General features: G+C 39.5%; 7 protein-coding genes across 19 annotated transcripts; 3 read left to right on the top strand and 4 right to left on the bottom strand.

Moving 5' to 3' along the window:
• Positions 1-3238: 3238 nt before the first annotated feature.
• Positions 3239-29638, bottom strand: SLC40A1 (solute carrier family 40 member 1). Its single transcript, XM_060780417.2, has 8 exons — positions 29555-29638; positions 21924-21991; positions 14941-15100; positions 12178-12293; positions 11867-11993; positions 9596-9841; positions 6189-6842; positions 3239-3966 (listed from the first exon to the last, which is right to left on the bottom strand). Exons 1-8 carry the CDS (start codon positions 29601-29603, stop codon positions 3647-3649), a joined length of 1740 nt encoding a protein of 579 aa, XP_060636400.2. The 5' UTR covers positions 29604-29638; the 3' UTR covers positions 3239-3646.
• A 49555-nt stretch (positions 29639-79193) lies between these two features.
• Positions 79194-92605, top strand: ASNSD1 (asparagine synthetase domain containing 1). Of its 6 annotated transcripts, none has more exons than XM_060780446.2 (6): positions 79212-79275; positions 84403-84456; positions 85835-85910; positions 86561-88114; positions 89638-89819; positions 91920-92605. In XM_060780446.2, the coding sequence occupies exons 4-6, from the start codon at positions 86654-86656 to the stop codon at positions 92173-92175; spliced, it is 1899 nt and encodes a 632-aa protein (XP_060636429.2). In that variant the 5' UTR covers positions 79212-79275; positions 84403-84456; positions 85835-85910; positions 86561-86653; the 3' UTR covers positions 92176-92605. The 6 variants fall into 6 exon arrangements, with proteins under 6 accessions (XP_067327025.1, XP_067327028.1, XP_067327035.1 ...); XM_067470917.1 differs by lacking the exon at positions 79212-79275 and adding an exon at positions 81889-81916; XM_067470924.1 differs by lacking the exons at positions 85835-85910; positions 86561-88114 and adding an exon at positions 81784-81916 and having other exon boundaries at positions 79194-79275.
• Positions 92606-95734: 3129 nt separating this feature from the next.
• On the top strand, positions 95735-142143 carry ANKAR (ankyrin and armadillo repeat containing). Its single transcript, XM_067470975.1, has 24 exons — positions 95735-96737; positions 98042-98479; positions 100756-100919; positions 102145-102260; positions 105133-105310; positions 106298-106517; positions 108783-108812; positions 111233-111274; positions 113176-113377; positions 114514-114722; positions 117002-117109; positions 119826-120070; positions 121927-122095; positions 124702-124943; positions 125183-125336; positions 125455-125616; positions 128244-128350; positions 129617-129739; positions 131309-131467; positions 132472-132589; positions 134953-135062; positions 137575-137771; positions 139068-139114; positions 141753-142143. The coding sequence occupies exons 1-24, from the start codon at positions 96140-96142 to the stop codon at positions 141995-141997; spliced, it is 4383 nt and encodes a 1460-aa protein (XP_067327076.1). The 5' UTR covers positions 95735-96139; the 3' UTR covers positions 141998-142143.
• A 454-nt stretch (positions 142144-142597) lies between these two features.
• On the bottom strand, positions 142598-161174 carry OSGEPL1 (O-sialoglycoprotein endopeptidase like 1). Its single transcript, XM_067470958.1, has 11 exons — positions 161011-161174; positions 156670-156706; positions 155264-155372; positions 154954-155090; positions 152230-152480; positions 150344-150731; positions 147618-147822; positions 147388-147536; positions 146485-146615; positions 145505-145576; positions 142598-144205 (listed from the first exon to the last, which is right to left on the bottom strand). Exons 4-11 carry the CDS (start codon positions 154975-154977, stop codon positions 144112-144114), a joined length of 1314 nt encoding a protein of 437 aa, XP_067327059.1. The 5' UTR covers positions 154978-155090; positions 155264-155372; positions 156670-156706; positions 161011-161174; the 3' UTR covers positions 142598-144111.
• A 6188-nt stretch (positions 161175-167362) lies between these two features.
• Positions 167363-181684, bottom strand: ORMDL1 (ORMDL sphingolipid biosynthesis regulator 1). Its single transcript, XM_060780459.2, has 4 exons — positions 181568-181684; positions 176819-177006; positions 172518-172669; positions 167363-169259 (listed from the first exon to the last, which is right to left on the bottom strand). The coding sequence occupies exons 2-4, from the start codon at positions 176990-176992 to the stop codon at positions 169124-169126; spliced, it is 462 nt and encodes a 153-aa protein (XP_060636442.1). The 5' UTR covers positions 176993-177006; positions 181568-181684; the 3' UTR covers positions 167363-169123.
• Positions 181685-181762: 78 nt separating this feature from the next.
• On the top strand, positions 181763-223721 carry PMS1 (PMS1 homolog 1, mismatch repair system component). 8 transcript variants are annotated; one of them, XM_067470889.1, is made up of 14 exons: positions 181763-181842; positions 185222-185294; positions 186130-186283; positions 187657-187839; positions 189499-189601; positions 192491-192654; positions 207387-207503; positions 207837-207959; positions 209554-209697; positions 209876-210813; positions 211799-212257; positions 215037-215167; positions 220570-220730; positions 222153-223721. In XM_067470889.1, exons 3-14 carry the CDS (start codon positions 186152-186154, stop codon positions 222315-222317), a joined length of 2820 nt encoding a protein of 939 aa, XP_067326990.1. In that variant the 5' UTR covers positions 181763-181842; positions 185222-185294; positions 186130-186151; the 3' UTR covers positions 222318-223721. The 8 variants fall into 8 exon arrangements, with proteins under 8 accessions (XP_067326990.1, XP_067326988.1, XP_067326975.1 ...); XM_067470887.1 differs by lacking the exon at positions 185222-185294; XM_067470874.1 differs by lacking the exon at positions 185222-185294 and having other exon boundaries at positions 181763-181917.
• Positions 223722-257801: 34080 nt separating this feature from the next.
• On the bottom strand, positions 257802-268383 carry MSTN (myostatin). Its single transcript, XM_060780515.2, has 3 exons — positions 267798-268383; positions 262181-262554; positions 257802-259395 (listed from the first exon to the last, which is right to left on the bottom strand). The coding sequence occupies exons 1-3, from the start codon at positions 268168-268170 to the stop codon at positions 259015-259017; spliced, it is 1128 nt and encodes a 375-aa protein (XP_060636498.1). The 5' UTR covers positions 268171-268383; the 3' UTR covers positions 257802-259014.
• Positions 268384-288358: the final 19975 nt, after the last annotated feature.

Genomic DNA, 288358 nt, shown 5'->3' with positions numbered 1-288358 from the left:
ACTTCTATTATGACAGAAATATTTGTGTCTGCATTTCATTTTTTATATAAGCACTAGGTTCTTGATTGTGAGGGGAAAGGCTGGAAATCTCTAGATTGGTCTATTACAGTGGTTCCCAAGATCTCTTTTGACTAGGGACCACTTTGATGAGGGACCACTCTCCAAAATTAGTACCAACATGGTTACGAATCAGTTTTTGGTCAACTTTAGGTTTGGTTTGGTTATTTGAGGTGCTGATTCAGAAAATTGCATTGGATAGATCACATCAGCTCTAGTTTCTGATACAGAACATATGACATCCAGTTGTTGCCATCTGCTCACCCACAGAAAACAATATTTAATAATCTAGAGCTGACGTGGTAGTAGTAATCTTTTGTGCATAGTCAGCCTCTCCCCTCTCGACATCCCCATTGCCTTGGCACTATAAGAGGGTTTCGAGAGACCAGTCACTCTTGTTGCTGCATGGTTTCGAGGCAATGGTGTAGTAGTGGTGAGCCTGCGGAATATATATATTTTCATTCTTGCAGACCACTGGTGGTCCACTGACCACAGTTTGGGAACCACTTGTCTATTAGGTGGAGGTGCAGAGAAGTGTAACCAAGAAAAAAACTGAATAGCAAAAGTTTGAAAAATAGTTTATATTTATGCATAGAAATATTTTACAAATATTTATCAACAGAGATTTAAAATCACATTTGTCTTTTAGAAAACACCAGAGTACAGTAAAAAGGATTCAACGCTACCAGAAAGCAAAGTGCTTGTAGCAACATTACTGCAATTTCCACAAAAGTGCATAAAACTATGAATGGAAAATGCACTGGCCAAAATCCAGTTGTGAGTCTGAACCAGAAGATGCCTATTGATCAAAGGATTCTTAATCTTTAAAGTTCTGTAAATTCAATGTGTTTATTTTTGGGACTAACAACTGGATTTAGGCCATTGTCTCCATTTCTGTACACTGTATCCATTATATCCATTTCTGTACACTGCACAAAGACTCAAATATAACAGCATTTTAATACTACTGATCATCAAAAGCTGTGTTGACCAAATCATACAGCGACAAACTTCTTTTTAAAAAGGAAGTTTTAAATACAATTGTTCAGTACGTCATGTGATGTAAAAAGATACTTTTTTTACACAAAAGAGTGCAGCTCAGCTTTATAAAACTTGTACGACTGCCCATATGTGCCACCAAGCCTGTGATCTGAAGCAGGCTTCTGCAAAATTGTTTCAGGCTTTTAAACTTTTGTCTGGTTTTACTGTAATTTACTGACTTTTGTAAGCCGCCTTGAGTCACAACTTGGGGCAAAAGAGCGGGATATAAATAAAGGGACGGATGGATGGAAAGGAAGAAAGAAAACCATCGTTCTTTGTGCAATCCATAAAGGCTAAAGGGTGCGACAAAAATAAGACTACATTATATGATACTACAACTCACCAAGCACAATTCCAGAAAGGTTGCACAAACTGACAGTTTGCAGCAATCCTGTCTCATTTGCTCCTTGCCATCAACAACACTGCCAGCTATATATTCAGTAAGTAGTTTCTGGTGTTAGAGAATTCGCCGTCTGCAAGGACGTTGCCCAAGGGACTCCCGGATGTATTACCATCCTGTAGGAGGTTTCTCTTATGTCCCCGAATGAGAGGCTGGAGCTGACAGACAGAAGCTCACCCCATCCCTGGATTCGAACCGATGATCTTTTGGTCAACAGTCCTGCTGACACAAGGGTTTAACCCATTGTGCCACCAGGGGCTTCTGAAGTCGCTCCTGACACACACACACACACACAAAACAACAACCAGTAAGTTTTTAAGGCACATCTGCATAGATACAACTAGTAAAGGATTAGTAAAAGATTGTGAGCCATTTGATAATCTGTTATGTTCAACATACCTGACTTCTGAGAAACGCTATCATGACACAAATATACACACTCACCTGCACACATCCATTCCCAGAGAGGCATCAAACAACTCCAAACGGCTTCTACATAACTTAAACAGAAACTACTGTGCGCATCAACAATCCACATTCATTTCAAAGTAGTTTTGTATAGAGAAGTCCCCACCACATTGGTCCTTAGCTACATACATTTCTTGACATTAAGGCTATACTAAAATAAATGGTTTATGTTTTTATACTCTCTATTACACACACAGACACACACACCTCTTGATCCCCCCCAAGTCATATCTCTGATCTTTAACTATGCCTCCAAAATATAGTAATATCGTTTTCTTAATTTTTAAAAAAAGATCTATGCTTTACAGCGTAATATATTTACAGCTGATAGGTCTATAAAAGCAGATAGGAAGTGTGGTGCTGAATGAGATTTCTATGAAGATTATGGACTGTGGAAAGAAAGAAAAACCAAATAGGTCCCAGAGCAAATCAAGTCTGAACTCTCCCTAAAGGCCAATATGACTAAACTGAAAATGTTGTACTTTGGTCAAGTAATGAGAAGATATGACTCGCTGGAAAAGACAATTCTTGGTAAGGCAGAAGGCAACTGGAAAAGAGGAAAGCCACCTTACAAGTGGATCGACTCAAATCAAAGAAGCCATGGCCCTGAATCTGCAAGACCTGAGCAGGGCTGGTGATGGAAAGTTCACTTGGAGGACGGAGAAATTCAAAGCCAACTTGGCAGCAGTTAACAACAACGACAAATATTTATAGTAGTATACACCAGGCTATTCTGAGTTCCTAGAAAGTGCTGAAAACAGATTATATATTCTACAATATTTTGCAATCTTTTCTATTTACAGCATATAATGAAGCAACCAACATGTTCACACATCACAAGAAGGAGAACTTGTTTGCCTGCCCACCTCAGGCACATATTAGAGCTCTGCTTATGAATAAAGCACATTGCTTTTCTTGCTGCTCATTTGTGTAACATTTTGAACAGGTTTCCAAGCAATTTGTTTAAAGAAGCCAAAAAAATATACACATTTATGTTAAACTAGCCACCCCCTGCCATGCATTGCTGTGGCCCAGTCTGTGTATTATGTATTTTGTGTGTGTATATGTGTGTGTATATTTTGTATATGTGTATGTATGTGATTTTGCGGATGCGTTGTAATTTTTATTTTATTTTTTTTGTCTTTTAAGTCTGTTCCGCAGTGTTTTTCAGAGTGATGGTCACTTATTGGCCTGATAGGTGTATTGTGTCCAAAATTTGGTGTCAATTCACCCAGTGGTTTTTGAGTTATGTTAATCCCGTAACGAAAATCACATTTTTATTTATATAGATGGGGCCCACTAACCATATTATTCATAATCCAATACTTCATGTAATTCTTGTTCTCGCCTACCCAGCACTTCTGTATTTTAAAAATTACCAGAATCATCACCTCCTAGTTTAACTGTCTTTACATTTGTAGTTAATTTATAACTGTGAAGGAGATATCTCCCTAAATAAATAAGCCATGCCACCTCTATGTGAAGAGAAGGTACACCTGGTTACTTCCCCAAGGACAAATGAGAGCAAGAAGTCAAGTCAGGTTGAGGGCTTGGTGAGTGGGCAAAGTTATCAACATCACTATTTTGAAAGAAGCACAAGCTGTTCCAAGCCCAAAAGGAAAACATGTAATTGTACACAGACTTGGAAAAGGAGGATTTGGCAGCCAATACTGATACCCTCTAGACACTTGATGCATCAGACATTGGAGGATCATTAGCAACAGGTTTTAGTTCAGGAGTACAGCAAAGGAAGACATTCCTCCCCAGGACTTTATGGGAATATCGGAAATACATGATGTGGCCCATTGCGACAAAGGACACAGAAATAAGGACAAGCAATCCAAAGGCTTCTGGGTTAGGGGCCAGGATGACCATGATGAAATGCATCAGATCGAGAAGGTAATTCATGGAGTTTTGGACCCCATTGATGATTCCTCTTTCCGATTCAATCACATTTTCCTGGATCAGCTGAGTGACTGTCAGGTCAAATGACCACAGGCCTGTAAAAGGAAAAGGAAAGCAAAAGCTGTTGGATTCCAGATGGGGAACATGGAAGACACAATATCTCTCTCACTTTCAAAAAGACTTCACATTTTTAAAAAAGGTCTCAAAAGGCCCCTTCCACACAGCTGAATAAAATCCCACATTTTCTGCTTTGAACTGGAATATAAGGCAGCGTGGACACAGATAACAAAGGGCCCTTCCACACAGCCCTATATCCCAGAATATCAAGGCAGAAAATCCCACAACATCTGCTTTGAACTGAGTTATCTGAGTCCACACTGAGATAATGTGGGATTTTCTGCCTTGATATTCTGGGATATAGGGCTGTGTAGAAGGGCTGAAAAATACAATATCTTTTTCTCCCCAACTAGTGATAGTGAAACTCCTCTTAGGGCCATCCCACCTATAATCCAGAATATCAAGGCAGAAAATCCCACAATATCTGCTTTGAACTGGGCGATCCGTGTCCACGCTGCCATACATTCCAGTTCAAAGCAGAAAATGTGGGATTTTATTCAAGCTGTGTGATAATGGCCCTACTTTGCTAAAAGGTTTCTCCTCCACGTATAATACATGTACTTAAGGATAGGTCTACACTGTCCTATCTCCCAGGATCTGCTCTGAACCAGATTATATGGGTCTATACTGCCTGATAATCTGGGACAATCAGATAACATAAAATCAGAACCTGGGATATAGGGCCGTCTAAATCCAGACTTTGTCACTCATCTCTCGAAATATCCTTAGACTACCTGTTACTTTCCTGTTTGTCTCATGTTTATTAGGAAACAAGCCCCACGCTCTTAAATGGGTCTTACACCCAAGGAAGGTGTAGGATTGATATCCAAATTCAGGATAATTATGAATGAATGAAACATATTAAGAAACCTAATTGCAGACCATGAAATTTAGAGACAGCTGCAACATGACCATTCTCTTAACAAGGGATTTACAATCTATGGTTAATATTAACAGTACTGATATACAGTTGGTGCTAGACAATTCAAAGTGAAAGTCAGGATAATGTGGAGGTTTTGTTTTGTTTTTCCTTGTTTTGCAAAAGACTATGTCTTGGATTCAGAATTTTTATTCTACCAGTAGAAAAGCATTTGTTTTTGCCAATTCATACCTCTTTCTGCAACTCACAGAATCATGTCACACAGAATCAAGGTTTTTTTTTTCTTGGGGAGACATCCAGGATTGCAATGGGAGGGAAATAAATAAATATAGGTCCCTTCTACGCTGCCATATAAAATCCAAATTATCTGCTTTGAACTGGATTATATGGCAGTGTATTATTATTATTATTATTATTATTATTATTATTAAACTTTATTTGTACCCCGCTAGCATCTCCCAAAGGACTCGATGTGGCTTACAGAGGCCAAGGCCTCAACACAACAACAACGTAACAATAACAATACAGTTCAAAGCAAATTAAAAACATAAAGCCATAACAAAAACATTACACCATTACGCAATAAAAACCAAGGCTGGGCCAATGATGGGTACAGGTTAAAAAGTGCTGGGTGTGACAGATGGTATGTTGGATTTCTGGGCAAGTGCAGTGTGCAGACTCATATAATCCAGTTCAAAACAGATAATGCAGAATAATTCTTTGATAATCTGGATTATATGGCAGTGTAGAAGGGGCCATAGCCTCCATCCAATAAAAAAAATCCTAAGAAATCTAAAACCTCTTCCAGTTGGAAGTTGCATTCCATGAGAGGCTTTTGCTGGATCCAATCCTATATATAAATCAGTCAATAGGCACACACACACACACAGAGAGAAATATATATCTGTAGATATGTAGATGTAAGGAGGGAATGCTAAATAGCTACTTTGGCATTACCAATTTTATATCAGATGAGGTTAGTAGTATTTTGTACTACTTTTGGACTACAGTTTTCTGTACACATTCACCACTGAACCCAATTTATATTCAGGTGAGGTTAGTAGTATTTGGGACTGCAGGAGTGTGCTACTATAGGTTTAGCAATGAGATATTCAGCTAACACTCCACTTCCCTTTTCTGACAAGAGTGACAATGATCTCCACTTGTTGCGGAACTTTTAACTCCATGCCCAATAAGACTGCTGGAGTTGAGAGTCCAAGGACATCTGGGGAGTCAAGACTGAGAACTTCTATCAATGTACGATGTAAGGAAAATAATCTACAAATATGCTTCTTCAGACAAGAAAAGGCATGAACTTACCAACTCTTGCAGCAATGATGCCTGCAAACAGAAGGCTAACAGAGATAAGAGGCACAGAGTCAGGAGCCAGCCCTGGATCAGAGGTAGACCCATTGACCAAAGGCGACATTGCAGTTGTAAAGGGGATTTCAAAGAGATTGCCTTCAGGCGCCATCGTAGGCAATGGATTGCTTTCAAACAATCTAGCTCTGATGTCAGTAAATGGGGAAACTGTCAAGTCCAAAGGACTGCCGGGCATGAACACAGAGACCACGCACAAGACCAGCGACGCAAGCTGTGCCACTCCGGAGATGATGCCTGTGCGTACCAGTCCACACTTGCGACGCAGCCAGGTGAAGGCCACTGTGCCCAGGATTCCTGCAATGGCAGACGCCCCCATCAAGAGGCTGAGTGTGGAGCCACTTATCCCCTGCATGTACGCATAGCCCGTTGTAATGCAGTCAAAGCCCAGGACTGTCATGTACAGGAAGGCCAGGCCCATGCCTGCAAGGAACACAGGCTGGTTGTAGTAGGAGACCCATCCATCGCGGAAGGTGCTGAAAGGCTCAGCCATTCGAGAAAGGCAGCTGACCTCTTCCTCTGGGTTGGGTGACACAATGGCCTCCTCCTTTTCTCCAATGAGCTGGGCACCTTCGGTGGGCTTTGGCTCACCATCTGAAGAAAGAGGCAGGGGTTAAATATTGTCAGTCTTTGTTCTTGCTGCTGTTGTGTGCTTTCAAGGCCCCTTCCACACAGCTGTATAAAATCCACACTGAACTAGATTCTATGCAGTGTGGAGTCAGATAATCCAGTTCAAAGCAGATCTTGTGGATTATCTGCCTTGATATTCTGGATTATATGGCTATGTGGAAGGGCTCGCTTCATTTCTGATCTCTGACAGCCCTCAGATAAACCCATCACAGGGCTTGCTTGACAGAATTTGATCCACCACAGATATGATGAAATGCACTTTATTTATTGTGAAGCCCACTAATGTCAGAAGCATAGTTAGAATCCAGCAGAACCTAATTGGTCAGGTACTTTCTTTCAGAGTGCAGAAAGGCTACTGATTTAACTACAGTTCCCAGGACTTTGCCATGTTGGCGACCAAGTTCTGAGAGTTGTAGTCGAAAAATTGGAATTTCCCAAAGCTTTTCTTTCAATTTAATTACATTTCAATTGCATTTCAATGTACATTAAGTACATTTCAGTTGTATTTCAATGTACATTAATTACATTTCTTAGAATTCGGCTGTGGCTGGGATGTTTTAACGTGGCTGTATTGTAGTTATTGCCGTACTTTATTGAGTATTTTACTTAAATTGAGCTGGGGCTTTTATCTTTGTAAGTATTGTTTTATGTTAATTGATATTGTTATAAATTTTGATGTAATTTACTTGTATTTTATGTATTTATGGTACTATTAGGTGCTGTTCTGTAAGCTGCCCATATCCCTTCTGGGAGATGGTGGCGGGATACAAATGAAGTTGCTGTTGTTGTACTATTATTATTATACTAACACAACAACACAGTATGTCACAGCAAACAAGATATATATGCTGGATTTTGTATCACAAAATCACGTCGAACACTTCCCAAGCATCTAGGACTACGTGATGTATTTTTGAATGATGTGTGCAGATCCAAGTAAGGTGGCCTTTTGTTGTTGACAGATCGATTATTATTATTATTATTATTATTATTATTATTATTATTATTATTATTACTATTAGAAACACAACAATATTAGTACACAGCAAACAAGATCACTATGCTGGTTGTTGTATTGGATCACACGTTGGACACTTCCAAAGTGTCCAGAACTATGTGATGTATTGGCGAAAAATGTATGCAGTTCCCAATAGGGTGGCCTTTTGCAGCTGACAGATGGTAATTGTGATTATTATTACTATCGGGTTGTTGTAGGTTTTTTTGGCTATATGGTCATGCTCTAGAACAGGGATCCACAAACTTTTTAAACAGAGGGCCAGGTCACAGTCCCTCAAACTGTTTGAGGGCCGGATTATAATTTGAAAAAAGCATGAATGAATTCCTATGCACACTGCACATATCTTATTTGTAGTGGAAAAAAACACTTAAAAACAATACAATAATTAAAATGAAGAACAATTTTAACAAGTGTAAACTTATCAGTATTTCAATGGGAAGTGCGGGTCTGATTTTGGCTGATGAGATAGGATTGTTGTTGTTGTTGTGTATTTTCAAGTCGTTTCAGACTTAGGTTGACCCTGAGCGAGGACCGGGTAAATGACCTTGGAGGGCCGTATCTGGCCCCCTGCTCTAGAACATGGTTATATAGCCCGAAAAAACATACAACAACCCAGTGATTCCAGCCAGGAAAGCCTTCGACAATACATTATTATTATTATTATTATTATTATTATTATTATTATTATTATGTCAATACAAACATCTGGCTAAAACCAGAGAATGCTGGTTCCTAAAATGTTTTGTGTGGATTTTTTTTTAACTAGGTACAGCTATGCTGCAGATGTTATGCAGTTTGAGACTCCTTTGATTCAATGCTATGAAATGCTGGAATTTGTAGTTTGGTGAGGCATCAGCATTCTTTCATAGAGAAGGCTAAAGATCTTGTAAAACTACAGCTCCCAGGATTGCATAGCATTGAGCCATAGCAGTTAAAGTGGTGTGAAACTGCATTTACACTGCAATTCTACACTGCAGAATTAATGCAATTTGACACCACTTTAACTGCTATGTCAGTCCTATTTATAACCAGGAAAAGCTCAATGTTTGTCTCTGTTTTACTGTGAGAAGTCTTAGAATCACAGCAGGCATCATTGCCAAGGCTTGTATTCAATACAGTTTGGCAAAGAACAAGAGCAATTTTCAAATAAACGTCCTTCCATTTCTGGAAGTCCCTCTTCTGTTTGCAGAAGGTGAGCTTTCTGCAAATAGAGACTGGAATGTTTTCAGCACTGTATCTGCCTCCATGCAAACTCTAAAAGGGAGCTTCCCAATGCCAGCTCTCCACCCCTTCTGTTTGCAAGAGCCACGAGTGGCCTGCTTTATGAGCAGAGTTTTGTTTATGGTTCTCTTGCTATAATCCAAAATGTATGCACGGAAAAATAACTAAACCCTCCGGTCCTCAGAATGCATACAACGTTAACAGTTTATGGAATATGCAGCATTTTAAATGGCAACTGGAAGAGGAGAAATCATAAGAGTGATGACTCCGCACTTGAATGAATAAAGCAAGCAAGAGTAATTGGAAACTCACAGACCTTGAAAACAGAGCTAACATTTCTGGAATAATTATATGTGGGAGGGGAGTGAACAGGTCTGCCATTCTATACATACTATTGAGCTCTTACTTGTATACATGCATAAGGTTGTGCTATAGATCATTTGTTGTCTGTCAAATAAATTATTTACAATATTGGTACCTTTCTGTACATTCAGTTGTTTCAGTTCTGATTCCTCAGTCTTTGAACTGGCTTTGTGAGCCAAAGCAGGAGTTTTTTGGTAAACTTTCCATAGTAGCATATATTCTAAACACATGGAGACCAAGTTCCAGCCAGAAATGAATCCACATCCAATCACCGGGGAGCCAAAAGTCATGATCTGCCCAACAGCCATTGGGGCCAAGATGTTGGTCAACTGGTCAATTCTTCGTATTGTAGCATTCATGTCTATATGGCAGCATGTGAGAATATAACATTCACAATATGATCATCGAGAAAACCCACATTTACGCAAACACAGAGCCGGTCCTCTTAAAAGAACTTGAAATACTGTATAACTTGATTAAACCCACAATTAATATGAGTATTAAGAGTTCTTTGTTAATTTCCTTGGGACCTTCCAGACAGGCCCTATATCCCAGAATCTGACCCCAGGTTTTCCGCTTTAAATTGGATTATATGAGTCCGCACTGCCAGATAATCTGGGATAAACCAAAAAACCTGGGATCAGATCCTGGGATATAGGGTCTGTCTGGAAAGGCCCCTTAATTACAAAATATATTTGTGGCCAAAGTGCTCAAGAAGCTACTCTACCTATATCATCTCCATATTATTATTATTATTATTATTATTATTATTATTATTATCTTTATTTGTACCCCGCTAGCATCTCCCGAAGGACTCGATGCAGCTTACAAAGGCCTCAAAACACAACATAACAATACACAACCTAAAGCAAATTAAAAACAGTTAAAGCAATATTAAACAACAAGCAGTAAAACAATACACCAGGACACAAAAAAACTGGGCCGGCCCAGAGTAATGGGTACAGATTAAAAGTGCTGATGTGACAGGTGATATGTAAGGATTATAGGGTAAGTGCAGTGTGCTAGCAATCTTAATTTCTAATAAAGTGCTTCTGGAACTTGTTGTTGGAGTTTTCCTATTCTGGAAAGCCACATCGGAAGAGCCAGGTCTTCAAGTTCTTTCTAAATACTGCCAACGTAGGGGCCTGTCTAAGATCTTTGGGGAGGGTGTTCCAGAGTCGGGGGGCCACCACAGAAAAGGCCCTGTCCTTAATGTAAGGAATATATGATCCTCCAGATGTTGTTGTATTGTAACCCCCATCGGTCCTAATTTGCGCTGACAATTATAAGGGATGATGAGAGCTGCAATCCAATAATATCCCAAGGTCCACAAGCAGTCCATCCCTATACTAATGGGTGGCGATATAGTTCATTCCTCTTATTAAAAGGTACACTAACATAAACTCATTTTACCTAGTAGAAATATTATGATCCTTAAGCACTGCCCTTACACTATAAATAAACTGTTCATAACAAGGCAGGTGACAAAGAATTGATTAAAAGTACAAATTACTAAAAAGTTTGTCTGACTAACCTTGACAGCAAAATAAATAAATAACGAAGAACTAAAGAATATAATCACGACTATAGGGCTACCTGCATGTACTGGGATCTTACAGCATCTTTAGAGACTAAACCGAGAGAATGAAGTTAGTGGCATAAGCATTTGTAAAGGAAACTGGAGGAGAAGGCTAAAGGCCTTGAAAACCGATATCTGCCACATTTCCATAGCATGGAGCCATGGGAGTAGGTAATTCTATAGTGTCAGTCAACTTCCCTACAAAACCTATCAACTTTTAGTCTCTAAGGTGATACAAAATCTTTTTCCATACTGATACTCCAAATTAACATGGCCATGTCTTTGGCCACATCTGCACTGCCATTTAATCCGGTTTTTATATCCAGATGATCTGCTTTCACCTGGATTATATGGCATGGTAGACTCATATAATTCAGTTCAAAACATATAATCTGGTTTTAGAAACTGGATCATATAGCAGTGGAGTTCCAGCTTTTGAATCTTTCCTCTATGACTACTTGGTAATCCAGATTCCATATTTTACTCTCAATAGAAACAGACCAAAGAAGTAGAAACGTGTCTGAAGTGCCCTTTATAACCGGATTGCTGATTTATGATGCCTGCTATCTAAGAAAAACCCTGCTGGTTTCTGTTCACTAAAATCCAAGCACACAGTAGGCCCTTCCAGTCAGGCGCTATATATAAGGATCTGATTCCAGTTTTTTTATCCCAGATTATCTGGGCAGTGTGGACTCATATAATCCAGTTTAAAGCAGAAAACCTGGGGTCGGATCCTGGGATATAGGGCCTGTCTGCAAGGACCCAGAGTGAAACATCTTAAGGTAGACAAAAGTCAATATACTTCACCTGCCAATTTGCTTCTGTTTTCACCAGCAACGACGACAACCCAGTCTCTTTGTATAGTAATTCCAGTGGCTGTGCTGGCCAGATTTGCAGTATTTGCGATTGTGATGACCAGAATATAGCACAAAGTCTGTGGAGACAGAATGAAATTTCCACAAATAAAGAAAGAGAAAACAACAACAATCACCAACATTGTGTCACAGTAGATCTTAGTACTTAACAAAGGGGTTGCCACAATGAGAAAACTGATGTTTAAAATATATATATATAACAATCCCACTGCTTTAAAAGGTTTTGAAGATTTGTGTACTTACAAGAAGCCACCCTTGATACATCGTGAGAAGATCAGCTTTATAAATGAAGACAACCATCAATAGGATTCCACACAAAATGACAGACACATTTTGCACAATTAAGGACGTCTGGGCCACTGTTTTAGACAAAAGATAAAGGGAGACGGATTACACTTGAGGCTGTGTCAACACTGATAACAGGAAATATGCAGACATGTTATGCACAACATCCCTTGTCCAGACCACATCTGACCAAGAATGAAACCCAAAGTGAATTCCAGTTTCCACTTCTGGTTTTGGACAGGGATTTCAAAAATCTTTTTGTATGTTTCAAGGCATTGGGGTTGTGAGGAAGAGTAAATCCTTGCTCCAGAAGCAGCAGTTTGTTGTCCTTTGGTTTTTCAGTCCCCAAAAAGACCTCATCCAGATTATTAAAGAATCGTTTTGGGGGAAAATATTTTAAAATACTTTTAAAGTCTGAGGTTTTGAGAAACTTGAGAAAGCTTCATAATTGATCCATCCCTGCACTAGTTGCTACAATTGAAAAGTCCACTTCTATGCATGTCTACTGAGCAATAAGTCCAATGAAAGTTTTGGCCTACAACTCCCAGAAATCCTGGCCATTTTACCAGCTGTTAAGAGTTGAAGGCCACAACATCTGGGGACCCATAGGTTGAGTCGTTGGTGAGTAGATACAGGACTCCAGCCTAAGTTACTTGGCCAATTAATCATTACAGTCTCCCCCCATTTTCTCCAATAAGAAGAAAAAGTTGGCAACGAAATGGATTGTACTGTACTTTGGCATTCCTAGAGAACCCCAGCTGTCATTCAAGGAAACACAGTTCATATGTGATTTTCTTCAAAAACTTGGGACAGAGGGCGAAAGAAAGAAGTATGAACGAAACTAATGTGGCATCTATAACAGTGATGCTCTTATTGTGTGTTCCTCATTTACAAATGATATGGTCAATCAGATGGCACATTTCAGAGCAGTGATTCCCAATTTTTCATTCTCCTGGGCTTCAATTCCCAGATGCCCCAGCTAGCTTGACCAAAACATCTGAATGACCAAAGTTGGGAAATCACTGCTATATACAAAACCTGATTGACCACAGCATTTTAATGAAGAATATACAATAAGAATTGAGATAAAATCCTTAGTCTAAAGGGATACTGGCTGATGTACCCTGTCAGCTAAAAAAAAATACTTCTTTGTAAAAGACTAGCCTTCAAAGAGAAACAAGAAATATGTGTCCATCCAATTTGCTGCCTCTTCATATTTAAGATGCGGTGTTTCAAAAATGCTAACGCTACAATCAAAGAGGAAACACCCAGCTTGAGTTGATGAAGTTCACTGCTTGTGGAACTAATTATTTAAAATTACCTTTAAGTACGTCATATAATTACATTACACGTAAAGTGCAATGTCCAACAGACAAAATACATATATTTAAGCGTACCTGCTGTCACTACTAAAGTTACTGAGATGTGGTGTCCTCGTTCCACATATTTTACAAGTACTATTTTAAAGCTGTAACTCTAGCTAGCTACACCTAGCCTTGGAGTCAATTCAACTGAACTCAGTCACAGTGTAAACACACAACTAGATCAGGCAATTAGGGGCAATTACTTTTGTAACAATTTTTAAAGAGACACTCCCATATCTACTCAGAAATGAGTGCCAATGACTTCCTGGGTACTTACTCACAGGGAATCATGCATAGGATTGCAGCTAAAATGTGTGCCCCCCACTTGTTGCTCAACTTTAACTCCTAACAACCTTAGAAAGCACTGCCAAAAAGTTTAGGGCAATGGAGCTTGTAGCAATTGTGTGTATATCTATCGATTTATCTCAGGCCTGGAACAATACATGTTTGCCATATAGTTATGATGGCAGGAAGCCTTGATGAGACCTTGACTAGGGTAGCCATGTGTATTTCAGGAACATTCCCAGATCTTATCTGGAGTGGTTTCCATGGATTTATCCAGTAGCTGCAGTCTTAGGGCCCAAAACACGGGACCTCTCTGGGTTTTACTGGAGGCATCCAAACGATGCTTCTGATAAAAGCGAATTAATGTGGTGTAAACCAAGGTTTCCCTGGTTTATTCTGTATGAATTAAAAACCTCATTAGATCCGGAGCTTTATCAAAGATCCAGGTCTAATGAGGCACTGGGCTTGTGGGGACTGACTCTGAGTTCCTACAGCCATCTCGCTTCTTCAAGTTTGAAAAGCCCAGAGGAGCAGGATCCCCCTCCATCCAAGCCTCAAATTTAGCCCCTTACTGAAAAAGGTCCCTGGCAGCCATGAAGCCTCTCCTCGCATCAGACTGAGGGGAGGAAATGACATGGGAGGAGGCGGCGGTGGTGTGCAGAAGGATTTTCCTCCTCACCCCTCCCATCTCCTCAGGTGTTATTTTCTCCCCTTGAGTCCCCTTTGGGAGAGATAAATTAGGGTATAAATAAATAAATAAATAAATAAATAATAATCAGTACAACGCAAGGAGAGGTTTCATGGCTGCCAAGAACCTTTTCAAGTAAGTTTTACGGGGTAAATTGGGGGGGTTCAGGGTGGCTTCATGCAATCCCAATTTCATTTGGGATAGCATGTAGCCACCCCAGGAAGGAAATCCCGGGGTTGTGGAAGGGGGTGGGGACTAGCACTCACGGTGAAGCAGGTTACTTTAATCCATTTCGGCAAAGGTTTTAGGTATGTCTGGAAGGGCCCTTAGATCACCCTTAAGCAATGCAGATGTCCTCTAGTAAATCTATACAATATTACTGACCTTTGAGCCTGGGGTTCTTGTCTACCCAGTCTCCGATTATGGCTCCCAGAAGAAGAACTGATCCTGCCACGACCAAGCCATAAACAGCAGTCAAGAGCAAACTGTTTCCATATAGTTCAATGAGGAAGACAGACACTGCGAAATGCCACATACGATCTCCCTGGAAGGAAACAGTTCATTTCAAGATACACAGGCTGTATATAGAATCATAGAATCATAGAGTTGGAAGAGACCTCGTGGGCCATCCAGTCCAACCCCCTGCCAAGAAATGTTGCACCAACAATGTTGTCTCTATGCCAAGGAGTACGGTTTGGACAAGATGCCATTATGCTAAGCTTACTTCCTCCAAATGGGTCTCCGTCTTTTTATTTACTGTCTCCACTACTTTTGTGTTTTGTTTTTGTTCTTGGGGCCCAATCCACACCACTCTCCCAGCAGAGAGAGCTGAGTGAGGAAGAATTTGCTCTTTTCCTCCCTTGAAACTATTCACATGCTTTGAATGGAAAGAGGAACTAGTAGCAACAAAAAAGAGGATGATAAACACAGAACCATGTCCATGTTATTCCAGAAGTCCGCAATGGGCCACCCTTTGGAGATACTCTGGCACCCAGTAATAGGAGCCCCTTGGCATGTGGCCTGCTGCTCACTCTGAACACATCTTGTCTATTTATTTATTTATTATTTCCTGTAGTTGTATACCACCCTTCTCAGCCCTCAGGCGACTCAGAGCGGTTTACAATGGCAACGATTCGGTGTCCAAAAACACCATAAAACATTTAAAAACATTATCCCAAAGACAAATTTTCATATATAATGCCCATTCATCTACCATAGAACACTGAGGAAGGTCAACAGATGGAGTTTGTACCACAAATAATTTTCAGTCTAATGATCATCATAAGCAAACCCGCACTAACAAGATGCCTAACACTGACCTGCGCTCCAAAGGCTGCACTCTCTGATTAGCAGCATGCCCTTTCAACCACAGCATTGCTTATGCTAGACCAGTGGTTCTCAACCTGTGGGTTCCCAGATGTCTTGACCTTCCACTTCCAGAAATCCTAACAGCTGGCAAACTGGCTGGGATTTCTGGGAGTTGTAGGCCAAAATACCTGGGGACTCACAGGTTGAGAACCACTGGGCTAGATACAGATTTTGGAAAAGTTACTTCTGGGATTTTGGAACCTTTAGCCCCAAAAGGAAAAGTTCCCCAGCTCTGATCAGAGTAAGCATATGTATGGATATGTTTCATAGCTTGAATGTTAAGCATACTCATCGGAAAGTGATTTGCAAAGAATACAATGGTGCCTGCTTTGCAGGTGTAAGTTTGCACTACATGTGTGGCAACTTATAAAATATGCAATGTCACCACATATTTTAAGCAAAAGTCATTGTCAATTACTTACACACTCATTGTAATTCCCAGTCTAAATGGCATGGAGAAAGAATTGACTTCCTGCTGATCTTCCACAACAGAATAGTACTGGTTATAAACTTCTCCTGTCAACTATCTGGTTGATGAAATGACTGTTTTTGCAAAAAGCCTTTAAGCATGAAGGCTCTTATAGGGAGGGATTCATTGACAAAATATGATGTAGTATCATCATAATCACCAGTAGATTCCCCAGACATTTTGAGATCAGTGGTCCAAAAAGCTTATCCATGCTTTGGTATGGAGTCATGCATTTGTCATGTTGGCTGAATGTCTCTGCTGGAAATCTTCAGTTTCAGACTTACTTTTTTTCATAAGCATCTTGTAAGTTGTAAGTTGTATAATTGTATTTTAATGTATTTTTGCACTATTGTATTATGATGTTTACTGTGGTTTATCTTATTGTATTTTAATCCTATGCTGTTAGCCGGCCTGAGTCCCTCTTCGGAGGTCGAGAAGACCGGGTTATAAGAGCTCGAAATAAATAAATAAATTGTGGTAATCGACATGGTTAGTCTTGCTGATCCTGTTTTATATTATTTTTACAGGCAAGAGATTTTTTTTAGTGGCAATGTTCTGCATATATGCTCACTTACAGTCATCTAAATAAGGCCACATGTAAGACTTCATGTTATGGGTAAATTGCTGCAGTATTCTTCTCAGTTGGGTCATCTCACACCCCACAGTATACATAAATGTCTTTCAAGTCCTCTCTCAACCTGCCCTCCTCCTCACACAAACATACTGTATTGAAAAAGTATCCTATCTCTAAGTTAATGCATTCCATTATAATCCACAATGACATCCTCTTCATAGGGTGGTTCTTTACATTTCTCATGCCGGTTCCTTTGGCTGGAGTCCCATTCTGGAGTCTCCTCTATCTACACAGCACTTAAAGCTCACCGAGGAAGGTGTGGTCCTAGAAACTGTGCCTGACATGAACTCTATTTCAATTTCTGTTTACTTATAAACTAATCCATCCCATAAGCGTTGGGAGAGTCACTGGCTGAAGTCGTGGAAAATTTTGATATGACCCCAGAAATTCTGATAGCATGCTGAGTCTGATTAGAAAAGGTGCTGAGGGATCAAATATGGCTGTAATTATTTCACTGTCATTCAAAATAAGTATACAGAAATGCGAACTGTGGATATCAGAACAGAACTATGATCCCACCACTGAAAATACACACAGTTTTCTCATCTGCCAGTTAACAAGAGACCAGCTATCACATGTTAAGTGTCTGAAAAGAGATATAGATAGAAGGAAATCGGCAGCCTAGTATCAATTCAGCATTTAAAAACTATAAAATCTTTTAATAGAGCATGTGAATGCATTGAAGGACAGCTTCACAGACAGCATTTTAGTGTTCACTTAAAACTGTCCCTTTCAAAGTGTACACTGGACAAGATAAACTGTGGGTGCAACAGACAATACATCACACATAAACACTTGATGTAGAACAACACTATCCTTAATTGAAAAACACTTTGCTGGTAATGTGAATTCTGGATTTGCATTTGCATGATGAAATGGCCTAAATAAATAAATTTCCCTTTTAATTTGTCTAGGCCCATTCTAGAATCTTGGTCCTAACATTATGCATGAAGAATATAGAGATGGATTATTTTGAATGTATATGTGTTATTTTGATAATTTTATGCTTATGTTGTTTACTCTGTATGTTTTTGGTGTTTATAATTGGAAACCTCCCTGAGTTCCCTTGGAGAGATAGAGCAGTATATAAAGAAAGATTATTATTACTATTATTATTTCCTCGAAGTCCAGGAAAGTAGTAATATGTGTTCATATTAATATTAATATGTGAACTTTGTGTTCACATATTAATGTGCCTCTAAAAATCAATGTCAGTCAAGGACATTTTCAGGAATCCCATGAAGACAACAGCAGAAACATTAAATTTCAGATTAAACACTGAGTGGGTTGACAACTCACAATCTAACATTAAGCACAGCATTTCCATGCTTGACACCTTGACTCCTAATTGATCACCAAAGGGAAGGCATGTTGTCCTATACATCCACAACATGTGCATCACTCATCCTATGAAGTTGGATGTGTATTGTTCCCTCCTTCCCTCCCAGCCTCATCCTTTAAACATACAAACTGGTACTGTATGGAGAAATTACCAAGCATATAATATGTTTCTTAGACTGTTTGTTTTCCAATAGAAAGCACAACGTAAGATTGTTGTGGGAGTCAAAAATAGCTATTAGTAAACTAAATCTGGGGGTTATTCATATAGTTTACACCTGCATCCGAACAGAATTCACATTACCAGCAAAGTGTTTTTCAATTAAGGATAGTGTTGTTCTACATCAAGTGTTTATGTCTGATGTATTGTCTGTTGCACCCACAGTTTATCTTGTCCAGTGTACACTTTGAAAGGGACAGTTTTAAGTGAACACTAAAATGCTGTCTGTGAAGCTGTCCTTCATTTTACGGACACACCACCATGCTAAGCAAGTTCTACTTTACGAGCAAGCTCCAACAAAATCAATGGAATATAATGCTGTTTTTCATTGATACTGCAATGATAGCCTTTAACAGATAGTCCATCAAGGAACATTGACCTTAATCGTTTTCACTAATCCTCACAAGCTGGAGCCAACTGCGCACCTTCTGCTCCAGATAGTTTTTAGCTGGCACTGATCTCACTCACAACATCAGTCATTTAATGCTGGTGTTGGGAAGTAACTTGAGTTTGAGAGTCGGACTAGGATCACAGGAGGCCAGAGTTCAAATCCCCTTTTGGCCATGGAAACCCACTTAGTGACCCTGGGCATGTTATCCTTTCTCAGCTTTAAGGAAAAGCAAGGGTAAACCCTTCTGAACAAATGTTGCCAAGAAAATCCCATGATCAGGTCACCTCAGCATCACCATATGACATTGAAATGTCATCTGTAGTGCATACCAGTGTGGCATAGTTTTGGGCAGTAACTCTAGAGTTCATGGTTTGAAACTCTGCTCAGCCATGAAAATTGACTGAGTAACCTTGGGAAAGTCACACATTTTCAGTTTCCGAGGGAAATGGCAAAAACCCTCTGGACAAATCTATTCAAGATAACCCCATGATGCGTTTACCTTAGAGTCACTATAAGTCAGAAACAACTTGAAGGCCCCACACAACAAATGATTCACTTTACTCAGAACTCTATTCCTATTCTGTCCTCTGTTGTGAAACAAAATCTACTTTTTATTCTTCCAGCCCTTCAGTTTTATAGTCAATTGTGAATCCAGAGTTTTATAGTCAATTGTGAGTCCATTATAATGACTATGTGAAAGAAATCTTTAAAATGCTACTTTCTTTTAATGAGCCAAAGCACAATCTTATAACCTACATATGAGATGCACACATCAAGGACAAATGTAGATGCACACCTAGAGGACTGGTCACCGGCATAGACAATCATGCTAGATTTGAATGAGAGGTTGCCAGTCCAATTAGGTGAAGAACTAAACCAAATCTTTCTCTTTCCTCCCACCTCATAGCCTTTTCTCTTTCTCAGTCCCCCTTCCCACATAAGGCATTGAGGAGAGAACAAATTAACTGAACTTGATCACTTTTAGATGTCTACTGAGGTTAGAGTATAGTAGGACATAGGAAAGAAAGCTAGGTTCATCAGCTGCTCATCCCTGAGCTACAGGTCTCTTCTACACTGCCAGAAAATCCAGGTTATCAAAGCATAAAATCCACATTATCGGATTTGAACTGAATTTATTTTTTGTCTACACTGCCACGTAATCCACTTCAAAGCACATAATGTGGATTTTATATGACTGTGTAGAAGGGGCCTAAGTCAAACCAATCAGCCATTTTTGGCTACACCCTTATAGTCCATAATATCAGGTCCTCTGTTCACAATGTGACATACTGGAGAAGAGCAGAGTGGGGACATTAACCAACTGATTCCCAAACAGGAGAAGAACAGATCTCTATCAATCACAGCAACTGCTACCTGGTAAATTAGAACTGAGGAACTTTCACAATCTCTATATACAAAATGAAGGAATACATAGGGTTCATGAACTAGTCACAAATGTGTAACTCTGGATCAGAGCTTTCCAAAGTGTGTGTTACGACGTGTTAGTGTGTTGGCCGCGATGTTTAGGTGCGCCACGTGGATTTAGTGAAAAACCCCTGAATCTATCTGAAATAGCCAATAAATCATATTTTCAAAAATATAAATGAAAGATTTTCATGTTGTATGCTCCATTTCTTCCAGAGTGGGTCTTAAAGTGGCTCCCCAAAACAATCAATTTTAATATATTCCCAATAAAAATTTAAATAATTAAAACCACGTAAAACAATATAAAATGTTTAAAATACATAATGCTTTACTTGGGGCTCAAAATATAACGCAACATGCTAAGCAAGCCCTAAAGAATTTATCTAAACTTCAGGCATTTTAATCCTGATTCTACTAATATGTAGAGTTGCCAATATGATCAAAGACTCCAAGAATGTTCTGCAAGTAACTTTAGGGATTACGCCTTATTATGGCACTGAATGGAAGTAAGACCGCCAAAGCTATATACTTTCACATTTGCAGAAGCATTAAACCAGCATTAGAAATCCCAAGCACAGCGTGGTACCACTGCAACCTGCATGTTTTGCTAAAGGGATATTTACATTTACATTTATTAGTACTGGAATTTTCATCTTTTTTCTATGATTTTTATTTTATGTATTTTATGGCCCGGTGGTTCCCAACCTGTGGTCCATGGACAACCAGTGGTCCACAAGAAGTAAAATATGATCCGTGGCCTCACTGTTACTACACCATTGAAACAAGAGTGACTAGTCTCATGAAACCTTCTTATAGTGCCAAGGTTTATTAAATATGGTTTTCTGTGGGTGATCAGATGATGACTACTGGATGGCATATGTTCTGTATCAGAAAATAGAGCTGAGGTGATCTATCCAATGCAGTTTTCTGAATCAGCACCCTAAATAACCAAACAGAATCTAAAGTTGACCAGAAACCGATTCGTAGCTTTTTTGATACTAATCTTGGAGAATGGCCCTTGGTCAAAGTAGTCCCTGGTCAATCAAAGGTTGGGAACTACTAATTTATGTATTTTAACTATGCTGTAACCTGCCTCAAGTCATTAGAAAAGGGGGTAACCAATATAATTCTTATTATTATCATCATCATTACCACCACCACCAGGCTGGAATATAATTTAGTAAATTATATTGCGTCACAGTTTACAAGCATCATGATTTGTGACTAGAGCGGGAGCTAATAGTATAGTGAAACTGCTCCAGGTTTTAATCCAAAATGTAAAGTATGCTGGCCCATTTATCCAAAAAGTTCAGCACCTTCAATAGCTCCTTTAATGTTTGGACTAAAATCTACAGCGCCTTAGTCACTGCTTCATCTCATGAACATCCAGCTACAACTGGGTGACAAGATATCTTAACTCATGGCTCTCTTCTTAAACATCTTGATGAATCATGCAATAACAATATGATTATATGCAACACATTATAATAAAAGCCTTCAGGTGTAGGTATAAAGTACTTACCCAAGTGGACAGGGCATGTCCAAGGTACAGGAGGAATTTTGCTGATGTGAAGTAACTCACACAGGATCCTAAGAAAAAAGTATGAGAGAACTGATGTAGATAACTCAAGCATATTTTGCAGGCTGTTGAACACTTTTCTTTGCGCATCAGCACACTGGTTAACCTTGTATGATTGGCGTCGCTTTACACTTCAAAATAATAAACATAAAAGCTAATACAGGCAGTCCCTGAGATACAAACGTTCAACTTACAAAAGACTCATAGTTACAAATGGGGGTGAAACAACAGGAAGTGAGAGAAATCTACTCCTAAGAAGGGAAATACACTTCTGAAAGAGCTATCATGGGGAAAAGGTTTCTCCACTGAAGCTTTATCACCAATCCTGGTTTACACAACAAGTCAATTTTTTCAAAATTCTCACAGGGACAGAAAGTGAGGTGAAATCTTCTGAACAGAAGCACAGACAGCAAAACAACCACCACAGGGGTGTTCACACTTCCCAATGCTATCCAAAGTTTGTGTGTGTGTGTGTCAGGAGCGACTTGAGAAACTGCAAGTTGCTTCTCATGTGAGATAATTGGCCGTCTGTAAGGACATTGCCCAGGGGATGCCTGGATGTTTTGATGTTTTACCATCCTTGTGGGAGGCTTCCCTCATGTCCCTGCTCATCCGCGCTCTCCCCGGATTCGAACCTGCGACCTGTCGGTCTTCAGTCCTACCGGCACAGTGGTTTAACTCACTGCACCACCAGAGGCTCCTTATCCAAAGCTAATATATTATATACACATTTGGCTAGACTTAAAATGTATCTTTTCCGACTCGCAAACATATTAACGTAAGAAGAAACCTACATAACCTATCTTGTTTGTAACTTGGGGCTTACCTATATACATTTATTTCATACTGACATAGCATCACAACTGTGTGGCTTTTCAAATAACATTTTTATTTGGAAAAAAATATATCCCTGCCTGTTTCAACAATGGCTTTTACTAAAAGCCGCAGCCTTCCCCAACTTGGCGCCATTTCCCTTCAGCTGGACCGAACTACAGGGTGAGGCAGCATAAGTTCCTTTTCTAAAATGCACGCCATTCAGTTGGTTGAAGACATAGCGCTAGTGGTCTCGTTCGAGAGGCGGGAGTATAAAGTTTTGTCCTGGCACAGTTCAGTCGCCATCATGTGTTGGAACAGTGAGGAGTGTGCTTTTGCTGTTGAGGCCTACTTTTCAAGCGGATTTGGAGTGGCTGGCCTGCTCTCCAGATTTGGCCCCTTGTGATTTTTTCCTATGGTTTTTTTTTTTATTTTTTTGAAATCCCATGTTTATGTGAATCATCCAAGGACCCTACAAGATTTGAAGACCAACATCCAGGAAGAAAATACCAACATAACGCCTGCTATGCTGGCAAGAGTCATGGCAAACGGCAGAAATCGGTTTACTCAGTGTATAGAGAATGGAAATTGGGGGACGTCACCTACCTAATTTGATCTTCAAAACTACGTAAAACAAAACTTTAGGTATGTGCCTACATTATAAAAAAAATTCTGATTCATACAATGGGTTTTATTAAGTTTTGAAATAAGGAAGTTATGCTGCCTCACCCTGTACAAGCCACATTATCCATATCCAGCACAACTACGGAATAGAAGGGAGTTGTAGCCCAGCACATGTGAAAATGGACAGATTAAGGAGTTTGAAAGCGTTTTTCAAATAATTGGCTTTCTGCTGAGTATTTCATGCCACAAACTCTGCTACCCACAGCTTCAATCCCATTTCTAACTTCAAAGATATCTCAAGGCCCTTCTAGAATATCAAGGCAGAAAATACCATAATATGTGCTTTGAACTGGGTTATCTGAGTCCACACTGCCATATATTCCAGTTCAAGGCAGAAAATGTGGCATTTTATATAGCCATGTGGAAGGGGCCTCTGTATCAGATATCCTGCATACGCTACATGGGAGATACAGCCGTCCAGACCATATACAGCTGAGTTGGGACTGATAACAGGAAACAGCCGAGCTTTATCCTACATGCTGTTTCATGGAGAAAGCTAAACGAAATTCCAATAGTAGTTTTTAACATAAACCCTTGGCTACTAATCCACACTAGTTCTCTCACAAAGATGTGTCGGTCCTTTTCAAAAACAAATGAAAAATACTTGAAGTTACACCACATAGTTTTGAACTTGCAGGGCTCTTCTAAGAGTGGCAAGACGATGGAGTGATTGCTGTGTTACTCTGCAGACTTTTCATCTACTGTATCTCTGACCTGTTGCCCAGCATACCCTTTGTGTGTTCGGAAACACCTTTTCCTATAGTAGGAATGTAGTCTGCATATACATCACGCAGCTACCTACCTCACCATTACAAAATACATACGTTCCTCAAAAACCTATACTTTTAAGGCAAGGAGACTCTCTAGGGTTCCACTGCACATTGAATGCTTTCTCACCTTTCGGGTGGGAGGAGAAGATGGCCAAGGATACTCAAGCAAAGCAAAGTATAAGAATTCACTCTTTACCACAGATCAGTGGTTCTCAACCTGTGGGTCCCTAAATGTTTTGACCTTCAACTCCCAGAAACCCTAACAGCTGGTAAACTGGCTGGGATTTCTGGGAGTTGTAGGCCAAAACACCTGGGGACCCACAGGTTGAGAACCACTGCTATAGATCAATCACCTCTTATCCCAAAAGCTCCAAAATTCAATAGTTCACAAAGGGACAGCAACGCCTTTGCTTTCCAGTAGTTCAGTGAACACAAACTTTGCTTCACGCACAAAATGATTGGAAGCAGCAGAGTCCAACCTTTGGTCCTCCAGGTATTTTGGATTTCAGCTCCCAGAACTCCTGGCCATTGGACAAGCTGGCCAGGGCATCTGGGAGTTGGAGTCCCAAATACCTGGAAGACCAAAGTTGGGCATCGCAGATGTAAAATAGTGGGTTTAAAATTACCTTCAGGCTAAGGGTATAAAGTATCTACTGAACGTCAATTGATTTTGTGCTTATATGTGGGATACCTTGTTATGCTATGGCAGTGGTTCTCAACCTGTGGGTCCCCAGGTGTTTTGGTCTACAACTCACAGAAATCCCAGCCAGTTTACCAGCTGTTAGGATTTCTGGGAGTTCAAGGCCAAAACATCTGGGGACCCACAGGTTGCAAACCACTGTGCTACAGAATCATGGTAGTTGCTGCGGGCTTTCCAATCAATTTCTATCTACAGCAGTGGTTCTCAACCTGGGGTCCCCAGATGTTTTTGGCCTTCAACGCCCAGAAATCCTAACAGCTGGTAAACTGGCTGGGATTTCTGGGAGTTGTAGGCCAGAAACATCTGGGGTCCCCTGGTTGAGAACCACTGATCTACAGCAATCTTAGTAAGGGGTTTCTCTTAGCAAGAGCTGTTCACAGGTTTTGCTCTCATCTTCCTCTGAGGCTGAGAGTGTGAGTCACCAAAGGATACCCAGAGAGTTTCCATCGGTGAATGGTCTCTAGAGTCCAATGTTCAAACAAATACACTATGTGGGTTCATTGTGCATATACAAATATGGAAAAATGTGGAAAGTACCAAATCTCAGAGACATATGGCCCCAAGCATTTCAAATATATAAAGGCAAATAACACACTTACAAGAATGTACTATTCATACAAATGCTTTAAGCTAATATTTCCCAAACTTTGGTCTTCCAGATATTTTGGACTTCAGCTCCAGGATTCCTGACTGTTGGAGAATCTGAATAGACTTTCTGGGAGCCGAAGTCCAAAACAGTGGTACAACCAAAGTTTGGGAATCACTTCTTTAAACAATCGACTTCAAGATACAAAAGACTGAAAATTACATTTGAGCACAGGAGGACTCTGAAAGAATGATCAACTCAGGGTGTGTCTACACCAGTGTTTCTCAACCTTCTTAATACCATGGCCTCTTAATGGAGTTTCTCATGTTGTGGTGACCCTCAACCATAACATTATTTTCATTGTTTTGTCGAAGGTTTTCAAGCCAGAATTACTGGATTGTTGGAGGTTTTTTCGGGCTATATGGCCATGTTCTAGAGTCAGGAGAGAATGCCTCTAGAACATGGCCATATAGCCTGAAAAAAACTACAACAACCCATTATTTTCATTGCTACTTCATAACTGTAATTTTGCTACTGTTAGGAATCGTAATGTCAATATCTGATATCCAGGATGTATTTTCATTTATTGGACCAAATTTGGCACAAATAGCCGATACACCCAAATTGGAATAGTGGTGGAGTTGGGCAATTTTGTCATTTGGGAGGTTGTAGGATTTATAGTTCACCTACAATAAAAGAGCATTCTGAACCCAACGAACAATAGAATTGAGCCAAACTTCCCACACAGAACCCCCATGATGAACAGAAAACATTGGAAGGGTTTGGTGGGCATTGACCTTGAGTTTTGGAGTTGTAGTTCACCTACATCCAGAGAGCACTGTGGACTCAACGATGGATCAGGACCAAATTTGACACAAATACTCAATATGCCCAGATGTGAACACTGGTGGAGTTTGGGGGAAAATAGATATTGACATTTGGAAGTTGTAGTTGCTGGGATTTATAGTTCGTCTACAGTCAAAGAGCATTCTGAACCCCACCAACTATAGAATTGGGCCAAACTTCCCACACAGAGCCCCCACGACCAACAGAAAATACTGTGTTTTCTGATGGTTCTTTGGTGACCCTTTTGACACCCCCTCATGACCCCAGGTTGAGAAACACTGGTCTACACTGTAGAAAGAAAGCAGTTCAAGGCCCTTTAACTCTCATGGCTCAATGCTACAGAATCACTGGAGTTGTAGTTTGCCGAGACAATTGTACACTACCCTGTCAAACTACAACTCCTGTGATTCCATTGCATTGAGCTGTAGCCAAAGTACAGTATGGATGCACTCCTTGAAAGACCCCTTGGCAAGTAGAAAAGACAACATACTAATTTATTATTTATTTATTTAAAACATTTGTATCCCGATCTTCTCTACCTCTGTAGAGGGGCTCAGGCCGGCTAACAGAGAGGATTCAATGCGAACAATACAATCTAAAACATCGTACATCAACAATAAATTAAAATACATAAAAGCCAGTTCGTCAAGATAAAATCGTGTCCCACTCAGTCCGCATATGGGGTCGATAACTTTAGTCAATTGCCAGTCTCCGCCATCATTCTGGGAATGCCTCGTTCCATAGCCAGGATTTCGCTAGCTTCCTGAAGGTCAGGAGGGAAGAAACAGATCTGATCTCAATCAGGAGAGAGTTCCATAGCCGGGGGGCCACCACAGAAAAGACCCTGTCTCTCATCCCCACCAGACGCGATTGCGAGGGTGGTGGGACCGAGAGCAGAGCCCCTCCAGAAGATCTAGTTCACTAATATCATAACCCCTGTGCCGGCAGGACTGAAGACTGACAGGTCGCAGTTTCGAATCCAGGGAGACCGTGGATGAGCTCCCTCTATCAGCTCCAGCTCCTCATGCGGGGACATGAGAGAAGCCTCCCCAAAAGGATGATAAAACATCAAAACATCTGAGCGTCCCCTGGGCAATGTCCTCGCAGACGGCCAATTCTCTCACACCAGAAGCAACTTGCAGTTTCTCAAGTCGCTTCTGACATGACCAAAAAACTAATATCATGATGGGTTGTTGTAGGTTTTTTCGGGCTATATGGCCATGTTCTAGAGCAGGGGTCCTCAAACTAAGGCCCGGGGGCCGGATGCGGCCCCCCAAGGTCATTTACCCGGCCCTCGCTCAGGGTCAACCTAAGTCTGAAAATACTTAAAAGCACACAACAACAACAACAATCCTATCTCATCGGCCAAAAACAGGCCCACATTTCCCATTGAAATACTAATAAGTTTATATTTATTAACATTGTTCCTCATTTTAATTATTGTATTGTGTATAAGTGTTTTTTGTACTACAAATAAGATATGTGCAGCGTGCATAGGAATTCATTCATGTTTTTTTTTTTCAAATTATAATCCGGCCCTCCAACAGTTTGAGGGACTGTGACCTGGCCCTCTGTTTAAAAAGTTTGAGGACCCCTGTTCTAGAGCCATTCTCTTCTGACGTTTCGCCTGCATCTATGGCAAGCATCCTCAGAGGTAGTGAGGTCTGTTAGAACTAAAAAAGCGAGTTTATATATCTGTGGCATGACCAGGGTGGGGCAAAGAACACTTGTCTGCTGGAGCTTGGTGGGAATCTTTCAACTGACCACCTTGATTAGACTACTGCAACGCTCTCTACGTGGGGTTGCCTTTGAAGACTGCCCGGAAGCTGCAGCAAGTCCAACGCGCGGCAGCCAAATTACTAACGGGGGCTGGGTACAGGGAGCACACCACTCCGCTGTTACGCCAGCTCCACTGGCTGCCAATTAGTTTCTGAGCACAATTCAAAGTGCTGGTGTTGACCTATAAAGCCCTAAACGACTCCGGCCCTGTTTACCTCTCCGAACATATTCTCCCCTACAAACCATCAAGATTATTAAGATCATCTGCCGATTTGCTACCGGGCTCAATTCAAAGTGCTGGTGTTGGCCTATAAAGCCCTAAACGGTTCTGGCCCAAGTTACCTATCCGAACGTATCTCTGCCTATCAGCCCGCCAGGACCCTAAGATCTTCTGGGGAGGCCCTGCTCTCTATCCCGCCTGCTTCACAGGTGCGGCTGACGGGGACGAGAGACAGGGCCTTTTCTGTGGTGGCCCCCCGGCTGTGGAACGCCCTTCCTATGGAGGTAAGATCAGCCCCCTCGCTAATGGTGCTCCGAAGAAGATTAAAAACTTGGATGTTTGAACGGGCATTCGGTTAAACAGTGCAATCAATGTGATGATTACAGGAATGGAAATTTAGACGACGGATTGGATCACGACTCTAGTTATGAGATGCATTGTGTTGTCTATTGTTGTGTCAATATTGTATATTATGCTTTTATGGTTTTAAATTGTATATCGTTGATTGATTCTTATCCTTGTTGTAAACCGCGTTGAGTCGCCTGTCGGGCTGAGAAACTGCGGTATACAAGTAAAGTAAAGTAAATAAATAAATCTGGAGAGGCCCTGTTCTCGGTCCCACCGGCCTCGCAAGCGCGCCTGGTGGGGACGAGGGACAGGGCCTTCTCGGTGGTGGCCCCGCGACTCTGAAACTCTCTCCCTCTGGGGGCCAGAACCGCCCCATCCATCCTAACATTTAGGAAACGGGTGAAGACGTGGCTGTGGAGTCAGGCCTTCGATGAATGAGACAACACCATAGGGCCCTAGATGGAAGTTGAGGTAGATCCATCTTAATAGGACGACTGACCACTGTAGTTTTATATATAGTGTTTTTAACGCTGTTTTTGTAATTGTGATAGATGATATTTTAATGAGTGTATATGTTTTTTATGGCTGGAAACCGGGCTGAGTCCCTCAATGAGGTTGAGAAGCTCGGTATAGAAAACTGCGAAATAAATAAATAAATATTGATTAGCATTTGATGGCCTGGCAGTGCCTGGGGCAATCTTTTGTTATGATAATGATTACGCTGAAATATTGAAGCAAGGAGGGTGATGTGTTTCTCCCTCAATGTCAAGCAGAGCTGAGCCAAAGCTGGAACCCAAATCTGAGGAGGAAACCCAAAGCAAGACTCACCGCAGCATCCTTGGCCACTTCTTTGGTGCTGTGCTGCTCCCCGAGCCATGGTTGATGCTCAGCTGGCAATGGAAGGAGGGAAGCCAAGGAGAGGTTCAGTCTTGCTTGCTTGCTTGCTTTCTCTGTCTCACTCCTTCAAGAGCAGCAACCCAGAAGAGCGTGTTGGTCTTTCCAAACTTAGCTAGCACTGTAGCTGAAGTCGGAAAGGGATGGCCTTATGCGCCCAAGGGGGGCGAGGACCCGCGCTTGTTTCGGGGGGGAAAGAGCCCCTGGAGGAGCCCACCGCTTTCCTGGGGCCTCTGCTTCTCCGCCTTGAAGCCAAGGTTGACCTCTTCCCTTGCGTCCCTTCCTTCTCCTTTTATCCCCAGGCTGGGCTGGACAAGAAGGTGGAGGAGATGCCTGGGTCGCCTATCAGCGCCGGTTTGATCTGCATAGCCCCGCCCGGCTGCCGGAGAGACGCAAGCGGGCCGAGTGGAAAACACCCCGGAGGAGGAGGAGAGGAGGAGGAGAGCCACAGAGGGAGAGAGGCTGCTGCTGCAAGTCCGGGCAGGCTGGAGCCCGGGCAGGCTGTGGGGGGGCCTTTTATAAGCCTGGCCAGGCTGGACGGAATCTCCTCCCCCTCTCCATCCAGTGTGGCCCTTGGAAACAACACCCCGAAGAAGAGCTCAGCCTCCCTCTTCTTCCTCCCTCCTCCTGCCTTCTTTGCCCAACCAAACCGGATCTCAAGCTGCCCTCCAGGGCCAAGGAGCATCCCCAGGGCCCCTCTCCAATACAGCTTCCCAAACTTTGGGGGGTTGGGTGGTTTCCCAGCTGTGTGGCCCACTCCTAGCAGTATTTTCTCTTTATTTATCTATCGTGTCAATTGTAATGGAAAAGAAATTTCCTTTTTTTTGTTTTAAAGTAATGGATAAAAAGTTAAGGGGGAAAAAATTAGACAAAATAGGGGATTGGATAAAGGAAGGAATGAAGAAGGAAACGATTTTGGAAGAATTTAGAGCAGCGTTTCTCAACCTTCCTAATGCCGCGGCCCCTTAATACAGTTCCTCATGTTGTGGTGACCCCCAAATATAACATTATTATAACTTTATTTGTACCCCGCTAGCATCTCCCAAGGGATTCGATGTGGCTTACAACAGGCCGGAGCCCAACACAATACAACAATACAATACATAGCAAATAAACAGTTAAAGCAGAAAACAATAACAAAGCAGTACAACAGGACATTATTAAAAACTGAGCCGGCCGGAGTAGGGTACAGGATTAAAAAGTGCTGAAGTGTCGGAGGGATATGGGATTATAATATAAGTGCAGTGTGCGGTGAGGGTGATCTTGAGCATTACCTTACTGGCATGAGAAATAAGGGCCACTGTATTTATTTACAGTATTTATATTCCGCCCTTCTCACCTCGCGGGGGATTCAGGGCAGATTACAGTGTACACATATATGGCAAACCTTGAATGCCAATTTGACATACAACGTATACAGACATACACAGACAGGCTATTTAACTTTTTCTGGCCGCCAGGGGAGCTGTCGCTTTCATCGTCCATCTGTGACACTGATGAAGTACTTCCGCATTCCCCGCATGCTTTTGCTGGAGTGCTTTGCTGGAGTCTTTTTTATGGCCTCATAAATTAGTTAATTTAGCCTCCCCACACAAGGTGGTACCTAATTTTCCTACTTGACAGATGCAACTGTCTTTCGGGTTGCAAAGGTCGACAACAGGCTACCCAATTGGTTGGAAGCCCACTCCAACCCGGGCTGGCTTCGAACTTATGACCTTTTGGTCAGAGTGATCTTAATGCAGCTGACACTCAGCCACCTGCGCTACAATCCCGGTGCTATACACTGTGTAATTTCTCCAGTGGTGTAGGGCACAGACACCCCGTGATGATGCGGCATGTTTCATTAAGAGCCACATCTACTGTTTTAGAGTGGTGAGATGTGTTCCACACTGGGCATGCGTACTCAGCAGCAGAGTAGCATAGCGCAAGGGCAGATATCTTCACTGTGTCTGGTTGTGATCCCCAGGTTGTGCCAGTCAGCTTTCGTATGATATTTCGTATGATATTATTTTCTCCTGATTTAACAATACTCATTTATGGCACCACAATTGAAGAGAGATATTGACAAGCTGGAATGTGTCCAGAGGAGGGCGACTCAAATGATCACGGGTCTGGAGAACAAGCCCTATGAGGAGCAGCTTAAAGAGCTGGGCATGTTTAGCCTGAAGATGAGAAGGCTCAGAGGAGACATGATAGCCATGTATAAATATGTGGCTACCAACTGGCACAGCACAGTGCCAACAACAGAGTAAAACAATCATCAATATACATATTATAAATATGATATTATAGTATAGCATTTTCTCCCAACGTTTCACCTGCATCTGTGCCTGGCATCTTTGGGCTGCGTGGCCATGTTCTAGCAGCATTTTCTCCCAACATTTCACTTGCATCTCTGCCTGGGACTTTTGGGCTGTATGACTGTGTCCAGCAGTATTTTCCCCTAAAGTTTCACCTGCATCTGTGGCTGGCATCTTTAGCTGTGTGGCCATGTCCAAGAAGTATTTTCTTCCAACGTTTCGCCTGCATCTGTGCTTGGCATTTTTGGCTGTGTGGCCATGTCCTAACAATATTTTCCCCTGATGTTTCACCTGCATCTGTGACTGGCATCTTTGGCTGTGTTGCCATGTCCTAGTAGTATTTATTTATTTATTTAGGGCAGTTGTATCTCGTCCTATCTTAACCTTCGCAGAGGGACTCAGGACGGCTACCAACCGGCACAGCACAGTGCCAATATCAGAGTAAAACAATCATCAATATACATATCATAAATATTATATTATATTTATTATATGATAGTATTTTCTCCCAATGTTTCACCTGCATCTGTACCTGGCATCTTTGGGCTGTGTGGCCACATCCTAGCAGCATTTTCTCCTCATGTTTGACATGCATCTGTGACTGACATCTTCATTTTTTATTTATTTATTTGCGGTATTTGAATACCACCCTTCTCAACCCCGAAAGGGACTCAGGGCGGTTCACAGTGTTGGCAACAATTCAATGCCATTGACAAAATACATTATCTTCAGAGGAGTCTCTGAAGATGCCAGCCACAGATGAAGGCAAAACACAGCCTGGAAGCCACACAACACCCCATGATTCCAGCTGTGGAAGCCTTTGACAATGCATTTCCCAAACATTCCACTTCTGCTGGCAAACCCGTACAAGAGGTACTGACCCATACATTAGTTAAACAGATTGAAATGTATGGGGATGCAATGCATTTTGTGAAAGTCTATTATTATTATTATTATTATTATTATTATTATTACTAGCTGTCCCCTGCCACGCGTTGCTGTGGCCCAGTCTGGTGATCTGGAAAATAAAGTAATGGAAGTGTTGGTTTTTAATATATGTAATTTCTTTATGCTTGTGGTTAAACAGTATTTCTTGCTGTTTCTTTGTCAGTATTGATGTGGAGATTGTTTGGTTTCCCTTTCAAATCTATGATACTCTTTTTGTGTGTGTGTGAACCATAACTATCTATATCTATGCGTGGATGGCTCTTTGTCAGGAGGGCTTTGATTACGTTTTCTTGCCCTGGTGAAGGGAGTTGAATTAGATGGCCTTGAGTATTTTGTGTTGGTCATGGGGGTACAGTGTGGGAAGTTTTGCCCAATTCTGTCATTGGTGGAGTTCAGAATGCTCTTTAGTTGTAGGTGAACTATAAATCCTAGTAACCACAACTCCCAAATGTCAAGGTCTATTTCCCCCAAACTCCATCTCCATATGGAATATGGCATATGGAATATTCATGCCAAGTTTGGTCCAGATCCATCATTGTTTGAGTCCATGGTAGTTTCTGGATGTAGGTGAACTGCAACTCCCAAACTCAAGGTCAATGCTCATCAAACCCTTCTAGTGTTTTCTGTTGGTCATGGGAGTCCTGTATGTCTCGGTTGGTTCAATTCTATCATGCTATTTGATTGTAGGTGAACTATAAATCCCAGCAACTACAACTCTCAATCTATCTATCTATCTTTCTATCTATCTATCTATCTCTATGGCTGGATGGCTCTTTGTCAGGAGGACTTTGATTACATTTTCTTGCCCTGATGAAGGGAGTTTGATTGGATGGCCTTAAGTATTTCTGTTGGTCATGGGGGCTCTGTGTGGGAAGTTTGCCCCGATTCTGTCATTCGTGGGGTTCAGAATGCTCTTTGATTGTAGGCGAACTGCGAATCGCAGTGACTACAACTCCCAAATGTCAAGGTCTATTTCCCCCAAACTCCATTCATATTTGGGCGTATTGAGTGCTTGTGCCAAGTTTGGTCCAGATCCATCATTCTTTGAGTCCACAGTGCTCTCTGGATGTAGGTGAACTACAACTCCCAAACTCAAGGTCAATGCCCACCAAACCCTTCTAGTATTTTCTGTTGGTCATGGGAGTTATATGTGCCAAGTTTGGTTCAATTCCATCGTTGATGGAGTTCAGAATGCTCTTTGATTGTAGGTAAACTATACATCCCAGCAACTACAACTCCCAAATGACAAAATCATAATTTTTGAGTGATGGTCACTCCTTGTGTTGTGAGACGTTTTGTTGCCAAATTTGGTGTGATTTTGTTCATTGGTTCTTTTCTTTTTAAGGTACTCATTATGCACAGAGCATTTTTATATATATATAGATTATTACTAGCTGCTTCCTACCACGCGTTGCTGTGGCCCAGTCTGGTGACCTGGAAAATAGTGCTGGTTTCTAATATATGTAATTTCTTTATGCTTGAGGGTAAACAGTATTTATTGTCAGTGTTGATGTAGAGATTGTCTGGTTTGCCTACTCTGGAACATGCAACATATCATTGTCCTTCTTTAGAGGTCCCTTTGAAATCTATGATACTATATCTGGCACATATGTGTGTGTGAATCATATCTATTTACTAGATCTATGGCTGGATGGCTCTTTCTCAGGAGGGCTTTGATTATGCTTTCTTGCCCTGGTGAAGGGAGTTGGACTGGATGGCCTTAAGGCAGCATTTCTCAACCTGGGGGTCGGGACCCCTGGGGGGGTTGTGATGGGATGTTAGAAGGGTCGCCGAAGACCACCAGAAAACACAGTATTTTCTGTTGGTCATGGGGGTTCTGTATGGAAGGTTTGGCCCAATTCTCTTGTTGGTGGGGTTCAGAATGCTCTTTGATTGCAGGTGAACTATAAACCCCAGCAACTCCCAAATGTCAAGGTCTCTTTTCCTCAAACTCCACCAGTGTTCACACATGAGCATGTTGAGTATTCATGCCAAGTTTGGTTCAGATCCATAATTGTAGGTGAACTATAAATCCCAACAACTACAACTCCCAAATGACAAAATCATTTTTTTTAAGTGATGGTCACTCGTTGGCCTGGTAAGCGCATTGTATCCAAATTTGGTGTCAATTTGCCCAGTGCTTTTTAAGTTCTGTTAATCCCACAAATGAACACTACATTTTTATTTATATAGATTATTATTATTATTATTATTATTATTATTATTATTACATAGTTGTAAAGTAATCATACACATTTCAGAGATTTTTGTCCTCACCCGTTACACCACACACCAAAAGACGGCAGCCAACACAGGAACTGCAGAGCGGTGTGTCGCAACACGTTGCTGTGTCACTTGCAGTGTGTACGTGTGTTAAACGAACGTAATGAGAAACCTCTGAAGGCCTTTCCAGACAGGTCCTATATCCCAGGTTTTCTATTTATCCCAGATTATCTGGCAATGCTGACTCATATAATCCATTTTAAAGCAGAAAACCTGGGATCACGTCCTGGGATATAGGGCCTGTCTGGAAGGGCCCCGAATCTTTGTGAAATAAACAAGAAAGCATATGTATTTTATTTTTTAAAAAAATGAATGAAATCTTTTCCTTATTACCATCTATGTATGTGTCTGTATTTCTTAAACTCCAGTTTGCTAGTAAAACCAAATGACTATGTTGCGAAGTGCTGCATGTCTTAAAAAAAATGAGTCATCCATATAAAATGTTTGGAAAAGTCTGCACTAATGTATCACAACCCACAGTTTGGAAAACTTCAATCCACACTGTAAAATGAAGGCAGTTTGGCACCACTTTTGAATTTATTTTTATTCAGAAATACTGCAGCCAGGAAATAAGAGGACTGTTTACTTCTTGGGAGGAGAGCAATGACCAAACTCAAGAAAATAGTGAAGAGTAGAGACATCATACTGGCAATGAAGATCTGCATAGTTAAAGCAATGGTATTCCATGTAGCAACCTATGGATGTGAGAGCTGGACCATAAGGAAGGCGGAGCAAAGGAAGATAGACACTTTTGAACTGTGGTGTTGGAGGAAAATTCTGAGAGTGCCTTGGACTGCAAGAAGATCCAACCAGTCCATAATCCAGGAAATAAAGTCCAACTGCTCATTGGAGGGAAGGATATTAGAGGCAAAGATGAAGTCCTTTGGCCACATCATGAGAAGACAGGAAAGCTTGGAGAAGATAATGATGCTAGGGGGAAAGGAAGGAAAAAGGAAGAGGGGCCGACCAACGGCAAGATGGACTTACTTGACCTTGAAGGAACTGGGGGTGGCTACGGCTGACAGGGAGCTCTGGCATGGGCTGGTCCATGAGGTTACAACAACTTGGAAATGACTGAACGAATAAACAACAAAAAAAAGCTTGGAATTGTAGAATTGGGAGAGACCACAAGAGCCACCCATTCCAACCTCTGCTATGCACGAAAAACATAATCAAGCATACTCAAGAGATGGCCATCCAGACTCTTCTTAAAGAGCTGCAGAGGAGATTCCACAAACACCCCGAGGCAGCATATTCCTCTGCTGAACAGCTCTTACAGTCAGGAATTTCTTCCTAATGTTTATGTGGAATCTTTTCTCCATCGCTCCATGTTCTAGTTTCCAGAAAAGCAGAAAACAAGCTTGACCCCCCTCAGTATCACATGGCTATCACGTCCCCTCTCATCCTTCTTTTTTGCAAACTAAACAGACTTCGCTTCCAAAGACATTGGGCTTGGCATTCAAATATTTTATCCTTTCTGAATTATGGTGTCAAGACTCAATATTCCAGGTGAGGTCTGATCAATACAAAAAACAATTAACTAAGACCATGACAAGAAAGAACAAGAATGATATAACCCCCCCCCCCCCCCGCACGCACACATACTAAACACAATTTAAATATATGTAAAACTACTGCAACTAATACAACCAAATCTAACCAATCATAGGATCATAGAGTTGGAAGAGACCTCATGGGCCATCCAGTCCAACCCCTCCCAAGAAGCAGGAAAATCACATTGAAAGCACCTGCGACAGATGGCCATCCAGCCTATGCTTAAAAGATTAACCTAAAACATACATAAATAAATAAACACATATTAGGCACACAATTACTAGAACTACTCTACAAATCTTGCATTCATTGCCTGTTGATTTTTACTCCTTGTTTTCCAACTGCGGGGCATAAATAAAGTTTTATTTTATTATTATTACTGTTAGATAACACTATACTTCTACTTCCTCTAATTCATAAACCTAATTGTTTAAATGTGCCCCAATCTTTGCTATATTTTTTATATATATAATCACGTCCCAATCTTTCTTGAAGTTGGTCAAGGATTTATCCTTAAACATCAAAATCAGTTTCATCAGTTCATAGATGTTCATCAGCTATTCTTCTTGCATTGGAGTGGCTGGATGTTTCCTTCTCTGGGCATATACCATACTCGCTGTGGGTATCATATATTGTAGTAATAATCCATTGGGATTTTTTTGTCCAGATGATTGCCTAGCAGATACAACTCTAGTTTCATTATGATTTTGAAATTAACAATTTCTTCTAGCATCACACCTACAGTTTGGCACCACTTTTAACTGTCATGGCTTAATGCTAATGAATTTCAGGAGTTGGTAGTTTGACAAAGTTTCTAGCTTTCTCTGCCAAAGAATGCTGTCACCTTCCCAAACTCCAAATCCCAGGATGAGCCATGGCAGTTAAAGTGGTATCAAACTGCATTCATTCTTGCAGACTAATACTTCTTTCTACTTTTCATAAGGAACTTCCAGGCAATGTAGCTGTGCCACTATGAAGCCTCCTTGGCTGGAAATGTTTTATATCCTGCTCCTACAAGGGGTTGAAATAGGTGACTCTTAGGATCCCTTTCAATTCTACATTTCTGGGGTTCTATGACAGCATTTACTTAATTATATTTAACTTAAATTTGAGCTATCCATGGTTTTTGTTTTGTTTTTTGTTTGGATACCTTTTTGAAATGTGCACTATGAGCTCTGGGGCAGGAACCACAGTTTCATTAATTCATGTAGGACAAAATATGTTTTTTCCCTAGAAACTTTCTAGGTCCTCCAGCTCAAATATATAATGTCCTTGGGCCAAAGGTCCTTCATTGAGTTTGCTTTTATCTGCAATTTTATTCAGCCATGTGAACCTTATCCACTATGGATATGAGGATGGTACTGCACTAGCATGTTGTTGCTGTTAATTATTTATGTATTTATTTATTTACTTGCAGTATTTGTATGCCACTATTTTCAACCCTGAAGGGCACTCAGGGCAATTCACAGTGTTGGCAACAATTCAGTGCCATCAATAAAAAAGTAGTAAAGGTAAAGGTTTTCCCCTGACATTAAGTTCAGCTGTGTCCGACTCTGCGGGGTGGTGCTCATCTCCATTTCTAAGCTGACAAGCCAGCGTATTCCTTAGACACCTCCAAGGTCATATGGCCAGCATGACTACATGGAGTGCTGTTACCTTCCCGCTGGAGTGGTACCTATTGATCTGCTCACGTATGCATGTTTTCAAACTGCTACGTTGGCAGAAAACAGTATAAAACATCAAAATTGACACTCCCCTGATAAAACATTAAATATTATTAAATACAGCACATAAAATAACATCACATATATCACAAATACATAGCCGTTGTCCGTAAACAGTCCTGGATCATTGCACTTTCACTTTAATTTTAAAATATTCCTATGATGGGCCAAATGTTTGGTTCCACAGACAGGTCTTTAGTTGTCAGGAGGGAGGGAGGCTGACCTGATCTCACTCAGGAGGGAGCCAAACATCTTTTTCTCTGACAGCATGTGATGCAGAAATCTTTTTCAGGCCAATGAGAATAAATTCAAAATAGCTGCTACTGAAAGATATTATGGTTCCACAATTTCAAGCACATTATTGTGTTTACAAGTTTCCCACACATTTCCTGCTGTACTCATCCCTACAGTCATTTCCTATTGTAGATTGATTTAACACCCCACTATCGCAGTTTGAACTCTACCTTAATATAATATTCCTGTGCTGTTCAACTAGTTTCCTTTTTCCTCATGAGCATCTGATGCCACGGTTATTGTTCCTTCAAACAGTAAATTCGGGTGGTTGGGTAGTTATCCACCTCCAGACCTCCAAGATCCCTTAGAATTGCCAACAACAGCTTCTTGTTTGTCGTGTTTACATTCCCTTAGTAACTTTTGCCTGCCTCTCTTTTTTGGATGTCTAAACTGCATTTCCAAATGTTCAGCTGACATTTGACATTATTGCAAAGCTAGAAATGTAGGGAGTGAAGACACCTCACCTTCACTTGAGAGGCAGAAATCTCTCTACGAATCCCTAACTTGAACAAAAAATGTGATTCTTTGTTCAATTTTCCCATATCATGTCCGCAGTGGTTCTCAACCTGGGGTTCCCAGATGTTTTTGGCCTTCAATTCCCAGAAATCCTAACAGCTGATAAATTGGCTGGGATTTCTGGGAGTTGTAGGCCAAAAAGATCTGGGGACCCCAGCTTGGGAACCACTGTGTTAGAGGATCTAAAGATTTCTAGAGAGAAAGTTGGCAGTTGAGGAAATGAGATTAATAATAATAATAATAATAATAATAATAATAATGCACCACGACAATTAAGAAAATGACAAAAAAAACTTCCATATATTTTTAAGGAAATTTCATAAGGGTCTCTATATCTCCAGGTGTGCTAAGCCAATAAAAAAAATTGTGCACGCACGCCCTTTAAATCAGGGAGAATATTCCTAGATAACTTATTTCCAAATGACAATGATGTTTTTTCTCCTTTAAAAAAGTACTTTATTTATAAGTCAAATTATAAGTGACACTTACAAATCTTTCTGAACCATGATTTATGGGGGAAAGGCAAGTTGCTTGTTTGAATGGAGAACAGCAAAATTGAATTGGGAACAAAGTGCATGAAGACAGACAGCTCAATATGAGGGAGGATAAATGTATTTTTCTTTACAATGTAGTCACAAAAGTTATACATTTGTTGGAGAAAGAGGAATAAGAATGGAGGGATGGGCTGCACCTGAACCCTGGGTCACATATGGCCCACTGTTGCCTATTCGAAATCATATTAGGAAGAATGGTAAAGAAAAAATATATACTGTGCCAGGCCCGTAGCCAGGATTTCGTTTCGGGGGGGGGGGGGGGGGCTAAAAAAATTTCAGGAGGGGTTCGGGGGGGGGGCTGAGTTTCAGGGGGGGCTGAGTCTGAGTGAAAGAGGGTCTAGCCTAGCAAACCTTTTGTATTGTTACCCCAATACCCCCATGCATTTGGGATATATTGAGTATGGTGATCAGACCATGATATGAATAAATATAACAGTTTAAATAATGCACCAGTAAGACCTTTTCGCGAACCACCATGAGAATTTGGGGGGGGGGGGGGGCTGAAGCCCCTCAAGCCCCCCCCCCCCCCCCCCAGCTACATGCCTGTACTGTGCAGATTATGGGAGCCACTTACGCACCACCATCTAAAAAAGAGGAAATGCATCACTGCAAAAGGGATAGCAATTTGCATAGAATTAGAATGAGATAATTTGCATGTATAGACAGCCATACACACTATGATTCAAACAGAAAAACAATACAACTCAGCACATTTATGTATGCATTTCTGCCTTCAAGACACCTGTTGACCCTATTAATTTCATAGGATTTTCTTAGGTAAGGAATATTCAGAGGTGGTTTTGCCAGTTCCTTCTGCTGAAATATAGCCTACCTGGTATCCACTGGCAGTCTCCCATCCAGGTCTTAACCAGTGTTGATCCTTTTTAAGTCCCTAGATCAAACAGGATCTCATGCTTTGGGATATATAGGCCCTACAACTCACCATAGTAAAGGTTTAAAACGATGTGTGTGTTTCTAGGTGCTCACCCTAAATTCCCTATTTTGGATTGCAACTGGATTACCCTAAGAAAAAAGGACTCCTTCAAATAGACGACTACCTCTTGCAAAATAGGATGCATAGACACTTTAACACACACACTCATACACACCATCCTATAGGAAATAAAGGGTATGCATCCTGATTGTGGATTTATCAAGTGATCTTGTTTAAATATAAATTGAATGGCTACCTTTCAGGGAAAGTTTGTCTGGACTAGATGGGTTTTTGAATTCATTCCAACTATGTCTTCTTTTAAATATTCCTATAGGCTAGCATTTCTCAACCTAGGGGTTGGGACTCCTGAGGCACGGGGTCGCAAGGGGGTGTCAGAGGTGTCAACAAAGACCATCAGAAAACACAGTATTTTCTGTTCAACATAGGGGTTCTGTGTGGGAGGTTTGGCCCAATTCTATTGTTGGTTGGGTTCAGAATGCTCTTTGATTGTAGGTGAACTATAAATCCCAGCAACTACAACTCCCAAATGGCAAGGTCTATTTTCCCCAAACTCCACCAGTGTTCACATTTGGGCATGTTGAGTATCTGTGCCAAGTTTGGTCCAGATCCATCATTGTTTGAGTTCACAGTGCTCTCTGGATGTAGGTGAACTACAACTCCAAAACTCAAGGTCAATGCCCACCAAACCCTTCCAGTATTTTCTCTTGGTGATGGGAGTTCTGTGTGCCAAGTTTGGTTCAATTCCATCATTGATGGAGTTCAGAATGCTCTTTGATTGCAGATTAACTACAACTCCCAAATGACAAAATCAATCCCCTCCCCAACCCCACCAGTATTCAAATGTGGGTGTATTAGGGATTTGTTCCAAATTTGGTCCAGTGAATGAAAATACATTCTGCATATCTGATATTTACATTACGATTCATAACAGTAGCAAAATTACAGTTATGATGTAGCAACAAAAATAATTTTATGGTTGGTTGTCACCACAACATGAGGAACTGTATTAAGGGGTCATAGAATCAGGAAGGTTGAGAACTACTGCTATAGGCTGAGAAATTCTATTTATGAAACTATAACTTTGAACCTAACTGAGTAATGAAGATATTAGCAAGCTTAACTTACAAACCAGTAAATTATATAATACTAGTCGTCCCCTGCCACGCGCTACTGTGGCCCAGTGTGTGTATATGTTTTGTGTGTGTATATATGTGTTTATGTGTGTGCATATATTTGTGTATATGTGTATATCTGTATGCTTGCAGATAGATAGATAGAGAGAGAAAGAGAGAGAGATAGATGGGTGTATACACTGTATATGTGTGTGTATATGTGTGTATATATTTGTGTATTTCTGTGTTTATATGTGTATATGTATATTGAGAATATGTGTGTGCTTGTAGAGTAGCCCCAGCAGTTAAAGTGAAGGTGATTGCAACAGCAGTGGTTTCCATATCACGGTGCTTTTACATGTTTTAGCTCTAATGTTTACATTCCCAACATGATTCATAACTTGGCCTCTCTTTCTTCTTAGAGCTTGGAGTTTTAGTTTTATAAAGAAAAGACAATCAACCCTCCGCATTTGCTGCAAAAGTGAAAAAGTTTGGGAAAATTGCTATATTTTTTGCCTGAGGGAACACTATCTAAGAATATTGGGGTACTATGGTACGTTTCTACTGGATTGCACTAGAAACAAGAACAAGATCAGAAAAAATCATTTCCATTTTTGATCAGCCACAGTTTAGCAAGTTGCCAAAAACCAAATAATTTAATTAATGATGGTTTGTTCAAATTTCAAACAAGATATAGTTAAGTATAGTTAGTTAGCCACAGTTTATTACGATGGGATGGCATAACAAGACATGCTTAATCCCAAAAGATATGAAAAAAAAAATTCTAAATTTTCCTTGCATCTTATGCTAGAGTCCAAATAAGAAAATATATTGAAACAAGGTCACTTTGGCTCTGATGGCCACAGCACTGCAAAGTGTATTCCAGAGAATAAACCTTTTCAAGGTAACAAATGAGTTTCAATAAGGGTGAGGACCTTTATATAACACTAGCTGTCCCCTGCCACACGTTGCTGTGGCCCAGTTTGTGTATATGTGTTTTGTGTGTGTATGTGTATGTATATATATTTCTGTATATGTGTATATATGTGTGTGTGGTTTTGCACATGTGATGTAATGTATTTTTTGTTTTTTTGGCTTTTAAGTCTCTTCTGCTGTGTTTTTCAGTGTTTTATGAGTGATGGTCATTCATTGGCCTGATAGGTGCGTTGTGTCCAAATTTAGTGTCGATTCATCCAGTGGGTTTTGAGTTATGTTAATCCCACAAATAAACATTACATTTTTAATTATAAATAGATTCGAAACACGCAAGGTTTATGGTGGTACATCTGCTGAATTGGAGCCCCCGGTGGTGCAGTGGGTTAAATCCCTGTGCCGGCAGGACTGAAGACCGACAGGTCGCAGGTTCGAATCCGGGGAGGGGTGGATGAGCTCCCTCTATCAGCTCCAGCTCCTCATGCGGGGACATGAGAGAAGCCTCCCACAAGGATGATAAAAACATCAAAATCATCCGGGCGTCCCCTGGGCAATGTCATTGCAGACGGCCAATTCTCTCACACCAAAAGCGACTTCTGACATGACCAAAAAAAAAATCTGCTGAATTAGGTTTATAGGCCATCACTAGAGGCAGGGCTGGCTACCAGTAATTTGCTCTCAGATGGAGGCTCTTATTTGAGATATTTTTGTCTTTAATGTGGTGCCAACAATTTCTGTTAATGAATCACGAGAGCCATCTTTCACACAGGAAGAACAGTTTCTTGGTACAGCAATTAAGCCACGGTAATAAAGTAGCTTCATAAGCACTTCTACTCACCGGTCAAACAAAATATTATGACATGAATTTTAATTTGCTACCATATTTGAATAAATAAAGCTTTTTGTCTCTTGATATAAGGGTTTCCAAGGCCAAGATAATAGCAAATAATATTTGACTAATTAATTAACATCTCAGCTGGAGCAGTTGTGATTTCTTTGATCAGGTCCAACATCTGCATGAATTATATCATGCCTGGGAGTCTAGTTGTACATAGGGTTTACTTGCTGTGACACTGGACTGGAAGTCCACTGGAATCACCGGAAATGGGAGGCTTCCTGTGTTGGTAGCTGGTGAATCCATTCCTGATTTTAGTGAGTTTTAGAGGAACTATCCACAGTGCTGAACCTTAAGCTCCCTGAATGCTGAAGCCAAAGTTATTCTAAGACCCTCTTCTACACTGCCCTATATCCCGGGTTCAGATCCCAGGTTATTTGCTTTGAACTGGATTAAATGAGTCTCCACTGCCATATAATCTGGGGTCAGATCCTGGGATATAAGGACAGTGTAGAAGGGGCCATAAATTCAGACTAAAACTTGGGATGAATTTACTGCCTCATTGCCACTAAATAAAGCCATTTGGGGATTTTGCCCTAACTTCCTTCTGAGAATGTTTACATTCTGATCTTAAGTTAAAAGAGCCCTTTTCCACAAGGAAATCCTACTGAAATAAGTGAGACAATTAAACAACAACAACAGAGTGTTAATGAGGAAACATGACAAACTTGCATATATTCCCAAAGGCCCTTTGCTTCTCAGAGGTTTGGAACAGAAAACCCCCACAAAGTAGGAAAACTATTAGTCTCTCTAGGCTATAAAACCTGAATTCTTAAAAGTATTGACCATATTTAGCACAAAAAATATATTACACATAGAGTTTTTTATGCATTTGTGACTTTCGGGTTTTTTTTTCTAGTATGCGATTTTTCACAGTAGGCTGTGGAATTCCAAGAAAAAAATCTCATTTAATTATTGATGGCAAATATGTGATAATCAAACCTATGAAATATACAGCCATAAAAGTTGAGATTCGACAGTTGTTGCAGACTTAGATTGTTGACACATGCACAGACACCAATTGAAAAAAATCAGAGGCCAAGTATGAACTGGTGTTGTTATTATTATTAAAAGTAAAGGTAAAGGTTTCCCCTTGACATTAAGTCTGATTCTGGGGGGTGGTGTTCAGCTCCATTTCTAAGCCAAAGAGGTGGTTTTACCCGTAGACACCTCTTAGGACAGCATGACTGCATGGAGTGCCGTTACCTTTCCACCAAAGCAGTACCTATTGATCTACTCACATTTCCATGTTTTCAAACTGCTAGGTTGGCAGAAGCTCTGTGGATTTGAACCACTGACCTTCCCATCAGCAAGTTCTGCAGTTGTTGTTGTTGTTGCTGTTGTTGTTGTTGTTGTTGTTGTTATATTTGTATCCCACTTTTTGTATATTTGTATCCCACTTTTTTCTCCATATGGAGACTCAAAGCATTTCAATACAACTTGAAATATACCAATATACAAATATTAAACATTAATATTAAAACAACCAAAGTTTAAACCATAAAAGCATATAAAATCACATCAGAGAGGCTCCAACCCCCAAAACACCTCCAAATGCCCCCTTTTCTTATCAGAATAAGGTGGATGCTTCCAAGACTGGTAATGCACTTTTTAAGTAGATAGCAAATCATTGCACATTGTATAATATCAATAAATAGCCATTTCCCAGCCATTTACAAGTTTGTGGTTCTCTCCCAGCCCACCATAACTTGATATTTTTTTTTCCATTTCATTCAGCTAAATCCCAAACTCCTGCAGAATCTGTGAAACCCAATTTGAGCCTCAGATCTGTCTCTGTTTAGGCAGTCTGTTTTGTCACTGAATGTTTTATTGGTTATGCATCTGGAGAAAGCTAATGATTAATCAAAGTTCTCACAGACTTAAAAAAAAAAAGAAGCAGGAGAGGAATGAAGAAATAATAAAGTATTCCTTGTGGCAATACAGCTTAGTATAATGGCTTGAACATTGGGCTAGGACACTGGGAGACCAGGGACGTGAAGGCACACAACAGCAGTGTCATTGTGATGGAGCATCGGGCATTTGCTTTTCATAGACTATGCATCCTCAGTCTGTTAATGAAAGGCAAGATCATACATTCAAATAACCCTGCATTACACTGTTTGAAATCTGAAGATCCCCTTGAGATATAAATATACTTCAGCTAATACCTTGTATTATAAACTGTTTTGTTTATAAATATTGTGTGATCAGCCACTTATAATCCCTTTCAATTTGTTAGCTTCCCATACATTTCTGAGACCTTTAATTGTTATGAATAGTATACTCAGGTATGATTGGCATCTAGTGATATTATATGCCAGGCCTTGTTTTTCACTGGCATCTGCTGACCTTGCTTCCCAGGCTTCTGTAAGTCCTCCTAATGAACCTAAGTTGGCAACTGATAGCATATTGTCCCTTTTTGGTGTGGCAGAGGTAAAAAGGAATAGATTCGATTTTCAAACAGGGATCGCTTAAAAAAAGATTTGCTCATATGTTGTTCTGATTGAATGCCCTTTTCTCTGAGCCTGGCATAAGGAATGCATACTGCATAGCCTTCCAAATATTGGGCTGAAACATCCATGGCCAGGCATGTAGCCGGGGGGGGGGGGGGCTCGGGGGGCTTCAGCCCCCCCCCCCAATTCTCATGGTGGTCCGCGAGAAGGCCTTACTGGTATATTATTTAAACTGTTATGTTTATTCATATCATGATCTGATCACCATGCTCAATATATCCCATATGCATGGGGGTATTGGGGTAACGATACACAAGGTTTGCTAGGATAGACCCTCTTTCACTCAGACTCAGCCCCTCCCAAAACAAAATCATGGCTACAGGCCTGTCCATGGCTATTGGTCAGGAACTAATGGGAGTTGAAGTCCAATTACATCTGGAGAACCACACATTTCCTATAATTGCAGAGCTTTGTAGAGTTGCAAACAATTTTAGCTAAAGCAACAAACCAAGCTAGCATGAACCATGAATTAGTGTGACGTGCAAACACCATAAAAAAGCAACTACTAGCAAATAGTTCTATGAATACTGTACATATTTTGCTGCGGGGTCATTAGTTCACTGCCCTCTTTGCCACCTAATGTTTGCATTTGAGAAAGAAACTAAATAGCTGGAAGTTAGATGAAGTTAACTTCCTGTTTTGCTTAGCATTACCTAGACAATTAGCAGTCTGACAATAAGAATTTGCATAGTATTAAGATGCCACAGCGGTATGTGTCAGGGCGGATCCTGGCATACGAACCCTGCAGGGTTCCAGTGTATTATATACCCAACTCCTGTCATCCAAAGGAAATGGAGGAAATGTCCCATCTTTGCTAATGAGGGGAACCTCCTGGACAGGAGAACACAACCCTTGTTTGTGAGTGCGGAGTACACATTACTAAAAAACCACACATTATTATTTATGGTCTGCTGCCATGGGAGTATGTTTGTTTTGTTCAAGGATGGAGGGATATGGCAAAAAAGTACAGTCACCATAAAAGTCATATTAATAAAAGAAGTGACATCATTTGCAGGCAACAAAGCCCCCAAGTGTCTCCCCTCAACCCTTAAGTTACCTAATAAATCCTTTTCATAATACCCAAATGTGTTGCTTAAGGTGGCCACCTCACTATCTCATCATAGAACCAGCATTATAATAGACTATACCATGGAGCACTGCAAAAGAGGGAAAGGATACCTGAAAACTAGGCTCGCTCTCTCTTTTTAATATGCAGTACATTTTAAACTACTGTTGGACCTCAGCCTGCGATTGTGCTCCAGGATCAGGGTCCTTTGGATGTGGGGAGTGATGTCAATGAGTTTCAAGATGGCAATGGTGTGGTCAGTGATCTTGATGCAGAGAATGACCAGGAGGTCCCTGTTCAAAGTGTAGTTTCCCATGAGAATGTCCCTGGGGTGTGTGGCTATGATGGTGTGCTTTCTGAATTGTTACCAGAGAATTCCCATGAAAACAGCTCGGCATCTGGCCCAGCTGCAGAAATGAATGAGCAAATAGATAATGAGCAAATACTGTAGATAGACGCAAGGAGATTAGTCAAAACAGGAGAGCTTCGGCGGTCTGCCAGGCTCCTAGAGAAAAAGATAAGAAATTCTCAGTTCAAAGAAAACCAATTTCTGAATGCTAGAGACTTAGCTAATAAGAGAGATAAAAGTCCCAAATACAAGATATGTAGTCAGATGAAGCATCGTTTGGAATCAAGTCAAGATCCCGTTCTTGTTCACGAAAGTTTTGCTTGGGAAATTCATGTTTTAAGTGCCTTTGTTTCACGGTTTTGATTCTTGGACTTTATGCTCTATATTCATGCCTTGGGTTCATGTTTCCTGATTCTTTGCATTTTATTCGGAAAGTTTGCCTTGCTTTTTATGGACTTTTCTGGACTATTACCCTGGACTACTTTGTTCCTGCTTATCTTCCTACATAATTGGATTTACCTATTTCTTTAAAGTATTTTTTACCTTACTGCTTTTTAATTATCTTCAATAAAAGGATTGTTTTCCATCCAACAGTATTTGTTTAAAGTCAGAGGGCTTTTTCTGTCCTGGAGTGCAACAACTTCTAGATTTAATTCAATTAAGTCTTTTGGGGGGGGGGGGGGGGTTGCAATATAGAGAGCTTTTAAAAAGTTGTCACAAATAATATCAAGCGTTGATATGGATAGCTTGCAAATTGAACATCATTTGTCTCACTCGTTTGCGGTGAGGTCCCATCTCACCAGCAACACTTGATCCACAAGCATTTACTTGGCTTGTTTTATGTTTTTGTTTTCTGTGGAGATGAAGCCTGCTTGCTAACAAAAATAATTTTGAGTTTACCTTTCTTTTGCCTCAGTCAAAGATTTTCCAACTAAAAATGGAAAATGACATCTCTTGTTATTCCTTCATTTGTGGCATTATGTATCAAAATGTAGATTTCCATAAACATATTATTTCAATCCCTTTTTTAAATTCCACACCTGCCTTGGTCAGGGGTTGGTTTTCAAATAAGCCAGTCTCTTTCATTTCTCTAAACCTAACAAAGTGGCATCATAATAATACAAATGACAGTACACACAGAGAAAATGCTACTAAACCTTTGTCTACTTGGGTGGATTGAGCTGCTGGATCAACACAAAACACAGTGTAACCTCAAGTCTTATTCATAATAAGCTTTTGTTTTTCTAACTGGCTGTGCAAGGATTGAGTTTCCAGATTTGAACTTCACAAGTTGCATATCACCAGAGATCTTATTTGTGTTACTGCCCATAATTTGCTGAGTGTAGTTTGGCCAATCTCAACAATAGTCCATGTTGCAATGCCACATCCTCCCTCCTCATGCTCATCTTCAGATGCTATTTAGAAACCTACACGAGAAATACAAATGCATGCAAGACATAGATGTATTGCATACTAGTGTTGCATTCCAGTTTTATTGAAACCTGCATCTTATAGATTTGTTTAGAGTTGTATTGGTCAAACGTTGAAGTTGTATTTTTGGGTGCAATTCAGCACCTTGGACAGCTCATTTAAAGTTTAGAGCATAATCCACACCAGGCACACAAACTTAGCTGCCACTGAAACTTCTCATCCCAAATATGTGTCCAACTTAATTCTACCCATTAGAACAATGGTTCCTAGTACTTTTTATATAACTGAGCTCAGTTAGCTATATCAGTGTGGTGGTATAACAAGAAACTCATCAGCACTCCTATAAAATGGGCAAAGTATACATTTGTGTGTGGGTTCAGAAGCCATCAAATTATGCGAATCAGTCATGAGATGTGTACCATGAAATCCTCGTTGAAGAGATTCAGATGCCATAGCTATCCTAAATACCCAAAAGGCACCAGATTTTTTCACACCTTGGAAGGTAAATAGGATCAGCTCTAGTTAGTACTTGGATGAGAGACTGCCAATGAATACCAGTCTCTGAATGCTAGATTTCAGAGGCAGGAACCAGCTAAGCCAACTCTGTGTACCTCTTGCTCTGTGAAATTCATGGGGTTACCATGAAAGACTTATGGGGTTACCATAAGTCAGCAGTGATGTGAAGGCATACGTGCGCAAAAATGCTCACACCAAATGTCATAATTTTCCATTTTCAGTCTTCCACCCTTCTCCATCCATTTTTGTTTCTCTACAAAGACAAAACAGCTGCAGTAGAGAAGCACTCTATTGGTTTTGCCATCTTAATATTTGTTGTGATGTTATTTCTTGCATACCACTTGGATATATTTAATTATACCAAACAGCCTATACATTTTGGTAAAGAAATAGAAATAGATAAACACTCCAAAGTTGTCCCATGTCATATGAACAGAGCAAAGCAGATTACATGCTGTCGAAGTTCTGGAGTCTTGCTGGCCAGCAAATACCTGCTTTGCAGTGTTATAATGATGGAGAAGTAATTTCAGTCTGAATTATTACTACCATTGAGGTTTCCAAAGGTGGAATTTCCAATTGTTCTCCACCCTAAAAGCCCTTGATAAAATTTGAGGTCTGCTTTGCCTTTGGCAGGTACTTCCTCCAATGAAGCCTCCATAACACCTCCTACTCAAACTTCGGTCTGTGAGTTTTTGTTGAAACCTTTTTGTCTCCCACTCCAACACCCACTGCTGTTTTATTTATTCAAGTTATTACATATTAAAAGCACATACAAATAACAATTGTGCCCACTGAGGTCCATGGAGGACATGTAGTTTCAAATAATATAATAATATTCTAAAATCATGAGAAATAAAATTGGAGCAAAATTGAACTGCCAATATTTTGCTAAAGATCTAGTTTTCTTAAGAGTTCTCGTGAAAACTGTGCATTTTCTCATTAGTCTGTCATGTTTTAATTTACCCCAATAGGTTTTTACAACAAAGGCCAGGAAGCTATCACCATTTTGGAACATCCTAGTCCCTTGATACACTAAAGTGCATCAGTGGCTGATACCAGATGAGAAACTCCCCACTGGGCACATAGAAGATTGAGCAACTTGAAAAGTGCTGAACAGACTATGCTCTGGCACTACGAGATGCAGAACTAACTTTAAGAAATGGGGCCACAAAGTGGAATCCAGACATGCGAGTGTGGAGAATAGCAAACCACAGACCACTTACTACAATGCAATCTGAGCCCAACCACATGCACAACAGAGGACCATCTTACAGTGACACCAGAGGCACTCCAAGTGGCCAGCTTCTGGTCAAAGGAAATTTAGTATAATGCCAAGTTTTTAACTTTGTGATTTTTCTATATATTATAACTTTTCTCAGTTCACTTCTGACAAGATAAATAAAAACTAAAGTGTCAGTTAATTGTTGTCTTCAAGTCAACTTTTTCTAATGATGACCCTATAGACCTGCAAGGCACCCTATTTATACATCATCACAAAGAGGTCAAAGAGATCAATATTTATTAAAATTATGTCTTGGCTTTATGTATAGATGCAATTTTAGAAATAATTCCCAATTATTATTGTAGAAATACAATAATCTTATGATAAGACCAAGTGACCAATGTGCCTACTGATTAGTCTGCTGTCCAGATTTGTTGTTACTATCAATGATGTTGATGCTGTGTGCCTTCAAGTCAATACTAATGTCTGACAACTCTAAGACAAGCCTATCATGGAGTTTTATGAGGCTTAGGATAACTTGGTCAAGGTCACCCAGTAGGTTTTCATGGCTAAACAGATATTTGAACTCTGGCCTCAAGAATCATAGTCCAACCCTCAAACTACTTTCTAATGCTGCTTCTCATGCTGACCGAGTGCTATGAATGGAAACATTTGAGTTCTCTCCACTATGAGCCATCTCACCTTTATCTTTGGACTGGATTTGGCCAGAAACACACACAACCATAACAGAAATGTAGGCATCATGCCTCCCTCCCGATGTAGTTGAACAGCAACTCCTGCCATTCCTCACTGTCATAGCTAAGGCTGTTGGGAGCTGCAGTACAGCAATATCTGGAGGGTCAAAATGAAACCAGTGTTGGCCATTGTGTGGCTTAATTCGTCTAGGGGCATTTTGGCTCTTCAGCCATTGAGCTCCTTTGGTGCCTCTGACCAGCTTGTCAATGCCAGGAGTCCACAGGGTGCTTCCATGCCAAGTGGAATCATAGTGCTATAAATGTGCAGCGTGAAAGGCCCACTTGATGACATGGGGTCAGAATGAGAGACTTTGGGCATGAGACTGTTGCTGTTCCTGACAACCTAATAACAACAACACAAATGAGAATAACACTCTATCCTTGGGAAGGCACTACAAGGAATCCAGGTGCAATTCTTTTTTATTTTGTTCAGACCTCTTCGAACACAACTTGCTCCAATCTGTTATCTAAAAGGCATGAGTGATTCAGAGCCCTGAGTGATACAAAACAACTTGAAAACAAAAAGGGCACTGTTTTTAAAAGGTGATTAATATGTTTCTCTTCAGTAATGGAAATCACTTCAAGTCAGGTTTTGAGTGGAATTGAAATAAATTACTGTATTGTAATCTGCATTGTGAAACAGGCTTTCTTACATTCTTGTCATTGGGAGAAAGGTCAGTTTTTCTAATTTTGTCAATTAATTAAGTGTTCAGGGAATTTTATATGTTTTATTATGTGACAAGGTCTCACTTTTGTCAACAAGAGAGGGAAGGTAAGTGCCTGAACAACAAAGGCTGTTTTTGTCTCTCTCTTCAGGGAGAAATTGGGGTGGACAACCTGTTGATCAGGACATCTTCTCAAGTTGTAGGTTCAGAAATGCCAGGTTATTTCACCTGTTATTAACTGTCCTGTTATCACACTTTCGGTGTAGTTGCTCCCACACAGTTCCAAATAGTGCAAAGGTGAGAAAAGGTGGTGAATGCAAATAATTATTTAAGATTTGAAATCACCGAGTGCATGCATACCCCACAACTGTCCTGATTTGATCGGGGCAGACCCACCTAGTCCTCTCTCATTCCACTTTTTCAACTACTTTTTAAAATGTATAAATATGTGAGAGGAAGCCACAGGGAGGAGGGAGCAAGCTTGTTTTCTGCTTCCTTGGAGACTAGGACGCGGAACAATGGCTTCAAACTACAAGAGAGGAGATTCCATCTGAACATGAGGAAGAACTTCCTGACTGTGAGAGCCGTTCAGCAGTGGAACTCTCTGCCCCAGAGTGTGGTGGAGGCTCCTCCTTTGGAAGCTTATAAACAGGGGCTGAATGGCCATCTGTCAGGGGTGATTTGAATGCAATATTCCTGCTTCTTGGCAGGGGGTTGGACTGGATGGCCCATGAGGTCTCTTCCAACTCTTTGATTCTATGATTCTATGTCTTAGTTCTTCTCTCCTCCTCCCAACGTTCACTTCACCCTCCATTCAGTTGCTGCAAACTGAGTTTTAAATGCAAAGGTAAATTTCCACGCCAAGGAAGGGAGGGAGGAATCTTGCCTTTCCCAGTAGGCTCAGGACTAAGCAACCTGCTGAAGCTTTGCATACATCATTTGTTGTTGCTGAATAAGAGAATGTCCCATCTTGACCACACTCTGTTCACTCTGATGTTTTTGTTCTGTGAAAATTGGGAGACATAAAGCTGCTGTGTTTAAGTTTCCTTGTGAGATTTTGAGCCCCAAATCAGCAGGTTGGCTAACCTGTGTTCAACAGGTGTTCCACTTTCGCCATTCAACACCCAATGCATGATTGACTAGCGAGGACCTTCATGTTGGGCCATTGAATCATTATTAGCTGAGATTGTATGGGCAATGACTGATTGAATGGGGCTACTTTGCAATGTCTAAATATCCAGGTCCTACACGAGGCCCCCAAGGCTGTTTTTGTAGCCCTTAATGCCCTTAGAGCAGGCATGGGCAAACTTTGACCCTCCAGGGTTTTGGACTTCAACTCCCACAATTCCTACCGGTAGGAATTGTGGGAGTTGAAGTCCAAAACCCATGAAGGGCCGAAGTTTGCCCATTCCTGCCTTAAGCGTCTCCAAACCCTATTGGGTGTGCATGGAGTGAATGATTTATTTCTATTTAATTATTTTTTATTTATATTTATAGAATTATTTATTTCTGGAACCCACTCTAGCCATGACAATTTTGAGCACATTGGAGGATTTTTAACATGTTATTTCCAAAACCAGAAGTTGACTTCCAGGCTCTTCTGGGATTTTGGAATATTCTGGCAATCTGTATCAAAAACACAGGGAATCGAAGCTGGCCTCTGAGCCTATATCCTCCAATTGTCCCAATTAGGTCCTGATTACTCCACTCTCATCACACTTTTTCAACTGCTTTCCTAGTTTCTCTTTCTTCCCTCATTTGTCCTCAGCTCACTTCAGTTGCTCCAAACTGAGTTCAAAGTGTGAAAGTTTGCACCCCATTCCCTACCTACATTCACTACCCCTACAATACTGTATGGGGCTAGTAGTCATCTCCAACAAAATATATTCTCTCAAGGAACATTTAAGATTCCCTGGGTGATTCTATGGTAAATTTCCACCAGAAGTCATTGCTAAAGAGGATACGGTAACTTCCAGCAGATGTCATTCATTTCAATAGGGTTTGCTATTATCCACCTGATGAAATACTTGGCAATACAAAACCTTGATACTGGCAACGAAGCGTGAAAAACGTTAAAATTGTCTGCCTGAAATGCTATTTGCTAACTCGCAATTGCACATATAGAACTTCTGAGCACCTTCCTTCATGATGGGGAAAGTGGCTCATACCCCAATTTACCAATCTGTTGCACAGGGTTGTTGTAGGTTTTTTCGGGCTATATGGCCTTGTTCTAGAGGCATTCTCTCCTGACATTTTGCCTGCATCTATGACAAGCATCCTCAGAGATGGGTTGTTGTAGGTTTTTTCAGGCTATATGGCCATGGTCTAGAGGCATTCTCTCCTGACGTTTTCCAAGGATGCTTGTCATAGATGCAGGCGAAACGTCAGGAGAGAATGCCTCTAGACCATGGCCATATATCCCGGAAACAACCTACAACAACCCAGTGATTCCGGCCATGAAAGCCTTCAACAATCTGTTGCACACCTTGGGCACAGGCCCAACCACTGTATATATTTCTATAGTAAGATCAGGAAAGTATCACCTGCAGATGTAGGGGTCAAACTGTACAATCACTTCCTAAACAAAGTAAAGACTGAAAAAGAAAACACTGGGCTGTTTCTGCTAGTCATTCTGAATCAGTGCAAATGGTGCTTGGTCCTGGTTGCTACTCCATATCCGCAATGGCTATAAATCACTTCTTGACAAAAAACGTGTGTGAGACAAGTTCTTCCACCAACACATTAAGACCTGCTGCTGGCACACAATAATTTGAGTAGTGATTAAGCAGTTAGTTGTTGTCATTTGGAAATTACTGATACACAGTAATGCAAGCAGAAAACAAATACCATATCCGTCACTCCAGAGGATTATTATAGGGTTGGGCCTCAAAGGGAAGGGATTTGTCCTGGAGTGGTTAGAGGAAAGGGAGGAAATTAATGAATGATGCAACTTGGCTCTTCAAGATGGATTTGCAGCAGGTCAGAATTAGTCGGGACGTCGCTAGAGAAAATATTTTCTCCTATAATTATAGATTTCTTAAAGCTTCATGTTTGCTTGAGGTCAAATGAATCACAGTGGCCCAGCTCTCTTCTGAGATGTTGGCTGGTGAGAGCACCAACTGATAAACATCCCCTGTTTGTGGTTATCTGGGATTGTTTCACACCTTTCCAGACTCCCCCTTACGTCCCTTAGGATCAAGACAGCCCTGTATCTACCAAAACCTCACTGAAATTAGAAATACGCCTTCTATCTGATGCAAGAATCAAACTACTGTTTGTACAACAATAGCACATACACCTACTTAAAGAGAGGCCACTTTTGAGAGCCTGAAATATTACTTTTAAGTAGAAGGAACTCAGTGACATGTTGAAGCCATCCTGAAAGGAGCATGGATAGGATGATACTTTTTGATCCCTGGACATCCACAGACTGTATTTCTCCCATTCTAAGGCCCTTCCACACAGCCATATAACCCAAGGCAGAAAATACCACAATATCTGCTTTGAACAGGGTTATCTGAGTCCACACTGCCATATATTCCAATTCAAAGCAGATAATGTGGGATTTTATACAGCTGTGTGCAATTTTTTACCCCATAGAAACATCTCTAAAAATGGGATGTGTTTTAGAATCAAAGAATCCTCCATATATAACTTTTTCCTGTTGGTAATACTGAAAATAGTGTGCTTCCTACAATCCATGGCACCTGATAATCCAAGAAATTCGGTATTTGTTGTGTTCCATTTTAAGTGGTTATAGCATGGCCTCTTTATGTCCACTTGTCTTCAAAGCAACTCTCAAAGCTCTTCTTTGGTTCCAAGAAAGCAATCAGAAGGAGAGCTGTACTTCCAGCTGCCAAGGGCTTAAAGCAAAATAAATCATTTACTTTAATAGAGGATATTAGGGGCTTTATCAGTATCAGACTGTCCAGACCAAACTCCACCTCAGGCTTAAGTCCTAAGTGTCAAAGCACCATGCCAGGAATCCATGGGATTACTTGCACACTGACCAGCAAGGGAGGTGAGACGAGAGGGCAGTGAAGCAACAGCAGGGAATATCTGCAAAACGCTAGGTGGACGAATAAGAAGGGCATGGAAACGCAGAATCAAGAAGGGTGAAGGCAGACTGTCTTTTCTATTACCTTTACGGAAGAGACCTTGAGGGCCATCTAGTCCAGCCCCTTCCAAGAAGCATTATTTATAGCAATACATTTATACTTTAAATCTCTAAGTAGTTTAGATTTCAGATTCATCTATATCACAGTTCCAGAAATACCAAGCAATATAACATACATTGAATTAATTAATTAATTGATGACAACAACAACAAAACCCAGAAACAAATCAGTCACACAATCATTACTAACTGGGGAAGGCCAGCATAAACAGATACATTTTCGGTTGACATTAAAAGCAGAAAAACAGTTTTTACCTCTCATTCCAGATAGAAAAAGGTATATGTATTTTTGTACCTCATCACATGTAAAAATTTCCTCATTTCTACATGCTTTAAAAGTCCAGTGGAGGCTATCATATGACATAAGGGCACTTCCGGTGGGACTCTACGGGGCTCTCTTTCAACAGTGCATGGAAACGGATCTCTAAACCCATCTCGAAAAAAGGGAAAAGCAGGAGAAAGTGGGCGAAAGATGGCTGGCCGCCCTAGGTGGCGGGGAAAGATGGAAGGAAATGGGGGTAAGGCAGTTCCCTCCACTTTCTTTTGCTTTCCTCCCACTGGTGGGATGAAGACGTTTGTGTCTGTTACTTAAGGCAACAACATATTGTCTCAGTTTGGCACAGACAAATAGTCTGCCATTTCACATTTTCACTTGTTTTTAAAATGTTTTAGGGCAGATCCAGACAGGCCTTTATCCCAGGAGAATCCACATTTTAAAAATGCAGATTTTCCTGGAGGCCTGTCCACACCCACCCCAGAAAGCACGTGCTCAGACGTTCTCTAGACGTTCTCCCAGGACTAGCCCGGAAGAACGTCTGGAGGCCCTACCCCCTCCCCCGAAGCTGACAGACCCCTTTGAAAAATAATGAAAACTTACCTGGTCTCCATTACTGTGGGAATACCCACCCCCTCCCCCGAAGCCCCCACACCCCTTCGAAAAGTAATGAAAACTTGCCTGGACTCCATTACAGGCTTCAAACAGCTCTCCCAGCGTGTAGAAATGATGTGACAGGAGAGTGGGGGGGGGGGGAGTAATTTCCCCCCCCCCCCCCCCCCCGCCCCACTATCCTGGCATGTCATTTTTACTAGCCGGGAGAGCTGTTCAAAGTCTGAAATGGAGGCAGGGTAAGTTTTCGTTACTTTTCTAAGAGGTCTGGGGGCTTCGGGGGAGGGGTGGGTATTACCACAGTTTACCGGGCTTATTTAGCCCGGTAAACTGTGAGAATGGTGTCTGGACTGTAGTCCATACAGAGGAAGTAGTGCATTTATCCTATGCCTTCCAAGAAGGCACAGAATAAATCCACTTTCTAATTAATTTGCTAAAAACCAAGGTTTTCCTGGTTTGTAGCGAATTAATTCGGGACTGTCCAGAACGCTGTCTGGACACGCTCTCCTTTATTGCAGTAGATATGGCAATAAAGACACTGCCTGGACGGGCCCTTCGTTTCTCTTTTTCTCTTCCTCCCAGTTTCATTCTTGGCCTTGCTTCCATTGCTGCAAACAGAGTTCAACATGCAAAAGTAGTTCCAACTCAGTTATTTCTGCAGGGAGGAGAGGGGTGAGCAGAATCTTGTCCCACTTCTGTGAAGTTCTTAACAGTTGATTGGAACATATAGATATGCATTAGCAGAACACAACACAACAACAATTTAAGAGGTACTTGCGTTCAACCAAGTTACTTAAGGCAACAACATATTGTCTCAGTTTGGCACAGAAGAGTGCTTTCACAGTCAGGTAGCTCAGTAACAATGGATCCAAAAAAAGATGGGATGGCCAAGGATCTTTAGCTAGCAAACTACTGTGGATGACCTCTGAGAACTGCTACCTAAGGCAGTTGGCTCATTCTGCCAAATGGTAGGGTCAATCCTGATGAAGGGCCTTTGAGCAAGCTTTCTGTTGTATGTATGTATGTCCCTACAATACGAAATCAAGGGATTTTAATCTGGGTTTCTTCCCATTTTAGATGTTTGTTTCTGATTGGTCAGTTCCTGAAAATAAGGTGACACTTGAGTAGAAGGCAAAAACTTTGTTTGTGTGTCAAACTTTATTTGTGTGTCAGAAACTTCATGAAACGTGTGGAGGGCACATTTTCTCTGGCCAGGATAAAGTTGTGTCCCCGTAGTCAATGTTCTTCACCTTTTCACAAAAAGAGCAAACAGGAACAGCCATGTATAACCCAGGAACAGCACGGTGTTGTTTGATGCCACAAGTACACAACCAAATCTGTCTGGACAGATGGCCTGGCAGCCAGGCTCTAAAAGTGTCAATAATGACAAAGTTCTGTTCCTGGCTTGAAAGTGTGTATTCCTGTTTGATTGTGCGGTGCTGACTTGGGCAAAAGTGGTCTTACCCCATAAACCTTGTTTGTATGGCAGATACTTAATGAAATGTTTGGAGGGCACCGTTTCTCTGACCAGAACAAAGAACAGAACTTTTGCAGTGATTCAGTGCAATGATTCTCCACATATACACATATCCACATCTTGAGGTTTTTTTAAAAAACTGCAGTAGTTTCCAGCAGAAGTCCCATGGCAGCTATCTTGGGAGGCTCTAAATCTTGCAACACAGCATCAAGTCTGGACAATGGAGACAGAAATCCTGGGACCAACAGGTCTGTATGTGGACCTCTTCTGAAGTCCCAGGATTTTTTGCCCCTGTTTAAAACCTGTGATTTAGTGCCGTCTGGAAGCGTCCTACTCCAAGGCGTTGGTGATTTGTGAACAAAGGGGTGAATGGCCTCTTCTTGAAATAGTGGGAGGGAAATCCACAGTTCTAGTGGTTTCTTTTATTTTCTGCCATGAGTATTGTTGTTCCAAGCATAAACATGCTGACAGGATGCCACTCGGCTAATGGATGCCAAATTTAAACTCTCATCTTCACAGGGCTTTAAAAGCAGGATATGTATTATGAAGTTTAATTGATGCAAGACTGGAAGGCAGACATTAACTTTGTTTACATGTTTTAATAGAAGGAGAAGGGCTAAGAGAGTCTCCCAAGCCAAGCGCAATGAATCATGGTCAGAGCAAAATTATACTTTAAGGAGTGCCCGGTTCCTTGCCCTCTAGTATGTCATTACGACAAACATCTCTCTTCCTTCTTGCCCTTATTCCCAGGACCTTCCATGCTTCTCCAGTCTCTTTCTGCCAGGCTTTTGCCTATGGTCTTGTGCACAGAGCCTGTTCTAGACAAGTACCAGAATCCCTACGAGCCCTCAGTGGCACAATGGGTTAAACCCTTGTGCCGGCAGGACTGTTGACCCAAAGGGCGGTGGTTCAAATCCAGGGAGCAGGGTGAGCTCCCATCAGTCAGCTCCAGCTTCTCATGCTGGGACATGAGAGAATCCTCCCACAGGATGGTAAAACATCCGGGCATCTCTTGGGCAATGTGTTTGTAGATGGCCGATTCTCTCACACCAGAAGTGACTTTCATTTTCTCACGTTGCTCCTGACATAGAAAAAAGGCCCAGAATCCCTACTAATTGCTAGTGAGACTATAGGAACCGTAGTCCCCAAAAGTAACTTTTCCAGATTTTGACTGCTTCACCTCCTTCTTTAATTCATCAGTATTATAGTTTTTTTCCCCTCCTACTTTTTGTCCCTATTGATCCCTATTGATGACCATCCTTTCGGAATATTCTTATGTTCAAATGATAATTTCAGTCTGTAAATGAAAACACAGGGCTAACTATTACTCCCAAAGCTTTCCAAAGTTACTCACAGCTCTTTGGTTTCTCTTATGATGAGACTTGTAAAGTAGGGAGAAAGTATTATGTGTATATGGACAGTGATGCTAATAATGCTAATTATAGAATGGCAATTGTTTCTACACCTATTTATACAACAAGCTGTTTTATGGGACCACAGCAGGTTTAAAGAGACCATAGTCAAGTGCTGTGAAACTTTGGGTCTATAAAAACCTGAAGAATTATTAATCACATTCAGGTCACAAACGATTTAGTAGTTCAAGAGGGAAACAGATAGGAAAAGAAAACAGTAGGGCTTTTGTGTGGACATACATGGCCTTACACAATGATCATTATAAGCACACAAAAGAATATCAGCAGATTTATTAACATTCCTGTGTTAATCGTGATAGTATAATGCATGGCATGGTATGACGTTTTCTGGGTTATTCTGGTGGGTTTTTTTTTCTTACCAAATTACATGACAACTAAAATGCCAAGGCCTATAGGCATCATGTATTATTGTGTCGTCTGAACTAGAAGAAAGGTCATGCCAATTATAAATAAAGCTTGGAAAACATAGCATTTAGGATTATAGCTCCAAGAATTCCCCAGACAACAAGAATGAATTATGCTGGCTGAGGAATTGTGGGATCTGTAAAATAAAAGATTTTCCAAGCTGTAATTCTTTATTCTCTCCTTTTGATTTCAGTGTTGACAATAAACTTGACTACTCACTCCAGGCCATTCATTAATAATTTGGAAAGTACTGGTCCCAGTATAAACATCCCCATCGCTTGCATAATATGTTGTAATATGTTGTCTGGGCTTGGCCTCATGTAAGCCGCCCTGAGTCCCCATTGGGGAGATGGTGGCGGGGTATAAATAAAGATTATTATTATTATTATTATTATTATTATTATTATTACCTCCATTTGAGAGAACTGTCTGTTTATTCCTTTCTTCTCCCAGTTCTTTTACATTCCAGTTACAGGAAGGTCTAAGTGCCAAGATCAAACAGTTCATTTCACCTCTTGGCACTCAGTGCTGTCCTCCATTTCAGAAAACCTGATTTATTATCCCATGATTACTAACATTAGTACACAGAGGCTTTTCTTTAACTGTTAGATTGTATATAATATGATATACTTTTTTGTCTAAGATATTGTAAAAAGAGGGAAGAATGTATGCTCACACATTTTGTTTGACAAATGTATAAATAAACATATAAATATATATATAAAGTACACAGAGGGTTTCGGGAGAAGAAAAAGGTATATGTGTAGATCAGAGTAAAGGTTGAGCGTCCCTTATGTGAAATTCTGAAAAATAGTAGAGGCAGTCCCTGAGTTACAGACACACGACTCCTAGTTAAGAATGGGGTGAGACAATGGGAACTAAGAGAAATCTACCTCTCAGAAGGAAAAATCACTCCTGGAAGAGACATTATCATGGGGGAAAAGGTGTCTCAACTGAAACTTTATCACCAGTCCTTGTTTCCAAACAAGTCATTTTTTTCAAAATCCAATGTGAGAAAGTGAAGTGAAATCTTCTAAGTAGGGGCACAGACAGCAAAACAAACACCATGGATGTGTTAATCCTTCCCTCTGCTATCCAAATCATTCACACACACACACACACATATGCTTTGAGTTACACTTTAAAATGTGCCTGTTGTGACCTACATAAAAATTCAACTTAAGAAGAAACCTACAGAACCTATCTTGTTCATAACTAGAGGACTGCCGGTACTCCCATAACCCAAAATTGATCACATGGGTGGTCGAGAGAGTGATACCTTCACTTTCTTATGGTTCACTGTACACAAACATTGTCTCATGCACAAAATTATTTTAAAATATTGTGCATAAAATGAACTTCAGGTTATATGAATAAGGAATATATGACACATAGATGAATTGCATGTTTAGATTTGGGGCCCATCTCCAAGATATCTCATTAAATACCAATATGTGAATATAGGTATTTCAAAATTTGAAAGAATCCAAAATCTAAAGCAATTTTGTTCCCTAGCAATTCAGATAAAGGATGCTTAACTTGTATATGAAGATTATATCATTTGCCTTGTTGACAAAGTAATCATGTATTTCCATCAATGATTTTCACACTTCGTTATTCCATGTTTTTGACTTCAAATCCCAGAAGGTTCGGCCATTTTGGCCAATGCATAGGCGCTCTGGAACCTGAATTCAAAAAAATCTTAACCTTAAGACAAAGGACCTCATTCCTCTAAGTGGGGGCGGGGGAGTGGGAGGAATCACCTTCCCGTGACATGTCTTGTATTCTGTCTTGAAAGAAAACTAAGACTTTACTCACCCCCATTACACAGCATAACCTCCCATTTCTAGTTAAACCCTGTGCTTCCTATCTCTTCCCAAGGAGCCCCTTGTGGCGCAATGGATTAAACTCTTGTGCCAGCAGGACTGGAGACCAACAGTTCGAAGGTTCGAATCCGGGGAGAGAGTAGATGAGCTCCCTCTGTCACACACACAACCATATAACCCAGAATATCAAGACAGATAATCCACAATATCTGCTTTGAACTGGATTATCTGAGTCCACACTGCCATATAATCCAGTTCAATGTGGATGTTATACAGCTGTGTGGAAGGAGCCTAAGAATCTCTAGCCTGAATGACACAGTTTTGTAAGTGTGGAGAGGAAGGGGGGATCCACTTGAAAGAGATGTTTTCAGATGGAAAGAGTTGGTTTGGGAAAGGATTAGGCCAATCCTGCTGCTAAATTTCAGATCGCAATTTTCCTCCAAGGTAGGTTTTCCTGTTGATGAATGTGCACAGACTATCTAACTGTCTCCCTCCGACTGCCCACTCACCCGGTTTGCCTTAATTTCGTCTAAGTCCAAAAAAGTTTATGATCCCGTCTCTGGCATTAACTATTAAAGAGAAAATGATTAAAGATTCTGAAGACAGAATTTCCTCAACATCGAAAGCCAAGGACTTTGTTTATGGTGAAGGCAGGATGCCAACGTGAAGTGTGCAGCTGTCAGCCAATAAAGCAGGACAAACTTGCCTGACTGGACAAAATGCAGGATGTTGGTGTGGCACGTGGACCCAAGCCACTCAGTCCCAGCTATGCAGAGCTATCTATAATCAGAATGAAAGAGAATCCACCTACGGAGTTGTTTCAGATCAGAGCTGAGACTATGAAAGAATGAAGATAAACAGGTAGCGACGAAAAGGCATCTGGGACTAGCACCTCTGAAACTGAAGACAGGACTGAACGGCAAACTGTGAAGCAACAAACATTGTTTACTGTTTCATGATGGCAGTTCAGCCCATATGGTGACAGTTGTCCTGGGCAGGAGAGAGTATTGTCAATTCCTCTATATTTACTTTGCCAATTCCAGGCACTGCAAGTGATTTCAACACAATGAACACATATAAATCTAACTCTGATATAAACAAATGACCGCTGTGTCTCAACATGTCAGGACCTGGTTCCTCATCATTAGAAAATAGATAGCTTGCTGTTTGAAGGAGGAAGAACTGCACAGAAACATACACATTTCAAAGTTGGTTTAGGTCTGACTTAACCCTAGTTATGTGCACAGCATGGAAAAGAATAATGGATGATCCCATCTATTAGCTTTAAAACAATAATTTTCCAGTGTGGAGACCTGGATTTCAAAATCTGTTTATAAAAAAAACCTGATTGTCCACACTCTGATTAAAACTGATTGATTATAAGGCAACGGTGAATCAGAGAATCATGCCACATAAATGTGCTGCATTTTGAATCTGGCTCTAATATATAATATACTTTATTTATATTCCTCTGTATAGCCCCGAGGGGACTCAGAGCGGATTACAGATGCATAATGGCAACATAAAATGTTGTTATACAATTGACAAAGACAGACAGTACATAAACAGAGGCAAAGCTTCCCTCGTTTCACCTCCGGCATCCGGCTGTGTTTGTCTTGGTGTTGCACTCTAAAACAGGAAAAAACCCTCTGACTTTAAATACCACACAGTTGAGTAGGGAAACAATCCTTTTATTGAAGATAATTAAAAAGCAGTAAAGTAAAAAAGCACTTTTAAAAAATCCAATTAGGTAAGAAGAAAAGCAGGAACAAAGTAGTTCAGGGTAATAGTCCAGCAAAGTCCATAAAACCAAGTCAAAACTTCCACAACAAAATGCAAGAAATCAGGAAACATGAATCCAAGGCGTGAATATAAAATCATAGAATCCAAAAATCAAAACCATGAAACAAAACATGAATTTTCCAAGCAGAGCTTCCATGAAACAAGGATGAGATCTTGACTTGATTCCAAACAATACTTCATCTGACTACATATCCTGTACTTGGAACTTTTATCTCCTCGTTAGCTATGACTCCGGTGGCACAGTGGGTTAAAGCACTGAGCTGCTGAGCTTGTTGATCGAAAGGTCACAGGTTCGATTCCGGGGAGCGGCGTGAGCTTCCGCTGTCAGCCCTAGCTTCTGCCAACCTAGCAGTTCAAAAACATGCAAATGTGAGTAGATCAATAGGTACCGCTCCGGCGGGAAGGTAAACGGTGCTCCATGCAGTCATGCCAGCCACATGACCTTAGAGGTGTCTACGGACAACGCTGGCTCTTCGGCTTAGAAATTGAGATGAGCACCACACCCCAGAGTCAGACATGACTGGACTTAATGTCAGGGCAGGCCCGTAGCCAGGATTTCGTTTCGGGGGGGGGGGGGGGGGCTGAATTTTTTTTCAGGGTGGGTTTCGGGGGGGGGCTGAGTCTGAGTGAAAGAGGGTCTAGCCTAGCAAACCTTTTATATCATTACCCCAATACCCCCATGCATATGGGATATATTGAGTATGGTGATCAGATCATGATATGAATAAACATAACAGTTTAAATAATGCACCAGTAAGGCCTTTTCGCGAACCACCATGAAAATTTCGGGAGGGGGGCTGAAGCCCCCCGAGCCCCCCCCCCCCCGGCTACATGCCTGTGCCAGGGGACTACCTTTACCTAGCTATGACTCTAGCACTCAGAAATTGGTTTCGCTTTAGCTGAGAGTCTCTTATCTTTTTTTCTCGGAGCTTGGCAAAACGCTGAATGCTGTTCAGCTTTTCTGTTTTGTCTAATCCCCTCCTGTCTATTTGGTCATTATTTTTGCAGGTGCCAAGCTGTTTTCAAGTTCTAAATCATGGGAACTCTCTGGTAGTAATTCAGGGAGCACACTATCATCCCCACATCCTAAAGGGACATTCTCATGGGAAACTACACTTTGGTCATTCTCTACATCAATATCACTGACCAAACCATTGCAATCTTGAAACTCATTGACATCACTTCCCACATCCAAAGCACCCTGATTCTGAAACACAAGCTCCAACAGAGGGGGTGCTGTTTTTTCTCTTTCCACACTGAGGAGTCTGTCGTCCATGGATGCCTTTCCTCATCAGATTTTTGCTGGCATGTTTTTCAGGGTGCCTTTTATCTTCCTGCCAAAGTGGTACCTATATTTATCTTTAGCAGTTTTTGAACTGCTAGGTGAGCAGAAGCTGGACTGACGGCAGGAGCTCACCCCAACCCAGGCTTGAACTGCCCAACTTTCAGTTGGCAGGATCTTCTATAGCAGGCGGTTCAACCTTCCATGCTCGCCTGGCCCAATTCAATCTACAGCCTTCCATATTGATGGGAATTAGGGGCACAAGACACCTGTAAAAATGAAAAATTACAGACACTCAAGTTGCTAATTTTTTAATCTGAGAGAATACCTCAAACAAGAGAAAGTTGACCATTGAATCAAACTGGGGGACCTAGAGATTCCTAGCGAGGACATTTAATCAAATCTATGAATAGTAAAATCTCCAAAAGTTAAATCCATAAATATGGAGTGCCAGTTGTAGTATTCTATGTTCATTGGAAGAATGAAGATCTACACACTGATTTTAATACATTTCTTTATTGAATCCTATGTGAAGAATAGTGGTGCAAACTGTAAGATAAGTGGATAGTTGTGAAAGCCAGAAAAACAGAGCTAAACAGCAAGCCCTTGGGTGTTTTTCTATAGTTACTCCACTTACATCAGTTAACTTATAGGTACACAGCCATATTTTCTAAATGGTGCCAACCTGGGAAGGAGCAGCAACTGATGCCTCTCCCATGAAATTGATGCTATCCTATACCCAAGGGCAAGGCCAATCAAATTATTTTGGCAGCTGATTATTTTCTAACCAGCTCCTTGGCAGTCAAAAGGCAATCCTCTTCCTTCTCCTCCAGGACTGGGAAAACATTTAAATTAATTGCCATATAGATAGGATCACATTAAAAGTTTTCAGAAGTAGCATTACTTAGAACTTGATACTTCATCCTGCAATATCTCATTGATTCCTAGATTCCTGGATAGAATCCAAATTACTGATGGGCCAGAACTCCAACCAGTAACATCTAGTATACAGTAGGCTTGGGTAACCACGGAAAAATTTGGTTCTAAACTCGTTTTGTTTTTAGGGGGCCCTTGCGTTTCGTTTTTTTTAATAATTCCGAAATTTTCCTTTTAAAAGTTTTGAAATATACGAAATTTCGTAAAATTACGAATCAATTCGTTAATGGCAAACGCTATTGCGCAATATGCTAAAAAAAAACCTCCAAATGGGACAGGGGGAACTTCTGAAGCTTCCCTCTCCCTCTGTTGTTGACTGTTGATGTGATAAAACAAACAACAACTATAAAACTTGCACCAGACATGCGAAAATAATTACGAAATAATAACAAAATAATTACGAAATAAATTGAAAAAATTGTTTCGAATCTAATTTATTCCTCACACTATTCCTGCATGGCTCAATATTGGATTGTAAGCTAATTTAAATACGAATTAATAACGAATTACGAAATTAACGAATGAAACCGCCCAAGCCTAGTAGACAGTGAAGCTGAGGGCACTTCCACACAGCCATATAACCCAAAATATCAAGGCAGAAAATCCTACAATGACTGCTTTGAATTGGGTTATCGGAGTCCACACTGCCATATATTCCAGTTCAAAGCAGAAAATGTGGGATTTTATTCAGCTGTGAGGAAGGGGCCTGAGATGAGGAATTTTGAAAGAAGGAGATACAGCATAAAAAGGAGGAAGTGAGGGAGAAAGAGAATATGGCAATCTCATTTTTGTTCTGGAATGAGCTCTCTTGGATATCTACAGATTTAGTACAAAGTAAAATTAAAGACCTAGGTTAGAAAGTAGAATTATACCATTGTGGAAGTGGGATAGACTCTAATCAAATACAGAAAGATGCTCCTTGCATTAAATTTTTAGTACTGTTCTGTTTTCAGCACAGAGGCCACAAGGGGGCACTAGAGAGAGAAGGATAGTCAATTTTACAGTGGTGGAGGTTCGGTTGAAGGAGGAAAACCATTTTCCCCTGTTTTCTGTTATTCCCCCCACCCATGTACCTGTGGTAGAAACAACCCTTGTTTATGATATGGGGAGAGGGAATAACCAGCAAAAATGAGTGAAATAGTTTTACTCCTTTGACTCTACCCTTTAAAATGGACTATCCTTCTCTCTCTAGTGCCCCTTAGTGGCCTCTGCCTGGATAATGGAACAGTACCAAATTTTCAAAGGTTGCACAAGGTGTCCAAGATATTTCAGATGTTTAACTGATCAGTTAGGGTTGATGACTGAAAGCAATAAATCTACACCCCCAAAGTTAGTTTCCTTGGGTTCAAAACACTCTGAGAATATGTCTTTTGTTTTATGTGCAGTACCAAGGATTCTAGGGGCCGCGGTGGCACAACGGGTTAAATTGCTGAGCCGCTGAACTTGCTGATTGGAAGGTCAATGGTTCGAATCTGAGAGACAGAGTGAACTCCTGCTGTTAGCCCCAGCTTCTGCCAACCCAACAGTTTGAAAACATGTAAGTGTGAGTAGATCAATAGGTACCTCCTTGGCAGGAAGGTAAAAATGGCGCTCCATACAGTCATGCTGGCCACATGACCTAGGAGGTGTCTATGGACAACACTGACTCTTTGGCTTAGAAATGAAAATGAGCACCACCCCACAACTAGACTTCATGTCAAGGGAAAATCTTTACCAAGGATTCTTCATGAATAGAAATAGAGTTAATTGAAAACCCATAACTATTGTTTAGAAAATCTGCAACCTTAACCTGGAAGAAGAGAGCAGCAAAACAGGGACATATTTCCTAGATGAAAACGTTTTTGAGCCACTAAGCGTTAGGCAAGGAAAAAATGTTTCCTTTACAAGCAATCCCATGACTAATAAAAACACTTCAACAAAGATTTAAAGTATTAAACTTAATCAAGGCATACAGATTTCCAAAATGAGGCATTGTGCTTGTCACACTTTTCAAAAGGAAGCTGTATCTCAAAACTCTCAACTTCTTTTTAACGACCGCAATTGGCACAAAGCCCTGACCAAGGTTATTAAATTCAAGAGGTCTCCTTGGTACCAAGGAAACGTAAAGATTTTTTTGAAAAAGAAAAAGAAAGGAAAATGAATCAGGAACTAAGTAATAGTTTGTTTTGACACTGCTTGCTCCAAGAAACTTTGTTTTATTTTGTTTTACTGACAGTAAATGTTATCGAAGCCTCTTTAGAACATAGATAATTGAAAACTCCAGCAAGTTTGCAGCACTAAAGAGCTCTCCCTTGAGATGTAATTCCCATCTCTAGAAACATATCCCAATAGCCCACCCAATCACAGCATGTCTGCGCCCTACACCACTGGAGACATTACATTGTTTAGCCGGTATTGCACAACCTGACATCCACTGGGAAGTAGCAGCCAATAATGAAAGGACCAAGGCAGTGCCATCTCCCATCCATCCCCTGTTCAGATATTGGCCAGCATGCCAACGCCTTAAATCGATAAATAGTTTTCTAAGATTTACAGAGATATTTGCAAGAACACCTCAGCAAGCAAGAGTCCAAAAGTGGCAGGCTAAAACCCAGAACCTCAATCCATGACTGATATCAAATGAGAGTCTCCCTCCTGGGCACATAGAAGACTGGGTGACTTGGAAGATGCAGAACACCACGAGATGCAGAACCAACCTTAAGAAATGGGGCCACAAAGAGGAGTCCACAACATGCGTGAGAAGAGCAAACCACAGACCACATATTATAATGTAACCTGAGCCCTGCCACATGCACAACGGAGGACCTCCTTATAGCAACACCAGAGGCACTCCAAGTGGCCAGCTACTGATAAAAGGATATCTAATATAATGCCAAGTTTTTAAAACTCTGTGTTTTTTTAATACATTACAACTGTACTCTTCATTCACTCCTGAAACGATAAATAAATAAATAGCCCATCCAATGTTATTGCATTTTTTCTTTTCTCCATGAACTGTGCTTCATACAAATTTGGAAACTCAAGAGTAGCTTCAGATATTTTGCATGCCCTTTGCTTCCACTTTTGGTGTGTCAATCCATGTTTGAACTTGAGGTTGGGGAATTTGGGGATGGACAAAGCTGTCAGTTGTTCTTCCTCCCCCATTTAGTCTATTGGTGTAGTTCACAGAGGAAATAGCTATAGCTTGGACAGAAAATTATATATAAAAACACTTATTATATCACAAGTCCCAGTATTCTGTAGGATGGAGTCATGTCAGCTAAAGCGACAACAAACTGCTAGAATTCTGTAGTGAGGACACACCCCTAGGGTGTATCCACATTGCACAGTTTCATCTGTGAAATGTTAGAAGGTGTGCTAATCCCCCAGCTACAACAACAGAGTTCTCTGGAAGAGAATTTTAAACATCTCATGAAGTTACAGATTCTGAGATCCCATAGCATGAAATCATAACATTCCATTTTCAGGAAAGGGGAAAGAATGGCTCACCAAGATTTTGGGGGGAAGGGGACCAACATAGTCCTTATCTTAGGTGAGCGCCCACCACCATTTTTTTTTCATTTTTTTTATTGATTTATCACAATTATTACATACTGTTGCATTTTATACATCAACCTCTTTAACATATTGTTTTGTTGTTTTGCTTTGACATTTGACATATGTGCATGTTATACATATACAGTTTTGGGGAAGTGCTGACGTGATACCCTTTATACACTTGAATAGTCTATGTCTTGTATATTAACGGTGCTCTGTCTTCTTAAGCACAACCTGACCTTCAGGGTTTCTCCTTGCCATCCCGCCTTTAGCCTTGGAGACACTCTGCATACTGAAGACCTCTAATTAAGCCAGGTCATAAACCTGTTGGGTTACCAAGCCCCACGTACAACCTGAATGATTGCATTACACAATGAATGCTAAAACAGCATGCAGTGTGAAAAAAGTATTAAGAGTAAAGTGCACCTTAAAGGATAGGGAGGTGTACAGCAATTACACATGTGGGCAGAAATCCTGGATGGAGAGGTGTAACATAAGGTTTCAACCCAGTGGAATTACACCTCATTTTCCCTCCCTTGGGATTTGCCATGTGCCTGTGTTTCTCGCTCACCGTGGAGCAGTGGACATGATCCCTATGCAACATGGGAAGCTTTCCATGTTTCTGCCACTGCAGCATGTGCTGGTTCCTCTCCATTTGCACCACGAAGCCCCATCAGAAGTAGTTCTATGTCGTGGGATGGGAGCCAGCGGGCTCCGTGGGGCAAATAGAAAAGAACTGGCATATGTGATGATGTTGTGAGTATCAAAGTACTTTTGCATTTGGAACTCAGTTTGTAGGAACCGCATGTGCCTGAGGAGAGAGTAGTTACTTACTTAGGCGATCCCTCGTAGTCTGAGGATGATGGTCCTCCAAGTTCGGTGTCCTGGGGGTGGGTTCATAGGTGGCTGTAGAGCCCTATTCTTGACCTGCATCTTCTCCCACAGTGAGGGCATTGGTTTCCAGGTGGGAGGCGGTCTCGGTCGGGGTTGGCTTGACACGCCTTCCTCTTGGCACGTTTCTCTCTTTCACTCTCCATTTGCGCCTCTTCGAATTCTGCAGCTCTGCTGGTCACAGCTGACCTCCAGCTAGAGCGCTCAAGGGCCAGGGCTTCCCAGTTCTCAGTGTCTATGCCAGAATTTTTAAGGTTGGCTTTGAGCCCATCTTTAAATCTCTTTTCCTGTCCTACAACATTCCGTTTTCCATTCTTGAATTCAGAATAGAGCAACTGTTTTGGGAGACGGTGGTCGGGCATCCAGACAATGTGGCCGGTCCAGCGGAGTTGATGGCGGAGGACCATCGCTTCAATGCTGGTGGTCTTTGCTTCTTCCAGCACGCTGATATTTGTCCACCTGTCTTCCCAAGAGATTTGCAGGATTTTCTGGAGGCAGCGCTGATGGAATCATTCCAGGAGTTGCATGTGACAACTGTAGACAGTCCACATTTCGCAAGCATACAGCAGGGTTGGGAGGACAATAGCTTTATAGACAAGCACCTTGGTATCCCTACGGATGTGACAAGTGCATTGGGGAGGGGGTTGGTGATCATTGTGTAAGGAAAATTGTGAATTCCCTCCTCCACCGTAACCAAAACCAGAGTAATGCCACTGTTACACTGGCGTAAGTTACTAAAAGGATGCCAGGCATGATGTATCATTAAATCATAAAGCTGGAAGAGACCCCAAGGGACATCCAGTCCAATCCCACTCTGCAATGGAGAAATAGACAATCAAATCACTCCTGACAGATGGCTATCCAGCCTCTGTTTTGAAAAAAACAGAGAGATTCCAAGACAGTATTGTCCACTGTTGAACAGCTCTAACCGTTAGGATTCATAACTTATTTATATACAGGGAGCAGGAGATGACCTTACGACTTGAGGCCTAGAAAGAAGAGTCCACTTTGTCCTGACATGGCCCTGTAGCTTAGAGGGTGCCCTGTGGTTATCCTTTGTTTAAAGAAAAGGAACTGAGCATGTTTTCTGACCATTATCTTATCACAGATGCTTAAGGTGTGGTGATTTATTACTTTTCGTAATTCATTAGAAATGAGTTTATTTTTGAAAGGCTTTCAAACCTTCACCCAACACTCAGACATGCAGGAAACGTCAATAAATGTGGGAACACTGGAACTACTTTGCAGGTCCAGAGTGTGTGGTTTCGTCATCTTATCTGCAATTATTTGTCCATTTATATTAACAAATGATGTTTATTGTTGCCTGGGCAAGGGATAATGACTTGACACTCAGACTAAATTACAATCGGCTTAGCTCACTACCTGGGCAACCTTTGCCGTTTTTCAATAGCAAAAGCAATCCTACTAAGCAGTAACTGTGTTGCACAGCATAGGCTGGATCTACACTGCCATATAAAGGGATTGTGGTAGCACAGTGGGTTAAACTGCTAGCTGCAGAAAACATGAAGATTGGAAGGTTGGCAGTTCGAAGCCATGGGTTGGTCTGAGCACCCACTGTTAGCCCTAGCTTCTGCCAACCTAGCAGTTCAAAAACATGCAATGTGAGTAGACCAATAGGTACCACCTTAGCAGGAAGATAAAAGGTGCCCATGCAGCCATACTGGCAAACATGACCAGGAAGGTCTACAGACAACAGGCTCCTCAGCATGGAAAAATTGAACAAGAGCACCTCTCCATGGCCAGAGTTGAGCATTACCTCCAGATGCTGGAGATGGAAAGGGAAACCTTTGACTTTGTTTATATTATATGCAATTGTTGTCACTGTATAAAAGGCATTGCATGTTTGCCTATATGTGTATATATAGAGAGGAGCTGGGAAGACAGTTCCATCTTGTCTCCTGTGACATCAGAGCCCCTTCCCCAGCAACAATATAATATTATATAATACTAATATTATGAATGATGTATTAATACTATGCTAATAATGTTGTATGATGTATGTACATATGACTTGTAAGCCGCTCTGAGTCCCCTTCAGGGTGAGAAGGGCAGCATATAAATGTCGTAAATAAATAAATAAATACTGTAATCCGCCCTGAGTCCCCTTGGGGAGATAAAGCAGAATATAAATAAAGTGTATTATTATTATTATTATTATTATTATTATTATGCAGTTTCAGAATTGTATTGAACTGGATTATGTGAGTTTATACAATCAAATTTCGCGACCCCGACATTGTGCTAAAGGGAAATCATTTGGGGTTGGTATCAACAGTTTAAGAAGCAATGACGTAAAGGTTCACACACACTTCCAACTGCTGTCTATACTGATTGTCTCTGTGATTTCTCTATGGCTTTGGGTTTCTCCAGCTATGTCAACCAGAAGATGACGGAATTGAACTTGGGACCTTCTTCATGCTAGGCTTTATTCCTGCCTATTATGCAAAGACTTGGCTGTCTTTGTATCAGTACACCAAAGGTCCATGTAACACTTTAAGAAATAACAGAAATGTATAGCATCAGCTTTCGTGGACCAACCCAATCTATGGAATTTTATGCTACATCTTTCTCTTTGTTAGTCTCAAAGGTGCTACAAAAATCGGTTTGCATTCTTCCTAATCTGATTCATCATACACTCCCACTTCTTTTCTTTGTTTTGTATGAAGATTAAAAACAAATCCTAAACCATATGTTTAAAGGGCAGGATGAAATCTTCATTATAGTACTTAAAATGTATTAAAGTTCTTCCTTCTAGAACTGTAAATAAACTCTTATAATCTGACATAACATGTTTCTGCTCTGAGATGTTTTCTTCTATTTCAACTGAAGGTTGCTCATAGCAGATCTACAGCCCACTTGACTCATGCATTTCCAATTTGCAAATAAATGGCCCAAACATATTGGCTCTATGTGCAAATATGATGCAGCATGAGAAAAAAACTAGGACCTAAACAAGTCATCTACATCTCCTGCATTTGTGAATCACATTGTCAGAAAACCACAATACTATAAATAATTTAATCATGCTGTTTTTCTCATTTCAATCACATAATCTTAGTACTTTGGCTCCATGCTGAGCTACACACAACTATGTGCTGTGAAAACATTCATATTTACATTTGACTGCTTTGAATGGCATTTTGCTTTAATATTGGCTGAGTATAAAAGTTTTGTTAAAACCCTATTGTTAAAAACATGTATAATATGATGAGAAGATGGCTAGATTGTATAAAAATGTAATGTTTTTTCTTCTTGACTGATTTAATCCATACTTTAATACTAAAACAATAATATATTATAATGAAGAAAAACATGACATATATGCAAATACAGCTATTACAAAATACGAAAAAGTAAAAAAAACAATCCGTAGTATTTTGATAGTTAATCTATATTTTGGATAGTTAATCTATATTTTGACATTATGAACTGTTCATAATGTCAAAATGTAGATTACATATCCCTTATCCAAAATACCATGGATATTTTTACTTATTCATATTTTGTAATACCTATATTTGCATATATGTACATAGTTTGGAAATGAAAGGCAAATCAAAACATGAAATTCAGTTATGTTTCATATATATCTTATAGACATAACCTGAAAGTCGTTGTATACACAATATTTTAAATACTTTAGTGAATGAATCAACGTTTGTGCACATCGAACCATCAGAAAGCAAAGATGTCACATATGTGAAAATGTTGGATTATGGGAGTACTCTATTTCAGAATTCCAGATAAGGGATGCTGAACCTTTAATTCAATTCACGATACTGCATATTTTATTTGCAACCAGAACATGAGAAAAATAACAGGCTAGCTAACATTTTTTAGTAATATATGTTTATATTGTTGGGAGGGAAACAAAGGGCCTACACTTAGGGTATTAACTGTGTGTAATAAACTTTGTGTGGTAATAGTGTGGTTCTTTCTGTAGGTGTTTTTAGATGTAAATGATGTCTTTCAAGGTTGTTTCCTGCTGGGAAACTCCAATTCTTTATCCTAACTGGAAGAGACTTGAATCAACGGGATGTGACCTAAGTATTGTAACAACGCAAATGAATTTAGTGCATCTACTCTTACTGCAAGGGACCACTGTGGTGCAGCAGATTAAACTGCTAAGCTGCAGAATTTGCTGACTGGAAGGTTGATGGTTCGAATCTGCAGGATGGAGTGAGCTCCCATTGTTAGCCCCAGCTTCTGCCAATCTAGCAGTTCAAAAACATGCAAATGTGAATAGATCAATAGGAAGGCAAATGTGCTCCATGCAGTCATGCCGGCCACATGACCTAGAAGGCATCTATCGACAACGCCGGCTCCTTAGTTTAGATATTGAGATGTCCACCACCTCTCAGAGCTGGACACAACTAGACTTAATGTCAAGGGGAAAGCTTTACCTTTACTATTCTTACTGAGAAAAGGAATTAGATTTACCAGTAGCTCTGTCCATTAGTAAATTGCAGGCTACTGTCATGATAAAGCACCATTAATATGCATGAAGTTTTAAAGTAACATTAAAACACAGGTTTTTGTTTCCAGAACTTACACATTCTGACACACCTTTTCATATCAGCACAAACCGTGAGTGCCCTTTGACTGAAAATATTGATGTTCTCCAGCATAAAGGTACATCTATACTGTAGAACGAATTCAGTCTGACACCACTTTTAATTGCCATGGCTCAATGTTATGGAATCTATCAACCTGAAAAACAGAATAACAGTTCAACATTATAAAGGTGACTGTGGCTGTTAATCCATCTGCTAATAACACTATTATAATATCAGCCTCATCACACTAGAGAATGAATCCACTTTAAATACAGTTTTAGCCTCCTGCAGAATTCTGGGGTTTGTAGTTTAGGGGTGAGCCTTGAAAACCTCACTAAACTATAAAGCCCAGAATTCGTCAGGAGGCAGAAACCGGCTTTTAAGTGGATTCATTCTCTAGAGTGAAGTATGTAACAAAATTTGGAGATATATATATATATATATATATATATATATATATATATATTCCTGGTTTGAAAGCATTATTTCCTGTTTAATTGTGTGGTACTTATTTGGAAAGTAGTTGTTATACTCCAGAAACTTTATTTTTGTAGCCGCCACAAACCATCTTGAATTGGTTGAGACTTGAAGAGATATTCATTGAAAAACTATAGCAAAATGTGCTCCAGGATGTCCCACAAAAACAAAGTTTTTAAAGTGTAGTCAACATTTCACTTTTTTTTTATGATAGAAGGAATTAGGAAACGTCATTTATAACACAGGACAAAAATGTGTTACATAGTGTTATTGAAGCTGTAGTTTTAAAAGGTCTATATAGCCTCCTCTCTGCCAAATTGTGCTTGTGCCTCACTACAACTCCTAGGATTCCATAACTTTGAACCATGGCAATCAAAGTGGTTTCAAACTGGATTCATTCTACACGGTAGATGTACCCTAAGTGTATTTGTGGCCATGTATAATGATCAAGATATAAAGAAGCAATAATTTTCTTGGCTCAAAAGACAAGAAACTTTGTAACGGTGAGGAAGAGTTTCTCTGATCCTTTTCCTTCCCATCTTGCTCCCTGACAAATAATTCAGTGAAAGAATGTGTGGCTCGGGGCCAGGAGCTGAGGTTGGAGGAGATTGCGAAACACTGCAGGAGAAAAACAAAACAGATTGGACAGCTCAGCTAAAACACAGAGAGAACTGACAAAGAGGGGGGGGGGGGCAATGATATTAGTTGTATATATGTGCTTTTTTATGATAGAGAGTGAGGTCAGCCTGTTTCAGAAAAACCTTCCCCATTCCTAATCCCAATGTTCCCACTAGACGGCAGCACTCCCTTGTATTCAGACACTTGTGACCACTGCTGAACTGATGAGTGTGGAAATAGACATTGGATGAGAACAATCATATCCTCACATCATCATCATCATCATCATTATTCTTCATGGGAAAAATTGAGAGCCAAATTGACAAAGAAAAAACATGGATGTGGCTCACAAATTGAACTCTGAAAAAGGAGACGGAGGGCCTGATTCTGGCAGCCCAAGAACAAGCCATTAGAACCAATGCCATCAAAGCCAGAATTGAAAAGTCGATGACAGATCCCAAGTGTAGACTCTGGAAGGAAACAGATGAAACAATAGAACACATCCTGAGCTGCTGCAAGAAGATCGCGCAGACAGACTACAAGCAGAGGCATAACACCACTGCTCAGGTGATTCATTGGAACTTGTGCCACAAATACCATCTGCCTGCAACAAAGAACTGGTGGGATCACAAGCCGGAAAGAGTTACAGAGAATGAACATGCCAAACTCCTCTGGGACTTCCGAATTCAGACAAACAGAGTTTTGGAGCACAAGATCATGTTAAAAAACCAAGTATGGATTGTGGATGTTGTAATCCCCGGTGACAGCAGGATTGAAGAGAAACAACTGGAAAAGCTGGCACAATAGGAGGATTTAAAGATCGAACTGCAAAGACTCTGGCACAAGCCAGTCAAGGTGGTCCCAGTGGTGATTGGCACACTGAGTGCAGTGCCTAAAGACCTTGGCATGCACTTAAAAACAATCGGTGCTGACAAAATTATCACCTGCCAGCTGCAAGAGGCCACCCTACTGGGATCTGCACACATTATTTGCCAATATATCACACAGTCCTAGACACTTGCGAAGAGTCCGATGTGTGATCCAATACAACAGCCAGCAGAGTGTCTGCTGTGGACTCATTTTGTTGTGCTTCAAATAATAATAATAATAATAATAATAATAATAATAATAATAATACAATAACAACTAGAACAACAACAACAACAACTTTATTTATATTCTGCCACCATCTCCCAAAGGGACTCGGGGCGACTTACAAACAGCACATATCAGTGCTATAAAACACATAAAATACAAGTAAAATATAAATATGCAGGTTTGAGTTTTGTGGATTTGATTATTTGAGGAATTAATTTTAAAATGGTTTTCTAAGAACCAGTGTGACTCTATGGACCACTTCCTCCAGTCGTGTTGTGGAGGACCTATAGATTTCTGGAGAGAAAACTTTTGTAGGACTCCCAAGGCCCTCCAACACAATTTCATGGTTAGCATTTAGCACAGTGGTTCCCAACCTTTTTTTTTTTTTTTTACCAGGGACCACTCTCTAACATTAGTACGATTAGGTTACGATCATTTTTTTTGGTCATCTTTAGAAAACTGCCGTAAACTCATTAGAGAAGAGTGTGGTGGCGCAGTGGGTTAAACTGCTAAGCTGCAGAACTTGCTGATTGGAAGGTTGGCAGTTCGAAACCATGGTTGGGGTGAGCTCCTGCTGTCAGCCCCAACTTCTGCTAACTTGCAGTTCGAAAACATGCAAATGTGAGTAGATCAATAGGTAACGCTTCGGCGGGAAGGTAACGGCGCTCCATGCAGTCATGCTGGCCACATGACCTTGGAGGTGTCGATTGACAAAGCTGGCTCTTCAGCTTAGAAATGGAGATGAGCACCATTCCCCAAAGCTGGACACAACTAGACTTAACATCAAGAGGAAACCTTTCCATTTACTTATCAGGACCCAACGCCACCCACTGAGATTCACGGCATGGTGGAGTGGACTTTATCACACAAGGCTGGCAAAGCACAACTACAAACTGCCTTTGCCTGGGGCTAAGGGCCCTTTCACACAGCCCTATAATCCAGAAGATCAAGGTAAAACATCCCACAATATCTGCTTTGAACTGCATTATCCGAGTCCACATTGTCCTATAATCCAGTTCAAAGCAGAAAATGTGGGGTTTTACTCAGCTGTGTGGAAGGGGTCCCAATCAATACCTTTTTGTAAGTCAATGCTAATTTATCTTCCATAAATTTGGATATTTATATGGCCTGAAACCTAGTAATGGTAGTGAGGATGAGGATGATGTAGTGTGGATGCCCTCACATCAGTTTCAGGATCTCAGGCTAGTGAAGATGATGGGAGTTGTAGTCTGAACACAAAGATCTGTACTCTGTAGACATCATCCACAAAAGTGCCATGTCTCAAAGCTATGAGATCCTAGGAGTTGTTGTACTTTGGTCAGGAGCCAGAGTTATTTGGACAGAAAAGGTTAGAGACCTTGCCAAACTACAACTCCCATGAGCTGAGGCTTCTGAGAGTTGGAGTCTCTATTGGTTTGGCGAGATGCTTGATCGTCCTCCCGATTGGCCAGCGAGTGAGCCGAGCTTTTCGTTTCATTGGTTAAGCTACGTGCTCGTCACGTGACTCGTCCAATCAGAATCACGGGGTCGGTTCGGACCCGCCCGCTTTCGAACGCGATGGCCAATCACGTGACCATTCCCGGAAGCGGAGTGCAGAACCCAGAAGGCATGGATGAATGGGAAGTGTGCTTTCCTGCAGAGGAGCAAGTAAGTCCCATGCATCCCAGCCCTGGAGAGGGAAGGGGACAGGTCATCAGTTAAGTAATAGGTTTTTTAAAATAACAAATAATAAAGCGATAGGCACTGGAGGATTTCCAGATGTCTTAATATATGGAGTTATAAGGCTCTAGAATAGATATCAAAGCACTTGGGGTACATCCACACCATAGCGTTAATACAGTTTGATCCCATTTTTAACTGAATTGCCATGGCTTCGTGCTATAGGATCATGAGATTTCTTTGGCAGAGAAGGCTAAATACCTTGTTAAACTATAACTTCCAGGATTGCATAACACTAAGCCATGGTAGTCAAACTGCATCCATTCTATAGTACAAGATTCTTTACATTGTGGGGAGTAGATGAGTAGATGAGATCATAGGTCAGTGATTTTCAACCTGTTTGTCCCCAGATGTTTTGGCCTTCACCTCCCAGAAATAATAATAATAATAATAATAATAATTATTATTATTATTATTGTCGTATCAGGAGTGACTTGAGAAACTGCAAGTCGCTTCTGGTGTGAGAGAATTGGCTGTCTGCAAGGACGTTGCCTAGGGGATGCCCGGATGTCTTGATGTTTTATCATCCTTGTGGGAGGCTTCTCTCATATCCCCGCATGAGGAGCTGGAGTTGACAGAGGGAGCTCATCCACGCTCTCCCTGGATTTGAACCTGCAACCTGTCGGTCTTCAGTCCTGCCGGCACAAGGGTTTAACCCACTGCACCACCGGGGGCTCCATAATAATAATAATAATAATAATAATAATAATAATAATAATAATTCACTCTGAAGGGGACTCAGGGCGGATCACAGTACACATACAGTGCAAACATTCAATGCCGCTTTGTATAGACAGTACACAGACAGAACAGAAAGGTGTGTTGTTTTGTTGCTGTCACTCCATCCTCTATGACGAAGAGGCATCAGGACTTCCTCATTCCAGCATTTTCTGATCTTCTTTTCTTTATGGCGTTGTAAAACACCTCCCCTGCGTTTAGCAGTACCTAATTTCTCTAATTACAGCTAAAGCTGTTTTCTAACTGCTTAGGTAAACAGTGAGCAGGGCTGACAGTCAGCCGCTCACAGTGACCCGGGGCTTCAAACCAGCAACCTTTCAGTTGATAGATATTATAGTTGCTGTTGATTTACCAACTGTGCTAAACCTCAGGCCCGGGATGGTTTTTGTTTGTTTGTTTATTTGTTTTTGCGTGTCAGGAGCGACTTGAGAAACTGCATGTTGCTTCTGGCTGGTAAACTGGCTGGGATTTCTGGGAGCTGTAGGCCAAAACACTTGGGGACCCACAGGTTGAGAACCACTGCACTAGGTGATGTGGGACTACAACTCCCATCAGGTCATGCTGATAGAGTTGATTGAGCAGACAATTGGAAGATGTAGTTCAGCAAAGGATCTAGAGCAGTGATCCCCAGATCTAGTTTGAACTTCAGCTCCCAGAAGTCCCAGCCAGCTTGGCCAACAGTCAGGGATCCTGGGAGCTGAAATCCAAAATATCACCCACCAGCGATTACTTGTCAAAATAGTGGTGACAGTATACCTTTATATAAGATGAGTATAATTTCTCTGAAATGCTTGGGACCAGAAGCGTTTGGGGTTTGTCCCCCCTTCCTCCTCCCCCCCCCCCCCCCGGATTTTGGAATATTTCCACATACATAATGGGATACCTTGGCAATAGGACCCAAGTCTAAACACACAATTTATCTTTTATATAAAACATATTAAATCAGCTGTGGAAATTCAAGACACAACTAAAGACCTATCTCTTCGGGCAGGCCTCACTCGTCAGTTTTAAACTCTGGATTTTAATCTACATTTTATTAGTGTCAGTGTCGTTCTTTGTTATGTGTGTTTTAATATATGTGTTGTAATAGTGTTATATTTTAATCTGTTTCAACCATGTTGCATCCCACCTTGAGCCAGGAGGAGAGGCAGTCAATGAATACATTCATTATTTATTTATTGTATTTTTACCTTGCTGTATCTCAACCCCGAAAGGGACTCAGAGCCACTTCCAAACTGGCAATGATTCAGTGCCACATTACAACATAAAATATATAAAATAAAAATATATTCTGCATTAAAATCATAAAAACAATAACATATAATCCATTTAAATAAACTGTTTAAATCATGTTTTTATTATTGTCGTTATATACATGTAGCCTGAAACTACGTAATTTTATATACAATATTTTTTAATAATTGTGTTCATGAAACAGTGTTTTTGTACAACGAACCATCAGAAAACAAAGGTGTCACCCTCTCAGCAATCCGCCTGCACAATTTCGGAGCATTTCAGATTTCCATTTATGGAATACTCAACCCTTTCTCCACAGGCTCATGAATTTATTTTAGGCTATTTAAGTGAATATATTGATGTTCTACTTTTTGTAGATCTGCCAATCCTTCCCACCTTTAAGATACACTTCCATTTTTATTTTATTTTTTGAAGGAGCAGTCATTGATTTCGTGTGCCTAGGAGCTGCGGGGTGACTTTGGTCCGTGAGCATCAAGATCTGCATACCTTGAAGCCAATGTCAAGCCAGATGCCACAAAGAGAGGAGGAGGGGGAAGGAGCGAAGCTGGGTGACAAAGAGGAGCTGAGCAGGAAGGTCAGTGGGAAAGAGATCATAGAATCATAGAGTTGGAGTGGGCCATCTAGTCCAACCCCCTGCCAGGCAGGAAAAGGAGATTCCCCTTAAACTGTGCCATGGCTGCCTCCTTGGGAATCCTGTAGTTTGTTCAAAGGAGAACTCTCCGGATAAGGATCCTAAAGGCCCCTCCCCAAACTGCAAATCCCAGGATCCACCCTGCATCCGCTAGGGGAGATAAAAGGATCCCACAAAGTGGAACCATAGCACTATACTTGTGCTGTGTGAAAGGGCCTACTGCATGTGTTCTGCATTAGAATCATTTCTGGTGCAAAAACCACGAGCAAGTATTGATCTCTGCTATCAGGTGTAAGATTTTTGTGCTTACACCTTTAATTGGCCACCCAATATATGAGCTGGTCCTTTGAGCAACCATAGGGATTGCTCTTAGGGGCTTTGGTGGGGACCAACCAGTTTAGCCACTCTCATGTCATTTTTTTTCCTCCCAGATTTGATTTGCTATCAACAAGAAACAGTTTAAAAGGCAATGCTAATAGAATTGTGCTTAGTTTACATGGTATAGTCAATGCTATTCTATGTTGATTTCAAATGTGAGAATAATAACACTATGTAACAAAATTTGAAAAAAAGGTTCCTAGTTTGAAAGTGTTATTTCCTGTTTAAGTGTGTAGTGCTTACTTGTAAAGTAGTTGTTATACTCCAGAGACTTCATTTTTGTGGCTGCCACAAACTATGCTGAATTGGTTGAGACTCAATGAGATATTCATTGAAAAACAATAGCAAAATGTGTGTTGGAGGATGTCCTTTTTCCATGTGTTTATGATAGAGCTAATTAGTAAATGGCATTAAAAATCCAGGAACAAAAACTGAATAACATAGTGTAAGTGAAGCTATATGATGAAAACTTGAAAGGATATGTGCACCTCTTGAAAACTGAGACTAGAAAACCCCCAACCCTAAATGAATCAGAGATTAGAAATAAGGGTCTGACACATTTGAAGTTTTGACTTTTGTGGATTTGATTACACTATGTAACACATTTTTTTTGTTCCTGAGTTATGCATGTTGTTTTCTAAGCAGGTATGTCATAAAAACATGGGGAAAAGTTTATTAAACTGCAAAAACTTTGATTTTGCAGGACATCCTGCAGCACATAGTTTTTCAATGAATATCTCCTAGAGTCTCAACCAATCCAATATAGTTTGTAGCAGGCACAAAAATGAAGTTTCTGAAGTAAACAACGACTTTCATAGTCAGTACCACACAATTAAACAAAAATAACACTTTCAAACCAGAACAGATGTTTTTCAAATTTTGTTACACATTGTTATTCATGAATTTGATTTAAAATGTTCTATCTAGGAATCTAAGTCTTCAGTGAAGGGATTACTGCCTTTAGACTTCAATCCTGATCATATTGGAGGACAAGCTCTATTGAACACAGTTGGACATATTTTTAAGTAAACATGTATAGGGTTGTGCTTCAAAGTAGAAAGTGGGTGTCCACTTAATAGGGGTGTTATCTCCAACACAAGAGGCTATGCAAGTAGATAAAAATATACTATAACTATTTAAAAAGTATATTATTATATCATATTTATCCAAATTGCCAGCAGCAATGCAACCTCATTGCTCCTTCTCACTAGTGCTAAAAAGGGAACTCAAAGCATGTCTTCAAAGTCAGCCTTCATTCAATTCACCTTCTAGGCATTTGAGTCATGTTTGAAAGGGATATCTTATATCAATTCCATCCTGCTTCCATCCTACAACTTATATATAACTAATGGGATCTATTTCAATTTTTTCAATATTTTCAAAAGTCTACTTAACTGCTTTAAAACTAATATCTGATATGATCAGTATTTTCAGTAATACTGAAGGAGCCATGGTTGTACATGTGTTAAATCTTTTTGCTGGCTGAACTGCCGATCTGAAGGTCAGCAGTTCGAATCCGTGAGACAGGGATGAGCTCCCTCTGTCAGCTCCAGCTTCCTATGCGGGGATATGAGAGAAGCCTCCCACAGGATGGTAACACATTTGGGTACCCTAGGCAATATCCTTGCAGACGACCAATTCTCTCACACCAGAAACAACTTGCAGTTTCTCAAGTTGCTTCTGACACGATAAAAAAGTAATACTAAATACAGTGGTATGTATTAGTGAGGGTTTGGTCCCCCCCATGAATGCTAAAACCCATTATATACAACAGAATAGAAAAATGGTGTCTCTTATTAGAATTGGCATAAGAATTGCTTTTGGGGTTTGAATCCGTGGACCAACCTCAGTTTGAAAAAGTTTGCAGTTTGCCTGGAGAAGATAAAAAGTGTGAACTGCATTTTGCCAATAGACGCTGACTTCTTTGGTTGCCAAACTATAAGAAGGGGAAAAAAACCCTTATTTTTAATTAATTATTTGAATCAGATGTTTCTTTTGGGCTAAGGATTGACTTGCATTGTAAGAAAATTGCTTCTTTTTCGGTCTTTCAGATTAAAGAGCAAAAAGTTATAGTTGATGAACTTTCCAACTTGAAAAAGAACCGGGTAAGTAACTTGCGTTTGATTATTACTAATGATTGGTGAAAGGAAGCAGATATGTATGGAATTGGTACCCTGATTAATGTACAACTGCATCAGTTTGCAAAGTAAATTGAGTTGTTTTTGCTGTCTTATGAATCAGTTTCTGTTCCAAAAGAGTTCCTCCTATCTGTTAGGTTTACCAGTTTGTTTTACTTTGAATGTGATGGCTGCTGCTGATGAGTATGCATTTACCAATCTTGGTGCACCATTGTGGCCTTCTGAACTTGTTCCAGCGTGTGAGATTGCACTGATTCAGCAATAACTACATTTCCTCTTGACATGTTCTTGTCAGCTGAGCTTCTCATAGAATTGAGCTACAAAGCTGTGAAAGGACTCTTCTCATTTTTTCCAACAGTCAGTATTCCATTGGTTCACTAGTTTTGGGGTGGTTTCCCATTTAAAGCAAAGGCATGGTAAAAGGATGCACAGGGCGTTAACATTCCCTCCTCCTCAGCTTTCCTGTGGAGAATTGTGTCCAAGAGAAGAACTAATGATGTGTTGATTACACTGTGTAACACAATTTTTGTTCCTGAATTATAAACATCATTTCCTAATTGGTTCTATCATTTTAAAAAAATGGGGAAAGTTTATTAAACTGCAAAAACATTGTTTTGGTGGGACATCCTGCTGCACACTATGCTATAGTATTTTTGTGAATATCGAATCAAGTCTCAACTAATTCAACATAGTTTGTGGCAGCCACAAATACAAAGTTTCCAGAATATAATGATGACTTTAAAAGTAAGTATCACAAAATTAAACAGGAAATAACACTTTCAGGTCAAGAACATTAAAAAAAATGTTACTTGGTGTTATTTCTAGATTTGTATTTTTAAGATTAGAATATAAAATGGTATAGTGCTCGCTTAGAATGTGAGAGGTAACGGGATCGATGCCTGCATTTTCCTATTCATGTTTTCCTTTGTGTATGTTAATAAAGAGAATATCCAATTGAAAGTGTGGCTACCTTTTTGGGCTGTGGTGTCACAGTGGGTTAAACCACTAATCTGCAGAACTTGCTGACCGGAAGGTCAGTGGTTTGAATCTGCAGGATGGGGTAAGTTCCCGTTGTTAGTCCCAGCTTCTGCCAACCTAGCAGTTTGAAAACATGCAAATGTGAGTAGATCAATAGGAACTGCTTTGGTGGGACGGTAATGGTGCTCCATGCAATCATGCCAGTAACATGGGAGGTGTCTATGGACAATGCCAAAGGTAAACCTTTACCTTTAAAATAATTCAGGAAAAAATAGCAGAAATAAGAACATTGTTGCCTCTTCTCTCTCTCTCTCTTTCTCTGGATGTAGTCTGTTTAAGCTTATTTGCTTCTTTTTCTTTTTTCTAGAAAGTTTACAGGCAACAGCAAAACAGCAACATATTCTTTCTAGCAGACAGAACCCAAACGCTATCTGAATGCAAAAGTATGTTCTTAAACGTGATCTGTGTTTGTTTGCTTGTTTGTTTATGTATGTGGCCAATGTGTCTTTTGCCTCTACCTTAAAGCTGGCAGAACACATTAAAATTGCCAGGTTCTCAAAATAAGTTCTGTAGTTTCAAATATATGTTGCTTATCTGAAATTTCAAAATCAGAAATATTTTAAAACTGTGTGTGTATACAGGGGTCGTACTGTTACTTAAATTAAGTGGATATATCTCTGGTGAAAGTTGATTTTATTTCATTTCATGTCCCATGTTTTTTTTTTCCTGTCATGGTACTGTAGGCATCTTGTTTTTAGTACAAATCCTAGTGCTCATTTTTTTTCTTTAAAAACATTAAGCATCTATGCAGGAAAAAAAATATGGAGACAAAGATCAGCACCCCCCTGCTCTGACTGTGCTCCAAATATTTATGAACAGCTTTGACTGTCCCTTTCTGTAGCTGTGGTCCCCATCCATTTTAATAGGGCAACCTGTTCTCTAGCTGCTATTACAAATTTCTAGATTATACTCAGAGTACATGTTGTCACATTTTTAGTGATTGGATTGCTAGAAAATATAGATACTGTCTGTTTAAAGTTCATCACTTCCCTTTACAACACTGTGGCTAAAGATGGATTTCACTGTTTTACAGATACATTAGATGAGTTGAAGAAAGCCCACCAGGAAATGGAAAATTCTGAAAAAGCCCGAATCAAGAAGTAGCAAAACCAAACCCCAGTTCAAAATGTGTGGGATCTTCTGCCTCGTCAGCTTGTCTCAACATCCTCCTGATAATTCTTTGTTGAAAGAGGACATTTTATGTAATCTTAGAAGGAGAGGACCCAGCGGTAGCCAAGAGTTGGTCAAGACTGTGCCCCATCCTCCATATCATTGCTTATTTTCTGGCCATGTACTTCACTTAAGGGGGAAGATGACCCCACAGCCTGTGGAAGAGCCCACAAGTGATAATGTGCTGCTTTGGAATGGAGAGGTTTTCAGTGGGATCCCCGTCGAGGCTGAAGAAAATGACACTGACATTGTTTTTCGTCGGCTTTGTTCCTGCAGTAATGAATCAGACATTCTCTCATTGCTGTCTTCTATCCGCGGCCCATGGTCTTTCATTTTTTACCAGGCATCCAGACATTGTTTGTGGTTTGGCAGAGATTTTTTTGGCCGCCGCAGTCTCCTGTGGCAGTTTAATGAAGAGCTGGACAACATCTTTGCTCTCACCTCCGTAAGTGCTGTTTCCGACCATCAATGGAAGGAGGTTCCAGCATCAGGCATCTTCAAAGTGGATCTCCAGGACTGTGCGGCAACGAACACTGTGACGCTGTCATTGTATCAGTGGAGATATCCTTCTAGAGAGAATTCAAGTGAAGAAGAAATCATTGGTGACTCTCAAATGGTTTCCAAACATTTACCAACCCGTGTGTCTCTGGTAATAAATGAATCCAACACATTGACAGCTCCTGTAGTTCCTTTGAATAAGGAGATATGTAAAGTACCCCAAGAATCCCTCTTCCTACATCTCATCAGAAATGTAGATGATATGCAAGTTCTTCAGATGTTTCTTACTGAACACCACAGGAAGAAACTAGTCCACCAATTCATTGATGTAATGAGTAGAGCAGTAATGAGACGAGTCTTGTGTCTGGTTAGAGATACTGATCAATTACGAGGAGACGTGTCAGGAGATGTGAGGAAGACTGAAATTGCAATACTTTTTTCTGGTGGTGTTGACTCCATGCTTATAGCAGCCCTTGCAGATAGGCACGTTCCTATGGAAGAACCCATTGATCTCCTCAATGTGGCCTTTATGGTTCCAGAGCAGGGAAGTCAAAACAGTTCTATGAAGAAACACAGCAAAAGGAAAAACCAGTTGCCACCCAGTCCAGAAGGCTTAAATGCCAGTAACACCATGGCTGGCAATTCTGTGCCATCTTTTAATGTGCCTGACAGAATTACAGGCAGGGCAGGACTAGAAGAACTGAAAAATATTAATCCTTCAAGAATATGGAATTTTGTGGAAATCAATGTTACACTTGAGGATTTAAAAGCAATGAGACAACAACATATACGTCACTTGGTTTATCCATTGGACACAGTTTTGGATGATAGCATTGGTTGCGCTGTGTGGTTTGCTTCCAGAGGAGAAGGTCTACTTACTAGCCAGGGAGATATAAGGCCATATCAAAGTCCTGCAAAGGTGCAGATTTTTCTGTTGACTTGTTTTTGTTTATATCCCACCACGTGTGGGATCCTGGAAAGTTTACAACTTGTAATTGATCTCTCTATTATACACACATACATGTTAACCCTGTCATTTTAGTTTTACTGTTTTAAAGCATTTAGGTTTCAGTCTTCAGCTTGAATTTCAAAACAGTGTGTTTGTATATGTGTATGCGTGTGTGCATGTGTATGACTGATGGAATTTCAAATTATAGGCCAAAGGGAATTATCTATCTAATTTTGAGCTTCTTTTGGCAATGAAAGCTACTACAAGAGAAAGCATACTTTCTCTATTCAGGCCTGATCTGCTTTTTCAGATTGCACTTGTAATTGTTTTTAATTGCCTTTTACCTAGGGATATTTCAGAGTACTGGTGTTAATGCGCAATTTCCTCTTTGACATTATAAAAGTCAGTGCCTTGAGCAAGCATCCTTCATTTGGCATTCATTTCATAACCATAGTTACTTAATTGAGATACAAACCTTTGCTATAATTCTATTAGGCTTGTGGTATCTGTTTTTAATTTTAAAATATTCTTATTGAAATATAAGATAATAGTTAATTGGGAAGCCATTGAGCCATATAAAACTAATACTGTAAAAATTAAATGTTAAAGTAAAAAATAAAGTAAGCCTGCAGAAGAGAAGGCTAAGAGGAGACATGATGAGGGCCATGTATAAATATCTGAGGGGAAGTCACAGGAAGGAGGGGGCAAGCTTGTTTTCTGCTGTCCTAAAGACTAGGACGCGGAACATTGGCTTCAAACTACAAGAAAGGAGATTCCATCTGAACTTTAGGAAGAATTTCCTGACTGTGAGAGCCATTCAGCAGTGGAACTCTCTGCCCCGGAGTGTGGTGGAGGCTCCTTTGGAGACTTTTAAGCAGAAGTTGGATGGCCATCTGTCGGAGGTGCTTTGAATGTGCTTTTCCTGCTTCTTGGCAGGGGGTTGGACTTAATGGCCCATGAGGTCTCTTCCAACTCTATGATTCTATGATTCTAATGTTAAATAAATGTTTTGGTTTTAGTCCCTATATAAACAATTCAATATAATACTTTGAAAACAGCAGATGAATTGTTAAATAGATAGGTGCAGAATTTGGAAATTTTTCTTTTCTTTCTTTTTTTTCTTTTGGGACTTCAGTTTCCAGAAGGCCACAACCTACAAGAGCATTGGGAATTTAATTACAAAAAAATAATTTATCTAAGCTCTGTTCAGATGCTAGTGTAGCCTTTTCTGTGGTATTCTCTTTTCCCCGGGCATTTGTATAGGTTTATTTGTTCATTCTTGGTGCCTTGCTCCTGTCATTCATTCTGCTGCATGGAGGAGGCATGATTTTAAAATGATATTCTGGATGGACACTTTCAGTAACTGCAGTTTTAAGAAATGCATTTCTTATTTTTTCTGATTTTCTGTTTTGGTAAATCCTTTCAAGACTCCTTTGGGTTGAGGAAGTGATACATAAATTGTATACCTGAAACTAACCTGTGCTCGATTACAGATTGTACTTACTGGGATTGGGGCCGATGAGCAGCTTGCTGGCTACTCCAGGCACCGCGTTTGCTTTGAAAAACATGGCCTGGAAGGATTGAATGAAGAACTAGGAATGGAGCTGGGACGTATCGCTTCAAGAAATCTTGGACGAGATGATAGAGTTATTGGAGATCATGGCAAAGAAGCTAGGTAAGGGGATGTGCAGGTTAGAGGAAGGGTTTCTCTTTCTTGGAAATGATTCAAGTTTTTTTTTTTGTTTTTAATTTATGACATTTGAACATGTGGGCATAAGATATACACTAATTTCATTGAGATGTGTGGCAGCTTTCTAGGCTATTCCTTGAAGAAAAGCAGGTTGAATAATCACAATAGTGTGTTGACTTTGTGGAGGAGGTCACAATTGAGATTGTTTCTATGTACATTGGACATACTTGTAACATGAGTTTATATTTAAACCAGAGATGGCCTCCCTCAAGGAGTCTCAAGACTAGTTGTTCAGGTATCTAAGGCCTCTATGAACATCTCCAGCACCTTCCAACAAAATCAGAAGCGATCAAAAAGTTTGGAGTTTGGAGTATATAGGTTTTTGTGATGTGGATGTGTGTGTTAAAGTGCCTTGTTTTAGACATGCCCCAAAATATCTGTAAATGTGATTTTCCTAATTTTTTTGAATGAGAAGGAGCTTAGGAAGTACACAGATCACTTTGGCCCCTTTTAGACTGTCATATAATCCAGATTATCAAAGCAGATAATCCACATTATCTGCTTTGAACTGGCTTGTGTGCATCTTCACTGCCATATAATCCAGTTCAGAGCAGATAATCTGGATTTTATATAGCAGTGTAGAAAGGAGCTTAGTTTCCACTTAAATAAATATAAAACACCTTCTCACCATTATCCTGGAGCCACCAGTGGTGCAGTGGCTTAAACCCCTGTGCCGGCAGGACTGAAGACCGACAAGTCGCAGGTTCGAATCTGGGGAGAGGCGGATGAGCTCCCTCTATCAGCTCCAGCTCCTCATGCGGGGACATGAGAAGCCTCCCACAAGGATGATAAAAACATCAAAATCATCTGGGTGTCCCCTGGGCAACATCCTTGCAGACGGCCAATTCTCTCACACCAGAAGCGATTTGGCGGTTTCTCAAGTCACTCCTGACACGACAACAAAAAATTATCCTCTAGTGTGGACGCCACAAATGCAAAATTAGCAGACCAACACGATATGCCCAACAGAATATGCACAATTTATAGCACAGCATTGTGGAACTGCTAGTGCTCATTACATGCAAACACACTCTTGCATTTTTAGAGTGAGATTGGCATGTTATTTCTGGTTGGGTTCTTCTACTTGCCAAGTTCAATTGCGGTGTTTTGTGATAGCCTCCTTTTCTGCACCTCCTGCCAGCCAGTTAGACGGAGCAAAGCCAAGGAAAACCTTGTTGACAGGCATCATGTCATGGAGAAAGTGATCCTAGACTATGGATGGGAATATGCAACCCACCAGATGTTGCTGGACTACCGCCCATAACACTATGTAACAAAATTTGAAAGAGTTGCTGTGAGTTTTGGGGCTGTAGGGCTATGTTTCAGCAGCATTCTCTCCTAACATTTGCCTGCATCTGTAGCCACAGATTCAGGTGAAATGTTAGAGAATTCTGCTGAAACGTAGCTGTACAATCCAAAAAAACTCACAGGAACCCAGTGGTTTTGGCCATGAAAGCCTGGACAACAACATTCAAAAGATTTTCTGTTACTGGTTTGAAAGTGTAATTTCCTATTTATTTATGCAGTACTACTTACTTACCATACTTTGAAAGTAGTTCTACTCAAGAAATTTTGTTTTTGTGGCTGTGTGTAGTACTATTATTTCCTTCTATGCACTTGCTTTGTAATTTTCCTTAATGAAAATATGCCATTTTAACCTTTTAATGTGCAAAGTTTTTGCAGTTTAGTAAATATTTTCCATGTGTTTATGATAGAACTAATGAGGAAATGACACTGATAACCCAGGAATAAAAATCATGTCACATAACCATTTGCCATTGGCTATGCTGTCATTCACAACCCAAGAACATGGTAGTCCCATCCAGGAAGAATAGAGATATGGGTGGCTGGAGGTAAACAGATCAGATATGATCTGGAGAATGGAATCCATAGAAATTGAAATTGTAATTCTATGAGGAGTCTAAAAAAGTGCTTTCAAATAGGCAAAGAAATTATACCTTTCTGAAGCATTTTTCACATGCATTTTTAAAAATCTGTCTTTAACTCTCTCTTTTCAAACTTCAGATTTCCCTTTCTTGATGAAGACGTCGTGTCCTTTCTTAACTCCCTCCCTGTTTGGGAGAAAGCAAACTTGGCTGTTCATCGAGGAGTTGGGGAGAAACTGCTTTTGCGCCTGGCCGCTGCGGAGCTTGGCCTGACCGCCTCTTCCGTTCTACCAAAGAGAGCCATGCAGTTTGGCTCCAGGATTGCAAAGATGGAGAACAGAAATGAAAAGGCATCTGACAAATGCACAAGACTCCAGATGCATTCAATAGAGTAGCTGCACCCAGGGCTGAAGGATACCTTTTAAAAAATGATTACATATTTGACATTTCCATTAAGGGCTGTTCCACACAGCCATATAACCCAGAATATGAAGGCAGGAAATCCCACAATATCCGATTTGAACTGGAAGATATGGTAGTGTGGACTTGGATAAACCAATTCAAAACAGGTATTGTGGGATTTCCTGTCTTGATATTCTAGGTTATATGTCTGTGTGGAAGGGTCTACGGTACTGGTTCTATGCAGCTATTTTGGGATAAACCAGTTTACCATGGAAAACAGCCCAAGGAAAGGTAATTGCTAAGTTCCATTGATTTTTGTAAAACTCCGTCATTACTGTACAGACTTTGCTATTGCAGCTATGTTCAGAAATATATTTCTGTAGCATCTGCATAAACCAAAATAAATATGTAGATTTTAAAGAATATTTCAGTTTGTCTATTCTTTAGTGGAATATTTTAGCTCCAGGCTTTACAGGAAATGTTTGTATATATTTATGATTTTATGTCCCAGCATTGAATGTTTGCCGTATATATGTTGTGCTCCACCCTGAGTCCCCTGTGGGATGAGAAGGGTGGAATATTAATATTATTAATAATAATAATAATATCGTGTTAAAGTATGGATTGTCGATGTTGCAATCCCAGGTGACAGCAGGATTGAAGAGAAACAACTGGAAAAGATGACATGATATGAAGATTTAAAGATCGAACTGCAAAGACTCTGGCACAAGCCAGTCACGGTGGCCCCAGTGGTGATTGGCACACTGGGTGCAGTGCCTAAAGACCTTGGCCTGCACTTAAATACAATCAGTGCTGACAAGTAAGCTACAAAAGGCCACCTTACTGGGATCTGCACGCATTATTCACTAATACATCACACAGTCCTAGACACTTGGGAAGTGTCCAACTTGTGATCCAATACAACAGCCAGCAGAGTGTCTACTGTGGACTCATCTTGTGGTGTTTCATATAATAATAATAATAATAATAATAATAATAATAATAATAATAATAACAACAACAACAATAATAATACATCACACAGTCCTAGACGCTTGGGAAGTGTTCGACTTCTGATTTTGTGATATGAAATCCAGTATATAGATCTCGTTTGCTGTGACATACTGTGCTTTTGTGTCAGTAAAATAATGATGATGATGATGATGTCATCAAAACAGACACTGTCCCTTTTTTTAGAGCCCACAGAAGAAATTGTGTGTTGTTGAAGAATATTAACAGCTGCACCTTTAAGAATTGGTGATTAAGCTTCAGTGGAGACACCTTTTCCTCATGATAACTCTTCCAGGAGTGAATATCCCTTCCAAGGGGTAGATTTCTCTCGTCTTCTGTTGTCTTGCCAATGTTCTTAACTTTGAGTCATTTGTAAATCAGATGTTTGTAATTTGAGGACTGACTGTACATTGAAAATGAGTGTAGTGATCTTTGTGCCTTCTGCTTACCATAGTAAAGTCATTCTCAGTGGGTGTTTTGAATTAGGGTTTATTGTGAGAGCTGGACCTTAGGGAAGGCTGAGCGAAGGAAGATAGATGCTTTTGAGCTGTGGTGCTGGAGGAAAGTTCTGAGAGTGCCTTGGACCGCGAGAAGATCCAACCAGTCCATCCTCCAGGAAATAGAGCCCGGCTGCTCATTGGAGGGAAGGATACTAGAGACAAAGTTGAAGTACTTTGGCCACATCATGAGGAGACAGGAAAGCCTAGAGAAGACAATTATGCTGGGGAAAGTGGAAGGCAAAAGGGAGAGGGGCCGACCAAGGGCAAGATGGATGGATGGCATCCTTGAAGTGACTGGACTGACCTTGAAGGAGCTGGGGGTGGTGACGGCTGACAGGGAGCTCTGGCATGGGCTGGTCCATGAGGTCACGAAGCGTCGGAGACGACTGAACGAATGAACAACAACAAAGTGTCATGCAGTTTCCTGGGATGGGGCCTGTTTCCCGTGTATCTCTTTCTCCCTCACAGTTGGCCTTCCATATTGTTCCGCGGTTCCCATGGCAGCCCCATCCCAGTAGGCCCCTTCTCCCACCGTAGGTTCTTGGCCACATGGCAGCCGAGGGACACAAAGGGTGCCAGGCCAAGGCTTGGGGAGGAAGAAGAGGAGCCACACAGCTGCCATCCATGGCACAATACAGCGTCTGGATGTAGAAGAGCCTCTCAAGTGGTACTGTGGGAGTCTCACTCTCATCTTCTCTCTCGATCTGCCTAGTAGTTTGTTCATTATCCAAAACACATCCTCATTTAGGATGGATAGTCAAGCCACAGAGAATGTACTATTTAAAAGCATTACACCAGTGGTTCTCAACCTGGGGTCCCCAGATATTTTTGGCCTTCAACTCCCAGAAATCCTAACAGCTGGTAAACTGGCTGAGATTTCTGGGAGTTGTAGGCCAAACTCATCTGGGGACCCCAGGTTGAGAACCACTGCATTACACTATGTAACAAAATTTGAAAAAAAAATCTGTTCCTGGTTTGAAAGTGTTGTTTCCTGTTTCATTGTGCTGTCCTTACTTTGAAAGTAGTTGTTGTACTGCCACAAATTAGGTTGAATTGTTGAGACTCTATAACAGGGGTCCTCATATTTTTTTAAACAGAGGGCCATGTCACAGTCCCTCAAACTGTTGGAGGGCTGGATTATAATTTGAAAAAAACCTGAATGAATTCCTATGCACAGTGCACATATCTTATTTGTAGGTCAAAAAACACTTTGAAACAATACAATAATTAAAATGAAGAACAATTTTAACAATATTAACAAATATAAACTTATTAGTATTTCAATGGGAAGTGTGGGCCTGCTTTTGGCTGATGAGATAGGATTGTTGTTGTTGTTGTTGTTGTTGTTGTTGTTGTTGTGTGCTTTCAAGTCGTTTCAGACTTAGGTTGACCCAGAGCGAGGGCCAGGTAAATGGCCTTGGAGGGCCACATCCAGCTTTCGGGCCTTAGTTTGAGGACCCCTGCTCAAATGACTACAAATGACTCATAGTTAAGAACAGGGTGAGACAACAGGAAGTGAGAGAAATCTATGCCTCAGAAGGAAAAATCACTCCTGAAAGCGTTATCATGGGGAATAGGGTGTCTCAACTGAAGCTTTGGCACCGATCCTTGTTTCCACAACAAGCCACATTTAACCAAAATCCAATTTGTGAGGTAAAATCTTCTGAACAGGGGCACAGACAGCATAATTAAACATCACAAGGGTGTTAACCATTCCCTATGCTACCCAAAGCTACCCAAAACTTTTTATATATATATATATATATATATATATATATATATATATATATATATATATGCCTGGAGTTACTCTTAAAAATGTACCTGTTATGATTTACATACAAATTCAACTTACCTACAGAACCTAACAAAATGAAGTTCAACAGTGACAAATGCAAGATACTCCACTTACGCAGAAAAAAATGAAATGCAAAGATACAGAATGGGGGACAATGCCTGGCTCGAGAGCAGTACGTGTGAAAAAGATCTTGGAGTCCTTGTGGACAAAAAGTTAAATCCAGGGAAGTCATGCTACCCCTCTATTCTGCCTTGGTTAGACCACATCTGAAATACTGTGTCCAATTCTGGGCACCACAATTGATGGGAGATGTTGATAAGCTGGAATGTGCCTAGAGGAGGGAGACTGAAATGATCAAGGGTCTGGAGAACATTGGCATGATTCTTGTGTATAGACATGACCTTTTTAATAGGATACTGAGAACAAGCAGTTCACAAATAATTCATAAACCTAAGAAACTGCCCATTCTTTATCACCTCAGTTCCTCAGATAATCATACTCTCTCTGTTCCCAGAAATTCTGTTAGATACCAATCCTCTGTAACTTGGGGATTGTCTGTATCAGTATATCTTCCAACAAATAATATGCTTAACTATCTATCTATTTCTCTAACTATATTTAGAAGAGCAGCTTGGAAACAACTGAAGAATGCTAAGACCGGTGAAAAAGCTAGCACCTAGGAATGAGCAGGCGGACGAGGCTGCCTATTTAGCCCAGTTAGCAGCACAAAGAAATGCCACCGCCTTCTTTGAGAAGTATGAGCGAAGTGAGCTTCAGGAACTGCTCACCATGTCGTTCTGCAGCTGGTTGGCATCCAAAGATGACTTGCGCCGTCCCTTAGAACTTCCCGGTGGAATTATCGAGGAGATGAAATCCTTCGCTGTCCACACTGTTATTTTGCTGGCCCCAGTAGAGCCTGGGCTCGCTCTGGACTGTAAGGAAATCCACCAGATGATCAGGGAGTTAGCCGTTGGGATTTACTGTCTGAATCAAATCCCTTCGATCAGTCTGGATGCCAATTACGACCAGAGCACATCGTGCTCAATCGCTCCAGCATACTTTGACACAAGGATAGGGCAAATGTTAATCTCTGTTGACTACATGCTGAAAGCCTTGTGGCATGGGGCATACATGCCCAAAGAAAAACGGGTCCGATTCTCTGAACTCTGGCGTTCTAGCATGGACATTGATGCAGATGGCACCCCTCAAACAGAAAAAACAGCATGTGCGGAGTTCTGTCAAGCTGGTAAGAAGAATGTGTAATGTTCACTGGTTTGTGACTAGCACACCACATTTGTAACTTGTTATATATACAATATGCTTACATGCAAGGGGAAGGAAAACTTCCTATAGAGTAACATATATGACCACTGCATGTATGTATGTAGAAGACTAAGGCCTCTTCTACACTGCCATACAAAATCCAGATTATCTGCTTTGAACTGGATTATATGGCAGTGTAGACTCATATAATCCCCTTCAAAGCAGATAATGTGGATTATCTGATTGGATACTCTGGAATTTATGACAGTGCAGAAGGGGCCTAAGAGGGTATGACTTGCCGAAGGTCATCTGGTAGTTTCACGGCTGAGTGAGATTCAAACCCCAGTCTCCAGAGTCATAGCTCAAATGGCTACATTCTGGTGGCTCTTGACATATACAAACACAAAACAGAAATAGATAGACCAGTATCATATCCCACTCTGGTTTGAATCCAAAGGAGTATTTGTAAGGGTTAGGGTTAGGGTTTAACTGGGGTTAGGCTTAGGGTTTAAATGGAAGATGATTTAATATTCAAGTGTCAATCCAACCTAACTATTTGCAGACAATACATGTTAACACTCGGCAGCTCCAGATGCTGAAATACATATTATTTATTATTTATTATTTCATTCTATTTATTCTTTTTTTTTAAAGACATGTAAAATTAAAAGATCTAAGCAGATGATGTGAACGACCACAGTCTCAGAACCCAGGAAGGCTTTTCCCATCCACATTCTGGTCCTAATGCAATGACTATTATTCTCATTGTTCCCAGCCCACAGGGTCACAGTGGCTGGAGATAGTAAGATTTGTAGTCCTACAGATCTGGAGAGCACTGAATGTTTGAAACCTGGCCAATAAAATTACTAAACCTGTGCATTGTGAGCCTTAGCACTTTCAAATGCAGTTCTCTGAACTTAATTGGTATTACATTATTGCACACCATTTACATTTGTTTCAGTTCTAAAGGTATGTCCATTTATGGCAGGATGTATTTATATTTTGACAGTACGACCCACTTATCCACAGATTCAACATCCACAGTTTCACTACCTCACACCCCAAAATATCCCCTTCCTCCAGACTGTTCCTGGCCTCTCTAGGTCCTCCAATGTGATTCTATGGTATACTTCCAGCCCAAGTTTAATCAAAATGTAAGGTCTGCTATTATCCATAGTTTCAAGTATCCACGTAGGGCCTTGGAATGTATTCCTGTGGATACAGGGGTCGTACTGCATGTGTTCTTTTACATTTTAAAGAGCCTTTATGTACATGTGTGTCATACAGGCCTAGTTGATATTTCAAAGGAGCCAGATTTTCGAGGAATCTATGATGAAAATATGAATGAAGATCCAACTTATGATCCTAACAGCACAGAGGAGAAAAAAATCTTTATGCAGTTTGTGGAGTACATGCTCCTTAAAATGACATTTGGTAGTACTGAGATCCAGCAACATGAAAATTTGTTCTTGTTTGATGGTACATACAACATCACTAATGCCATAAGAATGACCGAGGACCGTCTTGATACCGTTTCATACCAGAGGTTGCAACAGCGGCTAATTCTTCAACAAAAACTTGTGAGGAAACACTTGGAGAATAAACCAGAAATCCGGAAGAACATCGCATACCTAAAGCTCCTAAGCTTTCTTATTCCATTCATTATCAGTTTAAAAAGAAAAAACAAAGTTCCAAATTTAAGTCGGCTTCTTCAGCCTTATTCAGGTAGGATTATATTTTCTCTTTATATTGTCAGATCTCTCTTAATCTGTCAACAAGGTCCAATATGTATGAGTTTAGTATTAAAATATTTGTTTTTATGTGTAACAACAGTCATCTCATTCAGCTGGTGAACTTATACAATTGTAAAATGCAAGTGGATGGGGTCCATACCATAAGACAGGAAATGTCTTGTGGCATCTGTGACGGCATAGAGCCTGCTAGCCAGCCATCTTACTTTCCTACAGCCTCATCATCTGGGAGAAAAGAGGGAGCAGTGGGGCGAATCTGTCACTCCAAGAGTAGCTCCCTCTCCTCAACGTTTTCCCCACCACGGGAAAGTGTTGACCTCCTGTGCTGGCTCCCGCATTAGGGAGAGTGTTGTGAGTCAGCATTCTGACACCATACCTACTAGTAGTAGTAGGAGAAGAAGAAGGAGTGATGCAGAAACAGAGGAGTGTCGGGCAATGCTTTCATCCAGGTGACATGTGATGTCCCTCCTCTAGATGGGGTGAAAGCATAATAGGATGCTGAATTTACCCCATCTGATGAAGTTCCCAGATACGTATGCAGTCAGAGCAACTTCTTCTTTAACTGAGCTGAAGGAAATTTATATTGTATTGTCGAAGGCTTTCATGGCTGGAATCACTAGGTTCTTGTGGGTTTTTTCGGGCTATAGGGCCATGTTCTAGAGGCATTTTCTCCTGACGTCAGGAGAAAAAAACTCACAAGAACCCAGAAATTTATATTTATTCCTAAGGAACTAGCTTTCCCTTCAAGGTGGTCTTAGTGACCTTCCAACTGTCTTACAATCTTATCACAGGGGGGCAGGGTGCGATGTCTTGTCAGCAAGCATGGAGAAATGAAAGATGCAGCAATGCTTTTCCCATCACAACCTGGGCAGAAGAGAAGTCTCCGGGTTTAGAGAGAAGTATCCTAGGATGCTTCCATGCTGGTTAGGCCTCTTCCGGAAGTCGAGGGATGTCATGTGATGGGCCGCGTGCCAATCCGTCCCTCAACTGAGGCAGGAGCATCCTAAAATGCTAAAATTTCCCATGTGATGAGGTCCTTAGTCTGGCAAGGACAGCCTTGGCTAACCTTCCGCCATTCTACTTTCTTGTTGCTTTTCAAATGTCATGATTTCCCTTTCTTCCTCTTCTGGTTTGGCAAGGACAGTCCTAGTTTATCCTCTTCATCCCTAAAATGCTCCCTAAAATGCTCTAGTTTTCTCCCCCACTTCATTCTGTTGCTGTAAACTGACTTCACACTCTTTTGATCTAACTGTGATGTTGCTCAGCCACACGTGTCCCATTGTTCCTCAAAGGGCATGCAAAAGGGACAGCCTGGTAGCTGGCTCTGTCCGCTCTTTGCTTTCCCTTTTACGAAAATGGAGGGTTGGCTAAAACCTTTGAGAGCTTTTGCTTGAAGACATCTAGAGCACTGTTTAAGAAACAAAGCCCAAAAAAATTGGCTCCACAGACCTTTTGCCTCTCTCAACACAAGAAGTCAAGAGACACATAGCCTAATCTGATAAGGAGTGGAGTTTAGTGGAAATCCCCCCCCCCCCAACACACACACACCGAGGCCTTTCACAAGCTGAAGGAAGATACTTCATAGGCCTAAAATCATGCAAATTCTCAGGAAAACTGACTAGAACATGAGATCCCCCCTCCCAATCGGAGGGAGGACTACCTATGGTTTTGAGGGATCCTAAATAATAGCCTATTCAGTTTAATATAAGTATATACAAAAAGACATTCAGTAGTTCTTTTTTGTTATAATAGTGATTTGCAACACTATTTTTCATGTTTGTTGAAAAAGATGCATATCTTGATTCTGAGTAAATAATAATGGCTGGTGTTCAGAATTACAATTAGAGATTCATAAGGACTTGTAATTGCTCTGGGTACACTAATTCTATGTAGTTGAAAACCATCTTAACAATCAGCACTATTCAGTCCACCTTAAAAGCCAGTTGCTGGGAGGGGAAAGGAGATCCATTCATCTTCCAATTGTGGTGTAGAAAGAATGACCTTTCCTTTCCCTGTACCTCCAGCAAATAAGCCTGTAGCCACCAGAAGCAGGACCCCATCACAAGTCCTTGTCACAGTTTTACTTGTTGGAGAGAGGAGGGTGGAAACATCATCCTTTTTATGTGTGTGTCCAACAGCAGCTTTAGCTTAAAGTGAAATCAAGGAGCTTCATGCCAGGAGATGAGTAACCAGTTCACTTGGACAGCAACACTAACCTTCTGCTCAAAATCCTGTTTGTCCTTTGTGCAGATGACAAAGTTAAAACTGAACGTGAGTTGCCTCCACTTTTGCTTGGACCAGATTTTAAGTGCCAGCATTTTATGTATCCCCAAAATCGTTATTTCCATCTCCATGGTGGCATAGAATTTGATATTGGTACTCCTTCAGTTGGAAGCGTCTCAGAGGAGATTAAGGTACTTTGAAATAGTTTAGTCCGTGGCTTGTGAGTTTTCTTAGATCCAGCTGTGCCTCAGGGGCTGAAATAGCAACAGTGGCTTCCAGCATTTCATCTATCATATCATATCATGCCTCTCTTACACAGAAATGTCAACATTTCTGACTTAGTTTGGATTATGAGTTTGGATGATGAGTTTGGATTGTTTTTTATTAAAGTTTTAGCAGTTTAATCAACTTTTTTCATGTTTTAATGATAGAAGCAATTAGGAAATTATATTTATAACCCAGGAATAAATATCACGTTACATAGTGTTATGGAATGTCTTCCCCAAGGAACCTCATCTGGTGACAATATTACTTTCTTTTATGTATCGGGAACCACAGAAACTTTTTGAAAAGATATTTTATGTAGTTCTAAGCATGTTGTGCTATTTAAACATAGTGGTTTTCTTCTACTGATATTCCCTCCTTAAAGACTCTTTTTTAAAAAGCAACCTGGATAGGAAGACTAATTTTGTTGTTTCTCTTTCCATCTTCCAACTTTTACCCAGCCCTCTTCCAAGTTATCCTGAAAAGATGTAGACCAGGGGTCCTCAAACTAAGGCCCGAGGGCTGGATACGGCCCTCCAAAGTCCTTTAGCCGGCCCTCAATCAGGGTCAACCTGAGTCTGAAATGACTTAAAAGCACACAACAACAACAACAACAACAACAACAACAACAACAGCAACAACAATCCTATCTAATCAGCCAAAAGCAGGCCCACACTTTCCACTGAAATACTAATAAGTTTATATTTGTTAAAATTGTTCTTCATTTCATTGTTTTTAAGTGTTTTTTGCACTATAAATAAGATATGTGTAGTGTGCATAGGAATTCATTCATTCTTTTTTCAAATTATAATCTGGCCCTCCACCAGTTTGCAGGATTGTGACCTGGTCCTCCATTTAAAAAGTTTGAGGACCCCGATGCAGACATAGATTATACACATATTTAATTAATTTTATTGAAATCATTATAACCACCCTATCTTCTAGGATCACAGATTGGCATCCAAGTAAAATGAATTAAATGCTCAAGAATAATTTAAAATATTATTACAATAAAATAATTTGATATAAACATATATTGAAAAAATATAGACTAAAATGATTTCCCGTAAACTAGTGCCCGGTTTTGGTGCTGCTAACACAAATGTTTCATAAGCCCAGATCTGCCTCATTACTTTAGCATTTTTGTTACAGGCTGCCTATGATGAAATTCATGAATGTGCTAAAAACCATCTGTCTCAGTTGCTTGACCCCGATGCACCCTATCGAGAGCATTACTCAATACCCATAATGGATTTTGGTGGCAAGAGGTAAAGACTATGAAGTTGCTTTTTATTCCATTCTAGTAATGGTTCACTAGAACCAAGACAGGTAGATAGATAGCTAGATTATCTATATAAATAAAAATGTAATGTTCGTTTGTGGGATTAACATAACTCAAAAACCACTGGACGAATTGACACCAAATTTGGACACAATACACCTATCAGGCCAACAAGTAACAATCACTCATAAAAACACTGAAAAACACAGCGGAAGGCACTTAAAAAGCCAATAAATAAATAATACATTACAACGCAAAACCGCATATACACCCAAATATATACACATACATATATGCACACACAAAACACATATACCCAGACTGGGCCACAGCAACGCGTGGCAGGGGGCAGCTAGTATACAATAATCTTGAATACTGTAAATTGTTCAGATAATTAAGGGGAAAGACACAGTGAACCAGGAATAATTAAATGCAGCATTTGTTGCTGGACAACTTCTCAGTGAGCGTTTTGGGTTGGTCTGCATTAGACCCCTCTCATTCTGCTACAGTGGTGCAATGGGTTAAACCCTTGTTCTGGCTGAACTGCTGACTTGAAGGTCGGTGGTTCAAATCTGCGAGAAGGTGTGAGCCCCTGTCTGTCAGCTCCAGCTTCCCATGTGGGGATATGAGAGAAGCCTCTCACAGGATGGTAAAACATCCAAGCGTCCCTGGGCAATGTCCTTGCAGATGGCGAATTCTCTCACACCAGAAGCAAATTGCAATTTCTCAAGTTGCTTCTAACATGAAAAAAAACTTCTGTAGCAACTGTTGTAGCTGTACTATATGTGATGCAGGAGGGCCCCAAAGCACACTCCCACAGCACTGAGCCCTGCAGATTAGCAGGACAGAGCCATCTTCTTTTGAGAAGAAACAGAGGATATTGTTGTATGTACCTCAGAGCACAACCATGAGAATTTATGGCATCCTTTTATCAGTGGCTAGGGCAAGAGGGGATAGTGGGGGTTACAGAAACACTTGAAAGACAATGTATTGTCGAAGGCTTTCATGGCCGGAATCAATGGGTTGTTGTAGGTTTTTCAAGCTATATGGCCATGTTCTAGAAGCATTCTCTCCTGACGTTTCACCTGCATCTGTGGCAGCCATCCTCTGAAAAGCCTACAACCTACAACAACCGACTTGAAAGACATGTATGGTGCACAGGTTGCATTTTGCCCACCCCAGGTAAGAATACTGGGATGGAGGCAATGGGTACTAATTCTCATTTAGCCATGGAACTCACTGGATGACTTAAGGACTGCAAAAGGTGAAATTGCAGTGAGGACAAAACAGAGAGCCAAGAATCCTCTCTACCATCTGGAGAAATTCATGAAGCATAATAGTATTCCACGAGTTAAATTAAATAAATTAGAAGAGGTACTGTAATCCTATATTGACTGAGGTCTATCAGCCATATACTGGCCGATAGCTGCCATTTTTCTGTCCTTGGCAGAATGCAAAAGTAGATTTGTCAAGTCTCTGGAAAACCATAACCTATGCCCCCACTGTTGGGTTCTCTCAAAACTCTTCTCTAGTCCCTTCTTTCATCCTACCTCATGAGTTTGGGATAATAATAATAATAATAATACTTTATTTATACCTCGCCACCATCTCCCCAAGGGGACTCGGGGTGGCTTACATGAGGCCAAGCCCAACAACACATCAGTAAAAGCAAAACAGCAAGCAAATAAAACAGTACAATTAATATAACTCACATATAAACAATAACACAGAGAATTTAAAACCTTATGGCCGTGCCAGATGTAATAAATTAAAAATTTTAAAATAAACAATGGGCGTGAACAGAGGTAGGATGTATCTAAGCAGGAGGATTTTAAAAGATAATGTAGGGAGACCAACCCAACGGGTAGTAAAGTGCTTCTGAGGACAATTGCAGAGAATTAATCAGAGCAGGGCATTGTTTCCTTATTCAGGGAAGGCACACTGGAACAGCCACGTTTTCAGGCTCCTCCTAAAGACTACCAATGTGGAGGCTTGTCTGATATCCTTGAGGAGTGAGTTCCAAAGTCGGGGGGCCACCACAGAGAAGGCTCTCTCCCTCGTCCCCACCAATCGTGCCACCTGCGAAGGGGGCAAAAGGGATGCAATTTTCACCCCAAAACTACACTCAAACAGCCTAAAAGTAATGAAAAATGTCCTTCTATACATCAAAGAATCTTCCTCCCCAAGTAACTCTATACCAGAAGTGGTGTTAAACCAGTGGTTCTCAACCTGTGGATCCCCAGATATTTTGGCCTTCAACTCCCAGAAATCCTAACAGCTGATAAGCTGACTGGGATTTCTGGGAATTGTAGGCCAAAATGCCCGAGGAACCACAGGTTGAGAACCACTGCATTAGATCATTTCCTACTTACCAATTTGACCGAAATATGGCAAAATACAAAGACATTCGGAATAGGATAGATGGATATATCTTGCAGATTTAAAGAGAGTAGAAATTGTATCCTACCTCTCTTATACTTGTTCGTTCTTGGTTCTGTTGTTAAGAAGTTCCACAGGCTTGATGTATTTGCATTATGAACTACAGACTGTGGCTCCATTTACACTGTCCATTTAATACAATTTCAAACCTGTATTGAGAAAAGTGTTTTGTTGTGCAGGTGATTACATAGGAATCAGTTAGAGGCCTGGATAGTTATTATACAAACAACAGAGTGCTCATGTACATTAAGGGCTTTCTTTGGTGCACTTTTGTGGGAGTTTGATGTCTGACCACCACAGCTGAGGTTAGCTTCAAACTGCATTAAAAACCCAGTGAAGATGGGCCTTATAACACAGTATTTCAAAATATTCTGATTTGAGTTGTGTGTGTTTTCTCCTTCCCCTTCTGCATGTTCCAGCTATTACGTAATCGGCATTGAACTTGAACCTTTTTATCTGCTTTTTAAGAGCCAGTGGTGGGGCGCCATCAATGAAGTAGTAAGCATGCTTAAACCCAAAAGGCTACCATTAATTGATACACAAGCAATGGAATTATTTAAGCGAAGATTTGGTTACAAAAAAGCAATTAAATGTAAGGTATGTGTTCAGTTTGGGGTGGAAAGTTTAGCACGACTGTGAAGTACATTTACATTCTTATTGCTGTGACAGCTAATTCAGAGCAAATTTGTTCATCTGGAACTCAAAGAAGGTGCCTCTTCTGGAAAAAAAAGCTACCCTTACTTTCTGATTATTCATGGATCACATTTCTGTTGCCTTGCCTTTTGTGAGCTGGTTCAACAGTACATGTTTACCACTTTATTATTCTTTCTGTAATATCTGCATCAAACTTGTAGCTGGTTATATGAAAGAAGTAACAGTTGGAGGAGCCTTGCATTGGGAAAAATGTTTGGTGATTAGATGTGCAAAAGGATGGAGCTTATGTGACCGTAACAGTTACATAGCAGGGGGAGTTGGAACAGTCCTAGTTTGCCTGCTGGAATTATTAGTCTTTGTGGCAGAATGAAAATCACGTTTTATCAGTCCACACATTGTCTTGCCAGGGAAAGAAAATGTGCCATACAGATTATCAGTAAAGAACAAGGAGTTTACTCTTCGTAATGCAGAGCAACATATATACAGTCATGTGAACAGTTGCATTGACTCACACAATGTCCTTTGAGAGAGATTCAAATGGTCTTTAGGTATCCATATGGAAGATCTTCTTCCAGCAGCTCATGAAGCAAGAACTGTCTCTCTCTTGAAGCTCCTACACAGCTAAAGCCTAAATATGTAAGTGTTGCCAAAACTCCCAGGCTCAGCTAGCTTCTTGGCCATAGCCCTACCAATCAGCTTCGTGCTTTCCATTTTTCAGTTAATACACTCACCAACTGATTTTTTAATATGCTCTGTCTTCTCCTCTTTTGTATCTTGACTTTTAATTTGAACTTTATTTTGTCAATGACAAAATAAAATTACACACATTTTTTTCTGATAAGTATCGATAATGTAACTGGAATGTTGTACATTTTATTATTGTAGTTTTAATTTTCCTCCCAATGTGTCTTGTACATTATGTGGTTTTAGAGTCTGGCATATGGCATGAAAGCTGCTGCAGAAAGAGGGCTGGCTGCCATCTTCCTTTCCTTTTGTCGCAAGACCTCCATCTCTAGTCTCACTACAACAGATGAACATGGTTATTCACTGATCCATCATGCTGCTATCTACAACTGGGTGTCAATTATATGTCAGGTGGTTAAATCACCCCTAGCTATGAATCAGAGGCGAACCATAACAGTCACCCAAGGTAAGATATATTATCTTCTAAGCAGGGCCAACCCTACCACAATGCAGAGTGCGGCAGTTGGTTCAGGCAATATATCCTGAGATGTGAGGAGAGGACAAAAGCTCTTGCCTTACACTAGACCCTTTCTGCCATGTGTAGGGAAAAAAACTATAACACTGTGTAACAAAATACGAAATATTTTCTGTTCCTGATTTAAAAGTGTTATTTCCTGTTTAATTGTGTGTTACATACTTTGAAAGTAGTTGTTATACTCCAGAAACTTCATTCTTGTGGCTGCCACAAACTACAGGATGTCCCACAAAAGCAACGTTTTTGAAGTTTAATAAACTTTTCCTGTGTTTTTCTGAAATAACCAATTAGGAAATGACATTTATAACCCATGTGTAATACTGCCAGTGATGAATCACCAATCTAATAGATGGAATCTCAAGTGAGCTATCCAAGGCACTGAACCCCTTCCCTCTTCTAGTTTCCAGGAATAGTAAAGGTAAAGGGTTCCCCCTGACATTAAGTCCAGTCGTGTCCGACTCTGGGGTTTGGTGCTCATCTCCATTTCTAAGCCAAAGAGCCAGCGTTGTCCGTAGACACCTCCAAGGTCATGTGGCCAGCATGACTGCATGGAGCGCCATTACCTTCCCGCCGGAGCAGTACCTATTGATCTACTCACATTTGCGTGTTTGCAAACTACTAGGTTGGCAGAAGCTGGGGCTAACAGAGGAAGCTCACACCGCTTCCTGGATTTGAACCTGTTACCTTTCGGTCAACAAGCTCAACAACTCAGTGGTTTAATCCACTGCACCACCAGGGGCTCCCAAGACTCTACCCCGTCCTTTGCCCCAGCCAGAAAAATATTTTGCATTGGCAGCTCAGACCTGCAGCAGAGTATTTATGTGGCTTGCATGTTTTTGCAATTTTTCTCACTTTTGAGAACAGAGGGACTCTAAAACTCTGTTCAAAGAAGCAATAGCAGACGAAAACGCCTCTGCTGTGGCATTTCTTCATTTTCTTGATTCCCAAATAACCTCATGCATGCCTGAAGTAGGCCATTTCCATCCTTTTCTTTGAACATACTTGAGATACTGCATTGCTCTTTCTAAAGCTTTCTCAATTAGTAGGCACCTCTTCAGTAGATTTTGGGGAAAGGGTGACCTTTGAGATCATAACCTTTTGGAAAATCAGAATCTTCAAAGCCTTTTGGAAGAGAGATCTTTTTCATTGCTTCTTCTGGGTTTCCTGAAAAGAAGAAATAGGGCTGAACACCATCTGCATGCCATGAGCTCTCCATACTAAATGTCCCCACAACCTCTTCCAATGATTTCCTATATTATTAATGCCGTACTTGATGTTATTCAGATCTAGTTTAACATTACCATGACATACAACAAAAATTTAAAATACATAAATAAACAAGATACAAAACTTAAAATAAAATTTAAAAATCCAAACATTAAAACCGGATCACAATGTATGTCATTAAAACACACACATGCCCCACATTCTAGGAAACAGCAACCTTCCATTAAAAGCCATTCCTAGGTGATTTAAACAATATTTTTTCACAAAAAAAGTCAGAAAAATGTGTACTTTTGCACAGAATAATATCCCAAGGTGAATTTGAGTACTGCAGGAGAATTGTGCAGAACTATTATCTTCTCTGCTGTGAAAAGATAACTGTGGAAATGATTCATTCTCACTTGCAAATAGTCAAATATTAACATCCCTAAATTAAGCACATATGAGGCTTCAAATGCTTGGGTGGAATTTGACTGAAGTAAGTTTTCCATTGGCCAGAATGTCTACATGCAATAACACAAAGAATTCTCAAGCAAGACTGTAATTCTTTTGAATTTTTTGAGTTTTCAAACTTTATTGAATAAAAAAACATGTTTAACAGAAAATATGTTAACATTTGGATTAAGGGACATGTTTCATATTAATATTGTCATTCGCTTTATAAAGAAAGGCAAAGCTACAATACGTTATAGTTTCCACTTGGACATACCATGACCTGTTAGATATAGCTATGTACATTCAGAAGAGACCAAAACTGTGGTGAAAGATGAAAAATTATAAGACTGTAATTCTTATTGTTCTTTTGTTTTCAATAAATGTGTATGATTTATAAATACATTGCCTAAATTATTAAGTATTTTCTTGTTGTGGTTATTATTTGGGCAAATAGGCTAATGTGTACTACAAAAGAGTGAGAGAGAAAGAAAAAGATGTAGTAACCAAAAACATAACTATTACTATATTTTGTTTTAGGGAAACATGTCCAGAAACCCGATGCAAAACGTAAGTCATAAATCATTTGTCATCCTCATTAAGTTTTTTTTTAATACACTGTGTGCAATAAAATTGAACTAGTTTTAAGAATAGCAAGAGTTGAAATTTTAAAGGCATTGCCTACAAATTTCCTACAAATGTAAATAAAGTTACTCATTCAGAATACATTGATCAGATGGGAACTTTGGCCTTGCTTTCCATGGTTTAAAAAGCAAGCCCATTATGTGACCAAAAATAAATAAATCACATTAATTAAGCATATTTTTCCCAAAGAGCAGTTAGTGAGCAATATACATATAGAGATATATTGATAGTTTTTGTGTGGAAAAAGCTGAAAATTCTCTTAGTTAAGAATACTATCTGGTAAAAGTGTACAAATGCTCATTTTTAATTTGTTTGGGGGGGTGGTGGTTTTGGATCAAATTTGTTAGATTGCCTATACAAATCAATATTAGAAACATGCAGAAACAATGGGGGGGATTTAGAAATTGAAACACCAAATATTTTTGTTAAGATTTTGTAACATTTGGATGCCTCCCAAGGTTTAATTTTCAGTATAAGCATTAAGCAACTTTGGTAAAACTAAGAGAACATAAAGTGTTTTAAAAACCAATCTTTTGTCTTTGGCCCAATCAGCATAAGGAAGGCACTGGGGATGGGACTAGCAAAGGAGACTGAGAACACAGCATTCTGAGAAATGTAGTTTGGGAAGGCCAGGCCCCCTGTGGCAGAGAAGGCAAAAGGCCTGCCCTAAACTACATTTCCCAGAATGCAGTGCTCAGCATCAGCACCAGCCATGTAGAGTCTGTCTAATTATAATAAATAAAATGATTGAATCTGCAAAGAGGACTAAAGTAGATATAAGTATAAACAATAGCATTAAGCAACTTTGGTAAAGCCAAAAGAACATCAAATTACCTATCCGAATGCATCTCTCCCTATGAATCATCGTGGAGATTAAGATCGTCCAGGGAGGCCCTGCTTTCCGTCCTGCCATTGTCACAGGTGCGATTGGTGGGGACGAGAGACAGGGCCTCCTCGGTGATTGCTCCCCGGCTATGGAGCTCCCTTCCTGGTGAGATCAGGTCGGCCCCCTCTCTCCTGTCCTTTAGAAGTATGGTAAAAGCTTGGCTGTGGGACCAAGCTTTCGGGACAGGGCAATAAAGCAGCAATAGGAAAGATTACCAGGCCAATTAGATTTAACGCTGATGACTAGGATGGTTTTAAATGGTGTATTTTAATATTGAGATAAATGTTTTTAATGTTTATGTATGTGTATATGAATTTGTGTACCGGTATTGAATGTTTGCCGTATATATGCTGTGCTCCACCCTGAGTCCCCTTCGGGGTGAGAAGGGTGGAATATAAATGTTTTAAATAAATAAATCAAGTGTTTAAAAACCAATCCTTTTTTCCTTTGGCTCAATCACCATAAGCAAATACACTGAAGTAGCCAGCCATTTAGAGTCAGTCTAATAATAAATAAATAAAATGATTGAATCTGCAAAGAGGACTGAAGTAAGTAAGTAATAGTATAAATCTGTGCTAACTTGAAGTTCTATGGTTAATTGTGTGTCATATAGACACACTGTTAGACAGACATTCAATGGGATTGCTGTTGTGGCTTTTGGGGGGATAAATGTTTTTGTCTAAACTTTTAAAAATCACCAAAAATCTGTAGATGTGTGAATATTTCTGAAACATCTGGGGATTTATGTCCTGGTTATCTTGTGCATTGTATATAAAATTCAAATACATCACTCTTGTAGTTTTTTTTAAAAAAGTTGTTTATAAAAACTTTGAAAATTCCCCAAAACTCCATGGATAACTAAAATGTTCTGAAATTTGGTCAGCTAACAGTGGTAGATGTGTTCTACTAATGTAGCAAGTTTCATTCCAATAGCTTTAAAATGAGGGAGAAAGGAGCCCCTGGTGTTTTCTCAATTATAGTAATTGAATTATGTGCATGTGCAATTACTGTAACGAAATAGTAGCAAAAATTTCAATACTCTTGTTATAGTAAAAAAATTTCACTAAGTATACTTTAGAAACACTTTAGAAACGAAGTATATAGACTCAAGGGGCATTACGCTCACTTATTACTAAAGGTTATTTTGCCTATATACTGCAGTTTCCACAGGGATGACAGAGGAGTACAATAGCAAAGTTTATTTGACAGCTAAGACATGCAGTTGAGTTAAACAGCTACTTCCCTTTCCAAAGCCTGTTTGCAACCACAAAAATAGGCACATTGAAAAATGGTCCCTAGGTAACAAGAAAGTTGTACAGTTTAGGCTAAATAGCAAGAATGTATGTGAGCCGCACAATAGGATTACAATGCTAGTAAAATGATGCGTCTTTCTTATAATATGTGTCACACTGATTGAAATCTCATATTATATATTTGGTCTATAAATGAATCTATTTAGTTTTAGGAATCATTGGAAAAGATCCCACCCACGAGGAAACCGGTAAGTTTTAAATGAAACCAACATTGCCTTAGTTAAACAGGAACAATTCAATTATTGGAATTGCAGCGTGTGTGTGTTTAGTGAAGATATCTGCAGAACCATAAATATATGCTTCATCAGTATCTGTGGAAGGTCAAGGCATTGCAAATGTGTGGAGGTGTGTATTGAGACTGAAAAATGTAATAATATATTTGGAACATGACTTTGAAGGCAAATCAGTCCATTCCAGATAAAGCTACTCATGACTATTAATCCCAGTTCAAAGTAATTTGTTCCGACTTTTCTACCTGTTTTAAAAATGCATCAGAAGGTCTGTAATTGGTGACCATTAATATCCTTTGGTGTCACGTTTGATTGCTATCTATACTTACTCAGATAGAAATGTGTAGCTGAGCCAATGAAAAATCATAGTAGAGTCTCGCTTATCCGGCCTTCGCTTATCTGACATTCTGTCTTATCCAACGCTCTTATCCGATGCTCCTTTTTCCTCCAGGATTTCCCCTTCAATTAAAGGTGCGTTCCCCAACTCTCTTTCCATGCCCAATAAGTGAAAAAAACAAGACAAGGAGGAGGAGGAGGAAGGAAAGGGGGGAAAGAGGCAGGGCCGAGTTAGGGTTAGGATTAGGGTCCTCCTCCCTTCTTCGCTCTGATTTCCATGTTCCTCTTTTGCATGCGGGCACTCCCTGCTGGGCCGCTCTAGCCCTGAGGCATTGCCTTGCCTTAACCCTTTGAGTTCCTGTTGTTAGTACTCTAGGTGTCTAGTGCCATGTCAGACGGGTAACAGCAGGAGACTTGGTATTATCTGATATTTTCGTTTATCCGAAATTCTGCCAGCTCATTTATGTTGTATAAGCGAGACTCTACTGTATGTGAAATCAGTTATAATGAAATGTGGGGAAAACACATTGCTCTGACTGTATCTCTGCCTTCATCCTCATAAATGGAGCCTACTATTCAAGTTTTGAAATATGCAGAAGCAAGGTCTTAGATCTTTGAGGAGGAGAGGAGGTCACAGTAGGAAAAATGCAACAAAATCAATACAACATGCCTAAGGAGAGGAATAGGAGAAAGAGGAGGTGGTTATATACCTCAGTTAGATTCTAACCTATGGAAAACCTGTTGTTCTAAGAGGAGTTTACACTTGTTTATGTCATAGGTAGGTTTACATATCTATGCAAAGATCCACTCTTATCCAAGAAAAGTTTTCTTCCTCATTTTCTTTTTTCATACAAATTATAGAAAACATTGAGCACGCCCCAATCCTTATATGTATTCGGTGGATGGAGATAGATAGATAGATGGATGGATGGATGGATGGATGGATGGATAGATAGATAGATAGATAGATAGATAGATAGATAGATCGAAGTATGGTACAGATTCCCAAAGATTGTTTTGTTTCTAAATAACATAGTTATTAAGGCTTATATATCCATGTTTATAATGTTGTAAAGAGTTCTTTGTACATGTCCTTTGCACTCGTGTAAAACAAACATTTTGCTTTGTTTGAATGATTAAAGCATGAGGTGTCTTTTGCCAGTTTCATGGCTGCGTGCACAAATTAAACATGTCATATTTTATATATGTTTGTCCTTTTAAAGATATTGTACTATTTCAACCTATATTTCTTTTAGGGCCCTTCTCCACTGCCAAATAAAATCCAGATTATCTGCTTTAACTGGATTATATTGAAGTATAGATTCAGACCTCTTCTACACTGCCATATATCTGAGATTATCAAATCAGATAATACACATTATCTGGATTATATGAATCTATACTGCCATATAATCCAGTTCAAAGCAGATAATCTGGATTTTATATGGCAGTGTATAAGGGGCCTTCAATACACCAGGACCATGCAGCTAATTCTGTTGCATCTTCTGACTTACTAACAACAGGTCCTACTGCTTTGCACCTGGCAGCTCAGTGTAGTTCCCTTGAAGCACTTCATTTCCTCCTGGCTTTAAAAGCAGACTACCGCATACCTGACCATCGGGGATGGCTGCCTATACATTATGCTGCTTTCTATGACAATGTCTCCTGTATCACAGTTCTCTACCGAAAACATCCAGACTTGATTGAATCTGAAACACGAGGAGAGTGAGTATGCATAAAACAGGAAGCTATATAACATTAAGCTAATGTCATAGTCTGACTGGCCTTTGGATTCTTTTCACTCATGTAATATGGAAAGGAATCCATGTATTGAATTAATGCAAGGAAGAGGACATGAGTAGAGGGTTCAGGCATATTCCAGGACTGCTAATATCCATGTCTAAACCTGAAGGATGTGGGGAAAACTTCCCTAGCTACTACATTAAATACATAATTTACAGCCTGCTGAGCCTCCCATTGACTAGATTATTTCAGAGTATGCATGCGACCATCTGGATTAGTACCACTCTGTATAGATAGAGGAAATTTAAACCTCGCTACCTTTCCCCTCTATATCCGGCCCCTTGCAGAAATGGGGAAAAACCGTAAAATTAATGGGTTGTTGTGAGCTTTCCGGGCTGTATGGCCATGTTCCAGAAGCATTCTCTCCTGACATTTTGCCCACATCTATGGCAGGCATCCTCAGAGGTGGTGAAATCTGTTGGAAACTAGGCAAGTGGGGTTTATATATCTGTGGAATGTCCAGGGTGGGAGAAAGTAAAATTAATGATGGTGAAAAAAGTAGGCGTAGATTTGATGTTCTTTCATTCTTTTATATAATTTAATTTAAGCACTACTAATGTAATGTAACATGCAGTGTAGACTTGCTTCAAGGCACCTAAAAATACAGGACTCATTAGGTCAAGATGGAAAGCCAGACTAACAAATGAAAGGGGGTGGATGTGGGTTTGTGGTGGAGCACATGTTCAATCAAATGTCTCGTATTCTCTTTCCCATCTTGAATACTATGCCAAGAGAAAGTTTGGATGTAAATAAATAAGTACTGTAAATTCCAGCATCTCCATATAGGACTTGGAAAGACCCTTGCTTGAACCTGAATAACCATTATTAGATAATTTCCGATGTTCTGAACTGAAATTGTATTCTGTGGAATAAATCCCACTAAACGGATATATATAGGACTGGACTGTAACTTCAATTTTTTTTATTTAAGCTTCTACTAAACACTGAAAGCAATTGTGTAAATCAATTTCATTCATACTCTGTTGTTTGTTTGTTGTGGCTCTCTCTCTCTATCTATCTATCTATCTATCTATCTATCTATATTCTCCTGCCTACAGGCTTCACTCCACCCCACTTTTGCTTGCGGCTACATCTGGAGCATTGGATACTATCCAGTATTTGTTTTCTCTTGAAGCCAACTGGCTGAAGAAAGACAGCGAGGGAAATACTATCATTCATTTGGCAGTGATGAATTTCCACACTGAAGTTCTGAAGCATCTAAATGAGCTCCATAATCCGGATCTCCCAGTTTGGAAAATTCTTGTTGGTAAACATGTACATTCTCTTTTTGAATGGCTTACAGAGTTGTCTCAGTCCAGGGCTTTGTAACAAAAAGGATGCCAGTTGCACTCTACCCCCCCCCCCCCCCCCCCACACACACACACACACCCCTACCCCGTTCCCTTATGTCTTGTTGGTTTTGTTTTTCTTTTATATATGTGTGTGTGTTTGAAAACTTAATAAAGATTAATTTAAAAAAACAAAAAGGATGCCAGAGAGATTTCCCCTCTCCTTAGCATCCTTTCTAACATTGTATTGTCAAAGGCTTCCATGGCTGAAATCACTGGGTTGTTGTAGGCTTTTTGGGCTATATGGCCATGTTCTAGAAGCATTCTCTCCTGAAGTTTCGCCTGCAACTGTGGCAAGCATCGTCAGACATTGTCTTTCCTGAGGAGGGAGATAGTATAGAGCAGCTATCAGGCCCCTTCTACACTGCCATATAATCCATACTATCAAAGCAAGTAATCCACATTATACGCTTTGAACTGGATTATATGAATCTACACTGCCATATAATCCATTTCAAAGCAGATCATCTGGATTTTTATGGTAGTGTAGAAGGGGCCTAAATTCCCCTTTGCCCCATAGGTGTGTTGCACATTAAAATGTTTTTTCCCATCCACACCCGTACCCACATCCACACACAAAGGCACAATTTGTTAATTGAGTGGAGGTAATTAGGACTAAAATGGGTAAGTTTCTAATTAGGAAAAGAAAATCTGTTGACAATGATGTTTGTAATGAACCAAATGGAGCAGCTATAGAGAAACTACACAAGAATCAATTGTAGTACATAAGAAGTGTAAAGGAAAACTTTCCAAAATAGTATGAAACCTTTATAAGGGGTTGGTTTAGTCCCCGGTTTATTGTGAATTTCCGTGTCACAAAAGGATGAATATCTAAAAGCATGTCACTAACATCAAAAGTTTGGAAAGCTCCGCTACAAATGTAGTCATCCAGAAATCCACTTGGTGGCAGCATAACATTGTACCTGGAGGAGTAATTAATATTTATAATATTACTAGCTGTCCCCTGCCATGCGTTGCTGTGGCCCAGTCTGATGATCTGGAAAATAAAGTAATGAGAAAGTGTTGGTTTCTAATATATGTAATTTCTTTATGATTGTGGGTAAACAGTATTTCTTGTTGTTTCTTTGTCAGTGTTGATGTGGAGATTGTCTGGTTTGCCCACTCTGGAACATGCAACATATCATTGACCTTCTTTAGGGGTCCCTTTCAAATCTATGATACTATATCTGTGTGTGAGAGAATCATATATTTCTATCTATATCTATGGCTGGATGGCTCTTTGTCAGGAGGGCTTTGATTACGTTTTCTTGTCATCATGAAGGGGGTTGAATGGCCTTAAGTATTTTCTGTTGGTCATGGGGGTTCTGTGTGGAAAGTTTGCCCCAATTCTGTCATTGGTGGGGTTCAGAATGCTCTTTGTGAACTATAAATCCCAGTAACTACAACTCCCAAATGCCAAGGTCTATTTCCCCCAAGCACCATCTGTGTTCATATTTGGGCATATGGAATATCCATGCCAAGTTTGGTCCAGATCCATCATTGTTTGAGTTCACAGTGCTCTCTGGATTTAGGTGAACTACAACTCCCAAACTCAAGGTCAATGCCCACCAAACCCTTCTAGTGTTTTCTGTTGGTCATGGGAGTCCTATCTGCCAAGATTGGTTCAATTCCATCATTGGTGGAGTTCAAAATGCTCTTTGATTGTAGGTGAGCTATAAATCCCAGCAACTACAACTCCCAAAGGACAAACTCAATTTTTTTGAGTGAAGGACATACATTGGGTTGTTAGGTGTACACTGTCCAAATTTGGTGTCAGTTCCCCCAGTGTTTTTTGAGTTCTGTTAATCCCACAAACCAACATTACATTTTTATTTATATAGATGTAATGCAATATAATACTAATAATAATATGATATTATTATATATTTATATTACATGTAATTTTACTAATAATGTTACAATATAATGGCATAATACAATATAGTAATATTTAATACTGATATTGGACTATGCTAATAATATAATATATTGTATGTATATATATCTAGTAAGCCGCTCTGAGTCCCCTTCGGGGTGAGAAGGGCGGCATATAAAAGTCGTAAATAAATAAATAAATACCTGGTGAAGGAAAAATTGGCAGACCAGATTATGATCTTTATTATCAAGAGTAATGTAGAATTGAGATAAATCATGCTACATCATTGGCAGTCATCTTCAATTTTTAATTTCTCAACAGATATGTTGGACTGTAAAGGTTTTCGGAAGAAACGGGAAATGGCAGTAAGGTGTCTAGAAGTCCTTTGTCTGGCCAAAGATAACTACTGGAAGTGTATTTTAGATGCAGGTGAGAGATACAGAGATTATACATAATACAAATGTTTCCTTTGTCTTCAGGCGACAGGTATTCATAGAAAAATGCCTCCAGCATATCATTTCTAAGTTGATTTACGATGCCTATGCAAATATGTAGGTATTTGCATACAAAGCCATTTTATGAATAAGAAAAGCATAAATTAATTACATTAATTCATTAATAATATGCTTGCATGGGTTGTGGTATGGTTTTCTTGTGGATTTAGAGCTATCCCTTTAAAAAAAACTGCATCGCACTCACAATGTGTAATTTGACTACCATTTTCTTCTGCATTGCAATGGCATCCATTTCCACTCCAGAAATCAATCAAATAGATGGCTTTTTAAAAAAAGATTATTTAAGCGATGTTAATGTTAAGCAATTAAACACTTTTGTGCACATGTAAATTAAACAAGAATGGTTTAGAATTCCACAAAGAACTGAGGAATATTATTTGCAACTACAAGTAGTAAATCTGCTTAAAAATGAGGACTCTCTCCTAGATTGGGAGCAAATCAGGATAACTTTGCATGGAAACAACAATGATGTAGTTCTGTGTCTGGCAAATTCAAACAGTGCCTGAGATCCTACATTGGGATTTTATAATGGATACCTACAAATCCAGAGTTGTGCATTGATTTTGCTAGGCAACATTGTACAGTTGAATACAACTCCAAATATGCAATTGGACAGTCACATATAGAATCATAGAATCAAAGAGTTGGAAGAGACCTCATGGGCCATCCAGTCCAACTCCCTGACAAGAAGCAGGAATATTGTATTCAAATCACCCCTGACAAATGGCCATCCAGCCTCTGCTTAAAAGCTTCCAAAGAAGGAAGCTTATATGCATCTGTATGAATGTGTCAATCTATATATACAATGGTACCATAGGTGAAGCCCTGCTTCTCCAAACTTGAATGCTGAATGCATATGTTCCACATGAAACAAAAATGCCCAACTACTTCCATAGGGGAATTTAAACTTGTGGAAGGCATGAGCAGGACATTTAATCACACAAAGAGAGATCCAAATTGATCAGTCGTTTTCCTTGCAGGTTTTAATGGGGAGAAATTAAACAAATTGAGTTTCTGAGGTTCTACACATTGAAAGTGGAGTATAGCTTTATGTTGTGGAGTTATGCATGTCACCTCATTAGTAGACTGCAATGCCAAAAGAACGTGCATTTCAACGTATACAGTGTGTAGCAATGCACATCAATGTATGATGCTGAAGGCACATCCATGCACAACAACACTGCATGCAATGGCGCTATTACCTTGAGCTGAATATGACAGTTCCTCGTTGAACGAAGTATACAACTGCTTTTATAGGGGAATGTACACAAGAGTAAGGCACTAGTAGATTGATGGCCAATGCTCACAAAAGGCTACAAGAAAGGACTCGATTTAGCATCAGTGAGTGATGGAGAGAATAAGTTACAAAAACGTAACCAGGCAAATGTATGAACTGTGGCAAAACCATCAATACCGCTAGTAGTTATATTCAGGTTACATGTAGTTTGTGTTGTGCAGCAAGCGGATCTTACCCATATCCCATGCACAAGACACACAGACAAGAGTAAAGATGAACAGAAAAATCTTTACTCTTAATAGCAGAGATAAACATAAACTTGCAATGTTGCATACAAAAAGCAAAGAGTTCAAGAAACTTACATAGTCTTTGTAAGTAACACAAAATAACCACTTTGAGTCCCCCTAGGGGTGAGAAAAGCCGTATATAAATGCTGTAAATAAATAAATAAAATTAGGCACCTTCATTTTAAGTCAAATGAGAGAGCAAAAGCATAAACCTTGAGTAAACAGCTATTCCTCCACAGCCTCCTTTAGAACAGCATAACAGCTTCTCTCCAACCTGCTCCCCAGAGCAGAGCCTTTGAGCATAGATCTCCTCAGAGAAAAAGCTCTTCAGAGCTGTATTCTAAAAACCCATACAGTTGTACCCTATCAGGTGTGGCCCAAGATTGCTGGTTGACCTACATTACCAGCTGCACATAATAATTACCATCATAAGGTTTTTCTTCAACACACACACACAAACTTGGTCCTGTTACAACTTAATGTATCAGTTTGTTCTCATCTTTAGAAGTGCTTTCTCCTGGGTATAATTTCATTTCTCTGTGTCAGGCGTGGTTTCTTTGTATGCTGTGAAGATTATGTTAATGTATGCATGGAAAGGCTTTATTCAGCTGTGACACATATTTATGGAAAACTTGCCCTAGAGGTATTTATGAAACAGCCTTGGACCATTCTTATGGTCTATAGGCTAATGATTCCAGGTGTTATATATTATTTTCATTTGAGCTGCTTCATATATTGTCCTTTGATTGATGTCAAACAAACCAATGTTTCATTCTATATTTTGTTGTTATGTTGCTTTTAGGTTTCAATCACATGCACTGGTTTTAAGCTTAAATCACCTCTTGTTTATAAACAATTAAAATTTTTAATGAATAATAAAATTATAATTCCTGGGTAATATTGTGAACTTGTTTTGCGGAATAGGATATTTGAAGTCCTGGATTTATGCTTGAATTTTGTATGTTTCAAGGCACTGTCTAGGTGCCATTTGTAAGCCGCCCCGAGTCCCCCTCCGGGGTAGAGAAAGATGGGGTATAAATAAGGTTAATAAATAAATAAATGGTCAACTGACAACTATGTCGTTTCTTTCATTGTTCTACATGCAGGTACTATACCCTCCCTAATCAGCTTGTTAAAAAGTGGAGATATCGTATTGGAGTGCATCACTGTGGGGGTGCTGAGCAACATCTCAACCCATAACTTGATTGCTAGAGCCTTGGTAGATGCAGGCGGCATTTCAGTTTTGATTAAACTGTTGTCTTCGAATCAGCCCGACCTCCTTTCTCGTTGTGCTGTCCTTTTGTACGATATTGCTCAGTTGGATGACAATCAGACCATCATTGCAGAACAGGTGGGTCTGCTCAAAATACGTGCTGTCTCCTTTCCTGCTATCGCCTTCTCCAACTTAAAAATAAGAAGTTTTAGCTTTTGGTCATGTTTCATCACTGATGTTTTTTTTAGACTTTTTTTGAAAAATGTGAATCTCCATAACCTTTTGGGAAATGGGATTCATAACCTTTTGGGAAAACTAGTCACAGGAAAGGCATGATCTTGTTAGAAGTCACAACCTTTTTTGAAAAATGGCATTCACCAGCATTCATACAAGGCAACTAGGTCTCTCAGCTGTTAAACTGATGTACCTAGGTAGGTCTTTGAACTGCTAGGGACAAAGACATGCCAATGCACAAAAACATTCAGCAGAGTTTCAGAAATGTTGCCCAAAAACATCTACTCTGCCTTAAATCATGCCCTCAAGAGACAAAATAAACAGTCTTCTTTAAAAGTAACAAAGTTGGCTTACTCACAAAACTTCATGTATACAGAATAAGGCACTTTGCTTATGAATCCAGTTACAATAGGATTTTAAGTGGTTTCTCTTTGTAGGTAACACAGGCATCTTTCGTAGAACAATAGTCCATAGTCCAAAGCATCTCACTGCTTTGAGAGTCTAATAGAGTCTCTGTCTAGTCTCTAAGCATACTTTTCCACATTACTGAGGATATTTTTGACAACTTGTTTGCTTTTTACAAGAATTATAAGGATTTTGATTGATTTGGCGTTCCATGCTACAAGAGCACACTGTGGATGTTTACCTGGTTCTGTGTTGATCATGATAAACAAATCGGGTGCCAGTCGCGGAACCCTCTTTCTCTGCATTCTTTCTCTGAATTTCTCCTTTGTCTTTAAGCACAGTCCAGTGATACTTTCTAACTAGTCTTAATAGTTAAGATCAATAATAATAGTAGTAGTCAGAAGTCTCAAGTAGGATCTGAAAATCAATTTAAGCGACAGTCTCATATCTCAGGCAAAGAAAGACTCAAGTAAACTTCACAGTGTAGTTAAAGTGTACATTACCTGCCATATAAAGAAAAAAGCGGGGAGGTGTTTCATGATAGGAGTATGTGTTTTTGAGGGTAGCTCCTTATTTCTCAACTGAGGTTCAGAATGATGGGTCTGGTACCCAGCATCATTGAGTGGCATCTCCTGAAGCTGAGGAAGTGAAGGTTGTTCCTTCTCTCTTTCTGTACACACCCCATTACCACCTTGGCATTAATCATTAATAGAAGTTTTCAGCTTATCTGAGGTTCCCAAACTAAGGCCGTGGGCCAGATGTGGCCCTCCATGGTAATTCACCCACTATCTGCTTTAAACTTTAAACTTAGGGTCACCCTGAATCTGAAATGACTTGAAGGCACACAACAACAACAATCCAAATTAACTTGAGTGTCTCATTAGTCAAAAGTAGGCCCACACTTCCCATTGCAATACTGGTCTATTTATGTTAGTTAAAATTATTCATCACTTTAAATATTATATTGTCATTTCATGTTTTTTTGCACTACAAATAAGATATTTGCAGTGTGCATAGGATTTTGTTCTTTTCTTTTTTTCAAACTATAGTTTGAGAGACCGTGAACGGATCCTGTGTTTAAAAAAGTTTGATGACCCCCGATCTAGTGTACAGTTTGGGCAGAGATACAGGATTGGGAAGCTGTTGGCATAACGCCCTCTCCTCACCCATTCCCCAAGAGGGAGTTTTCCATAAGTATTCACGGACAGAGAAGGGCCTGTTCTGTCCCACCTCCTGCAGAATATATTCATGATCAGGCTTATTTATTTATCGTGTCAGAAGCAAGTTATCATGGTCAGGCTGAGTAACTTTCTGATACTTTAATAGTGCAGTTCATATACATTTTCTTTCTATAGGGTGCAATTCCTGCACTTGTTAACCTGTTGCAGTATGATCTACATGATCTGTTAGTAAATGTAATAAACTGCATCCGTGTATTGTGCCTTAACAACCGTGAGAACCAATTGAAAGTGAAAGAAGCTAAAGGCATTGAACCACTGGTCCAGTTCTTAGATTCAGAGTCAGGTAAAGCCCAGAAAGAAAAGTCAAATTTGGGGGGGGGGGGGGGGGTTATACTGAAAACTGTTGGCTTTCAATAACTTCATTATTTTACCCAGTGGACGGAATAAATGTTTTGTTTAACGTGTGGGATCAATGTTGTTTAAAATAAGTTACCTAACCACGTATTTTATAATGCATGTTTGAAATTATTCTATTGACTCTAAATATCTTACAGCACTGAAAGATCACCCAAAGTTCAGCAAATTCCTTTTTAAAACTGATTCACTCCTCTAATCATTAAAATGTTTGAAAGGCTAGCTTACTTCACAAAAGGTTATATGGCTTCTCAATTTTGCATTACTGTTGATTTCTCTGCTGTCACACGCTGGGCCTAAAACAATTTCTGTTTACAAGACATGCCTTCTGTATGCCCAACGGGACGCCGGGGTGCCTCAGCTGAAGGGCCCCTTAGATTTCCCAACACAAAGTTCTATTGAAGCTCAAAATAAGTTCAAAAGTTCTTTATTTGGGCTTAAATCTTCAAACAATGAATTAAACGCTTTATAACCTTGGAAACCTGGTAGCTTCCTCAATCTGCCAACAAGGGCAGGCAACTGGTGGTAAAGTGTTCCTTTCTTCCTTAGGGAAATCTTCTGACCCTCCTTGGGCAATCTTTCTCTACCTTGCTGGCGTGAGGCCCCTACTCCCGGCTCCAAGCTACTTTATGGATAGCCCGAGTGGTCCCTTACCAGACAAGGTTCCTGTAGATCTGCCAAGCTGAAATGGTGTCCTTTAGTTTTCTCCACGGAGGCTGTAGGAACTGTCCTGTTGCCCCAGCAAAGGCTGGCTGTATTTTCCCAGCAAAAGCTGTGGAATTATCCCTTTACTCCCCAGTAAAGTTGTGGAACTATTCCTTTACTCCCCAGCAAGGCTGTGGAACTATTCCTTTACTCCCTAGCAAGGCTGTGAGTAACGAAGTCTTTGTGTGGATGGGATAGAGAAAGCCACACATCCTGCTGTTAGGCTCCAAAAATGAGACTGAACAAAACTCCTCCTTTCCCTCCAAAACACTGGGGAAAGGGGCGGGCCTAAAGGCTCTAACAATGATTGCCAGGTTGCTGAACGTATGACTGCAACCTGGGGAAGCTACCAGATTGCAAAATGCATGGCTTAAATAAATTCATACAAACTAACAGTGCAAGAAAAAGAAATTCAAATCTCCTGGCACTACTGTGCCAGCACAATTTCCAGAGAGAGAGCGGGCGGGAATACTTAGGCAGCATCTACGCTAGACAGGCTATTCCAGTATATATCTGCTCCAGATTCAGCATGTACATATGTGCTATATCTGGGACTAATATCCAGATGGTTCAGCCAGGCTCCAGTTGGCCCACCTCATCCTCTGTGCTGATGCTGCCACTTTCCAGCAGACATGGGGCTCTGTCACCTATCATACCTACAGCTGTCACAAGGTTTTTTTTTTATGTCAGGAGCTACTTGAGAAACTGCAAGTCACTTCTGGTGTGGTCGTCTGCAATGACATTGCCCAGGGGACACTCAGATGTTTGATGTTTTACCATCCTTGTGGGAAGCTTCTCTCATGTTCCCGCATGGGGAGCTGGAGCTAACAGAGGGAGCTCAACCCTCTCTCCCCAGATTCGAACCGCTGACCTGTCAGTCATCAGTCCTGCCAACACAAGGATTTAACCCATTGTGCCACCGGGGTAATAACAGTGTACCAGCATGAGCAGCAAGCTAGACCCTTCCTTTTTGCTGGTTGTGTAGGTGCCCCATTCCAACATGACCAGCAGGGAGGAGTGGCACAGGGGAAAGAATGAGGTGGTGGTATACATCTACATAGGGAATTGAGCTACAGTAGACTTGATCCAGCTATTCAACCTGCCACAAAGCTCTGGGATACTTTCCAGTTTCCTGCAAACTCCAGAGTATTCCCCCAACTTTGCCAAAAGCAGGGCAAAGTCAGGTTAAAGTCAGAAAACCCACTCAAGTGTACCATGTACCCCCCCCCCCCCACACACACACACATTGTCTTAGCTGATAACAAAAGAAATATTTTAAGACAAAATGCATGCCTGTAATTCAAACATTGTCCTTTTTTCTTCTCTTATATGATTTAATGCCTTTGACTGATTGAGAACCTAGTGGAGCTTCTAAGCTTACGTGATGTGTTTTGTACTTTTTAGTTAGCCCAATAAAGGTATTTGTGTTTTGTAGATTTTGGAATTTGTTATATTTTGCTGTATGGACAGCATAGCAGCACCTGAATGTTCCTTTGTAACAAAATTGTGAATCTACATTACTGTTTTGTAATTACATTTGCTTTGGTGGCACCATTGCCACATTTCAAATTTTCCTTTCCTCCTTCCCTTTCCCTTTCTTTTTTAGACATATTAAAGATTTCTATTGCTGCCTGCAAAATGATAGAGATATAGTAGATTAGATTGAAGGACATCATTAATCAAGTCATCAGAGAGTTATTAACTAAACAAATCTGTGACCAGCACACTAAACAAAGAGTAACAAATCCATGGCCGCTATTATTATTGTTCCATTGTTTATTATTTCCTTGGTGTGTCTAGCTTCCACCTTACTACTTTTTCTGCATGTAGATGTGCTACTGGCGGTGGCTTCAGCAACCATTGCAGAAATTGCACGTGGGAATGCTGAGATGCAGAATGCCATCGTCGAGGCCCATGTCATTGGCTCTCTGGTCGAGCTGCTCAGAGGAAGGAAAATCAGTGTCCAGGTGAAAGGAGCCATGGCCATTGAGGCACTCTGTGCCAATAATAGTTACATCCAGATGAGATTCCTAGCCAAATCAGTGACAAGATTCCTTTTAAAGCTCCTGAAGGCAAGTATTTGGCTTTTCTTCTTTGGAAAGTATTGCACATTCTTATGGTTTCTTTGTGAGTTATTTGGAATCATTGGGGGACCTCACCAATCCTAAGCATGTTTACCAAAATGGCAAAGCCTATCAAGTTTAATCAGACTAACTTAGAATTGGAACCTCACTTTTATTTTTTAATTTTTTGTTAACATCAGCCCTAAAATATTGTCAAGGTTTTGTTTTGTTTTTGGTCTAATTTCCAGGCCTTTCACCTGAAAGTAAAAGAACAAGGTGCTGCAACCCTCTGGGCACTAGCGGGCCAAACCCTGAAGCAGCAAAAATACATGGCAGAACAAATTGGATACAACCTTATTATAGATATGCTTCTTTCTCCATCCGACAGAATGCAGTGCATTGGTAAGCCATCTTTTTTCAAAAAAAGAATAGAAGAATGTGTATACATGAGACTGTGTGCGTGTACAAACACATTGAGGCACCAAAGGTTTTGAAACACTTGTTTATATTATTTTGGAAGGAGGTGAAGCTGTCATTGCTCTTAGCAAGGACAGCAAGATTCACCAGAATCAGATCTGTGAAGGAAATGGAATTGGCCCTTTGGTCCGGCTGCTGAGGAGCGGAAGGATAGCAGACAGCACACTGATCAGTATCATCAGAGCCTTGGGGACCATATGTGTCGGTTTGTAATCTCTACCCCAAACTCTCAGTTTTCTTTAATTTAAATAATTATAGGAGTTTCAGCTAGGCATGACAAAAAAAACTTTGAAGGCATATGTTCGGACGATGTAGAAGTAGTTCTTTTCTTTAGCAAAGCTCCCATTTCGATGACTAAGTACTGTTCTGGCTGTCTTACTGCATGAGCTTTTTATGAAGGTTCAAAAAATGTTCCCTCTTATTCAGTCTTCCTCATTGTAATCCCTCCAGATACTTTGGACCACAATAACATTTTCATTATGGTCCAAAGACCCTTATTGCACTGTCGGCATACAAAGTATGCAGGTAATGGGATTAAGAATGTGCTGTTGCACGCTGGGCCTGTGCATAAGACTGTAGACTGGACATAAATTCTGTGTGCCCAACGGGACGCCGGGGCTGCCTCAGATTAAAGGCCTTTGGATTTCCTTAAAACAGAGTCTTTAGATTGCTTAAAGGTTCAACAAAGTTCTTTATTAATGAAAACAAACAGGTACTTTAAAGCTTTCTTAACAGTCTATTGGCTCTCTCTCAATCTTGTCCACAGAGAACAGGCACTATCTTCATAACTGTAACTAATGGGGAAATCCTTAACTTCTAATCTGGGCAGTCTGTACTTGCCTCTGTTGGCGTGGAGCCCCTGCACCCGGTACCAACTGCTTCTGGCTTCCGCGAGTGATCCTTACCAAGCAGAGTTTGTAGACTTCCAGGGGAAAAAGAGTTCAGGTTTCTGTGATGGCTGGCTGAAGTGCTGTGGGACCGGATTCCCTCAGCAAAGGAGCTGTAAGGCTGTATATCTCCCGGCCAAGCCGTGGGGCTGTATATCCCCGGCCAAGCTGTAGAGCCTTTTCTCCCCGGCCAAGCTGTGGGCTGTATATCTCCCCGGCCAAGCCGTAGAAGATGAAGCTTTCTACAGGAGCTCTTGGTATTATGTCCTGCATGAAAGGCTTCTCTGTGTGGACTGAACCCAAATTGGCTCCTATTCCCTCCAAAACCCAAAAAGGGGGCAGGACCAGAGAACCTAACGATAATTGACAGGTGGCTTGCCCTATGAGTGCAGCCAAAAGAAGCCACCTATCTGCAGAGTCCCTGAAACTTAGGACTACAACAAACATTCAATGCAAAGCAAACAAAATTGGAGCTCCTGGCATAGCTGTACCTGCACAAAGAATATCCAGTTGATTGAACACACAAATGGATAAATACTTTGGACTATAGTTCTCTTTTGATGTTGTATTCCTGACGCATAGCAACTCTATCACAGGCGTTCCTTGGAAAGATTTCTCCAGAAGAGTTTTGTCATTCCCTTCCTCTGAAGTGAAGAGTGTGCAATTTGGCCAAGATTTCAGGGCTTCGGACCTTTGGTGTTCAGAGTCATAGTCCAATGCTCAAACCATGACACCTCCCAGGCTATTATGCACAGTGGCTACATATGACAGAATCTTTGGCCCAGATATCTAGAAGAGACCAGTTTGTAGGGGTGAGTGAAACGGCACAGAATCCGTTCTGTTTTCATTCTGTTTTAAGTCCCGTCCCCTCCCCCCAGCTTCTGATTTTAGAAAGATTCTTCCTGAAATGAAACTCGGGGCTCTGAATTACAAATCCAAACTGCCCTCCTCCTAATCTTGTGGAATCTTCCCAAAACAGAACAAGGGGCACTCAAAACTTGAAACATAAACAGGATGAAAACAGAATGGATTTGCACACCCTTACTTAGCAAAAGTCGTTCTAATCCTGAAGTAGGAAGTTGTAGTGTATTAGGTTTGTGGTTTGTACTGTTTTTTAATTAGAACCCCCAAATCCGCCAACTAAAGTTGGTTCAAATGCAATGCTTTAAGAATGAAAGAAATTGAAGTCAATAAATTAGTATAACACAGTAGTTACAACTTTAATACTACCAGGATGAAACCAGCATTAAGGAATCAATACAGTGCAGCACATATTAAAAACAGAAGCAAATAATAAAAAGCATAAAGTACTTAAATTGTCAGGTGGAACAAATCTCTAAAAAAATTCTCTCCACGCATAGTACAAAAAGATGATCCAAATCCTACAAATTTACCTTCTCTATTTGCTTCTAAATCCTCATTTATTGAAGGCCAAGTTGATGGTTATTATATGAAAATGTGGACTCAAACTATATAAGACAATGCAATTACTTTCAGGCCCCTTCTACACTGTCCTTGTATTCTAGGATCCGATCCCAGATGAATTATATGAATTATATGAATTTACACTGCCAGATTGTCTGGGATAATCAGATAAACTGGGATCAGACCCTGGGATATGGGGCAGTGTAGATACAGCCTCGGTCATTAGTATTAATAGTTGAAGTATATGCTTGTCTGAAAGCAACTAGAACAGTAGTTCTCAATGAGGGTTTTGGCCTTCAACTCCCAGAAATCCTAACAGCTGGTAAACGGGCTGGGATTTGTGGGAGTTGTAGGCCAAAACACCTGGAGACCCACAGGTTGAGAACCACTGAACTAGAATAAAGGTTTTACAGTTACACATTTTCTTGTGTTAATGTTAAATTCTTACTCCTCTGCTTCCCCATTTTATTGGTTTGAATTCCTTCTGTGGATTTGTCCGTGGGATTTTTGTGCTCAACAGGTGAAGCCAATATAAGTAATCCAGCCAGTCAAGAGAGTGTGGTGGAAGAGGGCGCCTTGCCGATACTGGTTCATTTACTTAAAACTCATCCTTCTCTTCAGATAAAGGTGAGTTTTAAGTGTTAGCCTCAAATAACCTCTTGGATGGTCTCCCCCAACTAGGATGGTCAGGGGCCTTGGTATAAGGACAGAATTGTCCTGCAACAGTGAAGGAATTGAGTTTAGACTATCCAGGGGGACCCAAACCAGTTTGACCCCACTAGATGATCACCTTATCTTGGATATCTCTATTGCTGCTGCTGGCAGGACTGATTGAGAGAGCTGGTTGAGCTCCCATCTGTCAGCCCCAGCTTCCCTTGCAGTGACATGAAAGAAGCTTCCCACAGGAAGGTAACATATTCGGGTGTCCCCTAGGCAACATCTCTGAAAATGGCTGATTCTCTCACACCAGAAGCGACCTGCAGTATGTTCTCAATTGCTTCTGACATAAAAAGTGCAAAAAATTAAAAAGGGAAAAAGAATACAATATTGATTTGAAGAAGAATTTTAACCAACATAAACTTAACAGTATTTCAGTGGATGACACCGTCCAAACCTCTTCTGCTATGCAGGAAAAGCACAACCAAAGCACCCCCAATAGATGGCCACCCATCTGTTATCATAAGAATAGAAGATACACTAGGAGTCATCTAGTCCAACCCCTCGTGTCATACAGTAAAAGCATAATCAAAGTACCCCCTGAGTGGTGGGAGGGAAATAGAGTTCTGGAAGCAAACAAGGTGAGGGGCAAAAGATCTGGACAGCAAGGAAGGTGAGGGGAAAAAAGGCTTTTGGTGGCAAGGAAGAAAGGAGGAGCAAGAAAGAGGAAGAAAAGCTTGGAGAAGTGTTCAGCAGTGGAACTCTTTGCCCTGGAGTGTGGTGGAGGCTCCTTCTTTGGAAGCTTTTAAACAGAGGCTGGATGCCCATCTGTCGGAGGTGCCTTGAATGAAATTTTCCTGCTTCTCGGCAGTGGGTTGGACTGGATGGCCCATGAGGTCTCTTCCAACTCTGTGATTCTATGATTCTATTCTATGAGGGAGAGGGAGGAGGAGGAGGGAAGTGTGGAGCCCCTCAGTATGCTTTGCAGAGCTCTAGGTGAATACTGTTTATAAATTCTATTTGAAAAAACGGAATTGAGGAAAGCTGCCACTGAAACGTCTCACATATGTTTCCATTAATTTGATTAAATACCTTTCAGTTTTATAGTATCCCAAAACCCAGGTTTCTCTGAAAACAGAGCTGTTCAATGGTTTTTCGTATGCAGATACATACAGGCGTGCTATATTTATATTCTCTCTTTATTAAAAATTGTCTTGCATCCACTCTAATTTCTAGGTTGAAGTTGCATTTTCTTTAGCTTGCATTGTGTTAAAGAACAGCACCCTGCAGAACGTTTTGCGAGAGAAGGAAGGCTTTAACTATACGGATGTCCTTAAGCTTCTGTATGCACAAGATAAGGTACAGATATTGTCGGAATAATGCCAAAATAAGATAATACAAAAGTTGATACTCTGTTTCTACTGTAAATTCAAGGATGAATGCAAGAGCTCTGTAATGGAAGCAAATCCTATTCCCAGAATTTCCTCATTTTTTAAGAGGGGGGATCTTTTGGAGAATTATGATCTTTGGAAAGGCATGATCTTGTTAGAAATCGTAACCTTTTGGGGGAAAAATGATAGCATAACCTTTTGGGTAATTGAAATCTCCATAACCTTTTGGAGAATTGTGGTCTTTGGAAAGGCATGACCTTCTTAGAAATCATAACCTTTTGGAAAAAATGATGGCATAAACTTTTGGGTGATGAAAATCTCCATAACCTTTTGGAAAATGGCATTTACCACCATTTTAGGAAAATGAGGAATCTCCCCAAGAGTTGAAAACTTGCTTGAATCAACTTTCTCCTTAGTGATCAATATCTACTAGTATCCATGCAATGCAGTTAGGTTTCTCAACTGTTAAACTGATATACCTAGATATCTTTTTAAACTGTTAGGGACAAAGATATGCCAATACACACACACACACACATATAGAGAGAAGAGTTTCAGAAGTATTCTTTCAGTTGCCCAAAAACATGTACTCTCCCTTAAAACATCTTGGTTTAAATGCTACTCTCAAGAGACAAAAATAAGTTAGACTTCTTTAAAAGTAACATAGTTGGTTTACTCACAAACTTCATGTATTCAGCATACAGGTACATTGTTTATCAGTCCAGTTATAGGTAGGATTTGAAGTAGTTTCTCTGTGCAGGCAACACAGGGCATTTTTCTTATAATCTTAACCGCCCATAGTCTAAAGCATCTCTCTATTTTGAGAGTCTAATAGAGTCCCTGTCTAGTTTGAAAGTCTAATGGAGTCTCCCTCTACTGTGTCTGAAAGCATATTGTTTCTACTGACTTCTAAACTGTACTGTTTCTACATTGAAAGTCTAATGGCTTCTGCTACTATTAGTGTCTGAAAGCATACTGTTTCTAAAATGGAGTCTGAGTCCTGAACAGTCCCAGTTCTGATCACATGGTCTGCAGCCCCTCCCACAACATAGAGTTAAGGAAAACTGCACACCAATACACACATATACAATATAGTAAGCAATTTGAATTATATACCTAACAAATAACTAATGGAGGCTTGAAGAAGGTTGCTATTTCCAACAGGATCTGTTTGTATGTTCCCTTCTACCTATTGATAAGATCTTTCAGTTGCAAGGAAAGAAAGTGAGTGCATACGTCCAAGCAGTTTCTTACAACACGGTGTAGGAAAAACCAGCAGAAATGATCTAAAATTTAGTTCTATAAATTCAATGCTTTTGATGCTGAAGCACTGGTGTCATTTGAAGGAGACAACTGCTTTAAAATATATATATAATCCCCTTGCATCTCAAAGATGCCTATCCCTATTTTAAGGTACTAAATGGCTCTAATATGACTATCACAACAATTAACACGGTTATCCCAAAGTAACAAAGTGCTTAAAAAGACACGTCTTAGTTGAAATGTTAAATAAATTTACATATTTCTTTGTTTTCAGGATATCTGTTTGCGGGCAGGACATGCTATAGCCTTCTTTGCTTATAATAATCCCACACAGCAGTTATTGATCTTAGACACTGGACCAATATCACTGTCAATGTTTGAAGATTTTTTGGTGTCAGACATAGAGATGGAGAGAGCAATGGCTGCCTTTCAGGTACAAAATTAGGGATTACCCTTGTAACTTACCCAGGATAATTTATCTATTCAAGAGACTTATGCATAGGGGATTTTCGGAAAAGATGAAGGAAACTACAAAGCATCATTCAAAGTGGATGCCATCCAAAGCGGACCTTAGTTCACTTACACTGTTATCGCATGGGGATATGCTTTGTTTGTGCACATAGATGTCTTTTAAGTTTCTTTGTGTGTGCAATAAAATAACGAGACTTTTCCTCTAGTCAGTCAGATTGCTTATGTTAGTAAAGGTAAAGGTTTCCCCTTGACATTAAGTATAGTTGTGCCTGACTCTGGGGGGTGGTGCTCATCTCCTTTTCTAAGCCAAAGAGCTGGTGTTGTCAGTAGGCACCTCCAAGATCATGTGGCTGGCATGACTGCATGGAGCACCATTACATTCCTGCAGAAGCGGTACCTATTGATCTACTCAGATTTGCATGTTTTAGAACTGCTAGGTTAGCAGAAGCTGGGGCTAACAATAGGAGCTCACCCCATCCATGGATTTGAACCACTGACCTTCCGATCAGCAAGGTTTGCAGCTTAGCAGTTTAACCCGCTGTGCCACCACAGTCCCATTTGCTTAGGTTAAAGAAGCTATTTATTTTTCATTGCCTGTTCTCCCCAAAAATAGAGGCCAAGTATGATTTTACTTTATGTAGAACTACAGTATAATTGACTCAATCAAATAAAACTGAATACATTCACTAGGACTGTAAAATACTCTGAAGTATCCAAAAATGTTCACTTCATACTTTGGACCACAGTTTCCGTTTTGTTGGCAGATCCCACTTTGCAGACAATCCTTATTGTACAATATTGAACAAGTCTGCAGAAGTAAGTCCTGCTGAGTTCAGTGGGGCTTCCTTAGAAATAGTTTTGTATAATTTTGCAACATAGTCCTTGAGACCATTTAGATCATCATATTGTGGTAAGCAGAAAATGAAGACATGCAGTTAATAGTTTGCATCAAAAATCTGATTCCAGATTGTTGTTCTAGCCAGAATTATAGTTGATAAGGACCAAGTGAGTCTGTCTGCAAGAGGAGTTTCAATTTTGGTCGACTTGCTGTGTTCAGAAAAGGCAGCCACTCTTGTGCTAACAGGTAATAATTATTAAGGTACATGGTTAAGATCCTGTGGGATCACTACCGGGTGTGTATGTTAAGAGAAAAAGACTCACCCTGATTAATTGCAAGCCACAGGCGGAGTAATTAAGGTCAATCAGTTTGCGCCACTCCCAAAGGGGTATAACTGGGGAGTGTTTCTTCTATAATTTGAGCTTACTGAATGTTTCCTCCTGGGCTTGCTGAAGCCTTGCTGAATGATGATGATGATGATAATAATAATAATAATAATGACTCTGGTACAAGCCAGTCAAGGTGGTCCCAGTGGTGATTGGCACACTGGGTGCAGTGCCTAAAGACTTTGGCCTGCACTTAAACACAATCGGCGCTGACAAAATTGACATGTTAGTTGCAAAAAACCACCTTACTGGGATTTGCATGCATTATTCGCTGATACATCACACAGTCCTAGACACTTGGGAAGTGTCCGACATGTGATCCAATACAACAGCCAGCAGAGTGACCTTGTTTTCTGTGGACATCTTTTTGTGTTTCAGATAAAAATAATAAGCTTTATTTATATTCTGTCCTATCTCCCCTGGGGGACTCAGGGTGGATTCCAACAAACAAAAAGGCCTCAATTATTGCCTCAATAAATACAAATATAGAAACCCAAAATACAAATACAAATATAGAAACACAAAATAACCCAACATAAAGAGCAATTTAGGCATAACCACTATAATTTAAATAAAACATAATCAGTTTAAAATTATAACTAACATAGAACTTGAACCTAAAACATCCAAATTAATATATCAAAACAACACAAAGGTTCACAGATGTGTGCATAGATTGTATGGCCAAAGTTGTCAAATGGGTTAATGTGATCTAACAAGGCCCGAGTGCATTCATATTAACCAAACAGCAGCCTGGTAGTAGTTTCTCTTCATCTAGTCCTCCTCCTCTCCATAAGCTTGTGAGCAAAGTTAGGTTTTCACCTGTTTTTGAAGGAGAGAAGGGAGAAGACCAGCTTAATTTCTTTACGGAGGGAGTTCCAGAGGAGGAGTCGATCACGGAGAAGGCCCTCTCTCTCATTCCCGCCATCCGTGCTTGAGATGGGGATGGGACTGAGAGTAGGGCCTTCTCTGATGACTGCTACTCAGCATAAGGTCCTCCTGACTTGAAGCCCATTTGATGCTGGCAAGTTTGTCTTCTGTGCTTGTCTCCATGCCCAAGGAAGGAAAATGGGAAAAGACATATTTCTAATGGTAGAATTGTGTGAATCAAATGCATGGACTGTGAGTATAATACTCAGAAGAACTGTGACTGTATTATTGGTTTGTGTTGAAGTTGCTGTTTTCTTAAACTCAGCTCATACAAGAGTAATTTTGAGTTTTGCATTCTTCTATGTTGAGTTGCTCGTCTTTGAATAAACAAAGGGACTAATTTTCTGGACCTGCACACACTCAACAAACTGCAGTAATAATAACTGTTGTGGAGGAGACGATGTGTTTGTTCAGTGCAGTGTGGTCATAAAATACTAAAACCTTGGATAGCCGTAATACAGTGTGACATCGTGCTATATCTAGGAGATCACAATCTACAGTCCTTTGAATCTCAAAAATGATAGCAAGAAGAGGGAAACTATTTGTTCCTGGATAAGGGACAATTCCTGGGCCGTATTCAGGCTGGGGTCAGCATTGAAAGCTAAGCCTATACCATAGCTGTGCAGTTGCTTCATTGATGCCCACAAGAAGGTCTGATAGTGTGCCACTTTCACTGCCCCAGTTAAATCTGTTAATACCAATATGTAAATACTACTTGTACAGAAAACATTTTTCCAGAAGGCAGTGTAAATATGAATACATTTATTATGAGTGTCAAGCTTCCTGGCAAGAATTCTGGCATGCTACAGTGTTAGAATAATTTTTTTACATAAAGAAATGTGTAGGCAGCAAGGATTTGGTTTAACTGTAATAATGCAAAGAATACATGCATTATTTATTTATGCCATTTATATGCCACATTTCCCCTGACGTGGGACCCAAGGCAGCTCACAAAGCTATCCCTTTCGGAACCCAGATGCCCCACCGCTTCTCCAAAATATTTACCCCTTTCACTAAGGAGTAAATATACTCAGCTCCCCACTCTAACAAATAGAACAGTGAAGCCTGATTGTGTATTGGGGCACACAATAGACCTGTGCCTGTAGTTACGTGTGTCAGAGCATAGAAACTGGCATAGAACAGTAACTATAAAAACCCACACTGCCTCTATAACATGTTTCAGAAATAATGCCTACTTAATAGATACGTTTGAAATACTGTAATCAGAAAACCTTTCTATATAATATCCATACCATTTGCTTGCATGATAACGTAATGTCTATTTCTTCATAGGAAAATTATTGGCTAGTTTGGCTCATACACGAGCAGGTATTCCAGAAGCAATTACAAGTTTGGGGACTGTTCAGCGTCTTTGTTACCATTTATATGCAAAGGAGGAAGAGGTAAATCACATCGTGTGTGTTATTGTTGTTTTATTCGCCTCTGTTGGTAGGATGGATCAATCATTTTAGTCATACTTGAGTTGTTCTGAATGCAGTTTCATGACATGCACTAAAAAGTTATACTTAATTAATATGAAGTTACATTGCACTTAGTCCCCCTCAACTGTAATTGAATTTAATAGGAACTTTGCACTTGGTACAAAGACATTTCCTTTCTTTTATCCTTTCCAAACTAAAGAAGAAGGCAAACTGCTCATGGGATAAAACATCTGGAACTATTTTCTTATTTGAAATGAGTGGACAAGCATATCTCCTATTTCTGTTTTTAAGTTGTATAATCTGAGATCATATGCTATATGGATTTATTACCGATTGTAGGACATTTGGAATGGTATCTTCAGATGTCAAAACAAAGTATATTCCAAAAGAACATGGAACAATTTTCTTTTTTTTCTAAATTGTACTCCAAGGAAAAATTAGCAACATACACTTGGCTACAGAAAATTTGGATAGTGCAACTCCCATATCTGCAGGGGATACATTCCTGGACTTTGTGTAGATATGAGACACCACAGATAATAGCAAACCCTGTTGAAATGAGGGACTTTGCCACAAGAATATTACAGTGATATGTTGGAGGACCTAGAAAATGTCTGTAGAAGAGATATTTTGCTGGATATGAAACCACGGATACTAGTCCCAAGGATACCAAAGAGGGGTGCCATACTAGAAATGGCCGTCTACATTGTTAATTAACTTTGAAGAAATGGCAGCCAAAGCTGACAGAATGAATGGGAGGGAGTGGACTGACTCCAGAGTGGTTTCTACCATTCTTCAGAATTGTTCTGCTAACCATCTTACTGAAGAATTCTTACATCTCACTATTTGACACAAACATCTCTAGAGCAAAGTTAAAGACCTCAGCCTAACCCCACTATTTTTGGGCTCTTCCCTCACAATTTTCCACTTCTATCTCACCCAGGGTTTTATCATTTTATCTTGTGCATTTGGCCCACCCATTGTGTTCGGCTTTCTATTATGTTATTTTGCACTGTTTCCCCCCTTTTTACTATTTTATCTTGTTATTTTATGTATTTTATTGTGATGAAATTTTTGTTGTTTTGTATTTTATTTTGCTATATTGTATCTTCAGGCTTGGCCTCATGTTAGCCGCCCTGAGTCCCCTTCGGGGAGATGGTGGTGGGGGGGTATAAATAGAGTTGTTGTTGTTGTTGTTGTTGTTATTAATTATTATTATTGGGTGGACCTACATGAGTGAATAAATAAGAGGTGTCAGGAATGTTTCAGAGCTGCAGAAGTATGCAGCCTATTGGTTGAACTTTCCCCAACCCAGTTCACAGCCATTTGGTTGCCACAAATCTACAAATAAACAAATATGATACGATTACCAAATAGGTCTGCTGATAATACTGCAGTGATTGAACACACACTTTTTTCCAGTCAAAAGTTCAGAAGGTAATTATTTATTTGTTATATCACATTTTTCTCCAAATATATGACTCAAAACAACTTATTATTTATTCATTTATTTATATCCCGCTATTTCTCTCCATATGGAGACTCAAAGCAGCTCGCAACTAAAAGCATTATAATATAACTTAAAATATGCAATATACAAGTATTAAAACAGTATTGATTATCATTAAAAACATATAAAATCACAGCAGATCCTGATGATCTTTAAAAGCCTGCCTGAATAAAAAGGTTTTAACCTGCTGTCTGAAGAACAGCAGAGAGGAGGCCATGCTGGCTTCCTTGGGAAGAAGGAAAGGAGTTCCAGAGTCTTACAATGTATTGTTGTACATTTTTTCGGGCTATATGGCCATGGTCTAGAGGCATTCTCTCCTGACGTTTCGCCTGCATCTATGGCAAGCATCCTCAGAGGTTGTGAGGTGACCTCACAACCTCTGAGGATGCTTGCCATAGATGCAGGCGAAACGTCAAGAGAGAATGCCTCTAGACCATGGCCATATAGCCCGAAAAAACCTACAACAACCCAGTGATTCCGGCCATGAAAGTCTTCGACAATACATTCTTACAATGTAATTTAAAATAGACAAGTGCCTCAAAGCAATTGGTTTCCGAATAAGTATTCCAGTTGTGACTCTATAAATGCTGCACTTAAGCAACCAGAAGAAAATTATTTTAAAGTCGAACAGAAATAAAATGTCCCTAATAATAATAATAATAATAATAATAATAATAATAATCAACTTTATTTCTACCCTGCCACCATCTCCCCGATGGGGATTCGGAGCGACTTACCCTAAATAACCAAGCAGCTTACTAAAAACACTACTATTCTCAATACAATGGAACAAGCAGCAATTTCTTACCTATGAACGAATCCTGTAACCAAATGCTGAAGATGTATCTCAATTGCCAATGCTGTCTTTCAGTTGTCTCCACACCCCTTCAGAAGTATTTTTTATAATAATTAAAAGAAATTACCTACATAAATTATCTGAATGTGTGTTTCTTTCTCTTCCAGGTTCGTACAGCTATGTCGTCTGCTCTGGGTTATTTAACATTCAACCGAACTGCGTACCGCCATCTATTAGTACAATGTCGGAATAAGCCTAAACTATTCAAGAGACTCATAAAGAATCTTAGCAGAGATGCAAGAATCAGTGCAGACTTTGTGAAAGAGTTTAAGAGACAAAAAAAGATTGGCCTCCCTTCCCTCAGGTAAGATTAGAGATTTTATTAGAGGTTTCATTGACTTTTTAGAAGGCTTAGAATATTGTGGGTTTCTATTTGGTTGTATGGTACTTATTGCTAATGTACGTGAAAATCTAGTTGTAATATGACATATTGCACATATATGTACCCATTCCATGCATCCTACGTTTAAGGATCTTTGTAAATGCTAGGCAACAAAATGTATCATCAATTTAGTTTAGGGAAGATTTTGCAACACAAAATTCTTATTATCACGAGTGAAAAGAAAAAAGAAAGAAAAAAGTGTGACTCCAAATGTAGGGGGTGACAAAACAAAGAAACCCAGAAAGTAAAACTACATGGCACTGGACTACGATTCTGGAGGTCACGATTCAAAATCCCTTTCAGCCATAGGAATCCAGTCAGTGATGTTGGATAAGTCACACACTCTCAAGGGCCCCTTCCACACAGCTGAATAAACTCCCACATCATCTGCTTTGAACTGGAATATATGGCAGTGTGGACTCGGATAATCCAGCTCAAAGCAGATATTGTGGGATTTTCTGCCTTGATATTCTGGGTTATATGGCTGTGTGAAAGGGCCCTGGGTCCTTCCACACAGCCATATAACCCAGAATATCTCACAATATCTGCTTTGAACTGGGTTATCTGAGTCCATACTGTCATATATTACAGTACAAAGCCATAAGCAGTGAAGATGTTCAGTGAAAATGAGAAATCATTCAGATAACAGGGAGGTTCATATTCAACTGGTAAACTTGAAATATATGCTAGATTCCCAGAGAGGTTATTTAATTACATCTGCATAGTTAAGTAACATCTCCTGACTCAACTCCTCCTAGCTCGTCTTAAGAGCCAGTCTTCAAACTGGGTAAAGGAGGCCCCTTCACCTTCTCATTGGAGCACAAGCTAGTTCATAATTCAAGAAGCTAGTTCTTAAATTGGGCTAGGATGGTATATATATATACAGTTAACAGCAAGTTTACAGAATACAGAACAGTTATGGATCCGTAACTCTAAGTTAGGAATTCATAAATGCAACCTTGAACACCAGCATTAGTTCTTTGTTGTTGTTGTTTATTCGTTCAGTTGCTTCCGACTCTTTGTGACTTCATGGACCAGCCCACGCCAGAGCTCCCTGTTGGCTGTGGCCACCCCCAACTCCTTGGTCGGCCCCTCTTCCCTTTTTCTTCCATTTTACCAAAACCTAAAAATTACTTTCTTCTTCCATTTCATATACTTCACAGTTTTGTGTCTTTAGGATTGCAGCCTAACGTCTCAAAATATGCTTCTCATTTTCAGTTTAGAGATAAATGGAGGCCCACCTGCAGTTCCTGTACACATAAGAGGTAATTTATGTCTAACATTACTCCCATTGGCTTGGCAGTTTATGATCCTTTATCATATACATATCCAGATATGTATATGCAGCAGTGTACTGCACAGATGTATCCCTGCAGGTGCTTACTACCAGATCAAACAAAACAAGTGTCCCATTTATTCTCTGATGAAACTTGCTGAAAACCTAGAGGAGCGAATGCCCAGTTCTGTTAGCAACAACAGTTGTTTTGAAGGCCCATCTTTGTGAAGCTGACATTAGAAATGGATGCACTGGGATTCCTTGTATGTTTCCAGATGCATAGCTCCCAGCCCAGAAGGAGATCCATGTGCTGAAGTCGCCACCTGTGCATCATCATTTTCTGTTGCTCTACTGATTTCAATAGTTTCACTCAACAACGTGCACACTATTAAGAATGCCCTCTCTTACCAGACTGTATCTAAATGGAAACATTTATTTCCAGCCTTACATATAAGTCTTTTAAAAATATATTAATGGTAGATTATGAAACCCGCTCTAGAGTGAGATTCATCCAAGGCATCTTTGGAAAAACCCTTGAAAAATATTAGTGGTGGGGAGGAACACTAGGGTTTTTTTTCCACCTAAAGATAAATGTCAGCTTTAAACAATTTTTTGAATGAAAAGGTTTTAAAGATATCACAGAATGCCAGGAGCTACTTTCATGTGTAGACTATATACAGTCTACATAAGTAGAGGATGATAATACACTTTAGGTAAAGGGTCATTCCATGCCAAATGGGCTAAAAAAAAATATTAAGTTCCCACCATCATGTTTTCCAATTTTGTTCAAATTTTAGCTGTAGCACCAGTCAAGTGTTAAACTAAATTTCCCAAAATTTGAGGTTTCTAACAGCAATAATAGCTGATCTAAACCCCCTTATCTGAAGGGTAATCAGTCAGCGTGCGCACAACATTTAAGAAAATGCCAAACTAAATGTATAAGAATGGATAGTAAATTGAAATCTATTTACTCAGGTCAAATATATTTTGTGCATTTAGGCATTATACTTTATGCATTCTCGTGGTCCTGTTAGTTACTGCATGACTATTAGGCGTGGCCCTTATGGTGATGGGGATCCTGGTTTCAATGTGATATATTACACACTTTGACCTGAGTAAATGGATACTTAATGGTCATATTGCAAAACAAAAACGTAGCAGTCATGTAGAGCATTTTTTTTTCGTTCAGATGATATTATTCACAAGCATATTTAGGTTGACTCTTTCAATATTTGGCTTTGAATTTTGGTAGATTTTACCATTTGCACGATAAGTGCCAAATTTAAAGAGATCCTGCAGGGCGGCTATAGATGTTGAGTAGTTGTAAATCTGGCAGTATTATGTTCAGCACAAGCATAATGCTTGGTCAAAATTTCAAGTCCATATCTTTGTTTGCATGAAAATTGTTATAGTCTGAATATTGGTCAAAATTTGTCGCGACACATTTTGATGCACACTTTGAGTCGACTTGTTTACTCGATTTTGCATCCATAATGTTAAAATTAATTTCATCGGAATCAGCAGGAAAAACTGTACAGGGTTTCAATTTACTATCCATTCTTATACATTTAGTTTCAATTCTATTAGACCCCAATAATTGGCATTTTCTTAAATGTGCACACGCTGACTGGCTATCCTTCAGATAAGGGAGTTTAGATCAGCACTACTGCAGTCAGAGACCTCAAATTTTGGGAAAATTAGTTTTAACATCTGACTGGTGTGACAGCTAATATTTGAACAAAATTGGAGAATAGGACAGTGAGAAGGTTTAGACCACTTGGCATGGAATGACCCTATATTCAACATTAAACCAGTATGTGTTCTTTTATTTAGTAGGTAGTAAAGGTAAAGGTTTCCCCTGACATGAAGTCTAATTGTGTCCGACTCTGGGGGGTGGCACTCATCTCCATTTCTAAGTCAAAGAGCATTGTTCGTAAACACCACCAAGGCCATGTGGCCAACATGACTGCATGGAACACCGTTATCTTCCTGCCAGAGTGGTACCTATTGATCTACTCACATTTACATATTTTTGAACTGCTACATTGGCAGAAGCTGAGGCTAACAGTGGGAGCTTCCCCCGCTGCCCAGATTTGAACCGCAGACCTTTTGGTCAGCAATTGCTGAAACTATCACCTTTCGTCCATGTCCCAGCATTATTTCCATTTTAACTTTACATTTGACCTTCCCACCGTTTTTAATTGCATGTTGTCTTATTGATAATGTTGTATATTTTATTGTCTATGTTTTTATTTTAATTGCTTGTATTGTTGTTGTTTTGCTTGTATTGTTGTATTTGGGCTCGGCCTCATGTAAGCTGCACCGAGTCCCTTGGGGAGATGGTAGTGGGGTACAAATAAAGTGTTGTTGTTGTTGTTATTATTATTATTATTATTATTATTATTATTAATTGCAGCAGCTCAGCAGTTTAACCTGCTGCGCCACCAGGGGTTCCACTTAGTGGGTGCTATAGCTTAAATGTTTTGTTTAATTAAAGCACATAATTTTGAGACCTTCTCTTGAAATCTGGAATTTCTTATGCCACATAACTGCCTCAAATATTCTGCAGATGATGCTTTCAGTGTATAAATGAGTGATTTTTATTTATTTATTTATTTGCTTTCTAGACAAATCAAGGGGCACTGGTGTGAAAGTGCACAAGGGAAAGTGTATTCCAAAGGATTCTCTCTTTTTGCTGCCCACAGCAGCTCATCTAATGGGAAGGTTCAGACATTTGGAGAAACCCCGAATTCCAACTACTGGACACTACACTTTTCCACATGCCACAACATCAGACCTCATTCAAGTTTCAAGACCAAGAATTATGAATGCCTTTACACTCTGGGGACATTCGCCAGAAAAGAAAAATTGAGTACAATGCCTGCACTGCAGTGGCCAAGTTTTTGTGGATACCTTCTTAGCCTATAGTGGAATTAGGATGAACATTACTCCTGAAAAAATCAATTTATTAGTAATGCAAGAATTTACTGCAGTGGTAGAGAATAAACACATCAGCAATTAAATTTCTGAAAAGTAATTTACATGCAGTTTCAGAAAAGGAAAAGCTGAGATGTTATTTCTTTTAATACTGATGTTTTAACAGTTTTTGATTGCAACCAAAATGCAGTTATTAGGGGGAAAAGATTACACTGAGTCAGTTGCTTACACCTTATTGCTAGTCCCAGCTAGAGCAAACTCAATGGAGTTGATATTGATATAATCTTCAGCACTTGATTCAATGAGACTAATCTATCTGGGACTATCAATTGGATTTAAGACTGTATGTCCTACTCCAGGGTAAATTACTGGCTATTTCCATGTCCAAACCAGATGCTACTGCTACATAATGTTCTTTTGATGCTCAAACCACAGTTGACCCAGGAGAAAATATGGTAAGGCTTTCAATGTCAATCTCATTTCTACTAAACCTGACAAAACTGGCCAATGTAGGATAATGATGAAACCAGTCGTATACTTTTTTAAATTGTGTTTTAATATTACAAAACTGTGTGGGCATATCAGATTTGTTAAACTTCAGCCAATAAGATTGTGATAACTTTCCCTATTAACACATTTGTAAAGATTTGTCTGGGCAAAGTTAAGCACTTCTAAGTTTGACCAGTTTTAGGAGGTGAGAAGAATACTATTAAACTGTGAAAAGAAATGGATTTAAATGAGCCAAATAATGCAAGATTATGCCTAGATGACAGTCTCAACCTTTACCATATTTGGAGGTTCAAAGGTTCACGTAAGATATGTCTTTTGTGCCTTCTCGTAGAAGCATCGGACTCAATCCGGAAACAAAGCTGGGTCATCACCATGAAGACATATTTTCAAATTAGTTTTAATTTTAATGGAAAGAGCAGGATGCTCTTTCCATTAAAATGTAACAAGCCCCCTCCCTCACTTAATCTGAATCCCACTGTGCCTCATGAGGTGCGTCTACACTGCAAAGTGAATGCAGTTTGACACCACTTGAACTGGCATGGCTCTATTGCAGTGGTGAGGCACCAGCACTCTTTGGCAGGGAAGGCTCACGACCTTGTGAAACTACAATATTCCAAAGCATTCAGCCATTACAGTTAAAGTGGTTGGCTGCATTCATGCCACATTCATCCATTCCATGTTGCCGCGCCCAAAGAGAATGGGCAGGATGGAAGAAGTGTGTATATCCACAACATGTGATATAACAAATATGTCAAGACCTCTGGAGAGCAATGGTGGATCTCAACATTGATGAAATTCAGGGGCTCTGTGGCTCAGCCTAGTGTGGGTCTGCATGCAGAATTACTGCACTATAAGCATCATACAAATGAAGCAACACCTCTACCTACATGGTAGGTACCACATTACAATACACAGACAGTCCTCAAGTTATGAACAAGATAGGTCCTGTAGGTTTGTTCTTCAGCTGAATTTCAATGCAAGTCCGAATAGATAATTTTTTCAAGGGTAACTCCAGATATCTATCTATCTATCTATCTATCTATCTATCTATCTATCTATCGTTGGATAGCATAGGAAAGGATTAAAACACCTGTGGAGTTTGTTCTGCTGTCTGTGCCCCTTGTCAGAAGATTTCACCTCACTTTCTGCCCCTGTGAGAATTGGATTTTGAAAGATTTGGCTTGTTGTGGAAACAAGGATTCGTAATAAAGCTTCAGTGGAGACACATTTTCCCCATGATAATAACAGTTCCAGGAATTAATTTCTCTTCTTAGATGTAGATTAAAGTGCAATACATCTTTCATTTGCATTTGATCAACTGAAGGCGGGAAACCGCGAGAGAGGAGAGACAATGCCATGTTCAGAAGTGATTTCTTTGTGTTTGTGATATTTCAGCTTTTCATTGTGAGACCCAAAATAGATCTCTATGATAGTATGCAATATCCCAGCAACTGTATATTAGAGAGGTTGTAAGGTTGAATGTAACTGATAGAAAATTCTTGAGGAAATCCATCTGACGGTAAAAGCATTCAATTTTCACTAGTATTTCAGAATATCAGATGTAAAATCTAGTGTTGGCACTCGGATGGATGCTTCTTTGACTTGGTTCGAGATATCAATTCCAAGAGGTGCTCTAGGAAAAACAATTGATTAATTTTACTATAAAGCCATTTATAGTTATATTATAAATAATAAGGTACACAAATCAATTCACTGGCTTTATCAATACAAATATGTTGGTTTCTGTAGGATCTCATGAGCAATGAGGAATACTATGTACATATTTCTTACCATTCTTTCATGCACCTAGAATTCAGCTAGCATATCCAATGCCGCACTGCTATATTTTTTGTGTTCTTACACTGTATCCACACATTTCAAGAGTATATTGATTCCAGAATAATTAGACTATATAAGAAAAAGGTTAATAAAAAAGCATGTGAAATAATATAGATTAGGAACATCATATCATAGATTAGGTCCCCCTCAGTGTGAAGTTACTAAAATATGGAAGATCTGAATATGTGATCCCTCCCTGTTATCCAGAAGTGATTCCATGCTTGCAGAGAAACTCTGCCATATTGTAATGATGTCCTAGCAAACAAAGGTTCAGGGTTCTGTCAAATGAAATTACTGCCCAGTGGCGCAATGGGTTAAACTATTGTGCTGACAGGTAAGCGGTTTGAATTCAGGGAGAGCAGGCTGAGCTCCCTTTGTTAGCACCAGCTCCCAATGTGGGAACATGAGAAAAGCCTCTCACAAGGATGGTAAACATCAAACATCTGGGCGTCCCCTAGGCAACGTCCTTGCAGACAGCCAATTCTCTCACATCAGAAGCAACTTGCAGTTTCTCGGGGGGGGGGGGAGTTACACCAAAATGTTTTAATTGAGAATGAGAAGTTCTGTTAGCCCTCTTTAACTTTGAATCAGAGTCTGCAAACATAGTCCCAGCAAGGATCTGGAATTATTTCTCTGGGAGTGAAAAAGTCAGAAACATGGCTAGGAACCCAGAAAAAAGCACTGACAGACTAAAAACATCCATTTTCTTTTTTTCTAAAAATGGCAGTCTCTATATAATGTTTCCAAGTTTAGAATTATAACTATGCCATTAGAAGAACAGATGAAAAGCTACATAAGGAGAAAAAATGAAAGAAGAAAAGAGAGGAACCCCCCCCCCCAATTTTCCTTCTTTTACATTGTGATAAAGAGTGTGCTAGAAGTATCCAGTCACATGCTATCAACAGGTTTCATATGGAGGGTTGGAGGCTCTTCTGAAATCCAAGATTTCAGATGTATATTGGGAGTGATAGGAAGGGAAGAGGAAAGTAAACCAAAATTTATTTACATGAGCAGGAATATACTTGCATGACATTACTACACGGAGACTGGAGCTAACAACACTGAGACAAATTGATAAATGTAGTTAACTTACTTTGGTTCATATCTTATGCCTTCTGTATTATGAAAAATACCCAATCCTGCAGAAAGTCTTTCAATACCATTCCTAAAGAGAGAGAATACTTATGTAAAATATCTATAACCAACCAGTTCATTTCTTTCTCACATGACTGTGAATGCTGTACAATCATAATGATGTAACTTGGAGATATTTATTTCGTATCAAAAGCATTGCATACATTAGTATAATAACTTGGAGATAATTTTTAGTCAAGCTCTGACAGGGTTTTGTGTTTCTCTAAGATATCCTTCTTTCAAGCTTATAATCATTCAACTGGAGACCGTATCAGAGAATACATATTTTCCTACAATGAAACAATGTACTACTGACTGTGCTATGAATTTACATTTCTGTTTGGTAAACAGAGGCCCACGGGGTACCATTTTTAGAAGAAAGCACAGGGAAAATTTTAAAAGGCGCAGAGAGGAGAAAGCTGTGTTCTCAATCTGTTAAGGCAAAGAAAAAAGGATAGAAATATATGAGTAAAAGAACTTGAAAGAACTTCTCCTAAGACGTTCCTTCTTGTGTCTAGTACAGGAGCAATTAGAAAAAAAACCAGAAAAGATATTTATTACATACATACAGTATATGAGTAATTGTATGCTAATTGGTTATTTGGATTTTTTTCCTGATGAATAAGTATAGTGGGGTTATTCTATAATGATGTAAAGCCATTTTTCATAGCCAATCAACAGAGCTTAAATAAGCAAGGTTATAAATTGCTGTTCAAGTTGCTGTAGAAAAAACTGTATCTTAGGAAACTATTTTCAAGGAGTTTCTCCCCCTATCCATTTTGCAGAGTGCCCAAATTACAGGTTGATTGATTTCCTATATTTGGAGGGGTCTTTTAATCCCAAAATTTGCTGTAACACTACTACAAAAATGGTGTCTCCAGCTTCACCATGTTGCTCCATAACTGTGCTACTCATTCAGAAGGAAACATTCTCACTTACCATGCGATCATGATCCCATTGTCGGTGCAGAGCCTTGGCGGGGGACATGTCACGTTGGTGTCAGTGGCATTTCCTACGATCTGCAGAGCTTTGCGAATATACTGATTACTTGCAACACCTCCTGAAACAACCTGAAAAGAGTGTTGAAAGTCAAAGGAAATGTATCTATAATGCTTAGATTCACTAAATAAGAAATAAAGCAACATACAGACAATAGATATGTATGTTGCTATATTTCTTATTTAGTGAATCCAAGCATTATAGATAAGAATAACACCCAAAGAAGATATTACAAATCTCATTATATTGCATTTAACAATATTTGAGTTACTATTTCTGACGTCATGTACTTATGAAGAATCTCCTGGTATATAGCAATTGTTATTTTGGAAGCTTACGTTTTATTGTGTTGACAAAATATTGATAAACTATCTTTCATTTATAAACAGTTACTAATTAATTGTGTTAATGTTCCCACGTTACATTTAATGAAGAATTTCCTGTAATATAGAAATTGTGATTTGCAATCTGCAGTTTTTGTATTTGTTGTTATAGATATCTATGAATGTTATACATACACAGAAAAAGCAGAGCGCCATGTTTGATTATTCTGTACCAGGAGTTTTATAGTGGACCATAATAATTAAGTTAAACTTTCACACATGCAATCAAATCCCCTTTCCCCCTTTACTTTCCCTTCTCCCTCCTAGCTCTATCCTTCTCTGTTTCTCACTGTTACTTTTTGTTCCAAAAGAATCCTGTTTTTTCAAAACAATCTTTATGTGCAACTTCTCCCCTTCCACTTCAAACTGAGTTAAGACTGGTTTATGGCAAAGTATTCAATTATATGCCAGCCTAAATGTCTGATACATGAACATACATATTAGGAAAACACGTGTTTACCAAAGTTGCATTCTTCTGTGGTAAGATACACTTCCTTCTGCAGAAGAGGATGGCCCGGTGTGTTCGCTTAGCAATGTGAGCAGTGACCGCATACTGGACTGAAGCAACAAAGTCTGAGACACAGGACAGTAGCTGATCTTCCTGAAGGCCTGCAGAAATTATGGTCAAAAGGGTTTTCCAAACATACGTACCACATTCACAATTTCAACTAGAACGATTCAGGAAAATACCTTCTGTCCTTTCTTTCTGTTCAATCATTCTAGTAACCTGGCTTTGAAGACCAGCAAAGGAGAAGTTGCAGTCAGCATGTCGTTCCATAGGGATTTTGAATTTATAATACAGTCCATTTCCCTGTTGGGCCAGTTTTTCTATTGCTTTCCCGCCACTCAAACCAGAGCAATTTGGGTGCTTTTGTAAAGAAAGTCTTCTAGATACCTTTAAAAAAAAACAGAAACAGTAAACATACATGTTAGATTTTTAAGACAGTTAATGGGATTAATTAGCAGAGGGGCATCCTAAATAAATTTTTAACAAGGAAAAATATTTTTTTAATCTTAAATAACTTATTTATTTATTTATGTCTTTGCTAGTTTGGTGTCATGGCTTGAACGCTGGACTACAAATCTAGAGTCCAGGAATTAAATCTCTGCCTAGTTATGGAAACCAACTGGGTGACCTTGGGCAAATCATTTCCTCTCAGCCACAAAGGAAGGCGAAAGCAAATTCCTCTTTCATTAAATCCTGCCAAGAAAACCATGTTGATACAGCTGCCTTGAGATCCCCATAAGTTGGAAACAACCTGAAGTGACATGGCAACAACAAATGATATGGATACATGTGTGACATGATATGCAATGATAGGGATACATGTGTGACATGGCATGCAATCTTCTCTGCTACTGTTGAAAACAGTAACAATAAAAAAGTTGTTTGGCAGACCTAGTTAACAGTACATGGACTGTTCTGGCTGGTAGCCAATGATGAGGTATAATGGGAGTGGTCATTCATGAGCATGTGGAAGGACAAAGGTTCTCCATCTCTTATTTATATGTGTGATTCAAGATACTAACATTGAGGAAACACAAGTCATTATCAGTACATGAATCACGAGAACAAGAGTCTAGCTGTCTCCTCTGAGTTTCAGCTTGGCTGGAGGTGATGAAAGCATGAGGGCCTCCTGGGGAAGAAAAACTGTTCCCACATTTTGCTAGATCAACAGAACCACCGGCAATAATCTCTGAGAACAGGAGAAGTCCCAGCAGACTGGAGGACGGAAAAAAGAAGGACCCGAACAATTGCCGTCCAGTCAGCCTGACATCAATACCAGGAAAAATCCTGGAGCAGATCATTAAGGAGGAAGTCTGCAATCACTCAGAAAGGAATGCTGTCATTACTAAAACTCAACATGTATTTAAAAAAAAAAAGTCATGCCACAGTAATCTTATCTCTTTTTCAAGTTACAAGCTTAGTAGATGCAGGGAATGCTGTGAATATAGCATATCTTGATATCTTGATTTCAGTAAGGTCTTTGACAATGTCCCCCATGACCTTTTTGCAAACAAAGTAGTCAAATGTGGGCTAGGCAATGCTACTGTTAGGTGGATCTGTAGTTGGTTAAGTGAATGAACCAAAGGGTGTTCACCAATGGATCATCTTCATCCTGGAAATAAGTGACTAGTGGAGTGCCACAGAATTCAGTCCTGGGCCCAGTACTGTTCAACATTTTATTGACTTAGATGAAGGTTTAGAGGGCGCACTTATCAAGTTTGGAGATGACCCCAAATTAGGAGGGATAGCTAACCCTCCAGAGGATAGGGTCAGAATTCAAAATGTCCTAGAGAGCTGGGCCAAAACTAACAAAATGAATTTCAACAAGGACAAATGTAAGAAAAAGATCTTGGAGTCTTCATAGACAACAAGCTGAACATAAGCCATGAGTGTGATGCAGCAGCTAAAAAAAGCCAATGATGTCTAGATCGAGGGAAGTCATGGTGCCTCTCTATTCAGCTTTGGTTAGGCCTCACCTGGAAAACTGTGTCCAATTCTGGGCACCACAGTTCAAAAGAGATATTGACAAGCTGGAAGGTGCCCAGAGGAGGGAAACCAAAATGATCAAAGGTCTAGAGACCAAGCCCTATGAGGCGCGTCTTTAAGAACTGGATATGTTTAGCCTACAGAAGAGACAGTTGAAGGGAGACATGATCGCCATGTATAAATATGTGAAAGGATGCCATAAGAAAGAGGGAACAGGCTTGTTTTCTGCTGTCCTGGAAACTAGGACTTGGAGCAATGGGTTCAAATCACAGAAAAGTAGATTCCACCTGAACATTAGGAAGAACTTCATGACTGTAAGAGCTATTCAACAGTTGAACTCTCTGCCTTGGAATGTAGTAGAAACTAATTTCTTGGAGGCTTTTAAACAGAGGCTGGGTGGCCATCTGTAGGGGTGTTTTGATTGTGCCTTTCCTGAATAGCAAAAGGTTGGACCAGATGGCCCATGTGGTCTCTTTCAGCTCTATGATTCTATGAACAGCCTTGATGAGTGGAGTTCTTGATGAGGGGCGTTCTGTATCAGCCACTGTTGAGTATGGAATAATTAGAATCAATCCATAATTATGGCCTAGTATGTAGAAGCAGCAGGCAGCAGAAGAGGAAAAGGATCCTTCTTTCACTTAGTTTTTTGTTTTCTCCCAGGTATCAGGAAATTTGTGAGAGAAGGTCAGTGGCTTCTCCAGTCTACGATATGGCAGTTATAATATTCATCCCTTATCGAATAAACTTGCAAAAACCACCATGTAGCTCAACAAAATCTTATGAAAGAAACATTTCCACAAGCATTTCCTGAGAAAGCAGAATTCTCTCAATATAGTCGTATGCTTTTATGAAAAGGAAAATTTAAGTTAAAATTAATACAGAGTAGTTTTCTAGCTAGACTGGCCCATGCTAACTGAATTACCTTATCCAGCATGTCCCCTGGTGCAATGTCCAAAGTCTGTCCAAGGAGAAGAAAATCCGCTACTCCTTGTGCTACTGCCAATATACAATGACCTCCAGACAGCAAAAGGACCAGGAATGGAAACTCTACAGAGTCGGTCAGTCTAACAGTCAGCGCATGTGCCTCCATATGATGGATAGGGATGAAGGGCTTCTTGTATTTCTGTACCAGTCCTAGACTGTAGTTCAACCCAACTCCAAGGCTCAGAGCAAGCCCTGGTTTCACAGTTGTCGCAATAGCAGAGAGCTCATCCACACAAACGCCACTGAGAGAAAGTGCTTGCTGTACTATCCTCTCAATGTTTTCTTGGTGAAGCTGTTGTGCTACAGGAGGAATAATTCCACCTGTCCTAATTAAAAGTAAACACAGACATAACAATTAGTTGGCTCCACTTTAAAACTCAAATGTAGATGTTAATATCCTGCCTTGTCATTCTTTTCCCCCCTAACTTCTCTTACTCAGTTGTTTGTATAGTCTACTGTTTCAGTAAGGCCTCCCTCTCTCTGGCTCTGTCTGGGCTTCCAAGCCAGTTACAGCAATGAGATAACTATCAGTTATGCTCCTTTAGATGGCTTTCTAGGAGAATTGTTGTATTTCCTTGTACCTTTTTAGTCTGCTGTCATATATTGACGCTACATTGTGAACTGCAAATACTTCTACAAAGCTGAATTCTGCGTGCCCCAATCAAGGATGTTTCAGGTCCCTTCTAAACTGTCCTATATCCCAGGATCTGAAGCCAGATTATCTGCTTTGAACTGGATTATATGAGTCTCCACTGCTAGATAATCTGGGATAAGAAGATAATCTGGGATTGGATCCTGGGATACAAGGACAGTGTAGAAGGGACCTGAGTTTTGCTTGGAAATGGATTCTCAACCAATGGAATATATGATTCCCTATAGCCTGCGTCAGTCAGCAATCTGGCTACATCATTTCTGACCTGTTGTTTTGAAACCTTTAATGAAAAATGCATTATAGTAATTCAAATGTGATGTAATCAAGGAAGCCAGTTTAGATGTCTCGATAAATGGGTGCAGCTAGAATATCAATTTTAACGTCCATAGCCAATTACGGCTCTTATTTTGACCCATAAATCTAGAAACAATCTGAGTCTTGCATGCATCAATCAAAGAGAAGGTGTACAATGTGGCCTATTTATTCATAAAACTCAGAGGCCTTGTGTAGTGAAGGATGTAATAATAGATATTACTGAACTTTTTCTCAATAAAGGAAAGCCAAAGTTGAACTGTACAAACTTCTAGATGATACATTCTAAGAAAGGCATTTTGTGTTGTTCTTTCCATATTTGCCAAGAAGAGTATAGACTGAGATGTTACTTATGCAATGTTTCCCCACTGGATTCTCCTGCTGTTATAGAGTATTTTCTACTGCAGGATTTTTCCAAAAAATGTTTCATATAGTAAAAAATAATCATTCCCAAGGATGCTAGATATTCTAATCTTTAAAAGACATGGATTTATTGTCAGCACATCTATTTTAAAAACTCTGATGCAGATAATCAACAACACAGCAAACACTTTGTAACAAAATTTGAAAAAAGAAATGTTCCTTGTTTGAAAGAGTTGTTTCCTGTTTAATTGTGCAGTATTTAATTTGAAAGTAGTTTGTCTACTCCAGAAACTTTGTTTTTGTGGCTGCCACAAACTATGTTGAATTGTTTGAGACTCTAATGAAATATTCATTGAAAAACTGTAGCAAAATGTGCTTCAGGATGTCTTGCAAAAACCTTTTCAATGTTTTTCTATTGGAACCAATTAGGAAATGACATTTATGGCCCAGGAACAAAAATTATGTTATATAGTGTAATCATTTTTAAACTTACTTACTTTAAATGAACTTCATTTTGAGAATGTAGTGCTTCTCCTAAAATGTTGCCAGTTTCATCCACCACAGCAGCTCCTGTATCATCACAGCTAGTTTCTATCCCAAGAACTATTCTAGTAGAAGAGCAATTCCCACAGTGAAGAGAGATCCTTCTCAAATGATCTATCCAGCAATATTTTGGGTACTTAGACATTATTCCTCCCAAACTGCTCACCGCTAAAGATTTCCATAGATGATTATGCCTAAAAAGGAACTGTACAAAAAAAAAAAGTTTAGACTTCCTAGTGGTTATTAACTTGCTCAGGCTCTCTGCTTCATACAAAACAAGAAAGTTGTTCTAACAGAACCCATCTCCTGGTTACAAGAGAAATTATGATGCCTGGAATGGTGTGTGGAGCTGCTACCCAATGTGATAGGATTCATAGAATATAAAGTGCACAGCTATACTGGAAACATTTACCTGAAAGCAGGCATCAACCATATGGACAGGCACACATAGGAACATTCCCTCTACCTCTCAGAAGCCATTTTTTACAGACATGTGTCTCATGCGAATTCCTGTTATGGACACTCATGTCAATGTGGTTGCAACCAATATATGTGACATGTGACTTTGTGGTACTAACATTCCCCGGCAGAAAAGCAGATAGGGAACTGAGACTAAAAGACCATGAATCTATGTGGCCCCTCAGCTATGGAACATCCTCTCTAGGGAGATTAAATCTGCTCCCTCCCTCTTAACATTTCGGAGGCAAGTTAAAACATGGCAAGCATTAACAAATGCAGAGTGGCCAATATAGGAAATCGAACGGTTTGATAATGGAACTGGACAATGCTTGATAATAATGACATGCTAATTAGGTTGTTTTTATTGCTTTATATTGTTTTATATTGTTTAATAATTATTGCTTTATATTGTTTTATATTGTTTAATATTTTAATCTGTATTATGTTTTTATATGTACTGATTTGTTGGAAACCGCCTTGAGTTGCCGATTGGCTGAGAAAGGCGGTATACAAATACAGTAAATAAATAAATAAATGTCTTACCTGATTAAAAAATAAATCATGTTCTACACATCTTACATTCGCTTCCCTACAGAAGTGGTTCTTAAGCTTTCTCATGTGAGGGGGGACAGATAGTTTTCCCTTTATACACCAGAGACTGAGCACCATATTTGTGCCCACCGACTATAGCTGTTTCTTTCATTCTTTCCTGGAAACATACTGAGAACTGGCAGCAAATAGCTCATGGACCAACAATGAACCACATTTTTAGTAGTGCTGATCTTGATCTCACATTTCCAATAACATAATGCAAGAACCTGTTTGATAAACACATTGGGCAATAGCCAGGATCATGAGAGCATACTGTGCTTGTGAAATAAGAATTTCATTCCTTCTCCCCTCTCCAACCTTTCCCAGGAAATATGCTCTAAAAAGTCATCACTTGGAAACTTTTAAAAAGAATATTAAAACCTGGCTATTCCGTTGTGCTTTAGAGAGTAGTCACACAACCTTAAACTATTGCTCCACTCAACGCTATTGTCCCTGGAGTGTACTTCCCCCCCTTGTATGAAGGCCTTTTTTTAAAAAAATCCCGTTTCTTCATGAGCTCTCCCTCACAAATCTGCTGCTCTTTTATCTCACCCTGAGAATTACCATTTTCTCTTGTACATGCGGCCCGCTCATTGTCATTGTGATTGTGGATATTGTATTTGTATATTGCTTATTGTATGCATATGTTTTGTGTACTTTTGTGTTGTTGCTTGTGTTTTGGTTTTTATTTTATTGTACTTTAATGTTTGGGCTTGGCCTCATGTAAGCCGCCCAAGTTCCCGTTGGGGGAGATGGTGGCAGGGTATAAATAAAGTTGATTATTATTATTATCATTATCACTGAGTTGCACCCATTATTTGCACCCATCATTTTAAAATCCATATCTAGGCTTTTAAAAACAGTTTCTACACATTAAGCAACATATCTTTAATTTTCCAAGGATCAGCTATTTATTTGCTGCATCTGCCATCAGATTTTGAAACAAATCCAATGCAAAGGTTTTTTTTTCTTCTTTCAGAACCAAAGCCAGGATTCCAAGTGAAAAGGGAATAATTTAATTTATTTTAAGCCACATCCAAATGCTAGTTCCAACCAGAGTGGACCCAGTAAATCAATTGGATTTATGCAAATGTTAATTTATTGTTGGAACTTGACTCAATGGGTCTATTCTATTTCAGTTTATCAATTAGATTTAGGCCAATATTTTTGGGGCCTTTAAAAGATCAATCATCATCATTATTATTCATTTGCTGAGCAGGAGTCAGATGTCCTTTCTCAAAGTTACTTGAATATTATAGTTTTCTTGCATCTAAGGAAATACATGGGAGCAATATCTTCAGCTAAAACAAAATTTGCAGTGCTTTCTCCTTGCTTTCGTGGATACCTCTAGGAGTATGATTGTATAAATGTCATAGCCTCTTATTGGATAGTACTGTATAACCAGTACTACTTGTTGTAGTATGCCAATGCTAATGGCTGCTAATAATGATGGCAGTTTGTTTTTGTGCAGCTGTGGAGGTATTTTGCTAAATATTATTATTTTGAAAATTGTTCTGGAACTGTTTTATGACAGCAAGGAATAAAAAATTTAACCAGTTTATGCCTGTTATATTGTAGTGACAATTGATACAAAATAAACATGCCCATGTGATACAAAATAAACATACCCAATTTGTAAACAATGTTATCATTTTTGTGTTCAACGTGGAATTTTAATACCCCAGTTAGCTGAATGCTTCCTTCTGTATCCAGGATCCGTGGTAGGATGTGATCAATACACAACAAATAAACTCCATCACATCACCTGGAAAACATTTCAGACTATTGCAGAAGGGTAACTTGCTATGATTCAAGAACTGATAGGAAAATATATCATCTCCTAATTCAATTATGGTAAGTCATACTTTGAGATAGACCAAGCATCTGAAAGTAAAAGAAAGTTGACCTGCATGTATGGAAGACAAATGCAGTTTTTACCTGTGCAAGAAGAAACATGATGCAAGATTGGTGTTTTCTTTTAAAGCTTTCCAGTGCAAGTTTTACATTTCACAGCCCTGGACCGAGGAAGAAATAGCTTGATAAAGATCTGGAATAATGCAAAGAGCAATACAAATGTAATACCATAAACTGGTATAAATAAAAATCCTGTTTATTACCATGTGAAATACCTCAGTGTACACAGTACACTACTTTGCCTTTTTACTCTGAACTAAGCAGGTAGCACCCCGATGTGGATCAGGGCCATTGTATGCAAGAGAGAAAGATTTAAATCTCACTTCTTATCTGTACCAAGAAGCCCCTTTCCTCAAGACTAAAAACATCCTTCCCTAATGAAAATGGAGACTGTCTGCTTAAAAAAAAAGCTCCTACAGTGAATGGAGATTTAAGAGGAAAGGCAGCTTGGGAAGAAAAGCCAACCTAAAATGTATGTTTGCGCATTTAACACAACAGAAATAGCAGGATAGTCAACAAAGGGAGGTGGACTCTGTTTCCCATGATTTATCTCTTCCACATCTTAAATGATGGGGGAAAAACACAATGTCAGGTTTCTTTGCTTGCTCTATTATTTATTAGCATGTAAACTCTGATGGCAATTTGTTGTGTTACTTTTCTTAATTAGCCCCAGAGGCATGGTATTAATCTCAGAGCACACACAGTGAAGAGCACAAAGCAGTGCTTCCTCCATCCTGTAATGCCATATGCACATGCCAAAAATATCATGGTTTTGAGGTTTCAATGAGTTTTGGTTCAGTTCAAGCCAAGATGCTGTCACACATCCAAGAAGTACATGCCCACACAAGGGAAGCTGAGCAACACATATTTGGCAGCGTCTAAAGGAATGCTGTTATGTACAACTATGTTTTGCTTAGCTGTGCATTATTTGACATCACATAAATCACAATCCTAAACATGTCTAGATAAGTCTGTACAGTCTTGAAGCTGAAGAGCATTGAGACAAAACCTGGTATGACAGAAACCAACTGTGTGAGGAAAAACAATAGGCTAAACACAATAGATATTGGGGTTAAATTAAATGACTGAAAATGCATTCAAGAAGGCAGAGCAAATCAACTCATCTCCTCTTGTACAAGAGCAGAGGGGACAAAAAAGCCAAATCACAATCTAACTTTAACATGTAAAGTGAACTCTTAAATTTGCTTCCCAAATCTTATAAACATGGTTAGATGCTTCTAATCTAATCAAGAGAGGCTGGGACATACAACCCAAACATCCTTTACTAAGAATTCTGAAATTCAAACATCCCAAAATCCAAAATTTTACACATGGCTTGTTGAGATAGTGACACCTTTGCTTTCCAATGGTTTGATGTAGACAAACTTTGTTTCATACAGAAAAATAATATAAATATCATATAAATTTACCTTCAATCACCGTTCTACAATATATGTGTAACATCATCTGAAACATAAATAAATTTAGACATGAGTCTCATTTCATCATTAAGGGATGTATCGCAAAAATGAGTATTCCAAAATCCCCCAAACCCAAAACACTTCTGGTCTCAATCACTTTGGATAAGGTATACTCAACATGCATAAGGAGTAATCCAAATGTCAAGGCCAGTCCAAAAAAGCCGCGTCACGGCTTGCTCTCATAAGCCTGGAGTGAGGCGCTAAAATCCTATCTGCAGCCCAAAGAGATTTTAATGTAGCCTATTTAATTTTGGCACCTTACTACTGACAAGTAGCGCAGCCTTGCTATATGTCAACAGGCCACTTTAGGCACATACACAAACACAAGCTTTAGTGGACTAGAATATACTAAATGAAGGTGTAACGAAGTGACATTAAACCCACAAGAGTTTATGCCAGTCTTTAAGGCGCTGTTATGCTTGATGCAGCAAAGAGATGGCAGATCATTCCTCTGAATCAAAATATTTATTGAGGATTAAGACTTTGTTGTTCTTGTTTGACCAGTTGTGCCTCTAATACCTTAATCTTTGGCCCCACCTTCCATGTGGCATAGAAGACATGTAACCAAAGGTACAGTAGACCTTAGGAAGGTTACTTCTTTAGACAACTCACCTGTAATATACAGTTGTCATGAAATTTCCTTGTCAGGGCTGCTTCAGGACATTTTGCCACCAATGAAAGAATGACAAATGATATACAGGCAGGCCCCATGTTACAAACAAGAGGTTTGTTCTTAAGTTGAATTTGTATGTCAGTCAGAACAGGTACACTTTTTAAAGTGTAACTCCAGCCAAAAATACATATATTTTAGCTTTGGATAGCATAGAGTAAGGTTTGTACCCATGTGGTATTTGTTCTGCTGCCTGTGCCCTTGTTCAGAAGATTTCTGTCCCTCTGACAATTGGATTTTGAAAAAAATGGCTTGTTGTGGAAACAACGATTACTGATAAAGCTTCCGTGAAGACATCTTTTCTCCATGATAGTAACTTTTTCAGGAGTGAATTTCCCTTCCGAGGGGCAGCTTTCTCTCACTTGCTGTTGTCTCACCCATTTGTAAGTCAGGCGTTTGTAATTTGGGGACTGCCTGTATATACTATTCAAAGCCAGCCAAGGGCCCTTCCATACAGCCATATAACCCAGAATATGAAGTTAGGAAATCCAACAATATCTGCTTTGAACTGAAATATATGGCAGTGTGGATTCAGATAACCCAGTTCAAAGCATATAATGTGGAATTTCCTGCCTTGATATTCTGGGTTATATGGCTGTATTGAAGGGCCCTAAGTTGTTCTGGCACATGAGACAGAACCCCCCCCCCCCCCCCCCCAAATTACATTGACAAATTAAATCCAGTAAGCAATGGAAATTAAATACAATAGGTAAGCTTGTGGCTTCAGTAAAACACAAAGACTTGTGCTGGCTCATGCTGTTCACGTTAGTTTGTGCTGTTTGAACTAACCCATGTTTAGCATCAAAACAACACATTAAGTTTGTTCTTAATTGCCTTGGTTTGTTTTTAATCACTGTATTTCAATATTAGTATTAATCCAATATAGATTTTATAGCATGGTACAGTATGGAATATAGCACTAATTGGGGCTATTTTCAATAGTAACTCTCGAGCAACTAGAAACTACATATATCCAGCATCTACCAATCCCTATGGGTGCCAGTTAACTGAGGCCCCTTCCACACTGCTGAATAAAAACCCACATTATCGGCTTTGAACTGGAATATAAACTGCCTAGACTCAGATAACCCAGTTCAAAGTACATATTGTGAGTTTTTCTGCCTTGATATTCTGGGTTATATAACTGTGGAAGGGCCCTGAGAGTCTGTAATTATATACGTATTTTAATGTCATAATATTATAATTGTGTTGTCTAGCCTTCCCCCAACTCTTTAGACTATGTGGGGTTGCCTTTGAAGACTGTTCGGAAGCTTCAAATGGTTCAGCAGGCGGCAGCCAGGTTGCTAACTGGAGCAGTGCTCATGGAGCACACAACTCTTCTGTTGTGCCAACTCCACTGGCTGCCAGTTTGCTACTGGGCACAATTTAAAGTGCTGGCTTTAGCCTATAAAGCCTTAAACGGTTCCGGCCCAGCTTACCTGTCCGAATGTATCTCTCCCTATCAACCATCTAGGAGCTTAAGATCGTCTGGGAAGGCCCTGCTCTCGATCCCATTTTCTTCGCAGGTGCATTTGGTGGGGACGAGTGACAGGGCCTTCTCAGTGGTGGCCCTGGGCTGTGGAACTCCATCCTTAGGGATATTAGATTGGCCCCCTCCCTTCTGACCTTCTGAAAAAAGTAAAAAAACTGGCTCTTTGAACAAGCCTTTGGAAATGCAGTGCAATAGACAAACACGGAATTATGTAAGTTTGAAACATGGAGTGGCTTAGACGATGTTACTGGAAAGAGATTAACAGGAAGACATTAATTATTGTATATTTTAATGGTTTTTGTATTGTATTGATTTTATATTGATTTTAAAACGCTGTTTTAAATGTTTTAATTGAATATTGTGGATTGTTATGGCATCAAATTGCTGCCAATTTGTAAGCCGCCTTGAGTCACCTTCAGGCTTGAAAAAGGCGGGATAGAAATATCTTAAAGAAATAAATAACCTTTGTTATAGATTGCATGAATCATAGTAAACTTACTAATGCTGCCCCTTCTAATCAAGAACTGCAGAAATACATTCTGGGTTGAAGCTGTGATATATTATGAGGACTCCTGATCTCCATATTAATGTCTAGATGCTGGAATGAAATTTTAGAGTGACTGTTGCCTTTTCTAAAAAATATATGGCTGTTAGTTTGTACACTATGTTGCCCCAAAAATCCTTTAATAAATGAATAAGCTGGCAGATAACTTGAAGGTATGTACATGGATGCAAAGAAACTTTTAATGAACCTTTTTAACTCAGAAGGAAACGTAAGCAGAATCTATAACAGCAGTAACAATGGCCACACCTCCTATCACGCCTCTGGTGAATTTGAAAATTTTCAGAAGTTTAAAAAAAAGACTTATTGTAGGAAGAAATTATCCTTAATTTACTATTGTTGACAGTCAGAACAGGCAAAACCACCCCTGAGTATTCCTTGGCTATGAAATGTATGGGATCATTAGAAGTCAACAGTTGCCGGAAGATACAGACATCAAGAAGTGGACTGCAATTCCTGTCAGCCTGTCATCATGCCCAGTGCTGAAGGATGGTCTTGTCTCTGATGAACCTCAAAGGGGGTTAATGAGAATTAATGAGTTTGACAGCACTTTCATAGAATCATAGAGTTGGAAGAGACCTCGTGGGCCATCCAGTCCAACCCCCTGCCAAGAAGCAGGAAAACTGCATTCAAAGCACCCCTGACAGATGTTTAAAAGCTTCCAAAGAAAAAGTCTCCACCACACTCCGGGGCAGAGAGTTCCACTGCTGAACAGCTCTCACAGTCAGGAATTTCTTCCTAATGTTCAAGTGGAATCTCCTTTCTTGTAGTTTGAAGCCATTGCTCAGCGTCCTAGTCTCCAGGGCAGCAGAAGACAAGTTCGCTCCCTCCTCCCTATGACTTCCACTCACATATTTATACATGGCTATCATGTCTCCTCTCAGCCTTCTGTTCTGCAGGCTAATCATGCCTAGGTCTTTAAGCCGCTCCTCATAGGGCTTGTTCTCCAGACCCTTGATCATTTTAGTCGCCCTCCTCTGGACACATTCCAGCTTGTCAATATCTCCCTTCAGTTGTGGTGCTCAGAATTGGACACAATATTCCAGATGTGATCTAACCAAGGCAGAATAGAGGGGTAGCATGACTTCCCTGGATCTAGACACTAGACTCCTATTGATGAAGACCAAAATCCCACTGGCTTTTTTTTTCCAGCCACACTGGGAGTTGTAGTCATAAAAGGACTAGATAGCCTTTTCTGTCAAAGAATGCTGATGCTTCATCAAACTGCACATCCCCATAGAGCCACAGCAGTTCACCTTTCAAAAGAACAGCTTATACTAGTAAAACATGATTATAAATTCCCTATTATTTCCACTCAGAATGGGCAGAACCTTTGACTAAGAAACCCCTATGATACTGTCTGTCTGAGGTGGCAAAATGACATGGCTGTGTGGTGTCTCTTAATTGAACTTAGCGCATGCGCAGCAAGAAGCGGCGCGAGACGGGCGCGAGCCTCAGATCCCGAGAGCGCGAGTCCCCCTCCTACCCTTGCAAACAGCTATTCCTTCTCTTCAGAGCGTTCCTTTCCTTCTCTTTCCCTCTCCCCACGCGCACGCTTCTCATTACCTCTCGCTCGGTGCCCCGCCCACAAAGCTTCCTCGCGCCGCTTGGGTTCTGTTGTGGGCGAAATGACGGAGGAAGGACGCTCCCGGCGGCGCTCCCCCCTCCCTTCTCCTTTGAGACCACGTGAGCGAGGACGGACCAATAGAATCCTCAGGGGCTCCAGTGCAACTTCCTGAAGCAGATAGAAGTCAAGCCAAAAGAGGGCACAAGGGTCTATTGCAGTGTTTCTCAACCTGGGGGTCGGGACCCCTGAGGGGGTCGTGAGGGGTTGTCAGAGGGGTCGCCAAAGACCATCAGAAGACACAGTATTTTCTGATGGTTATGGGAATTCCATGTGGGAAGTTTGAGCCAATTCTATCGTAGGTGGAGTTCAGAATGTTCTTTGATTGTAGGTGAACTATAAATCCCAGCAACTACAACCCACAAATGTCAAGGTCTATTTTCCCCAGACTCCACCAGTGTTCACATTTGGGCATATTGAGTATTCGTGCCAAGTTTGGTCCAGATCCACCATTGTGTGAATCCACAGTGCTCTCTGGATGTAGGTGAACTACAACTCCCAAACTCAAGGTCAATGCCCACCAAACCCTTCCAGTGTTTTCCATTGGTCATGGGAGTTCTGTATGCCAAAGTTGATTCAATTCCATCGTTAGTGGAGTTCAGAATGCTCTTTGATTGTAGGTGAACTATAAATCCCAGCAACTAAACTCCCAAATTACAAAATCAGTCCTCCCCCAACCCCACTAGCATTCACATTTGGGTGTATTGGGTATTTGCGCCCAGTTTGGCCCAGTGAATGAAAATACATCCTGCATATCAGATATTTACATTATGATTTATAACAGTAGTAAAATGACTGTTATGAAGTAGCAACAAAAACAATGTTATGGTTGGGGGTCACCACAACATGGGGGACTCTATTAAGGGGTCACGGGATTAGGAAGGTTGAGAACCACTGGTCTATTGCTTTGCTGACCCTCAGTGCTGCTAGCCCACTTTACCTGCTGTGGAATCCTGGCATTGCCCATTTATTTATTTATCGTGTCAGAAGCAAATTGAGAAGACAGTTATAATGTATTCAAAATCACAAAAGGTTAAAAAATGGCATTCTACTAGATTTCCTGTAACTACTTTGAGTGCCACTGTAAGAAGGTGTCAAACAGGGATGTGTTATTGCCCCAACCTTATTTTCCTTCTTCATCGCTATGATACTTCATCTTGTTGATGGAAAGCTTCCCTCCAGAGTGGGAATCATCTCTCGGACAGATGGCAAGCTATTTAACCTCAGCAGACTGAAAGCCAAAACCAAGGTTACAACATCTGTTATAGAACTCAAATATGCTGATGACGTCATCTGTGCGCATTCAGAAGAAGACCTACAAGCCACTCTAAACACCTTTGCAGAAGCATACGAGACATGCCGCATTATCACGGGGTGTCTGCGCCCTACACCACTGGAGAAATTACACTGCTTAGCCGGTATTGCACCACCTGACATCCGCCGGGAAGTTGCAGCCAATAGTGAAAGGACCAAGACAGAGACATCTCCAGCTCATCCCTTGTTTGGGTATCAGCCAGCACGTCAATGACTTAAATCAAGAAATAGTTTTCTTAGATCTACAGAGACACTCGCTGGAACACCTCAGCAAGCGAGAGTTCAAAAGTGGCAGGCTCAAACCCAGCACCTCAATCAGTGGGTGATATCAGATGAGAGACTCCCCCCTGGGCACACAGAAGACTGGACGACTTGGAAGGCGCTGAACAGACTGCGCTCTGGCACCACGAGATGTACAGCCAACCTCAAGAAATGGGGCTACAAAGTTGAATCCACGACATGTGAGTGTGGAGAAGAGCAAACCACTGACCACCTGCTGCAATGCAACCTGAGCCCTGCCACATGCACGATGGAGGACCTTCTTGTGGCAACACCAGAGGCACTCCAAGTGGCCAGATACTGGTCAAAGGACATTTAATCAGCTACCAAGTTTGCAAAATTTTTATCTGTTTGTTTGTTTTGTTCTGTTAGAAATGTAATACAATGTTCTGGTTGCGGATGACACGATAAATAAATACGAGAAGCTCAGCCCGTTATTAAACATCAAGAAAATCAAAGTCTTCTTCCAATCCCTCTCCAATGCCAGAAATACAGCTTTATGGTGTCCTGCCTCATGCAAAGAGGAAGAACTGTTTAAAGCTACAGACAATGCAGTCACTGTTGCCCATTTTAGGTCTAAAATTGTTTAGCTGCTTGTGCTCCCTTTATTTTATCAGTTTTATATGGATTTATTCATGCAATGCTTTTGACACGAAATAACTAAGCCACAGATTGAAGTTCTGGGTTTTAGCCTGCCACTTTTGGACTCTCGCCTGCTAAGGTGTCCCTGCATGTATCTCTGTAGATCTTAGAAAACTATTTCTTGATTTAAGATGTAGGCTCGCTGGCTGTATTAAACATTAGTTTTACAACAATCCAGGTCAAAACCATAAAAACATATAAAATCACATCAAAAAAAGCACAGCAGCCCTTGATGGCCTTAAAACACTTCCATCTTTAAAATCATGCCTGAATAGAAAGGTTTTAGACTGCTGTTGGAAGGGCAGCAGGAGGGAGGCCATTCTGGCTTCCCTGGGATAGGAGTTCCAGAGTTGAGGGGCAGCCACCAAGAAGGAAGGTCCACTCTCTCATTCCCACCAACCAAGCTTGAGATGGAGGTAGGACCAAGAGAACGGTCTCTCTTGAAGATCTCAGGGCCTGGGCAGCTTCATACAAGGGAATGTGGTCAGCCAAACAGCTTAAATCTGAAACGTCTATGTCTCCCTATTGTGTCCTGACAGTCGCTTTTATGTCTTCAGCAGAAGTTATGCATCGGGACAGATTTAATTGTTTTTATTAGGGCTACCTAAAACATCAAGTAGTGACTAACACGAATAAGAATTGTGGAAATTATGATAGCTGGACAGATTTTATGAGTTCCTTTAAAATATATATTTCACCTATATGCTCCCAGAATTGGAAGGCAATTCTGTAACATCAAATTACAGATGAAAACCACACAAAAAACACAATGGCGAAACAGCAATTTAAAAGGAAAACAGTAAAAAGGACAGTAACCTATTAAAGGCCTCATTCTGAGCCTTTTGACAGAAAGCCTGTCTGAATAAAACAGGAGGCCTATTAACAGGAAAACAATGGGAGGCAGATATAATTTCCCGACAGCTTTTGTTGCAAGGCTTTTTTTCATAATGGACCAACATTGCTACCAGCAGTTTTGCCTTTGCTAAAATCAGAAAGGTTCGATCCCTTGCACAGGCCTTGAAGAAGGAATCACAACAGTTTGCAGCAAGGAGGGAAAAATAGGAGAGCAGAGAACGTTTCTGCATTTTTTTTCTTCGAAAGAACAGGCAACTTCCTTCCCTTTGTCCTTGCATTTACCACACTCCTACAATCATTACCTCATATGTTATGTAACCGTGAGCCTGTTTTGTAAGTAACAGCAGATCAAACAGCTGTCAGAAGTGTATAAATCAAGTGATCTGTTGTAAACCAGACAAGTATATGTATGCTACACAATTATAATTGTGGTTACAACTTTAACTGTCAGAGTTCTCTGCTACAATCCAAGAGAGAGAACTAGAGCTCCCACAGAGAAATCTAAATGCTTCATGAAACTACAGGACTCTGAACAATTAGTTACAAGTGGTACCAAAGAGCTATAAGTGTATAATGTAGATATACCTTATAGTTTGTTGTCTATACTGCAGGGTTCAGGGCTTGGCTTATCTGTCCAAACATATCTCTCTTTATGAACCACCTCGAAGCTTAAGATTGGCTGGGGAGGCCCTGTTCTCGGTCCTGCCTTTTTCACAGGCACGGCTGGTGGGGATGAGACATGGCCTTCTCAGCTGTGGAACTCCGTCCCTAGAGATATTAGATCAAGCCCCTCCTTCCTGATCTTCCAGAAGAAAGTAAAAACGTGGCTTTTTGAACAAGCAGTGCAATAGACAAATGGAACTGAATTATGGAACGGCCCAGACAATGTTTTTTGGACAATGTGATGAACAGTGAAGATATTGGTTTTATATGTTTTAAATGGTTTTTATTGTATGATTTTATACATTTATTTACAGTAAATGTTTAAATTTTATACTGTATATGGTTACGGCATTGAATGACTGCCGGGTTGTAAGCCATCTTGAGTCACCTTCAGGTTCAAGAAAGGCGGGATAGAAATATCGCAAATAAATAAATAAATAAACCTTTGGATTTCCATAAGTTTTTACTTCACCGACAGAGCATGCTCAGTGATAATGATTGTGAGTTTTAGGACCAAAGATTATCCACAAAAATTCTGAACAGACAATAAAATGTTTTCAATTTTCCTAGAATATTAGTTATGAATTTTTCTGCTTCCAAAGCACATTATATTGATAAATGTACATCATATTTGGTGTTTGTAGTACTTGAATTTATGGCGAACCATAAGCCCACTATTTTATCTGGGTTAAAATAATAGTGTGTTCAAAATAAATATTCTACCACCTTTGAAATTTATGTCACATATAGTGAAAACATGTTAGGATTTCTTTTTTCTTTTTTTTTTGGTTTTGTACATGAGTTATTATAATAACCAGGCTCAGCTTGTGAAATATGCACCTATCAGTGTAGTAATCTCAGAGGTTTGACTGAGTTCACCCCCTCAGATTTCAATTTATGAAATGCATTTCTAGGCAAACAATAATTAGGACACCACTGCAAAAAAGTGAACTATTTGGAAGATTACTCCAAAACAATTTATCACTTCAGTCTGGAAAAGCACGTTGCTTTAGAATATATAAATATTCTCTAAATGCTAATTATGAAACATGCCTTAACTGTGTTTACATTATACAGTATATAGCTCTTAGCTACTCTTTTTTAATACATGAACACAATGGCCATGTGTTCGTGCATTGGGTAAGAAGCAAGCCTCCTCCTATACAAACATGCAATGATGAGATCATGTTGTTGACCTTACTTTTGGACATAAACAGTTCCCAAAAATGTTTCCTTGCTTAATGCACAATGAATGTTGGATTTCAACCCCCCTCTGGCTTTGTAATATCTTCTTTTCTTGTTCTAATAGATTTCCCATTCTCTACTCCAGGGGTCCACAATTTTTTTAATCAGAGGGCCAGGTCATAGTCCCTCAAACTGTTGGGGGGGGGGGGCGGATTATAATTTGAAAAAAAATATGAACGAATTCCTATGCACACTACACATATCTTATTTGTAGTGCAAAAAACACTTTAAAACAATACAATAATTAAAATGAAGAACAATTTTAATAAACATAAGTTTATTAGTATTTCAATGGGAAGTGTGGCCTGCTTTTGCCTGATGAGATAGGATTGTTGTTGTCGTTTCAGACTTAGGCTGACCCTGAGAGAGGGCCGGGTAAATGACCTTGGAGGGCCGGATACGACCCTTGGGCCTTAGTTTGAGGACCCCTGCTCTACTCAATGTGTTGGAAAGCTTTCTTCTATCACAGGTTGAAGAGAGAAGGAAGCATATGTTCTCTGATGGAAGTGCGATCTTGTTTTACGGGACTGAATGTCATAAGGACTGGAGAAGCTTGTATTATACAAATTAACTAAACAGTGAAAATGTTGTCCAGTTAGACATGCCTGATTTTACTATGTCATTACTACCTCAATTTTATTAGTCTGAGAGTGGAATGAAAAACTGAACTGTGCAAAAACTGAAGAAACCTCTAAGTTAGGAGGAAACATAGCTACAGAGGGAAGATGTCTATGGCATGTAGAAATAATTGGGAGTTTAATAATTGTAATTTACATTGTATCCACAACAGTTTAACTCCACTGTTCAGTCCCCTACGAGCTCCTTCCCTACAAATTGCACTTTTCATTGCTATCTCATCCAGAGTTTTATCATTTTATGTCATACATTTGGCCCGCCCACTGTGTTTGATTTTCTATTATGTTATATTGTATTATTCATTTTATTTTATTGGTTTATTTTTGCTGTGATGTTATTTTGTAGTTTATATTTTATGTTGCTGTACTGTTTTGCTGGGCTTGGCCTCATGTAAGCCGCTCCAAGTCCCCTTTGGGGAGATGGTGGCGGGGTAGAAATAAATATTATTATTATTATTATTATTATTATTATTATTATTATTATTATTATTATAATCATCATCACCTCATAAGGAACTGAATCTAGACAGCTGTAGCAGAACAGTTAAGCCCAATTAAAAAGTTTTGATATTAATACCAGGTGCTCTTTGGTAAACCAATTAATTAGCTAAACAAACTGAAATAATACAATGCTTTGAATGGTTAAAAATAAAGCAAAGACTTTTCTCAGGACAAATAATTTTAATTGGGAAAACCACATAAATCAGATTGGGGCGGTGAAGGAGGAATGTCAGAATAGACAGAACCACAACAACATCTTCTATTATTGTTGAAAAAGCTACTCATTTACTTCTCCATACATCTGATGTAGTGTTTCAAACACTTACCCTACAATACAATTATTCTATTTACAAAAGCATAATAGTGATTTGTTATGCTTTCAACTTTTTGGTACAGTGAACTGCCCTTACAATGTATTACGTTCATACAATCAATCAAAGTCAGCCACTTTATTAATATAAAACATTGTTTAAAAAAACTTTCCACAGAGGAAGAAGAACAAAAAGAAAGATGATTTTTAGAAAGTAACCAGTTATTACTTTGAAGGCTAAATCACTACTGGCTAGGATTTGAAAGCCTTTTTAGCAGAGAAGCAGGTATGGACCAAAGAGTACAATGAGACAGAGTGTAATTATATTAAAAGTCCATGTCTTCTAGCAAATCACAACACCTCCCAATTCCATAAGTGAAAACACATGCCTCTTCTTGCACTTATACTCAAACAACATTATATCCTGAAGAGAGGCATATAATGTCACAATGTCTCTCCACACGCTAATATCAGACATTGAAAGTAGGACCCTGAAGTTCTTAAATTAAGCAATTTCTCGTATCTCACCAACTCTCCAAAAATCTGCTAAACACACTTCATCACCTTCTGAAAAGCTTCCAAACTCAGATGTGATGCACAAAGGAAAAGAAATTAAGTAAGTCTCCTAACCTTAGATGCAGAAATCTAATAAAACACTACATAAGCATCACTTGCTAGCTGAGTTACCAATCATATTAAGATTCCTAGAAGCATCAATGATGTCATTTATCACTGGAGACATCTCTACTAATAAGAAAGACCACCACTCTTTTTGTATGAGCTAAAGATTTCACCATCTGCATTGGCTTTTGAGGCTGCAACCTTTCTTTTTCTTCAGGAGCCCAGCTCTTTGAAGAAAGCAAATACAGAAAGGAGCTCAATTAATCCCTAAAAGAGAGAGTGGTTTGTAGTTTTGAGGCATTCTGTAGAAACCATTTTGAAATGATCAGCTTTGTCTGCAAAAACCAGCAAAATGATATTGATCAGTCCACACTGATACAAAAGGAAGGCTTAAGAGCTGATGTAACATTCCCCTGAGTTTTGACATCCAAAACTGGAGAAGTCACTGCGATTAAAGGTCACATGAATAGATAAGGCGTGAACTTCATTACAATCCACTCACGGCAAATTGCATGTTTAATGTTAACCTGGTAACACAGAAAATTCTGGATCTCAAAGAGAAAGCAAAACCACTCAAGAAGCAAATAACTGGCTACTTTACAGAATCTAAACTACACCAACCTGTTAAATGGAGAACTAAAGCATTTCCTCCTTTCTTTTCTACTTATTACAGCTGACTTATTTGTGATACATTATGTTTATTTTTCAAACTAACCATACCCACATTTGCCACTTGTTTGTTAGCTCTAACACAACACAGCCAGGCCTGCCCAGCTCCTGAGGCCTATTCTCTGAAGTAGACCACTAATATCTTTTAGAAAGTCTATTTCTCTCCCACACAGCTTTGAAAGAACAGCATTTACATCTTAGGAGTAGAAAATCTCGTGGTAGATTACTAGAGAAGTGGCGCTACAAACTGTTCTTTCCACCAAGGAAAACCACCAGTTACGGCATGTTTTGGTCAGATAGCTCCCACTTCATATTTCGTGCTCAGTACTTGTTGATGCCAAAGATCCTGACCCCATGAAGCTGTGGCAGTTTGGGAATAAGTACACTCAGGAGGGAAGCCGTATTTAGGATGAAGTGTGCCGGGTCATATTTTGTGTAGAAGCTTGCTAGGAAGTACCTGCAGAAAAAGAAGAGGTGGCATTAACGGGGAGAAAGTCAAGAATAGGTCAGAAAGGAAAGATGTTTCTTCTAGATGAAAGAAAGACAATGAGTTATTAATTTCATACCAATTATCAGCAAGGAAAAATGTTAATATCATAAAATACTCTCAAATGTAAAATCAAAGCAGACATGCAAACTGTTAAAATATTTTGTTGTTTTTCACAACGCATAAAGTATCAATTTTAAAGGCAATGAAGTTTTATTATCTGAAAAGCATTAATTAGTTACTGGCTTTGAAATGGGCCTTTGAAAAGACAGGAACAAACAGCAGATGTGTGTGCAATTGATAGAAGATACTTCTGGTGACTCCTTTGAATGTTTGTAATTGTAATTTAGTTGATTTGTAACCAGTTCAGCTGGAAAAGTCAGAAAGCATGCCACAGACGCCTCTACAGCAGGGAACAAAACATTTCCTACTGTAGCAGTTCCATTCGCTGTGAATAATGGTTTAAAGTTAGAGGATTTCAGTAGTGTCAAATAACCTTCCCTATAAAGCTTTTTTTTTCTATAAAAAATAAAAAAGAGGCAGAGGTGAATGGTTAATTTCACTTTTTCTTTGCATCATGGACATGGGATGAACAAATATTTCTATTGCATTGTGATTCATTCAATTTTTGACATGTGTTGAAAGTTTGTATTTAGGCCAGGTTTCCCTAAGTAGTCCTAATTTTGCAGAGCCTTTGGTTTTAGTCCCCTCTTGAACAACTCCAGATATGTGCACTATCTGCACTATAATTATCACATTCTGCTTTCAAAAATGAGTTCTATGGCATTGATAATAACAATAATAGTAACAATAATGCTTTATTTCTAGACTGAACCTCTCTCCCAAAAGGGACTCAGCACAAAAACAGGCAAACATTCAATGCCTTACAACAGTGGTTCTCAAGCTGGGGTCCTCAGATGTTTTTGGCCTTCAACTCCCAGAAATCCTAACAGCTGGTAAACTGGCTGGGATTTCTGGGAGTTGTAGGCCAAAAACATCTGGGGACCTCAGCTTGAGAACCACGGCCTTACAAAGTAACAAACAATATCGGGAATAATACAAAATAATAGCAATAACCTTATAATGAAAGAATTAAGCCTAACAGGTTATTATAATCCATGTACTCAAATGGAATGTAGAGGCTCTTCATCGTTGGCCTCAAGAACTTCCTTCCTTAAGCTGAAACACTTGAACTTTTGGAAAGATGAGTCATATTTCACTGAAATATTGCTCAGTTACTTATTCAAATCAGCAAAGCAGTTTAATGACTTAATTTCCACTGAAAGCAATGCAACAGCCAAATGCTGCAATTAGTGAGAAAGTAATGAAGGGTTATGGTGTTTAGGATAGATAAACTACACAGTGGGATATGGATTCATGAAATTTATCCTGGTGCAAAAAAATTAAAAAAAACAACAACGTATGTCAGGATTCTGTTACACCCAGGTTTATCAATACTTATGGCTGCACCAAGTCATTACATGAAGCATTTTTCTCAATGAGCAAAGCATACCAAAGGCATTGTTTCAGATGGCATGACAATGAGCAGTTGGAGTAGTGAAGGGAGTGGGGGAGGAAAAGGCTCAAAGACAGTGGCTTTCCTACAGCCACCTGATGAGCTTGTATGTGAACGAAGAGCATAAGCTCATAACAACAAGGTTTTCAAAGCCACCAATCTAAAACAGCAACTATAAATAAATGCAAATATTTCAAGTGCTCTCATAACTATCTAGACAACCGACCTGAACTTGCAGCATTCCATGTATTTCGGGGCCATGATTTGGATGCTGAGACAAAACAGACTCTCCATAGAATATCCTTTTTATTTGGTAACACAAAGTAGTTGTGTTAATAAGCCCATGGGAAGTCTGATTCGGGTTGGGACCCAGCAGTCACTTCATAGTTCATGAGGTGTTGTTATTTTTTAATTAGATAGGGGATTAAAGATAATGAAATTTTAATTTGGAGTCTTTATGGCTATAGATGCTTATAACCTGAATAATAGTAGGTTTTAAAAAAAACATTTTCTAGAACAATAAATGGTTGGCAGGGATACTCTGAAGCAAATGGAGAGAGGAACAGGAGGAAGTACAAGTTCCATTGCTCTAGTAATGCAATGCTGGATGTCACCCTAAGACAGAGATGAGGAACTATGATGGATCTGTAACCAATTTTCTGTATCAAAACCCTCTAGAGCACTAGTTCTCAACCTTTGGTCCTCCAGGTAACTTTAGCTCCCACAATTCATAACAGCTGGAAACATGGCTGGGTTTTCTGGGAGTTGAAGTCCAAAACATCTGGAGGAGCAAAAATTGAAAACCACTGCCCTGGAGGTTGCATGGACTTCCTGGAATGTGTCCCAAAGAAGGGGTAACCCCAAAGTAGTTAAATGTTTGAGAAGCAAACAAACAGAACTGCTGCTATCCCAGAAGTTTTCAGCACATGCAATTGAGTCTTTTTGGTCTGCCCATGAAAATAATTATTCAGGCAGTTTGAATGAATGTAAGGCTGCAAAAACAGATCTCTATCTTTTTGCAGAGTTTTCAAACCATAATTGTCTTAAGTTCTACTATTTTATAATGAGGTTCATTCTCAGATCCACAGTCTTTGATCCTGTCATTTCAGCTACTATGTTGGAAACATAAGTGCTCTATGTGTTACATAGTTAATAAGACTTCACCAATAGTATGGCAGTCACTGTATAGTCTTTTATTCAAGTTGCCAACTGGGTTCAATTGTTCCATCTAAGGCACAAAATAATATTTTAAATGAAAGCGCTACAGAAATTTTAACCAGCAATTTTCTCTTTAAACAAATAGTAATCTACTTTTTTAAAAAGGCAAAATAGTCTGCTGTATTATGAAGCCAATTAGGAAATATGAAATGTTTGAGAACTCTAGATGAGTTACTCAAAAGGAGTATGCAAAGCTGAAAGAAAACCGTAGGAGATACTAAGCCTACTGGAAAACAGTTGTCATGGAGATTCGAATTTTGCAAAATACTTCTCTTTGTTGCAGATTACTTGCTTAACCTTAAAAATGATGTTAATTATCCCATTACAAAAATCCTAAGTGCATAAAAATATATCCTCCTTTAAAAAAAAACAAACCAATAATACACATCCTAAATATTTTTGCACTTGCTGTAGCAGCAACTTGCCTTATCCAATGTTGTTATTTATAACATTTTAGACCACAAATGCTCCTGTAATAAAACTTTCAAACTTACAAAATTATTGGAGAGATTGTGAAGAATTTTCGTGAGGATGTAAACTGCACTCCATAGTCCAGCTGCTCCCAATGTGTCAGTAGCCTTGCTTTTCCTTGGTCAGGTGTTTCAAAAGGTGTTCCTTTTACTGCATGTAAAAATACATACATTCCCTGTGAAGAAGAAGAAAGACAAACTGGGTAACATCCAATTGTATCACAGCTACATAAGAGAATCTCTGTGACCAAGGAATTTGAAACATTAAATACTACTGACGACTTAAGACAGGATTTTTTCTCTATGATCCATACACAAGTGCATGTTTAAACAGGAATGCTTATATAGAGACCACTGGCATGAAATGACTCTTTTGTTCTAATTGGCTTTAGAGTTCCTTGCCTTTGTTACCAGCTTACACTGAAAATTCATATAATTCTTAAAATATGGACTCTATACCTTATACAAAAATTGTAACCTTATGACACATCAGTTTTCATCTATGTAGCCCATTTCAGATATTTCTGATTACAATCTTATTATCCCTAGCCATTCTCCCTGCTGCTAAGAACTGGTGGAATTGAGTGTGAACACAAAAACTATACAAGTCTCAATGAATTTACTGGATTTGATTCTAGATTACATATTTAGGATGGGATTACAAACCACACAGAAGTCAGTACAACCCAGAGAAGGTTTGTAACCCTAATAAGCAGGAGTACATTGATTTAAAGATAATGTATCAACGAAGAAGGGATGCTGAAGCACCACAAAGGACTAAATTCATGGATTTTGGATTAAGCATAAAATTTAGTGCACTTACGGGTGGAACCATAAACTTTACTCAACATGGATCCCAATAAGCAATGTGTACTGTTAGCAAAGGAATTATAGCTACACTATAAATTACAAGCTAGGATAGACACTCTTACTATGGAAGGAGTGATACAAACTACTATATGGCACAATTTTTGTTCTTGGGTTATTGTCCACTTTCATCCATAAGTCAAAGTAAGAAATAATAATGCCATACAGTCCAAAAAACTCACAGCAACCCAACTACAATGCTGAGGTGTTGTTTTTTTTTGTTCCATCAATATTAGCAGTCATTTCAGTTTTGAAAAACACTTGTCGCATTTTGTTCCTGCATTATAAATGTTATTTCCTAATTCATTCTATCATAAAAACATGGAAAAATGTATTAAACTGCAAAAACTTTGTTTTTGCAGGACATCTTGCAGCACATTTTGCTACAGTTTTGCAAATTGCATATTTTCATTAAGGAAAATTACAAATGACATGCCTAGATTAAAGGAAATACCACAACAGTACTATCCTCAGCTACAAAAACAATTTTTCTGGAGTATAACTACTACTTTCAAAACAAATACTGCAAAATTAAACAGGAAATAACAGTTTCAAGCCAGGAACTGATTTTTTTTCAAATTTTGTTACAGTACATGGTGCTATGAGAGCAAGCAAGAGCTACACCCCAAGAGATAGTAAATAAACTGTAAGCCTGGAGCAATCATACGGATTTACAAGTAATTGGAGTTCATGTAAATCATACCCAGAGCTGCATTGCAATGAAGTAAAGCAAACTGCTTGAGGGAGCACTAACGGGAGCAGTGAAGGGTTTTCTAATGGCATGTATTTGTTATGTTGTCTTTTAATCTTTACTGTCACATTTTAAACAACTTTATAGTTTTTTAAATTGATGTTTTAATATGACAGTCTGTTTCCTTATGTTTAAACTTTTTATCATCAGGTCTTTAAGCAGTTTTGGGTCCTCTGACAGAAGTTAATATAAAGGAAATTACATAACTATAGACTCTAGAGAGCTTTCCACATAGAATAAGGTGTTTGCTCCTACACAAGCTATGTAACCATTCAATATTAATGCTAGCCAAGATCATTTCATGAAAGATCTGATATAATTGATAGTATAGCACTTTCTTTGATATACCCAAAGGTAACTTACTGCATTAAAAGTTGTAAATTTCAGTTAACTACAGAAGGTATATAAAATAAATAACCACTTTAGATGGCAGCTTAGATTTAAAGAGATGCCTTCCCACACAGTATTACTCATGTGTCAGCATGACTGTCAGTCTTTTCTAATTGAAATGCAGACTTAGATTCTGAGACAGCAACTTTTTTTTCCTATTGGAATGTGGTAGTCATAGCACTCCTCACTGAAATATTACTTGTATGCTTGCTAGTGATGCCAGACAACACTTTAAGAGTTTGCAGACTTAAGATTGACGTCTGCAGCTATACTCAAGTATCCAAAGTTCTGTACATAATGATTTGATATGACTAGTCAAATTAGCAGCAATAACTTCAATGGCACTTGTTCCTACATTTACACACAGACTTAGAACTCTAAAAATACTAATACTTTGTGAATCTAGGGTCTGCACACTAAAAGATGTCTCATTTGTAGGGTCTGGGTGTAGTCAAAGAGAGGGCCCTTTCAGAAAGGCCCTTTATCCCAGGATCTGATCCCAGGTTTTCTGCTTTAAACTGGATTATGAGTCAGCACTGCCAGATAATTTGGGATAAACAGAAAACCTGGGATCAGATCCTGGGATAAAGGGCCTGTCTGGAAGGGCTCTCAGCCAAAGAGAATATGGTCCAAGTGGCCTCTGCGTTTTCACTGATCAGTTAGGAGGTAAAGTCACTTAGAACAGGGTTTCTCAACCTTCCTAATGCCACGACCCCTTAATACAGTTCCTCATGTTGTAGTGACCCACAACCATAAAATTATTTTTGTTGCTCCTTCACAATTGTAATTTTGCGACTGTTATGAGTTGTAATGTAAATATCTGATATGAAGGATGTATTCACTGGACAAATTTAGCACAAATACACGATATGCCCAAATCTGAATACTGGTGGGGTTGGAGGGGCTTTGATTTTGTCATTTGGGAGTTGTAGTTGCTGGGATTTATAGTTCACCTACAATCAAAGAACATTCTGAACTCCATCAATGATGGAACTGAACTGAACCAGTCTTGTCACTCAGAACTTCCATGACTAACAGAAAATACTGGAAGGGTTGGTGGGCACTGACCTTGAGTTTTGGCGTTGTAGTTCACCTACATAGAGTTAGAGCACTGTGGACTCAAACAATGATGGATCTGGACCAAACTTGGCACAAAGCCCCAATATGCCCAAATGTGAACACTGGTAGAATTGGGGGAATATAGAGCTTGACATTTGAGAGTTGTAGTCGCTGAGATTTATAGTTCACCTACAATCAAAGAGAATTCTGAACCGCACCGACGATAGAATTGGACCAAACTTCCCATCGAGTACCCCCATGACCAACAGAAAATACTGTGTTTTCTGATGGTCTTTGGTGACCCCTTTGACACCCCATCACGACCTCCCAGGGGTCCCGATCCCCAGGTTGAGAAACGCTGACCTAGAAGTGGTAGTGATGTTCACGCAGTTATAGGTTGAAGAAACGGATGTTCCAGAGGTCTAATAAAATTGCTTTTAAGTGCAGTGTAGATCTTGATATGAGAGTACTGGATCCTATCCAACAATTATTTTGTAAATCCATCTGGGAGCTCTTGTGGTAGAAAAGAAATCCAAATAAAATCCTAGCATTTTATATTCACCTTCTTGGAGTTGTACAAAAAGAAAAAAAATCCCATTGGCAATTACTGTATTTACTCAAATTTAACACTCATCTTTTTGGATAAATCCTCTTGCCAAAATAGGGTGTGCATTAGATTCACGTAATATGATAATCTTAGTGCTGAGCCAAAGCAAAAAAGGAAGCTGCTTCAGGATTACCTGGAGCTCCTATTTGAGGAATATCATCTGTAATTTAATTGTCATCACTCAATGTAATGTAATCCTGGGATTTGTAGTTTGGTGAGGCATCTGCATTCTTTGACAAAAACGGCTCAAGGCAAACTACAGCCCTCATGATTCCATAGCATTTAACCAAGACAGTTAAAATAGATTCATTCAACAGCATAGATGCACCTCAAGGTTTTCTTTTCCACTGCTGAAAGCTTTGGTGCTCTAACGCTTTTGTTTTTAAAGAAGGAATTCTAAGCAGGCAGCAACTGTAACTGACATATTACAAAGCATACACCTTTTCCTGCTACGCATTACATAAGTCAGCAAATGCTTTTTTGGTTTCAGGGTTTTAAAAATGGTAAAAAAGAATGTTAACAATTTATTGTAATTATTTGGAGTTTGAGACAACACATTTGAAAGACTCATTTCTGAGAAAGCAGTCTTCCTCTTTTTTTACATAGAGACATTTCTCAGTAACATCCTCTGTCTCAAACTAGGGTACTTACCAAATTGTGAATAACATTCGTTAAGGTCCAGGCAACTGGAACACTGAAGAAAGGAATGCTGAGCAAGACGATATGAAGCAAGCCAACGCCAAGAGCATATGTGAGCCACATCCCTCTACTATTCATCACCCTTGTATTGGGGTTGACTTCACTGTGGGCAACCCCGACATTCATTTTTTAAAACAGATCTGAAAAATAATTTTGCAGAAGAAAAGTATTACAAGAATATACACCAGGAATATTCATTATACAGGGTAAGGCAGCATAACTTTTTTAAAATGCACGCCATTCAGTCGGTTGAAGATGTAGTGGAGCGCTAGTGGTCTCGTTCAAGAGGTGGGAGTATAACTTTTTGTCCTGACACAGTTCAGTCTCCATCATGCGTTGGAACAGTGAGGAGCATGCTTTTGCCGTTGAGGCCTACTTTTCGAGCAGATTTGGAGTGGCCGGCCCGCTCTCCAGATTTGGCCCCTTGTGATTTTTTTTTCTGTGGAGTTTTTTGAAATCCCGTGTTTATGTGAACCGTCCAAGGACCCTACAAGATTTGAAGACCAACATCCAGGAAGAAATTGCCAACATAACGCCTGTTATGCTGACAAGTCATGACAAACGCCAGAAATCGGTTTACTCAGTGTATTGAGAATGGAGAATGCGGGAGGTCACCTACCTAATTTGATCTTCAAAACTACGTAAAACAAAACTTTAGGTATGCACCTACATTATAATTTTTTTCTGATTCACACAATGGGTTTTATTAAGTTTTGAAAGAAGGAAGTTATGTTGCCTCACCCTGTATTTATATTCTATCATGAGATTATGGGTGATTCTTGAAAGAAACAACTGTATAAATATTGCTCAGTATCTTACAGTGAAAAACTTCACAGGGTGTTCTGGATTCTTGATGTGCAAGCTTTCTTAACATTTTTATTTGTTTTCAGAAAAATGTAAACATTCAGTCCAGGAATATTCAAAACTGGAGCATAACATTAAGAATACTATTGAAACACAGGGGTAGCAATGAAGAAGACTCAATACACTTCAATGTAAAATGATTTAAAAGAAGTCAAGCAACTCCCAGAAATCCCAACAGCTGGTAAACTCACTGGGGTTTCTGGGAGTTGCAGGCCAAAACACCTGGGGACCCACAGGTTGAGAACCACTGCTCTAGATCTTGTAGACTGCCACTTCACTTCCGACTGGCTTAATTAATTAAGACTGATGGGAGATGCAGTCTAGGTACATCTGGAGACCCGCATAATGACCACTTATGCTATATAACAGAGCTTTCCAAACATTTCATGCTTGTGACACGCTTTTTAGACTGGCATCAATTCTTGAAACAGTAATTCAGTTTTACCAGCAAAACAGAGGTTAAACCAACCCCTTAGAAGAAATACGGATGCAAAGATAATTTATAACAATGAAATGTATGAGGACACAACATATCTCATGAAAATATTTCATTTATATTTTAAAAAATATATGATTAGTAAGATAATAACAGATATTTCCAATATTTTTGTCATTTCTTGTTACATTCGTGTGACCCACCTACACACTGCAGCTGACAAACTAACATGTCAAAACACAGAGTTTGGAAAGTTCTGCTATATAGACATAAAAAGATATGCTAAGGAAAACTAGACAGCTGTTGATAGGAATTTGATATTTCTCATTCTGAAGAGACAAAAACAGAGTGAGAGCGAGAGACAATGGATTTTCCACAAGTGTTTTAACACATTTTACATTAACAAAGTAGGCTGAGTGTTGAGATCAGATGAAAACCTAGCACCAGTCTGGTTCTGGTAATATGTACACATTCATCCACTTTCTGTGCATATGTCTTCAAGCCATCTCTCAACCCGTGATTTTTCTCCATAAGTTATTTCTGGAGCAAAGAGTATTCAGAGCATGTTTTAATCCTAAAGAAAATGTTTCCAGTCCAAGAAAGAAAGAAAAAATTACCTACAATTACTATCAGAACAATGAGATCACAACCCGGGAGACAAATGAGTGCAAGCTTATGAGCCACTGGTGGATGAGCAGGCTTGTAATGTAATGAAAGTTACACTGACTTAAAAGTTAGTTACTACCTTTCCAAACTCACCTGGACCCATCTACAATTAAAGCTGTGATCTCAAACATACTTTCTAGCAAGTTAAAACTTTTAATGGATCAATGTGGAAACGCTTAGGATGCTAGGACCCAATACAACATTAGCAGAGAACTAGTTTAATCATAAGAATACAATCTGTAGATGAGACATGAATATATATTTGAAAATCCAGCTTTCACAGCTACATTTTTACTGCAAGGCTTTCTCACTCACAAACATATATAATGGATCAAGAGATTTTGTACCACCTTTGAAGTATCAAGATACAGGCTTATGAAGATTATTAAGAAATTGGAGTATAAGCTTTTGCAGACGGAGTCCCCTTCCATACAGCTGAATAAAATCCCACATTATCTGCTTTGAACTGGAATATATGGCAGTGTGGACTCAGATAATCCAGTTCAAAAACAGGCATTATGGGATTTTCTGCCTTGATATTCTGGGTTATATGACTGTGTGGAAGGGCCCCGAGTTTGCTCCTCAGATGCAGAGAACTTAATCTATAAAAGTTTAAGACACCAACTTCCTTCTGACTGAAAAATGCTACAGAGTTCCTTTAGTTTACTTTTTTTTTTTTTTTTGGTCGTGTCAGTAGTGACTTGAAAAACTGCAAGTCGCTTCTGGTGTGAGAGAATTGGCCGTCTGCAAGTACATTGCCCAAGGGATGCCTGGATGTTTTACCATCCTTGTGGGAGGCTTCTCTCATGTCCCCACATGGGGAGCTGGAGCTGACAGAGGGAGCTCATACACGCTCTCCCCAATTTGAACCTGCGACCTTTCGGTTTTCAATCCTGCCGGCACAAGGGTTTAACACACTGCATCACCAGGGGCTCCTTTAGTTTACTGATATTCCAGTTATGCCTTTGAATTCTTTCTCTCAGGGCCCTTCCACAGAGTCCTATATCCCAGAATATCAAGGCAGAAAATACCACATTATCTGTGTGTGGACTCAGATAACCCAATTCAAGGCAGATACTGTGGGATTTTCTACCTTGATATTCTGGGATATAAGCTGTGTGGAAAGGCCTCCAGGCCCCATCTAGGGCCCTTCCATACAGCCATATAACCAAGAATTTCAAGGCAGATCATCCCACAATATTTGCTTTCAACTGGGTTATTAGAGTCCACACTGCCATATAATCAAGTTCAAAGCAGATAATGTGGGTTTTTATACAACTCTATGGAACGTGTCCTAGAATGCCATATAAAATCCAGATTATCGGTTTTGAATTGGATTATATGGCAGTGTAGACTCATATAATCCCAAGCAGATCATGTGGAATATCCGCTTTAATAATCTGGATTATATGGCGGTTCAGAAGGGGCCTTAAGTCCCACACACTCCCTTCGCTCATCCGGAGAGGCCCTGCTCGCGATCCCACCTGCGTCACAGGCGCGTTTGGTGGGGACGAGGGACAGGGCTTTCTCTGTGGTTGCCCCCCCCCCCCGACTTTGGAACACCCTCCCCAAAGACATTAGACTACCACCCACGTTGGCAGTCTTTAGGAAGAATTTGAAGACCTGGCTATTCCGATGTGCCTTTCCAGAATAGGATAATCTCCAGCACTCTGTCCCAGAAGCTCTTTATTAGAGTTTAAGACTCTCTGCACATTTCACTTGCCCAGAATTCCAATATACCATCTCTCACACCCAGCACTTTTAACCTGTACCCATCATTGGCCCAGCCCTGGTTTTATTGCGTAACAGTGTAATGTTTTTGTCATTGCTTATGTTTTTAATTTTTGCTTTGTATTGTATCATTATTGTCTGTTGTTGTTGTGTTGAGGCCTTGGCCTTTGTAAGCCGCATCGAGTCCTTTGGGAGATGCTAGCAGGGTACAAATAAAGTTTAATAATAATAATAATAAAGTGACTTTGACTTGAAAGCTGGGGAAGGTGGGTAGGATTGGAGGGGGGTTGGAATGTTAAAGGCCATTTTAATGCGTTTGCTGTATTTTAATTCTGTTTTTATTGCACTATTATTTAATTGTTTTTTAACTTTTGCATGGCTCTTTTGTAAAATGCTTTGTGTGGCTAGATGTTAGCTGCCTTGAGTCCCCATGGGGAGAAAGGCAAGATAGAAATAAAGATAATAATAATACCAAATCCCTGATTTTCCAAATGTGCATCTACATCAAGCATGAGCAAACTTGGGCCCTCCAGGTGTTTTGGACTTCAACTCCCACAATTCCTAATAGCCTCAGGCCCTTTCCTTTTTCCCCTTAAGCGGCTGAGGGGGGAAAGGAAGGGGCCTGAGGCTGTTAGGAATGGTGGGAGTTGAAGTCCAAAACACCTGGAGGGCCCAAGTTTGATCTCCACTGTAGAATGAATCCATGTTGACACCACTTGAGCTGCAATGGAATCCGGGGTGGGGCTTTAGATGAGGCCCCGGAACCCTTTGGCAGAGAAGGCGGAAGACCTTGCAAAAACTACAACTCCCATGATGCCACAGCACTGAGCCAAGGCCGTTAACGGCACATTCGAGCCTGAAAAGGTGGCCTGGGATATTCCCTTCAGGGCAGAAACAAGCCCCAGGGGAGGAGGAGCAGGCCTTGGTGGCTTTGCAGCATTGTTCCCCGAAGGGAGAAGCAACAGCGGGAGAAGGGCGCGCAGCCTGGGGCCCTCCATACGTACCTCCTCGGCCCTTCCCGCAACGGGAGAGGCCTCTCCTCCCTCTTCCTCTGCTTCCTCCCCCGCCGAGCTCGACCCTGCAACTGAGGCCGCTCCGCTATGCAACGTCGCCCCGCGTGAGGAGCCGCGGCCACGGATTGGTCCAAAGTAGCCCCGCCCCCTCGGCCCCGCCCATTCGTCTCACGCGACCCAGGCGCCGCCGTGGCCCCCAAGTGCGCATGCGTGGGCTGGAACGCGCCGTTCCCAGCACTGATCCAGGCGCGGATAAGGAACCTGAGGTACGCTGCGTCCGCGTCCTTATTATCCGGCGTTCCCTTTCCTAGAGTAAGAATGACAGTCGCTTTCCTAGGGAGGTAAACAAAAAGGCATCCCTCCACATGGCATCCTTGTGCTGCTTTGTTTATCTTTTGGGGAAACTTCACTGTAGGAGTCACACTATTTGACCCCACTTGAACTGCCTGGTAGTTTGGTGAGGCCTCCTCAAACTCCTAACTCCCATATTTGCAAGCGTATTGAGCCATGGCCCTTAAAGGGCCCTTCCACACAGCCCTATATCCCCCATCTCTGGCATAGACACTGAGAACTGGGAAGCCCTGGCCCTTGAGCGCTCCAGCTGGAGGTCAGCTGTGACCAGCAGTGCTGCAGAATTTGAAGAGGCACGAGTGGAGGGTGAAAGAGAGAGACGTGCCAAGAAAATGGTGTGTCAAACCGACCCCAACTGAGACCGCCTTCCACCTGGAAACCGATGCTCTCACTGCGGGAAAAGATGCAGGTCAAGAATAGTCAGCTACGGATCCACAAGAATACTGATCCTGGAAGATTATCCTACTCGGCCAATGAGGCCTAAGTAAGTAAGTATATCCTACAATATCTGAGTGTGGACTCGGATAACCCAGTTCAAAGCAGATACTGTGGGATTACCTGCCTTGATATTCTGGGATATAGGGCTGTGTGGAAAGGCCCAAAGTGTTATCAAACTCCGTTAATTCTACAGTGTAGAAGAGGGGTCCTCAAACTTTTTAAACAGAGGGCCAGGTCACAGTTCTCAAACTGTTGGAGGGCCGGATTATAATTTGAAAACAAAAATGAATTCCTATGCACACTGCACATATCTTATTTGTAGTGCAAAAAACACTTTAAAACAATACAGTAATTAAAATGAAAAACAATTTTAACAAATCTAAAGTTATTAGTATTCCAATGGGAAGTGTGGGCCTGCTTTTGGCTGATGAGATAGAATTGTTATTGTTGTTGTGTGCTTTCAAGTCGTTTCCAATTTAGGTGGACCCTGAGCGAGGACCGGGCAAATGATCTTGGAGGGCTGTATCCGGCCCTCTGGCCTTAGTTTGAGGACCCCTGGTGTAGACGCACTCTTAGGATTCTCTACGTTCACTCTAGACAGAGGCCTCTAAGGGCCCTTCCACACATCTGAATAAAATCCCACATTACCTGCTTTGAATTGGGATATATGGCAGTGTGGACCCAGGGCCCTTCCACACAGCCCTATATCCCAGAATATCAAGGCAGAAAATCCAACATTATCTGAGTGTGGAATCAGATAACAAAGTTCAAAGCAGATATTGTGGGACTTTCTACCTTGATATTCTGGGATATAGGGCTGCGTGAAAGGACCCTCGTAACAACCCAGTTCAAAGGAGATGTTATGAAATCTTCTGCCTTGATATTCTGGGTTATATGGCTGTGTGGAAGGGCCTAAGCAACCTCCCCACCCCACCCAACCAAAACAAAAACCAAAAAAAAAAACACGATAAGTCCACACAACAGCAGTTAGTACTAATAATAACAATAGTTTTATTTCTTACCGCTTTACTCTCCTCATAGTTCGAGGCAGGTTACTAAACAGAACTAAAAACACGGATGTTGAGACAGGCTTTTGACCATGGTTAGCTACATCTTGAGTGATGGAGGCTTTTAAATCGAACCCAATACTAACTAGTTTTAACTGTTTTATCAATAAGAGCCTCTTGTGGTTAACATTTTAAAACTTACCACAATGTTTTATTTTTTTGCCCCTTCCCACATTATATCTTTGAACTGGAATATATGGCAGTGTGATCGTAGGGCCCTTCCGCACAGCCCTATATCCCAGAATATCAAGGCAGAAAATCCTACATTATCTGAGTATGAAAAACAAACACCGTAGGGGTATCACCCTTTACTATCCAAAGCTAAAAGGATACATGTTTTTGGCTGGAGTTACACTTAAAAAAATTAGCTGTTCCTACTTACACACAAATTCAACTTAAGAACAGACCTACAGAACCTATATTGTTTGTAATTTGGGTACTGCCTGTATATTGTAATTTTTGAGACCTCAAAATAAACATAATCAAATATTTATTACGGACATAGACATAAACATACGCTGGACTCTGGGTATCTGCAGTGTTTTGGTCCAGGCGCCTATAGATAGCAAAATCCATGGAGGCTCAAGTCCCATTACAAAGAATCACGTAGTCAAATAAGGTCCCTTATATGAAATGGGCAAAATCAAGATTGAAATATTTAGTGCTCTGCTTTGTAGTTGCATACATCTACATTGAAAACTATGTGTACGTTATTTCAAGTCGCCTGATAAGTTTTGGCAACCGCATCCATTTCTGTAGAATATTCTTAGAAGAGGAATGAACAGCAATATTAGCCTCTGAAATATAGCCTCCAGCACCTGGTGTTCTTTGGTTTTTTCCCATTCAAGTACTGATCAAAACTGTCCCTACTTAGCTTCCAAGGTCAGACAGATGGAGTCTGGTGCCTTTAAGGTATTTTGGTTTCTTTGAAAAACTATGAGTGATTTTAAAAATGTTAAACAATGTCTGCCCTTTCAAGAAATCCTGGTTTGATGAGGAATCAGCATTATTTTGTCAGAGAAGGCTAAAGGGAGGAGGGAGCAAGCGTGTTTTCTGCCGCCCTGGAGACTAGGACACAGAACAATGACTTCAAACTACAAGAAAGGAGATTCCATCTGAACATGAGGAAGAACTTCCTGATTGTGAGAGTCATTCAGCAGTGGAACTCTCTGCCCCAGAGGGTGGTGGAGGCTCTTTCTTTGGAAGCTTTTAAGCAAAGGCTGGATGGCCATCTGTTGGGGGTGCTTTAAATGCAATTGTCCTGCTTCTTGGCAGGGGTTGAACTGGATGGCCCATGAGGTCTCTTCCAATTCTGTGATTCTATGACTCTAAAACCTCAGCTCCCATGATTTCATAGCATTGAGCCGCATCAGTTAAAGTGCTGTCAAACTGCACTCATTCTACAGTGTACATACACCCCTAAACACTCTCTGTTCCCACTTAGGCTCTGCAGTTGTGATGTTATGGCAAAGCAAGACTTCAGAGGCAGTGTTTACTGCCACCTGCAGCATGCTAGCTTAATTTGCCCCATCATATATCTTTACTTTGGCATTATACACTCAATCAAGGATTGCACCTTCCATCAAGAATATGGAAAATATATTTTAAGTTTTTGCCTTCCTACTTTTCAACCCTCAGGGACCTGAGGAAATGTATCTCTCAACTTCTGTTTAAGAATAGATTCATTTCTTTAACAACACAGCAGATTTTTAAATGGAATAAAACTGCCATTGTTTATGGTAGAACGTGTTGTCTGTTGTGTCCATCGGCTCCTGATTTGTAATTTTAGGCTAATTTCTACTACACGTTTACCTGAGAATAAGACACCTTACATTGGAGATCACAGTCGACTTCCTCCCCAGGTTGGTGGAACCAGTTTTCCTTGAATTGTGCTTAAGTTTATTTTTGAAGTTTTCTCTCCAATACTATACTTAGGGGTTTTTTTTAAATAAATTTTTATTAATCAATTTAAACAAAAATAATTGGAAAGAGGGGGAATATTCAAGATGATAGGAAAGTAGGAAACACAATCAATAAAAAAGAACACAAAAAAACGCAAGGAGAAAAAGAAAAAAACAAAAAAACAAAAATCAAAAATATAAAAATACAAAAATCAAAAATAAAATAAAATGACTTCCATTCCAGTCTCAGGATCTCCTTATCTTTTGTTTCATTATTTTATTTACAACTTCTTTGTCTCTTTTTTCTATTTTTTTCATAGTCATAAAAAAGGACCCAGTCTGTTTTTTTAATAGATTTCCCAGTATTTTTCTTTAACAAAAAAGTTAGTTCATCCATGTCTCCTATTTCTTTGACCTTATCCAGCCACTCATCAATAGTGGGGATTTGTTCTATTCTCCAAAATTTTGCAAAAACAATTCTAGCTGCTGTTGTAATAAATGTTAACAGTTTGTCTTCATTTTCATCAAGTTGTAATTCCAAGTCAGTAAAGCCTAACATAATATTCTGGTTTCTTCTTAAACTTTCTGTTTAGGATTTTTTTTTTGTGTCTCATGGATTAAAGACCAGTATTTAGATGTTTCCTTACATGTCCACCACATGTGATAGAGTGATTTATACAATATTGTGATGATTTACTCACAGCAAACACATTCTTGAGGCAAGAGCATTCTTCTTTAAGCGAACCCTATTATATGTAAAGTTTTTTTAAAAGTTTGGGATGTTTTTCTGTTTTAGATTTGATCCAGAAATCCTTGAAATGAAGCAATTGCCACCAGAAACTGTCCGAATTCTTTCAAGCTCACAGGTCATCACGTCTGTTGTCAGTGTGGTCAAAGAACTGATAGAGAATTCTTTAGATGCTAATGCAACAAATGTTGATGTTAAGTTGGTAAGTTGTATGAAGCTGGGATTGTGATTGAATATACAGATGGAAATGCAATAATATTTCTTTATTATGAAGGTGCCAGTGTTAGATTTGAGCCTTGTATTTTTCTCTTGTGTCCATTAGTGCTACGCAGAAGCAATTTTTAAAAATGAAGTCACCACATAATTCTTCAGACTGTTTTAAAAATGGTTTCGGCTTTTATTATTCCAATGATTTTAATGGTTTCTAGTTTAATGAGCTTTCCATTTGTTTTCAATGACACTTGTTAGTCCCCTTGTGTATTTTTCTTGCTATTGGTTTACAGCTAACAATCGCAGTAACATTTTCCAAAGATTCTACCATGAATTAAGTTGACATTTCAGATGTCAACTCAATTTGTGATAGAATTGCATAGAAAGCAGTTCTGTGCAGTTCTACAATGGCAGAGCCCAAATGGTATCTCTGCACTAGAATCAAGAACCATTAAAATCTTGCTGCACCAGTCAAACTGCCACACCATCCTTCCAACTGAGGTTAGTTGTTTTTCCCCTGCTGTATAGCATGCCTGACTCTAGTATTTGGGAATAGTGAATGTGACCGATCCCTCCTGTATATTTGGGAAAGGCAAATTTTCAGACAGGAAAGCCAAAAGACCTCCATACTTGCAGCATATCATGCATAGACTTTTGGATCTGAATTTCTATTTCAGAAACAATAGTCGTGCATTTTATTTCTTATTTCCATCTTCCCAAGTGTAAAGATGGAATACAACTAAGTTAAAATGCAATAGGTTAAGCAAAAATCAGTTGAGCCTATGTCAATTCAAAACATATAAACACAAGATTAAACACAGATTCAAATAATTCATGTCTATAAAAATGCTAAGAATAGAACAGCGTGACTTCATTTTTTTTTCAGATTAGAATCAGATGAGTTAAAGATGGAGATTGCAGGTCTTCGTTATGGCCACCAGAGGATGCCACAGGCTGTGTTTTTTTATAGAAAGTTTATGTTTCCACTACCAGTTAGATATTACAGGATATGTAGAGGATGGATGCTACAAATATGACATGGTGTCATTATAGTGTACAGTACAAAGCATAGGAACTATCAAGGTTTCCGTTCTGTAAAAAAATTTTTGGCATATCTTCAAGCTGTAGATGTTTGGATCTATGAATACATAATCTGTGGATACGGAGAACAAACTGTGTGTGATTTTACTCAAATCTTATGGGTCTTATCTTAATGCCATATCATTAAGCTGAGTTCCTTGACAAAGTGTAAGGTTTATTTTTCATTATCCTTAGTCCATAAAAGGGTTTACTGGAATAGACCTTTGTACTGAACAGAGTGTCTAATTTGCAGTTGTGGTGTGTCTATGTTTTTCTTTAAAATAGGAAAACTATGGTTTTGATAAGATTGAAGTCCGAGATAACGGTGATGGAATCAGGGCAGCTGATGTCCCTGTCATGGCAGTGAAACACTACACTTCAAAAATCAGTTCTTGCCAAGATCTTGAAAGCTTGACATCATACGGCTTTCGTGGTGAAGCTTTGGCCTCAATTTGTTCCACATCAGAGGTAAAGGTCCAGTATAATTTTCAGGTTTCTGTTTGTCGGTAAAACATAGTTGCAACTGCTATTGTACAGGCTATTGGAGGGAAATAATTCATTGTGACAAGTATGCAAGTTGTTTAACAGGCACTATAGTAATCTCTGAAATTAAAATGCTGTTTTCTAGAAGAGGCAGAGTGTTGTTGTTCTTGTTGTTGTTGTTGTTGTTGTTGACGTTGACTTTATGCCCCTTCTTTCTCTCCATGGGGACTCAAAGTGGCTAACACTCCACACTAGGGAAGTTTAAAAGGTGCACTACAAAAGTTAAAAAGCAATTAACTAATGGTGTGGTAAAAACAAAATTAAAATACATATTCTCCACAATCTCACCCATAGCACCCCTGAATTAAATACCACAGCACCCCCTGACTAGAGCCTAAACACCTAATTCTTCAAAGCCTGCCTCAATACAAAGGTTTTAGTCTGATGCTAGAAGGACATCAGGGAGGGAGTCATTCTGGAGTTCTAGAGTTGAAGGGCAGCCAACCGAGTTTGAGATGGAAGCAGGACCGAGAGAAGGACCTTTTCTGAAAATCTCAGGGCCCGGGCATGTTCATAGAAGGGGGTGCGGTCAGCCAAATAGCCTGGACCATCTGAGGCTTTAAAGGTCATGACCAGCACTTTGAATTGTGCCCAGAAACAGACTGGCATCCAGTGGAGCTGCTTCAACGGGGTCTTCTGCTCCCTGTTAACAGGGAGCAGAAGACCCCGTTGAAGCAGCTCCACTGGATGCCAGTCTGTTTCTGGGCACAATTCAAAGTGCTGGTCATGACCTTTAAAGCCAGTCCCATTTAGCAACTTGGCTGCAGCTCTTTGAATCAGCTGAAATTTTCTGAGCACTCTTCGGAGGCATCCCCACATAAAGCGCATTACAGCAATCCAGATGGGGTGTAACTAAGGCATGTCCCACCATGGCAAGATCTGGCTTCTCAAGAAATGGGCACAGTTGGTGCACATGTTTTAATTGTACAAAGGCTCTCCTGGTCACCACTGACACCTAGGTTCTGCGCTGAGTCCAAGCCAGACCTGAAACCAGATGGAAATGGATCTAAATAATCTGGTATCAGGCCTGGCTATGGAACAGAACTTTAGTCGCCGTGGTGAATGACCTACACAGAGAGCTAGACAGGGGATTGTGTCCCTTTTGGTTCTCCTGGATCTCTCAGCAGCTTTCAGTACCATTGACCATGGTATTTTTCTGGGTCATCTTGCTAGGATGGGACTGGGAGGCACTGTTAGACTGGCTCTGGTTCTTCCTGGAGGGCCGTACTCAGAAGGTGGTCCTGGGGGACTCCTGTTAGAACCTCTGGCCGTTGTCTTGTGGGGTTCCTTGGGGTTCCATGTTGTCCCCCATACTGTTTAACATATACATATCTATCCTACATTTCCTGGTGGGGTTTTATATGTTCACATAGTGCCCAAGCAGATGTCTCGGGGAGGTTCATAAATAGGACAAAAGAGAGAGTTACCGTCCTCTTCTGCTGTTCTCATGTGACCCAAAATAGCATTTGTACCTTCTGATCCTGAAGGGATTGTGACACCATCATGGCTAGTCATTCCAGCAAATGACCACAGGAAACCGAAAGTGCCTCTTGGGAAACTGACAGTTGACATCTTTATTATTAGGTTCTGATCACAACAAAGACAGCGAATGAGGATTTTAGTACCCAGTACACTTTGGATAGAAGTGGTCACATAATTTCTCAAAAGCCATCTCATCTTGGTCAAGGTACAATATTTATTTCTTCCAACTTTTCAAATGCAGTCCAGGTGCATGTTAGATTTATTGATTAAGTGCTTCCAACAATTAGAACTAAGAATCTTGGGTAACATTTCAAGAGGAAATAAATATCAGGCATACTCCCCAGATAGTGGCTCAGTAGAATGAAAGATAATTGCAAGGCTCACCTAGCTTCCAGAAAGTAAGCAGTTGAAAGACATTGGAAATGAAAGAGAGAAGAGACTAAAGCACAAAAGATTACTACAAAAACAAAGTATGCTGAGCCATTATTCCAATGGAGTAAAAAAAGCTTGCATTGAGTGACTTCTGGTAATATACCATGGGGTATATTTCCTCACCCCCCATTGCAAAATTTCAAATTTATGACAGTACCCAAAGTGGAGAAGATAAAAGAGAAAAGACGGGGCAGGTCGGAGAGAAGGGTGAATGGCAAAGAAAGGAAGGAAGGATGCTGAAAGAGGGCAAAAGAAGAGGGAAGGATCTTCAGGAAAATCTCAGAAAAGAGAAAACGTGGGGCATATGAATAAAAAGGTGGAGCAGCAAGAGTGGAAAGGAGAGGAGAAGGAAGTGAAAGACAAGATAAGAAGGGAGCAAGGACAAACACGAGTATGGAGCCAGGACTGTTGAAGCGGAGAGAAGAAGGAGAAGCTGGGATAGAAAGAGAACAGTGGGGGGAGGGGGGGGTGGGAGAAGAAGGGAAGGAGACATGAGATGAAAAGAAGGTGGTTGTTGGGGGAGAAGGGGGCAGGAAATACCAGGAGATAGAGATGGGAGTGAGAACCAAGAAGGAGATTGAGGAGAGCATCTGAAGGAGACTAGGATAGTTGGCAGTTTGAGGGAGGGCCAGCCTCAGAGAAGGGTACTGAAGGGGGGGGGGGCAGATATGAGCACTGGAAGATGTAAACCTTGATGTAAAGAAACAAAATCAGGTGGGATGTTTTATGTAAGGGGAGTTTCATTTTTTTGTTCTTGTTTGCTTGTTTATTTGTTTTTCTTTTTGAGTGCAGCTGGAAGATGTGCTGCCTCTCCTTCTATTATGTCCCTTGCACATATGTCTCTCTTTCCTTTCTTCACCTGGGATGCCTGCTGGAAAATGGTATTTCCTTTTGCCTTCCTCTGTGGCTTGGCCATGGTCAACTACTGGCTTTCCATGGCCAACTGAGGTTTCAAACCCTAGTCCTCATAGTCAATCACTCCAACCACGACACCATGCTGGCTCCCATTGAAATAGTAGACACTTCTAAAGGAAACATCTCTCAATTAAGGGGCTGTTTTTGAGCGAAACAAGGTGTATGTGGGAAGAACATACTTTTCCCTTTTAAAATAGACCCCCCCCCCCTCCTCAAAAGGTGGTATCTCCTCTACAGGCCACACGTGGTCCACAGGCTGCATGTTGCTGATCACTACAATAGTAATTTAATAATAAACACAAATATTCTTCTCAATGTTTGTAATGATCACAATTCCAAATAATCATTGGACTGATCATGCCCGTATCTAAAAGTGAGTTAAGTGGCAAAGAATATGGATTTCATGACTGCTTGTTAACATAGAAATCATTTTGATATATGGTAGTTACCTTCTTATGTTTTAACAAAAGAAAACTTGATCCCAGTGAAAAGTGTAATGGTCACTTTATATATCACAGCTATAAATGGTAGAGTCCTTAAGATGGTACAGCATGTACTTCATAAAATATATTTACCAGAGCACTTAAATCTTAAGAATTTTCTTGTTAAACATGATAGTGCTTCTTTCGTTTGGCTTGTAAATCTTTGATTGCCCTGATCATAACCACTTGTGCCGTCAGATCTGTTTGCACCTCAAGTTATATAACATCCTTCAATGGAGGAGGCTGTATTAGCATCGCAAATGCTGTGCCCCATCTCTTAACACTTGTCGTCTGACACAGCAAGTCCAAGGATTAGGCTTTAAGTTGATTGCTGATTTTGAAAATAAGTATACTTCAGACCCTCTTCATTTAAGTGGCTTTTGATGCTTTGGTTTCACTATGTAACAAAATTTGAAACAAAAATTCTGTTCCTGGTTTGTGAGTGTTATTTCCTGTTTAATTGTGCAGTACTCACTTCGAAAATAGTTGTTATACTCCAGAAACTTGGGTTTTGTGGCTGCCACAAATGATGTAAAATTGGTAAAGACTCAATGAGATAGTCATTGAAAAACTAGCAAAATATGTATGTTGCATGATGGCCCACAAAAACTAAGTATTAGCAGTTTAATAAACTACTTCTATGTTTTTATGATAGAATCAATTAGGAAATTACATTTATAACCCAGGGACAAAAATCTTGTTACATAATGTTATAAGAAAGTGTACCTTATTATAAAATCATACCACATCAGGCTACAATCCTTATATACAGGTTCCTAGGACTAAGTCTCATTGGTCTGAGTAATGTTTATTTCTGAATAGATGTGCATAAAAATGAAGTGTCAGTATCATTTTTAAAAAGAAAATAGTTTTTTTTTCTCATGTTGCATTCATTAATAAACTTTCCTTGTGTTGACATCAGGAACGGTTTTGTTAGCCATCCAATATATGTCTCTGGAACTAAGCTCTTCTGAAACAGTGGGATTTCTTTCTAATTAGGATGGTATTGTAAAACTTGATGGTGTCAAGTAATTTAATTTTGTTTATAGCTGTAGTCAAAGAGTAGTACAGACAGTTGTCTAACAGCCACATTTTGATAGTGAAATGCTCACTTTAACATTGTGTATGTTCATCTTAGGTTCGTGCTTGGCTCAGATATAATTACAGGCACCAGTTCAGAAAAATAACATATATTAGTAAAAACATTCAATGATTTATGCAAAGTTTATCTTACTCCCTATTTTTCCTCCCATCATTTCTGGTAGGTACAACTGTCACAGTTCTGAAGTTGTTCAAGAATTTGCCTGTAAGAAAGCAGTTTTATTCAACCGATAAAAAATGCAAGGAAGAAATAAAAAAAATTCAAAAACTTCTGATGGCATATGGCATTATAAAACCAGAACTGAGGATTGTGTTTACACATAACAAGGTAAGGAACGCTTTGCCTTCAGAACTGCTGAAACTGTAACATTAATAGTATTTAATAGGCATGTGCGCAACATTTATTCTTACCGTTTCTACCATTTCTTTTCTTGTCTTCAATTTATTCAGAAGCATGAAACGGGAAACCCCCTTCCCACATGAAAATTGACACAAATGCCTGACTACAGCCTGCTTTCGTGTGCGTCCGAACATGCCTTCTTGCCTTGGAAAGAAAGTGTTTCTGTGGTGGGGCATTCAAGCAGACAGGCCTGGAGCTTGGCTGCAGGCATTCTCCGGGCCTGCCTGCATGCCCCGCCACACACACACTCTTGGAGATTGTGGCAGTGGGCATGCGTGGTGGAGTGTATTGGCAGGCTCAGCACTTCTTACTCTAGCATCTGAGCACCTCTTATTCTAGAATAAGAGGCATTTAGCTCCAGGCATGCTCTGGGCCTGCCTGCACATCCCACCACACACACACTCTCGAGGAGAGTGGTGGCAGGGTGTGTGTGGTGGGGTGTGCAGGCAGGCCTGGAGTGGGCCTGCAGCTGAGCGTCTCTTACTCTAGAATAAGAGTTCTTAGATACTAGAGTAAGAGGTGCTGAGCCTGCTTGTATGGCCCACCATACCCGCACTCTTCTTACCTGGCACCTGCTGTTACTACTCGGGAGCAGAAAGACCCTGCATGATTCTGGATGAAGTCAACCTTTTTGTGACCTGAGCACCATAATAATAAACTTTCTCTGGCACTCAGCTGCAGGCACTGGCAGGCGCGCACGCTTTTCATGCCTGTCTGCATGCCTTGCCACACTCTTTCCAAGGACAATGCATGTGTGGCAGGGTGTGCAGGCAGGCCTGGAAAGTGCATGTCTGCCAGTGCCTACAGCCGAGCACCTCTTTAGAGTAGTAACAGTAGGTGCCAGGTAAGAAGAATGTATGCCGGGAAGGGAAGTCAGTGGGTGGGAAGCCCCCTTATAATGGTCCAGTTTTTGGGGCCCCAAAATGAAAGAACCGAAAACAACCCTCCCATTTTCGGGAGGCTTGCAAAAAATAGATCAAAGCCCCCAACAAAAACCAGGACATGAAACAGGTAAAGGTTTTCCCTGAATGCACATGACTAGTATTTAACCAAAGCTCCCATTATGTTTGGTAAAGAAAAGTGGTGTTACATCATTCATTGCCTACACACCTGTTTAATGGGAAATAAATTAGTTGCAGTAAATTTTTCCTATTGATTTCAATGGAAATTTAGCATCAGTTATTTTCTCTGACTTCTGTGAATTTGAGATAGTTGTTCCTATTGAAGCCCCCCCCCCCCTAATGGTCCAATTTTCGGGTCCCCGAAACAAAATAATAATTATCTGTACCATCTGTGCCAACCATTTCTTAAATGGAGTGTCATTTAAAAAGAGCCCACTACTCCCGAGTGAGAAAGACTAAAGGCAAAGTAGAGAGGGATTCAGCAGGGTGCCGTCACCACCACTTTCCACTTTAAATAATGTGATTATAGAACAGCTCCAAAGGCCTCAATACCCCAAAAGCTCCAGATCCTGTTAAATCTTGGAAGCTAAGCAATGCTGGCCTTAAATGGGCGATTGCCAGGGTATTCCAGATACTGTCAGGCTATATTTCAGAGGAAGAAGCAGATCAAGCCATCTCTGAGTATCTCTTACCGAAGAAAACCCTGTGAAATTCACGGGGTCACCATAAGTCAACAGGCGGCACACAGAACAGCTACAATTTGTTACTGGCAGCCTTCCTTTGGTGTAATTAAAGAGGAGAAATACCTGTATTAGTTCCAAGATAAAAGTGACATCTAATGGCCACATTGTTATACTACAGGATTTCATATTTCTGCACCTAAACTGAGCATTTTTCAGAAATCAGAGACGTAGCAAAAACTGTCTCTTCATTAGTTTAGGTTGTTTGTAATCATATAAAGCCTACAAATTAAGAATAGTAAAAAGAGAACTCAGCGAAAGTTGCAAGCCGCAATTTGAAGTGGACTAGTAAAGTGAGGTGGACTCAAATATCCTGGCAGGTTACAGGAAAAGGTCACTGGGTCTGAGCAAAAGACAAACCGTTTATATTAATATGTACAGATAGAGAAGCTCAAGAGTCACTGAGCAAAACCTGTAGATCTCAAACTTTTTTTCTGACAGCGTCGTTTTTGAGATTTCTCAACACAAGAGGTCGCTCATTAGCCACAGCATAACAAAAGGGGATCAGTCTCTATATGCCTTTTTAGCCACTTCTTTTATATATTGTGCCTTCTTATGAACAAGTATGAGAAAGAGATTTAGAGACAAAATGGGACTGTTTTTGATCTATCATGGCCAGTGCTCTTCTCACATTACATTTCTTTTTGCTATCTTTCATTGCATTAATAAAACTATTTATATTTTTAAAAATCCTCCCCCAAATCAAGAGGCACAGTCCGTAGACTTTTAAATGTCACTGCTGATAAATTCCAAATTAATTCATTTGAAAACATTGATAAACCTGAGCGGTTTTCTTATTTGGGAGGAGTGGGAGAAGGGAGGATAAAAGTTTTGAGAAATGATTGTATTATAGCAGATGAAATTAAGATGTCAAAATGAATAGATAAATTGGTATAATGTAATTCTCTGGAAAAGCACATAATTTTGATTGATTCTGAGCATGCACCTTAAGGCCTTCAATTATACCCTATACAAGTACATGAGCAAGGCATCACATACTTCGGGGCCATGTATTTGAATGTTATTGTAGTAAAACTAGAGTCAGATTGTGCAGACATGGCAGATTGGCGATATAGTTTCAAGGTTTTTAATGGTCCTATCCAGAAACATACAGCATCCATAATTCAATTTTTGGCATGTTCATCTGAGATGTTTCAAGCAGTGTTGGCAAAGTGTCATCAAAAAAAGGTGGGAAAGGAATTGACATGAGGTATCTTACTTTTGCTTTTGAACTGTGGTGCTGGAGGAAAGTTCTGAGAGTGCCTTGGACCATGAGAAGATCCAACCAGTCCATACTTCAGGAAATAAAGCCTGAGTGCTCATTGGAGGGAAGGATATTAGAGACAAAGTTGAAGTACTTTGGCCACATCACAAGGAGACAGGAAAGCTTAGAGAAGACAATTATGCTGGGGAAAATGGAAGGAAAAAGGAAGAGGGGCCGACCAAGGGCAAGATGGATGGATGGCATCCTTGACTCTGAAGGAGCTGGGGGAGGTGACTGCCAACAGGGAGCTCTGGCGTGGGCTGGTCCATGAGGTCACGAAGAGTCTGAAACGACTGAACGAATGAACAACAAGTCTTACTTTCTTTGCTTTCCTCCTACCACCACTCTCAACCTTTAGCCTGAGAAAAGTAGGAAAAATGATGGAACAACAAAAAAGGGTCTTAATTAATTTTTAGGTAAACGATTTCCCACTGATTTCTTGGGCTGGGGGGCGAAAATTGGAGTACATTGTGCCGGAGAAATTTTATTATTATGGTGCTCAGGTCACAAAGAAAAAAAGGTTGACTTCATCCAGAATCCTGCAGGGTCTTTCTGCTCCAGTTTTCCATAGTACTGATCTCTTCAGTTGGTATACAGTATGTATCTCCACTTAAATGGCATTTAGGAGACCTAATGTTATTGTGGCATATGAAAGAAAGAGGTTATAATGATATTGTTATTACCTGTTGGAAGATTGAGTCAGTTTGTAATGACAATTTGAGTGCCTTTTGTTCTTGTTTGTGTGTGCCTTCAAATCATTTCCCACTAAGCCAGTCTATCATGGAATTTCCTTGGCATGGTTTGTCATTGCTTTTCTCTGAGGCTGAGAGAATATGGCTTTCTCAAGGTCACCCAGTGGGTTTTCATGGCCGAGCTGGGATTTGAAAGCTGGTTTCCATAGCTGTAGCCCAGTGCTCACACCACTACATCATGCTGATTCTCTCTTTGGAAATTCACATAACACTTTCTAGTCTCAACAACAACAACAAAACCTTATTACGGTCCATGACCAGCACAAAGTAGGGCACAAACACCCTGGGAAGGGGAAACCCAGTTCCCCTTTATAGTCTCATATTAGGAGGAAAATATTTCTTGACACTGAGTGAAAGTTGCCTTTTTACTATGACTTTCCCCTAACTATTATTACTGCATTCTGCTCCAAGTTTGTTTTCTCAGTCAGCAGTTAACATAGGCTTAGCCATGCGTTTGACGTTTTTGTATTGCTGTACTTGTTATGTTTTGATTTGCATTAGCAATAAATAATGACTTGGTTACCAGATCACTCCTGATAGACTATTACTCTTTTGACAACCTGGATTAGCTTGTGTGTCATCTTTTTATGAAGGTTTATCCTGCCAAGACGTTCTTTGAATACTGATAATGTTGATCCTCCTGCCAGTATGGTTATGTTAGAAAGAGGTATTTTCCCTCTTTCGTCACCATGTTCCTTGAAAGCAGATTGAATAATGAGTCGATTGCATGGAAATAATTTACGGCAGTATTTGTTTAAGTTTATTTCAAGTTGATGATCTGTGAAGCAGAGATGGTTGGGGTTCTCAGTGTTTATTTCTTGTCTTTTAAAGAACTCGAAAAGTTCTTCGCCTGCCACATTTTAGCCACCTGGAAACCCAAGCTAATTTTTGCCCTGTAAAGGAAGATCCTTCTTGGAATCTGAGCTCCTTCACTGGTGCTCTATAAAAGCAGCTTCAAATTCTTTGCTATTTTAAAATCTTCAATATCCCGGGGGAAACATTTATGTGCATCTAGAGCTGCTGTTTGCAGAATTCCATAATCTGCTGATAGAAAAGCTATATATAAACCCACATAGCACAAGTGCTAATTAATAATTCTGTTCCAGCTGTATCGCATTAGAAATAGTACTGTAGATAACTGAGATGGCTAGATTGTGCCACTACCTAAGAAGCGCTAGCAATCTCAGAGGCAACCCCAGAGTGATAATGAGCTGTCATCTGCCCCTGTCCACTCTTATTCGGCAATAAAGCACCATCTGGAAATGAAATAAACCATTAGGAGGTGGAGAGGGACTAAATATGTTGTTAGCTTTCCAATCTTGTTACTTGGAATTCATTTTATTTATGAATTTTACTGACTTTTACCATCTTAGAGAATTCTGATTATAACTATATGGTAGGTGGAAGCAAGATTTGTGTAGCAAACTATGATAGCTTAATTCCATTTAACACAGTGCGAGAAGTGACTTCCCCTTCCTCTCCCCACCTCTGCTCCAAAGTTCAGCTCAGGAGAGACCCTTCCCACCTTCTGGAAGGGATTTTGGATGATGTGTCGAAAGGGAGACCATAAGGAAAACATAGAGTCCATTCCTTGCCGCACAGGCGTCACTGAATTTAACCTATTACCTACCATCATTATGAACATGAATCATTTAGTCAGTGGTTCTCAACCTGTGGGTCCCCAGATGTTTTGGCCTTCAACTCCCAGAAATCCTAACAGCTAGTAAACTGCCTGGGATTTCTGAGAGTTGTAGGCCAAAACACCTGGAGACCCACAGGTTGAAAACACTGGATTAAATAGTGAGTATTAAAAAGTCATTGGTTAGCAAAGTCAAGGAAATTGAGGAAGTAATGGAAAGAAGTAAAGCAACTAAAAGAAGTATCTAGATACCAGTATCTCTTACGATTGATAATGGTTGTACTTAATTGCCTTTTTACGTATTAATATGTTTTTGATTTTCAGTTTACATATTCATAAAAACAGTGAAACAAATCTATAGACATGTATTTATGTATAAGCCAATACAATACTTCCTAACATCTATATAATATTTGTATTTGGTTATGCTCTCCCCTCCTCCCACCCCTCCCAATTTAGTGACTTCTCGTCCCTTGGGTTGGAGACATTCATATGTAATTCGGTCCTTCCTTCCTATTACAGTGTTTTTCTCTTATTCATTCTGGCTTGATATTTATTATTTATAAATTCCCTACACAGATTCTAACAGGTTAAATTGTGAAGCATTCTCTTAAAGCTTTTCCTTCTTCTTTTTTAAAATATAGTTTAGAAATGGTTCCCAGTTCTTGATAAAGGGTCTTTTTTGGTGTTTTTTCTTTGTTCACCATTGTTGATTTGTTCATTTTTGCTATTTTAAAGACCCATTCTTCTATTTTTGGGAGGTCTGCCTTCTTTCAGAACTGTATGTATACTGTTCTTGCTGCTATTATCATGTAGTGCAATACTTTGTAGTTTAATTATTTTGTTTGGTTATTTGACATTTCCAATAAAATTACTTCAGGCTCCAATTATATCTTTGAATGAAAAATTTCTTGCAGTGCTTTTTGTATCTTGCCCCAGAATTTTCTTACTTTTTACAGGACCACCACACGTGGAAGAAAGTTACTTTCCTGTTCTTTACATTTCCAGCACTTGTTGTTTCTTCCCTTATACATTTTAGCTAGTTTTACTGGGGTCAGGTACCACAGTGTTCACCATTTTATAAAAAAATAAAAATCTTAAAATCGTAGCATTGAATTTTCTTTAAGCCAATAGTCCACATTTCCCCCATTTATCTAGCTCTATGCTGTGTCCAATATTTTGTGCCCATTTAACCATACAATCATTTATCAGTTCTGTTTCCATTTAGATCTTCAGTCATATTTTATATATTTTCCCAGTAAGACGTTCTTCATTAGTACACAGTTCCTTTTCATATTCCGATTGGTCTTTTCAAATCCCATATTTTTTCAGTCAAGTGTAAATCTTTCTTTCCGTTGCCTATTTCTGTACCACTGTAGGTGAAGTCCTGCATTCTTCTTGTGTTTCAAATCTGTATTTATCATCTTCATTTATTATTAAATCTCTGTTTGTAATTGAGTGTTCTGCTTTCTTCTTTTCTAACTTGTAAAATGCTTCATCCATTGAAATGGATAATGGGGTTTTTGAGCATAGTTTAATTTTATACTTGTTTGAAATCTTTGGTATGATTTGTCTTATAAAATGGTGGTTAAAATCTGTGTGTACTTTTGCTTTTTGATACCATATATAAGCATGCCAACAAAAGCATTGCATTTTTAAAGAATCAAAAATGTAATCTGGCTGGCCAAGGACTGTGTGAGAGATCTTGTGAAGACCTTCTACTATGAGATCTTTAAATGGAAATACTAGTATATTTTGAACAGAACCTGTGAGTGTACTCTGCTACTCCGCTGTTTTTTAAGAATGGCTGCATAAAGACCTACTGTCTTGTAGTACAGCAAGAAGGTCTGATATGTTGTTGTTGTTGTTCATTCATTCAGTCGTTTCTGACTCTTCGTGACTTCATGGACCAGCCCACGCCAGAGCTCCCTGTCGGTTGTCACCACCCCCAGCTCTTTCAAGGTCAATCCAGTCACTTCAAGGATGCCATCCATCCATCTTGCCCTTGGTCGGCCCCTCTTCCTTTTTCCTTCTATTTTCCCCAGCATAATTGTCTTCTCTAACCTTTCCTTTCTTCTCATGATGTGGCCAAAGTACTTCATCTTGGCCTCTACTATTCTTCCCTCCAATGAGCAGTCAGGCTTTATTTCTTGAAGTATGGACTGGTTAAGAAGTCGGATAACTCTACCTCTGTTTGTTGGTTAAGTTGCCCTTCGTAGAAAATAGAAGGATGTGCTTCATGTGAAGACAGACGAAGCAGAAAAGAGTAATGATAGGGTATATATAAGAATGGTAACAAACTGCCCCTGGATCAGGGATGCATTGGAATGAGTAGCGAACAAGCCTAAAAATGGGAATGCAACAAAGGAACAGTGTGGGCTGTCAGGAGTATTTGACTTCAGGCGATAGTCTGCCAAATACTGAATAGACAACTCCAACCTAGTGTAACAAAGTTGATTGTTGCCACCACTGTGTGCCCTGGAAGAAGTCATTATGTGGAATCCTGCCATCGTGGAACTCTGCTCTTAGTCTTTAAGTGAGTGCATGGGTCCTTGTTGATGATTATTCTTCAACTGCTTTAAACTTCTTTGTACAAAAATCTGATGTGGCGACCTGTTTCTTTCTTGCAACGTTACTCAATTTCTTCCTCTATGCAGCAAAGGGTCTTAGTTTTCGAACAAGAGTTCTTAGAATTGGCTGGCCACAGGAGCAAGCCATGTGGAGTCTCAATACGCCTACGTTGCACCCTGATGCACTCCAGATTTTTGGCAATCTTTCAGTAGTTGGCTTCTCTGCCAAAGGATTCTCTGTCACCTGCTTGCCCAGAATACCTCCTCTGTGAAAGGAGGAGTTCAGATGAGCAAGGAGAAATCTGAGCATGATAATGTTGACAGAAACCGCTCCTCGGGCGATCAGTGGGAAAACCTCATAAAAAATAGAGCATTCCCTAGAACTGCAGGGCTAATACAAAAAGGAGATGTTTGCCATAAAATTTAAAAAAGAATTAATTCAGATTTTCTGACTGGTATTATATTCAGCATTTATAATACACCGCCATGCTGATTAAGCAAGAAATATATATATTTTTAAAACCCATCCCTGCTTATTAAGGATTTCTCTTCTGTGGAATTTACAAGTACTTTGCGGTGTGTATGTAGATGCAAGCATCTCCTCATGATAAGTATTATTTTTCATCAGGCATTAGCTTTCAGGCTTCATCAGCTTGTAACTTTTTAATGCAGGTTTCTAAAGTTAGGTCCTCCAAAACAAGTGTGGCCATCTGGCTGCCCGAGGACCTGGTCAGGCCCCCAAAGCAATCTAGCTTTGATAGAAGTGATGGTTTCCTACACACACAAAATGTTCAAGGTATTTTTTTAAATGCTGGAACCCATCTCAAGTTAGGAATTTTGTACTTGTATCATTGTCCAAGAAATAGCATTTAAGCTGGAAAAAAGATCCAGCTCAATAGTTATCATAGTACATAATTTAAAGCAAAGAATGTCAAAATATGTGTGAATAGTGAGTAGTCAAAATATGGTAGCGCAGCGGATTAAACTGCTAAGCTGCAGAACTTACTGATCAGAAGGGTCAGCGGTTCAAAAACATGCAAATGTGAGTAGATCAATAGGTATCGCTTTGATGGGAAAGTAACGGTGATCCATACAGTCATGCTGACCACATCACCTTGGAGGTGTTTACGGACAACACAGGCTCTTCAGCTTAGAAGTAGAAATGAGCATCAACCTCCAGAGTAAGACACAACTAGACTTAATATCAAGGGGAAACCTTTATCTTTAGTGTGTAAATTCACCAAGCACAGTTACTCTTTTCTTAACATACGAAAGTAGTTAGCCATGAAGCTATAGTTAACTATCAATTGCTATTAATCATCGCTTGTTATTATGGTTAACTGTGTCCAGACAAGCCAGCCCCCCAAGCCAGCTCTCAGAGGTTTGTGGATATCTTAGTTATCTTTTGGTTTCCTGCTGAATCATGCAGTGTTCAGGATGTTGTGTGAACATTAAATTGCTCCTTAGGGATAAGAAAAAGGTTGATATTCATACAAATTCATTAGGAGATTATACTTGTATGAATTATATGTCAAAGTTGATGAACTGTGACATGCCTTCACTCAATTCTAATAATGACTTTGGAATCTTTAATACATGAAGGCAGAGTACATTGCTGTAAAATCATCACTGCTTTTTAGAGTTGGCTAGCCATGGGATGTAGTTAGGGAATTCTGTTCTGGATTTTAAAAGGGGAGGGAGTGATTACTCTGGACACGTCGGTTTGTTATAATGATTTATACTTATAACTAAGGGCCATATTTAGAAAAGTTGATGAGGCAGCCCCATTTTGACGATACAGTTGGCTGTAGGTTTCCGTTGGGTTTCATAACTTCCCATGGATACCAAAATCCATCATTGCTCAAGCCTCACAACATATAGTGGTTGTAGTAAAATGTTCTCCTGAATAAAAAAGCAACATTGAAGTTTGCTTTTTGAATTTCTAAAAATTATTTGAATAGCAAACATCTGAATTGATCAAAATCAATATTAAGGCCCATCATTTTCAATTTATTTCATCCTTTTCAATGAAACAGAGAAGAGGCAAGATATATTTGGTCAGCTCTGGTCAAACCTAAGATGGTCTGTATGTAATAATATATTTTGATAGGATACTTTTGCAGTGTCATCATACTGCCTAGAGTCAGATTCATTTTTGGCTCATCATCAGCCCCAGGTTTATATGACCTAGAAAATACATGGGGGTGTGTGAGTGTATTTATAGCTCAATTTCAGAGTATAATCAAGGTTATAAATCAAGCGGTGCAGGAAGCCTATTGGGAAATCAAGTCATTCTCAGAAGTACAGAAATGATGGCTTGGCATACTTGGTTTTGAATTTTGAATTTTACTTTTTCCAAAGTAATACCGATATTATAATACCAAAGTAATACCAAGTCCAATGTTCCATCAAATCCAATGCACTCAATTAAAAAAAAAACCTGAAACTCAAAAAAGTATTTACCATATTTAACAAATCTAATGTACACCCTAATTTTGGTAAGGTCATTTAGCCAAAAAAGGTGAGCATTTGAATTGAGTATGTACAGTATGTTTCTGTGGCCTGGTGGGGTTTTTTGTGTGTGTGTGTGGGGGGGGGGGGGGGGTAGATTCCTTGCTATCTTTTTTATTGTTTCAACATTACAACATCTTGCTTACATTTAGTTTCCATTGATGCTTATACTTATACACACTTCATTTCCATTTACACACTTCATTTTCATATAACATTACTGCACCTTCTTTTTATCCCGTTCGCTTTTTTTAAAAAAAGAGAAATGAAAAATGGATTACTTCCCGTCTATCTCAATCTAGTCACAAAGAAAGCTAGTATCATACTCTTCACCCTCTAGACCTCTCTATGCTAGTTCTTGACTCATATTGCAACGACAACAAAACCTTTAATTTAGTCTTCAAAACTCAGAATTGACAAGAATTGTCCCTTCTTTTAGTAGACATGTTAATTTCTCCATTTCAGCCGTCCATCATTTTTATCATCCAATCCTCCATTGTTGGTATTACTGTATTCTTCCATTTCTGCACATATAGCAGTCTGCCTGCTGTGGCCATATATTGCTATAGTCTATCCTGGTTATTTTTGTCAGTTGAACCAAGTAGAAAAGTCTCATTTTTTAGCTAGATGCTTTTTTCTTAAAATTGTCAGGGTTTGAATCCAGTATTTCTTGGCATGTTTACATGCCCACTACATATGATAGAAGGACACCACTTGTTTACATTTCCAGCAAATATTGGAGCTCTTTTTATATATCTTAGAGTTTTTATTAGAAGATGCAAATGATCTAAGTTTTTAATACTTTTGTTATAGTTTTATATTATGTGTTAATGTTTTTAAACGTTTTATGGTGTTTTTGGGCATCGAATCGTTGCCACTGTAAACCGCCCTGAGTCGCCTGAGGGCTGAGAAGGGCGGCATCCAAATACAGTAAATAAATAAATAAATAGTTCTCTTGTTTTGTTTCTAAATTCTCCATGTACATTTTCTTGGAGATCTTGATATTTTAATCATTTCTTCTTACCGTGTGTCTCGTTTCTATAAAATGCTTCTTGCACAGATACCCACCCTGGGATCTTCGGGCATAAGATTGATTTATCTCTTTCCCGTATTCGTAGTAAAGCGTGTTTATAATAGTTTTTGAACTCCATATTCATCATCATCATCTTTAATTACTTATTAATCGCCCTCCATCCGAGATGCTCCAGGCGATTTACATTGCAGAAATTATACTCTTTTTCACTTTATTATATGTGATCTGATGTTTTAGAAAGGGGTATGTTAACAATGTTACTTTCTTTTGAAGTCCTACATTAGTGTCTTGTACAACTTTAGATAGTTCTGAATATATGTGTGTGTGTGTGTGTGTGAACACATAGGTGTTTTTTGTATCTGTGTATGATTATATATATATACACACACATAAAAATCCCATTACCCAACAAACAGTATCTTACAAATAAACTCCATTCATTACGCAGTTTCAAAAACTGCTACCAATCCTTGCATTATGGCTTTTTTTAAAAAAAATACATAATTGATTATTTATTACTCCAAAGATTAACATGTTACATGTAACATCATTACTAGAATTTGTTATTTACATGTAATGCCATTACTAGAACTTGTTACTTGTGGTTATCTTATTATTAATCAGTTTGTTTAAAACTGTACATTCCAAATGGAAATGTTGCCGGTCCGAAATGGAAAAATAAACCCCCCAAAAAATGAAATGATGAAGCGCCATGTGCTTTGACAAACCTTCGCATTGAAAGTTCTCATGTTCCAGTGTAACTGTTTTTTAGCGAACTGATCTTTTCAGAGCTATGTGCATCAACCATTCAGGCAGGCTGGCAGTGTAATAACATCCTTGCATTAATCAGCAACTAAGATTTATAACTGTGGCATCACACTGATTGAACCTAAAAAAAGCACGGTGACGTTTATACGATGCTTGTGCCCAAAGCATCTTTGTCCAAATGCAATCATTTGGTTTACAATGTTCGCATTTTGTTGAATTCCAGTCTATGAATCTGTTTATGCCAGAGGATTTTAGAGTTCGGTTGGGTTCTTTCACTTTTGAAAAGAAATGATACGACTCATTCCTTTTAATGATCGCAAAAGGGATAGTTTCTAAGTTACATTGCACAAGATTCCTTTTTAAAAGTATATCATAGGTTTTTGATTATTTTTTATCTCAATACAAATAATTTTAGCAAGGTAAGAAATAATATTCTGTTCCCCAAACCTGGGATTCAGGGTAGTTTCATTTTTTTTTTTCCGTGTCAGGAGCGGCTTGAGAAACTGCAAGTTGCTTCTGGAGTGAGAGAATTGGCCATCTGCAAGGACGTTGCCCAGGGATGCCAGGATGTTTTGATGTTTTACCATCCTTGTGGGAGGCTTCTCTCATGTCCCTACATGGGGAGCCAGAGCTAATAGAGGGAGCTCATCCATACTCACCCCAGTTTCGAACTTGCGACCTGTCGGTCTTCAGTCCTGCCGGCACAATGGTTTAACCACCGGGGGCTCCTAGAGTAGTTTCATGATAAAATGAATTACAGCTAAAAGCATGTGTAGCTAAAGACATACAATAAGCTGTAAAAAATAATATAAAACCATTGAAAACATTGATTAAAAAAGAATAGAAAAACCCCATTTATTATTAATCAATTTACCAGAGTCTCTTGGACTAAAAAGGAAATCACAGTGAGTTCTTTTCTACGAGTATTAGTCTACTTGCCAGCATAGAAAGAATGAACTATTATGCACAGACAGGAGCAGACATAGATGTAAAAAAATCTATTCCTGTTAACCATTAGTTGAATGTCGCCATGCTTTGGCAAGAATATTGGAAAATGAATGTGAGTTGTCTGCATTTTCATTTCATAGTAAACTTGCTTTAATTTTGTTGTTGTTGTTGTGTCAGGAGCAACTTGAGAAACTTCAAGTCACTTCTGGTGTGAGAGAATTGGCTGTCTGCAAGGATATTGCCCAGATGTTTTGATGTTTTATTTATTTATTTACTGTATTTGTATAGCGCCTTTCTCAGCCCGTAGGCAACTCAAGGCGGTTAACAGGGTAAAATTTGATGCTTACAATATCATAAATATGTACAATTAAAAACATAACATATAATAAAAGTTAAACATATCAATAAAATATAAATTCATAGTGTCTCCTTGTTGAAAACGTTGTCTGGTCTCATTGTCATCGTTCCATTTTCCTATGCCATGTCTTGACTTTTTTCCGAAATGTTAAAAGGGAGGTGGCTAATCTAATATCTATAGAGAGGGCGTTCGACAGCTGAGGGGCCACCACCAAGAAGGCTCTGTCTCGTGTCTCCACCAAACGTACTTGTGACAAAGGCGGTAAGGAGAGCAGGGCCTCCCCAGATGATCTTAAGGTCCTAGATGGTTCATAAGGGGAGATGCGTTTGGACATGTAAGTTGGGCCAGAACCGTTTAGGGCTTTATAGGCTAAAGTCAGCACTTTGAATTGTGCCTGGTAGCAAACTGGCAGCCAATGGAGCTGGCACAACAGAGGAGTTGTACCACCCTTGTGGGAGGCTTCTCTCATGTCTCCGCATGGAGAGCTGGAGCTGATAGAGGGAGCTCATGATAGAGGGAGCACTCTCCCCGGATTTGAACCTCCGACCTCTCAGTCTTCAATTCTGCCGTCACAGGGGTTTAACCCACTGTGCCAGCGGGGGCTCCTTTAATGTCAGCTTAATATATAATCCAGCTAGACACACTTTTGCAAGAAGTTTACTCCTGAATTTATATACAAAAACCTATCACAGTTCACATATAATTTGTGCATACCATCCTGTGGGCAAATTGCGATCTCCACAAACCTTAAGGTGCCTAAGGAATAAAACTTACTATTATTACTAGCATAAATACCCGGCATTGTCTAGGTGTCATTGGGAAGCTCTTGGAAGCTCTTGCCATTTGACATTGGCAGTCCACTCAGTGGTTAAAAATAAAGCTCAAACCTTTGGTCTGCAGAGCAGGCCAAAAGGCAAGTGGTGACCATTCATTCTGATGGGTTGGTCAGTTATCTCCAGCATCATTCAGTGTATACAAAAGAGAAGAAGCATGATAGAAATGGACCGCCGTATGCTGCATCGGGTATTTGATCACAGGATGCTCGTGGCATCTAGGAACAGAATGTTAAAAATACTGAACAACCGTGGTACAGGATATAAATGTTTGTGAGCATATCATATTGAACAGAACGAAAGTTAATGCCAGGCATATGGCGCTGTGACATATTGTTTCAGACAGTAATGTGGCAGAAGACCAGGGCATTGGATCACAAAACGGCTTTCATGGCAGTAGTGGGAGCTCCCGTTATGGGCAACATGGTATCATTTCAACGCCATTGTGAAGATCTTGAGGTATGTTATTTTTTAATTCTGGGTGTTTTCCCCTCTAGAACTGACGCACCATAACACTTTTTTGCATTGCAAAGTTTTTAAGCATCCCTTGGTTCCTAAGTGATATGTGAACCTTCATTTTCTGTATTCCTATCCAGAGTTTTATCACACAGATTGAAATTCTTGTATGTTGATTTCGTTTTATTTTACGATAGGTGATGTAGATGTGTGTTGAAATACAATGAACATCTGCAATGATTTCTGCTTCCTGGTGTGAATTTTCATGTTGAATTGTCATAAAAATAAAGTGTTTCTTTGGCCATTTTATAGTCTTTTCATCAATTACAATTGTAGGTTCTTCTCACTGGCTTCCTTCCAAAGCCTGATTCAGGTGGTGGTTTGACAAGTCATCCAAGTCCAGAAAGAAGTTTCATTTTTGTAAACAATCGGCCAGTGTATCTAAAGGAAATTCTCAAGGTACTGCCATTTTAGCCATTTTTTAAGGATTATAAAATACTGGCTGGGATACAAAGAATTGGATTAGCTGTTAACTGCGGCTAGTGGGATTTTACACTTTGCACTGCTAAGCATCGATTTGGTTATCACAGACAGATACTGACACTTCTTGTTTGCACTGCAGAATTGAGTACAGATTGAAACTCCAAAATGTATTTGAGTTCATGGAATTAGTTGAATAACTTCGTATCGTGTTGTGATTTTTCTCTTCCTCATATTATGAAATTGAAACTTCTGAAATAATTTTGAAATCTCATTGATTTTACAAAATTATTCATGGGTGTAGGCTATGGATTTGTTGCCTTTCTTATGTGCTTACAGTTGTACTGACCAATGTTGGATCACAAGAGGAAGAATTTTTTAAAAATCATTACATTTTTTACGGTCACAGGAGGAGAAGGAGGAAGTCCTGCTGCTTCTCCCCCCGCCTCAAGCCAGCTAAGAGGAGAAAGGGTGCTGAGGAGGAGACTTTAAAAATACCTGTTTCCTGGCTGTTACTTATTGTTTCTGTTGTGGTTTTATATTATATTTAACGTTTTTAAGTGCATTTTGATATTATATGTATTGACTTATTGCCTGTAAACTGCCTGAAAGGCCGAGAAAGGCGGCATACAAATACAGTAAATAAATAAATAAATAATAAAAGGCAATAATCATAAATGGAAAATCAAGAATAATAATAATTATTATCATCTTTATTTATATTCTGCCCTTCTCCCCTAGAGGACTCAGAGTGGATTATAGCATTTACATACATAGGCAAACATTAAATGCCTTTACACTCAACTACAATAAGACACACAAACACAAATAAAGGCAGAGGCTTCTTTTCATTACTGGCTTTCTGGAGGTGGTGCTTCATCTCTGGCTCTGAGGAGGCGCTCTCCTCCATTTTTCAAGCCAAGGAGCCAGAATTGTCAACTTCTTTATTGTGTGGCCGGCAAGATTGCTTTGGAGCATCTCTTTGCCTTTTCCCACCAAAGTAGTACCTATTTATCTACTCACAATATATCCTCGAATTGCTAGGTTGACAGGAGGTGGAGCTGATAAAAGGGAGTTCACCCCGTCTCGCGAATCAAACTGCCGACCTTCAGGTCAGCAGTTCAGCGGTACAAGGGTTTAACTCATTGCGCCACCGCTGCTCCCTAGCGAATTATACTACCATATTATACTACTGTATTATAGTACAGTAATATTTGGCCTTATTACTAAAAAGCTTCTGAAACAAAAATTCACATCTCTTTGGATCACGGTGGAGGCTGGCATCTAATTACTAGGAAATCAATTCTTCCCTTCAGTATATAGTAAGACAATACTTGCTGTGTGTTTATACAGAACAAGAGTACAGATTGCCTAGTCCTCCAAATGTTGTTTAATTGCAACACCCATCAGCCTTAACCAGCATAACCAGGGTTGAGGGATGCAATTGAATAGCAGCTAGAAGTCCATACACTTCTTATCCATGACTAAGAAAATTCCTGTTTATATGTCTTAAATTGTAATTAGTTATTCCAATCTGGAAAGTAACTGTTCAACTTTATCATTGTATTTTTAGCTGGTCCAACAGTACTATAAACTGAAGTTCCACATGGACTCTAATCGTTTATATCCTATTTTCTTAATCAACATTATTATTCCTCCATCTGCTGTGGATGTCAATTTAACACCAGATAAATCTCAAGTATTGCTACATAACCAGGTACAGTATGGCTGGAAGTGGATATGTATCTAGAGAACTACATTGAATGTATTGTCTCTTTAAATACGATTTGGGCTTTAAAATAATCATTTAATATATTTAATGTGGGCTTTGGCTTGACTGAATGGTGCTGTAGTAGCAAACTTTCTTTATTTAATTTACTTGTTTCATATTTTAGGAATCCATCTGCCTTGCCATTGAAGATATCTTGACTTCCCTATATGGACCTCTGACTGAGGTTAATTCATGTCCAACTGATAAAACAGACACTATTTTAGAAGATACTTTCATTAGTGAAGCAGAACAAACAACAGTGTGTGCGAACCAAATTGGATCTTGTAGAAACACTAATCAACAAGCTCGTATGCCATTGTTTTCATCTAGTAGCAATGGAAAAAATGGTGGAAGAGAAAAATACCCAGAACTCCATTTGAATAATCAAACATTGTGTAATGATCCATCTCAAGGTTTTACTACTGAAGTAGAGACATCTGGCAGTAAGAGAACTGGATGTGACAAATTTCAGGATGCCATACTAGAATTGTGTGAAGACCAACAGAACCAATCTAAAAGAATATTTAGTCCAGATAGCAGTATCTTCATGGACACTCATTTTGAAGCCAGCATTGAAGATGATCTATTGAATGACAATTTCCAGGAAACAGAGAAAAGAGAAGGACCCATCATGCCAAAAGAGTCTTCTGAAATCACTGCTGATCAGTGGAGTTTGGGGAATGCATTGAAAAACTCCAGAGGAGAAAATCTGGAGCCTGTTCAGATTTTAATTCCTGGTGGTGGTGGTGGTGGTGGTGGAGGAGGAGGAGGAGGAGGAAAACCTCAAGAGAAAAATGATGGAGAAACACAACAAAATCTTCATGAGGAAAACAACAACCAAACTATAAAAAGAACAGATGTGGTAAATGAGAAAGTGGGACAAGTCACAGCTTATGATTTAATTAGCAATCAGATAATAAAGAAACCAATGTCCGCATTTGACTTTTTTATGCAAGAGCATCGCTCTGGATTGTTGACTGAAAATACCAAAGCAAGTACAGAGGAACTCACATTGAAAATGGATGAAATGTGGAAGACATTGAACGAAGAAGAGAAAAAGAAGTACGTTTGCAGATTTTACAGTTTCTGTCCTGTGTCAGTCATACCACTCAAAATTAAATTGTATCTTGATTAATTTCAAAAACAGGGTGGAAAATGCATTTGGCATAATGGTTAAAACATGTCACATTGGTATTTTATAGTTAATTATGTGGTGTTTTCTGATTTATAATGCTTAAGTATCACTCTGCTTTTCCCTTTAAGCCTTTCAGTGGTATGTGTTGGCCTTCGGTATGAAATAGATTTACCATTTTTTCCATATATAGCTTCTTATAGATGGCTGCTTGCATTTAGTTCCCACTGTATATTTCATATTTAACTTTTGCTATGCAGGCACTTCTACTCTCTGTAACAGGAGCCTGCATTAGCCTCTCAATACCATTACAGACCACATATCCCTAAACAGCCCTGCAAAACAAAACATCTCCTCAAAAATAATAATATTATAATAATAACTTTAGTTTTGTACCACACTTCCATCTCCCCGAAGAGACTCGGGGCGGCTTATGTGGGGACAAGCCCAAAATTCCACATAGTTCAAATAAAATATAACAACAAAATTCATAAAACATTACAACAATATAAAACAACCACAGAATACAATATATAGCAAATATCTAACAACCTTCAGTGGTCTGAGTAAAACACAGTTCTGAATTCAGGCAGTGACTGGTACAGATCACTTGCTACTAAAAACTATGTAATTTATGAGAAATTAAAACTCAGAGATGGGGAAGCCATCAGCTACCACTACTACACTTGAAAGCTTGCTCTAGGAGGTTTTCTTGTTCTTTCAGGGCGGGAGATACATAATTCTTCTACGACTTGTTCCCTGCCAGTGGACGGATACATTTGCCACCCACTAAACAATGATTTCTTGTCAGATATTCTTTAGGTGTTTATATAATCTTTTAGTAATTTCCAATTTTTATATGCTCTACTGTGTCTTTATTCTTTTCCCCCCCTTCATACCTTTTTTCTATGTAAGGTATGAAGAAAAAGCCGCCAGAGACTTGGATCGATACAAAAAACAAAGCAGAAAAGCTGTGGATCAAAGCATGAAGAAATTGTCAACAGAAAAGGGGAAAAGCCATAAAGCCAGATTGAAAGACTGCTTGTCTAACCAACCAAAACTTGACAAGCTTTTTCATTCTCAAAGGGAAAAGAAACACAGTAGTTGCCAAGCAGTAAAAATTGTGAGGGTGCCCTTCTCTATGGAGTCATTCAGGCGGAAACTGGACATACTTGGGCAGAATGAATCTGATCAAGATGAACCTTGCCTAATTCATCTTCTGAATTTTCCGGATGCATGGATCATGGCCTCTGAGAAAAAAATAATGATGCTGAATCCATACAGAATAGAAGAAGCCCTTCTGTTTAAAAAACTTCTTAAAAGCCATAAACTTCCTATAGAGAAGTTGGACAAACCAATTGTATTAACTGACAGGTAATGTTATCTGAAAGTGAAGTTATCTGGAATATGTCCTTTTAAGTAAATAAGAAATCGTATGTTTTTATTTGATAATTCTTTAATGTTCAGAATTATGTGACTCATATCTTTGAAGTCATAAAACAAACCCAATGCCCAGAACATAGTGTTGTAGTAGATCTTTTAAAACATATTATTTTGTCCCATAGTTGTATCTTGTACAGTACATGGAGACAGTAAAATTGCTACAGCTTTAAAACTGTCATATATATAAACAGATTAATAGTAAAGCAGCAATACTGTTTATTATCAGGAGTTATGTTCATCTTTAAATGGATAATAGTGCAGGGAAGGGCTTATATACATGCAGTCCCCAAGTTACAGACATTCAACTCACTTAAAAACGGGGGTGAGACAACAGGAAGTAAGAGAAAATTACCTCCAGAAAGAGTTATCCTGGGGCAAAGGTGTCTCCACTGAAACTTTAGCACCAATCCTTGCTTCCATGACAACCCAAAATTTTCAACATCCAGTTGTCACAGGGGCAGAAAGTGAACTGAAATCTTCTGAACAGGCACAGACGTTACAGATGTGTTAATCCTTCCCTATGTTATACAAAGCTTTAAAAATAGTTAAATATATAGTTTAAAAATAGCTCTAGTTACACTTAAGAAATCTACTTGTTTCAGTTTGCCTACAAATTCAATGTAAGAACAAAAGTACAGAACTATATTGTCCGTAACCTGGAGAGTTTCTGTTTTGATTCCCTAAATGCCTTCGTATTCTTATTAAGTTAAGGCTTGTTTTCTCTTTGCTTTATGAATTCATTAGTATGGACAATTGAGAACATTTTTCTGTGTTCTGTGTCTATATATAGCAAGTTTTTTTTTTAAGTACTCGCTATATTGTAAACCGTTTTGCAAGCTATCTGGCATATTATCTGGTATTTGCTGGTCTGCTAGTTGTGTACTCCATTTTTTTTCCATTTTTTTGTATTTTATTATTCCCATAAAAGGCATTAGCAAAAACATTTTACCATAAAAATAATCTTTAATTGTTAACTAAACCTAAAAGAAGGCATCACTAAAATTGCCTCTGTGTGACATGCATCTGTTACATGAGACATTATAAACCAGGGGAGTAGAAAATAGGGAAAGGACCATAGTTATTATTTATTTATTTACTATATCTATACCCCGCCCTCTCTTACCGCAAAGGGGACTCATGGTGCCATGAAGATCTGAGATGATCTTCAACAATACCAAGTATAAAACTACCTCTGATAGCTTAATCAGAACATCTTTTATATAACAGAATTGATGATAAACTTAACACAATTCCTAATTCAAGAATGATCACCGGATTCATTTGTTTGAACAAATCAAGAAATCTGGTTATATCTGAAATGTTATCTTGGTGTAAGCTTCTATGAGATTAAACCCACTCTTCAGATGCATCTCTAGCCTAAAAGGATTTATGCTACATAGTTGTTAGTCATTGGGTGCTCACCAAAATCCAAATGTTCCCCAGTGTGTGTTCATTCCAGAACTGAAGTTGATGTACTTGGCAAATGTATATTTTCTAATAACAGTAAGTTCACTTCAATGTGCCCTCGGCCATTTGAAGGTTCTTGTTCACTGCTATATCAGTTAGGACGTCTCCTCTCCAAGTGATGATCAGTTTAATAACATACCACTTGACAGCATTGCCCTCCAAACTAATGTATATAAAAACACAGTTTAAAACTTTAGAACACACTATAGATTCTCAGAATACTTGACTTATTATCAATAGTAGCATCTACTAGATTGAATAGCAACAATATATATTTGTGCCCCTGTAAATGATTTAGTGTGGGGATATGCAGAACCCATATCACATGCAACCCCCTCACACCATGTTGAACTACCACTGAAATATGGAGGGACCACAATAAAAACTTTGTTATGGGTTCCTCATTTCCTGTTTACATCTCTCTTCCTCCTACCTGCTTTCCTCGTTTATTGCATTCTTGATATTTCCTACTTCATCCCTTGATCTTTCTTCCTCTTTATGCACCATAGAAGACAGAATGCCCTGGCACTGCATTTCAATTGCAAAATTAGTGCTGGTAGACAATTCTAGAAGGAGTACAACCCGCTTTGAGTTCCAAAGGATCTCATGATACCCTCTGACCTTGATAAATTGCCCACCACCATTTGAGTGACACCTCAGCCTTTAGCAACAAGAGAAAAAAGCCAGGAAGAAAATAGTAGATGCCACAAAGAACTGAACCATTAGTATGACTGTGCTCTTGAGTCTCAAACTACAAAAACTGAACCTCCTACTGCAATGATGAAAAGTGGGCAGCAGTTGCAGTTACCTGTAGAATTTTGTAATATCTAGAGTAGTAGTTCCCAACCTTTTTTTGACCAGGGACCACAATCTAGAGTTGATGGGGTAGTATTAATCTTTCATGGGTAGTCAGCCTCTCCCCTCCCGAAATTCCTGTTGCCTCGGCACTATAAGAGGGTTTTTACGAGATCAGTCACTCTTGTTGCCACATGGTTTCGAGGCAACGGTATAGTAATGGTGAGACCACGGGCCATATTTTTGTTCTTGCAGACCACTGGTGGTCCATGGACCATGAGCTGGGAACCACTAATCTAGATGATGCCCTTCAGCTTTTGGTCACTTATAAAAACAGCTAGAACCATTAGTAGAATTACTACTAATGGTTGCACAATGATTATAGACACTACAAAATACAACTTTCCTTGTCTCTTCTTTGAAGTATTCAACTTTAATCAATGTTTAGTCTTCTCAGGGACTCTCAATATATGGATGTTCTTTGCAAGATTCCCAGGGAAAGTGTACGATTTGATGGGTCTTCATATCTGTTGGATTCAAGACTTACAGCAAATGGATTTAAGATAAAGTTAATACCAGGTATGATGACATGACTTCATATTTTGGTTTTGACTCTGAACCTATTGACATTTGTCTCTTTTCCTCATTGTTACAGGAAACTGATCATGCTTTTGGTTATTTAGATATATATATATATATGAGAAAAAAATGAATTATTTTGGATAAATGAGGAGAATAGTAATGGTGTAATGGTGATGGTTGTATGATGCTTCCATCTTGATGTTTCTCAGTTTTTTGGAAAATAACTATTGTCCTATTTTTAAATTGATATCTTCAGTTGTAAAAGTTAAGCATTGGGGAGACAAGAAGATATCATATGCAGTCTACAGGATGTATGTAGTCCACCCAAGATTAGCACATAATTCATGTACTCATTTAAATGTTTCAGGAGTATAATGTTTCATTCCCAGCGGTACGGGCATGTATTCCTTGTTTCTAATAAATGCTGTGTAATTATGCTGTGTAATTAGTTTCCTGTGTAGGAATTTCAGCATACATGAACAAAATAGTTCATTTACACATTTATGCTTATGTCTCCCAAGGCAAATTTCTTTTTAAGTACCTTAATTTGTATATAGTTTCAGATGTTTATTTTCTGCTACTTGGTCCAAATATATTGTGTGGAACATTTTTGATGGCTGGAAAACAAATTCTGTATACTGATTCCATGTGTAAGATGCAATTATGATATTTCTTAAGAAATGAACACTATTAGTTAAATTTTATCTATGGCTGATCTGCACCTGAGGTAAAGGTGAGATAGACTCATATATATAATATAATATAATACTATATTGCAATAGTATTTCAAATTTACATAGACCAGATTACGTTTAATGTCAGAACGATGTTGCAGACACCAAAATAAATAGATGCTCAGCTAACTAGAAAGTGAATTTTTTTTGTATATAAAGACTTAGGCATTAACGGGTTCTTATATTTAAGAATAGTGTCCGTTCCCACTGCAAAGTAAATTTGTGAAAAAGAAAAAAATACATACAAATACATCAATGATCTGTGCATTCAATTTAATAACCTTGCGCCAAGACTCAAAGCCTGGAAACCGGTTCCTGACACTGGAATGCCAGTTTGTTCATTGATATCCTTAACCTATGAAATCTGTTGTCCTGGAATCATATCATGGCCACGGAGTGTTTCCTCAAGTTTATGAAGAATAATTAGAACAATTAGCTGCAACTACGAAGGGAGTTTGCCTATGTGGAGATTGTTGGCTTGGGATGGCCATATACTCAAGACAAACAAGACATGGCTGTCATCATGAGCCCTTTCCTTGTGAAGGTCTCACTAGTATCTGGGAGAGTCGTTGAAGCTCGACTTATCTGAGATTTGACCCAACCTACATCTCAGTAAAGGTTTCCCCTTGACATCAAGTCTAGTTGAGTCCGATTCTGGGGGATGGTGCTCATCACCATTTCTAAGCCGAAGAGCCAGCTTTGTTTGTAGATGCCTCCTAGGTCATGTGGCCGGCATGACTGCATGGAGCACTGTTACCTTCCCTCTGAAACAGTATCTATTGATCTACTCACATTTGCATGTTTTCAAACTGCTAGGTAATTACAGGTTAAAGTTAGTACTATTCTAGGGTTCCCTACGTGTTACCTGGAATGATATTTAATATTCCTTAACATGGCTTTGCTTCTAGATTGTTTAACTGATGAAAAACATTAGGGTAGTGTGAGAGTATAGACCTGAATTTTCTGGAGCCAGACTTGGAGATTTTCTATTCCAATCTAGGTATGTTGCAACTTTCTGTTGCATGTTCCTTAGATTAGCCATATAATGTATATTTTACAACCATAATTCCTAAAGTAGTAAATTTCTCTTAAACAGAGCCCTGCAGGAAGTTAATTTTAATTGGAATATGATGCCTCTATAGTAATTCACTAGGTCCTAGTAAAGATATACTGTGAGTTCTCAGAAATGCTATAGCTTCATGTGTTGCTGCTCCATGCTCCATATATAGTGCGATGACAGATCTGCTGTAGCATATGGGAATCTTAAAAGATGGGTCTCAAACAACAACAACAACAAACTTGGAAAACTATCTTGATGAAAAATGAATTCCCTCCAACAAGAAGTATTTTCTTAACCCATGTACAACTTCACTAATACTCACTACAGGCTGAATTTAAACTCCGTTTATAAATAAAGCCTCCAGTCAGCACATTTTACAATAGGTTCCAATTACATATGATATTACTGTAGAAAGAAAAGTTTCCATTCAGTGAAAAATTCTTTCCTTAAGTCTCCCAAATTTTACCTCTTGCCCTAGGGGTCAGGGCTCCAGATCAACATTACTTTTTCTCTAACTAGTACTTTAGTGCCTGTAACTTAATTTGGTGCCAAAATCTATAGGCAGGAGGGAAAACATGTTAATGCCTATATAGATAGTACAATTTATCAACCAATGTTGGCAGAGAGGTGTTTCATTGTATTATTTTGTTTGTTGTTTATTGTCCTGTATGGCAGCAGGCAGTTCTCCTTCTTTGGTTTATTTCCTGTCTTCTTTCCATTTTTTTAATTTATGAAAATGAATCAGAAAAGGAAAACTTCCTGCTGTCAAAAGATGCAATGAACCCACTTTGGGGCCAAGCTTGTTTTCTGGTTTAGCTTTCTCCATTACAACCATCACCATGCTTTTTGTTCATTGAGAAGTGAAGGTGCCAATAGCTCCCTAAATTATTGACACCTGTAGTTTTTACTTTTGGGAAATTGAAATCTCCATAACCTTTTGGAAAATGGCTATTCAGATCTATTTGGAATAATCATAATTTTTGGAAAGGCATGACCTTATTAGAGATCCTAACCTTTTGTAAAATATAATTTTCCTGAGAAGAGTTAAAAACTCGCTTGAGTCAACCTTCTCCTTAGTGGCAAATATCCACTAGTATTCATGTAAGGCAATTAGGTTTCTCAGCTATTAAACTGAAATCACTGGATATCTCTTTGAACTGTTAGGAACAAAGATATGCCAGTGCACAAAAACATATAGTAGAGTTTCAGAAGGGTTCTTTTTTTAGTTACCCAAAAAATCTACTCTCCCTTAAAACATCTTGGCTTGAATCATGCTCCCGAAACAAAAATAAAGTAGTTTTCTTTAAAATAACATAGTTGGCTTAGTCACAAACTTCATGTATTCAGCATACAGGTACATTGTTTATCAATCACTCTGACCAAAAAGTCATGAGTTCGAAGCCAGCCCAGGTTGGAGTGGGTTTCCAACCAATTGTGTAGCCTGTTGTCGACCTTTGCAACCCGAAAGACAGTTGCATCTGTCAAGTAGGAAAATTAGGTACTACCTTAAAGTGTGGGGAGGCTAAATTAACTAATTTCTGAGGCCATAAAAAAGACTCCAGCAAAGCACTCCAGCAAAAAAGCATGCAGGGAATGCGGAAGCACTTAATCAGTGTCACAGATGGACAATGAAAGCGACAGCTCCCCTGGCGGCCAAAAAAAAGTTAAATAGCCTCTGTGTATGTCTGTATATGTTGTAAGTCAAAATTGGCATTGAATATTTGCCATATATGTGTACACTGTGATCCGCCCTAAGTCCCCTGCAGGGTGAGAAGGGCAGAATATAAATGCTGCAAATAAATAAATAATAAATAAATCAAGTTACAGATAGGATTTGAAGTAGTTTCTCTGTGGACATATCGCAGGGCATCTTCTAATCTTAAAAGTCTGAAGTCTAAAGCATCTCTCTGTTCTGAGGAATCTAATAAAGTCTCTGTACAGTCTGTTTCTACTATCTTCTAAAAGCATACTGTTTCTAAAATGGAGTCTGAGATCTGAATAGTCCCAGATTGGATCACATGGTCTGCAGCCCCTCCCACAACAGAGTTAAGGAAAACTGCATACGTATACAATACAGTAAGCAATCTGAATTATATACATAATAAATAACTAGTGGAGGCTTGTAGAAGGTTTCTATTTCCAACATTACAATCAGCTTAATTTCAGAAGCTAGGATAAGCTGAAATCTTAATCTTAATATGTTGTGTAGATTTAGATTTTTACAGACACAGAGAAATTATGTCTCTGAGCTACTAAAAATAGGGAAGAGAAAGAAAAAGAAAGAAATATGTAAAGCATAATACAGTCAGGAGACCTTAACAATCAGCCCACATGTCTAATTACACCAAGTCTTATCCCATTTGTAATATTAGAGAAAATAGTAGAAAAAAGGTACAAAAGATTTCCTCCACCTAAAGGAAGTCAAATTAAATAGCTTAAAAAGCGTTTTTAGTATTCAGTGTGCTTCTTGGGTTGGGCAATATTTTATTTTCAGACACATTGTTTGAAAATAAAATAGAAGGATGCTTGAAACCTGAGCATTTGCCTATCCTTCAGTCATTTACAGAATATATTAGAGATTCTAAGAACATAATTGTCCTGACCCTATCTAACCAATTCCTCGCACTAATTCACTCAAAGGTTTTCTACCACCAAGCAGTTTCCATATACTCCATGGTCAATACCACAGCAATCATATCTTTGTGCAACAGTTTATCATTGGTTCTGAGATATTAACAAAAATATCTCGGTTAGGACAAAAGTGCTGATAACCAACTCCCAGAAAAAACCACACATGAGCAGTCTAACCATATGCACACTGAAATATCTTTCTCCCCATTTCTTTGCCATCCTCCAACTGCCTTGAGTTTCTTATTGGCGTAAAAATTAAGTAAAATAAATAAATAAATAAATAAATAATCATAGCAGCAAAATTAGTTTATTAACATGGAATAGCTTGACTGGGCAGAAGTGTCCATAGTTTTAAGTGCACATTCCAATGTGCAGATACAGATTAACCTTAAAAAAAACATTTAAATACCGCACTATATTAAAAGCTCTTAAATTGAGCTAGTGCTGAGGTTTGACATTCAGGTTCATTATTGGACAATTGTTGAATTTAACACTTGTTTTGTAACTTTACAATGCTTTTATAATGTATCGTTTTATTTTGATATGCTGATGATACTTGTATGGGCGTAATGCAAAACAAGCTTACCTTACGTCAATATCAAATTATTATACAGCAGCCTCTAGTCCACTGTAAATTAGCGACAGCTGGTCATTCACACTCACGAATTCAACCATCCATTACTTGAAATTATATATTTAAAAATCCAAGTCAAAAACTTTATTTTTGCCATTTTATATATGGGAAACCATTTTACTACACAGTTGTACATAATGAGACTCAAGAATCCACAGATTCTGGTATCCACAAGGGTCCTGGAACCAAAACCAGCAGATATAGAGAGCCCACTGAATTTGTTTACTGGCTGTTAAAAATTGTGGGAGTTGAAGTCCAAAACACCTAGAGGGACAAAGTTTGCCCAGGCCTGATCTAGATACTACATTGTCTTGTTTATTTTTATGTTTATTATTAATAGGTTCAGAAGCTCAAGAAAATCAACTGGAAATAGAAGGAATGGCCAGTTGTGTTCCATACTATGGTATATCAGATCTGAAAGAAATTCTCAACTTTGTGATAAATGATAATGCAAAAGAAGTATATGAATGTAGACCTCTTAAAGTCGTAAACTACCTGGAGGTAAGAAGAAAACAATATTGTATCATTTATTTCCAAAACATGCTATTTTAATGTAACAGTGGCTTTTTTAAAATTAAAAAAAACTTTCACCTTGACATTTTTATTGCTTTTGGAGAGCTAAAGTATTACCAGAAGAATGGGTAAATTCAGTATTTTTATTACTTCCTCTAAAGCTGGTATTGCTGTTGGATGCTTATGGGTAAGGCTAAAAATAACAATAAACTCCTCTTTTTATAATATGTGCAGAATCAACCAAATGGGTGTTTGCAAAGAATATGCACTGAATGTGCATTCTTACTGTACCTCCCCATTTTCAGATAGCCATGAAAATCTGCCTACATGCATTGCTAATTGATTTATTCCTAGTTACTCAAATAATCTTCAATCCAGTTTGGAGATCTAGCTCTTTCTCAACTTAATGAACATTGTATTTAACAGGCACGTGTTAACTTTGTGTCACCATGTAAACTAGAGAGCCCTGGAAGATACATGTAATCTTTTGGCCATAGGGGCTGACAGAAGAATTTTTTATTTCTTCAAGAATCAGTGGCCCTGTTCGAAGTCTTCAGTCCAGCTAAATTCTACACATTTGCCCATCAAAATCTTTAAAATCATCTTCTCTCCTTTAGATTTATTTTGCAAATATAATTGTGATGCTATCTTCTTTCGTTAGTTGTTCCATATCTAGAGGTTCCTACCTTTCTTCCTTTTCCCACATGGGAATAAAAGCTATCCTATTGGATTTGAAGAAATGCAATGCTGTACAAATTTGTTTTGAAATAAGCTCTGAGCAACTTTTTTTTCCCTGGGGATTTCAGACAAAAGAAAATGGCCTTTTCTCTGCAAATTGTTTTGCAGCTCAAAAGACAGTTGCATCTTTCAAGTAGGAAATTTAGGTACCACTTATGCGGGGAGGCTAATTTACAACACCATAAAAATCTCCAGCAAGCATGCAAAGAATGAGAAAGTACTTCATCAGTGTCACAAATGGACGGTGAAGCGACAGCTCCCCTGGTGGCCAGAATACCCTCGGGGGAAAAAAGCTGGGATGTTAAATAGCCTCTGTCTATATATGTTGTCTATGGCATTGAATGTTGCCGTGTATATGTACATTGTAATTTGCCCTGAGTCCCCTGCAGGGTGAGAAGGGTGGAATATAAACATTGTAAATAAATAAATAAATATGTAATCCCTGTGAATTACTTATATATTTACTGGGAAAATGCTCCATACCATGTTTGCTGAAGTTCTTGTTTTACAGATAACTTTTTCTTCTTTCCAAATCTATTATTTAGCTAAAAGAATAAGAGCATGTGAATTTTCCAGAAAAATATGTTAGCAAAAATGTTATTTTGACAATTCACCACCTTACATCTTTAGTATATTATAACCGCAGGTAATACAATGTTTTTGCTTCCACAGGGAGAAGCAGTGCGACTTTCCCGGCAGCTACCATTGTATTTATCAAAGGAAGATGTTCAGGACACTGTATGTAGAATGAAGCAGCAACTTGGAAATCAAGATAAAAGCTGTGTTCATGGCCGACCTCTTATTCATTGTTTAACAGATATTCCACAGAGCGACTAGCAAGGAAATATTTCATTTGAAATTGTATTTCATATTTTTATACAAAATAAAATATAAAATTTTGCTGTTTTGTAAGAAGAACGTGAGCACTGAATTTATGCATTGCTTTCTATTGTATTTTCAAATCATTACTTATTTAAAAATGCAAATATTTTGAGAACAACTAAAGATGGGATTAACTCCTCACAATTATTAGTTTCACAGTTTTCTGAACATGTTTCGTGAAACAAAGTCTTCAATGCAATGCCATTCCTCTAGTTAAGAATAAAAGCAAATAAGAGGAAAATTTATTTTTAACAGCAATAATAGAGAAGGAGTAGAATAAAAACCATAACTTCTAAAGCAAGTATAATATTTTCCACCAAGTTCTTGATTGCTCAGATCCCATAAAATATGTATAAATATGTGAGAGGTGTATAAATATATGAGAGGAAGCCACAGGGAGGAGGGAGCAAGCTTGTTTTCTGCTTCCTTGGAGACTAGGACGCGGAACAATGGCTTCCAACTACAAGAGAGGAGATTCCATCTGAACATTAGGAAGAACTTCCTGACTGTGAGAGCCGTTCAGCAGTGGAACTCTCTGCCCCGGAGTGTGGTGGAGGCTCCTTCTTTGGAGGCTTTTGAGCAGAGGCTGGATGGCCATTTGTCAGGGGTGATTTGAATGCAATATTCCTGCTTCTTGGCAGGGGGTTGGACTGGATGGCCCATGAGGTCTCTTCCAACTCTTTGATTCTATGATTCTATGAAAAGATTCATGCAGATATATGTGTAGAAACAGCTTATGGACATGGATTGTGTTGCTGGCAATGTATAAACAATATGTAAAAGATGGAACATGTACATTCATACACTTAGAACATGAAACCAAATGCATCTTCTATGAATGTGGGGTGTTATTAAATTAATAGTATGGTTGAGTTATGCTTTAGTATAGCAGAATACTTAGAATCAAATTATATTTCAAAAGATAACAGCTATATGATATGTAACTATTTTACATTAAATGTACAGTAGCAATATTACTTGTTATTAGAATGAGGTGGCTAGCTTGTTTATAAATTGAATATTCTGTTAATGTGTAGCTGTGATTAAAGGCTACAGGTTTTGTAGTTATGTAAATGGTTTTCAGACTGCGAATATTCAGCGGTAAGGAAGAATGTATGAGACCAGCAAAAAAACAGATTTTGAAGGTTATTTTCACTGTCAAGTGACGGCCTTCAACATTGTGATAATGCAGCACTGAATGTCTATGCCACATTTGGTTCTCATTAGGAAATTAGGATTTCTTGTTATTGACATTGCATTCGTGTTTTCGGTGCAATTTAATGCGAGTAAAACACTTCAAAAATTGTGTCACACATTTAAGAAGATACACTTTTGAGGTTATTAAATATTTCAAAATCATATTCCTTGCCATTTGTATAAGAAGCATGTAAGCCAGATAAGAGGACCTGACCTGCGGCCCCCTCCCCAAATAAACGGTGTTAGGTTTGCTTTAGGGCTGCCATAAGTGGGAACAACTTGAATGAACACAGCAACAACAAGGTTGAACCTATCACAGGTTTTTTGGCAGAATTACCAGGGCAGAAACAGAAGTAGAGATCCAGTGCCACGTTGTTATTTGACTATGACTTTGAAAATAGCCATAGAAACCAAATGGGTGACCTTGGGCAAGTAACACTCTCTCAGCCTCAGAGGGAGGCAAAGCAAACCCCCTCAGAACAAATTTTGCTAAGAAACCCCTGTGATATGTTGGTCTTAGATAAATGGCTTGAATGCACACTGAATACAGGCAGTCCCCAAGTTACAAACATGATAGGTTCTGTAGATTTTGTTCTTAAGTTAAATTTGTATGTAAGTCAGAACAAGTACATTTTTAAGTGTAACTCCAGCCAGGTGTGTGTGTGCATGCTTTGAGTAATATAGAGAAGAATTAACACTCCTGTGGTGGTTGTTTTGCTGTCTGTGGCCCTGTTCAGAACATTTTAACTTACCTTCTGTCCCTGTGAGAACTGATTTTTTTAAAAATTGGTTTGTTGTGTAAACCAGGATTGGCGAGAAAGCTTCAGTGGAGACCTCTTTTCCCCATGATAACTTTCAGGAGACAGACAAGGTGATTTGGTATCCCCATACCACGAAGAACTTGCCACAATTTAATGTGATCCTCACAGTCATGGTCTGTCTCCTGAGGAATCTGTATAAGGGCCAAGTAGCAACAGTAAGAACTGACCATGGAACAACAGACAGGTTCAAGATTGAGAAAGGCGTACGGCAAGGCTGCATACTCTCACCCAACCTTTTTAACTTGTATGCAGAACACATCATGCGATGTGCGGGGCTTGACAAATGCAAGGCTTGGGTGAAAATTGCTGGAAGAAACATTAACAACCTTAGATATGCAGATGACACCACTTTGATGGCTGAAAGCGAGGAGGAGCTGAGGAGCCTTCTAAGCAAGGTGAAAGAAGAAAGTGGAAAACCTGGGTTGCAGTTATAAAAAAAAAAGATTCTGGCAACCGGACTGATTGACAACTGGTAAATAGAGGGAGAAAACGTGGAAGCAGTGACAGACTTTGTATTTCTAGATGCAAAGATGACTGCAGACACAGGAAATTAGAAGACATTTACTTCTTGGGAGGAGAGCAATCTGGATAAAATAGTGAAGAGTAGAGACATCACACTGGCAACAAAGATCCGCAGAGTTAAAGCAATGGGATTCCCCGTAATAACCTAGGATGTCAAGAGCTGGAGCATAAGGAAGACTGAGCAAAGCAAGATAGATGCTTTTGAACTGTGGTGCTGGAGGAAAATGCTGAGAGTGCCTTGGACAGTGAGAAGATCCAACCAGTCCATACTTCAGGAAATAAAATCTGACTGCTCACTGGAGGGAAGGATATTTGAGGAATAGATGAAGTATGTTGGCCACATCATGAGAAGAAAGGAAAGCTTAGAGAAGATAATGGTGCTGGGGGAAATGGAAGGAAAAAGAGGAGCCAACCAAGGGCAAGATGGATGGATGTTATCTTTAAAGTGACTGGCTTGACCTTGAAGTAGCTGGGGGTGGTGAGGGCTGGCTGACAGAGAGCTCTAGCGTGGGTTGGTCCATGAGGTCACAAAGAGTCGGAAGTGACTGAACAAATAAAAAACAACAACTCTTTCAGGGGTGAATTTCCCTTCCAAGGGGTAGATTATCTCTCTTCCTGTTCTTAACTATGAGTTGTTCATAAGTCAGATGTTTGTAACCCAGGGACTGTCTATATTAAATCCAGGTTGGAAAAACTGCTAGAGGCCATGGGCTTAAGAGTGGAAAAAACCTCTCAAGGAAGCCCTTTAGGAGTGCCTCCCTTCTGTGTCGGTTTCTCTTCTTGAACTACTTCCAACGCAGGCTGGTCCTTTTCACCACACACCAATCCTGTGCCTTTTCTGTCAACTCTGTGTTCTTCTCCCTGGCCAACACTTCTTTTCCCCAAGAACTGATACATTTCAAAGGTTGTCTGTGTGTGGAGGGATAAGGGAGTCTGAGCAAACAAAAAGCAAACACACTGCCTAAACTATGCTGAAGAGAACCACTCATTGCTGCCTTATTGCCACCCTGCTACTGTCATATTTGCCACAGAGCTGAATTGGTGGCTTCACCTGCCTACCTTTCTTCCTTGTGCTTCGTACCTCAGGTGAGGAGAGGCCCCGAGAGAATTTCCTGCCTTTTCTTGGTTTCAGAGAAGGAAGAAACACCCATTTTGACATGGATGGCTTTGTTTGGAAGTGAGATGTAGATCCTGCCTTTCATCCAAATAGAAGTTGAGCCTCTGTGGAAACTTTCTTTTATTTGCACAATAACCCTGTGAGGTAAGACCAGCTGAAGGAATAACCCAAAGAAGAAACAACTAAAGAGCTTTGTAGGCCCATGATGTCTATCAGGTATAAGGCCTTGTAGACTATGGCCCACTTTTATGGATTCATTCATATCATGAGGGAAGGTGGGGATGAGAAACAACAGAAATGCAAGATATAATAGGATATTGGGTTGTTGTAGGTTTTTCGGGCTATATGGCCATGTTCTAGAGGCATTCTCTCCTGACGTTTCGCCTGCATCTATGGCAAGCATCCTCAGAGGTAGTGAGGTCTGTTGGAACTAGGAAAAACCAGGGTGGGACAAAGAACTCTTGTCTGCTAGAGCTAGGTGTGAATGTTTCAACTGACCACCTTGATAAGCATTTGATTGCCTGGCAGTGCCTGGAGCAATCTTTTGTTGAGAGGTGATTAGATGTCCTTGTTTGTTTCCTCTCTGTTGTGCTGTTGTAATTTTTGAGTTTTTTTAAATACTGGTAGCCAGATTTTGTTCATTTTTATGGTTTCCTCCTTTCTGTTGAAATTGTTCACATGCTTGTGGATTTCAATGGCTTCTCTGTGTAGTCTGACATGGTGGTTGTGAGAGTGGTCCAGGATTTCTGTGTTCTCAAATAATATGCTGTGTCCAGGTTGGTTCATCAGGTGCTCTGCTATGGCTGACTTCTCTGAAAGGCACTGCAGACTACTTCAACCAGAGAAGTCAGCCATATATTTTCCAGATCACCAGACTGGGCCACAGCAACGCGTGGCAAGGGACAGCTAGTGTTAAAATAAGTGAATACATTATGTTTGTAATACAATAGATATCTGATGTCCATAAGGAAATGTCATTACATCTACTGTTAATTTAATTTTTATGTATTTTCCCAACATTCACCTCAGTGCTCCCCTCCCTCCGAGTCATTTCAAACTCTGTAATAGCTACAGCTAATTATCTTTTTTTAAAAAAAACAAACAAAAAAACAGGCGAGATCGTTTATCTAAAATGTTTTTTTCTGTCAAGGTAGTTTTGCAATGCAAATTTCCCCAGCCCAGATACGGTGCTCCATGCAGTCATGCCAGCCACATGACCTTGGAGGTGTCTACGGATAGCGCCAGCTCTTCAGCTTAGAAATGGAGACGAGCACCACACCCCAGAGTCGGACACAACTTAATGTCAGGGGAAAACCTTTACCTTTACTTATGGGGTATGATATTAAGGTAAAGGTAGTCCCCTGACATTAAGTCCAGTCATGTCTGACTCTGGGGTGTGGTGCTCATCTCCATTTCTAAGCCGAAGAGCCAACGTTGTCCATAGACACCTCCAAGGTCATGTGGCCAGCATGACTGCATGGAGCGCCGTTACCTTCCCGCCGGAGTGGTACCTATTGATCTACTCACGTTTGCTTGTTTTCAAACTGCTAGGTTGGCAGAAGCTAGGGCTGACAGCGGAAGCTCACGCCGCGCCCCGGAATCGAGCCTGCAACCTTTCGATCAACAAGCTCAGCAGCTCAGTGCTTTAACCCACTGCGCCACCGGGGTATGATATTAGACCTATTTTAATAGTAACTCTCAAGCAACCAGAAACAACATTTATCTGACACCTACCAGGTGCTGGTTAACTGAAAGTCTACGGAAATATTATTGCTTCCTGATGCTTTTTTAAAAATTGGATCCAACCACTGATGAAATTAATTCATTACTATAATTATGCATTTTCTTTATAATCTTCGGAGGAACACTATTCGATTTCTCTTTTTTATTTCTGTTCAGGTGCCTTCCAAAGCAACACACTTAGCAGAGTAATGCTATCTGTGTACAAATTGAAATATTTTATCACATTTTTAAGCAGACATGGATGCCAGCGATACGGAAGAGTTATGTCAAATAAATATACAATTTCAAGCTTGATTATCATTTATAGCTTAACTAAGATAGAGATATATTACTGCTATGAATCCGATACTCTGTTACTTCATAATTATCATGGTTTTCTGCAGCGAATTTGATATACAACAGTTGGCGAAGAAAAGGCTGCTCAGTTGTGTGACTAAAGATTTTATGGAACACATCTGATATAATTAGTTCAGCATGTGCAGAGTGTAAGAACCAGATCTTGAAGTAAACTTGTGAACTGAAGTCCGTGATGAGTTATGCCACAGTGAATCTGTCAGTCTTTAAGGTCCTACAAGATTCTCTCGTTGGTTTTATTTCCTCTATATTCTTTATCAGTCATCGTAGATAAAGTAAAAAAAAAATAGCGATATTAAAATGGTCTGTGACATATAATTTCAGAACATGAAGATGGGAAATTTAGTTCAGCTTCTGTTTAAAGGCTCAAATTGTTCACACCTGTTTGTTAGGTTTAAAACAGCTGCTTCTTTTATTATCAGTAAACAGATGCAAAAAGTAATGGAATGTTTTGGGGTCATAAGATAATCCTTACTTTTGCTACAAAATATCATTACAACTTAATGGTTAAATGCTTAAATGCAATGCAAATATAGTTTAAGGAGCAATATAACTAGTGTTATAACCAATGTTGTTGGATACTTTGATTTACACTAAAGGCCTAATCCTGTGTTTATGAACTCGTTCGGCAGGATAAGTCACTGGACAAATGGTCAGTGATTATAGTCATATGTTTAAAAGAAGGTTTGAATTAAACACAAATTTACATTTCCAGGGGAAAAAGAGCAAATTAGGAACATACTTTTGAGAGACAGTATGTGATTGACAGTATGTGACTGCGATCCTTTCCAGACAGGCCCTATATTCCAGGATTTGATCCAGGGATTCCTGTTTATCCCAGATTATTTGACAGTGAGGATTCATATAATCCAGCTTAAAGCAGAAAACCTGGGATATAGGACCTGTCTGGAAGAGCCCTTAGCCTCATGGATGAAAACATGGGATAAGCATGTATCCGCAAGGGTGAATTGGCTGATATGACGAGAAATGCCTTAACTCTTAACACGTTGACTGATTTGATGATTCACATCTGGAAACTGCGCCCATCTTTGCCTCCAATTTATTTTTTCTTCACCTGAGTTCTGTTCCAATGTTAGAGTTCACCTGGGGCATAACCTTCTAAAATGGTTTAATCACAATGATCGAAAGGCATATGGTTTTGCTGCCAGCTAGCCAGTTGTTTTCTGTTATCCTTCACAGCTTGTATGAGCATCACAGAAACCTGCCTTTTCTTCTAGTTCTGTTCTGATTATATGCAAATGGAATGGAGTTCCCATTGTATCTAACCTCTAAAAACCCAGCCAAAGAGGTGGATGGAAGAACCACTTATGTACTCATATCTTAAAGATCATTACCAATGTCTAAATATTCTCATGGTACCAAATCCCCTTTTGATATAAAAACCAAAACCAAAGTCACAGCAACATCTGTTATAGAACTCCAATATTCCGATGATAATGTAGTATGTGCACATTCAGAAGAAGACCTACAAGCCACTCTAAACACAGTTCCAACAGACCTCACTACCTCTGAGGATGCTTGCCATAGATGCAGGTGAAACGTCAGGAGAGAATGCCTCTAGACCGTGGCCATATAGCCCGAAAAAACCTACAACAACCCACTCTAAATACCTTTGCAGAAACATACAAAAAGCTTGGCCTGTCATTGAACATTGAGAAAACCAAATTGCTCTTCCAGCAGTTACCAGCCAATCCCTCTGCAATGTCAGAAATACAGCTTAATGGTGTAACATTAGAAAATGTTGACCATTTCTGCTCCCTTGACAACCATGTCTCCACAAAAATGAACATTGACACTGAAATACAACACCGCCTGAGCTCTGTGAGTGCAGCATTTTTATGAATGAAGCAGAGAGTATTTGAGGACCAGGACATCCATAGGGAGACCGAGGTGCTTGTTTATAAAGCTATCCTCCTCCCCACCCTGCTATACGCCTGCAAAACGTGGACTGTCTACAGACGTCATACTCAACTCCTGGAATGATTCCATCAGTGATGCCTCTGAAATCCTACAAATCTCTTGGGAAGACAGGCAAACAAATGTCAACATGCTGGAAAAAGCAGACTACCAGCACTGAAGCAATGCTCCTATGCCATCAACTCTGCTGGACTGGCCACGTCGTCTGAATGCCTGATCGCCGTTTCCCAAAAAAGTTACTCTACTCCCAACTCAAGATCAGAAAACGGAATGTTGGTGGACAGCAAAAGAGATTTAAAGATGGGCTTAAAATTAACCTTAAAAACAGTGGCATAGACACTGAGAACTGGGAAGCCCTGGCCCTTGAGTGCACTAACTGGAGGTCATCTGTGACCAGCAGTGCTGCCGAATTTGAAGACGCATGAATGGAGGGTGAAAGAGAGAAATCAGCCAAGAGAAAGGCATGTCAAACCAAACCTGACTAGGGCCACCTTCCACCATGGAACAGATTTCTCTCACTTCCTGTTGTCTCACCCCCATTCTTAACTATGAGTTGTTTGTAAATTGGACTTTTATAACTCAGGGACTGCCTGTATTAAGCCTCCACTCTTATTAACAAAAAAAGAGGAACCATCCCTCTTTTTGAGTAAAGGGAAAAAGACAAGACCTTAGTTTGTCCCAGAAGAACCTAAAAGAAGCACCAACCCCTTCTACTCTTTCTGCCATGGCACCACTTCTGGCCTTTTTGAATGCCTGGGTGGGGAAATGGCACAGGCCAAGGGCAGCTAACTTACTGAGATGACACAGATGCTTCTCTCACTCGACTTATGCACAGGTTAGACTTGCTTGGTTTGGTATTGTGATATTGCCTAAGAGCTAATCAATAAAATTATTACAGTTATGCACAGGTCATATCATAATCCATCATTTTGGCTCCCAAACTTACCTTCAACTTATATATTAAATCCACTTAAGACTTCATCACATGGGCACTTACCTGTCCTAAAACACTTTCAGTACATCTGGGGGATGGTGGCCACCAGATCCCAAAAAATGATACACAGCTACTTTGGGGGAGGTGGGGGCTCCATCCCCAAATGGTGCTGAAAACGTCCTGTGTCAGAGCAATGAGAACATGGGAGGTTCACCGGCAATGTGTTGTTGGCAATGGGGCAAGCACGGGGGGAAACTGGGTAGCGACACTTTCTCCCATGTGATGGGGAAGGCAATGCTGTAGGCAATGTGGTGCACGGAGCAATGGATTCCCCCGCTGCGTGCAAGATTCGCCACGCTGCCTGGCAAATCCCCCCGCTGTTGCCTACGTTAGGGTACCTAATGTGGAACTCTCTGCCCCGGAGTGTGGTGGAGGCTCCTTCCTTGGAAGCTTTTAAACAGAGGCTGGATGGCCATCTGTCAGGGGTGATTTGAATGCAATATTCCTGCTTCTTGGCAGGGGGTTGGACTGGATGGCCCATGAGGTCTCTTCCAACTCTTTGATTCTATGATTCTATGATTCTAATGTGATAAGATCCTTATACGCATCTTTATTGGAATTTGTCAATGCTTATCACATATCTACAATTGTTTTAGAAGGTTGAAACTGATAAAAGGGAATGTAGTTTGAATAATATGTTGGGACCCATGATTCTGAAGACTCTGCTCTTTAAAAATGGAGCATTGAGATGTATGCATCTGTGCATGTAGGACCTTAAAGGTATCAGAGTGTAGACGGAAGCAATCATCATCATCCTGACTATCCCCTTGTGTTGATATGTTTAAAGACTGAACATCTGCTCATCAAATTCTCTGTGATTCTGGAATCAATGTTTTGGCAGTGGAGGCAGAGTAGTGAGCAAATTTCACTGTTCACAGTCAAGGCTTCCTCACTTCTTTCCTCTTTCGAATGCTCCTGTGCCCCAAAAACACTACTCCCAAGTGGATTTTCTAGATCCCTCTGGAACTGAACTTAGAGGGCTTCAGCAAGAAATACAGTTGAAAGAATTTGCCAAGACGTATGCTAAAAACTAAAGCATCTTTCGATCCAAGCCATTTGCTTTTACTTTACTTCTATTATCATTTCATCCCAATATTTTCAAGTGAAATGTCTTTTGGTTATAATATTTGTTTTTCCTCTTTCTTTAGGATTTTAGTTCCTACTTAAAATTTTAGGCCCTCAATACAGCTTTTTTACGAATCTGTAAACATGATTTCTTATAAAACAGGATTTATTTGTTTTAATTTGTAGAACTGGCACATATTTTAACTAGCGTTGTTAATGAAATGTCATGCAACTGTGAAGCATTATTAAGTCATCACCCAGAACAGAATAGAAGCACAGTAGTTGAGTGTTGTAACTTACACAGGAGATTAGTTTCCGGAAACATTGAAACCAATGAATTTGGCAGCTGCATTATTCAAATATTGTACTGAGGCCCGAATCAATTTGTTAATTCATGCATATAAGAATTCAATATTAATTCATTCACTGGGTTTTTGAAACTATCATCCTCACAATATTTTAGCAATTTCAGTTTGAAACAGATTTCCCAAATGAAGCAAATACAGTATAAACATTTTAATAAATATATAAATCATTCCTTAATTATTTACTATTAAATGCAAATAAGGACTATTCAGTAAAACTCTATATAGGAAAGTCTTATTTTTGATAAACTTCTTCAACAGAGTTGCTCGTTTTGTGAGCCAAACAAAAATGGTTAGTAATTTTGAAAGTGGATTCGTGATCAGTATGCTATTTGGAATTTCTTTTCAAGGAAGTTTTATATTCTATTCATTCAGGATTCCTCCCTTGGTAGAGCAATAGCAGGATAGAAGCACTTAAATCGTGGTTTTCCTGTTCATCTCTTCCGTATGTGACACAACAACCATGCAAACTCTAACTGTTCCAGAAGACTGGGTTAGAGGCATCTAATACCCACTTTCTGAACATGATCTTGGGCACTATAAGATACCTTCCCCTTTCTTGGTTATAAATCAGCAAGCATGTCTCCTGATTCTTACTGTGGGTTAAACCTCAGGTTACTTCATCTTGATCCCTTGCAGTCTGGGTTTAGGCCTGGCCATGGAATGGAGACAACTTTGGTTGATTTGGAGGATGATCTCTGCAGAGGACTAGATGGGGGAGAGTGTCCCTGCTAGTTCTCTGGATCTCTCGGCAGCTTTCAATACCACCAACCATGGTATCCTTCTGAGTCAGCTCTCTAGAATGGGTCTTGGGGGCACTTCTTTGCAGTGGCTCTGCTCCTTCCTGGAGGATCGTATCCATTTGGTGATGCTGAGGAATACCTATTCGAACCCCTGGCCATTGACCTGTGGGGTCCTGCAAGGTTCTATTCTTTCTCCCATGCTTTTCAACACTGAGGTCATCCAGAGTTTTGGTGTAGGGTGCCATCTCTACACAGATGACACACAACTCTATTACTCTTTTCCACCATATTCCAAGGAAGCTCCCCGGATCCTGGACCAGTGCCTGACAGTTATGGTGGACTGGATGAGGGCCAACAAACTGAAGCTTAATCCAGACAAGACAGAGGTCCTTCTTGTCAGTTGTGGGGCCGATTGGGGTACAGGGTGGCAACCTGTGCTCAACGGGGTAACACTCCCCCTGAAGACACAGGTCCGCAGTCTGGGGGTTCTCTTGGACTCAGCACTGCTTAAAGCTCAGGTGTCAGCAGTGACAGGGAGGGCCTTCGTACAATTAAAACTTGTGCGCTAACTGGACCGTACCTTGAAAAGCCTGACTTGGCCATGGTGGGCAACACCTTAGTCACATCTAGAATGGACTACTGTAATGCACTCTATGTGGGGTTGCCTTTGAAGACAGCTTGGAAACTGCAGTTAGTGCAAAGGTTGGTGGCCAGATTACTAATGGGAGCTGGTAATAGGAAGCATATCATGCCCCCACTAAAACAGCTCTATCAGCTGCCGATGAGTTTCTGGACCCAATTCAAAGTGCAAATTATTACCTATAAAGCCCTATACACTTCAGGTCCAACCTATCTTTGAGAAAGTGGTTTCACTCTGGAAATAATTGCATAGGAAACTTGTAGACCATAAGTAAAGAATTGCTGCATTAGTGTGCTACTGCATCCAACATGCAATTCAGAAACTTTAACACTTATCTGGCAAAGACAGAATTTTGCAAAACAAATTTAAGGATTGCTTCTGGTTATCCAATGTTTAGCTGTAGGTTAAAAAAAATCCAGCGCAAATATTTTGGCATAGGACAGTTTGTTGTAAGGAAGATTTAATAGCATGTTATGTCCTATTTATAAACAGAAGTCACTTGGAGTTCAGCAGATATATTTAGGATCAGCATTTGTGCATGGTGTTGCAGCTAAATAAAGTAATGCTGGAGTAGCGTACTAGAAGTGTAAGAAAGCAGAGTTATCACTTATTAATAAAAGGAAAAATCTGACTCTTAACATAATTTGCAGACAAATCATACATAGGTTTTGCCTTTTGTTTATTTCAAAAATGGAAATACTCCATTTTACAAAGCTTTCTCATTATATCTTTTGATGTCCCAACGTCTGATTTTGAAATATCCTGAGCAAATGTGCTGTTTTATCATTTGCCGTTGCATTGGTTTCAATCATATATTTATTGGACAGAAATCATGTTAATTTCCAGTAGGATTTGCGTGGCCTAAACATTCTAGAGGTCTTCTATGTGTTGTAGACTACATGTGTTGTAGTCTACAAAATGATTTCAAATCTAATTTCTGATTCTTTTCAATTAAAATTATCTGTAATCTATGTGTCTGTATGTGTGGTGGTGGTGGAGAGAGGAGTTATGCTAACCTGTCAGTTTAACATATGAATTTTATAGCATATGGTAAACTAAAACCATGGTGACCTTTTGGTCTTGTTGATCACATGGATGAAGATGATCATCTGATAATCTGTACTAATCACTCTGAAATAACACCTGTGCAGAAGGCAGCATAATAAATACTGCGTGTTTCTGCTGTATTTGCTTTTCTAGAAAACTTTTGGATTTAAAAATAGGTTAATGCAGTGAGCTTAAAACCCAGTTTCATACAACTACAATCTTGCATTTTATATTTATATTTGTATATTATCCCATTCGTGAGTGTAGTCTCTTAAACCTCATGATAGGGAACTTATGCTCACACTTGCTGGATGTTTTAATATCATCAGCAGTATTCATAGTTTATGAAAAGCTTATTTTCCACAGTAAGCTTTTATAATGCCATTACTGCAAATAAACCACATTTTTGTAACGTTGCTTCAATCAGGAGATTACTTAAAAGACTGTTTTCCCATGTTTTAAATCTTAAATTGAGAATTATTTTAGGATGATACTTAGTGGAGTCTTGTTAATATTTAAGGTGACATACCACCTTTTGTTGTTTATAAATACATTTGATGACAAAAGGGAGACATGAACCAATGGTCTGATATAGTTTTTTGTTGTTGTCGTAATAATAAGATTCTGGTGGCACAGCATGTTTAACTTGCTGACCGAAAGGTTGGCGGTTTGAATCCGGGGAGTGGGGTGAGCTCCCGCTGTTAACCCCAGCTTCTGCCAACCCAGCAGTCCAAAAACATGCAAATGTGAGTAGATCAATAGGTACCGCTCCAGTGGGTACCATGCAGACATGGTGGCCACATGACCTTGGAGGTGTCTACGGACACCATTGGCTCTTCAGCTTAGAAATGGAGAACGTAGAAACCTTTACCTTTACTAATAGGGTCATTATGGTACATAACATTAAGTACCTTCTTTATAACATTTCTCATGTTATTGCTCCCTTTCCCAGATTCTGAATCTAATCCAAGTGTGGAGATCATGCATCGCTCCAGATATTGTTGGAAGACTGAACCTGTGGCTGTTGTTAGACTTTATATGCCATAGCATTTCTTTAATAGTCTAAGCATCTTCAAAATGAATATGCAGAATCCAGTTATATTTCAATTATTGCCACAGATATATGTGAGAAAAGTACCTTATATTGGAAATCCAATTACTCTCCTTAATACTCAAGAGACAGTTTGATGTACATTGTTTATGTCTGACTACTATACTTCGAGATATTGACCTGTGGGAGGACTGTTGGCCAGCTTTCTCATAGGCCTATGTCTTTTAGGAAGCAAAACATGATCAAAAGCAAAACTTTGTATACCATGACATAATCTCCCCTCATTTATACATAGTAGAATGTATTGCAATTTCTGTTTTATATGTTCCAAGCCTTGTTTGGTTCTTATTCCTCATTGAGAGACTTAGGACATTTCTTTTCAGTCCTGCTAAACACACATCCTGAGATACAAATATTTCTATTGACAAATGACTTTTGTAGAATTTTGCTGAAGAGAGCCATTTTCGTACATGAGCAATTTACCACCTGCAACTGTTTATCATGTATCCTTGTTTGAGAATACTGGTAGTAACTAAAAACGTAGGAATGTGTGACAGGCTAGAACCCAGCTGTGCCTTCCTAACTTTTTCCAAGGGGTAAATAAATGGTTACCTTTGTCCATTTTTAGCCTTGCGGACCTAATAAATTCTTAACCCTTTCATTGATGTTGAATTGTAATAAGAATAATATTTTTAACAAATGCAGTTCACTTGTAGATCCAACAAGACACAATGGACTGACCAGATGAAACCTATCTACCTTCTTTACCCGATATTTTGGTTGCATCTCTGTGCCTGTATATTGTCAGAAACTCATTGTTAGTTGACCACTTTAGACAACACGGTAACTTTTATTCAATGGTGCCATCATGGAATAGCAACCACAAATATGTTGATGGTGAGGTATCTGGGTCAGCTCCTTGGCCTCTCACTGAACATCAAGAAGACCAAAGTGCTCAACCAGCAGGCACCAAACAATGCCAGAAATACAGCTTAATGGTGTAACATTAGAAAAAATGAATCATTTCTACTACCTTGACAGCCACCTCTACAAAGGTTGACAACAACACCAAAATACAACACCATCTGAGCTCTGCCAATGCAGAAGCAGAGAGTGTTTGAGGATTGAGATATTCGTAGGGATTTCAAGATACTTCTTTATAAAGAAAGATGCTTGTTTATTGTCCTCCTAACCCTGTCATACACCTGTGAAACCTGGACCCTATACAAATCTCATTCTCAACTCATTCTCAAGATTCCATCCGCATTGCCTCTGAGAAATCCTACAAATCTATTGGGAAGACAGGCAGACAAATATAATTGTTCTGGAAGAAACAAAGATCACCAGCATTGAAGCAATAATCCTCCACCATCAACTTCTCTGGACTGGCCACGTCCAAATACCCAATCGCTGTTTCCCAAAGTAGTTACTACAGCCCAAGAATGGAAAATGGAATATCAGTGGACATGAAAAGAGATTTAAAAGTGGGCATAAACCTAACCTTAAAAATGTGGAATAAACACTGAGTACTGGGAAGCCCTGGTCCTCAGGCATTGTAACCGGAAGCCAGCTATCACCAACTCTGCTATGGATTTTGAGGAGGCACAAATAGAGAGCAAAAGATGAAAATGTGCTAAAAGAAAGGTCCATCAAGAAAACCCTTGTTGGAACTGTCTTCCACCTGGAAATGTATGTCCTTACTTCAAAAGACCATACAGATCTAGAATAAGTCGAAACCACTGCCAAGAGTCTATCCTTGGAAGACAATCATATTCAATCACAAGTGATAGATGATGATGAGGATGATGATGAGGATGACAATGATGACCCATACCATACATATAGATTGTGGTTCTCTTTTAGATAAATGAGATAAAAATGAAAGTTCAGTCTGGAGGTTTGCTATGAATCATCACACAATGTTCCATACATGAGGTTTTATAATGTTTAAAAAAATATTTATCCTGTCATTTTGAAAATAATTATATAAAAATACTGTATTGCATGTAAGCGATATGATACATGCAGAAGCCCTTAATAAAAACCAAAAACTTTTTGGAAAAAAATATTTTTTACAATCTCTATTGGCCTTTAAAAATATAAATGCTAATAAATATTATATTGCATCGCCATCAAGGCAAATTGGTTAAGTAAACAGGTTAGATAACCCTGTACCCCAACATCATTATCCCCAGTGCTTTGTTCTTTGTGGCTTCATGGAACAACTGGATTGCAGGGCTAGCTAAGGGCATCCATTGCATTGAGACAATACCTTAAAGGAGCTATTCAAGTTGCTGATCTCCCCTTTCCAAACCAGTTCAGCACCTTGGAGAACTCTTTGGAGAGTTACCCAAATCTGAAGTGAATTCATCAGCCCCCTGACCTGGGATTCATCAACCAGTACTGATGGGTTATGAATTTACTCCACTGTTTCTTGAATATCTGGTGTTTTAAGATACTGTAAGATAGGCTTTGACTAGTTCGCATTAGTTCTCTGTAAATATTCATAAGGTATCTGTGTGTCCCTCATAAGGATTCTCATACGGGTTCTCTTCTTATATACTAACATTGCATTGATAGGATTATTAAAAACTCCTGTGTCTCACTGCTGAACCATACTTTAAAGAAGAAACACCACTCCATAAATCAATAGCTCAAACGATTGTTTATTAGGTTGCTAATCCTTCACTTCACACTACTGCTTAGATCATTGTAGACCTTTGCACTCTTTATGCTGAGCTAGCATAAGATAGAAGCAGAAGGCTTTGTCTTGATGACAGATAGTTGGATGGGAAACCTCTAAGGAATAATCTAAATGGTGTAGGAACTTGTGAGGCATATCTCACCCTTCCATTTAATTCCTTCTTAAGCCAAAGTGAAGCATTATATTTTAGAGCTTCTGTAGGCTGAGATGTAAAACCAAGGTCCTGACCACTTGTAGCTGTTAAAAATTCCTGTGGGACACATCATAGAAGTATAAGATGTTAATGTTAATATCCTGGCCAAATTCCAAAAGGGATAATTGCATTCTTCCTACCTAAATTCTCCCCGCAATTTCAGTTAGTTCTGGTATTCTTCTTCACTTCCTTGTCTATGATGAGCTGCACTCTATACCATGAAGCAGTTGTTGTATTTCATTCCAGAAGTAGCTGTATTTCAGTAACTGATTAAGTGATTGCTGTGTATGATCCCTGGGCACTATGGGATGTGGCGGAACATTTGAGACCATTATGCAGCTGTAAATTCTTTACATTTTCAAACAGAAGCTCAAGGTAGTGATAAGTAATTACAAAAAATAGCATAAGAGCTTGCAGAAATACAGTGAGGCTATAGTTCGGTTTACCCCACTCATCAACTACTTGCTGGACAAGCAAGGAATAAGAAAGCCTAATGGCATCTGAAAAGACACATCCTAGGGCGGTGCAGATAATACCTTTATCCCAGGAGCTCCTGCTTCAAAATGGACAGTGGCCAAACGCTATCCCCTGAAAACACGGGAGCAATCGCTACAAGGCAAAAAACTGTGAGATTTTCAGTTGCAGGAATATCCTGGTTCTGGCTGGAAAAAGTGGATATTTGAATTTCTGTATGTCCATACACTCAGAAAACATGGGATTTTTATGTTGGTTTGTTCCCGGGTTGTTCGTGTTGGTTCCTGATTGGTTGTATCCGAAAAACATGGCAACAGTTGACTAGAGAGCAAAAACTGTCTTGCCATGATAAAGTTTTTGCTCTCTAGTCAACAGTTGCCATGTTTTTAGGATACAACCAATCAGGAACTGACACGAATAACCCGGGAACAAACCATCATAAAAATCCCATATTTTCTGAGTGTATGGACATAAAGAAATTTGAATATCCACATTTTCCAGCTTTGTCCTCCACACATTTAATGAAGTTTGGGAACAAAAATAAAGGTTTTGCCATGTAATCAACTTCCCCCATGTTTTTATGGTAAAAACAATGAGGAACAAACATCTATAATGCAGGAGCATCACCCAGTTGTTCCATGCCACAAGTACACCACAAAACCTGTCTGCACAGATGCAGCCTCTATAACCCAGAAATGGGACATATACAATGATTCACATATTTGCATCTTATTTTTTTTTTAAGCCAACGTTTCCTGGCAGATGTCCCATGGCGGCCATCTTGAGGGCGGCAAAATTCCAGGACAAAGCAACAAGTGTGGACGACGGAGGCAGAAATCCCAGGACCAACAGGTCTGTATGTGGACCTTTTCTCAGGTCCTGGGTTTGTTTTGGTTTTTTGGTTTTTTGTTTTTGCTGCTGATGATTAAAACCCACAATTTGGTGCTGTCTGGAAGTGCCCATAGTTATGGACTCTTCAGCTTCAGTGCTGTTAAGGTCCATCTCCAAACCAATTTTTTTGAGTGACCTGGCTATGATGTTCTCTCAGTACAGGATCACATTATGGTTAATGCCTTGCCAATAGAGTTTAATATCACAGATCAACAACAGCTGCTAACTACTGAGAGGTTTTTTTTAGGTATGTTTATAATAATAATAAACTTTATTTATACCCCGCCACCATCTCCCCCAACGGGGACTCAGGGTGGCTTACATAAGGCCAGGCCCAAACAACAAATTACAATAAAATAAAAACCAAAGACACAAATGACAACATAGTGAAATACATAAAACATATGAATACAATAAGCAATATAAAAATACAATGTCCACAATCACAATGACAATGAGCGGGCCACATGTACAAGATGAAATGCTAAAACTCGGGGTGAGATAAAAGAGGAGCAGATTATTTGTAAGGGAGAGCTCATAAAGAAACAGGGTTGTAAAAAACAGGCCTTCGTATAAGCGGAAGAAGTGTACTCCAGGAACAGAAACATTTATATTGTTTTTCTGTACAAGAATACAGGTTCATAACCAAATACTTTATATTTCAGTGGAGAAAAATATTATTTCTTTGTGGAAAATCTGATCATCTAAACATATATATCTGTATGCTCTGAGTACTATACACTATGTATTAGAAGTAGGGCATTCTAGCTCAACTGTGCATGAAACTGGAATTTCATATATGCTGTAAAATTGAGATTACGTTGTCATTTGAAACCAAATGATCAACCTTCTTTTAACACAGTGTTGCTTTTCTTTCTAAATACTTACTACGTCAGCCATCTCATACAGCTTTGAGTGGCAAAGCATGATCTTAGATGTTTGAAATACCACTGTTCGTAGGGATTTCTCAACTGTTTGGTAGTATTTCCTGTTTACTGGAGTCTTCCCATAACAACTTTTATCCAATTCAATTTTACAGTTATGGATGTTGAATGTTTTAAATCATTCTCAAATACCTCATCATATGCGATTCAACCATGCCTTAAGCTCCCAGACTGATTGCAAAACTAACAGTTGGATCTGGAGCGAGTCAGCTGCTGAACAAACCATTTACACATGTCATCATCAAAGTACCCGGCCAATAATTAGTCACTCGTGATAAAATTTATATGGAGAGTTCTTCTATTGTAATATACTGAAGAGAAAGAAAAGAGATTTTGCAAGGAGATTTTGCTGTGAGAAAGTTGCTTATTTGTTTTAGAGAAATATAATCGTATTATTATGTTATATCCAATGTGTTCCTTTCTCTGCATTAAATTCCTTCCTGTTCCTGCAAAGCTAGTCTATTGGTTTTTCCCAGTCTTCCCAAGAAGGTTTAGAGCAGTGGTTCCCAACCTGTAGTCCATGGACCACCAGTGGTCCACAAGAACTAAAATATGGTCCATGGCCTCACTACACCGTTACAACGAGAGCCACTGGTCTTGCAATACCTCTCATAGTGCCAAGGCAAAGGGGATGTCGAGGGGTGGGAGAAGATGACTCCCCATGAAAAGTGCAACAACAAGCCCCCTAACTGCTGCTTCTCCTCCTCCCTCCTTCCCTCCCCTTGAGCGGAGCCATCCCATGTGGCACCTGGAAGTGGGGGCACCTTGGTGTCTTCATTTTTAGGCCTGTTCCTGGGGTTATTTGGGGTACTGATTCAGAAAATTGCATCAGATAGACCACATCAGCTCTAGTTTATTAAATATGGTTTTCTGTGGATAAGCAGATGGTGACTACTGGATGTTCTGTATCAGAAACTAGAGCTGATGTGGTCTATCCAATGCAATTTTCTGAATCAGCACCCTAAATAACCAAACCAAATCTAAAGTTGACCAAAAACTGATATGGAACCTTTTTGGTACTAATGTTGAAGAGTGGTCCCTGGTCAAAAAATAAAAGGTTGGGAATCACTGGTTTGGAAGATGTATAGGGGGAAAGGAGAAATCATCCTTTGTCTTTATGATAACGCAAGGATGAGCAACAATATTCTGGAACTTCACTTCTCATCAGCCCTAGCCCAGATAGCCAATAGGGAGGAACATGGATAATTTTAGTCTCAAAGGAATTTTAAAAGCTGTATTTTGCCCTCCTCTTTCCTACTCAGATACATTAAATCCCATTCACTTTGTGCACAATCCTAACTGCAAGTTTTTAAAAATCTTAAGCCATTGTGCTGGCAAATGTCTGTGATTATCACAAAGGACAGAGATAATGCTGGGAGTCATTTGTTGACAGGGTTTTAAATTCAGATATTTTGAAAGCAGAAATTTAAGAAGACCATTTGTGGACATAGTGATAGCTACGGTAGGAAGTGCTCCTGGCACAAATACATACTTTGGGAAAAGTGGGCTGAAGGTAGGTATAAATAATAATGGAACATTTAAAAACAGGTGCAGCACATGTTGTCTTCCCTGGAGGCTTGCCACTGATACATGATAGCTTAGATTCTGTACAGCTGGGATAGCAGTGAGACTTGAATGCACATCATCCTGCTTAGGAAACATAAATAAATATGTCCCGGTAAGGCTGCATTAGAAGATACTAAAGGCCTATTCAAGAATTAAGAATTAAATCTCTCAGATTAATTTGCTGAATTATAGTATAATTTCCCCACTTTTCCTGAATTTTAGTTTTGCACGTTTGTCCGAGAACAGTATACATTGACTTAGTTTTTATGTTTTTGCAAATAAGAATAACAGTTATTTTTAATTTTTAAAAATAGCCACTTTAAAGCAACAAAACCTTATACATATAGATATAAAATTCAAATACACACAATTACTTAGACTCTTTTCTACTTGCAAGTTAATTGTCTCTAAGGAACACTTCAAAGACTGAAGATACAAATGTCTAGAAACCTAGATTGGTGTTGTTAACTCCTGTTAAGTCAGTGTCAACTTGTGGTGCTCCTATCAATGTGAGATTTTCCCACAGCAGATTCAAGGCTGTGGATTCCTTGATTGATTCTATCCATCTGTAATGATGTCTTCCTTTTTCCCCTCCTGCTTTATCAAGCATTATTGTCCCTTCTAGTGAGTTACATCTGCTCACGATAACTCCAAAGTACCACAGTCGCAGATTGGTCATTTTACCTCCGGACCTAGGGAAAACTCTGGCTTGATTTGATTTAGAACCTATTTCTTTTTCTTTTTTTAGTAGTCCACAATTTTCTGTAGAACTCTCTCCTAGCATCATATTTCAAATAAATTGATTTTTTCCCCTACCAGCTTTCTTCACAATCCAGTTTTCCCAACCATTCATAGAAACTAGTAATATGATGTCACAGACAATCTTAACTTTAGTATTTATGATGCATCTGTTTTTAAAAAACGTTTATTAAGAAAAGTGAACCTAAAACACAATTAGAAAATAAACAAAATCTACAAATAAATTAACACAATTGCAAAGCGTTCATACAATATTCTGTGTTTAATCTGGTCTCCAGAGTTAACATCTAATTCAGCTCAGTGAATCATTGCTATATGGTAGGGTTGGTTGATCAAAAAATGGTTCAAAAGTCATTTAGAATGTAGGGGGCGCTGGTGGTTGGAGTCTAAAGTCAATTCCGATTTTCACAGAAAAAAATGTTCAAAACTTTTTGAAACTTCAGAGACTTCTGAATCCTTTTGTTAATGGTTTGAAAGTGTTATTTCCTGTTTCATTTGGTGGTATTTACTTTGAAAGTGGTTGTTTTACTGGCTTCTCTGGCTTGAGCCGAGGCCAGGGACCAGAAGCGGGGGAAAGCAAGTGGAGGAAATTCCTTCCTTCTCTGGTCTAAAACTGGCTTCTCTAGCTTTAAAACTGGCTTCTCTGTCTTGAGCCGAGGCCAGGAAATTCCTTCCTTCTCTGGTTTAAAACTGGCTTCTCTAGCTTGAGACAAGGTCAGGGACCAGAAGCGGGGAAAAGCAAGCGGAGGAAATTCCTTCCTTCTCGGGTTTAAAATTGGCTTCTCTGGTTTTAAAACTTGCTTCTCTGGCTTTAAAACTTGCTTCTCTGGCTTGAGCCGAGGCCCAGAAATTCCATCCTTCTCTGGTTTAAAACTGGCTTCTCTGGCTTTAAAACTGGCTTCTCTGGCTTTAAAACTGGCTTCTCTGGCTTGAGCCAAGGCCAGGAAATTCCTTCTTTCTCTGGTTTAAAACTGGCTTCTCTGGCTTGAGCCGAGGCCAGGGACCAGAAGTGGGGAAAAGCTGAATCATTTCCAACTCACTTCATGTGTCGTAACAAAAATGGTGGAAAAGGCTTCGGAAGGGCGAAGGGACTTCTGGTTTTCTTAAAAACTTCAAAATTGCTTCAAAAGGGTAATTTTTCCAACTTTATTCCGAATTACAAAGATTGCGACGGTACCTAAAAGAATCCTCCACCTTGTGAGACTGTGGAGCAGAACAGACAACTCTGCATCTGTATACTTGTCCGCAATGTAGTTGCTGTTGCCCATTTTTGGTCAAAAGATATTTAGCCACTTGGGCTCCTTCTATTTTGATCAGTTTTATACTAATTTATGCAATGCTTTTGATACAAAATAAAATAAATCTTGATACTTCAGGATCATCTCCCATTCCTTCATACCTATCTTTCCAAGTCTTATTCTTCTGAATTCTTGACTGTGGTGTCTATTCCCATTAAGTCCTGAGGCAACATATGGGAAATCTATCCTTATTCGTGTCCATGAGCTTCATACCAATTGGGTTTCTGCTGCACAGAAACTGAATTCAGAATGTTCCAGAACAGTTTGATGGGATCACCCTGTCCAGCTTGACTACAATGCATATCCTAGGACCTATTCATATGGGCCTCTGGAATTGCCACACATCGTGGTGAATCCAGTGGTGTAGGGCATGGAGAACCTATCCCCCCCACGCCCCGTATCACCCGATTTGATTGTTGCCACATCCCATGGAAGAAGCATTGACCACCTGTCTCCGCCCCCTCCATTGTCTCAAAGGCAACACACACATTTGTTTGCAAGCATCAAAAGGAAGAGTGCCAGTCAGATATGTCATATCCCATGTTTGTGTTGTATTCTGTACCAAAACATTGTGGGCCAAACACAAACTGCTGCCTGTTGAGGACAGTTCAGTTGCAGAATCTTTTTGGCACATGTTTTGAACTGGAGTTTTTTTTTAATCTACAGAAGTTCAGAGGGAGAAAAAAACTTATGGAACAACAGAATAAAAAGTGATTAGAGAATCATCTGACACACTTGTAGTTCAAACCAGTTTACAGTGCATTGTCTTTCATTTATTGCATAGTTCTTAAATTGATTTCCATCATTTTATAGTGTGGTAGGCTTCCACTGGAAATGACCTACCATGCACGATGATGGAAGATTATCTTGTGAAATGAAACCATCCAATCTCATCTCACAGTATCATCTTTATGCAAACTGCATTCAGTTGAAATGTTTTCGTATGCATACATCTTTTAGATGCCAGGCATTATGAGAGGATTGAGCCTATATCTTTCCTTGCTATGGAATGTCTCAAACCCCTGTCATAATCAGAAGTATTAATAGCTTAAAATTAAGTGTCATAGGACTTGAGTTTTATCTATTAGAGCAAAGCTCTTCAAACTGTGTGTCATGACATGTTAGTGTGTTGGCTGCAGTGTGTAGGTGTGTCACACAAATTTAATGAATAATTACAAAAAGAAATATCTTGGAATCCAATACAGCTATTAGAAATACAGTGGCACTCATTGGATGTTAGGTGGTCGGTGAAAATTTAGGCAGAAAGACAAAAAGAATTGGTATACAAAATATTTTATTTGTTTCATTCATCCTACAACCTAGGATTCAAAGCAACAGAGTCGGTGGTTTTATGAAGACTGAGAAGTTGTAGTTATCTGTGATGTGGCTGCTTCCACATTCTGAGACAATAGCATGTGCGGATTTGTTTGACAAGTTCAAAGGCAACAACATCATCCAAAGCAACATCTTCATTGGATGAAGTGTGTAAAGCAGCTGGATGGAGGGAATCATCAACATTTATCAGACATGACAAAATAAACAAATTTAAATCAGGGCTAGTAGCCTTTAGGCAAACTGTTCTACTAATAGTACCAAAGGCAACAGGCAATGTCTGCAGGACAACGGTTCAAATGAATTTAGAGATTAGGTCTGCCAATGGTTGTGGATTGCTCTTTCACACTATCACTCACCATAGGTATCAACCTCTCAATTTGTACAGTTCCTTACAAAACCTGTGCCTGGTCTAACACGCATTTTGATCAACAAAAGATGGTAAAAATACCTCCAATGATACATCCTTTCTATTTTTCTTTGCCTTGATCCAACATGGCTACTACTGTTCTGTACAACATGGCTACTACTGTTCTGTACAAACCCACAACTTAGAACGACATGGACTTTACATGACGTAAAGTTCATTGTATACCATTTAATGAAAGACAGATCTTCACAACTGTGAGAGTATTTGTAGGCGAATAGTTATACTGTACAGTTATGTGGTTGCCACTTGCCCTTCAATAAACTTTAAAATATCCTTTAAAACAATAGCATATTTTGAATAGGAGGACAGAACGCACTGTTCCTATCACTGTCAGTATGTGTGCTGCTGCATGCCACTCACTCTTTTGCTGTAGCATCTACTATGTTGAATGCTCTTTCCTTTAAAATTGGTATTCATCAGCTATCCTTTCTTTAGACACCTGTTGAAAACATATTTCTTTGTTGTTGTTTTTTCACGTCAGGAACAACTTGAGATAGTGCAAGTTGCTCCTGGTGTGAGAGAATTGGCCGTCTGCCATTGGCCATTGCCCAGGGGATGCTGTGATGTTTTACCATCCTGTGGAAGGCTTCTCTCATGTCCCGCATGAGAAGCTGGTGCTGACAGATGGGAGGTCACCCTGCTCCCCAGATTCAAGCCGCTGTCCTTTCAGTCAGCAGTCCTGCCGGCAAAAGGGTTTAACTCATTGCGCCACCGGGGGCTCCTTTATTTCTTTATGAAAGCCTTCCTCATTTAGTCCAACCTAACATCTATTTCATAGCCCCCATAAAAATATATTGTACTTTTACGTATTGTGTATATCTCATATTTATTAACATAAAATTTACTTCAAAATGTTTACATTTAGTAGTATATAAATAGTAGCAAATAACCAAATGAATAAATAAATAAAATTAATATTTGCATTGTAACTTTCAAATCAAAGTGAAATGTAGTTATCTGTACTAACTTGCTATTTCAGAATAATAAATCCTTTATTAAAGGGCTTTTTAAAAGGTGTACAAAAATCAGTAAGACATAGCACCACAGCCAGGATAGGCATTTGTATGTCTGTGGGAAGCCTGGTAGATTTGGGTGCCCCCTGAACATTCTGACCTCCAAAAATGACTATGGAGTAGAACATGGTCCATTACTTTAATAGAATAGTTGTTTGATGTTTTGTGAATAATAATGTTAATGTGATAGATCCGGATTAAGGAAAGTGCAGAAATACTTCATTTAACAAAGCCTCTGAGAATGAAACTCATTTATTACAAAGTCTTTTTATGCCCACTCAGCCTTATCCAGTGTCATGGCCATAAAATGCTGGGCAGTTGCCCAGACCCCCCTCCCCACTAGCACAGGGGACCCAAATCTATGCAGAAACCTGAATAACATTAATGTTCCAATCATCTGCCTCAACATTCAGATCTCCTGCTAACTCAATAGAAGGAGAAACATTACAACTTCTAGTGGAGAGTTGCCATGTCTGCATTTGCAAGAGAGAATTTTTTTCAGTTTTAATTTATTCTAGTGTTACGGAAGCAGAATATTTTAATGTATTCACAGGAGATACCAATTGTTGACAGTGTGTATTTTCATTATTGGAAACACAGCCTCTTCTATTTGTGTTCCATATGATGGATTAGAGGAAGAGTAAGAAAGTAAAGTTGTTGTCGAGGCACAATACGCCCCCCCCCCCCAAAGATTTATAGTTCCTTGAGCCTGGAAAGATATATGTATATATACTTTTTTAAACCCTTTTCCAGACTTTCATGGGTTTGAGTCTTGTCTTCAATTTGGTGAGTTGTTCTTCTGTCCTGGCCCTTTTGGTTTAGTACATGCTTACCAGGCACAGATCCTCTTATCCACAGTCCTAGCTAAATTTCATTACAAAGTGAGGAAAAAGATACTGTATACATATAACATGTTAGTAAAATTCAAAAAATAACCCTTTGAGCAGAAATGAGTATTTTTAAAAAAAAATACCATAGATTAATATGCTAGATCCTTAAAAGGAAAATCATAACAAATTATTTTCCTTTTAGTGAAGAGCAAACATTCTCCCTTGATGTAGTTTGGAAATGCTTTCAAGCAGTTTCTTTGAAGCCTCACTGTGTTTGGTTACACATGGCTTACTAATTGTTAGTATGCTTGTTTGTTTCATCTGTCATGCTCATGTTGTTCATTTTGGATAAAAAGTTTGTTGAAACAAGTTAAACTTTTTAAAAATATACTATAAGAACTTATCCCTATTTTTTCCGTGTTATTTCTGCCTATGGTCCCAAGTTTTCTGTTAAAGCAGTACAGTCAGCCCTCCAAATCCACAGATTCTGTAACCATGGATTCTAACATCCATGGCTTGAAAACATTAAAAACTATCCATAAAGCAAACCTTGATTTTGCCATTGTCTGGAAGGGACATGTTTTACTACAACATTGTAGTGGATTGGAACATCCATGGATTTGTGTGTGTGTTTGTGTGTGGTATCTGCTGGGACAGTGGTTCTCAATCTGTGGGTCCCCAGGTGTTTTGGCTTACAACTCCCAGAAATCCCAGCCAGTTTACCAGCTGTTAAGATTTCTGGGAGTTGAAGGGCAAAACATTTGAGGACCCACAGATTGAGATCTACTGTGCTAGGATTTTGTCTGGAACCAAACAGTAGCAGATACTGTAATATCTAGGAAAATGCCTACTTTCTTATACTTCCTTATACTTACTATTAGCTAGCTATACAGCTAGCTAAGTATATAGCATGGTAGCTGTATAGCTAACATGCTGTAAGCAGAGTTCCCTTGCCCTCCATCCAAGGGAACCCCGTGAACTCTCTCAAAATGCTAGAAAATGGCCAGAATTGATTGGACTGTGGTTTGGGGAATTTCTAAAAACTGTATGGAGGCACTTTCAATGAGCAAAGTTAACTGAAAATATTGTTCATGTGTTTGGGTTTTCTTTTGCTTTGGCATTAATATTTCATTTCTGGTTTGTCATTGTAAGTGCTTTGCAAAAAAACATCAGTTGGTATACAAAATATGTATTTTCTGTCATTATTACTTCTTAGTATAATTATTAGCCTGTTGAAGAACTACTGCATTAATCCCAGGCTGCATACTTAATGCATCAGCAGAAACTTTAGGAAGATGAGAAGCCCCTTCTGTTTCCTTCCGTAGGTTACAGATGCTTGAAAAGATCACATTCACAAGCTTAGCATGTATATTAGGTTTTAGGCATTTATAGATTTCATTCTTTTAGACATGTGCACGCACACACACACAAACTATTTATGTCTTGAAAATTCTGTAGTGGATTTAAAAAAATATTATTAAGCTGACAGCTATTGTGTAAAGATATAGTAAACCATGAGGCAATAGATTAGTTTTTAAATACCTGACTTGGCCAAGCATAGTTACCATAGTGAGGAGTATATTTCCAGATCTCAGCATTCAAGGCATAGCAGCCTGATGGAAACTAAGTTGGGGGTGACGCATTACACTTTAGATGTGAGGTTTTGAGCAATTGCACTGTCTTAATATCAACATTTGCATTATTGGGTCTAGTATTAGTGTTTGATAAAAAAAAGAAAAAGTATGGCAAGAGAGACATTTAAAAAACTGATATGATAATGAATGCACAGCATTTGATATCAAGTAGATATACTTCCTGTGTCCAGAATATTAACTTTTAGGTCAGAGATGGGCATGGGCAACCGTGGCACTCCAGATGTTTTGAACTATATCTTTTATCATTAGTGATGAGGGCCGCAGTTTCCCATTCTTTCGGTAAATAAAAAACAAGGGCCCCATCGACACTGCCCATATAATCCAGTTTCTATATCCAGATTATTTGCTTTGTATTATATGACAGTATAGATTCAGGGCCCTTCCAGACAAGCCCTATATCCCAGGATCTGATCCTAAGTTTTCTGTTTATCCCAAATTATCTGGCAGTGAAGAAGAAGAAGAACTTTATTTTTCTACCCCACCTCCATCTCCCCAGAGGGACTCGGGGTGGCTTACATGGGACCAAGCCCAAAGCAAAATACAATTAAAGGCCAAACAATAACAAATTAAAACAGCATAAAAACAGCATAATAGTAATAGCAAGCATCAAAAAACAACAGCAGACTAATTTTTGAGATGGGGGACAAGGACCACTATGTAGGCTGGTTAAGGATAAGGTGGTTCAATAAGGTGGATAGCAACATATAATAGTATAGGAAATAACATGGAAACAGAGCAATTTAACAGGATCAATTTAACTCACTTAAGGATGTATATATAATAATGTAATATAGGAATTCAGAATCAGGTCATGATTCAGGTCATGATATAAGTCATTTATCATAGGAGTCATCAGTGCGGACTCATATAATCCAGTTTAAAGCAGAAAACCTGGGATCCGATCCTGGGATATAGGGCCTGTCTGGAAGAGCCCTCAGAAACTGAATTCAGAAACTGAATTATGTGGCAGTGGAGATCCAGCCTCATATAATCCAGTTCCAAATAGTTATTCTGCATTCGGAAACTGGATTATATGGCAGTGTAGATCCAGTCAGTGATTATTTACTGTTTAGATGCTATGTAAAATCCTCTTTTTTCTGTGCTTTTTATGTTAGATTCATCATCAGAAAGGTGATTCTGAATAAAGGTTGTGCTTGTGCTGTTTGAGCCTGCCTGCATAGTTTTGATGATGCTCAAATGCTTGCTGGTAATGTACGTATGGTCACACATATTCACCCAGAACTGAAACCTTCCATCCCTGACCATGAAGATAAATGTTTACTCAAAGTATAAAAGTGAAGGTTAGGAAGAAGGAGGAACAAAGGAGAAGATTGCAATTGTGCTGAAATCTTGAGCTTCTGTCCTCATGGCTTCAAAAGTAAGTTAGGGGTTCACCAACACTGTGCCTTTCTGTATGCAGTGTATGAAAAGAAGCATGTGTAGAAGATTTTAGGGTGCATCTACACACGAGAATTGATGCAGTTTGACACCTCTTTGTGTGCCCTGGCTCAATACTATGTAATTATGGGAGTTGTAGTTAGTAAAAGATAAAGGTAAAAGTTTCCCCTTGACATTAAGTCTAGTTGTCTCCGACTCTGGGAGGTGGTGCTCATCTTCATTTCTAAGCCAAAGAGTCGCCGTTGTCCATAGACACCTCCAAGGTCATGTGGCTGGCATGATTGCATGGAGCTCTGTTACCTTCCTGCAGAAGCGGTACCTATTGATCTACTCATATCTGCATGTTTTTTGAAGTTGGCAGAGGCTGGAGCTAACTATGGGAGCTCACCCTGTCTCCCGGATTCAAACCGCCAATCTTCCAGTCAGCAAGTTCAACAACTCAGCGGTTTAACCTGCTGCGTCATCATGGCCCCTTGTAGTTCATAAAGCTCCAGAGAAAGCTAAGAACCATGTGAAACTACAAATACTATGGTTCCATTGAATTGAGCCATTGAAACATAGATAGAATTTAAGAGGTTTACAAATACGTTGACGCGGAAATATTTCTTTTACCTATAGTAAACAGAAAGAAGATTCTGAATGTAATGATTAAAACGAGCACAAGCGCATTCTCTATGCACAAGCTATCAATGAAACCTTTTTCTATTTTAACTGTTTGCCTAGATGGTCTTCTTTCTGCATTCAGTACTTGATATAGTTCTGCTAACATTAGCACCACAATTGCAGGATGATCTGTCAGGCAGCTGGCAGTACTCTAATGCTTTTAGATAGTGACATAAAAGGAAAAGGGGGATATCTCCTTTCAGTGTACATGTGTAACTCCAATTAGTGTTAATAGGAGTTACGTGCTCACATTGGGAGGAAAACATATCCCTGAAATATGTAACTATATTTACTATTAGGAAACAAATATACCCTACTGATACTTCATATTACTTTTAGTGTAAACATCTGTTCACAAGAAAATATGCACTCTTATCATGTTCTTGCCTTTTAAAAACATGCTCTGTTAGAAAATTGTATGCGGAAATTCCATCTTTTCCTTCATGTGTAAAATTCTACTTATAGTGTAAGTAATATATGTCAGTTTAAAGTATTGGGAAGGAGACGGGTTGATAATCCTAACTCATTTTTCTCATTTTAATCATTGTTCTATACTTATTTTCAACATTTTTTAAAGATTTGTGGTTTATTCGTTCAATAATTTCCGACTTTTAAAAACAGTTTAAAACTGAATTTTAAATTGTGTGCAGCGAAATACCGGTAGGACTTCACAACTTAACCAACCAGTTTACCCTAAGACACCAAAGGTGCAAGTTTTAACTCACTAGTGAATCCAAATCAGTGTGGATTGGGCCTCTCAGGGGAGAGTTGTTCATAGCAATGCATCTTATGTATCTCATGTATACAACTAAAAATTGTATGTAGAAAAGGAAGACGGGAGAGATTTCGCTTTTAAATGTCTACTGTATAACTTCAGTTGTCCATGAGAAGGATCCTTTAATTATTTTTCATCTTGATACCAAGAAAAGTAAAAATCACAATTTCTATATAATAGAATTGTTTTTAAGTTAAGTTGTTAGATTGGTTTTTTGTTTTTTGTGCATTTAAGGCTGGATCTACACTTCCCTATATCCCAGGATCTGATCCCAGATTATCTGCTTTGAACTGGATTCTATGAGTCTACACTGCCAGATAATCTGGGATAAGCAGATAATTTGGAATCAGATCCTGGGATATAAAGAAGTGTAGATCCAGCCTAAGTTGTGGCCAATCCACCTACCTGTCTCAGTACAATCGCAAAAATTCTGAGGATAGACTCTCACTACTTCTTTACTAGAGCTGGCAAATGTTCTGGTCTGTTGTTTCATCACTACTTCTGTTGTGACTAAAAAAAACATTATGAGTATATTGAAGTCTGAGCACAATGTACAAAACATGCAGAATCATTCCTACCTCATCCTTACAAATGATGGCAAGCTGTCCTGAAATCGATACTCTGCTCAAGTTATATTGGCCTGAATCCATGGAAATACTAGGGCTCTTAATGTGCATGGAGGTCTACTAAATAAAACTTGGCATCAGGTTGGCATCCATGTGGCATAAGGACATGTGAAATACTATGGCTCTTTCAAGACAAACGTTTCTTGAACATAGGAACTGAATAATGCAGTATATATGATATGAGCTTTTGACAACTAGAAGTTATTTTTTGCCATATTAGCAGCAGGACAAGTGTTAGGAGAAATTTGTAAAATCTTGCTTTTATGTACTTTTCAAAGCAATGGCCTATACCAGGCATGGGCTAACTTTTTTGCCTTTGAGCCGCATTGTGGGTACTACTGAGAAGGCCAGGCCGGGAAAGAGGGTGGTCGGGCACATGCCGTATGGGGGAGGGAGAGGGCCTGTGGGGGCAGGAGGGTGCGGGCCAGGGCCCAGGTCATCCTGGCATAAGGACCGGGCTGCTCACCCCATTCTTATGCCGGGAGGAAAACGAGACATGTGGTGACTGCCCTATCCTCCTCCCCAATTCTCCTCCCCCGATCTTCGGGCTGTCCTCTCGGCATTATGCCAGGAGGGGGATGAGAGAGGCGATGGCCAAGATTTCTCTGGAGGGCTCTCAGCCACTGCGTGTCTTCCTCAGGCCATCCTTTTGGCCTAAGGATGAGTCTGCTTGCACCGTCCATATGCCAGTAGGAGGGCGAGACATGCAGTGGATGAGAGAACTCCAGAGGGCTCTCAGCCGCTGCATGCCTTTCTTGGGCCATCTTTTTGGCATAAAGATGGGTCTGCTTGCACCGTCCTTATGCCAGTAGGAGGGCGAGACATGCAGTGGATGAGAGAACTCCAGAGGGCTCTCAGCCGCTGCATGCCTTTCTTGGGCCATCTTTTTGGCATAAAGATGGGTCTGCTTGCACCGTCCATATGCCAGTAGGAGGGCGAGACATGCAGTGGATGAGAGAACTCCAGAGGGCTCTCAGCCGCTGCATGCCTTTCTTGGGCCATCTTTTTGGCATAAAGATGGGTCTGCTTGCACCGTCCTTATGCCAGTAGGAGGGCGAGACATGTGGTGGCTTAGAGCACTCCAGAGGGCTCTCAGCTTCTGCGAGCCTTCCTACCCCATCCTTTCTGCATAAGGATGCAGTTGGCCACCGTGTCCTTCTGCTGACAGCACAAAGAAAATGAGGAGGGCCTGAGGTAAGCACCCAGGGGGGCGCATCTGGCCCCCAGGCCTTAGTTTGCCCATGCCTGGCCTTACATGCACTGGATATGCTAGTAAGAGAAGCATGTCAAATATACATGTGCCCCGATCTAAGACTGTATGAAAATATGTTTTCTGTTCTCCACCATTGTAGCTGAAGTTCATTTAGGTATACTCTAAGTCCCATTGATTTTTATGGCAAATATCCAAAGCGCCATTTGCAGGACTATGAGTGGAACATCGTCTTAAGCTCAGCAAAATCCACGGTTAATTTCGCTATCTGAAGATATCAAGTTGGCAAAGGAAGAAAATGAAGAGACGCATACTCTGCTGTAATTTCACATAAATAAAATGATAAGGTGAAATCCAGAACACAACAATACAGTTTTGAAATTGTACAAAAATGAAAATATTTTAACAGAAATTATAGTGGTTATTGTACAACGCCTGTATTTTCAATATTCTTTCACATTTGGAAAAAAAAGTCCCTTAATAGGAAATAGGTAGATTTCTAAATTTTGGTTTTGATTAAAAAATTACAGATTATGCTGAGCAAAATATACAGTAATATGAGAAAAATTAAAGTTTATTGCATACTTATAATATAAAAATTATAAAATATTTTGTAAAGTATTAGCTTTTAAGAAAAATAGAGTTAATGAACACGTTCGTGTTTGTGTTGTCAACAATATATTGATATATTACTAAAGTATGGCAAATTACATTTTAGCTGAATCAATACAAAACTGATTATTCATCAGGCTGGAACCAAAAAGCTGTGACTAGTGAAAAAAAGTCACTTGTATCGTTCTGAAAATGCTTGTGCAAGAACTTACAGCTCCGCACACTGCTATAGGTGGTACATACTATAGGCATTTTCATACTTCTCTTGCATATCTCGGAATTAAGTTTCATTTTTCTTGTGTAATGTCTTAAAACAAAATATATAACAGCCCTTCCCTTTGTGTCCAACCAGTAATGTCCCCTGTTTATCTCCTTGTGCAACTGAGTAATTTAAAAAAAAAGAAGGAGAGAACGAAAATGTATATACGTGTTCTATGCTTTACATAGCAGTAATGGTATCCAAAATTGCTCTGGTCCACTAATCCATATGCACATAGAATGATTACATGAAGCGTTTGTCATTCATTACAAGTCAAGAAGCAGAACCCATGCAAACAATAAGTGTACAAAAGGTTAGTGGAGCAGTTAAGTGGTGAGGAGAACATCATGTGTACACACTGCTCTCAGAAATGTGGGAACAGTCCTAGAACAGAGTGCACTTGGTACACAAGAAGAAAACCTTGATGTGTCTTATTATTAGAAGTGTAATCATACGTGATAGAGCAAGTTAACCCAAAAGATGTTGCACCATATATTCATGATATATTAATAGTAAATAAAAAACAAACATTTATTTACATTATAATAGTGTGTATGCATGTGTTTGTGTGTGTGTATATATATATATATATTATACAAAGTTAGTAATATATCAATGATTTATTTTTTACAATACTGTACTTATTAATTCTGTCCATTGGTTCATCATAGTGCAAACTGTAATTTTGTAATGTGGGCTATAATTTTTTATTTTTAAAAAATTCCTTTCATCATTCCCTGTAATATCGATGTACGCTAAAGCACAAAAAACATCATTAATTTTTAAAATCTCATTCCTTTTGTATGATTAATAAACTATACTTGAGGAAAAAGACATCAATTTTTGTGCTTTATATTATAAAAATGTCACTCTAATCCTATGGCTTTCTGCAGTTCCACTACAATATAAAGTTTTGTTATAAGGCCCTAAATCCAACATTGTGCTACCACTAACACCCAAACCTTCTTCTCCTAAACCCTCAGATACACTTGTTCCATTGTGTTTCTTAGAGCCTATCTGCTTGGGCGACAAAACCTGAATTGTTCCAGAAGTTGCCTCTAAGCATCCAGATCATGTCCAAAGACTTCTGGACTCCAACACAGGGTACAACTGGATAACTCCATTGTATCCTATGTCAGCAGAAGGTGAGGAATGCTCAGGACCCTCCACAAGCTCCAAAGCAGCCAGATAAATCAGCAGGGTAGGGAGATAAACAACTGTGCCAGCTCTGGTTTGGAACCAGTTCCACTGTTCACATAGGTCCATGCTGCCATCCCATTTTCCTCGTTCTCCTTGGCATGGGGAAAAGAAGATGACACTTAGCTTTTTGCATCCTTTGTCACTGTGGTGGTGGCAACAGAACTCTGAAAAACACCTGGCCATCACTGGATGCCTTTGTCAATGGACCTCATCTGATGGAGGTCCAGAAGCCAGGGGACAGTGGGGGAAACCATGGGGCAGCATCCAGCTTCATACCCTCACCATCCCATGGTGTTTCCTGGCTGCCCCCGGGTTCCTTCCATGCTGTCCCCAGCTTATTAAATGAGGATACGGGGAGTCATCCTTATCCTCAGAGCTTCCTCAGAGCACACTGCGGAGATAGAGATGGAGATGGGACGGGTCACCACCAAAAGTAGCCCTGCATCATATGATGGGCTCTGTTGGGCTCCGTCCTGGCTCCGCCTCCACAGTGTCCTAGGACAAGGAAAAATCCCAATCCATAGTCAGCAAAGGTGCTCACATGACATGGGAAGGGGAACGGGATCACCTTTTCTTTACTACTTCCTCTCTCCAAGATGTATAGGCATGTTTGCTAATACTGGCAAGGGTGCTTGGTGATAGCCAGGAGCTCTCCAGAGGTCTTCGGCCACCACTACAGTGACAAAGGAGGCAAAGGGTTAGAGTGACCAACCATTCTGATGGCACAGTTAGAAACGAAGAGGTGTAAACACTCCACCAGAATCTAGGACAGTCCAAAGCTTCAGACTAGCCACGGAGCAGGTTTTCAGAGTAGAAAGGAGAGAATTGGGCAAAATGCAGGAGGTAGATTACATGAGGCCATCAGAACTTTTTTGTGCTTCCCAATTGCACCCAGTGCTCTTTTGGTTTTATGGGGCATTTCCCTCATGTTTTAATCTCCTTTTGTTCCAGTTTCGGTGCAGGCTTTTAGGGGAAAGAAAGCCTTTTTTGCCGGGGACGGGGACGGGGACGGGGGGGGGGGGAGCTGTTGAGATAGGTCTAGAAGATGCAATAGTCTTAGATTCTACTGAAAAGCTATTGTGGCCCCATAGCCTTCCATAACACTTCATCACACTAGAGAGAAAAATCCACTTAGAATCTGGTTTTTGCCTCCTGCAGAATTCTGGCGTTTGTAGTTTAGTGAAGCTGTTAAAGGCTCCTTCTTAAACTACAAACTGCAGAATTCTGCAGGAGGCAGAAACCAGATTGAAAGTGGATTCCTTCTCTAGTGTGATGAGGCAGCTTGTTGCCCATCCTTGACCAAAGGGGCTGCAAGATGGAGCAAGAGCGTTTCCTCCCATTTTACCCAATGGAGTTGCTTTATTGGTAGGAATTATCCTTTGAAACCTGGTCAATCTGGTAATCTAATGCAGTGGTTCTCAACCTGGGGTCCCCAGATGTTTTTGGCCTTCAACTCCCAGAAATCCTAACAGCTGGTAAATTGGCTGGGATTTCTGGGAGTTGTAGGCCAAAAACATCTGGGGACTCCAGGTTGAGAACCACTGATCTAATGGTTAATAAATCATCTCCTATATTTTTGTGCTCCAGCAGCCAATCTTGGGTTTGAGCTATTCAATTTACTGTGACAGCACCATTGGTAGAAAGTAATGAACATGCTAATTATAAAAGGAATGGAAACATAACATATCTAATCTAATTTGTGGATGTCTGTTTTGTGGAATTTCATCTTATCAGTTTTCATACTCTAAACTCAATTCAAGTGTTTGAGGAAATTCATTGGTACTCTCTTCACTCTATATATCACCAGTATATCCTCTAGTGTAAATGAAATAGTAAATTAAACTGTTCAGACTATGTTCACTACTCTACTCGTTTTCATTCTCTGGAATATAAGAAGGTTGCTCTTATCTATTTCTGATGCCTTTTATATGATTATGTTGTTTGCATAAATGAAAAGAGATCCCTTTCCAGAATGAGAAATTCATTGTGAAATCCTGTAAGTTTGATTGTAGCTTATCTTTTCACTGGTTAAAAACCAGCCATGCATTAAAATGTCCTTCAGTCCACATACTGTAGTTTGCCTGGTAAGAAATCTTTGCAATAGCCTAGAGTGCAGCCTAATAGAGGTAGGCCTATTGTTCAAAAATTCACAGTTTCAGAAATTGCTCAAGGAAACTTTTTTGTAGATTCCGTATTTATGAAGTAGCAAACCTAATGAAGGACTCATGAGCACCCACAACGATCTACTACCATGGCTGGTATCTTTCCATACATGATTTGTTCTTTCCCATTGAAGTACAGCATATTTATGGGGGACATCTTAGTGGGTGTGCAGCAAGGGCCCGCCGAACCTCTTGGATTTGCTTGATGGACCAGATGAGTGTGTGGATATTTTTGTAGAAACACAAATTCACATTCTCCGGAGCAGTAGTTTGCTTTGTACCGTTTGGGTGCAATGATCCAGTCCCATCCAAATGCTTCAAAATCCACAGTCAGTGGGTACCGACAACATCGAGACTCTGTTGAGTGCTCATCACAGTCAAGACCAAAATCTCTACGAGATCTTTTCGGTGTGTCTGTAATCCTCACCTCTAAAAATGGATTCTATGAATAAAGGGAAAAGGATCGTGCAATTGAAAAATAACTCTCATAGGTTAATTAACATTTAACACAAAGGATGCCCCTCAAATGCCATGTATAATTATAATGATGATGTAAACAATCCCATCCACTTCTAAAACTGCCTGAAGTAATAGCTGAGATTTATTTTATTATTGTGTTGTCAAAGGCTTTCATGGCCAGAATCACTGGGTTGCTGTGAGTTTTCTGGGGTGTATGGTGATGTTTGAGAAGCATTGTGTCTTGACATTTTGCCCACATCTATGGCAGGCATCCTCAGAGGTTGTGAGGTCCTCACAACCTCTGGGGATGCCTGCCATAAATGTGGGTGAAACATCAGGAGAGAATGCTTCTTGGACATGGCCATACATCACCACAATCCAGTATTTTATTATTGTTTTTCAGTCATAGATATTAAACCTTTTTGGTAATACAGTGTCCCCTCACTTATCTTGGAGGTTCCGTTCCAGGACTACCCACGATAAGTGAAAATCTGTGAAGTAGAGACGCCATATTAATGTTAATATTTATACATTATTTGGTATATTTTATATATTATTTTCTTACCAACATGGTTTGAATTTATTGGGCGGCAGGCCCTGGCCAGATTGAATGGATGTAGGAATAAGGTCAGGTACTGTTCAAGCTTCATCTCGTACCCCATCTCTTTTTACTGTTCATTATATTTGTATATACACATTACATCTTGTGCTGTCACCATTTTTCCAGGACAGGGAGACTTTGGGGCTTTAAAATTCCTACTTCTTTTTGTTAAGCTTTGAGAAATAACACATCTTAAACCTCTGGACAATCAGGGTACATCTTCCAGTCAGAGTTTTATCCAGTATTTGAGCTAGATGTTTCTCATGCTTTCCAACATTTCTTTTCATTAAAGAACATTTTATTTTGGGGAAAAAATGGAATAGCTGCACAGCCATTTAAGACACTAAAGACCTCATCACATTGAGGTCCCAAACGCAGGCAGCAGTGGGGGAATTCCTCAGGCAGCATAATGAATCCGTGGGGGAGTGGGAGAAATCGTCGCCTCACATTGCCGCTTTTCGCATCACACAAGAGATAGTGTCACCATCTGGCTCCCACCCCGGTGTCCCTGTAATGAAAATATGGAAAGCCTCCAGGACGGAGTCCTATCAGAAGTAGCCCTGCATCATGAGATAGACTCCAGCAGTCTCCATCCTGGCTTCATCCTGAAAGCATCCTAGGACGCAGGAAGAAGTTAATGTGATGAGGCCCTAACACTACAAGCCACATGCCAAAAAGCACACATCAATGTTATGCTGTTTTCTTTGAGATTATTTTAATTGTTAAGAAAAGGCATGGGAAGGGAACTAAAATTAACAAATACTATTTGCAGTCATGTAATAGCTTTTTATTTTATTTTATTTTATTTCCTATATTTATACCTCACTCTTCTAACCCCCAAGGGGGGACTCTGGGCAGCCTCACAAATACCATACGGTGTCATCATAATAAAACAATCAACAATACATTAAAATATTAAAAATATTAAAACAATAATTAAAAAAATTGATTAACACATTTAAATTTTTTTTATTTCTCTTAAAGTATATGGGGCTGAGTTAAACAAGATGATAATCCCTATGTGAATGATGTTGAAATAGCAAACCAAAGTCTATCTGATAGAGCAAGCTGTCAACTCAAATCCCTGAGTATCAGTGGTTTCATTAAGAGACACACCATTCTTTTTACAACATGCATTACAAATAATGTCGGCTGCTTCATCTGACATTATTTCTAGTAACAAGGTACAGTAGAGTCTCGCGAATCCAACATAAACGGGCTAACAGAATGTTAGATAAGTAAAAATATTGGATAATAAGGAGGGATTAAGGAAAAGCCTATTAAATGTCGAATTATGTTATGATTTTACAAATTAAGCACCAACACATCATGTTTTACAACAATTCGACAGAAAAAGCAGCTCAATACACTGTAAGGTTATGTAGTAATTATTGCATTTACTAATTTAGAACCAAAACATTGCAATGCATTGAAACAGCTGTGGATCCAGGAGGGATGCAGACTGTGTTGGATAATACAGAACGTTGGATGAGCAAAGGTTGGATAAGCGAGACTCTCCTGTAACTTGAGGAACTGCCATGTATTTGTTTTTCTAGATCAGTGGAGAGACTGGTTAGAGGAAACTACAGTATTCTGTCTGTGGACTTTTAATGGCCATCTGGTTGTTCACAATTGCAAACAGAATGATGAAGTAGATAGATTGGTATAATCCACCAGGGCTTTTGTTAATATTTATTTATGAGATCTATTTAGATTATTAGGGAAGAAACCATTCCCTATTCCATCTTAATTTTATAGAAATAAGATATTGATTAATTTATTTATTGGACTGAAAAGCTACACAATTTTGCAGTACAAGAGCTTAGTAATTCTCAGGGTAACAAACTGTTAACGAATTGGATATCTCGGCTTCTTTGTGGATTAGATATAGGTGTTGTCACTGCTATAGATAGGAAAAGGCTGTAAATGTATGTATAATTCTTATTTAAACTATGAAAGAGTTACTAATTTTGTTCATTTGCAGATACTTGTTTGCTAAAGTACTAAAGACATTTATTTGGAACTAAATTTTGGAAGGCTTAATGCTAAGTAATAATGTTCATGGCAACAGCCTTAGAAAACCTCGGGATTATTTATCTTAAAAAACCCATTATTTTCCAATACTAAATGAAAAGAAGATGTGTGTAGATTTCCAGGTAGAACTCACCAATCCATCTTCCCCTGGTCCTGGATAAGTTACTGCAATATCTCTTCCATTTTCATTCAGGGCTTTAATCTCAATGCCCAAATTGGATTCAGGTTGTTTGAGCCAATTTTGCATAACGGACTTCACGTCAATGCTCTGCCAAAGGCCAGTGCCTGGGTTCATGTCAAGTTTCAAAGATCGAATTGCAGTTGAAGTTGCACCATCTTTCATGGGCCTGATGAGTCTCAGGATCTGCACAAATACTGTGGTAGGCCTCTGGACTGGTCTTAAGTAGATCCACAACTGGGCCTTCACCACTTTATTATACTGTATTTTAGAGCTAAATTTAAAAAAACAACATTTGGGTTTTCCTTCCACTGGCACCGGAAAATCAGCTATAAAGGAATGGAGAGAAAATATTACTCATTTGCAAACATTCAGAAACATTTGAACAATAAAGCATAACAAATGAGATTTCTAAATCACTTAATATGAAATGACCATTTACAATTGTGGGACCAGGGACCTTATTACATTAACATAGGGATCCACCATGCATCGTGGTGAATGTAGCAGTGCCCGGACAGAGCTCTGGGGATCCCATTGCCTCATGCCCCACATCACCCAGCTTCCCCCTTACACCATCCCACAGGGGGAAGCATCCGCTACCTAGCTCCCCCTCCCATTGTTGCAAATGCAACACAGGAAGCCTCCCGTGTTCCCACGGTGGTTGGATACGCCGGTTCCCCTTCACCTTTGCCATAGAGCCCTGCCGGAAGTAGACATATGTCTTAGGATGGAAGCTGGCAGATTCCATGACAAAAGAGAAGAGGAACTGGGGTACAACCAGGGGCGGCTCAACCCATCACGCAAAGTAAGCTTTTGCAGTATAGTTGATTTTGCCCAGGGGCGCTCTTGAGGCGCTCTTGGGGGAAAATAGACCTTGACATATGCGAGTTGTAGTTACTGGGATGTATAGTTCACCTCCAATCAAAGAGCATTCTGAACTCCACCAATGATGGAATTGAACCAAATATGGCACACAGAACTCCCATGACAAACAGAAAATATATATCAGTGATTGGTTGGGGGGGGGGGGGGCAAAATACTGTTTGCTTACCGTTGAAAATTACCTAGGGCAGCCTCTGGGTACAACAGGCAATTTAGCCTGTCTGATGAGGTTGCAGGTCTAATGCACATCACTTTCCAATATCTTATTTGTTCAGTCTCCCAACATGTCCTACTTCAAGTCACTTAATTCAATATCCAATTCCTCCTTTGTTTACCGTTTAGGTATAGTATGTGTGACAGATGTCATGACTGGTCTCCATGTGTACAATTTGGGTGTAACTAAGATTTTGCAGACTGCTGTACTACCAAATATAAATAAGTATGCTGCTTGACATAAAAGGGCCACATATAATAATAAGAAACACATATAGAAATTGCTGCCAGATACTCAAGAGGAATATCTCATATCTTGGTGCAGACTGCGTTATACTAACTGGTTACAAATAGTATGGTTTCTGTAATGTTTTAGAATAGCACCTTTTTACATTTGAAGATGCATGTCTGCAATAGATTCAGGCATTACATCCACCTAATATTCTTTTACTTTCTTTCTGTATTTCTCCAGATTCTCTAAAGCAGCTCACAGTATGTATACAATACAAAACGTCTATTAAATATCTTACAATTTAAAAATTACAGTCATAACAAAATGAAAACAAATGATAGGGAAAGTGGAGGAAGGACAAAACATGGATGTTAAGAGGCTGAACAGAAAAAGCACATTCTAAAAGTCATTGCAGACTTCAGTATTGCCTTGTAGCCCATAGCCTGAAATTTAATGGAAACTAATAGGAATATTCTGGTAATTGGAGGCTTGTAAAGAAACTAAAAACGTTTTAACGGTTTCATCTGTATTTCCAGGTTGTAATCTAGCGCTTCATGTGGATGGCTTGTTTTAGACCCTTCTGCTGAAAACTTCAAATTGAAATTAAATAATTATGATTGCTATAAAGAAGGATAGGATACACATTGTAAAGGAATACACTTAGGGAATCTCTGGAAGTCCGTGCGGTTATCCTAGCTGCCACCAGCTGCACAAATCACTCTCTGAAATCAACTCCCCTGCCCCAGTCAAAATCACCAGGGATATTGAACACACTGTACAAATGTCCTCAGCCTGAAAAAGATTGTGACATGCAACGTCTTACTAGGCCAGCTCCTAAAATGTATTTATAAGAAGAGAAAGAAGGGCAACCACACATTTAACTTCTTCTGTTATTTCAATGTAGGGACATATTCACTTGATCACATAAATAGGGCTGTGAATGAGGTATATTAGGAATCCAGTGGCTTCTTTGAGTAGGAATACACTTGTCAACTTTATCTTAATGTCTTAATTTCTAATTTACATGAAATATTTTTGAAACATCAGATGTGTTATCATACAACAGGTTTATTACTTATATACACAATATAAAGGTACAACTTGTCTCTATTGTGAATAAATGTCCGTATTCATATAGATTTCAAATGGGGGACATCAATCCCCTCTAAGTAAGTACAATAGTCCAATATATTGATTTCTAATTTGCCATGTGAAGACCTAGTTTATGACAGCAGAAATTGCCGTATGCAGGAAAACTAATTTTAGCAAACAGTGAAGTTATATAACCTGTTAGATACTTATAAACTCTCCATATTTGTAATGTAATGCAATTGTATTCCATTTTGATGTATACTAACATAAAAGGTAAAGGTTTCCCCTTGACATTAAGTCTAGTCATGTCCGAATCTGGGGGGGGGGGGGGTGCTCATCTCCATTTCTAAGCTGAAGAGCCGGCAGCCGGTGTTGTCCGTAGACACCTCCAAGGACATGTGGCTAGTATGACTGCATGGAGCGCCATTACCTTCCCACCACAGCAGTACCTATTGATCCAACTTCTTGATTGGCAGAAGCTAGGGCTAACAGCAGGAGCTCACCCCACTCTCCAGATTCGAATTGCCGACCTTTTAGTCAGCAAGTTCAGCAGCTCAATGGTTTATCCCGCTGCGGCACCGGGGGCTCCTAACATACACGTGATCATATAGTACTCCTGTGTGAATAGCTTTTTGGAAAGATTGCAGTGTAAGCAAGGGATTTCTACTTCCATCCCTTTCTCTCTTAACAGACATTAATTCATATGTGTCTGTAAATAGGGAAGATACACACCATTCACATCAGTGCACCCAATGGAAAGATAGTGATGCATTGAAATAATACTATTTGAAGTCAACTGCATATTCAAATCTAAATTCTACATTCAGAGCTTAGAATTAAGTTGTGTTGAATTTAATGGGATGAGCATACTTAGGACTATATTTCAAATTATCTAGAGGGATTTCCTTTTTTTAAAAAAAATCACTGTCAAAGTTGAGAGGTGCACCTAGTCCAACCCCCTGCCAGCTATAGCTGACTGTATCACCAGAAGACTTTTGTTGTTGACTATACTTAGTGCTTATGCTACTGCTGCCAAGAGCAAATCTAAGTCACGACTTTTCTTTTTACATTATTTCATCATCACTCCAAGTGTTATTCCGAAAACAGCTGCCGTAGCCAAATACTTTAGATAATGAAGCACATGAGATACTATAATATTATCTGTGGAAAAGATACTTGATACGGGCCACGGCAGATGCTTAGCACTAAGAAGATAACTAAGAATCTGCTCATTCAGTAAATACCTTCAGTCCTTCATAGCACAACTGATAGAATTGACAAGCATGCATTAACATTATTAATACTAAAAATAGAGCGCGGCTGGCAGTTAATGAGCTTTTATGGTAATCAGTGCCAGTTTTATAATTTAGTTACTTAAAATATATATTTTGTATTTGTAATCATTGCTGACAAGCCATGGGTATTTGAACTGAGTACAAGTGTTGTGAAAATTATGTCAGGCAGTTTGTTCGAAGCGTAGGAGAGCATGCTGGCCACATCACCTAGGAGGTGTCTACAAGCAATGCTGGCTCCTTAGCTTAGAAAGGGAGATGAGCAGAATTGGACTTGACTAAACTTAATGTCAAAGCGAAACCTTCACATTTACTCAGGAGAGCGTACAAGTTTTCCAAAGAGAGTGGTATGTGGACTGAATTCTGGACCAAAACTCCCTGTTTTGCCACATTTGCACTGCAGCGAATGCCACAACACAGCAGAGCAAAACCAGGACGGCCTCTCTCCAGATTGAATTGCTCTGAATACAACTCATGCCCAAATATGCATTCCAAAGTATCTTTGTGTACAGCTAGAGCTGGATTGTGGCTTCAGGGTGAGAGCATTGTGGCTTTTTGGCTTTCACTAACATCACAGTGTGACCACATCTAATTGGCTTTGTGGCTCTGTGATGTCACCACATAGATTATATTATGTTGCATTAGCTGGGTTGAAGGAGAAGCAAGAATCCTCCTTAGAATTAAAAACGAGATGACAAAGCAACAAGGGATCGGGTGAAAAGCATTGACATGTGCAAAACTGGGGATTGGAATCAGGAAGTTCCCTCTTCATAGCTCAAATCTATTTGCATTAATATTTTTTGTCATGTCAGGAGCGACTTGAGAAACTGCATGTTGCTTCTGGTGTGAAAGAATTAGCCATCTGCAAGGACTTTGCCCAGGGGACAACCAGATGTTTTGATGTTTTACCACCCTTGTGGGAAGCTTATCTCATGCCCCCACATGGAGAGCTGGAGCAGATAGAAGGAGCTCATCTGCGCTCTCCCCGGATTCGAACCTCTGACCTGTCGGTCTTCAGTCCTGCCGGCACAAGGGTTTAACCCACTGCACCACTGGGGGCTCCATATTAAAAATGAATACACTGGAGATAAATGTTTTACACTTGTCAATGATATTCTATCTCTTCTTTTCAGAAAATCCCCAAAAATAGACATCTTTAAAAAGATTGCTGGTGTAACATGCACATTAATATTTTTGTATTGTTATCATAATTCTGTGCAAATGGTTTGATAAAGTACTGAAATAGTGAGGTTGATTAATTGTCATATTAGTATATCTGTAACAACCAGGAGCCTCTGGTGACACAGTGGGTTAAACCACTGAGCTGCTGAACTTGCTGACTGAATGGTCGGCAGTTTGAATCCAGGGAGTGGGGTGAGCCCCTGCTGTTAGCCCAAGCTTCTGCCAACCTAGCAGTTTGAAAACATGCAAATGTGCATAGATCAACAGGTACCCCTTCGGTGGGAAGGTAGCAGTGCCCCATGCTGTCATGCCGGCCACATGACCTTGGAGGTGTCTATGGACAATGCCGGCTCTTTGGCTTAGAAATTGAGTTGAGTACCACCACCCAGAGTTGGACACAACTAGACTTAATGTTAAGGGGGAACCTTTACCTTTACTTTAACAACCAGAAGGGAATATTTATGGCGGTTTTTCTCATGTTATGCATTATATTGTATATTAAAACTAGGCATGCATTAATGCTCATGTGCATGCACACTCAGGTATACACACATGACAATATTTTCCCGTTCCCGACTGAAAGCAATTTTTAAAGAACACTTAAAAGAAGCTATTTGCCTTTTCACACAAAGACGCAGAAAACATGATGTACAAAATGTAGTCATAAAGTACTTACCTTCAGTTGGCATTGTAATAATAGTTTCAGTTGTTGCATGATAATCATCATCTTCCAAAGATCCGTCACTGCTGTCATCTCTTTGGACGTCGTATTGATCAATGAGTTCTTGTACTGGCGGAGCTCGAGGTAAAAGTTGCCGTATAGCATCCCGGCTAATGTTTGGTGCCTGTTCCAGACGCAGTTTACTGAGGATCTGAATTTTTATAGCTTCTATTCTTGAAGATTTTGTACTTTGCCTCCATGTACATGCATTGCATGGTCCGTCTTTTTCTATATTCTCATTTGCCTGGTTACTTTCATTTGGATCCACTGGACCAGGGATGATTAGCATGAGAAGATAAATATAAATATAACTTCTAAACTTTTGCATTGTCCCACATTCACTGAACTTCTGTTCCTTCTTCTTTTTTCCCCCCTCCCTTCTTTCGTTCTTTTTCTAATCTTTCCGTACTCTGAATCGCTGAAGGCAAATGCAACCTGAGACAAGTCACCACTCTGGTGAATCTTGTATATTCCAAGAGGGCTTTTTATATTCCCAACCCTTCATTGGCTTGTGTCGTCAAAAGTGGTGATTGGCTGTTAAACCAACAATGAATCTAGCTGTCAGATGTTACAGCTGTGTCCGTCATAAGTTGCTAGACCTTATTTTGTTACTGCCAAAGCTAAGCTGATATTCTGACTGTTCCATCGAGGATCTCTCCTCAGAGGCTGAAGTAATATTTCCAAGGAATATGGCCAACCGTATCGGAAGATAGTATTACCATTCTTAAATCTGAATCAGCTGCTTCTTTTATTATGAATCAATCTATATATCCCTCACATATTAAAAAAATAACAAAGCCAATAACTGAAACAGAAAACTTTTTCTATTTTGAAAGACATTCACTGCCAAATAAAAATGCTTCCTAAAAGTTATATTTTGCAGCATTGATTGAACAAAAATGAATGTTGATTTAAAGTCTAGTATTGTACCTAAGTATAATTCATACAACATAGGTTTTTTAAAGAAATCATTTCATTATATATCAGTGTATAATTGCAGGTTTTTGGTCATATTTACTTTGTGAGACATCTCCATCCTGAACACTTTATATGGACTAATGCAGCTCTCCAGATATTATTCTACAAGTCAGTAGCCCTCAATATTGGCTATGCTAGCTAAGACTGATGGAAGCTGTAGTCCAGGCACCTTTGAAAGGCAGCATTTTGCTTGCCTAGTATATTGCAAGATGCCTTTCTCCATACTCAGATCATCCTTGCTTAATTAAACTGCACAAGTTTAGATTTTGGCTTCTCTCATCTGCAGACAATATTGGTGGCATTCATTATGTCTTTGGTCAGTAGAAAGGCATACATGTTACCTACAAGAGGTTTTGGGAATTGGGGTAGACAGTTGGGACCCTTCAGATGTTGCTGTAGACCAGTGGTTCCCAACCTTCCTAATGTCGCGACCCCTTAATACAGTTCCTCATGATGTGGGGACCCCCAACCATAAAATTATTTTCGTTGCTACGTCATAACTGTAATTTTGCTACTGTTATGAATCATAATGTAAATATCTGATATGCAGGATGTATTTCCATTCACTGGACCAAATCTGGCACAAATACCCAATATGCCCAAATTTGGTGAGGTTTGATTTTGTCATTTGGGAGTTGTAGTTGCAGGGATTTAGAGTTCACCTACAATCAAAGAGCATTCTGAACACCACCAATGATGGAATTGAACCAAACTTGGCACACAGAACTCCCACGACCAACAGAAAATACTGGAAGGGTTTGGTGGGCATTGACCTTGAGTTTTGGAGTTGTACTTCATCTACTTCTAGAGAGCACTATGGACTCAAACAATTATAGATCTGGACCAAACTTGGCACAAATATGCAATATGCCCAAATGTGAACACTAGTGGAGTTTGGGGAAAATAGACCTTGACATTTGGGAGTTACAGTTACTCAGATGTATAGTTCACCTACAATCAAAAAGCATTCTGAACCCCACCAACAATAGAATTGGGTCAAATTTCCCACGTACAATCCCCGTGACCAACAGAACATACTCTGTTTTCTGATGGTCTTTTGCGACCCCTCTGACACCCTCTCTCTCACACACACACCCCCCAGGGTCCCGACCCCCAGGTTGAGAAATGCTGCTGTAGACCAAAACCATGTCAAGAACTGTTGTTACCCACACTGGTATAAATCAAACTCTGCAGTTCATATAGAAAAAGTTTTCTGTAAGATGGCTTGACATGCTAGAGTACAAGAATCCTGAAGGCCCTATTTCTTTGGCCCATGAGCTAGATCTCTCTAACCAACCTAAGATCTTGGTAGAGATTTTCATAGAGATGCAGCAGTGTTTCCAAATAAAGGACCAGGAGAATCAAGGGAAATATTGGAGGTGGGGTGCCCCTGTATTTCTCAGCTCGCCGACCATAGCACAACAGCAGATATTGTCAAGAGCTGGACAGCTGTTCACACTTTCTGAACAAATATCTGACTTCATGTAATGAAATATCCAGGAAGTATAGCAGGTAGGTTTGGGGGCTGAGATTCTGCAGAGATAATCCAGATCTTTCTGATAGATGGAAAATTGGGTTTTTGGGCTCCAGCTCCCACAGTCCTTCACTATTGACTAAGGTGGTTAAGGCTGGTGGCAGTTACAGGCCAAAATAATCTTGAGGACCCCAGTCCTCTCCCTCATGTTGATGATAGCTCAGTGGGATGAGGTGAGAAGGGACAAGGCAAAGAAAGAAACCTTCTTAATATTCATCTCCTTACAAGATGTAGAGCTGGCAGGCTCAAAGAGGGCTGTACACTTTAACTCTTCCAGCCCTGCCTCATAAAGTAGCATGCCACGATTATGCGATGAAGCCATTTAGTAGGCTCTTGTCTTGCTAAATAACACTGGTTGCGTATCTCCCAGCTTTCTCCACTATCAAATCTCCAGTTCAGAACAAGAAGTGAGGAACATTATCCAGTTAAACTCAGCAACTACTTCCACTCCACATTTGCATCAATTTAACAAAAGCCATAAAAGTGGAGGGGGGGGGGGGGTATAAATATATTATTACATGGTGAGGTGTATATATGTTCATCTCACCTACTAAAAATAACTGGCCAGGGGAGAAGGTGTGTGCCTCAGAGTCTGATCTGAAGTAAAGGTTTTCCCCGACATTAAGTCCAGTCGTGTCCAACTCTGGGGGTTGGTGCTCATCTCCATTTCTAAGCTGAAGAGCCAGTGCTGGCCATAGACACCTCCAAGGTCATGTAGCCAGCATGACTTCATGGAGCACCATTACTTTCCTGTCGGAGTGGTACCTACTGATCTACTCATATTTGCATGTTTTTGAACTGCTAGGTTGGCAGAAGGTTATTTCATAAGTGAAAGGAGAGCCTCCTCCAGTGAAGAGATCAATCATTAGCGCTGAAAAATGTGCGCATTACACAGTTACGTTTCTGTTGCTAGTGGATTTGAACTTTTATTACCTTTCTTTTATTGCCAGTCTTTACATGGCCAGGAAGGGGAGCCATTTCTACCTGCATCGGGAGCACTCCAAAATGTCTTAACTGACAACAGAAGTAACATATGAGACAAAATACAGACTTTTGACTCTATCATTGTTACATTTTTCTCTTGTATGATGTTTAACATCTCTCCTTGATGAAAAAACCAGCAATGCTTGTATTATGTATTTTGGGCCTTTTTGGTTGACCAATGAATGTATCTCTTTTATGAATCATGGATAGTGTTCTATATAGCATATATAGCATAGATGAAGTGTGAATTTTAACCTATAGTTATGTATAGATAGGTGTTTAAAAGGGTAAGTATTTAAAATAGGAGTTAAGAAACATTGAAACCATTAAGCTTCTTCTATACTTCAATAAACTTGTTACAGTTTCTCTTAAAGCCAAGTCTCTGTTACAAATACTTTCAAGTCAAGCCGTGCTACACATTAAAGAAAGCCCAACAAAATATTACAAGTTATTAGCTGTGTTATCAATTTTATAAATCCATTACAAATAGTAGGAGACCCTGATAAATCAGTGATGGCCCTACTGCTTCTGGTGTCATCTTTACAAAGTGGTAGCGTTGTTATAAAGTGGTGGCATCATTGCACTTATGATGTTGTTATTGCTTAAGAGATAAGTGTGTGTGTGTGTGTGTGTGTGTGTGTGTGTTTGGAAAGCCAGGGGGGAGAAATTAAGCCGGATTTGGAAGCCTAATCCTTGCAGACCAGTTTCTCTTTCCAGTCCCCCACCAAGTCCAGGGCAAACGACTTACTCCCATTTCTTGCTTGCTGAGGGCTCATGTGCTTACACATTACCTTGTTCCTAGAGTCCCTGGGAACATGAGGTCTGTAAACATGCCAAGCCTCCAGCCACATTGATTTGTGGGCTTAGTAGGTAGCCTTTTGTTCCAGTTCTGTATTTTGCCTCTCTTCTGTTCCCTCAAACATTCTGTGGTGCCCATGTGTAGGCATATATCCACATGTCCCTTTACAGAGGGAGTGATGCACAAAAACTACAACCATCATTTACCATGTACTCTCAGTTGCAACAACCCACTTAGTACCAAATATTGGCTACAAATAGATAATATCAATATTCTCGTGGCTCTCTGATCAATTTCATAATGACATTTTAATCTAGCCACAAATAGAATAGAGACTATCAAGATAAACAGAGAATTTGTTCAATTGATCAAAATCATTGTGCCATTTTAAAACATTCTTGTGTTATATATGCAGAGCTCCAGTGGAAATCAGTAGAGAGTTCTAATAGAAGGATATTTTTCAAATATAACAGTAGCCTTGCCAAACCTGACTGTTGAGTTTCCAGTCACAACAACACAACCCCCTATTATTGCTTTGATTGTTTATAGACACATGCATTACATACATGCACACTTGTCCAATTAATTGCAAAAATATACTGAGCATTGTTGAAAAAATTAAAATGCTAATATTTTCCACTGAAAGAGTGATTGAATTGAAATGAGGTATAAATAATAATAGGGTCTTCATGTAAATTCACTGTGTGCCATGTGTTAGGCTGGAGAAAGCATTTATTAGAGTTATGCAATGTTCAAAAATGAGATTTACAATGGAAACAACTGCACAAACATTCAGCATCATTGCAATAAAATGCAGGAACTAAATGTGATGACTGTTTGAATCATATTTTCAGAAAACATTCCACTTCTAGTCAACTTTTGGATGCCAACTAACGTCTGTGGGTGAAGTCATGTCCACGCTTCATCACTTTTTGTTGATTTAGCTGCCGTTCCAAAGAGATGTGTGCTAATGTTACTGCAGTAACACCACGAAGAGGTCATATGGCACAAGTTATTAAACATGGCTGGTCCATACTTTCCAATGCCATTGCAATAGATTAATGCCAGGTATAGGCATTTTTACATATGTAGATGAGTGATATCTGAAATACAACAAGGAGGAAACTACTTTAATCCTGCCTGACATGCTGTCCATATGGCAGCTTACTATTTACATCCCATTGTGTGATGGGGACAATTTGATGCCATAGTGTATTGCACTTCCTGGCTGTATACCATGCTGTTTGACCACTTCAGTTGAAGCCATTAAAGGTTGCTGATTAAAGGAAGCAATTTTACTTGGCTGCTACAGCGATAGCGTTATTTTAACCTCTCAATGTCACCTGTTACTTGCTGAAAGTTGTGTAAACTATCTACCTTCAGGACATAAACTACTTCAACTGGGCCACTTGGAATCATATATCAGTTTTAGCAGCCTTATGCAATTTCCTATCCCTGGACCTCATGTTTTTCTATTCATATCACTGCAGGATCATTCAAGCTGGATGGGTTCCCCAGGATTGACTACTCAGCTTTGGTTCTTTAATAGAAAGCCAATCAGGATCGCTTTAAGATATTGTGAGAACCATCACTTCAGGAAGATGGTGGTGGGCTGACACCTAGCAACTATAATCATGGTGCCTCTTTCTGATGCTGTTAGGATCGCACAGTTGCTGTGGTTATAGATCTGCCCCTACTTGAATCAAGTATGTCTCTGAGTTGTTGTAGGTTTTTCCAGACTATATGGCCATGTTCTAGAGGCATTTTCTCCTGACGTTTCGCCTGCATCTATGGCAAGCATCCTCAGAGGCAGTGAGGTCTGTTGGAACTAGGAAAAAAGGGTTTATATATCTGTGGAATGACCAGGGTGAGACAAAAGACTCTTGTCTGCTGGAGCTAGGTGTGAATGTTTCTTCTCTTCTCGCCCAATTTGTTCTATCCTGACTCAGCCATGGTGAGCATTTTCTCTGAACCCATTCCTTTTCCCCCAATCTGGTTGCTTTGATAGTTTGATAGTTAGTTAGTTAGTTGATAGATAGTTTGATAGTTTGATAGTTTGATAGTTTTTCGGGCTGTATGGCCATGTTCCATTTGCCTGCATCTATGGCAGGCATCCTCAGAGGTTGTGAGGACCTCACAACCTCTGAGGATGCCTGCCATAGATGTGGGTGAAACGTCAGGAGAGAGTGCTTCTGGAACATGACCATACAGCCTGAAAAACTTACAACAACCCAGTGATTCCGCCATGAAAGCCTTAGACAATACAAAAGAAGGATTTGGAGGATGCATAGTTTCATCCTTCTTTAGAGGAAAGTAATTCCTCTGAGCCCAAGTTTACAAACATCCAACTTGCAAATGACTCCTAGTTAAGAATGGGAATGAGACAACAGAAAGTGAGAGAAATCTACCCCCAGGAAGGGACATTCACTCCTGAAAGAGTTGCCACGGGAAAAAGGTGTCTCCACTGAAGCTATATCATCAATCCTTGTTTCTATAACAAGCCAAATTTTTCAAAATCCAATTATCACAGGGATAGAAAGTGAGCTGAAATCTTCTGAAAAGTCACAGACAGCAAAACAAACACCACAGGACTTTCCACAGATATATAAACCCAATTTTCTTAAGTTTCCAACAGAGCTCACAACCTCTGAGGATGCCTGCCATAGATGCAGGTGAAACATCAGAAGTGAATGCTTCTAGAACATGGCCATACCACCCGAAAGATCTGCAACAACCCAGCACAAGAGTGTTTATCCTTCCCTTAGGTGTGCTTAAGCACAGGACTCTGTTGGCCAAGAGCAATATGCAAGCATAAATCCTTATCTGTGACTGCTTGGATGAGAGAAAGATAAAAATAAACCCCTTTTCTCTGCAGGAATAAGGACTTTGCCATTTTGTGTATTGCCCCTTCATTCTGCACTATTTTGTACTTCAAAAATACTAGAGAATATTCTCATTTCTTATTGAAGCTGCAAACCTATCTTGTGTTTTTGAAGTACTAAATTGTGCAGAATAGACTGTGGCTCGATTTAGCAAAGCAACTTTAAAAATCCTCATGGAATGATGTGCATTTATTTTGCTCATTGTTAATGAGATTTTTAAAATCTATTTAAATTACATTTGTGTTAGAAATGGAAATTTTAACTAAAGATTATGCTAAATTGTCGTTTAATTTTAAGTAAAATTCCTGCATTAAAAGTTTTAGTAAAACAAAGCTGTAAAATGGAATCCATGATTTTATCAACCACTCCAAGAAATAGCACACAAAACCTCCTCTTCTTACTTTCATCTTCCTATATCATCTCACCTCCTTACCTTCCAGATCTCTTTAGCTATCTGATTCCCACATGGATTTAAAGCAATAAGAGGTAAGAGCTTCAACATTCAGTTTTATGTGAGAGATAAGAAACCTCACCTTGTGCATAGTATTTTGTGTGGAACATAGAAATGCCTAGAAGGCCATCCCTTCCAAGCTGCCCTTACTGCTTGTTGGTTTAAAATCTTTCAATCTGGACTTAATTTAATAATCATGCTCAACTCATAAGCTAAAGCTATTCTCATTTCTTAAATGTATTATTGATTGATCGACTGATTGATTGATTGTTTTTGATGGATTGCCTTTCTCCTTATGCAGAACCCAAGGTGGATTGTAGCAGGCAATAATAATGTTTAGACTCAGTGGACCATCTCTGTATTTAGTACAGCACTGAAGTCCTCTTAAAGTTGCTTTGTTTGGAAACAAATACCTGTTTACATAATGATTTCTTATTTTTGTGTACATGCTGCTTCAAATGAACTCAAATTTTATTTTCCACAAAATCCAGCTGAAAGATAAGAGAGAGAAGGACCAGGTCACTCTGCATCATGGCTTATCTTGAACCTGAATTTCCTAAGCCTACTCTGGCACTCTAATAACATTTTACTCCACATCAGTGGTTCCCAACCTTTTTTCGACCAAGTACCACTTAACCAGGGACCACTTTGACCATGGACTTCTCCCCAACATTAGTACCAACGGGGTTACGAATCGGTTTTTGATCAACTTTACATTTGGTTTGGTTATTAGAGGTACTGATTCAGAAAATTGCACTGCATAGACCACATAAGCTCTGGTTTCCGATACAGAACATATGCCATCCAGTAGTTGCCATCTGCTCATCCACAGAAAACCATATTTAATAAACCTCAGAAGGGAGCAGAAGACATTTCCATCTTGTCTTTACTAATAATATAATATAGTATATTGTATATACATATAATATTTATAATATTATAATGTAATACAATATAATACTAGTAATAATAATTCAATATTATAATTATAATTATATATTTAATTACATGTAATATTACTAATAATATTACAATATAATGTTATAGTGCAATATAGTAATATATACTGATATTGTACTATGCTAATAATATAATATATTGTATGAAAATATATATTGTAAGCCGCTCTGAGTCCCCTTCGGGGTGAGAAGGGCGGCATATAAGCGCCGTAAATAATAATAAATAATAATAATTATAAGAGGGTTTCGCGAGACCAATCACTCTTGTTGCAATTGTGTAGTAACGGTGAAGCTGCGGACCATATTTTAGTTCTTGTGGACCACTGGTGGTCCACAGACCACAGGTTGGGAACCACTGCTCCAATAAACACAGTTCAAAATCAAATTCATTTTCATTTCAATTTTGCTGTGTAACAAAAATTAACCATACAGGTTCATACAAATGCAATTAACTTAACAGGTTCATACCAATGCATCTGAATGAATATTTACCTCAACACTGCTGAAATGAAAGCAGACTTACATTTGTGTGAAAAGAGTGTTTGGATAGCTACATCTTGAGGGCTATTGTCATCATATCTGTCGAATTATAGTCTGGATTAACCATTAAGCAGTTGATTCAATGGATCTACTAGTTCAGTCTAACAATTCAGCTCAGACCAAAAGCTAATCGGTGGAAAATAATAGAGAAAGATGCCTGAAGTTATGTTCCTATTTCTTTTTCCCACTTGGTTTTTATTTTGCACATTTTTTCCATTCCTCCCCCACCCCCAATTGGTTTTTATTTTTACACAAATTTCAAATGTTTCTGCAACTTTCCAGTATCATCTGGATTTTATAACTGCTCAAAAGCCCTTCACAGTTCACCTTGCTGGAACTCGGAGTACTTGGCTCAGATTTTGTGACGCAAACATTGCAAATTCTGGGCCTGAGAGGCTCACAAAAAGGAGAAGTAACATTGCAAAAATTCAAGAGAAATGGGCTTTGGGCGAATAACTGACGGGCAATGTAAAAGGTTTTGGCTTTTTAGCAGCATCTCCCATTTAATTTGTTAATAACCTAGTTTTGGATCTCGATTGGCCCGCAGAACTGCACAAAATACATATGCAGGTTTTTGAAAGCTTGTGTTATATATTTTGTGCATTTTCATTGGCCAACAAAGGTATTGTTGTCTTGTGTATTTTAAAATGTGTTATAATTTGACTGCACAGCTAGCCCTGAATATGTTTTCTGTATACAATTCTGCAGTTCAGCCTCAAATGAAGTTACTCCACTTTATTTTTAAAAAAAATATATCAGAAAATTCCCATTTTATGTCTATTACTTAGAATAGGGCTACTGATGTTCCTACCTCTTTCTAAACCTTTCCTGTTTACAATATTCCCTTGTATGCTACTTTTTTTTTTTTGCTGGAGTGCAAAGCCCGTAGCTCCTAGCACTAGCTAGTAAAGCATCGAACTCCTAAAGAAGGACTTCAAGAATTGGTGCAAGAAGCAGATCACTAACAGAAAAGTGACATTGCAAACTAAATCAATACCTCTGTTTATAAACTATATGGTTGTTTTAATCGCTGTTTTAAATCCTGTTTTAACTGGATTATATGTGATTATTTTATGTGTAATGACTTCATGTTTAATGTATGTATAATCTGTTATGTTTATGTTTGATGTAGCATCGAATTGTGCCAAGATGTAAGCCGCTCTGAATCCCCCCCTTGGGGGTGAGATAGGCCAAGATAGAAATAATTAAAGAAGTAATTATGTGCAGAAACACATATAGTTTATTTATTTATTTTATTTACTATGTGTTTCTGGACATTACTTCTTTAACCTTGGAATCAAATTAATTTCCTTGGAAATTGAGCTTTGGGAAAACAGACAGGTACCAAACTGCATCACTTTCTGAAGTTTTATCTAGTTTACGCTACCTCCATATTGACCACCAAATGTTTTCCTTCACTATTGGATTTTTTTAAAAAAGTTTAATTGCCTGCCTTTCTGTATTTTTCCTCAATGCGAAATGTTTCCTACAGAAAGCCCATTAACAAAATGAACTGTGAAAGTGTTCATATACTGACCTCTGCTGGTATGTTTGAGGCCAAACAATATTTATATTAATTTTGAGTTCCTTTCCGAATGCGATTTAAACATAATAATATGCTGCTTGATGTATTTTTGGATAAAAATATTCAGGAAAAAATATTTCTTATAATAAAAATGATGTTTTTTTTAATTTTCTAAAATTTTATTACTTTTTAATCCTTTCACAATTTATATCTTGGTGTGTAGCAACATCTCCTGCCACCAGTGGGGAGAAATGAGAAAAAAATGAACATCAGTAAAACATTTTTTGTTGGTGTGGATTTTGTTAACAACCATGCAACGCCATCCAGATAAAGTGGTTATTAGGGTCACATACACTACCTTGTGAGGTCAAAAAAGGATATCCTAAACCATCTGCTGACATACCACAAACTGATTTTGAGTAATCCAAGATCCAGTTGTCCTCCAATATACGCAATATCTGTGTGCCATAGTGTTGAATGGACATTATATTCATCCCAGCATTTTTGTTTTCCTTCAATCCACTAGCCAGATTGGATTGTTTTCATTTATTTCCCCTCCCAAGCATGATTTGAAGAGGATACAAAAACATAAAGGGTCAATAGAATTAACTGAAAAACAATAGTGGATGCATTTTGTTGATTGACAACTTCATCATGCTAGAGAATGAATCCACTTTAAATCTGGTTTCTGCCTCCTGCAGAATTCTGGGGTTTGTAGTTTAGTGAGGCTGTTAAAGGATCTTCCCTAAACTACAAACCCCAGAATTCTGCAGGAGGCAGAAACAAGATTTAAAGTGTTTTGGACTTTGACTCCCACAATTCCTAACAGTCTGCTGGCTGTTAGGAATTGTAGGAGTCGAAGTCCAAAACACGTGGAGAGCCAAAGTTTGCCCATGCCTGATCTAGACTCTTTTCAGAAAGAGATAAAGAGCAATGACATCAACCATCCAAATCCTCCCAAACTTCTGAAAGTGGTTTATATTAAAAGGAAAAAGAGAAAGAAATATCGTATTTAGAAAACTACAGTTGAAATTCAGAAGAACATCAGGAAAACGGAAAATCTGAATGAAGAGTCTTATTCCAAAGAACAACCAGAACTTGAACAATTAAGTTTGAAAGGTTTTTGTATGGCCTGTAGAATCATAGAATCGTAGAGTTGGAAGAGACCTCATGGGCCATCCAGTCCAACCTCTGCCAAGAAGCAGGAAAATCACGTTCAAAGCACCCCGACAGATGGCCATTCAAAAATTTAGGCTATATATACACCCATATACAACTTTCTGGGTGTTATGAACCACTTGGAACCATAAAACTCTAAATTGATGTTCTATGTGAGTGACTCAATCTATGATATTTGTGAGAATCCACAATGTCTTCATTCTATGAGTAGTCTTAATTTGACTAAAACCCAAGATATTGTGTGTGTGTGTGTGTTGCCTACTTCGTGCCGGAGATCAGATATAAACATGGAACTTCTCAGCTGTCATGGCAACAGTGATGTTGTGACTAGTAAGAACTACGGAGACCCCAGGATTAAAGAACTTAAATCCCAACTGACAACAGCTCCATCAGTTCCTTGAGGAAATGTAATAAGCAGAATCCCCCATGTGCCTTGTAAACGTGATGCCAGGTACGTAGGACAACATAAGGCTTGGCTTGGGGCATTTGTTGTCAGCTCCTGATGCCATACTCCTGCAGCACAGAATTAGCTCATGGACTTCTGATATTAGTTGTTCACTATTTTTTATTCTGATAAAGGACAAAATATGTGCTGTAGCCTATTAACCCTACCACATAAGATATTATGTTGTCTTAACAGTCTCAGCAACTTCTCCGAGTATATAAATGTTCAACCATTACTTGTGTTAGGTTTAGCAGGTCAACAGTGTACCTTCTATTGTTACAATAGTTAGTTACAGGAACTAGTTGCCCTTGGAGATTATGAAGAGATGGATCTGCTTTCTTAAATAGGGATACAAATTAATGTCACGATTAATGTGATCTAAGTAGTTACTCTTTACCTTTGAATGTGTAACCTCATACTAAAATGCCTTGACGCTTTGAGTTGTGTCACAATGGTTGTATGAACAATGTTTGCCTAGGAAACCTTTCATAGCCATGTAAGAAATGTCAGCCAGCCATTGGTGACACGAAGCGATCAAAAGAGAGGATTAAAATATTGGTGACGAAATACCTTTTGAAAATAATTGAAGAAAGACTCTTCTTTAAGGTATAGATCTAAAAAAAATGTAATTTGTTTACAAAGCAATTTAATCTTGTGTCTTTGCTTTTTAAATATGTTAGTACCAAACTTCAGTTATGAGTTTTCATTAGGAAACTGCTGAAAGTGAAGTATGGATAGAATCTGTAAGAAAGATCAAATACTCATTCAGTTTCTATTTATGTGCTGTATTCAAGGATTGTTAGCATCTATTAATGGGCTGTATTCAGGGATTGTTAGCTTCAGTGTTCTCAGGGGCTCCTCTACTCTTTCCAGCCCCCAGGACATTTCTTTAGGGCACCAGTCTTCAAGCCTGAAGAGCACAGTCCCATCTTGAATTAGCTAGTTTTATAAACAGGGACATCATGATACCACTTTCCTGACCAAGTAAGTACCCTACTTTACATTCTGCTGGGTTTGAGTGACTATATTTGAGGATGAATAGCTGGGATCCTTTTGCTATGCCATTGCTGTTCAATAGTTTGTCTTCCTGATCTAGCTGGGATAGTATCAGAGATGGAGCTGGAGTGCTGGTCACCTGTGGTAGTGGTAGGCTCAAACATCCAAGTGGAAATTACTCTAGCAGGAGTGACTCAGGACTTCATGTCCTTCATAATCATAATAATGGGTCAGTCCCTGGCCTGACTCTTGCTGCAGGCCACACATTTTCTGTGCTTGATGATGATATTGGAGTGGAAAATGTTGGACAGTTTCATTGTCATAGATAGATCACCACCTGATGAGATTAATACTTTAAGGAAGCTGGAGCAGATTAGTTATTCCTTAAGTCTCTTAACGCTGGGCATTTGTCTTGTACCTTGTTGTTATTAGGGCCAATCCTTGTGTTTAGATTGCTCAAAATGTAAAGATATGAGTTGGAAAACCTTGTATACCTTGTACACCTAGAAAGAAAAAAGAGTATTTGGACCATAATAAAATGTTGTTGCTGTTGATAACCAGTTATGATGGTTTGCCCCAGAAGCCAAACAGAGGATGGTTTCTTGATGCTCCTTGAAATGTTGAAGTTGTTTTGGCAGGTGTTTTTGCTGAAGTTGTAGTTAAAATTATATAGATATATGATATAGAGAAATGACCAGGACAGAGGGTACAATTGTTTCTGATGACCTTTCTCATGAAGTGACTGAAACAGCATCTAGAAAAGTAGTTTTCAACCTGTGGGTCCCCAGGTTTCTGGCCTACAACTCCTAGAAATCCCAGCCAGCTTACCAGTTGTTAGGATTTCTGGGAGTAGAAGGCCAAAACATCTGGGGACCCAAAGATTGAGAACCACTGATCTAGAAAGATAGTGGAAAACTCAGACTAAGTTTTTGGGTCCACGTTACCTTCGGGATTGCCTTCTCCCGCACAATCCGCCCTGAACACTGAGGTCCTGTGGTGGAGGTGGGGGTGCATCTACCAAAACCCAACCAGCAACCACCACCCAGGGTACCTTTTCATTGGCCGCCCCAAGACTCTGGAATGACCTGCCAGTAGAACCCGGACAACTAGATCACCTGTCGGAATTTTAAAACCACATCTCTTCCGGCAGACCAACCCAGACATTTTAAACTATGAATCTTAAACTCATGTCCTTTGTTTGATGTCTCTTTTGTGTACTTTAATATTATTTTATAGAAATGCCGTTTTAATGCGGCTCTTTTATAGAAATATGTATATTTGTTGAATTTTTGCAATGTTTATGTTTTTTAATTGTGTTGTAACCCACCTCGAGGAGTATCATTATTGTTGTTGTTGCTGTTGTTGTTGTTCTGACACAAAAACACAGTATGACACAGCAAATGAGATCTATATGCTGGATTTTGTATCACAAAATCACAAGCCGAACACTTCCCAAGCATTTAGGACTGTGTGATATATTTTTGAATGATGCACGCAGATCCAAGTAAGGTGGCCTTTCACAGTTGACAGGTTGTGATTTTGTCAATGTTTATTGTTTCCAAATGGCGGCTGAGATTCTCTGGCATTGCATCCAGTGTGCCAATTACCACTGGGAGCACCTGCACTGGTTTATGCCAGAGCCTTTGCAGTTCGATTTTGAGGTCCTGATAACGGCTGAGTTTTTCCTGTTGTTTTTCCTCAATGCGACTGTCACCTGGTATGGCGACATCAATAATCCAAACTTTTTTTCTTTTCTACAATCGTGATGTCTGGTGTGTTGTGTTCCAAAACTTTGTCGATCTTATCAATAGGCTGGAAAAACCTTACACGATGGTATTAACTTCATTCATAATGAGTGGGAAGCCAGGAGTGCCTCAGGTACACAAGCAGGCATCTTAAATCATTCAACAGGTTTTCTGGGACTTATGTGCTGAACCGTATGAGTGTGTATGTCCATACTCAGCATGTAGTTATCAATGAACACATAAAGTTTATGAATGTGCATGCAAGAATCATGAATGAAGGTGTACAGGGCTTTATAAATGAGTCCAAGGAGAGTACACAGGTGGGCTCAAGAGTGAGGAAAACGTCCCTTTAAATGGTCCTTCATACACATAAAGGAAAGTACCAGTCTGGGGTTTGGGAAGTTTGCAAGCCTTTCCTGTGGAGCCTTTCCCTTAGGAGACCCACTTATACACAAAGGGTATGCTAATCGTTCTGGTATGTCAGCCAGTCTTATGTAGCAGAGTTGATGAAAGTATGTAAAAGGACAGAACGGGGGGGGGGGGGGGGGGATACTGGCTTCCCGGTATTGCACAGTTGATAAAAATATAAAATAAAAATTCATATTCATATTTGATTATATTGATCTTATGTTGAGTCTGTGTTTCAGGAGGGGGGTTCCAATTTCTCCATATCATGTATATCTGTACAGTGGGGTCCTGGTATCCATTGGGATATTTATCATTATTTATTTATTTAGATATCGCCTTTCTTAGCCCGAAGCTGACTCAAGGTGGTTTACAGTCGGCACAATTCTTTTTAATTTTTTTATGGTGCACACAGGAAACAAAACCAACACCAGAGGGGAAAAAAACCCCCAAAAAACAAAACAAAATGAAACAAAAAACCAGAAAAGAAGAAAAAATAGATATACAAAAGACTATGCAAGTTTACAGAATGGTAAACAGTCAGCACTCATTAAACATATGAAAAATCAATTTTGACTGTACAGTTATTATACCTTAACATTTGTTGTCCCTCTAACCCCACACCCATGAACCCAACCCCCATGACCTCCGACACCACTCCGTATAGATCACATAACTAACCCACAACTACTCACATGTCTTCTTTCACTAAATCCCCTTTATGGCGATCTTCAAACCTACTTTTTTCTTTTTTTCAAGATATCCAATTGCCAGCCTCTATTTATTTTTTATTTTTTTACAAATTCTTCATTATTTCCTCCTCTGTTGCTATTTGCCAGTTTGGCCATTAGGATATAATCTACTAATTTATCTCTCCAATCCTTAATAGTTAACTCTTTTTCCCCCTTCCATGTTTTAGCTATTATTAGTCTCACAGCAACAAAGCAATACTGAATACCTTACAATTAGTTATTTTCTCCAATTTAACATAGCGCTTTTAGATAGGTTCTTAGTTAGAAACACTGATTTCTCCTTGTTCATTTTAAAGCCTGACGCAATACTAAATTCATTGATAATTTCCAATAAGGTACGTATGCTTCTTAAAGGTTCCCTTAAGAAACAGACCAAATCATCTGCATTCGCCTTCCCTTTAAATTCATACCGTTTTACTTTAACTCCTTTAATTTCACTAACTTCTCTAATTCTACGGTTCAAAATTTCTAGTATCCAAATGAACAGTAGGGGCGACAGGAGACAGCCTTGTCTTGTCCCTTTTTGAATTTCTATATAATTTGACATTTGATGATTTATTTTTAATTTGGCTCTTTGCCTTGAGTAAATAGCTCCTATTGCCTTTCTGGAATGTTGACCTACTCCGAAATGGTCCAATACTTTAAACCTATAGTCCCACCGCACATTGTCAAAAGCTTTCTCAGCCTCTAAGAATAATAACGTGGTCTCTCTACTTGGTTCTTGCTCGGCGTACTCATATATCTATCACCATTCTCACGTTTTGGCTCATATGCCTACCTGGGAGGGAGCCTGCTTGATCTCCATGTACTATTTTAGTTAAGGTTTTTTTCAACCTGTTCGCTAAAATTTCTGCGAATAACTTATAATTGTTATTGACCAGTGAAATTGATCTATAATTCTTCACTTGCTTAATATCTCTGTCAGCACAATTCGATGCCCCCAACAACCTAAAATACAATTAAAACATTAGCATATAAAATATAAAACCATACAAAACCATTAAAAACATAGTGTATCCATGGATGCTAGAATGTGTAGGTGCTCAAGTTCCATTATATGCAATGGTGTAGTAAAATGGCATAACTTAAATAAAATGACAAAATTAAGGTCTGCTTTTTGAATTTTTAAGCCATAGATGGTTGAATCCACAGTTACAGAATCCATAGATATAGAGGAGCTGCCTATATTGATTTTTAGTGTCCTCCTCCCTAGTTTATTTGTATGTGTGTTATATCTTTTTTTTCATTGAAAGCAATGGTTTTTATTATTAGTTTTGTAATCCAATCTAAGAACCTCTTTGACTGAAGACTGGAATGCAATTTCTTTAAAGAAAAAAATAAATGACATGCAAGTGAGTTGTCTATTTTTATCCCCACCCCACTGTTGTATAATCTGAAATTGTACTGCTCATTCTGCCACTTCTTTATGAAGCTTATGCAGCCCAGAACTAAACATCATTTTCATCATCACCATTTTCTTCTTCTTCATCATCATCATCATCATCATCATCATCATAGCTGTCGTCAAATTCTACAATGTTCTATCTAGTACTTGATTCCTAGTGCATGTTTCTATAGATTTTATCAACTGGAACCTGGTTTGTCCGCTGTTTGTATATTTGGTCTGTGATTTTTTTTTCAATCACAAATCACTTTGATCCTCTTTGGAGTATTTTAATGGCCTCTGTTCACTTAATCCCTTAGCTGTTTGGCAGATAGATGCTGTGCACAGCTCTCTGGAATGCTTGATAAAGCTTCCTACTGTGTTGAATGAGATTTCGTTTCCATTGATGTGAAACTGGGAAATGATTAGGAAAAAATTACTTACACCTCTATCTTTACTTACTTATTGGGTTTATTATGACTAAAATTACACACATGTAGTGTTTTGTGTATATGCTAGGACTGTATGTTGTTATTTATTTATTTATTTCATGCCTTTTAACTGGTTCATTAAGATAACTCCCTATAGTTATGGGTGCCAGGGCTAATGACAAATGCTAGCAATATCTTCCCATGTATTCCACTCTCACAGGGCAATGGTCATTTAGATATCTTTATTTGACTGTATTTAATTTGAAGATTATGAAAATCTTACTATAACTGGGGGTTTTTTTGGGGGGGGGAGATGTTGAAGGAATAATGAGGAAATGCAAGAGTTTGAATTAAACAGAGCTATATGTTTTTATTAAGGGCATTTTAATAGCTTTTATTGTCTAATCAAAAAACATAGCCAACTTCCCTCCATGCAATATAAGCCCACACAATTTGCTTGTATTGATAAAAGAACTGAAGAACTTTAATTATAGCAACCCACCAAATAGATTCAGTAGAGACACAAACTGGAGCTACACCAGCATCTAATGCAGTCTGGGACTGCATTATATGATCAATGTAGACCTGTTGTAAATCAGCCAGAAGCTGATGGTTGGTTTAACTGATGATTTAGAGAGGATTGTGGGCTTTCCGGTAGCACAAAGTGAGGTGACCTCAAGTCTGGAGATTCAGGTCTGGGAAATGCTTTCATGGGTGTCTATTAAACAACAAGTTGTTTACCTTAAGGGCAGTTCAGGCAATCCTGCATTAGAGTGAGAAGCTAAGGCTGCGTTCGCTGGTTCTTGGTTCAAGTCAAGCCTTGGTTTTGGATTTAATATATCCTGGAAGTTTTCTATGTTCCTGTTCATGTACGCCTGTTCAAGTTTTTACTAGTTATACCTTTTTGCTTGTGGACTTATGCTGTACCTGTGATTTCTGGCTGTTCCTGGACTTCGTCGCCCCTGGAACTTTATGAGACATTTGAATTATTGTCTGGTTATCACCTTTTGCTAAACATTTTTGGATTATATATCTTCTTTTCTTATTCCTGCTTTTTAATATGCCTTTTATGTGTTTTACAATAAACTATTTGCTTATATTTCTGGACTCTTGTGTGGTGTGGTGGTCATAGGTGTTTCCAGGCCTGGAGTGCAACAAGACCCATATAATGCAGTTCAGTGTTTTAGTTCTTTGTAATGATCAAAGAGTTGGAAGAGACTACAAGGGCCATCCAGTCCAATCCAATGGATGAAGAACTGATGGATGCCTTACTTCTTCGGCTTCTCACAATTTCTGAGGTCCTGGCTGAGTTGACAGGATGTAGCAAGATGGGAGCCAAAGAAAAGATACCTATGATACCTATAGGTATGTCCAAAAGATACCTATGTCCAAAAGTGAGGGTCCTGAAATGGAAGTACTCCCCTGGGCAGCCTGTACAGAAGAACTGCAGACGGGTCACATTTCTCCTTTCCATTGAAGAAAAAGGGAAAGAAGTAAGCCTCTAGCTTCCAGGTGTCACCAATCCTTCCAGAAATAGCACTATTACAGACAGTACCTCCATTGTGCCACTTCGAAGGGAATTGCACTAAAATTAAACCTACTGACAGAAAATTGGCAGTTCACGTTTTTTAAAAAATCATATGGAAGTATATGTGACACAGATTAATTTTTGCTGAATTATGTAACATATTACATATTTGATATGTAGCCTTTCTAGGAAGGATTGTGTTGCATCAGCTAGCCCACCTCTGTTGATGTTTATTCCTTCAGTCACTTCTGACTCTTCTGACTCTTTGTGGACCTCATGGACCAGCCCACGCCAGAGCTCCCTGTCAGCTGTGGCTACCCCCAGCTCCTTCAAGGTCAAGCCAGTCACTTCAAAGATACCACCCATCCATCTTGTCCTTGGTCGGCCCCTCTTCCTTTTTCCTTCCATTTTCCCCAGCATCATTGTCTTCTCCAAGCTTTCCTGTCTTCTCATGATGTGGCCAAAGGACTTCATCTTTGCCTCTAATATCCTTCCCTCTAGTGAGCATTCAAGCTTTATTTCCTGGAGTATGAACTACTTTGATCTTCTCGCGGTCCAAGGCATTCTCAGAATTTCCCTCCAACACTACAGTTCAAAAGTGTCTCTCTTCCTTTGCTCAGCCTTCCTTATGATCCAGCTTTCACATCCATAGGTTGCTGCAGGGAATATTATTGCTTTAAGTGGATCGCTGTTGCCAGTGTGATGTCCCTACTTTTCACTATTTTATCGAGGTTGGTCATTGCTCTCCTCAGAAGGAAACGTCTTCTGATTTCCTGTGTCTGCAGTAATCTTCATGCCTAGAAATACAAAGTCTGTCATGGCCTTCAGAACTTGCTTGCCAACTGATTTGCCAGTTGTCAATCAGTCTGATTGCCAGAATCTTTGTTTTTTTATGTTTAACTGCAACCCAGCTTTTTCACTTTTTCCTTTCACTTTGGTTAAAAGACTCCTCAGCTCTTCCTCGCTTTCAGCCATCAAAGTGGTATCATCTGCATATCT

This window comes from Anolis sagrei, chromosome 1 (genome assembly GCF_037176765.1).
Source record: "Anolis sagrei isolate rAnoSag1 chromosome 1, rAnoSag1.mat, whole genome shotgun sequence".
Classification (NCBI taxonomy): domain Eukaryota; kingdom Metazoa; phylum Chordata; class Lepidosauria; order Squamata; family Dactyloidae; genus Anolis; species Anolis sagrei.
Note: the sequence above shows the minus strand (reverse complement) of the source record. Positions and strands in the feature narration are given on the sequence as shown.

Bases quoted from the DNA above. Each gene is read 5' to 3' on its own strand.
- SLC40A1 (XM_060780417.2), bottom strand. From the start codon at position 29,603: ATGGCTCGGGGAGCAGCACAGCACCAAAGAAGTGGCCAAGGATGCTGC. The intron at 6,843-9,595 runs GTACCAATATTG...CTCTTTCTTCAG, and splicing joins ACAACTGAATGTACAGAAAG to ATGGTGAGCCAAAGCCCACC. The intron at 3,967-6,188 runs GTAAGTTCATGC...TTCCTTTTACAG, and splicing joins CATCATTGCTGCAAGAGTTG to GCCTGTGGTCATTTGACCTG.
- OSGEPL1 (XM_067470958.1), bottom strand. From the start codon at position 154,977: ATGATAACATTGTTTACAAATTGG. The intron at 147,537-147,617 runs GTATTTTCCTGA...TAATTTCTGCAG, and splicing joins ACAGAAAGAAAGGACAGAAG to GCCTTCAGGAAGATCAGCTA. The intron at 144,206-145,504 runs GTAAGTTAACTA...TGTTTTTCCTAG, and splicing joins GGCATAAGATATGAACCAAA to AGCACCTCTTGGAATTGATA.
- ORMDL1 (XM_060780459.2), bottom strand. From the start codon at position 176,992: ATGAATGTCGGGGTTGCCCACAGTGAAGTCAACCCCAATACAAGGGTG. The intron at 172,670-176,818 runs GTAAGTACCCTA...TCTTCTTCACAG, and splicing joins CGAATGTTATTCACAATTTG to GGAATGTATGTATTTTTACA. The intron at 169,260-172,517 runs GTAAGTTTGAAA...CTTTTTCTGCAG, and splicing joins ACAATCTCTCCAATAATTTT to GTACTTCCTAGCAAGCTTCT.
- MSTN (XM_060780515.2), bottom strand. From the start codon at position 268,170: ATGCAAAAGTTTAGAAGTTATATTTATATTTATCTTCTCATGCTAATC. The intron at 262,555-267,797 runs GTAAGTACTTTA...ATTCCTTTATAG, and splicing joins TATTACAATGCCAACTGAAG to CTGATTTTCCGGTGCCAGTG. The intron at 259,396-262,180 runs GTGAGTTCTACC...CTTTATTCATAG, and splicing joins GACCAGGGGAAGATGGATTG to AATCCATTTTTAGAGGTGAG.
- ANKAR (XM_067470975.1), top strand. From the start codon at position 96,140: ATGCTAAGACCGGTGAAAAAGCTAGCACCTAGGAATGAGCAGGCGGAC. The intron at 108,813-111,232 runs GTAAGTCATAAA...GAATCTATTTAG, and splicing joins CCAGAAACCCGATGCAAAAC to TTTTAGGAATCATTGGAAAA. The intron at 124,944-125,182 runs GCAAGTATTTGG...TCTAATTTCCAG, and splicing joins TCCTTTTAAAGCTCCTGAAG to GCCTTTCACCTGAAAGTAAA.
- ASNSD1 (XM_060780446.2), top strand. From the start codon at position 86,654: ATGTGTGGGATCTTCTGCCTCGTCAGCTTGTCTCAACATCCTCCTGAT. The intron at 88,115-89,637 runs GTGCAGATTTTT...GCTCGATTACAG, and splicing joins CATATCAAAGTCCTGCAAAG to ATTGTACTTACTGGGATTGG. The intron at 89,820-91,919 runs GTAAGGGGATGT...TTCAAACTTCAG, and splicing joins GATCATGGCAAAGAAGCTAG to ATTTCCCTTTCTTGATGAAG.
- PMS1 (XM_067470874.1), top strand. From the start codon at position 181,895: ATGACAGTCGCTTTCCTAGGGAG. The intron at 212,258-215,036 runs GTAATGTTATCT...ATCAATGTTTAG, and splicing joins CCAATTGTATTAACTGACAG to TCTTCTCAGGGACTCTCAAT. The intron at 215,168-220,569 runs GTATGATGACAT...TATTATTAATAG, and splicing joins TAAGATAAAGTTAATACCAG to GTTCAGAAGCTCAAGAAAAT.